Source organism: Bicyclus anynana, chromosome 7 (genome assembly GCF_947172395.1).
Source record: "Bicyclus anynana chromosome 7, ilBicAnyn1.1, whole genome shotgun sequence".
NCBI lineage: Eukaryota > Metazoa > Arthropoda > Insecta > Lepidoptera > Nymphalidae > Bicyclus > Bicyclus anynana.
Window position 1 is genome coordinate 11,199,027 of NC_069089.1, and position 288,358 is coordinate 11,487,384.

A 288,358-nucleotide genomic window follows, 5' to 3' on the forward strand; every position below is an offset into this window, starting at 1 on the left:
TCTGCAACAAGTGTGTGTGTTCAGCACTAATTTCTCTAATTACGATTTTTGCACATCCCTAATTTTACTACGTTTTATATGCATGTGTTGAATTAGAAAGAGATAGGACTTTCCCCCCACATTTAATTTTTTCCCAAGTGTAAAAGAGAGGTCCGAGAAATTTATGAATGACATTTTTATACACACATACAAAATTTCTAACCAGCACAAAGCTTTGTTCTGAGTCAGAGGTCTGCTTCATTTGTGGTCTGTGGATGGCAGCGATTGCCGTCTGCTGTCTTACGGATTTATTGCGAAAATGGCGCATTATGTGATATTTTCACGAAATTTATCAATTAAAAGTGAAAAATTGTGTAGTGCTGCTTTGTGATGGTGTGTTACTTTACATTAATGACAGTGTACTTCGTGTGATAAATAGGACTTCGACATTCTTTGGGATATTGGATTACACATAAAATAAAGGTATTTAACTCCTCCTACGCTTTAAATATAAGAACTATCGGCTACTTGTTAATATTGAACCCATTCTTTTATACTTCGATAAGCCTGAACGCTGGAAATCATTATATAAGACGCGAACACCATACAAGAATGAACTCTGTTGAATTCATAAGTATCGCATGTATTTTGATAGGGTTTAGTTTGAGAGTTTCGTGGAATTTTTGTACGTGCTTGCAATCGCGAAGGCTGGAGTCATGACCGTCTCGCGCCTGAGTTATCGGTGCCTTACGGAGCTTTCATGACATCAGCAGGCGATACCAACTGCTGTAAACATTTAGCTGTATGATTCATACCGCGATATTATTATCGTCCCGAAAAAAGTGTATTTTTAACATTTTATTGTAAGAAATAAGAATGTGTGTTGCTAATGTAGTAAAACGTCTTAGTCATCATGTTTACATGCCAGGATTGTGATTAGAATTACCATTAAGTCTCAAAAAAAGTTAGTCTATTATAGTTTGTTAGATTTTGTTTTGTTTTGTTTATAATATGATGAATGCAAACCTGTTTCCCTAATTCTTTCTAAATTACGAATGTATTTATGGATTCTTATATATTATAAAAAGGATCAGGGAATTCAATATTTTTATCCCTCGAAAAAATTCATTCCTTAGGTGGCTATAAAGATCTAAATCTTGTGAAATATTGTTCTAGAATATTGACATAATTTATAACATATAATCTTTGTACATGGTTTACTGTTAATTTAACATTTTTAAACAAGAAAAGTAAAAACCTATTTATCCAAATTCAGAAACACAAATAATGTTAATTGTATAAATTTATAATAATATAGTAATCCCAAAATTAAAAACTAAATACAATAGTTAGCACTCATAAGTCTGATAGTTTTACATACTTACTCAATATTTGTATTTTTTCTGACTATCAAGTAAAACTGATAAAGGCATACAATTAAGATTTATAAGACTAGCTGTGCCTCGTGTATGTAGATACAACCTTTTTCCCTATAATTCCCTATTATAGGAAATATCATGTTATAAAATATTTTTTTTTACATGATATAAAATAAAATAACATAATCTGTGATAGCTCCGTGGATATGACCTCTGCCTCAGATTCTGGAGAGTGTCGGTTTGAATCCAGTCCGACGCATGCGTCTCCAACTTTTCAATTGTGTGCATTTTAAGAAATTAAAATTTTGAAACAGTATAGAAAAAACATAGTGTGTCTTAATTCTGTGAAGTCTGCCAATCCGCATTGGGCCAGTGCGGTGGACTATTGGCCTAACCCCTTTCATTCTGAGAAGAGACTCGAGCTTAACAGTGAGCCGAATATGAGTTGATAATGATGAAAATTACATACTTGTATGCTATTTCAAACTATAATATATCTCTGAACCAATCTAGATATATCCAGACACATTCTGTTGATTTATAGCTATAAATTGTATAAGTACTAAGTAAACTTATAGATTATTTAATGCATAAAATTAAAATAATTATTAGTACTATGATGAAATTGAAAAACTAAGTTACTATAATACATATTCAACATTTTATAAAGAGTCAAAAGACAAAAGAACTAAAATATGTTGGAAAATTAATTTAAACATTCTAAACAAATGTCTGTCCTTGGCTAATTGTGTGGCTGTTACATTCTAATAATAAAGTTGAAACTAGGTTTGTATTTTTACATAGTATCTTCCTAAATCTGTGAACAAAGTGGAACTTCATAGATTTAAGAATTAGGTCAAATTAATTTGTACCATTGAACTATACTCACTCTAATAATTTCTTAAACTTGAGGTAGAAGGCCTGGAAGAGATTGCTTACTTTTTTTCTCTCTTATTTGTTTGTTTCCTTGTTTTGTGGTGTACAAATAAAGTGAAGTAATATACCACTAGGGTTCATGTTCAATATTCATAGTTTTTGTATTGGTTTATAGACTTTAGTTCATTTTATATAGCTACAATGTCAGGCCCCCTTATAGTGGTAAAAAAAATTTCAAAATTTTTTATTAGATCCGGAGATACAATACCACAAACATTACCTCTTTATAATATTAGTATAGATTATTGGTCCATTGTTCTGATGTGATGCTGTGGTATACAGCCTCCAATTGATTGACAAGCTATTGTTTCTGCAAACTTCTCATGATTTGATGATGATAAGAACAATTTGACTTGATAGGGATCATACAAAATCCAGATTGTAGCATTTGTTTTTTATTACAAACTCGCGTACCTACAACGTGTTACAGAAGCGCGATCGAGATTTGCGACATCGTATTGACGTATAATGACTGTACCGACGTATCCCCGAGTTTACTTCAATACCGTATTGGCGTATGACTATATCGACGTATCCCCGAGTTTACTTCAATACCGTATTGACATATGACTATATCGACGAATCCCCGAGTTTACTTCAATACCGTATTGGGGTATGACTATATCGACGTATCCCCGAGTTTACTTTAATACCGTATTGGCGTATGACTATATCGACGTATCCCCGAGTTTACTTTAATACCGTATTGGCGTATGACTATATCGACGTATCCCCGAGTTTACTTTAATACCGTATTGGCGTATGACTATATCGACGTATCCCCGAGTTTACTTTAATACCGTATTGGCGTATGACTATATCGACGTATCCCCGAGTTTACTTCAATACCGTATTGGCGTATGACTATATCGACGTATCCCCGAGTTTACTTTAATACCGTATTGGCGTATGACTATATCGACGTATCCCCGAGTTTACTTTAATACCGTATTGGCGTATGACTATATCGACGTATCCCCGAGTTTACTTTAATACCGTATTGGCGTATGACTATATCGACGTATCCCCGAGTTTACTTTAATACCGTATTGGCGTATGACTATATCGACGTATCCCCGAGTTTACTTTAATACCGTATGACTGTATCGACGTATCGCCGAGTTTACATGTATACTGTATTGACATTTGACTGTATCAACGTATCCCCAGGTTTACTTCAATACAAATCGTGTAACGGAAATGCGTTTAAGATTTGCGACACCATGTGTATTGACGTGGGTATGCCTGAATCGACGTATCCCCGAGTTTACTTCATTACGAGCGCGCATAGAACATGTTACAAACACGCGTTAAAAATTTATGATACCGTATTGACTGTCGTATTGATTAACGTATCCCCGGCTCAAGTTAAATACAAACGCTCGTATAACGTGATACACTTTCAGAAGAGCGTTCAGAATTTGCGATCCCGTTATTCAGGTATGACTAAATTGATGTATCCCCGAGTTTACTTCAATATAAGCGCGCATGTAACATGTTACAAAAACGCGTTCAACATTTGTGACACCGCATTGATGTATGACTGTATCGACGCATCCGTGAGTTGGTTTCTAGGTTACCTATCTAGGTCAATATCTCACAAACGGATACCTAGATATTTTGGCTATATAAAGTGTATGCTGGGCCCCCTCTTCTGTTTACTTTGGACACCATGGTTTATCCTTCTCGTAGTTCTCTTTATAGTGGGACTTCTATTGAGCTGACAGTTGCATATAATGTGTATACTCGTAGTTTGCGCCGCGTACAAGTCATAGAGAATACTGTATAGTATTGAAGTATGACTGTATTCTCGATTTCAAAACGCGCCTATGACGTATCACAGAAACGCGATCAAAATTTGCGACCCCGTTATTCTGATATGACTGAATCGATGTATCCCTGAGTTTACTTTAATACAAGCTTGCATACAACATGTTACAAAAACGCGTTCAAGATTTGTGACACCGTATTAAGGTATAGACTTTACTTCGATACAAACGCGCCTACGACGTGTCACAGAATCGCGTTTACGATTTGCGACACCGTATTGACGTATGTCTGTATCGACGTATCCGTGAGTTGGTTTCTAGGGTACCTATCTAGGGCAATATCTCACAAGCGGATACTTGGATCTTTCGGCTAAATAAAGTGAATGCGGGGCCCCCTCTTCTATTTACTTTGGATACGATGGCTTATCCTAGTTTTCATTATAAAGGGACAGAAGCAGACAGTTCCATGTATAATGTGGATAGTTTGCGCGTCGTACGAGTCATAAAGTATACGTTTGTCTCCATGCGACAATAATCGTGACGAATTACGGTATGATCCAAAATTTGTATATCGATTGTTGATAGAAATATAGCGTCCGTCGTCAGAAAGACAATAGCACGAAACCACTTTGCCAACAAAAGTACAGTTTAGTAATTTTGTTGATAGATACTATCACATTGAATCTATAGAATAGAATAGTTTTTAACCGACTTCAAAAAGGAGGAGGTTCTCAATTCGGTCGATATTTTTTTACTATTTGGATGCGATTTTTTTATATATTACTAGCGGACCCGGTCAAGCTTCGCTTTGACTTGTGTGCTCTTATTCCCTATCCCTACTCTACACTACCCTACCCCTACTCTACTCTACCCTACCCTACCCTACCCCTACCCTAAAATGATATTACATTACAATAAATATATTATTAAATACGCGAGGCGGATGACTAGGTGCGAGCAGGTTAGGCAGTCGGGTTTTTTTTTTAATTATTGACATATATAAGTATTGAATTGTATTATTGACTATAATAAGCTTACATATAAGCTTAATAATTGTTTTTTTTGTAATTTCTACTATAACTACAGATTTACTATTTCTACTTTATTAAGTAGTTCGGAGTTGCAGGCCTAAGAAACTAGAACTAGACAATAGGTAGCTATCCATGTACAAATATGATATGTCGCAGTTTTGTGCATAGTCGTATTTTTGTCGTAAATTTCACAGTTTGGCAGAGTCAGTTTGGACCGATGGGTGTAACAAAAATAGAATATAATTCCATGCTCCTGACTAAACCGTGGATTACACCAAACACCAAAACATGATTGTAAATTAAATTCGTTGTCGTTAAACTGTCTGTAACAAACGGAATATGCACCCGCGATAATTGCACTCTCCAAATAAAAACTTTTATGGTCACAAGCGTTGTGATTTTTTTAGTAAAGAAAAACTCTACTAAAAAAATCACACCACACAAGTACTGACATGTCTTTTTTTTATTTAATCTCTCTCTCGCTATCTAATTTGTCTATTAAGTAACCAAACCAGTGAAAATTAAAGAATAAAACATTCTTAACTAATCACATCCTTGACTGATATTTTTAAAATATATAAAAAAGAAAGTCGTGTTAGTTACGCTATTTATAGCAACAACGGCTGGACCGATTTGGCTGAAAATTTGCGGAGAGGTAGGTTAGAACCAGGAGACGGACATAGGTAGGTTAGAGGTAGGATGGGAGTAGGGTAGGGCAGGGCTAGTTTAATATAAAAAACTTTTCATCCGGTTGACAGGTGGGTGGAGTTGGTCGGATTAGATTAGATTCAGACAGGAAATCTCTCGAGAACCATGGATTTTTCCGGGATGAAAAGTAGCCTAAGTGTTAATCCAGAGTAAAATCTATTTCCATAAAAAATTTCAGCTAAATCGGTTCAGGAGTTGCGCCGTTAAAGAGTAACAAACATCCGTACAAACTTTCGCGTTTATATTATTAGTAGGATTAGCGAAAAGGGTTATAAGTAAATCTGAGAATTTATGAGAAAAAAACCAGAAATCAAAAACCCCAGCGCATAAATATACGATCTTACAGATCATCCTGAGTGCAGCTCCGGGCGTGATAAACCCAATCGATTGTAACGCTTTAATTTCACTGTAGAGTGCACTGATGTTGTGTTATTGGATGGTCGCCAAATAAACAAATATTTAACGAAAATATTTAAGTAGTTTAGTACTGTTTTATTGATTGTATCTTCCTTTAACACATGGAGATCAAAACCGAAAATAAAGACATTGCGAAGAGTTAAGATGGAAAGATACGATAATAGGTTCATCATCATCAGTTTGTATACGTCAGCTGCTGGACCATAGGCCTTTCCATGAGCGCGCTAATATAATTATGCTATGGTAAATAATAAAATTGATCTATTTACATTAAAAAGTAAGTAGGTAAATACAGTAAAAATGCGAGGTAAAGTATTGAACCAATTCAATACTTTATCTCGCACTGTTGATCTTAAGATCTTATTATTTCGTTTCATACCTAACTAGTTCATATTTGGAATATAAACAATATTATTTTTTACGTATAATACATGGAATAAGGGTCAAATAATAATAAATCGACATCAATTAATAAAAGTTAAGGATTTCTTAATTTTAAAAACTCAAGTTAAAAATTATGTATTTTATAAATTTTTCCAAACGTCTATATCTGGCTACGGCTCATATTGCCAAAAATATTGAATAAAATTTATATGTATTCTCGTCTCCAATAAATATAACTTTTTTCAGAACAATTTAATGAATGAACAATTTAAGACCGGCAAAGACGTACCTACCGCCAAGCGATTTAGCGTTCCGGTACCATGCCGATCGAAAGGGGTGTGGATTTTCATCCTCCTCCTAACAAGTTAGCCCGCTTCCATCTTAGACTGCATCATCACTTACCATCAGATGAAATTGTAGTCAAGGGCTAACTTGTAAAGAATAATAAAAAAAGAACAATTTAAGACTTTAAGAAGATAATCTTAACTCTTTATAGTATTAGTATCGATAAGTACCAAACAAATAACCCAAAGCCAACCATTGATATCGATAATCCGCCCAGTAAGAAATAACAAACTGCATCACCTAGTTAACGATTGTTAACCCACTGTCGATATGTGTTATACGAGTGCAGAAGCCGTATTTATTGCCAAGCGATTTGTCGTGTTTGTGTACGGTGCACATAGAAGCCAACTAACTGGATCACTGCACTGGACTGTATTTGTTCAGACAAAACTTGTAGTTTCTTATGCATGTGTTTATTAGCTGATCCGGAAAACTTTCTGGCATATCTATTTCTTTCAAATAAATAAGCTGTGATTTTATTTGATTGGGAAATTAAAAAAAAAAATTACGACCTGCAATATATGTATATACTCGTATATACAGAGTGTAATTAATGAATAAAATGCAATGGTAGATACACCACCTAATTATCTAAAACTAATTTGAATAATTTTCAAAAAATCCTTAGGGTGACCAAGTTACTTATATTTGAAATTTTTTTTATCTTGAATTAGTTTTTTCAATGCTTTAATTAGGATTTTAAATATCTGATTTTTGTTAAACAGTACGATTTTTATAAATAATGTTTAATTTTTTTTGTAGAAGATGTTTGTTACATTCAATGCAGTAAATCTTCTTTCATTAAAATGATCCGATTAAAAAAAAATGTCCTGTAAAAAAAGTTAAAGATCTGAAGTCTACAACTATTTTAAAAACTGGTACACTTGTCGAGGTTTGTAAATTGGTATAAAACTTGTCTACTCTTTGTATTTAAATACAATGTTGCTGGTAAAAATGCATGGATGGTGCTAATTTTAAATACAAGAAAAATATATTTAAAGTGCATATTCCATCTTTTTTCTTTAAAAATGTGTTACAATATCTGCCTATTGGTTATTGGTCGATCTCCGAAACGGCTCCCACCTTTTTTATTAAATAGCGATTTTAGAATTCTTGTAGGAAATGGTGAAAGAAACGTCGGATTTGTTGGTTCAGCTGTATTTAATAAATAATCAGCAATCATCATCATCATCATTATCATCTTTAGTTGTTTTTAGGTGAAAACTAAACAACCGATGAAAGTATTTTAGTATGTATATTTAGTGTAGTGACGTATAGAATCAACATTTTTCCTGCTTCAATTGTGTGTTGTTTTTAGGGGAACTAAGAACTGATGGAAATATTTTCGTGTGGTAAAAATTTAGCGACGCAGATAACCAAAAAATTTTCTGCTTTGTGTGTTGTTTTTAAGGCAAAATAAAATCCTTAGAACTGATGGAAGTATTTTCCTGTAGTACCTATATGTAGCTACTAGAGAATCAAAATTATTCCTGTTTCAATTGGGTGTTTTTAGGGGAAACTAAAATATAAAGAAGGACTGAGAAATTTCCATCAAAAAGTATTTTCGTGTGGTAAATTGTGCGACATAGACTCGATTTTTTTTCTATTTCAATTGGGTGTATTGTACGTAGTGTGTGTTAGTGGGATTCGTAGGCGAACTAAGTGCGAATAGTTGATTGGAGGTTATTCAACTGGTGAGTGGACAGAAATAGCGCGATCACTCGCGGCATCTCGCGCACCTCCGATGACGCCGCGCCGCCGTCAGCTCAGCGCTGGGACAGCGCCGCTTCCGGGACACGGCGCTCGTTAGATCCAAACACTCAATAGTAGGGGAGCCCGGGATGCTAAATTTGCAGTTACTAAAGCGCCATGGGGACCGATTACATTTGGTAGATTAAATATCAAGTCAAAGCCAAAGTCAAAATTCATTTATTTCAAATAGGCTTTGTTTACAAGCTCTTTCGACATGTCAGGTAATAATATTAAACTTAAGATAATGGTGATAATAATATTCGAAAACTTAAAATTAAAGTTACGAGGGTTCCAAACGTGCCTTGGTCCGAGAAGAGCCCACAACAAAACAATGATAGGAAGAATAAATAGTTATTTGCTTTTTTCGCTTTTAGCGGTGGAAAGAAAAACTATAGAGCATTCTAATTACTTTGGCTTACTAAAATTGTCAGAAACTTTTAAGGACTTTATCTAAAAAGTTTTTTAAGTGAAAAATTATAACAATCGTGCTCGCAACTCGAGAACTAAAATATAAGGGTTTTATTTTACAACTTTGGAACCCTCTCATTCCATTACATTACGCTCAAATCGTTAGATTTTCGAAATGCACACCTTTTAGTAATTAACTAACCTACTATATCCTTATCTGAAGTGCTGGTTGAGTATTTCTGAAGTTAGTTTTTTTTTGGTTGTCCTAAACGTACCCACCAATATTAAGGACTCATACTTGGTGGAGGTACTCAACAACGTGCAAGATTTAGTCCCTTATTTTTATCTAACGCGCACGAATAACTGCAAAAATCCTCTCTTCGGCTCCCCTACTACAAAGTCCCAAGTCAAACCTTTCTTTATTTTAATAGCCCTATAACTGACGCTATTGGTTGCTCAAATATCTTAATGTTTTGAGGTGTTGATGAAATTATTTCTTGTACATTTTAGTTTAACAGTTTTATACCTACCTAACACTTTTGTCGGCTATTTGCTATTTTTGTTGAAAAAATAATCATTTGTTGGGACGGGGCTTATAAATACCTGTAAGTCGTAGTAGGAAGTAGTCAAATGAATCTGGATTTCGCCAGGATACAGGGTTTCAGGGTGTGAAATGTCGTGATCATCTAAATTGTCAGGTAACATTATTCATGTAAGCGGCAGTGGTAACACTTAAATATGTAATCAAGATCAATTGAATTGCAATTTAAAGCTCTTGGATGAAGTTCATTATTCTGTGTAATAACATGAAATTAAAATTTTATAAAACCGCTCGAAGGGCATGAATCTAGAATAAAGACTTATACCAGAAATTCTTTCTATAATCGTAAGTGAGCAGGATCAAAGAAAATAGTATATTTTTATATGAACAATCGGGTTTCCATGTCCCAATTTTCCAACTACCAATTTTCTCATCAAACGAAGCTAAGAACACTCTCGATTAAGTTATCAATATTCTCTTTCAGTGCGCTTTCATTTGAGACCCCACTCGAGTATATTTGCAGACTTTCGGTTTTTCTTCCCCACTGTCATCCCCACAACTTTTTAACGGCTAAACCGATTATTTCAAAAATGTCTAGGAACACTCGCACTTAAGTTACCTTTAATACAAAAAAATCTAAATTGAAATCGCTGCATCCGTTCGGAAGTTAAAGTGCCACTGACAGACACGTCAAATTTATAACATCCCTCTTTTTGCACCGGGGGTTAAAAATAATTTGTTTACGTAATATTTGATCATGTATCCTCTCTTTTAGACTACCTTGCACTGTGAATCAAAATACCAGGAAACTGCATGACGATTTGTACTTTTAAAATGATAATTGAATAATTTTCCTCCTAAAGAATAAATAAAGTCGAACGACTATAAATTGTGGGACTATGAGCCCGGGATCATTACTCGTGACGTCACAGTTTTAGAGCTGTGATTTATGCCTCGTGTTTATAGTGTGGGTATTGCGTCGGTTGATCGGCCGTGTCGGTAGTCGCCTAGTCGGTCGGCGCGCGGCGGCGCGGCTACAGAGCAGAGCTGTACACTTCTCTGATGATATTTTTAGAGGCGCCGAGACGCCGGCCTCACTCCATGCCCGCACGTTAATTGGCTACTTGCTCCGCATTTTTCAGGACGACCGCTCACACCACGCCAATGCCATTGAAAAGGCCGCTATCGGCCGATAGACATTGACACTTTTATTGACTGAAATACCTTTGCTCAGATGAATTCGCGATTGTAGACAGAACGCCGGAAGAATGTCATTGTTTAATAGTCATTGACGTATGAGCGTAGACAGAGAATGATTGTTATATTAACATAACTCATTAGACATTATGTTGTTCTTTTTTAGGGTTGTGTGTGTGTTGCAAAAAAGCGGATGTTTTTGTTGTTGTGTCTGACCGTCTGTCTGTCAAGAGCCTTTATCTCTGGAAAGCGTGGAAGTATCGAGCTGAAATCAAACGATTTACTCAAGTCAAAAGCAAAAATGTGTTATTTGGAAGTTCTTAAAAGATACCTAAGTGCAGTGGACGTTTATCGGCTGATGAGGTTCATGATTATGACTTCTCAGGTTAAGAGACCCTTGACGCTGTGAAAAAAGTCCAAAAAGATATGGCTCTTTAATGATGCATTAACATATTTAGACTCTAAATGCAACTACTACTTTACTCGTGGGTATTTACTTTTAACAAAAACGATTAGATGTGCCTAATTTCGTTATAGCCGTGATAGGATATGATCTCTGCCTTCAATTCGAAGGGCGTTGGTTCGAATCCGGTCCGAGGCACTTCTCTCACAACACTCGTGCACACCAGTGAGCCGAATATATAATAGTAATAAATATCAGTTGTCTGAATATATCTTAATATTGAGGAGGGGATATCCGCAATGGGTTATAGTGATATATCATAGCAAGTTGTTCACGTTTCCTCGCTAGCACAACTCATCCGGGTAACCGACCGCCCTACTTCCTTGACTTGTTACTTTTTCTCTTATTATACTTCAAATATTACAATATTGTGTTTTTAAAATAATATTTCAGTCGTAGGACAATTTGAATACACTTATAAGTTGAACGTTGTAATAGAATTTAGGGCAACCCGTAACATACCAAAGCAGTTGGTTTTACATATTTGCAAAGAGATCGCCGGCCCTATTTTAAGTAGGAACTAATTTGTCTAATACCTATTTATTTTTACTATATTTATCACAAATTGTTGTATCATAATGATGTACATTTTTATAATTTCGACAAATATATCGGCTTAGTATATCCCCGTATTTTAATTTTGTCCATGTAAATATTATAAACTCTAAATAAATCTTTATCTTAAATCAGATTAATATATTTTTGTCCATATTGACAGTCACTTATATCATTAGATCAATATATGTTCATCATTAACAACCCATATTCGACTCATTGTAGAGCACGTCCCTGCCTTGATTCAATCCTACGCCCTCCGAATCAAAAGCAAAGGTCATGTCCACAGGGCTATCACGGCTCTTTTCAATAAATTATGATATTTTTACTAATTAAAAAATAATCTTATAAAGCTGAAGAGTTTGTTTGTTTGATTGAACGCGCTAATCTCAGGAACTACTGGTCCGATTTGAAAAATTCTTTCAGTGTTAGATAGCCCATTTATCGAGGAAGGCTATAGGCTGTATATTATCGTATTCCTACGGGAATGGGAACCACGCGGGCGAAACCGAGCGGCGTCAGCTAGTACATGTATAAATGTAAGCAGACACCACAGTACAGACAATGCTGAAAGCTAACGCTTTTGTAGATACATTTAGCTATCAAAATAAAACAATTAATCTATGCTTGAAGCTTAACGACATTGCAAGAACATTGCGGAAAAATAAAATGTTTTAATTGTAATACCGTTTCAATTGTGGAGAACAGACAGGAATAGCGAATTTCTTGTAAATCTGTTGTGTCTATTCAATGTCAGACGTATACAAAAAGTTACATTGTTCATTGAATTCAGTATTTGAAATTCTCAGTTTTGCTTTATTGTATAAATAATTCTAGCTGCTGTAGATTTTTTGTCAGTGTCCTCAAGATTTTGTCTAATGATTTCCATTTGGTTTATTTGTAAAGACTGGTTCAATGAACTGCATCGATCTTTGAATATATATGATAATATGGAAATGGAAAAATAACTACCATCCACTAAAAATGGAAAAATAAATAAAATTTTAATAAAAAAAATATAACCGACTTCAAAACTTAAAAACGTACCCCCTAAACTAAAAAGTGAAAAATAACATCATTATATTATTATGTTCTACCTGCTGATCAGTATGAAGGCGGTGCTAAGCCGGTGTTGTCTTAATTTAAGGTCCCCAAGATTTTGTCAAATGTATTTCCATTTTGTTTATTTGTAAAGACTGGTTCAATGAACTGCATCGATCTTTGAATAGATATGATGAGATGGCGTGTTTTTAGAGATGCGTAGGTATCTGTTACACTTTTTGTTAAACGTTCAACGGTTTTAATCAAACTGTATTTTGCGAATGCTCCGTTTTCATTGTGTTTCAAATATTTGCAAAACTAAGAAGATACTAAAACGGTACAAGTAACTATAGCTCGGCAAGTTCGTTGATGACACTCCCATGATATGCGGGCGACGGGGGGAAAGGACTGCGCGGGTATGAAGTCGCGCGGGGCATCGCTACCCCCTTCCCGGCCCGCACGGACCATTGGTAGTGTTACGAACGAAGTAGTCAAAGTATAGGCCATGCTATATGCTATAAAAAAAACGAGTAAATAAAACTGTATTAATTACTTTATGTTTGATTTGCCCTCTTAGTATCTGTAGGGAATCTTGGCAGCTAAATCGGCACCACTTCCTGACGATCAATCAACTCGAGACAAATCTGTTATAGGCTACGCACATCTGATGACAACGCAACAATAGAGTAATATCGACTTATAGATTGACGATAGAGTCGTATTTTTTCTATACTAATTAAATGTTATAAAGAGGTAAAAGTTCGTGAGGTTGTACGGGATATTTTGAAAATTCTTTTACTACTACGTTATTTGCGAGTGTCGCAGGCTATGTTTTATCCTCGTATTCCCACGAGAATGGGAACTACGCGAATAAAACCTGCTAGTAACAATGTATACTTTCAAGCCCTATTTCACCACTTTAGGGGTTGAATTTTAAAAATTTTTGAATTACGTTATATTTCTTATTTTTTTTATGATTTATGAACAAATTTTTAAAACTCTAAAAATTAAGGACTTTCCATACAAACTTTCAACTCCTAATTCACCCTCTTCTCATTTTATTTTCGCAATAAAAAGTATCCTAAAACCTTCTCCGTATTATGGTCTTAAACCGTGCCAAGTTTCATTTGAATTCATTCAGAAGTTTCAGCGTGATGCCCGAATAACAAAAAAAACACGGACAGACAGACAGACAGACAAACGAAAAATCGAAAAAAAATATTTTTAGCTTCAGTATCGATTATATAATGTCCCCCAACAAAAATTTTCAAAATATCTTCAATGTACATAATGTACAAATTCTACAGAATTTGTATTATAAGTATAGATTCTAGATGGCGTCGTCGTCCGTTATGCCACGCTAACGTTTGTTGTTACAAATGGTATAAGTAAAATCTTAAATTGCGAATAAATGTATAGAATTCAACCAGTTTTATTATAAGTATAGATTAATAATCTAATTGAATTCAATTTATCAAAAAAGCAGGGCGACCCCGCGCCGCCGGATAGAAATAACAGCCACCTACATCGAATGTACACGGTAGTTGTTCAACCGTTAAATATTGTAATTAACTTGTACCAGAAACAATCCCGTGGGTTTACTAACAGCTCATAATGGAATGGGTAACTAGACGTGGACGCGTCGTTCCGGTTCCGCATTAGCCTAATCATTGCTCTAATTGAAGTGAAACACGCAACGGACTCCAGCTGTGTTATGCCACGTTATGCTGTCAAACATAACACTAAAATTTCCACAGTCATTTTCGTTTACGGCTCTCCTACTTTGGACTTAAGAGCTTTTATGAGCCGTAGTCTCGTAGAAGCTTTGATTTAACTTGTCCTGGTACTGTGTACCATGTACCTTCTTATGTGTCGTCATCATCATCAGCCTATTCTGAGCTTGTTGTTGGCTCTTCTCGGACCAAGGCGCGTTTGGAACCATCGTAACTTTAATTTTAAGTTTTCGAATAATTATTATTACCATTATGTTAAATTTAATATTATTACCTGACGTTTCGAAAGAGCTTTTAAACTAAGCCTATTTGAAATAAATGAATTTTGACTTTGACTTTGACTTTATTTTAGCGGTCCACTATATGGCCACTATATGCCATCTGGCGACGTCGATTCTCTTTCTACAATCACAAACGCTTCGACAATGAAAAAATGTACAGGGTAATGTACTTATTTAACTATCATTATCAGATAATGATTATGATCGGGAACAAGAGTTTAATGTGCTCTCATAGGCAGGCTGAAAAGTTTAACTGAAAATTTCTTGGGACAATGAAAAGCTAAGTACTTCATAACCAGGATTCGAAGCAACTTAGGCTCGAGCTAGGTCAAGGAGGCAGTTATACACTGGACTGGACATGCAATAATTTTTTAATTTAAACTTTAACGCTATCGCAGCAACATGAAAAATATACGAGACTATTCGGGATCGGGCCCGCGAAATTCTGTTTTTTACAAATTCTAGTCAAAAAAACTATACCCACCATACATACAACTATACACACCATAGAAATCGATTAAGCAGTGAAAAAGTAACAGACATACTTATTTTGCCATTTATAATATTAGTATGGTTTAGAAAACAGTTTAAGAAGGCGTGGGCTATGAGTTATTTATATTAACAAATAATGTATTTGTTTTGCAACGACCTCACTACGAGCAGACGGCGTGTACAGAGTTGGCGTTGACAGAGATCACATCAGGCACGTTGGAAAGGAAACTATTACACTTTTAAGAATAGTATAGAACTTATGTATTTAACTATATTCTTGGTTGATTAAGTCGGACTAACAGAGTAATTTTGGAAATACTTACGGTAAGAGTGAAAGCCCAGTGGATACACTGGGCTTTCACAGCTCTTGCACCCAGCACAGCTTATGAACCCGCCAATAAGAGTATCGTAGTAGGTCAAAACTACGATACTCATAGTGGCGGCCTAAATAAAAATACCTGGCCCTGGTTTTTCTAATAGAAAGTAATCTGATGATGTTAATCTACTTAGACTTGGTTTCGTTTATTATATCTTATTAATTTATATTATTTATATATATAAATTATTTATTATTTATAAATTATTTATTTATATAAATTAATATTATTTATTATATCTTGATTATTTTCATCTTGAACGTTGAATGCGTCGCAGTACTATAAGTTATAGAGTAAAATTACTGCAGTAGAGCTTTTTGTGACAGGACATGACCGTGGAAATACTACAGCCATGCTGATTTCTGCCGCCAAGTGTTACAGTGTTCTTGTCAATAGTATGGTTGCCTGTAAATCTTCATGCACATGAGACTTAATACTGTAACACCCTCAGAATACTTTCTGTATTCTGAGGTAACACCTATTCCAGGTTGATGGGCGCAGGGCAACTCAGTACAGAAACGTTTTCCTGGCGTATAGGTACTCTGCGTGGTGTTGATATTCACTTGTTGTATATTAACAACGTATCAGAATTAACATTCAATAAATAAAAACCATATTTTTCGTATTCCGTAAAGTCCATTGTTAACGAAAATGACGTCATCGCAATGCCAACTGGGCAATAACCTGCCAAGGTAGTAAATAGGCCAGCTGTTTGGCCCGCATAGTCCCCGTTACCGTAGGAATACGGGGATAAAACATACTCATATGTTAATCGGTGGAGATGTAGCTATCCAATGGTGGAAGAATTTTAAAATCGGTCTAGTAGTTCATGAGTTAAATCGTAACAATACAAATCAAATCTTACCTCATTATAATATTACTTTTAATGATTTTCCACTTCAGATCATGTGGGTCATATGTATGTTTCTCGCGAGATAAAAGATACTTGTAGAGGTTGGAAAGTATTAGATAGCCGTTTTTGCACTGCTTTGAAAGGAATTGGAATGTTAATTTGTTAGCGAATTCTTAAAATCTCAAACCTTTGTTATATCTGAATTATAATACCTGGCATCGCACTACTATTATACATACGTTGTATTTAAAGTAACACAAGAATCACGCAGCTCTCGAAAACTTATTTTGAGATATCGGCCACCCACCCCAACTAGTGGTTGAGGCTTGCAATTACACCCCCGACTACAACGCCGTTTGTAGTTCTAGACGCCCGAAAACGTCCTTTACGGTCCTGACGATGACATTACTACCGAAAATGCTTCCCAGGCAACACAAACACAAGCTGTACAGCGTCTTCGCCGGCGAAGATGAGAATCCCGATATCTGACGTCACCAGGACGTAAGTATTTTAACCCACTATCTCTATCACTATCTAGGGGCGCCCGCACTGATACACACAGGCAAAACACTCTTCCAGAATGGCCCTCTAAGTCGAGGTCCGAGTCTCAGAGGAGACGCCCTTAAAGTGTCCTTTCGCCCACATCTTCTGTTTCTGCCATCGGGACGCATCTCCCGGCTCGCCCAAATCCCCGGTGACGCCATTGAGGTCCCATTAAAGAACCTACGGCACTTATACAATCAGAAAAAAAAAATCACGTCTGGATGGTAAGGGAAAATGCAGCCTGCGGTGAAAAGAGCGTAGGTACCTAAAAAGCACTCTTGACTTGAAGATACTTATGTTGTATTTGGTAGGAAAAATGGAAGCTAAGAAGGGCATTACCTACATCGCAGTGCGGAGACAAAGAACCAAAACGCTTCGTTTGAGTCCAAGAAACATTCATTACATGTGGAGCGACGCATCCATCAGCGACATATCTCCTAAAGAAATAAAAGACATATTGATAACTAATAGCGGCGGTTCTTAAAATATTGCTCTCTGTCTCGTCCCTAATCAACGAAACAGAGAGCGATATTTTCGATTCAGCCGCTATCGGTCTACATTTTGTTTTTCTCTCACCTTAACACATGTCGTGGTGCGCATCTTAGGCCTATCTTTTCAATGCGGCGTCACGTCTTTTGCTTCATAGACATTATACAAGATACAAGCATACTATGTGAATGTTGAGGTGCTAGGTACAAATAATTTACATATTATACGCCTCTTGTTCTTATTTCATTATTCAATAGCGTAAACACGCGACTTTCTTTTTTAGTGCGGGCCTAAAATTTACTATTTTACATCTCACTTGCAAAATCAAAAACTTACTTCAAGAGAATTTTGACGTGTCAGCAAATTCAATACAAATTTTATGAGCCAATCATCAAAGGACGATACTATCGTCAAGAGTCGCAGGCTGGCTAAATTATTTCTTTATAGTATGCGCCAAATTTTTGTCTGCTCTTACATTGCAACACGCGTTACGGCGCTGATATTATAATCCCGGTGGGTAGTCATATGCATTTCATTAATACACAAATGCACTGCTACAATGAGGACTCAATCTAGACCTGGTTCGGTTTTTTGTTTGGAGAAAGAATTTTCCATTATATTAAAATTCTCTGCACGCCACTGCCCGGGGATATGTTTCTAGGCATACACTGCCATACGACTCGTGTGTAGAGCGGACTCGATGATTGGCACATACTGTACCGCAAAACAGAAAAGCCCTAGCTGGCGTAATATCCATGCCTTCAGCCTTGTATCCGTTGATGGAGAAGAACTCGTGATTCTTACGACCATAGATGTAACGCTTTAACATTCGGTTAAATCTTAGTAAAAGCCTTAATCTGTTAGAAAATGTTTTCTAATATGACATGAATTTAAAAGTTCTATAAATTTTAAGTTGGTCATGTCCTTGTTGCAGACAAAATGGTGGTGGGTGAGAGCAAACGTACCAACATCATGGATGGCATCGAGAACACCGGCGACGTGCGCCTGCACGACCATCGGCTGCGACTCAAACAGAGGTAGGTAGTTTGTACCATCAACCCATCCATCCATCATATTGGACTTAGAGCCATATAGAGCCTTGATAAGTATGACCTCTGCCTGCAATTCCGGAGGGCGAGGGCAGCTCCAAATTTTCAGTAAGGTTTCACCCGCGTGGCTACCGCGTAGGAATACGGAGATAAAATGTTAACACTCACAAATAATGTATTTAAGATTTTCAAAATTGATTCTGTGGATTCAGATATTACCCACGAGTACAACCTCACATACTCGCAAACACATAAAGTCACAAACTTTACCTCTTTATAATGTTAGTGTAGTTTAAAAGTTGTGTTGCAACGTTTAAAAAAAATTTGGAAGTTTTCTGTTCTGTAGAGGTAGTTTTTGAGTCTTTACCATAAATAGGGTAGGGGGCTACTGTTTTTTTTACAGTAACTTTTATCTACACACAAAATGGGCTACTTTTACTAGCGCTAGCTTATATGTATAAAAGCTCTAAAAGTCCGTCTGCAATACCGTAGACTAGGGTTGAATTTTTCACCTGCGAAGACAACGTCCCCAATTTCTTACGCCACTCGGACGTCGAATCACTCAACAGCCCAATGCGGATTGTCAGACTTCACACATATGTAGATAATTAAGAAAATTCTCAAGTAGGTAAGCAGGTTTCCTCACAAAGTTTTCCTTAACCGTTTGAGACACGTGATATTTAATTTCTTAAAATTTCGGACAGGGATTCGAACCTACGAGTACGTCCTCTGAATCGAAGACAGAGTTCATACTCACTGAGTTATCATAGCTCTCAACTGGTTAGTTGCATCATGTAATAGTGCCATGTTCTCAAATAGAAGTCCAATTTGAAATAGTAATTTATTAAGATAAAATAGAGTTTGCTATAATTTAATAAATATCATCGACTTTTATTGCACTCGGCTGGTCCGTGCTGAGCTAGTGACCTCATTTTGGAGTTTCGCTTTATGCACCTACACTCCGCCCGACTTGTCGAATATGTTGTAGGTGGAAAGGTTGCGAGTGACGTCATCTCGTGAACGCTGCCTTTGCAGTTACTCTGTTCATTCAAAATTTATCCTTTTTGTTGCTTTCTAAAAACTCAACTCATTCCCACGTTTCTCTTTTCAAGAAAACTGTTACAATCTATGCTTTATACTTTTAATTTATAACCTAAATTAAGGCTGAAATCCGACCGATTTTAATATTTTATTCAAGGTTGTTAGGTGATAAGTAAAGTATTATTCACTATCCCCACACCACATTGTTTAATCGCAATTTTAGAATTTGTAAATGAAAGAAATTTATTTGGCAGAGCAACATTTACTGGGTCAACTATATTAGTATATATTTTAATATATAACATAAGTAAGTATGTATATGAGTATATCATTTACAGTATCTTTTTCTACACTAATATTATAAAGAGGAAATATTTGTATTTTTGTATGTAACGAATAAACTCAAAAAAATAGTGGAGCTATTTAAAAATTCTTTGTCCAATAAAAAGCTACATTATCAAAGACTAACATAGGTTATATTTATCTATTATAATTCCTATGGAAATGGAAACTAAGCGGGAGAAACTGCGAGATTCTGCTAGTCACTTATAATTTGTCTCCAAGCTAACCCCAATTTACAAGGAAAGTGTTAGACATATTTATTGACCGTCTGAGGTCGTTTACTTATGCAAAACAAACTTGTTGAAACACATAACCTTCACTGCATTGCGCGTAGAATTTTACGAGCCAATCTTTATTAGTACTGTGATTGGGTCTCGTCCTTAAACATTTAACTATAAATATAGAGACAGTATCCATACTCACACTTGTGTGATTTGTGTCTGCCAATCCGCATTGGGCCAGTGTAATGGGAGGAGGAGACTCGAGCTCAGCAATGAGCCGAATGTGGGTTGATAACGATACGATCCATACTCACCAAAACCACCAAGGTTCGACTTATGAGGTGTCTTCTTTCCAATCTTTCTCTACGATGCGGAAACGTGGACCTTGCGTCTACAAGACCGTCGCAAGATCGATGCCCTGGAGATGTGGTGTTGGAGACGTTTGTTGAGTATTCCTAGGACGACGTTCAGAACCAACGTTTCCATTCTCAAGGAACTAAAGATAAAAGAAAGAATTTCGTTTACTGTGTTTTTACGGATTTTAAAGTTCGTTGGCCACATCTTCAGAAATCATGACTCATTTTAGCGGTTGGTACTGCAGAGCCATGTCGAAGGCAAAAGATCCAGAGGCCGATCTTCAACCCGCTGGACGGATTTAGTCAAGGCTGCTACACAGTCATCTATGATAGAGTGTCCTCCAATCGACAAAAGTGGAAGAGCATTGCACAGAAAACATTCACGTTTCTAGCGGGATTTGCGAAAAACAGAAAGTCGCGACAGAAAGTGAAGTCAGACCAATTGAAGAAGCTAGACGTTACTTTTCTGTCAAAGTATATGATCAACGATCTAATGCGATTATAAAAACTGTCTCTATAGAATCGATGTTTCATTTTTGTAATTACCGACTCGTAAATCTATGGTTGTAATTGTGTTCGTCTGTTTTAAGTATTTTACGGAGCTCTTTAGTTTTTTGTGTAGTTGAGTGGTGTAAAAATCAGTTAACAACTTCTATTTACGAGTATGAGTATACCTAGTCTAAGTTCGTTTTTCTCGAAAAATTACAGACAATTTTATTCGTGAATTTGAGTGCGATACTAGTCCTTACGTAATTACTCTGAGCTACAAACCACAGCTGGATTCTCATACTCGTAGTGTAACCGCACCATCGCGACAAAAGAGAGATAGCGATCTTTTCGATTTACCGGTATTGGTCGACAACATATCTCTCATTACTCACTGCGAAAAATGCATTTCGTCGGATCTTATTGAGGAGCGTTACAAAGATTTGTCAATTGATTGCAAAATTTCTTATTATAACTGTAAATTATTGAATTTACACAAGTGGACATTCAATAATTTACATAATTGGCGACTGTGACAGGACACGAACCAACTAAAAATGGGCAAAAACTGTTAGTTTTGTAAGAGATATATACCAAACCTAAGCTGTAATTTTCCGAAGCGTTTTTTCGGAAAAAAATTTTTTCCTGAATTTGGGTGCGATACCTAGTCCTTCAATAATTGGTCTGAGCACGTGAACGAAGTCGCGGGCGTCTGGTAGTTTTAATTAATATTAGTATAGTTATAGTAATTTATAAATGAAACATGAATCAGTATTTATTCATATACCCAAATAAAAGATAGCTATTTAAGTGATGAAAGACCCAAGTTGGTATTTAGGTATGTCGCAAAAATTACGTGCAGCAGTAAACACGTTGATATTTGAACACTTTTCCGCCTTTGACTCATCGATTAATGTCCATAAATAAACTGAATAAGTGATAAATTGGGGGTTTAAGGGGAATGCCAACAAAGGTGACCTCTTATCGTATAACGTAAATTCCAACACAAACATTTTTAACTGTTTACTTTTTTTGTTCGTAAGAAAACAAAAACAGAATATTAGTTGCCATGTAAATATTAAAGGTTTTTTTTTTAATATTCCTTTTTGTACTTCAATTCGCAAATACACACAGTTCTGTGTAAAATGTTTAATTTAGCCATTCACTTCGCATGTTATGTTTATTATGATGTCTCTGCGAGTACATTAAGACATGATATATTAATATAAATTTTTAAAATTAATGATGCTCTTAGTCAGTTGAAATCTGAAATAGCCTCTTACCGATATATGTATACTTGTACTTATGACAAATGTCATCGTCCGCAATTTGGTTCGCGTGAATTTTTTTTTTCGAATTAATTATCCTCAGATGATCATGCTCGTAGTGAGTGCCCTGTTATAAGGTTTTATTATAATAACGTCTCTATTCAATATAATATTACTTAATGCTTCTGTTCAATATACATATTATTTTAAATGAACCGTGGATATGACCTCTGCCTTCGATTTAGATTGCATAGGTTAGAATCCGGTCCGGAGCATGCACCTCCAACTATTCAGTTATGTGAATTTTAAGAAATTAAATATCGCGTTTCTCAAAACGGTTAAGGAAAAACATCGTGAGGAAACCTGAATACCTGAGAATTTACGTTTTTTTATGTAATTTCTACGTGTGTAAAGTCTGCCAATCCGCATTGGACCAGTGTTGGACTATTGACCTAAACCTAGACTAGACCTAGACTCGTGATCAACAGTGAGCCGAAAGCTAATAAAATTATAAATTACTTTATATATTACTTCGTCCGCGTTAAACTCGATGTAAACTTTCAACTATCCCTACCCTATCCCTACCCTACCCCTATCCTACCCTACCCTACCATACCCTACCCTACCCTACCACTACCCTACCCCTACCCTATCCCTACCCTACCTCTATCCTACCCTACCCTACCATACCATACCCTACCCTACCACTACCCTACCCCTACCCAACACCTACCCTACCCCTACCCACTCTACTACCCTATCCACTCTACCCTACCCCTACCCTACCCACCCTACCTCTACCCCTACCCTACCCTACCCCACCCGCACCCTACTCTACCGTATACCTTTCCTACCTTACCTATACCCTTATGAAAATCGATCCAGCCGAGCGCGGTGGGATGCTAATATTATAAAGAAAAGAGATTGTGTGGTTGTAGGAGGTAATCTCTGGATCTACTGGACCGATTTGGAAAATTGTTTTACCAATAGAAAGCTACGTTATTTGCGAGTGTCATAGGCTATGTTTGATCCCCATATTCACACGGGAACGGGAACTACGTAATTGAAAGCGCGGGGTGTCATATAGCGGAATTTCTGCGTCTTTTAGAAATTTTGTATTATCTCCGAAACTATTTAACTAATTAACATACTGTAAAGAGCAAATCTTATCTCCATAATATACTTGTGATTATTAAATAATTTATTTTGGTAAGGATTCAAGTTTAGTAGTATAAATAATGACGAAAACCTAAGTATATAAAATTAATATTTTTTAAAACACTAAAGGTGCTTTATCTGCTAAAATATAGAAGATAGATATATGGTGTCGCGGACTTTCTTGTAGAACTTTTAAAGGTACATAAAGCCTCCATACATTGATTTAAATTTTACACAATGGATAAAGCAGCGCATGCGAATAAGTCTGTTTATGATGAATTTCGGTCCGACCTGTATGACAAAAACTATGATAACTCTGGTAATATATACGATACCTATATAAAATATAGCCTATAGCACTCCTCGATAACGTAGCATTCTACTGGTGAAAGAATTTTTGTAATCGGACCAGTAGTTCCGAAGATTACCCCATTTAAAGAATGTGACAAACTTACAAACTTACAAACTTTACCTCTTTATAATATTAGTATAGATAAATAAAAATAAAAATAATAAAATTATAAATATTGAAAATGAGATTGAGATCGCAGTCTCGCGGTAACTTGTTGTTGAATCAATAAAATTATTAATAAAATAAACAAAATGCATGTTAATTGTTCCAGGTTTGATATAGTCAGAAAATTAGGTCAAGGAACATATGGAAAAGTGCAACTTGGAATCAATAAGAAGACTGGACAGGAAGTTGCTATTAAGACGATAAAGAAGTGCAAAATTGAAACCGAAGCAGACCTTATACGCATAAGAAGAGAGGTGCAAATTATGTCTTCCGTCAGGCATCCCAATATTGTACATATTTATGAAGGTATTTTTTTATTCTATTTATTTGTTTGAAATAAGTAATGCATTTTGTAGCTCATTTGTAACCTATTTGTAATAATGCTGGACATTCAAAATTTTACACACAGTTAAACTGCTATAGCTTGAAGAAGTACAAAGTCACCTTTGAGTGTCAGATTTTTATTCTTTACAAGTTAGCTCTCGACTACAATCTCACCTGATGGTAAGTGATGATGCAGTGTAAGATGGAAGCAGGCTAACTTGTTAGAAGGAGGATGAAAATCCACACTCCTTTTGGTTTTTAGGGCTAACTTGTAGAGAAAAATAAAGTATACGGTAGCCAATTATGGTGTTTGAATAACAGAGGTCTTTACGTAATCAAATTACCGCAACGCAGCGTCTAAAGATTTAAAACAATCATAATCGCAATTACCATGCATTGCTCGAGAGCGACGCAGTAAGAGCATGGTGTGTTGTTACGTTGAAACCGTGAAGTATTTTCAACTTTATTGTCTTGTCAATACAGTTTTGATTTGAATGCAATTGCAATACAGGAAAGAGAATACTGAAATGAAATTTCAATATTTCCTTCCTTCTACACTAAACCTACGTTTTACGTGCAAAGTTTCATAGTGCATCAAGGAATATATGTTTTAATCAAACTCAGATTTAAACTTAAAAAATCCCTTAGGAAATCTTAAAACCAGTAGGTAATATTTGCTGTGCAAAAAATTGTATGCGGAAGCAAGATTATAGATTTAATTTTTTATTAAATTTAATTTAAAAGAGTAAACGCAAAATAAGAGCCATATAATTAAATAAATTCAGCACTGATAAAATCTGTTACATATACCAGACCTATCGCCATTACATTTATATGTAATATGTAGGCGTAATATAATAAGTTATATAAATACGTTTTGCTTTCATTCATATGCGTCTATATAGATTATATAAAACTTGACCAGCAGTAGATTATCATAAAATACAAGGCGTAACGACTAATGCATCATAATTATGATGTCAGGGAAGACAATATATCGTCGTCGAGGGACAAGTTTATTACGGTTAACCAATTGAATAACGTGTATGTAGCTATATCACCTATAACACCATTCATATAATTAGTCTGGTGAACAAAATCAATAATTCGGTCGAGGCCACAAATACCTAGGATAAAGCAAACCAAGATAAAAGAGTTTACCACCAGTGGCGGCTCCGAGTAGACCAAAGCTTTTTTTTTATTTTTTACAATGAACCTACCATCAGGTTCATTGTAAGTGATGATGCAATCTAAGATGGAAGCTGGTGAACTTAGTAGAAGGAGGATGAAAATCCACACCCCTCGTCGGTTACTACACATCGTGACGCTTGCCGGCACGTCTTTGCCGGTAGGGTGGTAGTAACTAGCCACGGCCGAAGCTTCCTACCAGCCAGACCTGAACCAATTAAGAAAACCTCAATCGGCCCAACATAACATTAAAGTGTTTTTCAGATAGCATGGGTACGGTCACAGTCGCCTTATGACGTTCACAATACGTACTATTATCGCAAAACGCGGCCAACTTTCAAGAGCGAAACGAACTGTCACCCGCACCATGCTATACGAAACGAACTGTAGTAAGTTCAACACTGCGCTTTCCGGTGCGTGTTCGCTGTTATACCACCTTGGGGCACCAACGTCCATCGGCTCTTCTAACTATGTGCCCCGCTCATTGTCACCTTCATCTTCGCTGAGCACTGAGCTGTGTCAGTGACTTTAATTCATCTACGGATTGTTTTATATATTAGTGCACGAGAATTTAACTGGCATTTTTTTCATTTCAGTATTTGAAAACAGTGAAAAAATGATTTTAGTCATGGAGTATTGTTCAGGTGGCGAACTTTACGACTACCTCAGCCAAAAAAAAGTATTAGAAGAAGACGAAGCCAGGAGGTCAGAAAACATCCAATAAATAAAGAGTTCTTGTAATTCACCGCTAATGAATGTTATAACTTGCAGGTTATTCCGGCAGATAGCGACAGCTGTTTATTATTGCCATATACACAAAATATGCCATAGAGATTTAAAATTAGAAAATGTTTTACTTGACGACACTGGGAGTGCTAAGGTGGGTGTCATATGACCTACTAAACCATAACCGAGACAAGATTTATGTTCTCATACCTAATATAATTTAATAATTCATTTTCTTATCAATTTTAAATATTTTTTCAGATAGCCGATTTTGGACTTTCAAATGTTTTCAAAGAGACGTCATTATTGTCCACGTTTTGTGGATCACCTCTGTATGCTTCACCAGAAATAGTTAAAGGAACGCCTTATATCGGACCGGAGGTAAATTTACTCCTGTGTTTTATGGTATAGCAATGATAAGTTATAGTGTATAACTTTATTGTTTAGTTGTAGTACTAGTTTGTACTAATTGTTATGTGAAATAGTTTATGAATACTAAAATTAGTCCAGTCGTTACATAAGAGATAAACAGAAATACCTAAAATAAATAAAAAGAACTACAGAAATATTAGGATTGGCGTCTGTAAGACATCGTCAAATCATGATTGATTTTAAAATTTTCTTTAAATTTAACAATAACTTTTAAATATAGATTAATGATAAAAATCCCGTTCAATGTAGAATCGTTGTCTCTATAGTCTTGTCTTGTATTAATTTTCAAGTAATATTTTTTAAATTACTTAAACAAAACATTTCCCCTTCGCAGGTAGACTGCTGGTCATTAGGTGTGCTATTGTATACTCTAGTCTATGGCGCCATGCCATTCGATGGTTCAAACTTCAAGCGGCTTGTTCGGCAAATTAGTAACGGAGACTATTATGAACCAAAAAATCCGTCAAGTAAGTATCATCATAAATCAGTTTGGATCGTGCCGCGTTGTAAGAACCAACTCATGACTAAGGGTCTCGGATGGAATTTTTATATACAAAGTAACCGATGCCAAGCGGTTTCACCCGCGTAGTTCCCGTTGCCGTGAAAATACCGGGATAAAATGTAGCTTATGACACTCACAAATAACGTGGCTTTCTGGTGGTAAAAGAATATTCAAAATCGGTTCAGTTGGTCCACAGACCCCCACAATACCACACATTTTACCTTTTTATCATATTAATATAGGTAAACTCAAAGAGTAAGATCCAGAGAAATTTTAGTAAAAAAAATATTTTAATTTCAGCTGCGTCACCACTCATTCGGGATATGTTAACAGTGGATCCATTGAAGAGAGCTGACATTGCGTATATTTGTGATAATCCGTAAGCAAATTTGTAAACTCTTTTCTTACTTTTATTTAATCTAAGACATTTTTACATTAAATTTCTATAGTTATGCCAAAAGCTAAAGAAATGAATGGAAAGAACTATTGCAAATATGACATGACACTTATATTTTAGTTAAATATTCTTTTGGCATTAATAAACTATGAACTATTGTTACAAGTTCTTCGATTACAGGTAGTATTAACATTCATTATTTATGTTATTGTAGAGAGGAGGTATCAGTGTTTGTATAAATAAAAGGGTATTTGATGACTTGAGCTGTGAGCTCAGTTGTTTGTAAGAGAGCGTAGACACCGTCACGCTGCCAGTCGCGATAGTGATTTTGTGCAATAATGTTTTGTGTTGTTACTATTGTTTATCATAAATTATTTACTGTGGGAATGGAGAACATGTCCTGCAAAGAAGGTGTGTGTCGATGCATTATAAAGGGATTCCTTAAACCTACTCTCAAGGTCACTAGTCCTGGTGTTTTCTTTATTTACCACAAAATAATGGTACAATCACTGTCGCTGCTACCTGTCACGTCACATATTAATGTCATACCAGCCTTTTTTGTGAATTACATAACTATATTAAGTATACTTCAAACTACCTTTGTTGATGTTTGCAGCTGGGTGAATATGGGCTACGAAACATCATGTTTGGAGATGTCGGAGGCGCTGGCGGCGGAGACCCCCGTGCGCCTCGACCTGTTGCTCTCACTGGCACCCGCCGCGCCGTCCAGTTCTAATAGTGTCGTTGTTCCAGAGCAGGTAACTTCACTCCTACTTTTGTTTTTTTTATTCCCTTCAAGCCCTACAATTAAAAAAAAGCCCTTGATTACAATCTTACCTCATGGTAAGTGATGATGCAATTTAAGATGAAAGCGAGCTGACTTGCTAGGAGTAGGATGAAATCCACACCCTTTTGGTTTCTACACGACATCGTACCGGAACGCTTAATCGCTTGGCCGTACTACTGCCGTACCATCCAGACCTGAATGAGTTAAGGAAACCTCAACCGGCCCAGGATGGATGCCAGGACCTCCGTCTTGTAAATTCACTGCGCGCCACGAAGGCCTTGAAAACAAAATAAAGATAGTTCAGATTTTTGTGCTGCGTAGTATATTGGTATCCAACTGAATATTATGTCATCATCATCATCATTATCAGTCGATGGACGTCCACTGCTGGACTTGCATGGACTTCCAAACAAAACGGTCCCGAGCCTTGAGTATCCAGCGGCTCCCTGCAACCCTCTTGATATCTTCGGTCCACCTAGAGGGGGGGGGCTCGACCAACACTGCGCTTTCCGGTGCGAGGTCGCCTTTCCAGCACCTTGGGACCCCAACGTCCATCGACTCTTCGAACTATGTATGTGTTGTTGTTCAATCACTTATTCATTATGTTTTATAGGCCGACCTCGGCCCTGAGGAGAGCTGCACAGACTTGACAAGTTCCACTTCAATGGCTGTGGAGCCGAGCAACTCAGCTGAGAAGAGGATTCTTGAACTTGTTGCTGGTATAAAAACTATGCTTCCTGCTTATTATAGTGAAACTATAAATATACCTCCAATACTCCTCTGTTGCCCTGTTACTTTGTTTAATACTTTTTCGTTACATAACAATTTCACCCAGTTCTATTGTAGGTCACATAAAATACTGCTTTCCAAAAAATTTAAAGGAGATGGTCCATTTCAGGTCCACTCTTGTACCCTGTATCATTAAAATTAAAAAAAATACAAGGATTTTATTAAAATATAAATAAGTGAATTTTATCTTACTAAATAAAAAGAAATAAATAAAATTAAAATCCAAGTTTTTGAGTTAAATCAAAATCCATAGAGCAACATCCGCCATTATTACCCATAATAGTGTTGTATTTCTTGGGAGTGAATGAATATTATTTAGAAAGAATCATAGAAAATTCGTAGATTTGTATAATAAAAACAGCTAAAAAAAACATTTTCTTTTATATCCGCCAGGGTACAATCACTGATCCAGGGCTCCATAAAATTTTGGACCATCTCCTTTATAATTAAATATTTTGGATTATGTTATTTTATTGCAGAGGGCGGGGAGGACGCGATAAAACCGTCGCCGACTCGCACGCTGGTAGCGGCGGCCGACAACAAGCGAAAGTACGACGCTGCCATGTCTGCAAGCGGATTGTTGAGGAAGAAAGAGCGCGTCGCTAGGTTTGTTATAACTCTGTTGTATCATCATCGCCTTCATCATTATCATCATCATCATCAGCCTAATAAGCCTGAGATGCCTGCCACGAAATTTCTCGAGAATATGACGAGAGAAACATATTCACGAAGTAATTGGTAGGCGGTTCCGTGCTGACCGTGGATTTGGGGGAGGTTATTTTAGTCCGTGTGAGGCGGACGGCCCTGCCTGACGTCAGAAGTCTGTAGGGACTTTTTACTCTCGTCGAGAATAAAAAGTATAAAGGGGGAATCGAAAACATTGCTCTCTTTTTTTATTTGTTATGAGACGACACGTCTTTTCCCGTAACGATAACATGTCGTTGACACTAGGGTACAACAAAATACACATAATATAGCCCTTCTTATTTTATGGTAGAGGGGATTTGAAACTTAGCAGGCTCAAGGTCATCATGTTGCACTTTGTCACAGCTGTATAACACAACATAATCAATTATTGTACAAGTTTTGATATGATTTTGAAATCTGTACCTGACTCAGTAACCATTAGATGTTTTCCACCTTTGTAAAAGTAAGTTTTCCTTTACCAGTTGTGCTAGTGTGGCGCCGATATCGCCTGCGCTGCCCGAAGAGGACGCGAGGCAAGCGTCTCCGCCACCCGAAGAAGATGATTATTCAGTAAGTTTTAATTTGCTTTAAAGGGTTCCACAGCTTAAAAAAAAACTGAACTGTTATAGGTTCATTTTCTTATTCGTCTGTCTGTCTAATTTGTCGGATAGACTATTCTTTCCGACTAATATCTGTATCAATAGTGGGTACGACAATAGTCTCGCCAATGGGCTGATAATGCTTCCTTCTGAAACAATCGTTGCCTATTTAATTTGCTTACCCAGGTAAGTTTTAGGACTACCAATAAATTTTCTATTTTTAATTCTGAATTGACACTTGCTGATAATTTCTTGGGAACAAGAAAACCTAAAGACTTTTTATCCTTAATGAAGACCACATAATTCGTTGGTTAATCGTGTAACTGGAACTAATTATCCCTTTTCTTATTAATAGTTACAGATTACGCAACCCACACTGAAGTCCTCAGCAACCATGACGATCTCTCCAGCGCCCACAATGCCGCCGCAACCGGTCATGGAACCTCCCGCAGAAATAATCTCAGATGTGCCAAAAGATGAGCCAAAGGAACAACCTAAACCAAAACTTGTAATCAAGAAAAAGCCTTCGCCGCCTAAAGTCGAGGAAAGGACGGAAAAGTCAGAGGAACCAAAGGTAAATTAATGAGATTATTCAGTTGAGATACGGGTTCGATTCCAGTTGGCTTATTGTTATGACTTTCACTTTGGCTGTAGTAGTTGAAGATAGGCAAATTGCTTGTTGATTTGTGAAACTTAAGAAGCATTATAAAATACAATTACATAATTATTATCGCCGTTTGAGTGGTCGCCAAGCAACAGTTTGTTCTTTAAGCAGTTTTGTTTTCACGCGCCTCCCTGAGTAACAAATCTAAGAATGCGTTTCTGCTGTTGCTTTTGTCTACACACAAACACGTGTGACCTGTCATCTTACTACAATATTCAAAGCAAAACCTTCCTAACTTTAGTAAACTACCATCTTTATTTCTCGTTTTATTTCGACATCGTAATCGATTTATGGTTCGATAAAGTAGACCTTTTAGATTTGAGGTTTTTCGAAACATATTAAATCTTTGTTCGACCTGTTAATGTTTGTATTGTTCTTTGCAATCACCCAGGCGGAAGAACCGAAGCCATTGTCAGTGTCGTCGACGGCGGACAAGCTGACGTCGCTCACCCTGACACAACCCACACCCGCACCGGCGTCGCCCGCTAAGCCCAAGAAGCTGTCCATACCGGGAGGTCATGTCGGCAGCTTCAAGGAGCAGTTCGAACGACGTGCATCTTTGACCACTGCCCCGGATACTAAACGAAATCTTTCTAAGCCAGGTATTTTTAAAACTTCATTTATTCATTTATTTAAGTTACATTTCCGTTATTATATTTATTTAAGAAATTAAATATCACGTGTCTCAAACGGTGAAGGAAAACTTCGTGAGGAAACCTGCATACCAGGGAATTTTCTTAATTCCATGCGTGTGTGAAGTCTGCCAATCCGCACTGGGCCAGCGTGGTGGACAATTGGCCTAACCTCTCTCATTCTGAAAGGAGACTCGAGCTCAGCAGTGAGCCGAATATGGGTTGATAATGATGATAATATTTAAACACATGTCATAGATAAAATGTCATAATTATTACAAATGGAACCCTGTGAGGGTGTTGTAACTATAAAGTATAACTAAATTAACTGGACTTAACATAAATAGAGAGGCGGATTTATTTATTTTCGGTCAAAAAGTCATTAATTTTATAATATACTTTATCAAGCAAAAAGTTTTTTAATGTTGTTAAAAACTCATTAATGTTTTCTTTTTCCTTAATGCTTTGCGGTAATTTATTATATATTTTAATGCACATTTTGTGCGGGCCAGTACTGTGCATTTTTAAACTTCGGCTGTACTAAGTTCAATTTACGCGCACTCTTTAGTTTATTTTTTCGTGGCATGTCATTAAATTTTTGATTAAATTCTGGATTTTAATTATTTAGCCAATGCTATATTGTAATAGTACCAATGTAATGATGTATTTTGTATTGGCAGCAGTGTCCAAGATAGCCAAGCCGAAGGCGCAAAGTGAAGATCGCGAACTTACGCTCAAGTCTCCCGACAACGGCACGGTGCGACTGCAGCAGATCGGCATTGAACCTACGCCGGTAACTTGAACACCTTCATCAATTTATCATCATCATCATCATCATCATCATCATCATCATCGTCATCATCATCATCATCATCATCATAATCACCATCGTCATCATCATCATCATCATCATCATCATCATCATCATCATCATCATAAGCATCATAATCACCATCATTCCACTGAGTTATCATCTGAGGTAATAAAAATTATTTTCAACCGATAATCGTCCACTGCTAATTGTTTTATTGTAATTTTATCTAGTGTGTGTAATAAAGACATTATATTATTATTATATCTATCTTCTAAATACGACGTAATAGCTCAGTGGACCTTTGCTTTCGATTCGGAGGTCGTTGGTTCGAATCTGGTAAATATCACGTGTCTCAAACGGTAAAGGAAAACATCGTGAGGAAATCTATAAACCTAAGAATTTTCCTAATCCTCTGGGTGTGTGAAGTCAATGCCAATCGGCATTGGGCCAGCGTGATGGACTAAGGCCTAACCCCTCTTATCTTGATAGGAGACTCGTGCTCAATATTGAGCCGAATATGGGTTGATGATCTATTTATTAAGTACTCGTGTATACTGCAAATAATAAAATATTATAGATGGAATACACAGTACCAAACATTTTGACATGAAGTATGCTACTAATTAAAATATACTAAATAGTAATTTAATGAAATGTCTTTGATGTTAGCTATCGCCGCAGACACCCATAGAGGAAATGAATCGCGGCGGAGTCAAGAAGACGGAGAGCGAGCCGGCTAACAACACCGCGCCTCTCGACCCGGCCGTTGTATTGCAGGACGCTAGAAGGTGAGAAGATACTTTCTATAGGACAGTTAGAGAACACTTAAATTGTTATTATAGTTGTATGCAATCTTTATAAAGTCTCCGAAGTAAGGTGCGGTTGACCCTATGCACAGGTCATACAAAAATTAAGTGATAATGAACATCACTTTCAGACAAACAGCAATTTGTTATTTAGTGTCGACTTTTAACTACTTTTATTTAATCGTAATTATAAATAACCGGTGTTAGATAATCCCTGTAGCAAAGGACATGTCCCAATTTTGTATGGAGGTTGGGCCTTTATTTCGAGTGTCAACTAAGCAGAACAAATTCTTTTTATCTTAAAAGAACATAAAATATAAGGCTTAAAACCTAAAGTGAAAAATTTTGGAACCCGCATTTTTTTTTAAATAAATTATATAAAATGTAATTTTTTCATTAGCTGACAATATTAGTTAAGAATTTTTATCATGGCAACATGCTCGTAACTCACACCCTGACAGATTGTCATTGATGTTTCTTTTAAACATGTGTCTTATTGACATTTGACAATATAACATGACATTGACAGCTTACACCGGATATTAATTCAATTCCAGGTGTTTTTATTGGTTGTTTAGAAGACTTTTACTGTATTGTGTATGTTTAATTTGTAGACAAGGGAGCGAAACAAAAAAAAAAAATATTTATCTAGTTAATGCAGGTTCCAAAAATTCTGAAAATAATTTTCTGAACAGCAATTTGTATTTTCTAACCGTAAAAAAATACTATCGACCTGCTTTTAAAATACAAATAATAAAGGCCCATTTTGGGACATGTCCTTTGAGCCGTGGTAGGTAAATGCGGCGTTACGAGATATCTAGCTCTCTTTTTCGTTGCGTTGAAAGAGAGCGTTATTTTTGTATCTTTTTCTCAACTCGAGATATGTAATAGTGCGCATCGTCATCATCATCATCATCATCATCATCATATCTGACGATGGACGTCCACTGCAGGACATAGGTCTTTTGTAGGTACTTCCAAACATCACGATACTGAGCCGCATGCATCTTGCGAATCCCTGCGACTCACTTGATGTCGTCCAATCTACCTGATTAGTGGTGGGTGGTCGAACAACACTGAGCTTTCTAATGCGGGGTCGCCATCGGCTCTTCGAACTAACTTCAGCTTCGAGACACATTTTAGGCTATTTGATTATAAATATATAAATTAACGAAGAAATGTCACTCTTTTTCAGGAGTCTGCAGAACTCGATGGCGAAGCTAGCGGAGGAGCGCGCAGGCGAGGACAACCGCCGCCGTGCTGCGAGAGACATCATCTCCACAGCTATACGTACAGGTTTATACTTCTATATTAGTATTATGGTATTATTGGTTTTTATTGCGTCATTGTTTCGTGGCCCAAATAGGTAAGTACAATTTACAAGAAAGAGGTGAACCGCCGAATCCAACTCGGCTGGGCAGCATTCGTGAAACTTCGCGATTTCTTTTCGTCCGGAATTCCTCAGTGCCTGAAGATAAGTCTTCGAACACCGCGTAATGTAAACCTATGGTCCCGAGACTTGGTCGCTAACTATGGGCCTCATAAGAAGGGTCAGAGTCACACAGCGGGCGATGGAACGAGCTATGTTAGGAGTATCTCTGCGTGATCGAATCAGAAATGAGGAGATCCGTAGACGAACCAAAGTCATCGACATAGCATATCCGCATATTCGCACATAGTTCGAAGAGCTGATGTGCGTTGGGGTCCCAAAACTGAAAGCGAAGAGAAAAGAAAGAAAGCTACCCTACACTAGAAAGCGCAGTGTTGGTCGACATTTCCCCCCCCCCCCCCTGAGAATTTTACTAGAGGATACTTGCGCTTTAGCATTGAGCCGAATATGGGTTGATAATGGTGTATTGCGCAGGCAAGCCGCCCGTGCCGTACGGTCGGTCGTCCTCCGCCGGTGTCGCGAGCCTGGCGTCCCCGCCGTCGACGCCGTCCGCGCCCGCGCCCGCTACCGCGCCCGTCGGCTCCGCGTCCTCGCCGCGCGTCTTCCGCACGGAGGCGATGCACAGCGTCAAGGACCACAGAAACAGGTACAGTATGCAACAAACATGCCAATAGCGTCAACTGCAACTGCACTGATATATTTTTTTAGAATGAAGAACGTTGCGTTGCTAGATGAAAAAAATTAAGACCAAAAGTTGTAACGACACTTTTTGCTATAGTTGAAAGCGTGCGTCCGCCTCTCTATCTCTCTCATAGAATGCAAGCCAGTTATTTTCGTTTCGTCTTTCTATTTCACATTGAACAGTGTGGTGTCGCGACGATTATTTTTGAAATGGGATGGGATGTAATAGGATGCGATAGCGATAGCGATAACGATTTTTTTTTGGGTTTTAAGCCCTATATTATATGTTTTTTTAAGATAAAAATAATTTGTTCTGCTTAGTTGACACTCGGAATAAAGCCTTAGCCTCCATACAAAATTGGGATATGTTCTTTATAGTTGTATGTAGTGTAAAGACACAGGATATATTTATTGATGTTAAATATTTTCGATGTGTGAGTTTATCTCGCCCCCCCCTCAAATAACGACAGACAATTTTGTTTGTGAATTTAAGTGCTATACAAGTCCGATAGATAGTAATTCGTCTAGTGATGATATATAGCCTACTAGCGGACGCCCGCGACTTCGTCCGCGTGGAATTTAGTTTTTCACAAATCCCTCGGGAAACCATGGGCTTTTTCGGGATAAAAAGTAGCATATGTGTTAATCCAGAGTTAAATCTATTTCCATTCCAAATTTCAGCTAAATCGCTTCAGTAGTAGCGGCGTTATAGAGTAACAAACATCCAAACATCCATACAAACTTTCGCGTTTATAATATTAGTAGTATTTGTCTAGTGATGATATATAGCCTAAAAGCATACGAAATGGTTCACAGAGGTGTATCAGTGGAGCGCATCATCCCAATAACGATGTCGGGCGAGGAGCCGCCGCCGCAGCAGCGCTCGGGTCATATGACCCCCGTGACGCCGCTCACCCCCGCCACCCCCGCCACGCCCGTCACCACGCCGCCCGGCGCCGTCACCTCGCCCACAGCGCACGCGCGCATCACTCAGACGCCACTGAGGTGAGTGGGAGCTACTTTTCTTTTTTTTTTCTTTAAAAAAATATTTGCCATATCTTTTGAATATTATGACAAATATTCCCATTCCCCTCCAACTAGTCTTGAATTAGGAGTACATACGACAATAGGTATGATGACAGTTCTTTAAATTGTATATAAATTAGGATTATGGTAATAGTAAAGCATTTTTGTAAAAGTAACAGAGTATATGCGATCATTACTTTCGGATCTACAGGCATTTAAAGGGTCAGATTTGCGGCGCTGCCGCGGATCCCTGAAAAACGCCCCATACAAAATGGTACGATTTAATGACATAGGTGCATAATGATCGTTAGATTTGTATGGGTCAAACAAAATTAGTAAATTCTTTGTTATTAGTGCGATTATTTTTACAGTTCATTATATTGAAATATGTCACATTTAATGTAAGGAAACTATGAACTTTCATCTAATTACGATAATCGATTTTAATAGATTTTGATCCATCTTGTTAGATTTAGGCATGCTTCTCAAGACAGTGTTGCTTGGACGTCCTTACAAAAGGCCTATGTCCAGCTGTGGATGTCTAATGGCTGATAATGATGACGACGATTAATGATAAGATTCAGATAATAGTCCTCCATGTTGTTGAATAAATAATCATTAATTAATTTCATTCAACTTGGAAAATGTAAAATTCGAAATTAAACAAAAACAAAACGTCTCTATTATCAAGGTGTTCCAATTCCACTAAAGACACTTCATATTCATAAACTTTGATGTGTATGTCACAAAGGCGGCTGGCGTCAACGGAGTCGACAGGCGAGGCGGTGTCCCCGTCGACGGGCGAGCCGATCAAGAAATCAGCGCGCGAGTTCATCATACCCATCGCAGTGGAGGGCAAGGGCTACGTGACCCCTCGCCAGAGGAGCCTCGAGCCCGAGCAGATGCCGACGCGCCTCGGCCGCTCCACGGCGCCGCGGCCCCGGCGAATCAGGTGCGGGTTGCGTTGTGTGTACTGTGAGTTCGTCATACCCATCGCAGTGGAGGGCAAGGGCTACGTGACCCCTCGCCAGAGGAGCCTCGAGCCCGAGCAGATGCCGACGCGCCTCGGCCGCTCCACGGCGCCGCGGCCCCGGCGGATCAGGTGCGGGTTGCGTTGTGTGTACTGTGAGTTCGTCATACCCATCGCAGTGGAGGGCAAGGGCTACGTGACCCCTCGCCAGAGGAGAAGAAGAAGAAGAAGAAGTAGAAGTAGAGGAAGAAGAAGTAGTAGAAGAAGAAGAAGAAATACTTTATTGCACACAAAAATACAATTATAAATTAAAACAATAAAAAGATAAATTAAACTTAGCATGCAAAGGCGGCCTTATTACTAAAAGTAATCTCTACCAGGCAACCCCTGACGAGAGAACTTGCGAAGAGAGAGCGGGAAGGTGCAATACAATATATGTAATTATATATATAAATAATTGAATAAATATAATATAATAGAGGAGCCTCGAGCCCGAGCAGATGCCGGATAAGGTGCGGGTTACGTTGCATTTAATGTTTTTAATGACAGCAAGAACTAAATTATCCGGACCACAGTTACAGACAGATTCGCGATTGTACGAATTCCCAAGCACATTCAAGTGACGCTTCGTCGAGTGATACTTTCGACATCTCAATATTCAAATAAAATAAAATATTATATGATATGCCAAGCATGATCATGTTACTGTATATCTCTATAATTATATATGCATTTATATGAATGCTTCAATATGCTTTAGTGAAAAACGATATCTACGAGTAAAATCTAATATAAATATAATAAATTGTTAATAAATGTTATACAATACGTTTACAGCAGTCTGGTGAGCGGCGGAGAATCTGAAGAAGAAGATGACACACACATGCACAGATTACGGTACGTAGTTTTAAATTATATAAAAGCAAATAATGCCGGAAACACGTGGTTGGCATTCAAAACCGCTACAAACGTTTTGCTTTGGTTGGTTTTAGTAATCAAATATTCAAACTTTTTTAGTGATCAAATATTCAAAATCGAAAATCATCTAGAGTTTTCTTAATATTTGACTTAAGTTATTATTATCATAAAAACACGAACATAATACATCAAAATTCATCTTCATAAACCTGCCCTTTTTGGCAATGTATTATTGACTTCACTAAATATATTTTGTATTTGTGAGTCCTTCATACATTTTAATGTATGATATTACACATATTGAAGGTCGACGCGAGCCGCCCGCGCTGAGTCTGTAAGCTCCGGGGAAGAAGACGAAGAAGATGAAGGATTCCATCTGCTCACTGCGGACAATCTCTTCTCCACTCTGTTGCACCGAGTATGTACACATTACTTTGTCTGAATTAAGTATAAAAATAAGAAATGTTTATTCGATATACTCAGTATAGTCTTGAATAATGATTTATTGTCAATGAACAAGTCTAGCATTTAAAACATTTTGTTATTTGTTGATAAAATGGACTTAAAAGTTAAAAACTGGTTAGCATCTTGTATGAAAATACTCGTGAAGACAAATTAAACGCGCCCAAACTCGATGTGCCTGCGTCGTCTAATTACGGAGTTCCTATGGCTACTTTCCAGTTCCATCATCAGACCCTGGTTATCATCTAGTATCAAATTACTCGTCAAAACGAATAATGCGAGCTTAAACTCCATGGGATTGCGTCGTTTAATTACAGACTTCCTATGGCCACTTTCCAGTTCCATCATCAGACCCTGGTTACCATCTACTATCAAAGTACTTGCCAAGACAAATTAAACGCGCCCAAACTCGATGTGGTTGCGTCGCTTAATTACGGAGTTCCTATGGCCACCTTCCAGCTCCATCATCGGATCAGCTCTATGTCATAAAAAAAATAAAACGAGAGCTACGTGTGTGAAACTCCTATTCGGGCATTATATTTTTTTAATTACAAGTTAGCCCTTGACTACAATACGGTACGTCTTTGCCGGTAGGGTGGTAACTAGCCATGGCCCAAGCCTCTCACCAGCCAGACCTCTTCATGATCTTGTAATAATATTTGTTCGCAGGTGCGAGCTCTCACGCAGCGGCTGAACGGTGAAGAGGGCCCCGGCTTCCAGCATCACCCGCATTCGATCTTCAACAACCTGCAGTCGCCATTCTTCAACAGGTGACAATCGAGCCTCATCTAACACCATGCATAATACAAACCCCCTCTCCATCATCTTGCCATAGCTTGCAATTGAAATGGGCAGAGAATTGCCAGACAAAAAAAATATTTTATAGAAATTGAGAACAAAACGTCCACAGATATAAAAGCATGCGAACTTTATGACGCTTCGGAATATCGTGCGTTAAGCTACGCAATACAACATTTTAGATATCAGTGGTAACGTAGGGGTGCGGCGGAGCATCGCCCTGCGCACTGCTTCCCTCCCACCCACAGTCGCCTTACACGTCTTGACACTCATACACGTCTTGACACTTATACACGTCATGTATGACCTGCGCGTAGTGACAACCGCAGCTGATTTCCGAGACATCATAAAGATTGCATTCGACTATACAGGTGCGTCTAAAATTTAGTGTATTTATAATACAATTGTCAATAAAGAACAAGGACTCTTCTGTAGCTTAGTTACAGTCTGTTACGGACTGTAAGTTAGTCATGTAGACAAAGGATATGTATCAACGACATAATATCTCGTGCTGAGAGAAAGACATTGTCGACCAATAGCTGCAGTATCGAACATATCTCTCTCTTCGTCTCGTCGTAATTAAAGAGACAGCTATATTTTAGAATTCGCCGCCATTGGTACACAATGACTTTACTCATTTTCGTCACGAGATTTTTCAAGGCAAACTATTCATATACATAAAAAATACACTAAGTTTTATTCATATTTGTGTAGCATACAAAGTATGTGCCACTGTAACGTTTCTATCATTATAATAATATTACCTGCTCATTTTAATATGGAGTGGTTTTAGTGTGTTAATATTCCAGTTCATGGCAAGGGAACTCATGAACCACATTGCTGTGAGAAACAGTTTCATCATTTCATTTTCCATTATTTACATAACACAATCAAGGTGAAATAATAATAAGTGCGTTTTGCAAATCAATCAGCCATAATAAAATATCATTTAGGAAACTACAAACCACAGCCGCTGCCTCTAAGTATATCGGTTTTATTTTGTGTTATTATTAACACCACAGTATGGCATTGTTGATAGTGCGGTCGAGCCTTATATTACGCTAGTGCGGACTTTAAGATCCCAAGATTGCTGGTTCGTGTCCTGTCACGGTCGCCAATTATGTAAATTATTGAACTTACACAAATTTACGCTTGTGTAAATTCCATCATTTACAGTTATAATGAGTAATTTCGCAAACAATTGACAAATCTTTGTAACGCTGCTCAATAAGATTCGACAAAATGCATCATGGGCAATGAATAATGAGAGATATGTTGTCGACTAATACCGGTAAATCGAAAATATCGTTATCTCTCTTTTGTCGCGATAGTCCGGTTACCCTATGAGAATACAGCTGTGGTTTGTAGCTCAGACTAATTACATAAGGACTAGTATACACGCATAAAACTGTCTGTAATTTTTCACTCAACTACACAAAAAGGTATTTTTACGGAAATCTCTAACCGACAAACACGATTACAACTATGAAACATCGATTCTATAGAGACAGTTTTTATAATCGCATTAGATCATACACTTTGTTAGTAAAGTGAGGTCTAGCGAGGCAGGTCCTTATGGAATTAGTCTGAGGGTTTTAGTAATTTTATATTAATTTTCGCCGGTAATTTCATTGAATTTGCAGCGACAAGAACATAACTTATTATTCACGATTGATCATTTTTGCCTTTATTCATTTAATCGATTTTGTTTACTTTTTTCAGGTAACTGGTAATTAATAATAATTTTAGCATGCTTTTTTTTCATGTACCAACTAATCTATAATGTTTATTTTCTGCATGCAGCCCTCATTTGCCCCGAAGACATCTCTTGTAAGTATCAAAGTTATTTTATGATTTCATTCATTGTAACACTTTACGATCACTTTGTATGATAGTTAAGTTTATGAAGGACTTATTTGTTGACTTTGTTACACGCAGCACGCATAGGTATATGGAAAGCAAAAGAAGCGTTTCAGAAACGTGAGTTTATTATATCTGTATAAAAGAGTATCTAATAGGTGTTAGGAAATAATCTACTTATACATATTTTATAGACAATGCCTATCGGCCAATACAATGTTGGCCCCAGGAACTCAGATATACCCCCCCATATAAAAGTATATGGACATCATAATATAATATTGTATAAATAATGATCTGGTTAAATGATTGGCTTAATAAAAGTATTCTTCGTATAGAAAAATATATTTTTTTTACTACTCAAAAAGCTTGCCGGTGTAATTTTTGAAGCTGTATTTTTGTATTATTTCTTTTGTTACCAACAAGCTTAAAAAACAAGAAAACGAACAAACAATCTAATCCATCAATCAATCAGTCATCACAAAATTACTTATGGCTCAGGCTGCATGGTCAACGATCTTTGCTACTCCCGTTTGGGATGAATTAAAAATGTCTAAAAACTTAGCGAACTTTTTTTAATAAAGTAATGATTTCATTTTTAAAAGTAGAATTATCAAGATTTTTTTAGTCAGTAAAATTCAAGATATAAGTAAATTGCCGGGTGGTTAGAGTAGGCCTGGGATATGGGCATACCTTTTATCAATCAATCAAATATCAAGACATATTACGATTTTTAATTAACTTGTAGAAATACTAAAGTTGTGTCTGTAATACTTCGTTTTGGGTTTTCGTTCCACCAGGCTGCAAATGGATTGCCCTTTCAGCTTCCGTTTTTCCTACTACACAAAATATATCATCGATATATGAAAGAAAGGACTATAAGCACTTTGTAGGCAAATCTTACTAGTTGATTATTAATTGATTATGAAACACGGCCAAAACTCAGGTGTTAGAAGGTTGGAGTATGCCTGACTAGTTTCGAACCCATACGGAGCCCTTAGTCATGAGCTAGCTCTTGCAACGCAGCACGATCCAAACTGCGAAGAGGCGGCGCGGCGCGCAGCTGCTCGCATCGCGCGCTGGGAGAGGGGTTGAGATATGGGGAATGAAGGTTCCGTTACACTCTCCGACGGTTCATTAATGTCATCTTCATTAGACTCGTCATCTTGTAAGCAAACCGAACTAATGCTATCTTGTCCCAAGTTTGTTAAGTTTTATCACGTGTGTTTTAGTCGTGTTTCATAATGAATTAATATGAATAACACTCACGATAGTGTAAGTTCTAAAAAAGCCTTAGTAGCTTACCGTCATAGACTGTATCTCCATCAATATGTCGTGTGTTGTACGAACTGTGGTGACCGCTGTCGTGTTGCAGACGCGAGGGCTGGGGCTCGCGCGAGCTGCACGCGCCGTTCGACTCCATGTTCAACAAGGCGCGCTCGCCGATGCCGCGAGGTGAGTCGCCGCGCGCTTCCGCACCCGCTTACCCCCCACTGCCCACTACCTAGTCACTCACGACGAAAACGTTGCCAATACATCACCCGCCTTTGCGCTTTATACATACGAGTACGAGGGGCCATTGACTTGTGAGCACGCTACTTGGGTAATGTCATGCCAATATGTGAATATCGCACTGTTTTTGGAGCACTCGCTTTCGCTGTAATTTTTTTTATTTCGTAAAAGAACTATACATATTTGGGAGTTTGTACACAGATCTGCTCATGTAGTCTATTTTCGTAAAGTAATTATAAATATTTGGTAGTTTAACCACAGATCTAGTAAGTTAATTTGTACAAAAAATCAGCTCACTAGGAATTTTCCCCAGATAAAACTTAAAACAACTGGATTACATGTTGTTTTTCATTAGTCTAAGCAAATAGAATGCTGAAAACACTAGTATACGATTAAAATTATTTAAGGGTACATAATCTAAGAAGTCTTTTAAGTATATAAATCATAAAGGCTCAGAATCTTATAAGTATCGAAATATTGGACATTAAATAACGTACAATTTGTTTTTAATTGTAAAAAGTTTTCCTTAATATTATAACTATAGAAAAAAAATATATAAATGTAGATGATGAAATGATGCTTACTTTAGTAGAAGTAGTGTATTATGCACAGCGATAATTCACGAAAATGTAGTATTCGAAACAACGCTCCGCACGGCTGATCTCACAATACAGCTCGCTTCACTAAACAAATCGATTAACTTGTCGAAATCCCGCGAAGTCCCCATAGATACGAACGCATCGGGCATTAGTGACGTTTTCTGTCGTAGGTGCTCTATATAACAACATAAATTATAACGGGCCAAGGCCAATGCACTCGACGTCGCCTTGGCTATGGTCCGTTACAGTTTGTGTGATTTTAGAATTTATTAACATTCAATTACTAAATATAACTTTTTTTGCATTGTAGTGTTTTATATTGTTTTCATAAAGCATTCTTTGTGCAGGTTTTTGACTTTTTCCTACCCGCTAACATTAGCAGGAAAATGTTGCATCGCTGTCGATCATCACGAATTCATTATAATATTATTGTGTAGTTACAAAATTGCATGAAGTGTTCAAAAGGGCATTTATTTTTCTCATCGCATAGTCAATGCCGAGGCAATGCAGTATTGTTTGAATGAAGTAGAATACTTTTTTTTTATTTTTGTAAATGTTTACAATCCCTATATGTCAAAATCGGAATCTGTGCCGGTCCCCGAAGTTAATGAATTTGTTTGGATTCACTGCCTCAAACGTAGCTAGTCGATGTGGTATGTGGTAGTACAGCGTCCGCTAGCTCGTCCGCTCGGCAATGGTCGGCAGTGGTCGGCAGTGGCAGCAGTAGGTAGTGCTGGAGGGCGGCAGCAGAAGCGGTAGTGAGGTTGTGTTGGTGTGGTTGCAGTTGGGTTGCGCGTTACACTGCATGCTCCGACCAAATCTACACTTCACAGCGGCACCGGCCCCGACCACAAACCCACTACAAACGACACGCAAGAATAGGTACTAAACTATTTATTTTCCTCATTTGTGTTTTTTTTTGTGTTACGCATCGCGCGTTGCGGCTGTTGTCAGAGTACGGATGCCTCCGTTATGTTGAATCGCTGGTGCAATATTAATTTAGTACGCATTCTGGTAAATCACTTTTGATCCGAAAAGCAACATTTTAATGCATATTTGTATTTTGGTTTTGCATATTCGCTTTTCGTTTGGAATTAACGTTTGAATTAAAACATACTAAAACTAAATTTTTAACTCTTCGCTAGTCGCATCGGTGTTTCGCATCTTTCAGTAACGTAACAATTTTTTTTTATCTATCTCGAAACTATCACGATCCATGCCGGTTCGCTACCGGCAACGGAAGCATTAACGTGTCAATTCACTATCGGTGTAACGAAAGACGACACTGTAAATATACCATACTAGCGAACGTCATGCATGATGGAAAAAGTGTGTTTTCGATTGCATTGCAGGTAGTAGTAAGAAAACCGCCAAGCACCAAACGAGAGCCTCGCAAACCACGGACGCGACCGACGGGCTAGATCTGTCCGACCTGGATCTCAGTTCTATAGAGTTTTCGGAGCGCGAGATGCAGGCGCTGTCGGGGCTGACGCCGGCGCTGTCGCGGCGCCTGCAGAGGCAGCTGCTCGCGCACCTGCCGCCGCAGGCCGCCGCGCGCCTGCGCCGCACGCTCTCGCTGCACGCCGCCAAGCCCGCCGCCGCGCGCCCGCCCTACGCGCGCAGCCACTCCGCCTCCAAGACGCTCGACGCGCGCTCCCCCGACGACTCGTCAAACGACCCATCCGTCCAAACGCAACACCCGTCGTCAAACGACGCAAACGTCACCAACACAACAGAACAGATAGAAAACGCCGCAAAAGAGGACCGCCTTGTAATTGACTCTGAAATGAAAACGCTCGAGGAAATAGATATACCTTCAAAAGCTTCAAAAGTAAATGCCGAAGTTGACGTTAAAACTTCAAAAGAAAAAGAAGTTCCTGTAGATGACGAATCCGTGATTGATATAAAAACTATAGATTCCGCGGAAGTAAAAACCGCTGAAGATAATAAAGCTTCCGACGATGTAAATCTTTCCGCGCGAGTAGATACCCCTGAGACGAAGTCTGGCCTCTGTGATATAGCACGATTTAAATCGGAAGATGCTTCTTTCTCTGCACCTCAGTTCTGTACTCTTCCTCGTCTCAGACGACGTTCGACTCTCAGCAGAGAATCTTTGTCTCCGACTTCTGAATTCGGCTATGGATCAGCAAAATTGGAATCCTTAAGCAATGAATCCGTTGGATCTAAAAATGACTGTATCCGACGCACCCCGGATCGTCCTTTATTAAGTAAATATTTGGCACCAGAACGACATCTCTCTTTAGATGAGACGTATTCATCGGACAGTGGTAGTATTCTTTCGGAACCTAGCTACATTGCAGCTTATGGAGCACCTGCACTAAATAACACACCTGGTTTAGGATTTAGGCGACACTCTCTGCGTTTAACTGGAGATCAACCTAAGAAACGTATTTCCAGATTCCTACGATCAGACTTCTTTGATACGTCAATGGATGATAGTATATATGCTAAACATAAAAAGGAGAAAGAATTGGAAACGCAAAAAATTTTAAAAGAAATTAGAGATAAGAAAAATAAATCTTTAGAATCTGCATCTAAAAGCCCTAACGAAACGCTTGACGAACCTGAGTCTAAAGATGATTATTCTGTGAAAAAATGCCTTTCTCCAATAGGTAATTTACTACTAAAAGATCGTAGTCGGTCTACCACGCCATATTTTCCTATATTAGACAACATTAAAGAAAGTAGTCTGGATTCTAGTACCATTACGTCCGAGCAAAACCAGAGTGATGATTTTAACCAACAATCAGTTCTAACTGCGCTGAACAAAGAATCAAAGATGATCAGACCCAAAAGCTACCCTATTAAAAGTTTTGATTTATATGAAGATACAAATCAAAAAAGCACCTTGGTAGAAAGTTGTAAAAATCCAGATAATGATGTTGAAGATAAAAAAATAAATAGAGAATCAAAGTTATTACGGCCTAAAAGTTATCCTACTAGTACCCCTTCTCCTGAAAAAGTGTGTGTAAATCGAAATTTGAAAAAAGATGATACAAAATCTCCTAAAGAACTTACTAACACTGAAAATAAAGCAGATGTAGAAGTAAGTTTTAGTGTAACATTACCAAAAAAATTTAAAACTACAGCTCAGTCGGATTCACAAAAAAAACTTGAAACAACAGATCTACATGTTGATTCTAAATTAGAAAGTATTAAAGAAATTGATTCCACTTTAACTTTAAAGAAGTATCAAGTTGTCAATCAAACAGACGATAAGACTGAAAAGGAATGTAACACAAATGAAATTCAATTAAAGAATGTCAAAAATGAATGTGTGAAAAATGGAATCATAAAGGAAGAAACAAAATCGAATTCTACAGACAATCAATCGGCCGATAAAAAGGGAATAGTTAAGAAAAAAATTGTAAAAAAGGTATCTATTAAATCAAAGACTGATTCAAATGCAAATGATACCAAAGCAACTGATGAAAAGAAAAAGGTTACAAAAAAAGTGAAGGAAAAAGTGAATGACGAGAATGCAAAAACTGCTGCACCGAAGAAGAAATCTGTATTTCAATCCATTGGACAAAAGTTAGAAAAACTTGCATCGTCTAAATCGAACTCTCCTGAAAAAAATTCTAATAATGACACAGCTACTAATGAGTCTATTAAAATCAATCGTACCCAAAGAGAAAATTCGGTTCCTGTCAATGTCGATCCTCCGACTGAATCTAATTTAATTAAGCGAGCAGTTACAATAACTGATGTTGCAGCATTGGATAATCAAAACATTACACAAAACAAAACAACTGTTTCTAAAGTTTTAGGTCTATTTAAAAAGTTTGAACCTAAGGATAAAAATATTAAACCTGCTGAAAAAATAAATACAGAGACTGGAAATGTTACCCTTAAAGAAATATTACATAAACATGATAACGCAGTGGATCATAGTTTAGATTCCGAAGAAAAACCCAAGCGGCCAACTTCGTTACTGTTAAATGGTTTAGGTCGTAAAACTCGATTAAATAGGACCTCAAGTGACGCTGGTAATGCAGTAGATGAGAATGACGAATATTTAGTAGTTAAGAAAGAAAATGATTCCAAAAACATTAAAAATTCTTTAAAATTAGATTTTTCTAGACTGCCAAGAGTTAAGAAAATAGTTCCTACTAGTCCTGTGATAGAACCACAAATTATGAATAGTTCTAGTGTCGAGAAGAACGTTGAAGTAAATTGTTTGCCAGAAAAAAATGGAAGTATTCCGGACGGTTCTGCTAAAGAAGATATAGCTGATCTACAGAATCGAAGTCGATCACGAAGCAGGTCTACATTTTCTAATTCCGATGTCAAATCGGAATCTAGTGGTCTTAAAGAAAAATATTCTCTGCCTGACAGCACCACACATCACATTCCTCTGCGAAGTCTCGATTCTATTAGTCCTGAAAAAGAAGATGTTGTTGATAGAATTCGAAGAAAAAGTTTTTACTCTCGATTTAACGAAAAGAAACAAAGGCGAAAAAGCAATTTAGTGGGTCCCGGGGCAATCGAATACGATCCCCTGGCAAGAATACATTCTCATTCAAATGAATCGAAATATGACGCATCACCATCTTCGCCTGGGAATTATGATTTGTCGCCTGGTTTATCGGTTGGGTCGGACATATCGCCCTCTACGGAACGCTATAGATCTTTACTTACTGATTTACCTTCGACAAGAACCAGTTTGAGGTATGATGGCATAAATGATAAAATTGATATGTACAGATCCCTCGACCGGAATGATTTCAGAAAGCATCCAGGAAGAAGTTACCTTGATTACGATCAACCATCTTCCTATAGCACAAATAGATACGCCAGGACGAAATCATTGTTCGACAGTTCAGATACCGGCGAAGATCAATCGTTCAGTCTGACTAAAGAACCGCACAAATACAATCGTACCAACTCCTTATTTTCTCCAGGAAGTTATGCAACTTACAGACCGAAGCGAACTAGAAACTCCGCTATAATACTCAAAGAAAGTGAAAAGGAGCCTAGTCCAGAGAACATATTGGATAAAATAAGGCAAAGAAAGATTTCTATCAGCGTTACGAGAAAATCTGATTCTGAAAAGGACTCAGTGCCTAGGTGTGTATACTTCCCAGTTTATTAATTGTAACGTAAATAATAATTATAAATAACTGTCCCAGAAAAAGATTTTTCTCTGTGCACGCTTCACGCTTTTGAATTAAATTTTACGACACTAATGCTTAAGTTTTAATAAACAAAAGGTACCTTATAAATAAATAATTGTACATTTTATAAAATAGGTTTTTATTTATTGTGTAGCCATAGTCAGTATAAATTATCATCATCTAATGAAACACAACTTTTACAAACGCTCAGAACACAAATTCAAATGCTCCGTTATTAACGAACAACTTCATTTGGTAGATCTATTAACGATATTTATTGTAAATTCATTGCACATTTTTTATCATTACAAATATCACTGGAACAAACTGAAAATGGTAACAATATTAATAAGTATGAACTTGAGAATGGTATTTCACTTTCAGATCCATTGACTCACCTAAAGGCGAAAGCGACTGTTCAGAACGCTCTTCGAAGGTTGACTGAGAGGCGCTACTGATGTTACTGTCGACCATAGCGTTTCCCTATTGTTACGCATTTCGTAAAATTTAGCTATTCACAGGTAATCTTAAAATACGATGTTATTTCGAATCTCTAAAATAATTTAGTTGTTACATTTAGGTCAGAATCTCCTCAAAACTCCACTGTTACCTTTTCTTTACAAATAATAAGTATACTTACAATTTTAAACTATTAAAACTTCTTGCCAATCCTATGTAGTTTACATCTGCGAAGTTAGATCTTAGACTGATTAACACATGAAAAATTAATTTTAGAATGGCACGAAATATGGTGCGTCATTTTGTCGCTATTTTTAGCGCTCGTTAATATCAATAGTTGTCATTGCTTTGTAGTATATAATACAATCGACTTACAAACAATTGATATTCACACAAAATCGTTTATTTGATGTATTAAGTAGTACAGATAATAAAATTGCACTACATTATTTATTCGACGAGAAGTTTGTTAGGAATATACAACATTTTGCAAGTACATATGTATAACATTTTTTGAAACTTTTAATGTGAATTGATCTTATGTGCCTTTCTATCATAAGCAACTGGATTTGATACTCGGGTTCATTGAAATGAAAATGACACAAGTTTTAGTGTTTTTTGCACAAATATTTTAACTCAATATGTCTAATTTTAATTTCTTTTTAAATATTACTATCGATTGTTGGTAAACTAAGTCATTTTTAAGTTTAAATGTTATTTAACCATAATATTGTAATGACTGCTTAGTCAAATTGAAACAGTAATCGAATAGAATGGTGCTTAGTTGAAGGTTTTCTTAGGAATAATTCGTATATTTATAGAAGAAAGTTACTGTCACATACATGGACGTTTACATAGGTAATATATAAATAGCATGTTTTCGAGTGAAAAGAATATATTTTGTTAGTAACCAACAAAAGTATTTTTAAGTGAAATAGTTACTGTTTTTCATTTGTTGCCATTGTTGTCATCTCTAAACCTATTATATTATTATGTCAGTGAAAACTAGTCTGTGTAAGGCGTCCGTAAAGCAATAATATTATCGCGACTCATTTTTGTATTTTTAGATTTTGACATTATTTATTACTATTTATCATTACTCTAGAATCGTAATGGTTATAATTATTATTTATTAGTGTGTGGTGATTAATAATATTTTGTAATAATAGTTAATACAGACTGTTTTGAATGTTATAATTGCTATCACACACGTTTTGTATTGAATGTGAATAAATTATAGTTGAGAAAATACGGCTTTTATTTTTCAAAGGAAACTTTGGCCAAACGACAGTTCGTAGTCTCAAGGCGGAATTATATTTGTCTGACGTGTCGTGTCGTGAAGCATCAGAACAGAATCGTATATCGTCATCGACATGTCGTGATAGCTTCTGATGTGTCGCATACAAAACGTATGATACCGACTGTTCGGATGCGTCACGACACTACACGTCAGACGTTTAGTCTATAACGTCATGTTCCATTTAAGAAATTGGATCCCTACTCTAATAATCCTGAATATAGATTTACCTGATTTAGTTTCAACAAATTCGATTTAAATTACATGGTTATATAAACAAGACTAACCCATGACTACAATCTCACCTGATGGTATGTCATGACGCAATCCAAGATGGAAGCGGGCTAACTTGTTCGGAGGAAGTTGAAAATCCACACCCCTTTCGGTTTCTACCGGTTCGGTTCGGTTTGCCGGTAGGGTGGCAACTAGCCACGACTGAAACCTCCCAGCCAGACCTAGACCAATTAAGAATACATCAATCGGCGCAGCTGGGGATCGAACCCAGGACCTCCCACTTGTAAATCCACCGCGTATAATACTGCGCCTCTGAGGCCGTCAAAATTATTTAAAACTAGCTGACGCCGCGTGGTTCCCGTTCTCGTAGGAATACGGGGATAATATATAGTCTATAGCCTACCTCCCTACCTCGATAAATGGGCTTCAACACTGAAATAATTTTTCAAATCGGACCAGTTTTTTTTTTTTTTTTTTCATTCTTTACAAGTTAGCCCTTGACTACAATCTCACCTGATGGTAAGTGATGATGCAGTCTAAGATGGAAGCGGGCTAACTTGTTAGGAGGAGGATGAAAATCCACACCCCTTTCGGTTTCTACACGGCATCGTACCGGAACGCTAAATCGCTTGGCGGTACGTCTTTGCCGGTAGGGTGGCAACTAGCCACCACTGAAGCCTCCCACCAGCCAGACCTGGACCAATTAAGAAAACCTCAATCCAGCCGGGGATCGAACCCAGGGCCTCCGTCTTGTAAATCCACCGCGCATAATACTGCGCCACCGAGACCGTAAAAATTATTTAAAACTAGCTGACGCCGCGTGGACCCCGATCCTGTAGGAATACGGGACTAATATATAGTCTATAGCCTTCCTCGATAAATGGGCTTCAACACTGAAAGAATTTTTCAAATCGGACCAGTAGTTCCTGAGATTAGTGCGTTCAAACAAACTTCAGCTTTATAATATTAGTATAATATTGATTGAAAAAAAAACGCAGCCTTTTTGTATCAAATATGTATATTAAAAACGGCGGTAGAAGTATCCAAGGTGGGATCATTCGGCGAGTAGCTGCAAGTCCTCGAAGTACTTGCGGTCGGCCTCCGCCAGCTGTTCGAGGATGTCGTCGACTCGTGTGGTGGGGAACCGCTCCACGCACGCCGAGACCATCCCCTCCGCGCTCGCTGGGTACCGTTTCAACTGCACTTCCTCTCCTGAAAAGAAATATTCAATAGATTACACCAGCGTTTCCCAAACTTTATTCTATTGTAACCCGGTAAAGGAGATGGTCCGAAATTGTATGGAGCCCAGGATCAGTCATTGTATCCTGACGGAAATAATGATTATACAAATCTACGAATTTACTTTAATTCTTTCGAAATAATATTCATTGTCTCCCAAGAAATTGCAACACAAATACGGGTAATAATGGCGGATTGATGACGTTTCAATGCAGTAATCGATTTAACGTTTGCTGTCAATTGTCATGTCATAGTTGCTTTATGGGCGCCATCTTGATATAACTCAAAAACTTGGGTTTTAATTTTATTTATTTCTTTTTATTTAGTTAAATTTATTCAATTTAACTAATTTTAATAAGATCCTTGTATTTTTTTAATTTTAATGATACGGGGTGTATAGTAGTAGTAGTAATAGAGTGGACCTGAAATGGACCATCTCCTTTCACACTCCTTCGTGACCCACTTGAGTTTTTGGACCCATAATACCTACAATCCGCCCATGGGGCGATCATTATCGTCTCGTTAGTCAAGAAATAAAATTGACCATCTAGTAGTCGCAGTATTCCCTCCATAATGCTGTGACCCGGTATTTATTTTTGGCGACCCGGTGCCGAGTCGCGACCCACCTGATGGGAAACGCTGGATTACGCCAACATATATGAGTGGTTAGCCCATTTCGTTTCGGAACACGAGGTCCTGGGTCGAATCCAGATTCGAGTTATATGTAAAAAGAATTCAGTAAAGGAGTTCAGTTAGGAGTTGGAAAATTAGTGCCTCAGAGAGCACGTTAAGGCGTTTTTGACGGCCATGTATTTAAAAGACGGAGGGCCGATTGAGGTTTTCTTAATTGGCCCAGGTCAGGCTGGTGGGAGGCTTCGGCTAGTTACCACATGCGATACATATGTCAGTTACACGTGACCTATGAATATTATATATCAAATGTCATCCCCATACATTTTAAAAGTGAAAATTCTTTAAGCGCACTTTGTAGAGTAAATTAGTAAATGCGTTTAGAAAAATAGAGCGCTGCTGCCATCTCATGGGTGTAGTGAAACAGTGTCTGTGATTTGATGATGAGTTCGCCATCTACTTCTAGTATATGGCGCACTTTGAAACAAACCCTTCTGACACCGCCCCACTGCAGGATAACAAAAAATTGCAGTCAAAGTCGCAAGTCGCGTGGAAAATAAAAAAAAAACACAAGTACCATTGTGCACGGTGTTGGGCTGCACGAAGATGTTCCTGGGCTGCTTGTGCAGCATGACGATGTCCCGCCAGCGCCCCCACGGCGCGCCCAGCTCGCTGTAGCGCTGGAACAGGCGCTCGCCGTGCGCCACGTCGCCCGTCGCCTTTATACTCTGCAGCTTCACTAGGAAATCGCCTGGAACATGTAAAAAGGACAAGTTGTAGAGTTCAAATCAAACTTTATAACGTCTTTGAAGCAATGATAATTTTATACTATAGATCGGTTACGTCCCTACAAAATCACCGCAAAAGTGATCTGAAGAATAGGCGACAAAAAAATTTGGCAGTAGTTTAAACAGAGTTAGTGTACGTTTGTTATGAATGGATTTTGCGATAGAGCCGGATTAAGGAGCTCTTTTTTACTTTTTAAGCTTAAGAGCCTTTAGACCTCCTTAATCCGCCCCTGTCGTAAAATGGGTATATAACAGACCTACCAACTATAAACCACCTCCCTGTTAATTTTTAATTTTGCAGCATACTAAATGACAGACTTTCATACAAACTTGTGAGAGCCTCTAGACCTCTTTAATCCGGCTCTATCGAAAATCCATTATTAGCAGATACCTACTAACTATAGACTTCCTCCCTGCCAAATTTCATCTTTGTACGTCAAACGGTTTTCGAGATTTCGTAAAAATGACCTTTCGCATTTATTTATTAAGCCGACGACCGAACATTATTTTCCCCGTTTTGGCCACATTTTTGATCGGTGCTTTGCCCCTATTGGTCGTAGCGTGATGTTACGTAGCTTATAGCCTTCCTCGTTAAACGGGCTTTTCAACACAAAATGGTTAGAATTTTTCAATTCCAACCATTAGTTCGTCAGTAGGCAGGGCAGAAGTACGAAATTGCCTATAACGGGCGAGCAAATGTTGTTTGATGACGCCACGTACAATATCGCGACCGTTAACGGGAGTCGCTATTTATGCGAACTTTAAATGCATTTAAAATCATAACTATTTCTTAATTTTAAATAAAACAACTAGTGTATCTGTATATATAAAATCTCTAATGTAACGAAGTTTCAAATGATTTTGCGTACATTATTCATTGTGCTAAAAATGATTTGTCATATGGGATCCACATATTGCAACACCATATAAATTTTTCTGTTCTGGCATAGAAGTAGTTATTCTATTTAATTTCCTTCCTTCCGAGGGTTTTTCAAAATTTTCAGTTTAACCGATGAGGCAATATGGTTGGCGGGTCAGTTAGTATGTAAAGAAATGTATGTTTACCAATAATTCTCTTCCCATCAGTAGCCAGTCGCGATTTGTCCAAAGTGAGCAGCAGATCTTTGCCGGGCTCCACCTCGGTGACGGTGAGCAAACCGTCGCCTTCCAGCTCCATCAGCCGCATCAAAACGAAGCGAGCCCTCGCGTGCGCCTGTTATGACAATATCAATAAAACACATCTCATCGTTAACAATGATGCGATAACGTATTTTATTACCGCCAAGCGGTTTGGCGTTCCGGTACGATGTCGTGTAGAAACCGAAAAGGGGTGTGGATTTTCATCCTCCTCCTAACAAGTTAGCCCGCTTCCATCTTAGACTGCATCATCACTTACCATCAGGTGAGATTGTAGTCAAGGGCTAACTTGTAAAGAATAATAAAAAAAATAAAATAAATAAAGACGTATTTGATGCCATGCGTATGATACGTACGATGCAGATCTGTGGACGCCTACCATAAGCTATCTATCCCACTCACTGCCATTAACAACCCACAATTGGAGCAGCGTGGTGGGGCTGAGCTCCATATCTGGTCACCTATAAGTGAGACCAATATCTCTACTACAGCACCACGGCCAGTAGTTACTAATCCTGTAGATAATAACCCTACCCTAATGACAGCATGTCTGTCTGTAACCCTTAGAGCCTTATCATACTAGCGGTTTGCAAGCGGCTGCGAAGCGGAGCGGGCGCACAGCGTAGACGTCGCAGAGGCGCGGCAGATTCGCAACGTTTCCGTCGCGATTTTGTAGCGAATTAACGACGTATAGTACATTTAGTAACAAAATGGATTCTGACGAGGAAACTCTGATGTTAGTTTTGTTACATCGAAAACGTCGGAGACTAAAACGAAAGAATCGATAAATTTGGAAAACCCATTAACAATTAATCGAATGGAAGAGAGTGACTACTTTGTGTTGTTTTGCAAACGAATAAAAAATAATCCAAAACAATTTCGTTCCTACCTGCGAATGGTCAAGACCTACATTTTTTCGTACATCGTACAAGAACCAAATAGTCATACAAATATGATTTAAATTGTACGGTTGGCAAAACTGGGATTTGTACAGCATTTGTACGAGACAGTACAAAATTGCGCGTCCGCAACGAATTCGCTGCGCATACGCGGCGTGTTCGCTGCGCGCCCGTAACGTAAACGTTGCGAGCCCGCTTCGCTTTGAAACGCTCGCAATCCGTTATACTACTATCGTTAACAACTGAGTCTTAGGGCCATAAATCATTTCTCTATATCTATCTCGCTTGCACTTATGGGTCTTATGGAGCCGTCTAGTGAAGGGTGTAACAATGAAAGACATATTATCGATAAGTAAAGTTTATTATCGTATCTTGTTCACAAAATTAAAAAAATTAACAATATTTGATTTAATATAATACATATTTCATATTATATAATTATTAACTAAATAAAATTAATCTTCATCTGAGTCTTCATCATCAGAATCTTCGTCTTCTGCCAAATTTATTATAAGCGGCGCCTTCAGTAGTATTCTCATTGAAGTGTTGCCGCATGACATTAACACATGAATGTATTTATTTAATTGCAGTAAACACATTTATAGCAAAAAAAATACGCAATGCAATTACATTAGAAACCGACCAATCAGAATCGTCCAAATCATTATTGACTCATCATTAGCACGTGCGCAGGTAGCCGTTTATCGATAATTAGGGTGCGCAGGTAGGCGCGCTGCACATTCCTATCTTTTTTGACTTTTATGACCGGACGACTCAGATGATAACGCGCATACTATAGTATGATAGCTCTGTTACAAAGAAAGAGTGTACAGCTCAGCATATGCACTATACTACAGCCGTTCTTGATGAATAATGTTTACCAACAAACAAATTAAAAATGAGGGTAGAAATCACTAGTCATTTCACACCTAATAAAAATTTTAAAAAATTTGTTCTATAATTAATGAAAATAAACTTGATTAATAAGCTTAAAACAGTTAGTTATGGTTTATAAATTATGAATAACATTTTATAAACAAACCATACATAATTTAAAATAAATAAGTTACGAAATGACATACGTTTTCTACCTTCATTTTCAATTTCTTTGTTAGTAAACAGTATTCATCAAGAAAGGCTGTGGTATACATAAGAACATATTACACGGTGCTGATTTTCAGTTGAGGCTCATGTGACGGCACAGCTTATATAAAACATGAACACATTCAATTGAATTAAATTAAAATAATGAGAAGCAAATATGTGTTACAATATTATCATCATCATTATCAGCCGATGGACGTCTACTGCTGGACGTAGGCCTCGTGCATGGACTTCCAAACAAAACGATCGCAACCCGCTTGATGTCTTCGGTCCACCTAGTGGGGGTGTAACAATATAAAAATAATTAATTACTAATTAAACTACAGATATTCGTCATCAACCCATATTCGGCTCATTGCTGAGCTCGAGTCTCCTTTCAGAATGAGAGGGGTTAGGCCAATAATCCACCACGCTGGCCCAATGCGGATTGGCAGACTTCACACACGCAGAGAATTAAGAAATTCTCTGGCGAGCAGGTTTCCTCACGATGTTTTCCTTAACCGATTGAGACACGTGATATTTAATTTCTTAAAATGCACACAACTGAAAAGTTGGAGATGCATGCCCCGGACCGGATTCGAACCCACACCCTCCGGAATCGGAGGCAGAGGTCATATGCACTGGGCTATCACGGCTCATGATATAAAGTGATATAAACTACAGATATAAAGTGATATAATGTAACGATGAATAAGAGAACAAAAAATCATGGCAATATACCTGCAGCCAAGTGTTGGTGGAGGGCTGATACATCTCCGTGGCCTTGGCGGCGCCGTTCCACAGTAAGCTGAGCCAGTTCACGTACGTCACCTTCTCCGCCTCCTCACCCTCGTAGCCGAAGAGCCTACGCACAAACACACCATGAAACCAAGTAGCCATAAAAAGCATGAGTGTTATGTGACAGGTAATTTTTTTTTTTATCCTTTATAAGTTAGCCCTTGACTACAATCTCACCTGATGGTAAGTGATGAAGTGATGATGCAGTCTAAGACAGAAGCGGGCTAACTTGTTAGGAGGATGATAATCCACACCCCTTTTCGGTTTCTACAAGACATCGTACCGGAACGCCAAATTGCTTGGCAGTACGTCTTTGTCGGGTGGTAACTAGCCACGGCCGAAGCCTTCACCAGTCAGACCCGGACCAATTAAGAAAATCTCAATCGACCCAGCCGGGGATTGAACCCAGGACCTCCGTTTTGTAAATCCACCGCGCATATTACTGCGCCACGGAGGCCGTCAAAAGGTAGCAGCGAAAGTGATTGTAACATTATTTTGTGGCAGAGGAAACACCTCGAGCAGGTCCCAGGAATTGTGACCTTGGTTAGGTTTAAGGGATCCCTTTAGAATGCATCAATACTCACCTTCCCTCCCCGACATGTTCTCCATGCACACACTAAAGAATTTATGATTTATGATAAACAATAATTACAACACAAAACATTATTGCACAAAATCAGTAACGCGATTGGCAGCCTGACGGTGTACACGCTGCCTAACAAACAACTGAGCTCAAGTTATCAAATACCCTCTTATTTATATACCAACACTGATACCTCCCCTCTAAAATAATATAAAAGTCTTCTATAAGCATGACATTAAAAAAAATAAAGATAAACAAAGTTCCATTTCCCACCTTACTAATGATGTACAAAGTATTGGGTGAAATAATAATATCATATGGATTGAGTAACTATGGTCTTACGTATACAACTAATATTAATCAAATATATCAACTTCAGCTACCAATAACACTAAATACTAGCCTAATAAAAACCATTGTACTTAAAAAAACAATAAAGAAATGACTGTCATGCTTTATTTAATTACTGTAAATTAATGATAATAGACGTAAAAACAAAATATTCCGTAATTAAAGTAGAGCAGTATCTTCAAACAAAACCTAAACTGAAAGAAGTTAAATACAAAAAACTTGAAATTGCATGTACCTAACTTCATAAATGAGTATGGTAAGCGAAGGCGAATATATTGTTGTAACTGTTTTTAACGATTTTCCGGGCACGGTCAAAAATCTTTTACAAGATACGACTATATTTAATTATTTTTTTTTTATTATTTAATTAATATTGTATAACTACAAGTGCACAGTATAACCAACTGTGGTTTGTGTTGCATAATGGTTAGGCATAATTTAAATATGTATGTTGCAGAGTAATAAATAAATAAAATAATAATTACTTCAATATCTCCGGTTGCAGCGAGAGGTACAGTCCCACCGCCTCAGCTCGACACTCCTCGAACGCGGAGCCGAGCGTCGTGAACTTGCTGTCGTACGTCTCGCCCTCGGTGTACCACGACTCAATCGCTGCGCCTGAAATACGATAGTATTGACAATCATCATTATCCTCAGACTAATTACATAAGGAGCTGCCTCGCTTAAAGTATATGATCAACGATCTAATGCGATTATAACAACTGTCTCTATACGATCGGTGTTTCATAATTATAATCATGTTCTTCGGTTAAAGAGCTCCTTGAAAATACCTTTTTACGTAGTTGAACGTTGTAAAAAACGGTCAACAACTTCTAGGTTAGTACCTATAAGATATTATATATCTAATCGAAGCTTGTTTTTCTCGAAAAATTACAGACAATTTTGTTCGTGAATATGAGTGTGACACTAGTCCAGAGAATTTTCTTAATTCTCTGCGTGTGTGAAGTCTGCTAATCCGCATTGGGCCAGCGTGGTGGACTATAGGCCTAACCCCTCTCATTCTGAGAGGAGATTTGAGCTCAGCAGTGAGTCTCTCTTTCATTAACATTTACATTTTAGTTATATTTAAATTTAAGAGTATATTACCTGTGAGCGGATTCTTGACTTTTTCCTTATCGAAATTGAAAGTGCCATCAGCGTTTTGTCGGAGGAGCTTGCCACTGCCGTGACCGAGTAGCTCGTGGAGTCCTACTTGTACCTATGAAAACAATTTGCGCTTATTATGCCAATTCAGTTGTCAATTTTCAAAGAAAGCGTTATTGTTGAACAAATATAGAACATTTCAGGGTAATAATAATAATTAGAAAACTCTTTAGACAGATACAGTATAAATCTATATCAAATCCGCGTGGAATATAGTTTTTCACGAATCCCTCGGGAACCATGAGTTTTTCCGGGATAAAAAGTAGTCTATGTGTTATTCCAGGCTATGATATATCTTAATACCAAATTTCAGCTAATTCGGTTCAGTAGTTGAACCGTGAAAGAGTAACAAACATTCATATCATCAAAATCATCAGTTTTCGCAAATCTCCTTGAAACCATGGATTTTTTCGGAATAAAACGTAACCTATGTGTTAATCCAGAGTACAATCTATTTCCATTCAAAATTTCAGCTAAATCGCTTCAGTAGTAGCGGCGTTATAGAGTAACAAACATCCAAACATCCATACAAACTTTCGCGTTTATAATATTAGTAGGATAGGAAGTAGGATGATGTGATAAAACACATCAAACACAATTAAATTAATTGATGAATTTATGAACTGTCGGAACGAGTCGGAACAATGTAGGGTTTTAGTCGGTTGAAGTCCGACATAACCTTCTTGCCTCCTCGTGGCGAGAAGGTATCCATGAGGATTTCCCCACGTTAAAAAAAAAGGTATTTCAAAATGACCTCAAAAGCTGGCACCCGATACTGCTCGAGCAACTGTTTGTCCGCGTCACTGAGGAACGGTATGACGGACTCCTTGTAGGCGGCCGGGATCACGTTCCCGAGGGACACGTTCTTGAAGCCCTCGTTCTGACGGATTTCATCATCTAGGCATACATAATGAAGTTACATTTGATTTTGATACAAATCCCTCTACTATATATTTAATTTCTCAACAATATTCAGTAAAATTGAAGCATTTCTTAAAGAAAAGCAAATTAAGTAAATGGAAAACACAAACGTAATTATTTAATTTATATATTTTTAACTTTCTACTTTATTTGTAGTACTTAATTAGGTTTGAAGCCGTGATAACCCAGTGGATATGCCCTTTGTCTCCGATTCCGGAGAGCGTAGGTTCGAATCCGGTCCGGGCATGCACCTCCAACTTTTCAGTAGTGTGCATTTTAAGAAATTAAACATCACGTGTCTCAAAAACGGTGAAGGAAAACATCGTGAGGAAACCGGCATACCAGAGAATTTTCTTAATTCTCTGCGTGTGTGACGTCTGCTAATCCGCATTGGGCCAGCGTGGTGGACTATTGGCCTAACCCCTCTCATTCTAAGAGTAGACTCGAGCTCAGCAGTGAGCCAAATATGGGTTGAGAATGATGATGAATTAGGTTTGAAATATTTTTGCTGTCAGTCAGTTAAATCCAATCTAACTCGAATTCAAATTTTATTTATTTCAAGAAGGCTTAGTTTGTAAAAACTTTTGTCAAACAATCGTCAGGTATGTCAATTTGTATTAACTTTCTGTATGTTTTAAGGTACTCTAGCTACTTCTCTGGCACAATTGACAATGCTTCTTTTTTTTTTTAAAGAAAAGCTTACCCAACTGTACCAGAGAACCAGGTTTTTGGCTTAACTTCTATCTTGGGAATTTATTTTTTACTAACAGATGCCATATTAAGCATAAAATTCAATTTCACAACACAGCAAATTACACAAATCACAAAATTTTCCAGGATAAAAAGTAACCAATAAATTTCTCAATAGCCTCTATCATACAGTGAAAATCTATAATTGTTAATGGCTAAATTAATAACTTACAGTTAGGTATATTAATGCCTGCTGGAATCCCACTGCCTGAGAACGTAAGAACATCCAAGCTGGTGAAGTCTGGTCGGAGGAAGGTGTCCTTCTCCAAGTCTTGTCCCCAAGGCAACAGCTTAATAAACCCTTCTGCGCCTTCCACTAGTTGACCGAATTTCTTTGACATTTCTTTGTTGACCATCGCAACAAAGCCTTCGAACTCTGCCCGTTGTCCACTGGGGTCTCGGTAAGTCTCTATGAATCCTTGGTATCTAAGAGTGATATGAAATATTTGTAATTTAGATTAACAATTTTATAAATAAAAATGTAACTTTAGAACTAATAAATCATCCAAATTAGCACTGTAAATAAATAATAATAAAATCGAAATAAGCATTCGCGAATTTTAGGAATTTAAAGTGCGTGCACATAAAAACGAACTCTATGTAAACTACAAATCCGGATGGACGGTTTTTCAGCTTTTTACAGCTATTACGATGGGAAAATAAATAAAATGAAAATTTAATAAAATTTTGTTTGTTTTTTATTCTTTAAAAGTTAGCTCTTGACTACAATTTCACCGGATGGTAAAAGATAATGCAATCTAAGATGGAAGCGGGCTAACTTGTTAGGAGGAGGATGAAAATCCACGCCCCTTTTGGTTTCTACACGGCATCGTACGAACGAACGTTTAAACGTTAAAACGGAACGTTAAAACGCTTGGCGGTACATCTTTGCCGGTAGGGTGGTAACTATCCACGGCCGAAGCCTCACCAGCCAAATTAATTATCTATGAAAAAAATGCTTAGAGGCATTTGGATCAACTAGATGAACTTATCGTTACAAGAGCGCTAGAAAAAAGCCCATTTGAAATAAACAACTTTTGATCTTTAGTCTACCTACGTTTCTATTATCGGCCCTTTGTCTTTGATCCAAAATCTGCTGCCCTCCTTGTGTTCATTCAAATCGCCCTCCTTGAAACTGTTGATGTAGTGTTTGAGCATGTTCTTCTCGTTGTCATTCGCCGCGTATTCGACGGCTTTGTTCAAGTTTTCGTTCACCAAACTGAGTAGAGGCGCATAGTCGCCGCGAGTCACTCGGAAATACGCGTTCTTGTATTTTTCCTTCTCCATCGTGATCGGTGGTTTTGGGGTTGCTTCGATACTAGCCAGGTGTATTGTGTATAAGGGTACTGGAAAAGTAAAAACACATAAATCCAGTCCCAATGTAAGGGAAGCTTGTGTTAGGCTGCCAGTCCACCAAAGCGGAGCGAGGCAGCGGAGCCGAGAAATGGAGAAATATTAACCCAGCACAAAATCTACGCTCCACTTAATGAATAGGGACTTGCAAGCTAGTTTAAAAATTCATATAAAACGGGTAAGCAGAGCGGGGAGTCATGTGCGGGGAAGCGGAGAAGATAGTCTGCAACTTCGCATCGCATTACTTTCTCACTTCGCTTCGCACAGTACGCAACTCCGCTCCGCGTTAGTCCGTTTCTCCGCTACGCTCCGTCACTTCGCTCTGGTGGATGGACAGCCTTATAATGGATATCAACAGTATTAATATTGATTGTTTGATTGAACGCGTAATGTCAGGAACTACTGGTCCGATTTGAAAAATTCTTAGTGTTAGGTAGCCCATTTATCGAGGAAGGCTATAGGCTTTATTTTATCCCCATATTCCTACGGGAACGGGAACCACGCGGGTAAAACCCTAGTGACTATTATATGTATATTCAGGTCAGCAGGCTAATTCATTATCCTTGACATATTATGCTAGTTGACATATACTTTTTTTTTAATAGGTTCATAATAAAGACCAAACCATAGTGAATAGGCCTGGAGACAGCTGTTCCCATAATTATAATCAGTACCTAGAACAGAAGCTTGGGTAAGGAGGATCGCGTCGAGGCTATGAGTTACGCGCGTTGCCATGCAGTTATAACATTATTTAGGTAATATTCATATGAACTTAACCCTAATATTGAATAAGAGTTTATTTACTTTCTCCATAATGTACAAACAACAAAACGTGTTTTACTCACAGCCATCTTCAGCAGTAGTTTTGAAAGTTCTACAAATGTAGGCCTCAATGCGTTTTGTTTTCATCCAATCATTCACAAGAGCGGAATCCTCTTCAGTGCAGTTGCTGGAGAAATATGTTGTGACTCCCTTAAAATAATCATTACTTTACATTTAATAATATAGATATGAATGAAAATATGAATTTTTGAATGATACTCTTACAAACTAGATTTAATATTTCTTTAATTATTACAGTAAATTTGTACAGACCGTGTGATTATGCTGACAACTAACAGACCTGAATGATGAATTAATTTCATTTCTTAACTAAAAGTTGTAAATGTAACTGATAGATTTTATTTCAAACTTTACCTTAAATTATATACTTCTAATTTTCAAAAATATTACTTGAAAAATCTTTTGAGTACTTGCACTTTGCAAACTTTACACCTTATTACACCTTTTTTTAGTTCTACTTTTGCAATTAAAAGTAGTCTATGTAATGGGGATGATCCCTATTATCCGAGGTCTAATTAATTTTTACACTGAGTGTATGGTAGTTAATATTAATTATAACAAAGTTCTGTTTTTAGTGTAAAAAACTGGCAAAATGATAGACAGAGTTAATTTCAATAACATTTTTAATACTACTATAGGTTGTAACATTTTTAATACTACTATTGGAAAAGTATGCTACTTTCCTCAAATCTGTTTTTGCTACTACAAGTTTAAGGTAGGTATGCACCTGCTGGTTTGTTGATTCTAACAAAAAAAATACTACTTACTTTGTTGGCTAAGCCAAGACTAGTTAGTCTAGGAGCGACACTGTACATCAAATTTTTCGTGTTCTCCCACAATTTAGTGATGTGTGTTCCATCATTTTCATAAGCTTTAGAAGCTTTCACAATCAACTCAAATGATTCCTTTGAAAGATTGGGGATGAACTTTGTGTCTCCAAAGCCTTTGTAGTTACCACTGTTGGCAAATAATCCACCTGCATATACTAGAAATGCCTGAAAAACAAAATTGTAAAATTACAAAGTTTGCTAAATGGATGTTATAAATCAAAGGAAATATCTTGATAATCTATAGTAATATTATAAAGAAGCAGTGAGAGCCCAGTGGATAGTACCTCTGCCTTCGATTCTGAGAGCGTAGGATCGAATCTGATCCGGGGCGTGCACCTCCAACTTTTCAGTTATGTGCTAAATTTTAAGAAATTAAAATATCATGTGTCTCAAAAGGTGAAGGAAAAACATCGTGAGGAGACCTGCATACCTGAGAATTTTGTCTATGTGTTTAAAATCTACCAATCCAAATTATCTATGTGTTTAAAATCTACCAATCCTCATTAGGCCAGCGTGGTGGACTATTGGCCTAACTCTTCGCATTTTGAGAGGAGACTCGTGCTTAGCAGTGAGCCGAATATGGGTTATTATGATGACAGATGAAGATATTGTGGTGCTATTATATATTTCTGGATCTACTGAGTCGATTTAAAAATTCTTTTAAAACTAAAAAGTCATGTCATTTGTGAGTGTCATACACATATTATTATCATGGGAACAAGAAATACGCGGGTGAAACCGCGAGGCGTAGGCTAGTTTTGATATATACAAGAATATATGAAGAGTTATTGGGTGTACTACTCAAATGTAATATATTATCAAGTTATGACTGCATTTAACTAATGTTTGCTTTGTTTTATTGTTTAAACCTGCTTGTAGTGACATATTGTATTATAGAAAAATAATTTCCAGATTACATAACAACAAAACATAAAGTCTATAGTTCTTAATAATCATAGAATATTTCATGAAAAACCAAATCAAATTTATTTTATTATAAAAGTGAATCACCAATGATTTATGTTTTTTTATATTTTTATAAAATAATGGCGATAAGTCAGTATTATTAACAAATATGAACCACAAAATGAATGTGCATATCTATTTTCAAGGGAAGTGGTTTCACTATCAATTCTAGTTGTTCTAGTTTCTAAGAATTGTGCTATTGAATTTTATTTACATTTCTACATAAAAAGATGTAATATAAACATACTATTTTATTTATAAGTCTATTTTATGGGAAATACGTGTTGTTTATCAATTCTTGTTTAAAATCTATACATTGACTTAAAGTATAATAGGTAGTATACTGCTATTTTTTTCCAAATAATATGTTTCACCTGTGATGATCCTGTTCCCTTAGAAAAATCAGGATAAAGTTAGCCTGTAATCTTTTATCTAAGAAGATTCCAACATGTAAGAAACCTCCCAAGAATAGGTCTGAAGCAAACATATAAGTACTAACAATGTTGGAGTACAAGAAAAACTTGTTGATTTACTGAAACTATCTAATCAATCTACATGTAACAACACAAGTAAATATGTTCACTGAATCACTGTTCATTCAAATTCACATTCTAAAGTGTTTTTCAGATAACATCGGTACAGCAAAGTTCATAATACATATTATTATCATGAATAGTGGCAAATTTACAAGAGTAAAACACTGTCACCATACTATCTGAAAGACACTATAGCCCAAGAATGTATTCTAGCTTTATCAAAAATTCAATTCAATTCTTCTTTATGGCTTTCATTTGTGCCAACTGGGCACTGTTTATCTCGCCAGTGTCGAGTAGATGGAGGAGGCACGATGGAGATTGTTCGGTGAATTTATCAAAAAAAAAAAAGAATTACAGACCTTCAAACAAAAAATTGTCAATCAATTGTCAAAAAATTGTTACCTGAAAATCTTCTTCAGTGACTCCAGCTGCTATAGAAGACTTTTTAAGATCTTCTAAAGGTTCTGCAATAAAAATTCTGTGCAGTAACGAAAAGATCCTTGGAGATTCTGGACTTGTTTGGACAAGGACAATAAGTCCACCATTCCAGGCTGCCTGAAAATAAAAAAAATATCAAGATTGATTGAACAACAACAACACTCAAGGAATTGCACATTTTATGGCACTATTGAGTTGTTGTTGGAAGGAATTCCTTAACCCTACATCTAGTCACAAGTACAGGACTCTGCTTGGAGTTTTTTTCTCTACCACACAATGAACCCGGCACCCTCACAGCGAATCCATGGAATGCTAAGATATACGCCTCTCTCTCTCTTAGTGAAGAAATTGAAAAGACGAATAGTAACAAAACATAACATACAACTATTAACAACACAACAAACAATTACTAGCGGGCGCCCACGATTAGACCTATTTTAATATTAAGTAATTTAAATCATAAATGTTTTACCTGACTTAAATAATGAGCATAACATTTTTCATCTGGAGTTAAATTAGTGAATGCTTGAGAACTATCCAATTCAACAAATCTTTGGTTGTTGGGCAAAAGGAAAATGGATTTATCTTCCATTGCTGAAAATAAAGAAATAGATAGTGATATAGCAAGTACAGGATCAACGAATTATAGTAAGAGAGATTGTTTCATTTCTCTATTTTATATTTCACTTTATCAAATATACTAAAGCTATAAGAAATTAAAAATAAAATTGAAATGAGTTTTTTTTTTATTATTTTAGGTTTCATTTTATGTAAGATGGTGGTGGCAGTTTGTTTCACTCTTGAAAGTTTGCACTATTCATGTTATTAGTATGTAATACAAATGGCATACAGGCAACTGTCACTGTACCCATGCTATGTGAAAACACTCGAACCCAGGACCTCAATCATGATAATCCACTGCACCACAGAGGACGTCAAAAGTTTGTAAGGCTGTTAAAGATCATTTGGTTCAGTTACAACACTGTTATGCCTCTTAACAATCCAAATGATTAATGATTTGTTAATCAAAGGATGTGATCATTGAAATTGACCAGTTCGTTTTCTCTGTTGGTTTACTTTCGATTATTAACATATCCATTTCTAAGCAAAACAGAGTATTGGAAATAATTGTAGGACTAAACTATAATATAATATATACATAATACATTGAGGACATACAGACCGTTAACTATTTTAGCCGGTGTACCAAATTTTGTCTGAGTGGATCCTGATGAAAGTTGTCTGAATTTATTGATATTAAAATATGAATCAGCATATTTAATGCGCCGGCATTTGATAAGGTTAACAGTCAGAGTTCGCAACATTGAATAATTGTAATAGCGTGACTGCAATATTATATTTCATTCACTATATATAAAGATCGTACTTACTAGTTAGATTTACTTTTAGCGGAAATACCAAAAAATTAAATATATAAAATGCGAAAAATACTTTGTAATACCAAATCCACCAAACCCAAACTTTGCCGAACCAAACCAACAAGAACAAAATATTAAAATTCAATTTCAAATGACATTTGAATTTTGAAAATGTCACAGTCCACAGGATATCGTACTACAAGACACAAAAGGGATAACAGTTAACTATGATTTTTATTTAATATCTGTGGACACGATCATAGATTAAGTGACCACCTCAGATCAATCACCATAGGACCTGCCTCGCTAGAGGTTACCCTTCTCATTCTGTCAAAAGTATATGATCATGATCTAACGTGTCTTTACAAACTGCGTCTATAAAATCAATTTTTTAATGTATTAAACTTATATAGGTGTGTAATGTTTTTTTATAGTTGTGTGTATTCAATGGACTAAAGAATGTATAATATTTTTTTAATGTAATTTTAAAAACTTAACTTAATTTTAAAAAATTAAATATCAATATGTGAATCTCTCTCTTTCGCTCAAAAAACGACAGACATTTTTTTTGGTGAATTTGAGTGATACGAACCCTAAGTTATTTCGTCGGAGGTAATCCCAGACTGCTGTATAGAAATAAGAAAGGAAATTTTGTAATAATGAACGCCCGTGTATGCAATTTAATAAGTCCATGGTCATGTGAAATTCAGTTTTTTACAAATCCCAATGGAGCGGGAATCCTGAGTTTTTCTGAAATTAAAGTAGCCTAATATTGTTTCGTAAAAGTTTCATTAAAATCGGTTAACGTTTCTATTAATTTATATTCTTTTTATACCTACCTATTAGCCTAACAAGCCTAATATAAATCAAATAAAGCTTGTTTGTGTTTTAGTATTGTGTAAATAAATAAAAGACTTTAAGACTGGTATCCAAGTCCCTGGAAAGGATGGCCAAAGAAGATAAGAGTAGATGATAAAATGATTTGGATTAAGTTGACGAATATAAAAGTAAATAAAAATAACAAAGCGAATGTAAACGATTGACATATCTCGCACTTAAATGGGAAAAGAGATGATGATGTGATGATCACAGGCCGTAAAATTAAAACAAGCATTGGCATTTTGCCAGAATAACAATGGTTCCGTAGACAGAGAAAGTTAGGTTCATTCTATACGTTCTTAGTTCATTCAATAAACATAAGTCAACCATAGATTATTTGTCATAACGCTTTTTAATCTGTGGCATGTGGGCGAAGTAAACACTCAACATGGATGATTTCTCGTAAAACTTGTCCGATTTTTAGTTAAAAATGTAATTTAAGCCCCATTATAGAAGAGAAAATACATAATTCGTTTGATAAAATGTCGTCCGAAAGGTAATTCTCATTCGTTGTGAGTGAGTCATCTAAATACCAATGCCAAATCGTTTCCGAAAATTGTTGAAAAGTTGCAAAATCAATAAAGTACGCGGAAATCACTAATGTCACGCCCTGAATTCATTTGGTACAGTGCGGTAGTATAGTTGTGGTTTACTGTAAAACTGGCGATGTTTTATTCCAGGGTGGAATGGGTGGAAATAATAGAACCTAAGACAAAGGAACATATGTATGCTAACCTAACAACTGGCGAATGTGTTTGGGATCCTCCTGAGGTAATACTTTACTACTCATTTGGCTAATAAAGTAAGAGTATATTGAACTATCAAATAAATATTTCACTAAAGTGGTAAACTAACAAAAATATACCTTTTATACATGTTGTCTAAACTTTCCCTTTAATTAATTCATACTTTTTACTAAATCATAAATGATGTTCTCTGTGGCTAACTTTCATTTGACAACAGCACGTTCACATTAAAATTTAATTAATGCATGCAATAGGGTAAATGAATAGGCTTTAAAGGATAATGACAAGATAGGTTCAATTGAAGGATTCAATACAATTAAATAAGAAATTGATGCTTTTATTATGGAAGTACAGGCTTCAAAGGATTAAAGAGGAAAATGTATAAAAGAAAGAGCAATAAAATATAATTTTCAGTGAAAGTATTGTTCATCATATCCAGTTCTTCTAACTATCATTTTATATGTAAAAGTTTGGATGAATGTTTGTTACTCAAACACAGCTGAACAGATGAAATTTAGCACACAGATAGATGGGCTATTTTTTATCTCTATATTTTGACACTAATGTGACATGCAAGTGAAACTGCCAGTCAATTCATCTGAAATACTTTTGAATTACTTAAATATAAAAGAATATACTGTTCACTCAATAGGGCTAACATGTATCATATATTTTGCAAACACATGCATTATTACATAAATTTAATTACAAAGATTAATTAATAACTAGCAGACCCAGTTAAGCTTTGACTTATGTCTGACTTATGTGTGTGTACCCCTACACTTCCCTACTCTTACCCTACCCCTATCCTAAAAAACTGTCTGTAATAACCATTGTCATACTTCAAGAAATATACTAAAAAAAGAATTAGCCAAATAGGTTCAACCTTTCTGAAGATTTGTGCTTAGTTTTGTGATTACAAATTTCGTACATTAATTTTTATATTATAAATTACAAACATAACTTTTATTTATTGCAGGGTGTAAAAGTGAAACGCACGGATTCATCTCAATGGTGGGAGTTGTTTGACATCAATACACATAGGTTTTACTACTACAATGCATCTACTCAGGTATGTTGACATGATTTGAATATAATGGTGACATTCATTGTTTTTAGAGAGCAGACTTTCATCATTGTTGAAATAACCATTACATTTTTATTGCCAGAGTATTTTAGTACAGTAAGTTTTAACTACATTACATTCTTGCAAAATCAGGATTCAAATGTTTTTGTCCTGAAAATAACCAGTCATTTCATACATATTACAAAATGAGTCACTGAAACATACATAAAGTTAAGAGTGATAAAATGTGACATAATTTTGGAATTGGAGTAGGAATGTATTGTTGTTTATTATAGTATTTTTAAATAATTCATTAAACTTAGTCAAGTATGATTAGTATTTGTGCTAGGTCCAGGTATTTCAAAATAGAAGACCCAGTTAACCTTCATTTTGATTTATGTGCACATACTTCTTCCGAACCCTTGATAAAATGTCACAAGTAACTTTAAAAAGGAAAGTTTATTTATAATTATAAATTTCAAAGTTTTATGTATATTTGTTTTATTATATAATACTCAAAAATTAACTCTATAAATGAAAATAAATTTTCAGACTACAGTTTGGCACAGGCCTACAGATTGTGACATCATCCCGTTGGCCAAATTACAGACTCTAAAACAAAACACTGATCCACAAAAAAGGCGAGAAACATCAACACAAACTAACCAAGCAGTGCCACAGGTCAGTTTCATCATCCATTTTAGTTGATATCATCATGCAATCTCAAAAACCGCTTGACATAAAATGATGAAATAGTTAGTAGATATTCACCAAGAACAGATTTTGCAACAGGGTCGGATTAAGGAGGCCCTAGGGCGGACTAAGTTGTGGTCGTGTCCAGTAGTATTTTATATACTCTTGATTGTTGTTTTGCATATGATAATTTTGAGGCCTACCTATTTTGTGAAACTGTTATGGTCATTGAGCATGGTACTACGATCTTCCAGAGACTCGCCCATGACAACTTGAAACCACAGTTGAGTAATGTATTCACCATTAATGTTGATGCCAAGTTTATTCCCGTCCAGAAGCTTAAAGATATCTTCCAATGAGGTGGCACTAGATGCTGGTGGTTTGGGAATGGTTTTTGTAAGTCCTTACAAAAGGTCTATAACCAGCATGAATGCAGCAACATATGTCTGAAATTACTGTACATTATTACTAAACCTTTAGAGCCTCAATAGCTTAACTGTAAAGTGGTCAGACTCAATCACCCAGGGGTGGTGGTTCGATCCTTGCCCCGTTTGCCTTTTGTGGTACCCACTCCTAAAACAGTCTTTCCCGACTAATTGGAGAGGAGTTATAGAATTAAGGAACTCTTTCATAATAAATGTTTACTATTTGTGTTGTTCTTCCTGCCCAGCTAAATTTGGTAAGATCCTATTAGAGCAACTTTATATACCTGTTCTAATATACAACTTGCTGCTGTTCTAGGCCAAGGTGTTATAGAGAGATTTTGCTGGTATTCTTGTACCCACTTCTTTGGCATATATACTGAGAGAATATAAGTCAAAATATTTTTCTAGGTGATATATTTTTATTTTGCAGGTGTCATTACTTGATCCAATCAGTAGCAATGGTAACACCACCACACCAAGTGTGAGCAAGCTATCACCTAACAACACTAAGAATGTCACCATCACACAAACCAGTCCTGTGCGTACGAGGAGAGGGCATTATCATCACAGGTAAATGGAGAATTTGAAATTTGCTGTCATGGATTCTGTCTGAGCGGAGTTGAAATTTTATTTGGATGACTTTCCTATACTCAAATTGACTGAATTATTGAAATGTTTATTGAACTATTGGATCAACAAGGTAGTTAATAAACCAACAATTTTTAATAAAATTTGTTAAGAAGTTGATGGTCCTTGAGAGCATGTTAAGCTATTCCTGGTCCTGGTCACTATCATTAACATCTGAGATTTTTTTTTGAATTTAACTTTATTGCCTTAAATCCACCAACTCAGATTGGATCACTGCAATGGGTCTAAGCTTCATATCCCCTTTCCTGTAAGAAGGGAGACCTGGCCCTTTAGTGGGCTGATGAATTGTTGAATGTTTACTGCAGTAAGATGAATTGGGCAAGATTACTGTGTTCTCAAGTACAGTTTCTATAAATAAATAAATATTTTCAATAAAATAGGGCGAGGTGATATTGCTTGGATGCAAGCAATATTAAGATGCATACTATTGTATAGTATGCCCCTTCGAGTCTTTTTTGACCACAATGCATATGACTGTGTAGTACCTACATAAACATATACCAGCGGGCTTATAAAATGCTGTGCTGTTCAGCATGTTCCAACGTCCAAAATAGACTAGAAGTTTGACGCATATTATACGCTTCTAGGGATCCTTACCCTACTTTATTGACAATATTATTGCGGATGTGCAGGGAGAATCTAAAAGTGTTGGTTGTTGTTTAATGAAAATTGAGGCGTTATATGAACCATATGCAGTGGCTCTGAGTGCAGGAACAGCGGCGAGGGCCGGCGCGGGCGGCTGAGCGAGGACGGCACGGCGGCGCTGTGTCGGCACACGGACTCGGGCCGCTCCTCCGACAGCAGCATCAGCAGCGCGCAGCAACGGCGGAAGCAGGTAAACTGTCGCTTTTATACATATTGATTCTCTTTCTTAAATCTCTGAAACTTCGAAAAGTATAAATGTATGGGCATGACATATATGATTGTTAGCAGGTTTTGACGGCCTCCGTGGCGCAGTGGTATGCGCGGTGGATTTACAAGACGGAGGTCCTGGGTTCGATCCCCGGCTGGGTAGATTGAGATTTTCTTAATTTGTCCAGATTTGTTCAGGTCTGGCTGGCTTGTTACCGTGGCTAGTTACCACCCTACCGGCAAAGACGACGCCAAGCGATTTAGCGTTCCGGTACGATGCCGTGTAGAAACCGAAAGGGGTGTAGATTTTCATCCTCCTTCTAACAAGTTAGCCCGCTTCCATCTTAGACTGCATCATCACTTACCATCAGGCGAGATTGTAGTCAAGGGCTAACTTGTAAAGAATAATAAAAAAAAAAAGGTTGATCATGTGATCTATCGATAATAATGAATTTTTTGTTTCTACATTTCTTAGTCTCTTTCATTCCAAGGCGACGAAAGAGACTAAGAAATGTATAAACAAAGCGACTTTTGAAATCTCTTCACTTTCTTTTCTCTTCTCTTCTCTTTCTCTTCTCTTGTCTTTTCTGTTCTCAAGATATTGTGTCGTTGACTCATGTTAGGTGTACAAGTAGGGATAAATTTCTGTAATAAACTTGGTGTATTTCATTAATATACAAGGAGCTAAACGCTGCGACGTGCGCCGTAGCTGCGTGCACGCCTCAGCTGCGCAAACGCAGCTCAGCGCAGCCCGCGCCCATCCACGAGCCTGACAAGTGGTCTCCTCATTCTGGTAAATACTTTTTAATTAATTAAAAAAAAGTCATGTCTCCCATGTTCGATCTAAGAAGTTTAAAATGAGAAAAAAAAAACAAAATTTGAACAAATAACTATAGTATTCTATCTATATTCAATAGTCTATATTCTGGTGATACTATAAAATCGATACTTACGTCGTTATTTTTCGTTAATCACAGGCCTCAACCGCAGTGGTAGTTTCATATCGCCCCGGAAGGATGCGTCGGACGATTCTATGCACGAAAAGTATTTCAAGTCCGTAGAAAGTACGCCATTAACGAGACGTAAGGTATAATATTTGTTTGAATTCATTACAAAATACTGCTGTTTATTTAGCTCAACATTTAGTTAGTGTGCAAGAAACTTATACAGCATTATTAACAGTATTTACTACAACAGTAGTACTGTGGGAATTTGATTTTTATGAATTATTTGACAGTTAAAACAACAGTCTGCCGGTGGTTCGTCTTGTGATTCGGCATCGCCGCAAAGTCCGAGCAGTCCTCTTCCCAAACCACAACCTACACCGTTCTTACAGGTATGTTGGAATTTATTGTTAGTGTGTGTAAATTAAGTATGTGTATGATTTGTATAATTTTTGGGGGCATAATTTTTTTACTTATACTTAACTTACATCAAACAAAAAACAAATGTGCTTTAGACCACACAACTAGAGTAAAACTTCTTATATAATACAAAGTGCCATCTATGAGCCAACAGGTTCTTGAAGTGTATGACAGGGATTGTTTCAAAGTTCTCTAATAACGCCATCTACTGGTAGTTTAAAATAACAAACACTGTTTCAATATGCCGGGCAAGATATAGCCTCGAGACCCATACTCGACTCGGTTTTGTATCTGGGAGAAGGTGACTTGCTTGTAGATTTGTAGATGATAGCACGTTAAAAACAACAAAAATCTGAAGAAAATCCACATTAATCGGCCTAAAAAATGCATTCCAAACAAGAATAAACTAGTCTTTATGATGTCTGCCTAGAAGTTGACAACTTCTGCATTTACAGCTTTTCTGTACCTACTACAGTACCTTAGAATAACAATGACAGCTTTTGTGAATAAACTTCCACATTATTGCTTGACAGAGATATTGATCATGATCGCTCGCTATTATATACTAACTTAGTAAATATAAGATTGTGTACCTGTTTTACTACTGGTAAACGCCCGCAACTCCTATTGCATAATATTTTCTGTATATCATCAATGCCGTGGGAACCATGGAGTTTCCGAGGCAAAAAACTTATTTGTACTTTAGGGATTAATTTATTACCATTCCAGCCAATTCCATTCAATAGTTTTTTCTTCGAAAAATCGAATTTAAATCGAACTTTCACGTTTATAATATACTCAGGCGCACAATTATCGGCCTAAAGTGGGCAGATGATTGTGAGTATATTAGTGTAGGTATATATAAGTGTGATTAGTATGAATGATTTCTATTTTATTACTGAGGTTATATTTGTGAGAGAAGTAAAAAAAGCAATAACTACGAATATATCTTTGAGCAGGCAAGTGCGGCGCGGCCGTCCCTGGTGTCGTCGATCTCCCTGGCGGCGGAGGGGGCGCGCGCGCTGCACTCGCTGGAGCGGCCGCACCACCTCTCGCGGCACGCACGAGAGAGGTTCTCAGACAGGTGAGCTAGTACTCGAACTTCGTGTGTGACACGGATCTACGACTTTTACGGGACAGATACTTCGCAAACGACGTAAACACCGACACCGACCGGGTAACGGGTAAAAAGCACTTTGAGTAGAACGGGCTTTTCGTTGATTCCTCAACCCTCTTTTACTATAGGAGAGACGAGTCTAGAGTCCTAAAATGGGTCTAAATAATGTATCTAATATATATTCTAACGTGACAAATCCCTACTAATATTATAAATGCGAAATTAACTCTGTCGGTCTGTTACACTTTCCCGTTTAAACCTCTCAACCGATTTTGATGAAATTTGGCACAGACAATCTTTAGACCCTGAGAAAGGACATAGGCTACCTTTTATTGCGAAAAAAAGGGATGAAGAGGTAGGATAGGGGTAGGGTAAGGGTAGGGGTAGGGTAGGGTAGGGGTAGGGTAGAGGTAGTTGAAAGTTTACATCGCGTTTCATGCGGACGAAGTCGCGGGCGTCCGCTAGTTGTAAAAGTACTGTATATATATGACTGTTTAGCTTTTATTTGTTGATTGCCCTGATTTTGAGTACGTTTAAATGGAAACACAACGTTTGACAGGCACCTAGATAAGGAGCGGTTAGCGGAGTTGGAGCGCATGGAGCGGTATCCGGAGAAGCAAGCCGTGTACAGCGTGGACAAGCCGTTCCGTCAGACCAGCCTCGATCTGCGGCACAACGCGTCCAGTTGGCATCCCCCAAGGGAGTTCACAAGGTAATCATTGCTTGATCATATTGAAACAAAGCCTATAAAGTTTGCTTAATCTCATCATCATCAACAGACTGTATTCGCTGCTGGACATAGGCCTTCCTCATCCTGCCATTTCCCACTACCTTCTTGATGTCATCGGACCATCTTGCTGGTATACATAGGATACTGCGCTTGCTGATACGTGGTCTCTATTCCTGAACACGTCTGCCTCAGTGGCCATCTGTTCTACGACAGATATGGCCCGCCCACTGCCACTTCAGTTTGCTAATCCTTTCCCTACATCGATTATTTTCGTTCTACGGATTTCCTCGTTCTTCAGAGAGACTCCTAACATAGCCCTCTCCATAGGTCGCTGATCGGCTTTGAATTTCTGGATAAGGCCAATCGTCAGTGTCCACGTTTCCGTTTACTTAATCTACCTGTGACAAATCAGTTCAATGTGTCTTTTTATTCTCACAAAATATCATGTGACCCACATTATGGGCCTACTGTAAAAACAGAAATGTGCACAGCCAGTCTGTGCACATTTCTGTTTTTACAGTAGGAAATATTTTGAAAAATTTATTTTTGTAATCCTAAATTTCTTTTATAATCATATTTCGTTTTTCATTTACTTTCATGTTATAGTCATAGTTTGATATAATTGTTATAGTTGTGTTCTTCCATTTTGTGTTTTCTCTTCTAGACTTCTAGAAAACAATGTCTTTTTATTTTCACAAGATATCATGTGACCCGCATTCTGGGCCTACTGTAAAAACAGAAATGTGCACAGACTGGGAAATATTTTAAAAATTGATTTTTGTAATCCTAAATTTCTTTTATAATCATATTTAGTTTTTCAAAGAACTCTGTATTTACTTTCATGTTATAGTTGTAGTTTGCTATAATTGTTATAGATGTGTTTTTCTATTTTATGTGGTTTTTTCTTCTAGACGGCAGCAGGCGGAACCGGAGCGGTACACGTCGAGCAAGACGTCGGTGTCGTCGGGCGGCAGCAGCAAGCACCGCACGCCGCCGCACGACCCGCACCACAACTTCATGCGCCTCTCCTCCGCCAACGAACAGGACAACGTTGCCGCTGGTACGTGTCCATCATACTAATATTGTATGCGCGAAAGTTTATATCGGACATCTGCAAAGAGGACCCCTCTACGAGTTTCCTAGGTTAATCCTAGAAGGCAAGATAGTCGGAAAAAGGGCACAAGGACGGCAAAGACGTAAATGGGTGGACGATATTAAGGAGTGGACCAAGACTAATTACAGCCAGCTGAAAATTATGTCAAATGATCGGAAAAGTTTTCTCCATCTGACCGCCAAACGTCAGTTTGAAGAGGGCACCTGATGATGATGATGATGAAAGTTTATATGGACGTTTGTTTGGATGATTATTTGGATATTTGTTACTCTTTAATGCCGCAAAGATTGAGTCGATTTGGCAGAAATTTGGAATGGAAATAGATTTTACTCTGGATTAACACATAGGCTACTTTTCATTCCGGAAAAATACATGGTTCCCGAGGGATTTGTGATAACCTAAATTTCACACGGACGAAGTCGCAGGCATCCGCTAGTGTAGTATAAGAAATAGAAAAAAAAACAGTGTACAACTGAAGTAAAACTTTTTGAAAAATTAAAAACAAAGCACCATCTATGAGCCTCAGGCTTAACTTTATCGCAACAGGTTCTTGAAATGTATAAAATGGGATTGTTTCAATGTTTTCTAAACACGCCATCTACTGGTATTTTAAAATAAGTAATAACAAACCCTGTTTCACAATGCCTGTAGACGGCATCGAGCATCGCCCTATTACACTATTCGTGCATAACGAAGTTTTCCTTGAAAAAAAATGAGTGATCCTTGCGGTAGCCATTAGTGATTTGTAACGTTTCATTTCATTTTGGTAACAAGCAACCATCATTATCAGCCTATTTTATTGGCCCACTATATTCATCTTATTTGTTTTACCAACCAGTAAACTACAAGCTGAAATGCGTCAACTTGGAACCAGCTCTGACAGAGCCTAATGTACAGAAGCACAACCAACGCCTTGAAAGGTCCACCGGGCCACGAGATCGTACGAAATCACGAAGTAAGTTTTCCACCTTTATAAACAACTCACATGTTTGCCAAGCCTCAATAAGCATAAAGTGTTTGGGACTTAGTTAGCGAGTGTGATGGACCTGCCAATGCATAATTTTAAGCAATGTGTTTAAATACATTTACTTAGTCGAGGATACTACACCATTGATGAGTTCCTTAATGATGAAGGTGCTTGGCCTCCATTGGATCAGCTTCCACCTTCACACAGGAAGTAATACTATGAGTAATTGTAATGTTGTTATCAATTGTAAATAAATTAAAATACCTTATGTTTTTTTTTAAAAAGAGCAACTGTTGAGTTTCTTGCCGAACCCACCTTCCGAATCCGGTGGTAGAATCTTTACAAATAGTCAACTGACCTTTCAAAAGTACTTGTCAACTGAGCCTACTTGAAATAATTGAATTTTGAATTTTGAGGTAGCCATTCTAGCACCTTGGGGGGCTAACGACTCTTCGAACTAAGTGGTTCGCCCCTTGTAGACTTCCTTGTAGAATCGTTGAGCTATGGCAGTAACTTTGTTCCACAAAAACCTACTACTACTCAAAAGCTCTAGTAAAACTGCAATTTGGAAATTGAAAACTTGAAATGTCCAGGGCATAAGAGGCCGGTGGAGGATGAGCAGCTGCAGGACGGCGAGGAGGAGGAGGAGGACGGTGGCGGCTCCCCGCTCTACTGCAACTGGGACCTTCGCGGCATGCAGCACTTGCTGCCCCTGCAGGACTACATCATACAGCAGGCCAAGTTGTCCAGTGAGTATTCATGTGACATTTATTTGCGAGTAGTGAAGGAGGCGTCTTCAAACGAACCTTCAAACCTGCACCCAGAGTAACAAGCCTCGGGCACTGCTATATGTTATTGACTGCTATTAGAGGGATTTGTTAGTAACATTCTTTGTGGGAATTGTAAGACTTGATAAGTTTTCATTCAATAATTGTGTTTGGCCTTTAAATAACTTCTGATTTGAATCACCCTGTCCTGTCAACCACATATTTTTCCATAATAACTCCTTTTAGATCTTTGAGCTAAATTATCTTCATGACATTTGATTGAACTTAAATTTTAGTTTACTTGTCATTGGTTGATATTACTTGCGTATATTCGTGGGCAAAACACTGATGTGGTACCATACTACTGGTTGAATGACACCATAATTATTTACATTTTATTACTGTTTGTCGCCGTTTTATTCCTTATAGGTCAATGGAGAATTTTCGTTGTAATAGAACTTAAAATCACTGTTCTCTGCAAAAGACAGCACACTGTCGTTTGCGGCCAGTTTTTTTTCTGTTTGAAAGAGTCTATCGCAAGTTAGTCAGTGTATGTTATTTAAAAATAAAAGATTTTTAATATTGATATGATCACTATAAGATGTTGTTAGGTTAGCTAATTACGTAATAACTTGAGATAGAAGATCCCTTAATTACGGACTGAATAAAGTAACCGCCTTGGTATTAGATGGATCTCAGAACTTTTTATAGTAAAACAACTTTTTGATGACATTATTTGTTTTTACACTATCATGTATGTAAATTTTCATGTTTATTTCTTGAGTAGTTTAAGTGTGAAAGCATAGCCCACAATGAAACTAACTCACAACTCGCATTTATATAGTTAAGTCGGATTGCAATGTTGGTTAATATGTCGTATCACCATTTGTTTGTTCCCTTAGGCCGGGGGCGCTACGGTGGCGGCTCAGATTCGGACGGCGAGTCAGGCACGTCGCGCTCCCGGTCCGGCTCCGAGTCGCGTTCCTTGTCCGGACACGAGCCTGACAACGAGTCGTCGGACGGCGGGGCCCGGACGCCGGACGATGACGACGGGTCCGGCGTGTACCTGCCGCATACGTACGCGCAGCGACCGTCCGACGTCGAGTATATGAACCACGGTGTTTCGTACTACAACACGTTCGTCGGCTTCGAGCGCGATCGGCAACCTTCGCCTGGTATACATAGGGTAAGTTGTTCATTGATGTTATAGTGTATTGTTGGTTTTGTAGCAAGATTTTAAAGGAGTAATAGGAATCTCATCGGTGGGGAATGTTTTGCTTTATAACCCAGACCAGAGGTTCTCTGCTCATGATATTTTAGGTTATCATATTTAGGTAGTATGACGCCATGTAAAAACCACCTGAGAGAACCCCGAGCTAGAAAGAATTAGCTGGGCATTAAACAAATCGTTTTATAGGTGGTTTGAAGAATGATGCGCATCGGCCAATAGCGGGTGAACCGAAAATATAGCTGTCTTTTGTCCTATCGCAACGAATGAGACACAGCTATCTATATCTTGACTGACATTTGTCTTTCATCTCGTGGAATCTGTCTTTTTAGATATGACCAATATTCCTGTTCCTTTCCAACTAGTCGGAAAATACTGTGTTAGGAGTGGGTACGACAATAGTCCAGCGAACTACGACCTCTCGATGATGACTATGGCCCCTCTAGCTTATACCGTTGAGCTGTTGAGACTTAAATGTAATTGTTTGTCGTCAGACATCGTCGCTGGGCGGCGGCGCGGCGGCGGGCGAGGCGAGCGGCGCGCGGCCGGAGGGCGCATTGTACAGCCCCGTGCGCGCGCACGCGCCGCACGCGCACGCGCACCCGCACCCGCCGCCCGAGCAGGACATCGAGATCTTCGCCAAGGACAACCTCAACTTCAACAAAGGCATCTTCAGGAGAAAGGTAAGACATCATCAGTCTTATTCCTTTTTTTGATGAGATCGTAGAGCACCCCAGGGCATGTGAATATGACCTCTAGACGAATATACAGGTAACTTTTGTTACGATGGGATGGGAGGAGATAGAGAGGAGTGATATTTTAGTTGCTATTGGTTGGCAATGGGGATGATGACTAGGTTTGAATATATTGATTTTTATGATACATTCGGGTAAATAGGGTCAATGCTAACTAATTTATACATAAAAAGCAAAGATTGTCTGGATATTTGCAAAATAAATGAGATTATAAAATTTCAAAAACTATTAAAAAAAAATTATCGTAATTAGATGAAAATTCATACAGTTTTAGCTTCCTTACATTAAATGTTTCATTTTTTAATATATGAACTATAAAGATAAACGCACAAATAACAAAGATATTAGTAAATTTGTTTGAACGCGCATACAAATCTAACGATCATTACATTGCCTATGACGTCATTTTTTCGAGCCATTTTGTATGGGGCGTTTTTCAGGGATCCGCGGCAGCGCCGCAAATCTGACTCTTTTAATCCGAAAGTAATGATCGCAGATACCCTGTTCCTTTTACAAAATTGCTTTACTATTAGTATACTCTTAATTTATATACAATTAAAAAAACTGTCATCATCCCTATTGTCTTTCTCGTCCTGAGAGATATGGTGGACGCATCCTAGTCAGTAACTTGGTTGTGAAGTGATCGGGCAGAACATACATACATTATATGCAAGGCAATATTCGCAAGGATTATTTTTAAGCATTGCAATATTGTTGTTTCTGAAAATTTCAAATACTATATTATAGAAGGTCATTAAAATAGGATTGTAATGATGACTATTTGCAGGCATCAGTGAGAGACATGCTGTCGTGGACGTCCTCATCCATAAGCGCGCCCATGGTGGGCGCGGACTGGGACAAGGCGCACAAGAAGGCGACCATCGACCTGTTCCGCCTGGTGCAGATCTACATGGGCGACCGCAAGGCGCGACCGGGCATGACGCTCAACTCGGTCGCGCAGGACATCTTACACGCCACCTTCACCAATGAGAAGTAAGCACTGAATTATTTGTCAAAAATCATTCATAGATCATCATAGATCAAAAATTCATTTATTTTAATTAGGCTTAGTTTACAAGCACTTTTGAAACGTCAAGTTATGTCATAATTTAATTGAATGGTGGTAATTATTATAGTCGAAAACTTAAAATTAAAGTTACGAGAGTTCCAAATGCGCCTTGGTCCGAGAAGGGCCCACAGCAAACTCCGCCAAGGTTTTTTTATTCACTATTTATTCATGGATTTTAATATATTATTTTCTAGCGGACGCCCGCGATCCCGTTCGCGTGAAATTATGTTATTCACATATCCTGCGGAAACCATGCCTTTTTTCCGGGTATATGAATATGTATATCTAATATCCAGGGTAAAATCTATCTTTATTCTAAATTTCAGCCAAATCCGTTCAGTATTTGAGGCGTTAAGGAGTCACTAACAAAATTACACACACACAGACTTTCGCCTTTATAATATTAGTGTGATGTTTCATGATTCATCGATTTTAATATCCAAAGGTCATTTACATGGTGAAGTGTTTATTTTAGGAAATTAATTAGTTAACTGCTTATTATTTACTAACTGACGCCTTGCGGTTTCACACGCGTAGTTTCTGCTCCGTAGGAGAATATGGGGATAAAATATAACCTATAAAGAGTTATAATAGCTTTCTAGTGGTTAAAGATTTTTCAAAATAGGTTCAGTAGAGCCAGAGATTAGCCCCTACAACACTACAAACTTTACCCCTTTATAATATTCCTATAGATTATAAAAACATTTATACATACTTATGAATGAAATTATTTTCGCAGGCTTCGAGACGAGCTGTACGTTCAACTGTGTAGACAAACAACGGAGAACCCTCTGAGGGATTCCCTCCTCCGAGGATGGGAGTTGCTCGCAGTGTGCCTTGCCTTCGTTCCTCCGTCGCCCGCCTTCCAGCCGGCGCTCACCAACTACGTCAATCGACATCGGGACCCTGCTTTTGCCGACTGTTTCCCCGAGGTATACAATTACATGTAAATGAGAAGAGAAATGTTGCAATCACTAGCGTGCACTTCATACATGCATTAAAATACTGCATACCCTAAGAGATGTCTTCTTAGTGCTTATTAAATACAGATTTTTCCAGTTTGCTTAATTTTATTAATAGTGTATACCCTGATCGACAACCTTATGCACGCCACTGGTTGCAATGAATAATGTATACATTACGTGCCGTGATAACCCAGTGGATATGACCTCTGCCTCTCATTTCGGAGGGTGTGGGTTTGAATCCGAAAAACATCGTGAGGAAACCTGCATACCAAAGAATTTTTTAATTCTCTGGGTGTGTGAAGTCTGCCAATCCGCATTGGGCCAGCGTGGTGGACTATCGTCCTAACCCTTCTCATTCAGAGAGGAGACTCGAGCTCAGGAGTGAGTCGAATATGGGTTGATAATGATGATTCAATATCTCTCTATTTTATAGTCCGACCCTGGACCAGACAGCAGACAGATGTGCGAATGTACCAATTTTAGTTTATATGTATGAAACAGAGTTCACTTTAAACTTACTTGACTTCTCTAAGTATATATAGTAAGAATATGTGTATAAGAAAGGCTCTTGATATAAATTAATTAAAATTTTTAACAATCTTTTATCTATTTTTAACAGACTTCAAAAAAAGAAAAAGGTTCTCAATTCGACGCGTATGTTTTTTTTTATGTTTGTTACCGCGTAACTTAGTCATTTCTTAACCAATTCTATTATAATTTTAATTCAATAAAGTTCTTTTTTTGTCAGTCTAGGACACATTAAAAACAGAAAAAAAAACGAAAAAATTTAACCGAATTCAAAATCAAAAATAAACTAAAAAGCAAAAAATAACATCTTATGTGCTACCTTCTGATCACTTTGAAGGCGGTGCCAACACTGTGATGCATTAACTAAAGCCGATTAAATTATAAACTTTTAGGATTTAGAGACAGTTCTTTCCCGTGGTTCTTTCAAAAACGGCTTTAATTAATACTTCACTGGCTTGGCTTTTTAGTTTATTTTTATGATTTGAAGATTTTATTAATATTATTTTCAGGTTGGAAAGTGGCCGATTCACGTCCAAGTGTCCCATTACGCGAGCGTAGCATGTAAACGACTCGAAAGAATAGGATTCGGTGGGAAAAGGCCTCCACGGAAACCTAGTACTGAAGATATTGACCAAGCTAGAGTGAGTATTCTGTTTTAGAGAAATAATTTTAGCTATTTATTTGTCGTGTTATGCTATATGTGCTCAAATGTTTTCAGAACTAGGATTATATTAATTAGTTAGTTTAAAAAGTTCTTCATCTTAAAACTAAAGCTGTAGACTCTGCTGTCTACAGATTTTGTTTTTGTATAGACAATCTATACTAATATTATAAAGCTGAAGAGTTTGTTTGTTTGTTTGATTGAACGCGCTAATCTCAGGAACTACTTGTCCGATTTGAAAAATTGTTTCAGTGTTAGATAGCCCATTTATCGAGGAAGGCTATAGGCTATATATTATCCCCGTATTCCTACGGGAACAGGAACCACGCGGATGAAACCGCACGGCGTCAGCTAGTAAGGAGGAGGAGGATAAAGGAGATGGTCCAAAATTGTATGGAGCTCAGGATCAGTCATTGTACCGTTGCGGAAATAAAAGAAGATAATTTTTAACTATTTTTGATATGAGTGGACCTGAAATGGACCATCTTCTTTGTTTTTATATTTAATTATTTTCTAATATTGCTGTAAAAGTTAAATTACGAATGTGAAACATTATTATTTACTACATAATAAATATTTCATATGTTTGACGCATTCTAAGCATTCAAAACACCCCCATTTTAACGCAAAAATTGAATGCATGCCATGACGTCACTTTCGGCGGTTCATTCACACTTTTACGATATTTATTTAACTACCTTATAATGATTATTCTTGGTATTTATTATTTTTTGTTTGTTAATTACTTTTGTTCTTAAATATTGTATTATGTAATAATAACCAGTGCACAGTAAAACCAACTGTGGTTTGTGTAGCACTATGGTTAGGCTTAATTGAAATGTGTTTTTTGTTAAATAATAAATAAATAAATAATAATTACATGCCCTAAAATATTTGTTGGGCAGATCCAAATATTCCGCCAATCGATGTTCGGCAACACGCTGTCCGAAGTGATGGCTCTCCAGCGCGAGCGGTTCCCAGCGCGCCAGCTACCCTGGGTGCAGACGGCGCTCTCGCAGCAGGTGCTGGCGCTCAACGGCCGCGAGACCGAGGGCATCTTCAGGGTGTCCGCTGACGTGGACGAGGTCAACGCGCTCAAGGCCAAGATCGACAACTGGGAGCTGCCCGACGCTTCTATGTTGACAGGTTTGTTACTTGGCGACAATCTGGTCTCGAGACGTGTCGTGAATAGGCTACTTGCCTCTTTTGTAAACAGTGTTTAAACTGAATTATGGAAGTATTATAAGCTATGGAAGTATTTTATTCTGTCCCGTCAATAATGAAAAAATATCTACGTAAAATTTTTGCCGCCGAAACACAACACATTCATACGTCATTCATAGAGATAACATCGTGATTGGCGTTTGCAGTGATGTGATATATCACCGCAAGCGCCAATCACAAACCGATGCCTTGTAGCGAATGACGTCACAGTTTATGATTGGCGTTTGCGGTGACGTGATAAAAATATAATTTTGTTTTATAAAAATATTACAGTTAAGAGATTATTTTCACAAATAAAAATGTGATTAGAGTTTCCAGGCATCTAAACTCAACTGCAAAAAATCTTCTTAGTTTATATGGATATTTATAAAATAAATAACATTATAAAATTTCAAAATCAATTAAAATTCTTTTAACCCTAATTATATAAAAAAATCATAAATTTTTAGCTGTCTTGCATTCAATATAACATTTTTCGTTATATGCACAAATAATATAATAATAGATTGTAATTTAACGAAAAATAACACATTAAATTGTAATCAGTATGTTCAGTTTACAATATATCGACAGATTACAATATCGCGAGTGAGGTTATAAACTAACGTATTTTACAATTTAACGGTAACATATACAATTTAAAAAACTGTCGTCATCTCTATTGGAATATAACGTCCAATAGGCTTTTAAGTAAAACGTGTACCATGATTACGATCGATACGATCGTGATACGACGATCACGCTTAAAACGATTTCTCGCATAATACGTAATTTACCCTGTCCCTACAACTTGAGACATGTTTTCATATATTTTCTAACGTTTAATACGATTCGTCATCCCGTTTAATACGCTTACATGTCACACGCGTGTAATTCCAAATGCGACAAATATATTACAACAGACAGATCAGGACATCATAAATGTCTTTTACCATGATCGCAGGATAAGACTTAATACATGATATCTTAGAGAACTGAAAGACCCTGATAGCCAACGACCCTTGACATGATGCGATTCTAAACTGAAAATTTTGAAGACGCACTGCAAAAGTAAAGTTTAATTGAAAATTTCGTAATTGCTAATGCATTTTCGAAATACTAGTAGCATATTTATAACTATGTATGTGTAATTGTGTACATTAGTCGTTATATTTTACATTATTCCTCATCCATATCCCGTATAATACGCTTTCCCGCTTAGGACGCGTTTTTAGTTGAGTCCCTGCGAAATTGTATTATACGGGTACCACTGTATTTCTTTAGATGCCCACGCCCCGGCAAGCCTGCTCAAGCTGTGGTACCGCGAGTTATATGAGCCGCTGATTCCCGACGCTCTGTACGGCGCTTGCGTCGCCGCTGGGTGCGACTTCGCCGCTTGTACGCGAGCGTTGCAACGGTTGCCGTCGCTTAATAGGCTGGTAAGTGGTGGTTGTAACAAGTTTTGGTAAACTCTCCTTCTCCCAACTTGTAACAATAACGAGGTTATTAAAAGTTGTTACTAACCAGCTGTTGCTTAATTAATAGTTATACAACTTAACAGTCATAAGGTCCTACACACATTATCTCGTTCCGACGCTCAGAAATTTTTATTACCTGGTATCCCAGTTAGCTTCTAAAATCATTATTTTTCGTAAATAAAAAGTTGAGCGTCTCATCAAGATGAAGCACTATACTTACTCTTGAATTTTTCTTTAAGTCTGTTAAAAAATATCCAATTATTTCTTATCCCTTATTCTGGGTAGGTAGATTAATCACTAATTTGAGGGTAGTTGAAAAAGCTGCTTTAGCGCTTGAATGCGACCGACCGGCTGCCTTTGACCGGTTTGCACGAAACGGGCGGGGCTCATTTGCAGTATTTCGATTGCATTCGACAAAATCCCGGAAACCACGCGGTGCTACGTGCAAGTCGGCATTTCTCAGATTTTTCGTATTAATTTGTTAGGGTTCCCAACGTAGGTACGTAGTACAAAAACGGAACCCTTATAATATCACTCGCGCACATTTCAATGTCTGTCTGTTTGATCTTGGTGTGCGCAAGACATCAACTTGTTATTAACAAGACCGCGGTCTAGTGCACGTGTCTGTGAAGCCATTGTCAAGGTGTCCTGTCTCTTGGCGACAAGGCGGGTCTGCAGCATCGAACGGTTGGTTTTGCTAGTTGATTGTCTTGGTTTTGGTAGTGAAAACCTGCCTTACAGAAGAAAGGAAAGAAACTATTTAATTCCCTAATCAGCTACAGTTAACAGCGTTCTCTTTCCGTGAGAAGACTTTAATAAAGATTTCCTTTCTTTTGCAGGTACTTACATATTTAATAAGTTTTCTACAACAATTCAGTGCACCAGAAGTGGTAAGTCAAACCAAAATGGATTCGGCTAACCTAGCGATGGTTTTCGCCCCGAATTGTCTCCGATGTACCTCGCAGGACCCAAGGGTCATACTCGAAAACGCGCGCAAAGAAATGACCTTCATGAAAACCCTTATTACGAACCTCGATACATCTCACGTCCACGATCTGCTGTGACCGTTGAATCTCAATTATTGTAACAACAATTTCTAGCGAATGTTTATTAGACTACTTAACGAATTTTCTTAATCATATAGCAATATAATGCAATGCCTTTAGTGCAAATAGTGTTTGAGACGATAACCTCTATTCCTGTATATCATTGATATAATTTTGTATGTAAGTTGTAGGTAAACGTCGAATACTTACCAACATTTGTTGTCGATAGTTCCGACTTACCTACTGCTAGAGAAATCAATTGAGCATTTGCTTTGAGTGTACTTGGGGCTTTAGGACTATTTATAATAATGCTTTTTTATTCAACATTTTAGAACTTGAATGAATATATCTCCTTATGTTATTGCGATAAGGCGTTTGATGATAGCACATTTATTTGGGACGGGTACAGTTTCTTTAATCCGTATTCCTAGTTTTTGCAGCAACGTATCGCAACTAAACACTAATACACTGGTATGTCTTGGACGGTGGGGTGGTAACTACGAGAATCTAAAAAACCAAGCTTCCTATTATCAGACCACTTCACTATTTCATTTAGGTACTTTTATCTAGGTATATTTTAGTCAACCGGCATTCGACGTTTGCCTGCAACACGTGTACACGTCGTATATGTAATTATATATGACTTGCGCGTGGACTATTAACGTTTTCAATATGACGTAAATAGTTCCACTATCAGCTAGACCATTAGCTGACTATGTTTTCAAAAATAAAAGCTATTCGTATTGAGGCCTTATGTGACATTTACAGTGGAATTCATAGAGGTTGTAGGGGCATCCCCAAGGAATCATTCAGCCGCTGAGTGTCGAATTTAACCTCTATTTGTTTGGGAATTTGACACTCAACAGGTGAATGATCCCCTGGCGATGGAATATGAATTCCACTGATAATATCATCAAATAGAACATTTGTATCATTCAATGTATTTATCTCAAATAATCCCGCTAGCTTTAATTTTTTAAAAAGCTAACTAACATGCGTCAATGGGATATCTTGACACGAGAGTCAACCAATAGGTGGAATCAACTTTCTCTCGTCTTAAACATGCCGTAGTCGTGAATGTTAGGCTTATCAAGTTAGCGAATGGCCTAGCTGGTGTGATACGACTCATGTATTCCAATAAATTGAAATATATTCGACGTTCTTGTATATTTTTTGTATTTTTGTACGCTGTATATTGATAATTTTATTTTGGTTGTATCCAAAGATATTTAATGAGATGTGATTTTTAATTATATTTTAGAATTGAGCTTTACAAAAGTGTATGTGCAATGTTTTCCGCGCCGTCTTGTTACGGAGATACGATTGCGTGTTTGTTACATATTATTATGATTACTTATTAGTTACTATAATTTACGTGTAATAAGTTAGGTTATTATTTTTTTACCTTTTAAAATATATGGTCCGAGAGCTGGTCGACATTTTCGGGCGGGTATTTGAGGCAAGCTGAAAACTTGTACTTTGTCTCTCCTGTACCCTCGCACAGAAATAGTGCCACAAACTTTTATGACCCGGTGGGCAAAACTGGAAGTCACTTCCATTAACGTTGCCACTATATAAAACATTATATTATAGCTTGGCAAGTTCGTTGATGACACTCCCATGATATGCAGGCGACGGGGGGAAGGACTACGCGGGTGTGAAGTCGAGTGCGCGGGGCAGAGGGAAGGACTGTACGGGTATGATCCGTGCGCGCGGGTCATCGCTAAACGCGGACCATCGGGAGTGTTATGAACGAATTTGCCAAGTTGTAACAAACAGGGCCATAAATATTTGTGGCACTATGGTTGATTCTTTGACTGTGCCAGATGCTTACAATTTGCAGATCTTTAAAAAATTAACAAGTTTAAAATCCGGACTGGCTTATTTATTTTTTTTTTATCTTTAAAATTATAAGAACATAAAAATAAATAAGCCAGTAAATTAAATATTAATATTTAACTGTATAAACTTTCAGATTGAGTCAAGGATATTTAAAAAAAAACTTGTGCGTCTCGGGACGCTTATTGAAAGTTACTTAATTTTTCGTGCAGTCGCGAGCGCAAGCCAGACAGAGCGCCGTAATGCGTTACGTTACCAAGCGCTTTACCCTCCATTATAAAGTTATCACATCAAAAAACCCCAATACACCAACCTAGAGTTCTGTGTAAGGGGGCAGTACAGGTACAAGACAAGTTTTCAACTTGCCTCAAATACCTACCCAAAAGTGTCGACCAGCTCTTGGACTAATACTATAATTACGTACGTAGGTGCGGTTATATAAGCGCTTTATTTACGCGCACTTAATCAAATTACGAAGAGACGAATTAAAAATTATGAGAATTGAAGCTTTATCGAGAAACACATCACATTAACGTATTGTCTTGATGAATTATTGCAATGAAAGCTTTATGAATGTGTGAGAGGTTTCTAGTTTTTATCTCGATGTCCTTTTTGGGCCAATGTCGTCAGAATGTTATAACATTTTTGGAAAACCCACTGCATGACGGTAGAGGTTTTTAAGCGAAATTTGTTTATAAAAAAGTAATAATAATAAATAAATTTATATCACACGAAATATGGCATTACAAAAATAGACTGATGAAAAATCGTAGCAGCTATGTTCAATCGATTTTAGGTATATTTTGTTTTTAAATTTAAATTTATAAGGAATGCTCTACACATATGCTAGTCAACACATTCTATTCGGCGAATATGTTTGTAATGTTGGTAAAATCATTGTGGTTTGAATGAGCTGTAACTTTCACCTTTTCAAACATCTATTATAAATTGTAAAGACTGCTAAATTACCTTTGCACCACCACAAAGTGGCATAAGGCATATGTGAAGGAAAGCCAAAATATGAAAGCAAAGCAATATAGTTCTTTTTTTTCTTATTTTTTTTTAAAGAATATTTGCCATAAATCTTTTATAATATGACCAATATTCGCATTCCCCTCCCAACTATTCGGGAAATACTGTGTGGGTACTACAATAGACTAACGGGGCGGGGATTTCATTTCATTTCATTTATTTTGCTGAGAACACATACAATCTAATGTATTCAGCCATTTCTGGCATACAACAATTTATATTACAAATACTATTGACAAAATATAAAAAAATAAATTCAATAGCAGATGATTAATCAAAAAATAAAAATTATCGATCGAACCACCACCCCTCGGTGATGAGTCCAACCGCTCTTACCGTTGAGCTATTGAGGCTTTAGTTTGTAAATTATCATCTCCCATCTCCCCCATCATCAACCCGTATCGCTGATTCGACGATTATTTACCTGCATATGTGTATAGTACGCCTCACGGTATATATATTACGTGTATTTTTAACGTAGATGCAACAATTGGCACAGTATTTTGGCTTACGTTTTTCTGTATTATTTTTAATCTATTTTTTATTGCTCGTTTAATTATTAATTTTTAATGGAAAAAAAACAAACCTTGCTAAGAATACATAACCACAGAATAATTAAAACAAATACAACAACGCCTGTAGAGTAGAGGAGGTATGTAGAGGCTAAAATTATACAAAAAGCACTGAATAATTTTATTATTAATTTAAAGATGCGTACTTTCCTCGCCCATATCGTAAAATTATCGAAATTAGGATTTGTAATTTACTGCAAAATTATTATTTGTAATAAATAAATATCATATTAAATAATAACAAAACGGTTATGTTTCGTTGCTTTACGGCCGTTTTCAAATAATCTATCTATCCGCCATTTCGCTTACTAAAGTTAAGAAAATCTATCTTTCTGTTCTTATCTGCTTTTCAATAACCCACTGACAGATAGTTTGAATATGTAAAGATAGCTTGACTGTTACTGATAATCGAGGATAGCTATCTATCCGTAATCTTGGGTAGGTTATTAAAAACGGCCGTCAGACTGCGATTATTTTTAATAACACAATTCACACTCAGATCGTTTGACAAAAACACGTACTAACAACTCTATATATTGTCTCATTTAAGTAGTTACGTGGAAAGACTTAAACGGCAGCTAAAAGCAATTTAATAGTTCAAATGTGAGACCACAGTTATAATTACTATTATCTTGAAGTTTATTAAAATTTAAAATACAGGAACATAAAAATAAATCCATTTACTCATCTATAAAATACACTATCGTCATAACTTTCATTGTTGGCAGCTCTATAGTTTTAAGCAATTAAAAAATATTATATGTTCATATAGATATGAAATTAAGAAGTGTTTCAAAATAAATATAGACATAAAATAGAACTAGTATTTACTGTAATACTTTACTATAGATACTCCATAAATAATAAAGGAAGTAATATATAAAGCAGACCAAATTTTTAAAACACAATATTTGCTATCATATTAAACTTATATACATCATTATATTATCTCGTAATTTGATTTAACTTTGTCACAATAAACTGATTTATATTACATGATCGCTACAGTCACAAAAATGCATTTATTTCTATGAATCATATTATACATTTTTTTTTATCTCTAGATAATAAGCTAAAGTTTGAATTGGCTAGGCTTTGTAATGGTGCCTCAAAAATAACCGTAATACAAAAATAAAAATATCGATAATATTACACGCTTAGCTTTCTTTTACTTCTCATAACAAATGTCTCGAAGAGTTATTTTTCGTTTACGGAATTTACTCGTAACTGTATAGCTGTAGATCATTATTTAAAATAATTTGTATCGACTTGCTAGACAATACTGCATAGAAATTCAAAAGTTACGTACAGACAAAGTAGGATTAATAATGGTTACGAAGATAATATATAAAACATAACCCTGCTTGTAATACTTAAGTACTCGTCTAACGAATATTTCTTAATAAAAAAATATATTGTTTGAATAATAACAAAAACTTTGAATAATAAACGAAAAATTGATTACATGGAACGCCTGCATTTTGGTATGATTGATGAATTATTTATATGTCCTAACTTGTTCAATGCTGTTCTCTTTATGCTCGAGTCAAAAATTTCGAGGGAAAATGCTCTATTGACTCCACTAATAAGACCAATGACTGAATCTACCATCAGAACAGTAATCGTTAACTTTTCTTTTAGCGGCGATCTCGTGAAGGATTTATGTACGAGTATTTTATTAACTCTCCTCTTTCCCTCTGTGTTTTCATCGGTTCGTCGTTATGTGGGATGGTATATATTTTGTATTTATATGTACTTTCATTAATTTTAGTTTATTATTAACACATTTTAGTCTTCTCTTTCATGACATTCCATCAGTTTGTAATATCTGTTTTGACGGAATAAAGAAATGCTGAAAATTAGTCGACGCTACGAGTACAATGTTCCTAAATATAAGGGTTTATCATAATAATAGCAGTATCTTAATTTAAATTCTCTATCATATTTGTATTACAATAAGAATTTTCTTACACTATCCGATTTATTATTTTTACTATGAGGGTTAATAACTGATATAACTATGTATTTTAATACTCTTTTTTTTTGTTAGTAAATATTTTAATTTCAGTAACCAATAGTTAAAATATTCAATGTTTCTAAAAATCTTGTGATGAATATATTTATTTATGATACAAAATATGCCCATTTAGATATTATAGAGAAAATGAATATAGTATACATAATAATCATTAGAACAGGACATACATCACAAATAATGTGACAATATACCAGATACCTAAATACCTAATTCGTTGATACCGTGTTTTATTTTCTTGTGCCATTAAGTTTGATGCGTTATTAATTGCTCTAGAGCCGAAGTTTATTTTTTTAATTTTGCATAGTGCATTTATATTTTATAATATCTACTATCTTTTTAATTTATTTAATGTCTCATGGAGTGACGCAACAAGGCCCATCTCTTCTGCTTCTGCCTTCAGACCCCATCAGATGTTTCTGCTTGCGATGCATCTGCGCTCGCCCAAACCCCTCAACGCCACTGAGGTCCCGTTAAGGAGCCTACGGCATTTACACACTCAGATTCAGAAATAAAACTCTTATTCGAATATATAATAATTTATTTATTTTACTATCATTTGCGAAAAGCCGACGAACCCATAGAGTCAACATTTGAGGATGCTCCGGTTTCGGGGTGAAACGTAAGTAGAGAGTATTGTCGGACCTGGGTGACGTTGTCGCATGGGTTCGTCGGCTTTTCGCGGATGATAGCAAAATAAATTATTATCTATTCATGATGAACTTCCGCAAAGTAACGCCTGTATGCTTCTATCCAATATCTTATTCGAATAATAAGTATGTTTTACTAAGAACTGATTTCTTCATGCATAGAGAGACGGTTATGGTACTATGGGTAAATTACATTGAATCCTCGGTGCAGGTTTGCGTAGCCCATGGCAGAGGGTAGCGAGAGAGGAGGATATCGAGGCAGCCGCATTCTTTCTTCATTAATTGACTGGAGCGCGTTGCCATCTTGCCCTCCCACACTCTCTGTTGTCACACCCCGAATCCTCTACTTACATCTCTAACAGATGTAGAGGATGCGAGGTGTGGAGGGACTCAATGTGATTTACCTCGGATTCCCTCAAAAACCCTACAGAATATTCTCAACCTGACTGACATTATAGTATTGACATGGAAATCGAACTAGAAACACTAATAGAATTTCAAGGCGAGGCATTTTTATTGTTACGTCACTACTCACTACTATGTGTAAAGTCACCATAACGTACTGACATTGATCTTTATAATCAAGGGGCTTTAATAAGTTACGTCACTACCATGATATGTAAAGTCACCGTCATGACGTACTGGGGTGCTATTCTGTAACGATGATTTTATAAAGGTGCTGATAGACTAGCATTTACTTGTAATGAGCGTTCGTGAGAATGTTACATCACAGAAAAATACGAGAACATTTTAGCGAGCATTCTAGCGAGCAGATTTGCTTCGAATGGACACATCTGGAATAGAGCGTTCGCTAGAATTATCAAGATGTTCGTAGCAATATTTGGCTTGACTCGTTGTTCAGGTTAAGAAATATAAAAACAATGTTCAATGTTCTGTTACAAGCTCAAGTCCATCAGCACCTTAACTCGACAGCATGAGCTTCGAACTCGTCTCTATCTCTCTCTGTGTAATACAATACTATAGACAGAGAGCGATAGACATGATATCGAAGCTCACACTGTCGTGTTATAGAAACATAGTTACAGAATAACGTTACTGATATTTATCTTAATAATTTGACCAGTGTAAAGTTACCGAAACAACAATAGTTGTAGTCGTAGTCGACTTTTAAACGTAGATACCTTTAGATATGAAGTGTAACGGTCAGGTCAAAGCGTTTTACCTTCGCTGTTACGGCTTGCTGTTTGTAGAACTGTGGAAGCGTCGAATTAAGATTTTCTCGCAATGCGAATTTTACTTATGAATTTCCAATAATTGCTAAGATAATATTATATAATTTCATCTTATATAAGCAAATGAGACCTGTTATTATGAAATATACTAGGAGATAATAATTAGAAAATGCTCTCTTACTCGTATGTACTAGATTTTGTGATTGCTGCTATTACGATTAGCACAATTTATTTTGTGTAAGGTTTTTATTTACTTAGTTATCAAAATGCACGTTGTATTGCGATTACTATATTTTTGGTAGCCAGATATATCATAGTATTATATCATAGTACATATATATGAATTATATATACTAAAACGCTTGTAATATCATATTATATAAAGTTGTATAGTGCTTATAAATAAATGAAAAAAAAAGATGATTTCAATATCTATGAACCCTGTGTATATAATATGCCTCCATTTATTTGTTAACCCGGACAATATACATAACGCCTATGATGTTCATTATTGAAGGTTATCACCAGATGGACTGTATATGTGGACTTTCAAGAGAAATAAAATCTATTATCCATTGGATAATTGCGAATACCACAACTTGTTTTATTTGATTTCATTCTATCTAATAGATACCTGATGAGTACCTTCTAGTACTATTTGTACCTATAAGTTGGAATAAAATAATTAGGCGTGTAGCGAAAATGGCTTAATCTGAACTAGGGATGGGAATACTCACAGAAACTTACTCACAGGACTTAATGCTCTGCAGAAAAACTCTTATATAACCGAAATACTGAACCATAGATACATAGCAGTGGCGAAGGATGGAGTTTTACCGAAAGTCAAAACAAAACAAACTACGGTTTCTCATATATGGATACATCCATACATAATACGAGTACATGAATTTTCAAAAGATAACCCGGCGAGAATCGGACTGTATGGATTTTTCGCCGCTGATACACAATATCCACGACTCTTAAATCAAATCAAATCAAATCAAAAATCATTTTTCACTACTCTTGCTCAAAACACTGTCATATTACCACTCCACAGCGGGGCTAAACAAGCATATTAGCCTCTAGGGTTTCGAAAATTGAATCATTATAGGTAAGGCTCTGATTGTTTTGAAAAATAAATAAAAAACTTTAAATTGGAAATAAATGCAGCGTTCTTGTATGTGGAATGCGTTCATTTTTTTATTTAATTTTTATTGAAGACATGGGACATCCTTTACGGTGTAATACTAATACCTTTGCCTTTTTCTCATGTGAAAAAAATAAAATTAAAAAGCGAGAATTTAAAAAACCATTGGCGTGAATAATACACACTTGATTTTTTTCAGAAAATAATTGTAAATTTGTGACTGTAACTTTCATATATTTCAACATTAATTGTTATTAGTGTCTTCATCTACTGAGAATGGTGATCCTAATTTGGAGATGGATGAAATTTCCAATCTGTTACCATCAAAGTCCAGACGCATTTACTTAAATACTTACCTTTAAATTTAATAAGTGAAAAAAACAACAACAAATGGATTCACTTACGAAAGGAGTTTTTAAAAACTATTATCTCCCACGTTTACCTCATATACTCGTTATTCAGTAGTCGGAAATTATGTTACCGGGTAAAAGCATCTCCCATAATATCCAAAATTGTAGACTTTGTACATATAATTTTCAATTAAATAAATCATTGAATATTGAACTAAACTATTTTATTTTCTCGCAATCGTAGTGAAAAGCAGAGTGTAACACGTGGGGCTAAACCCATTATATACTCGGTTTCTATTTAGGCGGCCCTCGACTTACGTCTCAGGCCCTAAAAATACCTAAGGGGTCTTTTTAGCCCCTTGTATAACAATCTACTATATTTCAAGTAGGCTTAGTTTACAAGCACTTTTGACACGTCAGTTGACTATTTGTAAAGATTCTACCACCGGTTCAGAAGGCAGGTTCTGCTGAGAAGATACCGGCAAGAAACTCAACAGTTGCTCTTTTGAAAAAGTCATACAGTATAATAATTTACAATTGATAACAATTACAATATCTTAACGATTTAGTTAGGTTTGTGATACATTGTAGTAAAGTCAATTTATTTTAATATTTCAAATAATATTTTTTATGTATTATAAGCTTTTTTTAGTTCTAAAAAGATTATTTAAAATGAATTTTTCATCGTGCTTTATTACCTAGTACCTAACTGAAAGTGAAAATCCCAAAAAACGCTTTCTTGCACATAATTTATTGATTGCGTAGTGCATACGTACCTAGTATGTTACAAAAAGTCTCTTAATGGATATTGATTTACCTACCTACATAATATATAAATGTACATGTACATAGTATAGTAGGTATAGAGGGATTAACAAATAAATGTTCTCAAGCTAATGTTACAGGTCATTATGGCCCATGATCTAAATGTTATTACAGCCAATTATAATTAAAAAACTCGCTCAATAGATAGCTCTTTTATTACTCAGTCAATTTTCGTTATGAAAATAATTGAACAATTACTTGTAACTTTAGGTTTACGAATTATATAATTTTAGGGTTATGCATTTTAATCGGGAACCGGATCTCATAACACTTCTTTTTTAAACGTAATTTGTAATTATTAATAATTTTTTACTTCTGTTTGGAAATGTGAAAACAAACAAACAACAAAATGGTACTTTATGATAAATTGGATCAGTAGGTATCTTTGGTAGGTAATACCTAGTACCTAAACAATGCAACTAAATAGTTAAATATTATGCAGTTTTTTTGTTAATAATTAACTAGGTTTTTTTTGTTAATTATTCGTAGTAAATTATTCTTTAGTTTACTCCGTGTAAAAGTCTTGTTAGTTTTTAACTGTAATTTCACGGAACACTAGCAAGTGTATATTATGTTGACATGGCCGTCTTTTAAAAATTAATACTTTTATTCCGATAGCATAATTTGCTGTAGAAGTAAAGAGACCACCTTGCCGAAATGTTGCCTCTTATAATAAAAAATTTGGCTTCAATAAATAAATCAAATAGAGATAACAACATTGTAGAAACAACATATTTCATACGTCTCATAAGAAAATTGGCCGGCGCATCAGTAATTACTATTGAATATACACCCGAGAAAAAAGTTAGTACAACGTTTTCTTGGTTTGGATTTATAACTTTTCTCGCTTGGTACACTTCTTATTACTATTGCCTGTACAGAATTGTAATGGAAGACCAGTCTATATTAAGGGCTCTATATAATACGAGACTGCAACACTATGGCGATGATGTAGAGAGATTCACGGTTGGTATTTTCACTTTGTATGCAATGTGGAAAGTACCCTTCGATCTCAGTGGTAGCACGGAAGATGCACAACTGATCATTGACGTAGACAAAGCTTTGCAGGACTTGAACGAGCCAGTGTGTTACTCGAATAGCCTGTATTTGGCATTCATCTTATTCCTAATCCAAGCTTCTATTAGTGGCTCTCGAATTTTCACTGTATCAATGTCACTACACGGAGGAACAAGAATGCCAATTGAAAAAATATTCCAAATGATCTTCGCTGATGCGATAATTTTTACAATAACGGCACAATACTGTTCGTACCTCTTCATTTTAAAAAGGAGGTACAGATTAGTAAACAGAGCTCTCAATTCGATAAGGTTGCGTACATCCTCAGAGTTTTTCAAATTTCGTTTCCAACAACAAGCAGTGCCGAACGGTATTTTTAGCATAAAGGATAAATATCTGTGCAAAAAGATCAAAGCGTGTGGAAGAATATACGGCATGTTGTTTTCTGCTACCGAGATGACTAACAATAAATTTGGACTGGTGATACTAATTATGATGTTCCTGGCACTTCTTTTTACGATTTTATACCTTTATTATTTTATGGAGGCAACAGCATCTGGTTTGTTTCACGACCCCGAGAAATTCATCGATTTCTTAATTTATGTTGGTTGGCAAATCGGCTTTGCAATAAGCGTTATGCTTGTGTGCATATATTTCAGCGAGGCAACTGTAAGAGAGGTAAATCTTTTTTAGACTAACTATTTACTAATATTCAACCTACTTACCTAAATAATATATTTTTTTTAGGCACAAATTACTCCTCATGTAATACATCAAATAATTAACAGCGATCTGGGAAATACGGTAGAAACCGAGGTAAATTAACATTATTTGCATGCAATTTATTGGGTGGTAACTATTTTCAAGTAACAAGGTTCTTATTAAAGCAAACTTTTGTTTTAGGCAATTAATCTCTCTCTACAAATTCTTCATCAAAAACCTTCGTTTACAGCATATGGCTTGTTCAAGTTGGATTACGTCATGGTGTTAGAAGTAAGCATTTTTTTAGTGTTTGACCCGTTTATATTTGCCTAAGTATTTTCGCGATTTTTTCAAAAACGACATCTATTTAAATGGGGTTTTCATTTTTTGAACATATTAAATACTAGCGGACGCCCGTGTCTTCGTCCGTCCTTCTTGGTCCTTAAACCAGCCCAGACACAATATCCGTTCTTAGCGGGCGTCTAATATAATACTAATATCTAATAAATATAATACCTCTTAGTATGATTTGAAGGCAGAATAATATTAGTTATCGCAATTTTATAAAATGCAGGTACTTACATACTTGGCACTGGTTTATCTAAGTATTCTATTTCAGGGTGCGCGATCCGTGACGACCTTCCTTGTTATCTTACTACAGTTCGTTACGGAAAAACATTAGAAATTATAAAGTGAACTAAGTCTTAGTTATCTAATTAATAAATGTTGAATAGAATAATAATTATCTTGTTATTTTTGTAGTTGTAAAATTAGAAATAAGTATATATTTTAGGAGCGTTTGTCGTTAACAATACCTACTCATTAGGTATGGCCAAAGTTAATTATACGGTATCGAATATGATATGATGATATGATATTAATGCGTTAATTATTATCAATGAACGTGAATTACTTAATATGTATATATAAAAGTGCAAAAAAAATAAAAATAACAGTCGATGAATGCGGTTACAAAGCAAAGTGATAAATTTTTGACGGCCTCCGTGGTGCAGTGGTGTGCGCGGTGGATTTAAAAGATGGAGGTCCTGGGTTCGATCCCCGCTTAATGGGCCGATTGAGGTTTTCTTAATTGGTCCAGGTTTGGCTGGTGGGAGGCTTTGGCCGAGGCTAGCTACCACCCTACCGACAAAGACGTACCGCCAAGCGATTTAGCGTTCCGGTACGATGTCGTGTAGAAACCGAAAGGGGTGTGGATTTTCATCCTCCTCCTAACAAGTTAGCGCGCTTCCATCTTAGTTTGCACCATCACTTACCCTTACCATCGAGGGCTAACTTGTAAAGAATTAAAAAAAAAATTGTGTAAGTAAAGCACTTTATCGGAGTTTGGAGCTGAAGAGATATAAATATAATATGAATACCTATCTATCTGCGTTAGTGGGGCTAAGGTACTTTAGCTAAGAGACTAGACAGGCTTCGGCAGAGCGCAATAATTTGACTCTAAATTAGGTGTTAGACTAAGGAGACGATACTTTGGCCTATCAAAACACAGTATTCCTACTCGTAGTTACCGCGTAAAAAGAGTTCTTTCCACTTTCCATCTACTTTCCGAATGTTCCTACCTGTCAGTAGGTATAAATACCGACAGTATTGAGCTCATGGGAATTCTATATCATTTAAGTTCAACCAGAGTAAAAAGAAATATAGAGTATTCTATAGTGTTAATTCAGGTTATAATCTATCTCCGTTCCAAATTTCAGCTAATTCGGTGCAGTAGTCAAGGCGTGAAAGTGTAACAAACATTCATATCATCAAAATCATCAATTTTTCGCAAATTTCGGGAAGCCATGATTTTTTTCGGAATAAAAAGTAGCCTATGTGCTAATTCAGAGTAAAATCTATTTCCATTCCAAATTTCAGTCAAATCGGTTCAGTAATAGCGACGTTAAAGAGTAACAAACATCCAAACAAACATCCATACAAACTATCGCGTTAATAAATTGTAATATAATAGGGTAAGTAGGATTGGTTTGGTAGTTGCGACGTAAAGGAATAACAAACATACAAACACACTTACCCACAGACTTTGCCTTTATATTAGTGTGATGTGATGATAACCCTATGCATTTTTTTTTAGTTTGTAAAGTCAATTTATTTATAAATCACAAAAATTAAATCTCATCCCTAAACCCAGAGGAACTCATTTTCCGGGATAAAAGTTTACACACACAAACTTAGCCCTTATAATTCTAGTGTGATATACCAGCGGAAACCCGCGCGTTTGTTTGAAATTTTGTGATAAAAAGCAGTCTACGTTTTAATCCATTGTAAAATCTAACTCCATTCCAGATTTTAGCCAAATCGGTTTAGTAGTGTGGGGTACCTAAAGGAGTAACAAACATACTTACACACACACAAACTGTCGTCTTTAAAATATTATTTTCACTACTTTTACTCAAAACCACTGTCATGTTACCACTCCACAGCGGGGCTAAACAAGCATTTCAGCCTCTAGGGGCTAAATTTTTTTTTTTTAATTCTTGTCTGTTACGAGTACTAGCCAAGTACTAGCCTACTATAAAACGGAGGAGGTTTTTCAACATTAATTGTTATTTTTATCTTCATCTAGTGAGAATGGTGATCCTAATTTGGAGATGGATGAAATTTTCAATCTGTTACCATCAAAGTCGAGACGCATTTACTTAAATACTTACCTACGAAAAATTTAATAAGTGGATAAAACAACAACGTAAGGATTCACTTACGAAAGGAGTTTTTTAAACTATTATCTCCCACGTTTACCTCACATACTCATTACTCATCTTCACAGTAGTCAGAAATTATGTTACCGGGTAAAAGCATCTCCCTTAATATCCAAAATTGTAGACTTTGTACATTTATTTTTTTAATTAAAATAATTCATTGAATATAGTACTAAACTATCTTATTTCTCGCAATAGTAGTGAAAAGCAGAGTGTAACACATGGGGCTAAACCCATTATAAACTCGGTTTCTATTTAGCGGCCCTCGCCTCGGGCCCTAAAAATATCTCTTGTATAGGTAATGTGTCTTTTTAGCCCCTTGTATAACAATTTACTATTTGATTCTTAAATATGTGTCTACCACTATTCGCTTATGTAAGGATTTTGCGCGTGTTAAAATGTTTTAAGTGCCTTTTCCTAGAGATGTACAAACATCAATTGTCCAATTAACTTAATTACTTGGCAGGTAAGTAGGTACATAACTACATAGATAACGTAGGAACAATAACATTTATAATAACAACTGTTTAGTCGAGCGGTCAATGGATCATGGGCGATTATATATTATTTACCTATCCTTCCGCAGCAGCTGTCCTAGATCACGAGGGGAAGCTCTTAACTCAGTTTTCGAAAAGTTCTTTTATTAAGTTTTTTAAGCTGCGTGTGAGCACACATAATAATTTTTAAATAATTAAAAATTCGAAAAGAACAAAATCATCATCATCATCATCATAATCATCATCATCAACCCATATACGGCTCACTGTTAAACTCGAGTCTCCTCTCAGAATGAGAGGGGTTAGGCCAATCTGGCCCAATGCGGATTGGCAGGCTTCACACACGCAGAGAATTAAGGAAATTCTCTGGTATGCAGGTTTAATCACGATGTCTTCCTTCACCGTTTGAGACGTGATATTTAATTTCTTAAAATGCACACAACTGAAAAGTTGGAGGTGCATGTCCCGGACCGGATTCAAACCGGAATCGGAGGCAGAGGTCATATCCACTGGGCTGTCACGGCTCCAAACAAAATCAACACTTAAGTTATTTTTCATACGTATTTTGGTATATTGTAGAAAATACAACACAACTTCAAAAAAAAAGTAAAATTTCGGAAACATATATAATTTCTATAATTTGGTAGGCCTTGATGTCAACTATCATTCTCAACCCATTCTGTCATTCTGTCATTTGTCGAGAATGTCGAGAATGTCGTACTATTTACGTGACACCCTGTATAATCAACTGGTAACTACGATATGAAGTACCTTACTCGTTTGTCTGTATATTTAACCTCTGTACGTGAGTTGATTGTGGTTCAACAATAATAATAATAATTAAATAGGTACACATGGAGGTGTATTGTACAGATACCTATGACGTAGTTGTAACTTAACATACATTAACTAGGTCTGTTCATTTAATTGTTAATTCAATTAATTTATTTTGTTTGGTCTAGGCGCCAGATTTTCGTGATGTTCTAAAAGTCACCTGTCTCTTCCAAAGATATCTCCTAACGCTAGCTACTCATCATCCAATAAGTTCACGTGCCTGCAGCGCTAACGGCAGTACATCCGATAAAACTGATCGTGTGTCCCATCCCTAAGCGTAGGTATAACGTAACGGGTAGCAGCGACAGTGATTGTATCACCATTTTGTTGTAGAGGAAACACCTCGAGCAGGTCCCAGGACTTGTGACCTTGGGTGTAGGTTTAAGGGATCCCTTTAGAGTGAGTGAGAGACATGTTCTCCATGCCCACACTAAATAATTTTTGATCAATATCTACACCACAAAACATTATTGCACAAAATCACTAACGCGACTAGCAGCGTCACGGCAGGCACGCTGCCTAACAAAGAACTGGATCTCTTTAAAATTATCAAATACCCTTTTATTTATACTATCGCTGTCGTAACAACTTTATACAAATAAGTACCTCATTTTTATAATAAAATGAATAAATAATACAAATAATGAATGTAACTATCACCTGTACTCGAGGAACTCCAAACATTGGTAGGTAACCTATAAATAGTTGACGGTAAGCTTGATCGTGAGTGGCTGTCGTAAAATATTTATCTTAGTTTTACCTAAATTGTTTCATCATTATCAACCCATGTTTGGCTCACTGCTGAGCTCGAGTCTCCTCTCAGAATGAGAGGGGTTAGGCCAATAGTTCACCACGCTGCCTGGCCCAATGCGGATTGGCAGACTTCACACAAGCAGAGAATTAAGAAGAGGTTTCGTCGCGATGTTTTCCTTCAACGTTTGAGACACGAGATATTTAATTTTCTTAAAATACACATAACTGAAAAGTTGGAAGTGCATGCCCTGAACCGGTTTAGAATCCACATCCTCCGGAATCGGAGGCAGAGGTCATATCCACTGGGCTATCACGGCTTTCTAAATTGTTTACAAGCTACTATTTTGAATTTTCATTACCTTACTTCCTTTGTGGAAACATACTGACAGGAAAATTATAATAGGACCTTCAACGGCTATTTAAAATGTATTAATATTTGGTACGAAGCAAGACCAAGGTCAGAGATGTGGCAGTAACAATTAAGAAGCTTAAGTGGAAGTGGACAGGACACTTCATGCGGGATAAAAGGGATAAGTGGACCAGGGATGTGACAGAGTGGTATCCTAGGATAGGAAAAAGGAAAAGAGGTCGCCCCTGCCAAAGATGGGAGGATGACCTCAGACAGACAGCAGGAGACACATGGAGAAGGAAAGCAAGAGATAGAGAACTATGGAAGTGTCTGGAGGAGGCCTATGCCCGAGGGCAAGCTGAAGAAAAGAATCAGTGTCAATGATATCTTACAATAATATTATGTTTATAAAGTTCAGTAAATAAAGGCTTTTATTATTATTATTATTATTATTATTATTATTATTATATTTGATAGATCACGTATTACCTAAATAACACAAACTACTCGTAGTTAAATTTATTACTGCCTATAAAACTTACACGCATTTATACTGTGTGCTTAGATCTTGTTGGGTCGTTTACAACTTAGGACAGGAAATAAGACCTTGCAGTTAGGGAAAACCACATGTAAATGGCACTTATGGTCAGTTAATGTTATGAGTATACGACATTATCCACCATGCTAGTAACCTTAATCAATTTAGAGCACGTAAACCCAATCCTCTGCTAGCGATTTCTCTCGTGTCTGATAACTATCTATTACGTAAATGTGTGCGTGACCATTTTGTAAAAAATTACAAGAACCTTATACATATTGACTGGATTTTTTTGACATTATCATTTTCAAAACCGACCAAGTGTGAGTTGGACACACGCGTGATGGGTTCTTTACCATAATCTATAAAAACGGAAAAAAAAATCGTAGTGAAAGTAAGAAATTGCTAGAAAAGCATAAAGTAAAATGATAGAAGTGTAAGAATTGGGAAGAAAGAAATATTGAAAAAAGAACCTTCCGATATAAAAGATTTGTCTTTGTCTTTTAACCATGTCAGAACTCTTAAAAATGCCCTTGTCGTGACTCATTTTGACGGCCTCCGCGCAGTGGTATGTGCTGTGTATTTACAAGACGGAGGTCCTGGGTTCGATCGTCGTCTGGGCCGATTGAGGTTTTCTTAATTTGGTCCAGGTCTGGCTGGTGGACGGATTCGGCTATGGCTAGTTACCACCCTATCGGCAAAGACGTACCGCCAAGCGATTTAGCGTTCCGGTACGATGTCGTGTAGAAACCAAAATGGGTGTGAATTTTCATCTTCCTCCTAATAAATTAGCCCGCTTCCCTCTTAGATCTCTTCAAGCTGACTACGTACTGAGTACGTACACATACCATTTTTTACAAATGTAACTTGAAAAATGAAAGACTTTCCATACAAACTTTCAACCCTTGTTTCACCTTCTCTTCTTATTTAATTTTTGCAACAAAAAGTACCTATCAGTAGTTTCAGCGTGATGCCAAAAATACGGACAGAGACTGACAGACAGACTATAAATAAAATTTAAATATTTTTGGCTTCAGTATCGATTATACATGTAATGTCCTCCAACTAAAATTTTCAAAATATCTTCAATGTACAGAATTTGACTACAGTTTTACTATAAGTATAGAAGATAGATGGTAGTTACGGAACCCTTAGTGTGCGAGTCCAACTTGTAATTGGCCGGTTCTTTTATTTTATTTTTTATTATTTACAAGTTAACCCTTGACTACAATCTCACCTGATGGTAAGTGATAATGCAGTGTAAGATGGAAGCGGGCTAACTTGTTAGGAGGAGGATGAAAATCCACACCCCTTTTCGGTTTCTACACGACATCGTACTGGAACGCTAAATCGATTGACGGTACGTCTTTGTCGGTAGGGTGGTAACTAGCCACGGTCAAAGCCTCCCACCAGCCAGACCTGGACCAATTAAGAAAATCTCAATCGGCACAGCCGGGGATCGAACCCAGGACCTTCGTTTTGTAAATCCGCCGCGCATACCACTGCATCACGGAGGCCGTCAATTTGGTTTAAACGATTGGAATAGTTTCCCAGTAGAGAGATCAGCTTCTGGTAAATAACAACTTAACGATTGAGAATATAATCACAAAACGGTTTTGAAAGTAGGTATGTAGTGGCAACCTTGAAGTATGATTTTTTTTTACTTATTCGCTTTATTGAGTTTAAATACAGTGAACGCACTTTTCCAGTGTTTTTATTAATTACGTATATTCCAAGTGCAGTGCAGTATTATGCAGTGACTAGAGCATTTGCATGGAATAGGAATGCACCTATTTGTTTGCACGGTAGAATTAAACTCAGGACATTTGTCGCGAAATAAAAAACCTACATAACTAGCGATAAAAAAAGTGTTATGAATATTATCGTCTCGTATGAGTGATTGAACTGAGTAGATATATAATTTTTCATATACAGTAAAAGCTCATTATTCGCGGGGCATACGTTTTCTAAATGTGTCGCGAATACAGAAACCGTGAATATGGAATGGTATTTTATATGGGATTGTATGGTATACGTCCATGGGTGACAAAATAAAAAACAAACATATAAAGAAAAAACAATTAATTGAAGTTATTGAATAACTATTATCTTTAGTCTTAGACAATGGTTTGAAGAATTTTTAATTTTTTCTTGCTTGACGTTTTTCAGAGTGATTTTAAGCAGTGGCATTCTTAAACCATCCATTCGCAATTTCGGCAATAGGTATTTGCAAGTTAAAGTTTAAATTTGCAGATTTTACATCAGTTTTGTCAGTCAGATCCGTAAATAACGAAATATTTAGCCGCGAATATATGAATTGGGACTCAATTTTTTAATCCGCGAATAGTGAAAACGTGAATAAAGGAAGCGTGAATAAGCTTTTACTGTAGATGTAATTTTAACATTATATTTTACATTAAATATTATGCGTATCTAGGTGGAAATGAAAATGACTTTGTGGTTGTTGTTAGTTTTACTAGTGCTCTGGACTGCATTTAGATTCAGAAGAAGGAGACTGTACAAATTGGCGTCGAAGATTGCACATTCGAAAGATGACTTGCCATTTATTAGTATAGCGCACAAATTTATGGGGAACACGGAAGGTGAGTTATAATATAAAACCGGTCAAGTGCGAGTTGAACTCGCGTGACGAGGGTTCCGAACGATGTTAATCTACAAAATTTTTGTAAACTGACCTGAATTTGTACCTAAATAATTTTCATGCCTATTTATTTCTTTAAATATTTATCTAAACCTGCAATTATTATTATAATATATAGTATTTAACAAAACTTAACATTAGTTTTCATGAATAGGTTTTATAATAATAAGCACAAGTTTTTCTGTAATCTACCTATAAGTATATATTTAATTATAAAATATATTTGAGATCATCTTATAGCTATTTCATTTGATATGTCACACAATGCAGTTTATCTTCTTGTATAATCTATACTAATATTATAGCTGAAGAGTTTGTTTGTTTGATTGAACGCGCTAATCTCAGGAACTACTGGTCGGATTTGAAAAACTTTTTCAGTGTTAGATAGCCCATTTATCGAGGAAGGCTATAGTCTATATATTTTCCCCGTATTCATACGGGAACGGGAATCATGCGGGTAAAACCGCGAGTTGTCAGCTAGTATATTAAAACAGACACGTTATAATATACTAGCTAGTATATTATGTTGGACGTTGACGTAGGTTGTGTAATTTACGCCGAGGCACTACTACGAATAGCCAAGTAGGTTAAATGGTCTACAATTTTTCCTACATCTCTGAAGGCTGTCTTACCTACGCCATACGCCATGAACTTTTCGACCCCTAGACTGGTACCTAATGTGTCTATTCGCTAACTGTCGCGGTCAAAGGAAAATGTCCATAATATAAATCGTAGCGCTATTCTTTTATGTTAATACGCGATACGTACGTTTAAATTTGCTTGTCTCCTTGTTGCGTTCAATCATTTGCCGCCAGGGCTTATTTAGTACTAGGATACCCACCAAGAAGTTAGTTTATCTGTAAGGGACAATTGGAAAATGATTTTGTGGTTGTTGTTAGTTGTACTAGTGCTCTGGACTGCACAGTTTAGGTTTAGAAGGAGGAGAATGTACAAATTAGCATCGAAAGTTTCACATCCGAAAGATGAATTGCCATTTATTGGCATAGCGCACAAATTGTCGGGAAACACGGAAGGTAAGACCGTTAAAAATATAAAAATAACTTCTAAGCACGCAAATAAATTGTATTAGAGATATCATCATATAAATTAATCATCATATAAATTAATTTAATTATTTATCTCGTTTGTAATATTTTTCTACGGATAGGTACATAACTAGATCCATTCAATGAAATATCTAGATTTTTGAATATCTGAATGCTTATTAATAAAATAAAATTAAAATTTAATTAATTGGTAATTGGTTATTTACCAATTAATTAATATTTAAATTTCTTTATAAAATATTAATCTTTATTATTGGATTGTTACTTTATCGAGTTTTAATTATTAGAATAAAATTTATTCACAATAGTTATTTTCAGACTTAATAATATACCACATACGAGTATTATTACCTATATTATTATATTATTACCTATATTTATAGAAGTTAAATAATATATAACAGAAAAAATCCGATGAGCTTAATTGATTAAGCCGTTTGTAAATTTTAAATTTTAACCGTCGATCCTACTAAAAAGTGGATGCACAATCGACTAAAAAACGTCCCTATTCAATGAGTGCCGAACAAAACTTCTTGGCACTCAAGTCGTATTTGCAAATTCAACCTTAAACTCAATCCTTAATGTTGAATTTGTTCTGAATTTGGGATTTTGGGATGGGTATATTTTTTTTACCAATGATTCTAAAACTGTTAAAGCAAAATTGCCCAGTTTTTAAGTGAAATTTTCTACATGATTGAGCGTCCTTTTACTATAGGAGGTCAATGGTTTTAACATGACTGTTATATATTATTTCCAGACATAATGACAAATTTAACAAAATTCAGTTATGAAGCTATGGAGACCAACGGGGTGACAAGAGGATGGCTTAACCACATTCTTTATCTCTGTAAGTATATTTTTTTAAAGATTTCAACGCGTCCTGTGTTTGGCTCTAGTGACATGTTATGTGCCGTACTTTTACACAGTTATTTACCTCAAAATAAATTTTTAGTTTAAATAATATATTTATTTTCCTATCTAGTAATGGTAAACCCCATGGACTTAGAAGTGGTACTAAAAACGTGCATGGAAAAGGATGATCTACATAGATTTATACGGAAGATTATCGGCTACGGTGGAATATTTGCACCTGGTAAGTATATTGCTTTTCTATATTAGAAATTATAAAAAAAACTAAATATCTATCTATACTACAGACTTTCTTGATGAGTACTGTTTACCAACAAATAAATTAGAAATGAAGGTAGAAAACGCATGTCATTTTATAACTTATTTATTTTATGTTATGTATGGTTTGTTTATAAAATGTTATATAAAATATATTAACCATATCTAATTCTTGTTTTAAGTTTATTAATCTAATTTATGTTCATAAAAAGAACAAATTAATTTTTATTATTATTAGGTGTGAAATGACTAGTGATTTATACCCTCATTTTTAATTTGTTTGTTGGTAAACAGTACTCATCAAGAAAGGCTGTAGTAGTGTAGTATAGATGGTAAAAGCAAGAAAAAGAAAGTTATTAAAAAAAAATATTCTTGACCATCCCATTGATATATTTTTGTATTTTATTTATAGTTCCAATTTGGAGGCGCCGTAGAAAAATATTATTGCCAGCGTTCAGTCCGAAAATTGTTGAAGGCTTCGTAGAAGTGTTCTCAGAGCAGAGTCAAATAATTAAGAAAAAGTTGGAAAGCGCTTGCGGTCCTGAAGCATTCAACCTTTGGCCAATAGTATCGGCCTATTCATTGGATTCCGTATGTGGTATGTATAACGAATCATTTTACACAGATTTTCTTTATATTTTTTTGAAAAAAAAAAAAAACAAATATTGCGAATCTTCATTGAACTTGAAATCTATTAACAGACTAGTAGGTTCTAGGTCAATTTAGAGTATATCTTCAGTACCTGAAGACAGTTCTCGTGTATACATATGAAACATGGGGAAATATAAATAGACGAAGTCGCGGGCGCCCGCTAGTAATTATATTAATACCAAGTGCAAGTGTAAATGTGCAACTAAATCATTCCATGTAAGAATCATAATATAATTATGGTCAAATGAAGTAACAATGTTAATATTAACTAAACAGCTGCGATTTTGTTTTGTATCTAGACGCAGAATACATAATAGTTATCTAATCTACATGTAGATGCTCTAGTTATAGAGAGATATAATTATGGTCAGATGAAGTAACAATGTTAATATTAAGTAACGCAGAAACAGCTGCGATTTATCTAGACGCAGAATACATAACAGTTGTTTACATCTAGATATAGACCGACGAGTCACGAGTACCTATCTGAAAAAAATGCGTATTCGACATTAGAATAAATTAGCAAGACATAATGGATATGCATATATATAGGAGACATGAGTCTAAAGATATTATATAATTTCATAATATTCGTTTCACTCATGGTTATTATTGATTATAATCAACTTATTGTTGATTATTTTTATTCTCCAAAATTTTTAAACTCAAAATAATCATTAATTTCTGAGGCTCAGAATCAGCATTGGCATAAGCGCATAGATCATCATCATCATCATTATCAGCCGATGGACGTCCACTGCTGGACATTTTGTTGGGACTTCTTAACATCACAATACTGAGCGTCCTGCATCCAGCGAATCCCTGCGACTCGCTTGATGTCGTCAGTCCACCTGGTGGGGGGTCGAGCAACACTGCGCTTTCCGGTGCGGGGTTGCCATTCCATCCACCTTGGAAACCTAACGTCCATCGTCTCTTCGAACTATGTGGCCTGTCCATTGCCACTTCAGCTTCGCGACTCGTTGAAGAAATTCATTTCTGATTCGATCACGCAGAGAAACTACAAGCATAGCTCGCTCCATCGCTCGCTGAGTGAATTTGAGCTGATGTGAACTTCTTATAGATACTAAGTTTATAAATAAAAATATGAAACAACTATTCGCTTTTCAGAAACAGCAATGGGAGTCAAGGTCAAAGCGCAAATGAACTCAAACTCACCGTTCCTGACATGCTTGGCTAACCTTCTAAACATTATTTGTGAAAGAATCTTCCATTTGTGGCTGCAACCTGAGTGGCTGTTCAGATTGTTCCCCCAATATAACGAACATCAGAGATGTATTCATACCTTACATGACTTTACTGATGAGGTATGTATTTTGTCGACATTTAGCCGATTACGTGTGTAAGCCTTAGGTTTGCTGGATGTGCTCTGTTTACCCTCAACCAAATTAAAAATGAGGGTAAATCGTTAGTCATTTCACACCTAATAATAATAATACAGAGTGAAAAAGGGGATTGTTTGTTAACAGTCAAAGGTCCCTTTAACCCTACACACAACGTTCACAAGTGCGTGACTTCACTCAAGGTCATTATCTGCCATTCTAGGGTCTTATTTTGGTTCCAGTCTGATTTGTTATCCTTTGTTCGACATTGGTATTCTTATTTTTGTAATCCACTTCTGAGTCTGCTAAAAATATTTTGAATAACAGTTATAAAAAAAACGAAATACAATTTAAAATAAAAAAGTTACAAAATGACATGCGTTTTCTACCTTCATTTCTAGTTTGTTCGTTGGTTAAGGGTGCACATCACCGTATGGTTTTAGTATTTAGCATTTAGGAGAGAAGCTCAGGATGGCAATTAGATTGCGTAAATTATAGGATAGGAAAAATACGCTTTCATACTATTACAGCTTTTAGCTTTTTTTCAATTTATGAAATCGTGTAAAAAACCGTCTTAAAAATTATCATTTTGTTCAGGTTATACGAAGGAAAAGGGATGAGATAAAAAATGAAAAACAGAGCCAACCTGAATCTGATAGCCAATTTGGTATGTAAAAGAAGGTACTCAATTTTTAAAGGCTAGTTTAAAAAGATCTTTGGTATATCAATGGTAACTGGCTTTAAGATCCTTAAGAGGGGGACACACGATGCGCTGCGGCGGCGATGCTGCGCCGGAGCGGTGTCGCTGAGTCGTCTTACATCTTTATTTTTTCATTTTTTATTTTATTTTTATTTTTTTTACATAACTTGTTAGAAAGAGGATGAAAATCCACGCAAGCGCGTGGCCCCACACGCACTTGGCCGGTTTTTCATTTATTCATCGATAAACATCAAGTCTAGCTTTAATATTACGGTAAGTAGGTATCTTGGAGTAATCAAATTTTAATTTTACAGACTTAGGTAATTATAAAAGGAAAAGTTTTCTTGATTTACTAATCAGTTTATCGGGCGGTGAAAACGGTTACACAGATTTGGAACTTCGTGAAGAAATCTTAACTCTAACTGTCGCTGGGACCGATACATCCACAGTCGCCATGTGTTTTACCCTTGTATTATTAGGAAAATATCCAGAAATCCAGGAAAAACTATACCAAGAGTAAGTATAAACTAAAATAATATCTATTTTAGCATATTACGAGTACATAATAGAAAACGTTATGCTTGGAGTTTCTCTGCGTGATCGAATCAGAAATGAGGAGATCCGCAGACGAACCAAAGTCACTGACATAGCTCAGCGTGTCGCGAAGCTGAAGAGGCAAAGGGTAGGCCACATAGCTCGAAGGGCCGATGGACGTTGGACCCCTCCCCTCACCGGAAAGCGCAGTTTTTGTCGACCTCCGACTAGGTGGACAGAGAAAATCAAGCGGGTTGCTGGCGGTTCGAGACCGTATAAGGTATAGATATAAATTATAGCATAAGGTTTTACCATCTGTACAATGTATATTTCTTTAATTTCAGAATAAAAGAAGTATTCGGAGAATCCAATCGTCCTGTAGTTATAGGTGATATACGGAGCATGAAGTATTTGGACAGAGTAGTAAAGGAGACTCTAAGACTGTTTCCGCCTGTGCCTTTTGTTATACGAAAAGTTGAAACCGAAATAACATTACGTGAGTTCCTCTGTTTAACATTTTTTAAGATTGTTTTGTTAACTTAAATTAAGTTCTATTTTTATTATGCCTCTTTGACTGAGAATTGCATATTTGTTCCTTTTGCCGTAGAGACTCTTGGGCCATGAAGTCGCAGTGGCAAAAAAATTATTATTGCCTCAGGTAGTTATTATTGCCTCACAGAAGGGCTGGCTCATTTTTTGCGCAAAGGATCAGCCTGGCTGTCCAGCGTGGAAATGCAGCCAGTATTCTTGCCATCATTCCACGTGGGCATGATTTGTATAGTTATTACTTAGGATAAGTTAGCTCAAGTTCCTTATTGTATTACTAGCTGACGTCGCGCGGTTTCACCCGCGTGGTTACCGTTCCCGTTAAAATATGGGGATAATATATAGCCTATAACTTTCATCGATAAATGGACTAACAAAAAAACAAACAAACTCTTCAGCTTTATAATATTAGTATAGATTCCTCAATAAATAAACTTTAAAAAAAGGTCTATTCTGGTTTTAAAATGTATCTACAATAAATTGGTTTTCATTATTAATGTTTTAAATATTTTAGCGTCAGGCTTGATGTGTCCAAGTGGTTCAGGGATAGTAGTTTCAATTATTGGAGCTCATCGCGACCCCAAGTACTGGGGTCCGGACGCTGAACATTTCGACCCCGACCGGTTTCTGCCTGAACGATTCAACTTGCAGCACGCCTGTAGCTATATGCCGTTTAGTAACGGACCACGGAATTGTGTAGGTGAGTTTAATTGAGGAAACGATAAACCTATTAATAGATTTTCTATCTCAATTCATCAATAACGAGGTCGCTAGTGGGTAACAATGTAACAGATTAAACGGTAATAGTGTTACCCACATTCCGACAAAGGACCCACTACCAATGAGATGACCATTGAACCGAAAGGTGGCGGTTAGAAAAACCCACCTAACTGAGAATTCCCAAGGACGTCAATTGACATCAGGCAGGCGGCTGGTCATAAAATCACTAGAGTAAAATCACAATCACCATTAAAAATATGACAAAAAAAAAGATTGGCATAATTTTCCGACTTCACTTAAGTGGCATAAGGGAAAGGAGATGAGAAGGCATATATAATTACTAGCGGACACCGCGCGGTTTCACCCGTATTTCCTTTCCCGTAGGAATACAGGGATAAAAATAATTTTGAAATATTTTCTTGCTTGACACTTTTTGAAAGCTTCTTTTCAGAGTGATTTTAAGCAGTGACATTCTTAAACCATCCATTCGTAATTTCGCCAAAAGGTATTTGCAAGTTAGGGTCAATCAGATCCGCAAATAACGGAATATTTAGCCGCGAATATAAAGGTTGGGTCGCAATTTCTTAATCCGCGAATAAAGGAAGCGTGATTAAGGAGCTTTTACTGTATTTAAAAATATTTTATCTAACATTATGGCATCAATTTATTTACAGGTTATCAGTACGCCTTGATATCAATAAAGACTGTGTTAACAACTATATTACGAAACTTCAAAGTCATTGGAGAACCAGAAAAGGGCCCGATTCCGAACATAAGGCTCAAGTTAGACATCATGTTGAAAGCTGTTGAAGGATATCATGTTAAAATGGAAAAAAGAAAAACTAGCACTATGGATTAAGGATTCCACCTGCTGAATATTTCCCGAAAATTTATGAATGGTACTAGTTAGCCCTCATTCGCATAATGGACGTTAAAAAAGCTTTTAAATACAACTAATGCATTCCCAAGTATATGTATATGTTCACACGACAGCGTTTTTAAAACAGGACGGTTTTTTTCTAGCGGTTTTAATTTTGGGCGTTGGAAATAGACCTTCATCTAACTTTATACTATATTTGAACGCATTTTTAACGTCCGTTATAAAAAAACTCTCATGCGAATGGGGGCTTAGCTTCCGGGAGTCGACGTATATCTACAGCTGTTTAAAAAAAATTAGAACTCAAAAATCCCGTTTTTGTCTTTCCGATGATTAAAGTTAGTTCAATCGAGATTAATCACCAAGCTAAAACCTGAATCAGAAGGACTTGGGGAAACTTTAAGTTTCCGTGAAAAATACGGACAATGATATTAAATACTGTCAGATGTGTTACTAGCGAAAAAAAAAATGAGGCGCTCAAATGAAGAAATTTATAGTCAACTCAATGTCTGTTGTGATCAATAACGAACTTTAAACAAATAATAACTAAATATCGTCTACAATGTCGACTTAAAATGTATATATACATAAATATATAATGAAATTAAAGACAAAATTGTGCAAGTGCGCTCCGTGTTGTAGTCTATCATTTGTATTACTTTTTGCGGTGATTTTGTAGGGACGTCACCGATCTAAACGTAACTGTATAAAATTATCATTGACTACGGAACCCTAAAAATCGTCTTGTCTTATAATATAGTCTTAAATATTATTTTTTATTATTTAAATATATTGTTAACAACACACTAATAATAATTAAAATTATTGTTATAGCCGTTATATTTGAAATAAAATTAATTGATATGTTGTGTCTGAAATGAGTAATCAAAGGGTCTTCGCAGAACTCGTTTTATTGTGAACATGCAACATGTTAGGATTAATTACCCAAGTACTAAATACGTTGAAGGAAGTACCAAGCAATTAAGTTACGCTTATTTTATTACCCATTTACTGTTCATATTCTAGGATTATAGGTTATAGCTGATATAAATTCTGACAAGCGTTTAAGGTCGCTAGTGCAATTCTCGGTATTATAAAGTATTGAAACCTCATGTGAGGTATCATTATTATCATATTTTATATTTTAAGTGCCCAGTGCGTGCTTACATGCTACCGACGAGATAATCTCGTGAAGAGAAATAGACAAATCAATGGCGGCGCAACAAAGAGTACCGTTATCTATTTCAATGCGTTTTTATGGAAGGTGGGACTAGGACAACTCCACCGTCATTGGGCGACATTTATAAACGACTCATGACTTCGTCATAGTTTTTAGGTGTAAAATGACTAGCAATATATACCCTCATTTTTAATTTGTGTTGGTAAACAGTATACATCAAGTAGGGCGGTAGTATAAGTTGAATTCTAATAGTCTAGATTCATACTCACGATTCATTAATACTTTATGTATTCAGTCTGCTTGACTTGAATATACAAAAAAAATAAACAAGGAAATAAATAATTCTTGAGAACTGCCTTTTTTTGACAGTTGGTTGTAAAACTGGTTAGATTTCAATTCAACATAAAAACGCGGTAAATAAAAATATTTTTTGGTACCTAAACATAGTACAGGATTTATTCAATTAGCAAATAGAAGTGACTATTTTATACATGACATCATTACTTCGGTGGTCAGCGTTAGTGCCGGCTTAAGCACTACTCTCCTACTGAAACTCATACGAACAAAAATTTATTTATTACCTACTAGCAGACGCCCGTGACTTCATCTTTCAATTAAAATTTTCAAAAATCTCGCGGGAACTATGGATTTCTCCGTGATAAAATATAGCTTATATGTTGCTAGCGGCTCCCTGCAACTCACTTGATGTCCTCGGTCCATTTAGTGGGGTTCGCTATTCCAGCACGTTAGGACCCTAACGTTCATCGGCTCTTCGAACTATCGCGATTCAATTTCGCGATTTGCTGAGCTACGTCGATGACTTTAGTTCTTCTGCGAATATCCACATTTCTGATTCGATCACGCAAAGATACTCCATAGCTCCACCTTAGCTCCCTAACAGATGAAGCGATTTCAATTTAGTTTTTTTTCTATGAAAGGTGGCATGTGCATGTGTTCTTAGACATGTTTGATGAAAATCGGTTGGGCCGTTTAAAAGTTCTGAGAGGTTAAAGTGGGGAAGAATAATCGAATGTCTGCAAACATACTCGAGTGGGGTTGAAAGCGCAATGAAAGTGAAAATTGATGACTTGATCGAGAGTGTTTTTCATAATTTTCAATTTTATTTGTTATTGATTAGGATGCGGTTCTTCATAAAAAGCTGTTCAGGAGAAGTAATCACGATAGACCTACTTAGACGTACGATAAAGTCAAGATCAAAATTTCTTGTTATTAAAAATATCAGAAAAACCTATCCTAAGATCGTTTTCCTATCACGAAGGAGCAAAAAGAGGTAAAGGTTATGTTTTGTGGTCTCTCCTATAGTCGAGGATTCCTGGTAAAAGAAACAGCAGTGTTCCAACCGAATTTTGTCTTTAATTCTAGGTATTACTAGGTATTGATAAGTGAAGCGGTAAAGGAAAACATCGTGAGGAAACCTGCATACCAGAGAATTTTCATAATTCTCTGCGTGTGTGAAGTCTGCCAATCCGCATTAGGCCAGCGTGGTGGACTATTGGTCTAACATCTCTCTTTCTGTGAGTAGACTCGAGCTCAGCGGTGAGCCGAATATGGGTTGATGATGATGATTACTAGGTATTATAATCAATTTGTATATAGATTTAGAAAATTTATGTAGATACGGCTTACTCAAAGAAGAAGCAGACATAAAGAAGGGCGCCCCTTTATAACTACCTGACGCCTCTGGGCGGTCGCCCAATTGCGCCCTACCCTAAAGCCGCTCCTGGTCATGGTAAATGAACGATGATGTCAGACACTAAACGCATAACAAAATGTTAAGAAAATCTGTGAAAATTAGTATACCTATTAGTACGAGAACCGGCATAAGAAATGTATACCTTCATCTGTTATTTAATTTGGATAACAAATAAGTGATCGAAAATATTCACATTGACACATTCTATATACAACCCTACTGGATGTGTACTGTTTACCAACAAATTAAAAAAAAACGCCTCACTTCCGGCTTTCTGAGCGTCTGGTTCCAGCTATACTACACTCATCAGCCAGATCCTCAACACTTATCAAGTTCGACTGATACTGCTTTGTCATGCCGAAGCAAGGTCAGCATGGAGTGCATCATGTCCTGGCGAAAGTTGTCTTGCGTTTCTGAGGTGTCAAAGTTTGTCAGACAAGCCGCTTTTATTAAGTACACATAAACGTGTCCTTGAACAATGTATCCATCCATCCATCCATCAGATAAGGCACGTATTTTGGTTGTGTCTGAAAAAGGAGACATTTCATTGGCAACAGGCTTTGCAATCACACAATCTGGGGATGGTTCTTGATAGGACAACGCTTTATAAAGCAGTATGCTGACCTTTGGGAGTCAAAGTTTGCGAGCCTCATGTCTGCCCCTGTGGTAGTCGCGTGGATCAGTTTGGTCATCATGGACTCAGTTGCAGCAGAATTTAACTAGGAAATTTAACTAGGCCTACCTATGTGCAATGTGACATTGTGAATATTTTCTATCATCATTTCTTATCGTAATTACATAACAGATGAGGGTATTATTTCCTAGTCCGGATCCCGTACAATACAAGAGTATAATATAATCTCAATATAAGAGTAGACTTACTCATTCTACGCTAGTACATTAAAATAAAGACAAGCTATCTATTCAAAAATGATTTTATTCATATTGGTTTTAATAATTGCAGTCCTCTGGACTGTACATTTTAGGTTTAAAAGAAGAAGATTGTACACATTGGCATCAAAAATTTCGCGTTCAAAAGATGAATTACCATTTATTGGCATATCGCACAAATTAGTGGGAAACAGTGAAGGTATTTCTTATTCTAATATATATAGGTATTCTAATATTATAAAGAGGTAAAGTTTGTGCTGGCTAATCTTTGGATCCACTGAACTGATTTGGAAATTCTTTTACCAATAGAAAAGCACTTTATTTGTGAGTGTGATAGGCTATTTAATCCCTGTATTCTCACGGGAACGGGAACTACGTGGGTGAAATCACGGGACGTCGGAATTATACTTTTTTTCATATCCTATATTTAACTTATGAACCTATTAATAAGCGAGACTAAACCTGTAGTCCGTTCTTGCATTGCAAAACACTGATCTATACAGCTGGGATATCCCAATAGGTAATAAAAATAAATAGAGTAATAGCTACGCTTGTTCTGGCGACTTTTGGCGCGTAGCTACCTACTAGGATACGTAAAATTGTGCACGGTGAGCAATTGTTCAATACTTTTTCAGATATAATGAATACCTTTAAGCAATTCAGCTATGAAGCAATGAATACCAATGGCGCACTTGGAATTTGGATTACCAACCGTTTTTATTCAGGTACAAGCACTTAAGCAGTAAGATTATTAACATAATTTTTAATTAATTAAAACGGTAATATTTCAGAGCGAAAATCTAAGATATTAGATTTAGAAGATTATCATAAACTGTCCTACAGGCCATTCACTAACTTTGACTTTATATTAATGGACATAATACGAAATTAACCAACTATTAACAGCTAATGTTAGTAAAATACGAAAAATACGGTTGTTATTGATTTGATGTTAATTATATTAGGCTAACATACCTTAAAATTAGTGAATTAGCCGGCTGATAGACACTGTTCTGTCACAGAACACTTTATATGATGGTACAGATGCTCATGATGGGGATAGTATTTTCTAATTGTGGGAATCGAACCCACGACAATGGAAATATGCTTTACTCATTTACCTTCTTGCTGTTGCTACCTTCGCAGTCTTCTGGTTAGCGGGTTTAGGGTGATATTTTTTTAGTACCTATGTAATTATGTATGTCATTGTCAATGTGAACTCACTAACATTGACAATGACAATTAACGGACGCTACTACTCCGAGGACACTGAGAAGAGTATTAAGAGCGCGCAGCGCGTCAGTACGATATGGATAAAATTCGAAGCGCAAACGAGACGCCGAATTGTGACTTTCACGTGAGTGAAAAGCACGGAGCGATTGACGCGCGACGCAAATTTTATGACGTGAGCGCCAAAACGATTTTTACCTAATTGCAAGTAAATTAAACAACAGAACGAAAAACAAAATGGCCATGTTCAAGATATATAACTAATTTTCTATACAAAACAAAAATTTAAGAAAATAAGTTTGCTTTTCCTGAGATTTAAAGCAAAATGTGAGCAAAACATGTATTTTTAAAAAAAATAAACTATCGAGAAAAGTTTTACAAATTGTGTATTTTGTATAGTATAACGAAGCTGTCACTTTGAAATATAATTTACCCAAATATCAGGCTTCTAACTATTCCAGAATCTGAGATCCAGAACCATTTGTAACCACCAAATTACATATTGCACACTCTTAAAGTGTCAACATCGATTATGGTTGGACTTATGGGGATTCGAACCCTCGGAGTTTAAACCGGCACCTTTGCCGTTGGAACTTATTGCTCATTTGAATAAAGTCGTACGTTTTTATTGGCACAAAAAACCTTACCATTACTCGTTTTTCACTAAAATTAAAGTGCTATTATAGCGTCTAATTTATAGCGTCGGGAATATTCAATAGTTTACATCACAAAACTTAATTTTCGTGTAGTACATGGAATATTAGGATAATTAAAATAAATTACAACCAAGAATTAACAGTATATTAATAAATGTATAATAAATAAAAATTGAATCAATGGAGAATGTTCTCTATTTTTAAATGTTAGCTTTTTGTATTCTCCGTTGAAAATAAAAAATACTCGTGAAAGAATTATTTCGATACGTTACTTAGTTCCCAAGATACAGAAAGTTAAAGTGAGCGCGCTGCGATCAGCCCTAATTTAACGCCGTGAGGTCTAAAAACTCTCGCAACTGTATGAAAGTCCTTCATTTTCAATGCTACAAACTTTAAATTTAGCAGGGAGGTTTTATTGTTTGTAGACGTTCGTTACAAACAAATTTTTGCGACAGTGCCAGATTTTTCATTAGAGCTTTTATGTACACAAATACACTAGTTTTTGTTTTATTTGAAAATACCAAATAGTTATGATTTTACATGCGTTCAAAGTTCGCTTAAATATCGGCTTCCGCTAACAGTCGTGATATTGTACGTGACGTCATTGCCCGACGCTTTCCCAGCCGGTATAGCCAATTTCGTACTTCTGCCTTACCTACTGACGAACTTATGGTTAGAATTGAATAATTCTTTTTGTGTTAAAAAGCCCATTTAACGAGGAAGGCTATAAGCTACATAACATCATACCAAATTCAATTCAATAATGCATCATACCAAATCAGGTGCTGGGTAGTTTAAATATCACGTGGCTTACACATCGTATAATAAATATTAATAAATGTTAAATTGTCAGTAATGGTGAATCCCATGGATTTGGAGGTTGTGTTAAAAACTTGCTTGGAAAAGGATGATCTACTTAGATTTACGCAAGATGTTATCGGTAATGGCAGTATATTTGCACCTGGTAAGTTTATATTTCCAAAAACAATTGCTAGGATTTATTCTATAGGTTAACGATTGCATTAGTCTTTTTATGTTGTCTATGATTTTTCCAAGAGAAATAATTTACATAGGTATAAAAATCAATGCCACTTTTCGTTGTTATCTTAGAACTCATAAACGAGCTCACTTATTCGAACCAAATGTTTAGGCTTTGTTCGGACTATTTAGTAGATGGCTTATGTAAAGTTTGCACAAAAATCGGTTGTCATTTTATCATATTTTTTGTACCAAATGAATTCAGAAATAGGGTAGGGGTATGGTAGAGATAGGGTATGGGTAGTGTGGGGGTAGAGTAGGGGTAGGGTAGGGGTAGGAGTAGGGTAGTGTAGGGTAGGGATAGGGAAGAAGTGCACTTAAGTCAAAGCGAAGCTTGACCGGGACCGCTGGTTGATAATAAATACGAATAGCAAAAACCCAAAGGAAATGAGATATTTACAAAAAAAGCGAAAATAAAAAACGATTTTTGTGACCTTTGATCTTGTAATTTAATATTTGCGTACACCCTACCATATGTAGATTTTGAAACAACTTTTAGGGTGTCAATATGCAAGTTTTTACATAGTTACAGCTGGGTATCTCGAATTCCGAGATTTTTACCTAATTTAAGCTTAAATGACTGGATAGTAGTCCAGGCAGGCCTATTCGCTGCTTCAGAATTCGGTGCAGAATCTCATCGATTTTTATTTCGACTCCATTCGATTTATCTCAATTTTAGTCTCATTAATATTTCGATGGCGATAATCTCGATTACAATTTTCTTAATTTTATTATTTTGATAAAAAATCCATAATAAGTATACAAATATTTTTGCAGAACTGAACGAAAAAATAACAAGAACTAAAACTGAACTAAGTTAAAACTATTTACTGTAGAAGATATGTCTGGACACTTGGACAGTAGTTAGTAAAGTTTACAATTTCACGAGCAGCATAATAGAGTAGCTGTCTACTAAAACAATCTTTACAATCATAATAAAATCTATTTATAGTTGTGTGGCAGATCATAGTTATAAAAAAAAATCTATGTGATAATTATACGAGTATATTATTTGAACTACCTTAATTTTCATTTTGATATTGTAGTACCAATTTGGAGAAGTCGTAGAAAAGTTATAGCAGCAGCTTTAAACTCGAAAGTTGTTGACAACTTAATTGAAATTCGAGCAGAGCAAAGACAAAAACTTGCACAAAAATTGTCTAGTATATGTGGACCTGAACCAGACAACATTTGGCCTGTTCTATCAGCTTATACTTTAGATTCCTTATATGGTAAGTCATCTCGCACTAATTTAATATATAATTTTCTATTACACAAATATTAGGCATAGCAGCTGCTGCAGCAGCTGTTAATCATAAAAATACGGGGATACGGGAATATGGGCATAAAATATAGCCTATAGTACTCGTGAATAGTGTGACTTTCCTCTAGTGAAAGAATTTTTCAAATTGGTTCAGTAGTTTCAGAGCTATTATAATGCAAACAAACAATCAAATCTTTGCTATTTATAATATTAGTATAGATATTATAAATTTGATATTTTTTAGAATCAATGATGGCGATAAAGATGCAGACGAATGAAAATATACAAGTCACTACATGTATGGAGTTTCTGTTTAATGCCGTCATGTATAGAACGTTCCATATATGGCTGCATCCAGAGTGTTTGTTCAGATTATTCACACAGTACACCACATACCAGAAATATCGTCAATTTTTATATGACTTAATAGATAAGGTACCTACGCAATCAAAGAAAACAAGTGATATCAATGCCAAGAAACTAATTAAATTTTATTTTGTTAACCCTCGACGCAAAAAAGGGGTGTTATAAACCCTTTTTTATTACTTCGGCTTACTAAAATCGTCAGACACCATGAGCGATTATTCTGGATTAGTTCATTCAAAATAAGTAAAAAAATTAACTGCGCTCGTGGTTCGATAACAGAAATATAAGGGTTTTATTTTGTAACTTAGAACCCTCCCATTCCTTTACGTCACGCTCAAATCGTCAGATTTTCGAAATGCACACCTTTAGCCATCAACTCACCTACCTTATCTTAATTTGACGTGCTGTTTGGGTATTTCTGATGTTAGTTATTTTTTGGTTGCCCTAAACGTACCAACTAATATCAAGAGCTCATACTTAGTGTAAGTACTGAACAACGTGTCAGGTATACTTCGTTACGTTCATCTGCCGCCCTCGAGTAATTGCGAAAATCTCCTCTTCGGCATCCCTACTACGACGATTATTTACCTCTAACAACCTCTAAAGTACTCGTAAAAAGGCAAGAGCAAAGATATTCACCTATTATTTGTTTTCAGAGTATCTGTAAGATAAAAAATGAAACACAAAGCAAAAAGCATCTTCATGGTATGTTATCAATTGAATCATTTTGTACGTTTTTTATAGTGCAGTAAAATTTGAAAATAGCAGTAATGCTTGTAACTACAATGAGTAAACAAAGAGTTCTGTAAATAATATTTACAAATTTGCTGATAAAATGGTTCTGAAGTTTCAATACAAGACAAAAATTTTATTTCAACGTGCATTCCAACTTTCTTCTTCAAAATGTATAAAATTATTCAAATAAGTTTTTATCCATTACTCGTGATTACGGGATACTCTGTATGTAATGTATTTTATCGAGTAACAATTAGCGAATATGGCTAATATATGGCGAAATATTGTTTTACAGACTTTTGTGATAAACGGAAATCTATCGTTGAGTTAATGATTAACATATCCAGCGGTAAAAAGCAATTTACAGATTTGGAACTTCGTGAGGAGTTCCTTGTTATAGCTGCAGCAGGGTCTGACACCACTGCGGGTACAATTGGTTTTACCCTTATGTTATTAGGAAAATATCCAGACGTCCAGCAAAAAGTTCATGAAGAGTAAGTTGAAGTTTAGATATCACTAGTTGGTAAGACACTAAAAAAACTAAAGGTACAATTATCGTTATACCTTTAGTGTTTTACTTCATAATTCAGTTTACCAAAAGATAAAATAAAAAGACTTTACTGAACTTTTACTGTCAAAATTATTTAAATGTTTATACAAAAATACTAAAATAACAATTAATTATTACATAGTCAACAAGCAACAAATACTAGCCTGACGTCCGCGGCTACGTGTGCGTAAAAATGAGATTTTCAAAAATCCCTCGGGAGGCATCGATTTTGCGGGGCAAAAAGTAAAAGAGAATGCCCATCCCCGGCCCTGGCCTACCTTAACAACTCGGCAATTTATTTATATCTAAAACAAACTTGATAATTCTACTTTATCAATTTTTTATATTATAAAAGTTCACTATAACGTTTTACGACATTTTGACCTTACAGCCTGAATTTTGCGATATTTTATGAAGATTTATGATTGGTTTGTTTGATCGTTGTCTTCTTTGTTAAGCTTGTTGGCCAGTGGGCATTCTCCTTTATCTATTGCTCAATAACCCCCTCTATATTTCAAAAATAAAAAAATCGGTTCAGCCGTTTCAAACATTAGCCCGGACAAACAAACAGACAGGCAGACGAAAATTTAAAAAATCCTTGTTTGTATTTTGGTATCGTGTATATAACACAGTTAATTGTGAAAACGAACAGTTTTTATGTATTTTTGTATTGATAAATATTTTAAAAACATAAACTTTCAACAACCAATTTATAATTTTAGGATGGAAGAAGTTTTCGGAGATTCTAAACGTCCATTAGAGAAGGAAGACTTACCTAACTTAAAGTATTTAGAGAGAGTTGTGAAGGAGTCTTTAAGGTTGTTCCCGCCTGCGCCGTTTATATTGCGAAAAGTGGAAACAGATTTTACATGTCGTAAGTATGTAAAGGTAGTTATACCAACTGACCCGGAAATCGTCGAATATGGGTCGATGGTAAAAGGATGAAAATTTTGGGTTACTTTACTTCTACCCTAACTCTAACCTGCCCTACCTGACGCCTACGTCTACAGGTAGGGGCAGGGTAGGCATCTTACAACCTTACAAACTTTACCTCTATATACAGGATGCCCCGTAAATATTACGACATAATTTACAGGGTGACGGCTGAAATCAAGGCCTATTAAAATGTGTGTGTCTGTGTGTGTGTGTGTATGTGTGTATCGGCGCAGCTGTTAGTGTCACATCATCATCATAATTCACGGTTTTTTTACAATTATAAGTTGTTTCATTTTAATATTGCATGTACTTTTAACGGTCACAAGCAAAAACAATGTGTTAGGCAAAGTTGTACATCTAGCTTAAAAATATGCTCGTTTAATACGGACTGACAAGACATGACATGACTGAATTAAAAAAATACGGTAGGTCTGTGGCCTCCCTTTATATATTTTTCCATGAAGCTGGCAATTATGAATTCTTTAAAATTCAATTCAAAAAGAATTCTGAACTCTTTAAATTATGCAATTTGAATAAAAATTAAAGTTTAGTAAAATAAAATATAATACGGCTGTTACTTTTTATCTAGTGTTTTATGTCCATCAATGCCCGTAATCTTTTTTTCAAAATAAATGAATATTGCTTATTATGTTGAATGACCGGGCTGAATGACATGTCATTTGCCTAAAAAAAACAGTATTTTATCGAAATTGTTTGAAATTGTTTTGCATCACTAATATATACAAATGTCAGTTGAAACGTCATAAGGATCATCATTCATTATTCATAAACACTTGCTATTTTATTCCGAATTTTAGTCTAACATATATTGCGTTATTTTAGTAGGCCTTGATATCAACTATCAACCTATAAACTATGTCGTAATATTTACGGGACAGCCTGTATAGTAGTAGTACTTTGTACATATTGTATCTTAAAGTGAATTATGCCAGCAGTAAGGATGTTATTTAAATTTAATACATGCCCAATATTTTTAGCGTCAGGCCTGATTATTCCTAGTGGTTCAGGGATAATGGTTTCGATTTTTGGAGTTCATCGCGACCCCAAGTACTGGGGTCCGGACGTAGAACACTTCGACCCCGACCGGTTTTTGCCTGAACGATTCAACTTGCAGCACGCCTGTAGCTATATGCCATTTAGTAACGGGCCACGAAACTGTATTGGTAAGATATGTTATACTATAATTATAATTTAATCTTCTATCTATACCTCTAAGGAGTTATATTTGTTATTATTTATTATAAAAATTGTTTGGTGATGTTTTTTATAATATAATAATTAATATTAACGTTGTTTATGTAATTACATATTGAATCGCATATTTTAGTAAAAGATTTTCATAATTTTTATTTATAATTAATTATAGGATAGATTGTTATTAGTTATACTAAAAGTTACATTGACTGTAAATATTTAATAATTAAATTAAAATATCCTTTATTAAATTTAATATTCAGTAAAGTTTAATTATTTTAAACTGATAGCTAGATGACGATAATAGTGCAATTATGATATAGGTGCGGTAAGTTGAAAATATTACAGCCGAGGCAATATTGCCTCGGCCAGCCGGAGCCGTAGGCGAGAGCTACGCACGTATGTTATACGCACGTATGTCACACAATGTTTTATTACTTATTTGCGAGGAAATTAAATAAAACACGAACATTCCTAAACAAATAAATCATTAATCACTTGTTAATATTAATATCATGTTTTGTTTACACAGTGTTTTTAGCACTGAATAATGACTTCAATAGCACTACAATGAGCTTGACTTATAATCTTAAGAAAGTTCCATGAAATGGGCTAAACACACTCTCTGAAAATGAATTTACATCTTTGCTTCTTTTCCACATTAACGCTTGTAAATCGATCGATTCGGTCGATTTTTCGGCCAAAAGACTTTGAGACATCTGGCGTTGTCGAATTAATAAATTGATCACTACATGCCATTTTCAAATAATAAGTGCGCGTCGAGTCACGCGCAGAGTAGGGTTCCGTAGATTAAGTTAGCGCTTTAATCCCTTATGGAATGCACAAAAATACCGATAACCATACCCCTATGGGATAGGCGATAAAAAATTCATTCTCGCTTTACATGTAAGGAAGGATTTTTTTTGTTACCATTTTATAGACGAAATTAATATGCACACCCATAACAAATTTAATTTTTCTAGTTTTAACAAACTCTGAGTTATCCTACTGATAACTTCATTTTTTTATTTAACAACGGAATTACTACGAAATTTTCGATTACCAACTACGTTTATATACCGCTATATACGCCTATGATTAAAGAATAAACTATTATTTATTATCTCCCAAAGTTAATTATAGTCATAAAATGTTGACCACTTTTCAACATATGAACACTTCGCTAAGTTTTAAAAAAGTGGCGATCGTTTTTACAAAGCTATTCATTCCTATAGGACGTTTGATAATGTTTATTACCACACCACGGGTAAACCGTTCTACATTTTTTTTTAAATTTTTAAATAGTTCCGTGGCTATAAAAATTCAGACTTTCATATAAAAAACAAAATATAGGAGGCCATACCGATAAAAAATCGAGGATTGTATATTATTTTCCAAATTTTATTAATTATTCTTTTATTTATTTTATCATGGTCGTAAATAAAGTATTGTATGTATGCCTTTGCATGTATGTTTTATTATAGGCAAGGATATTAAATACTGTTAGATGTCTTACTAGCGCAAGAAAAATGAGGCGCTCAAAAGAGGAAATTTATAGTCAACTCAATGTTATTTGTGTTCTCAAACGAACGTTATTTAAACAAATAATACGTAAATATCGTCTACAATGTCGAGTTATGTGTTCAGGAAGTGTAAAAACTATATATTAATAAATATTTAATAGAAATATTAAAGACAAAATTGTGCATGACTGTGTGCTCTCAGTGCTTTATTCGGATCATTTTTTGCGGTTATTTTGTAGGGACGTAACCGATCTATAGTATAAAATTATTATTGATTACAGGTTATAGATATGGCTTTGTATCAGTTATGACGGCACTAACGTTCATATTAAGAGACTTTAAAGTTGTAGGAGAACCAGAAAAGAGGCCTGTTCCTAACATAAGGCTCAAGTTGGAGGTGACAATGAAGGCAGTTGAAGGATACAATGTTCAGTTGGAGAAAAGAATACCTACCCAAGGGTGACGGAATAACTAAAACTAAAATTCTGTATGGAACAATGATTCGACGAATTCATTGTAAATCTTATAATTATGCACATAAAATGAATAGGTACTTATGTCTTTTAATATCGTTATAATTCGGCTTTACAAATTTTAATACTTTTTGGTAATAATAGGTAGGTTCTTACGGTGGAAGTGTTTTAATAAAAGGTTTAACATTCATGAGTCTTGTATTATTTCCATGTACCTAAAATAAAGTTCTTCTGTCCTTAAGTGTCTCTAACTTTGAAAGTGGCAGTTCGGAACAACTTATTGTTTTTAACCCGTACCACACACTGAGGTTTTAGAACCGGGAGGTGCGTCGTCTGCCAGATCTTAGATCTTGCCTTGTATAAAAATACTTGTAGAAGAATAAAAATACTGTTTGTTAATTCTGTTTATATACTTATGCCTGATGGATGCCCAAGATCGGGCAGTGGACGAGATTGCGTCGGAAAGTGGACCCCACATAGTGGGACCACGCTAGGAAGAAGACAAACACAAGCATACAAACACAGTACAAACATCATTCGAGCCAGGTTTCAAGTTAATCCGCTCGAGTTGTACAACTTTTGACGGCCTCCGTGGCGCAGTGGTATGCGCGGTGGATTTACAAAACGGAGGTCCTGGGTTCGATCCCCGGCTGGGCCAATTGAGGTTTTCTTAATTGGTCCAGGTCTGGCTGGTGGGAGGCTTCGGCCGTGGCTGGTTATCACCCTACCGACAAAGACGTACCGCCAAGCGATTTAGCGTTCCGGTACGATGTCGTGTAGAAACCGAAAGGAGTGTGGATTTTCATCCTCCTCCTAACAAGTTAGCCCGCTTCCATCTTAGACTGCATCATCACTTTGTGTAACGCGACGTGACAACGAACGATGTAGTTTTTTTTTTTATTCTTTACAAGTTAGCCCTTGACAACAATCTCACCTGATGGTAAGTGATGATGCTATCTAAGATGGAAGCGGACTAACTTGTTAGGAGGAGGATGAAATCCACACCTCTTGCGGTTTCTACACGACATCGTACCGGAACGCTAAATCGCTTGGCGGTACGTCTTTGTCGGTAGGGTGGTAACTAGCCACGGCCAAAGCCTCCTTGGACCAGCCAGACCTGTCTGTATGTTCGCGCTATTCTCTGGTTCTACTGAACGGATTTTGATGCGGTTTTCATAAATAGATTAAGCATAGTTCGGGGCAACATAAAGGTTTGTTGTTTCATTAATATCGGATATATAGAAAATAAGTTATCTTGAAAAAACCGAATTGCTCAAATTGATTCACAGGCGTTATTTGGAGAAACGAGTTTTCCACTATAACTGTGTACTATCGATATTAAGGCACATAATTATTCTACACTCAACAGCTGACCAATTTGTTTGTTTATTTGGTTGAACGCGCCAAGATAATCTTAGGAACTACTTGAAAGTTCAGGTTCAAATTGAATAATTCTTTTTGTGTTTAAATAGTCACATTGTCTGCTTTTTTATCGTATAATGAATGGTATGAAAGTTTTAATACTATTTCAAGCAATAACTACTTATTAGATTGACCTAAAAGGAGATCATTCATTTTGGGCCTTTATGAAAGTGCCGGCCAACAAACAAAAATAGCACGAATTTGGCGCAATGGCTAATAAATACTTCTGTCAAATTCTGTACATAGAAAATATATTGAAAATATTTATTAGAGGGCATTATACAATCGATACAAAATATTTCTTTTCTATTTCTTGTCTGTCTGTCTGTCCGTATTTGTTGACCGGGCATCGCGCTGAAACTACTGAATGAATTCAAATGAAACTTAGCACGGTATGAGAACATAATACGGAGCAGGTTAAAGTATACTTTTTATAACGAAAATAAAATCAGAAGGCGGTGAAATAGGGGTGGAAAGTTTGTATGAAAAGTCCTCCATTTTTAAAGTTACAGTTATAAAAACTTGACCATAAACCATGAAAAAAATGCGAAATGTAATTCAAGAATTTTTAAAATTCAACCCCTGAAGGGCTAAAAAGGTTTGAAGTGAAATAAAAATCAGTCATTTATCAACTAATATTTGTTTTGTAATAGGGCTTCCGACCGTGGCTATGGCTGAGCATTTTACCCAAGCGCAAAAAACACGCAGTTTATTGTACACCAGCCTTCGGCCGGGGGTTGTGATTTTGTATTTTTCATATATAAAAAATTCGAAAATGTAAATAGAAGGGGCGAAGGGTTTGAAAATGTACATCGATTTTCATGCGGAAGAAGTCGCGGGCATCTGCTAGTAATTAATAATATGTTATTTATTTTGTCTTACATGTGAAAGACTTGTCAAATTGGGCACTGCCTTATATCTACAGTCGGTTCAAAAACTGCTCAGAGTTACACATAAAAACGTGGGACAAATAACTAAGTTTTGTTTCTTAAACAGTGGGCTGTTATTTTTTGCTAACAAAACAAAGAGCAGAAGTGTGACTAATTTATGTGATAAGTTGATACAATTGTATTTAGATAACTAATTCTTGTGAGAATTGTCGTATTGGTCTAGGAATCGGCATTAGAAATTGATACCCTCATCAGTTATTATCAGTGATAAGAAATACATGATAGATAACGTTTACAGTGATATGTAAAAATCAAATACAATCAAATTAAACATAATATAAGCTTTCATTTGACATATTAGACGACTAAATAACTGATGAGAATTATATAAATAACATTACTCATCTGTTTATACCTGGAAACCCTACAGTTGCATTGTGAAAGCAGGTAATATTTACTTTTTCAATTATTTTGGGTATATTCTATTAACTAGTATATGATTTTTTAATAAATAACCCACGAGGGAAGAAGATTAAATAAATTAAAAAAATATATTTGATTATATCCGGCCGCAATTTAATTTTGTAACCTATGTGCAATGTGGCGATGTGAATATTTTTTATCATTTATTTATTATCCCAATTAAATAACAGATGAGGGTATATATTTGCTATGTTGGATCTCCTACTATATAGGCCTAATATAACAGTAGATTTACTCATGCTACGCTAGAACCTTAAAATAAAGACAAGCTCTATCATCTCTAGCAAATCTATTGAAAAATGATTTTATTCATCTTGGTTTTAATAATTGCAGTCCTCTGGACTGTAGATTTTAGGTTTAAAAGAAGAAGATTGTACACATTGGCATCAAAAATTTCGCGTTCAAAAGATGAATTACCATTTATTGGCATATCGCACAAATTAGTGGGAAACAGTGAAGGTATTTCTTATTATATATATTCTAATATTATGAAGAAGTAAAGTTTGTGGAGGCTAATCTTTGGATCTACTGAACCGATTTGGAAATTCTTTTACCACCAGAAACGCACTTAATTTGTGAGCGTGATCGGCTATTTTATCCCTGTATTCTCACACGGACGGGAACTACATGGGTAAAACCACGGGGCGTCAGAATTATACATTTTTTTTTATATATTTCTCTGAAATCATATATTTCTTAAGTACCTATAGTAAGCGCTATAACTGTTCCGCTCTAGCATTGCAAAACACCGATCAGCTCGATAGAAGATCATACAGCTTGGTTATCCCAATAGAGCAATAGCTACGCTTGTTCTGAGCGGACTTTTGGCGCGTAGCTACCTACTAGGATACGTGAAATTGTGCACGGTGAGCAATTGTTCAATACTTTTTCAGATTTAATGAATACCTTTAAGCAATTCAGCTATGAAGCAATGAAAACCAATGGCGCACTTGGAATTTGGATTTCTGACCGTTTTTATTCAGGTACGAGCACATAAGCAGTAAGATTATTAACATAACTTTTAATTAATTAAACCCGTAATGTTTTAGGGCGAAAATCTCAGATTATAGATTTAGAAGATAATTATAAACTGTCCTACAGGTCAATTCACTAACTTTAACTATTAATGGACATAATACGAAATTTACCAACTATTAACAGCTATTGTTAGTAAATGTCAAGTCACGTGACTTGATATTGGCTATATCAAAATTGAGATTAAAGATAAAAAATGTCATGCAATGTATTACTTTGTTGGAACCGCCTTCAAAGTGATCAGAAGGTTGATGGGTAGTTTAGATGTCACGTGGCTAAACATACACACATCGTATAATAAATAATAATAAATGTTAAATTGTCAGTAATGGTGAATCCCATGGATTTGGAGGCTGTGTTAAAAACTTGCCTGGAAAAGGATGATCTACATAGATTTACGCAAGATGTTACCGGTAATGGCAGTATATTTGCTCCTGGTAAGTAAGGTTTAGAAATATTAAAATGTAATAGTGTTTTATTTTCTATTTTATTAGGTAATAGGTACGTTTTAACTCTGCTATTTTTGTTTATTATTATACCTATATATTTTAGACCTATTCAGTATTCGGTGCAGAATTTTATCGATTTTTATTTCGACTCCATTCAATTTATCTCAATTTTAGTCTCATTAATATTTCGATGGCGATAATCTCGATTATAATACTCTAAATTTTATTATTTTAGTAAAAAACCCATACAAATAGTTTTGCAAAACTGAACGACAAAATAACTAGAACTAAAACTGAACAAAATTAAAACTATTCACTGTTTAAGATATGTCTGGACACTTGGACAGTAGTTAGTAAAGTTTACAATTTGAATAGCAGCATAATAGAGTAGCCCTCTACTAAAACAACCTTTACAATCATAATAGAATCTATTTATAGTTGTGTGGCAGATCATATGAATGAATGAATGAAATATACTTTATTGTACACCAAAAGTAATAATAACAGGCAAGAAATTAACTTAAAAACTAATGTACAATTGGCGGCCTTATCGCTAATGAGCGATCTCTTCCAGACAACCAATCGAAAAAAGAGAAAATAAATACAAGGAATAATGCATAAAGACGGGTGTACACATAAAAAGAGAAGTAGAAGATATATTACACTTAGATAATAATATATTAAATCAAAATCAATATATTTATATATATATGAACACATACGAATATACATACATACCTACCAACAATGACATATATTCCTACATAAATAAGGATACATACAAATATATATATATATATATATATATATATATATAACATAAGCATACATACGAAAATTTTATTTAAATAATTTAGATGTAAAAAGTAAGAAACAAGACAACATCAACAATTTTTTAAACATGAACAAATAAATTAAATCATTTAAACGAAAATAAATACGGAATGATAAAAAGGTCAAGGAGGAAAGAAGTGCATATTTACCAGTTGTTTGAAAGAAGCTAGAGAGTATCATAGTTATAAAAAAAAATCTATGTGATAATTATACGAGCATATTATTTGAACTACCTTAATTTTCATGTTGATATTGTAGTACCTATTTGGAGACGTCGTAGAAAAGTTATAGCAGCAGCTTTAAACTCGAAAGTTGTTGACAGCTTAATTGAAATTCGAGCAGAGCAAAGACAAAAACTTGCACAAAAATTGTCTAGTATATGTGGACCTGAACCAGACAACATTTGGCCTGTTCTATCAGCTTATACTTTAGATTCCTTATATGGTAAGTCATTTCGCACATTAATTTTCTAATACACAAATATTAGGCATAGCTATTTATCATAAAAATACGTGGATTCGGGGATAAAATATAGCCTATAGCCCTCCGAGATATTGTGGCTTTCCATTAGCCTAAAAGAATTTTTCTAACTGGTTCACTAGACTACAAGCCCTTGAAAAAAAAATACCTGTGAAATGAATCAAAGTGAATAACGCTTAGAAGGCTGTTACTATGTCAGAAATGACCTCTGAGCACTATGCCGTCACTTCTGAGCGGTACAAGCGAGTACGCGAGTAGCGGTACAGGTACAAATTATGAGGTTTGTTACATATAAAATAACAATAATAATCTTTGAAAAAACTACTTTTATAAAATCTTATACATTTCGAAAATTTCCGAATTTTTTTGAACTATAATTTTTGGATAGCATAATTTTATTTATTTATTTATTTGTGACGCTTGCTTTCGCATAGGCTTAAATAGCGGGTGGTCTGAGTGGGCCGGGCCCATCCTAGAATAGTAAAGTGCCCACTCTAGAATTCCTGGCTACTGATTTAAAATTCTTTGATGGACGCGAAATACAAAATATGCAAAGATAAATCAATAAAATCAGTCGACCCGTTTCAGAGGCAAGCGTTCACAAACATTGTAAACGATATTTCTATAATGAGTGTCGACTCTGTACAGCGGTATGTCAGGGTTTGGCCCCTTATAGTGGGCCTAGGCCCACCCTAGGAAATAATCCTAGATACGCCAATGCTTTTGGCGCTGGAAATGTGTACGGCGTTTACGGGTAAAGTATCTGTATATTATGTGCACAAAAGGAATTACACAAATGCCAGTAATAAATGACCTGTATTGCGTCTGCAACTGTCGACGAATCAAAAATTTGTACTGACTTCTGGTAGCACTACTTTAGTACGGCACTAGGATTTTCGACATTTATTTTTAATCATCTTTAACACTATAACAAAGCCGTACATTAATAATTAGTCGTAATTCATCATTTGTACCTACCTGAAAAATTTCATTTATTCGGGTTCTCACCTGTAACCCTCAGAAGTGACGGCATAGTGCTCAGAGGTATTTTCTGATATAGTAACAACCTTCTAAGCGTTATTCACGTTGGTTCATTTCGCAGGTAATTTTTTTCAAGGCCTTGTAGTCTATAATTTCAGAGCCTTTTTAATGCAAATAATCAATCAAATCTTTGCTCATTATAATGTTAGGACAGATATTAAAAAAACGTTTTTTTTTTAGAATCAATGATGGCGATAAAGATGCAGACGAATGAAAATGTACAAGTCACTACATGTATGGAGTTTCTGTTTAATGCCGTCATGTATAGAACGCTCCATATATGGCTGCATCCTGAGTGGTTGTTCAGATTATTAACACAGTATACCACATACCAGAAATATCGTCAATTTTTATATGACTTAATAGATAAGGTACCTACGCAATCAAAGAAAACAAGTGATATCTACACCAAGAAACTAATTAAATTTTATTTTGTTAACCCTCCACACTAAAAGGGGTGTTATAAAATTAACTGATAGGTATGTGTGTTTGTCTGTCTGTGGTACTATGGCTCTTAAATGGGTGAACCGATTTGGATACTTTTTATTTTATTTCATAATCCAGTCCAGCGAAATCGTTTTAATCGTTTATGACATATTTGCTCGTTAAGTATTTCACCAATTTCAATATCGTAATATCGTCATTACGCCCATGTGCCGTAATGTAAAGTAAAATGCACAGGTGCCGTAATCTATACTTCTATACTAATATTATAAAGAGGAAAACTTTGTTTGTATATTTGTTTGTTTGTAATGAATAGCCTCAAAAACTACTGGACCGATTTTAAAAATTATTTCTCCATTCGAAAGCTACATTATCCACAAGTAATATAGGCTAAATTTTATTTTTGAATAAAATAGGGTTCCGTGAGATATTTGGGTTTTTCGAACACAAGGTGTAAAAAATCAACCAGAAAAGTTATTATTTTGCGTACACTGCCTACACTATAAAAGATAGAACCATAAAATGTTCTAATTAATTGTAGATATTATAAATATCTACAAAAAAGTCCGCGAAACACTATACCTATCTATGTCGAGTGTCGAGTGAGGCACAGCAACTTATTATATATAGTTGATTTTTTACACCTTGTGTCCAAAAACCCAAATATCCTGCAGAGCCCTATTTTTTTCCTAAAAAAAATTTAGCCTATGTTACTTGTGGATAATGTAGCTTTCGAATGGTGAAATAATTTTTAAAATCATTAGTTTTTTTGGTATTGATAACCAGGCCAACATCATGAGCCCATTTACACAATGTGTTGAAATTGGATTGCATCACTTGCTCAGCCACCTGCATGTTTCTATCTGCCGCTATGAGACAAGTGTCATCCGCGAATTGAAGAATTTTTAAAATCGGTCCAGTAGTTTTTGAGCCTATTCATTACAAACAAACAAACATACAAACAAAGTTATCCTCTTTATAATATTAGTATAGAAGTATAGATTAGAACATTTTATGGTTCTATCTTTTATAGTGTAGGCAGCGTACGCAAAATAATAACTTCAACAACAACAAATATCTCACGGAACCTTATTTTTTCCAAAATAAAATTTAGCTTATGTTACTTGTGGATAATGTAGCTTTCGAATGCTGAAGGAATTTTTAAAATTTCTGATTCTCTGCGTGATCGAATCAGAAATGAGGAGATCCGTAGACGAACCAAAGTCACTGACATAGCTCAGCGAGTCGCGTAGTTGAAGTGGCAACGGGCAGGCCACATAGTTTGAAGAGCCGACGGACGTTGGGGTCCCAAGGTGCTGGAATGGCGACCCTGCCCGGAAAGCGCAGTGTTGGTCAACGCCCTACTAGGTGGACCTCAAGCGGGGTGCAGGGAGCCCCTGGATGCTGGCGGCTCGAGACCGTTTGGAAGTCTATGCAAGAGGCCTATGTCCAGCAGTGGACGTCCATCGGCTGATAATTAAATGAATGATGAAAACTGGCTGTTTTAGTGCATTTGTCTAAAAAGTATCATCTAAAGTACTCGTAAAACGGCAAGAGCAAGTTGTTCACCTATTATTTGTTTTCAGGCTATCTGTAAGATAAAAAATGACACACGAAGCAAAAAGCATCTTCATGGTATGTTATCAGTTAAACCATTTCGTACGTTTCTTAAAGTGCAGTAAATTTGAAAACAGCAGTAATACTTGTAACTACAATGAGTAAACAAAGAGTTCTGTAAATAATATTTGGTATAAAACTGGTCTTTGCAGTTACAAATTTGCTGATAAAATGGTTCTGAAGTTTCAATACTAGACAAAAATTTTATTTCAACGTGCATTCCAACTTTTTTCTTCAAAATGTATAAAATAATCACGTAATCACGAGTAATGGATAAAAACTTATTTGAATAAGTTTTTATCCATTACTCGTGATTACGGGATACTCTGTATGTATGTAATGTATATTATCGAGTAACAATTAGGTACGTTATGTCAGGCTAAATATTGTTTTACAGACTTTTGTGATAAACGGAAATCTATCGTTGAGTTAATGATTAACATATCCAGCGGTAAAAAGGAATTTACAGATTTGGAACTTCGTGAGGAGTTCCTTGTTATAGCTGCAGCAGGGTCTGACACCACTGCGGGTACAATTGGTTTTACCCTTATGTTATTAGGAAAATATCCAGACGTCCAGCAAAAAGTTCATGAAGAGTAAGTTGAAATTTAGATATCACTAGTTGGTAAGACACTAAAAAAACTAAAGGTACAATTATCGTTATACCTTTAGTGTTTTAGTTCATAATTCAGTTAAGTTAAGTTTACCAAAAGGTAAAATAAAAAGAAATTAAATATCACGTGTCTCAATCGGTGAAGGAAAAACATCGTGAGGAAACCTGCATACCAGAGATTTACCTTAATTCTCTGCGTGTGTGAAGTCTGCCAATCCGCATTGGGCCAGCGTGGTGGACTATTGGCCTAACCCCTCTCATTCTGAGAGGAGACTCGAGCTCAGCAGTGAGCCGAATATGGGTTGATGACTAAAATAAAAAGACTTTACTGAATTTTGGCTCCATTGTAACTTTGACTTTTTTTAATGTCAACATTATTTAAATATTTATACGAAAATACTAAAATAGCATTTGAATGGTTAGATATAATAATATAATGAAGATAATGGATAGCATGGATTTTGCGGGACACAACTACTCAGCAATTTATTTATATCTAAAACAATCTCGATAATTTTATTATACCAATTAAATCATTACTTTATCAAAAAAAAGTTCACTACAATGTTTTATGACATTTTACATTCAAGCCAATTATTTAACCAGATCCTTATTTTTACATCAAATTATCATCTCCGTATACTTTTTATGGGGTTATATAAAAAACCGGAGTTCCAGGTGTTGTATTGGACGGTGGGCATTCTTCTTTGTGTTGCTCAATATCCCCTTTATCTTTCAAAAATAAAAAATCGGTTCAGCCCTGACAAACAAACAGACAGACAGACGAAAATTTTAAAAATCCTTGTTCGTATTTTGGTATCGTGTAAATAACACAGTTAATAATTATGAAAACGAACACTCAGTTAATTTTATGTATTCTTGAATTAATAAAGGTTTTTTAAACATGACCTTTCAACTACGAATTTATAATTTTAGGATGGAAGAAGTTTTTGGAGATTCTAAACGTCCATTAGAGAAGGAAGATTTACCTAACTTAAAGTATTTAGAGAGAGTTGTGAAAGAGTCTTTAAGGTTGTTCCCGCCAGCGCCGTTTATACTGCGAAAAGTGGAAACAGATTTTACATGTCGTAAGTATCTAAAGGTGGTTATACCAGCTGACCCGGCAATCATCGAATAAGGGTTGATGGTGAAAGGATGACAATTTTGGGTTACTTTACTTCTTCCTTAACGCTACCCTGCCCTACCCGACACCTTCGTCAACGGGTATCTGCCGATGGACGTCCGCTGCAGGACATAGACCTTTTGTAGGGACTTCCAATCATCACGATACTGAGCCACTTGCATCCAGCGAATCCTTGCGAGTCGCTTGATGTCGTCAGTGCGGGGTCACCATTCTAGCACTTGGGGACCCCAATCTCCATCGGCTCTTCTAACTATGTGCCCCGCCCATTGCCACTTCAGCTTCGCAACTGGTTTTTCTGCGGATGTCCTCATTTCTGATTCCACCGATAAGACCCACCGTAAGAAAAGAACCAAAAAGTTCTCATGCCAAACACTTAAGCTGGATTCCGAAAAGGCCTTAGTACCATAGACCACATCCATACGCTTCGGCAGGTTATACAGAAGACTCAGTATAACCATCCACTTTGCTTAGCGTTTGTGGTTAAGAAAGCCTTCGATTTGGTGGAAACTGGGCTGTGCTAAGGTCGTTGCAGAGATGCCAAATTGAGTACAGGTACATCCAAGCGTTGAAGTGCTTCTACGAAAACGCCACTATGTCAGTCCGTATAAAGGATCAGACTACGAGGCCAATTCAGTTGCAGCGATGAGAACGACAGGGAGATGTAATCTCTCCAAAACTATTTACCGCCGCATTGGAGCACCTTTTAAGCTTCTGGACTGGGACGGACTAGGCATCAACATTAATGGCGAGTACATCAATCAACTGTGGTTCGCGGAGGATGTAGTCATAATGGCAGAGACTCTGGAAGACCTGAGTACCATGCTCAATGAGGAGGCAGAGGTTCTCAAGAGGTGGGCCTGAAGATGAACATGGCCAAAACGAAAATAATGTGTAATGCTCATGTATCGCTCCACCCATTTATAGTTGAGAACGCTGCACTCGAAATTGTACACGAATACATATACCTAGGACATATGATCCAGTTAGGTAGATCCAATTTCGAGAAAGAAATTGAAATTGAACCGCCGAATTCAACTCGATTGAGCTGCATTCGGGAAACTGCGCCACATCTTTTCGTCTGAAATTCCTCAGTGCCTGAAGACAAAAGTCTTTATACAGTGCGTGTTTCCAGTGATGACCTATGGTTCCGACACTTGGTTGCTAACTATGGGCCTCATAAGAAGGCTCTGAGTCACACAGCGGGCGATGGAACGAGCTATGTTAGGTATTTTACAACCTCATAAACTTTACCTCTCATCTACAGGATGTCCCGTAAATATTTCGACATACTTTACAGAGTGATAGCTGAAGTCAAGGCCTACTAAAATAACGTAATGTATGTTAGCCGAAATTTTACGGTTTTTAAGATAAATTGATTTTTGTACAAAGTACAATAAATCCTTCAGTGCAGTTTAGTCGTTCTATGTGGTGAAAAATTACTCAAGCGTTGAGAATAATACAAATACAAATCTTTATTGGTTGAAAACATACAAGGTTGTATAAAAATCATTGTTGAGACCTTCTCGGTGGTATATGTGACAGAAAGCCTCATTCTTCCTTATCCTAACATAACATCTCTATGTATGAATCTATAAAGATATATTTATACATAGAGATGTTATGTTAACACACACATGTTTGTGTTTGTGCGTGTATGTGTGTGTGTGTGTGTGTGTGTATGTGTATGTTTGTGTGTGTCTCGGTGCAGTTGTTAGTGTCACTTCATAATTTGAAGCACTTCAACCCTTTTATAATTTATACCACGTCACGTCACGGTCACGGTCACGGTTATTTTACAATGGGGATGATGACTAGGTTTGAATATATTGATTTTTATAATACATTCGGATAAATAAGGTCAATGTTAACTAATTTATACATAAAAAGCAAAGATTAACTGGATATTTGCAAAATAAATAAGATTATAAATTTTCAAAATCTATTAAAAATCTTTTATCGTAATTAGATAAAAGTTCATACAGTTTTAGCTTCCTTACATTAAATGTGACATTTTTTAATATTTGAACTATAAACATAAACGCACAAATAACGAAGATATTAGTAATTTTGTTTGAACGCCCATACAAATTAACTATCACTAAGTGCCTACGACGTCATTAGTTCGTGCCATTTTGTATGGGGCGTTTTTCAGGGGTCCGCGGCAGCGTCGCAAATCTGACCCTTTAAGTCCCTGTAGCTCCGAAAATAATGATCGCAGATACCCTGTTACTTTTACAAAATTGCTTTTCTATTAGCATACTCTTAATTTATATACAATTTAAAAAACAGTCATCATCCCTATTATAAGTTGTTTTATTATATAAACCTATTTTAAATTAATTGAATGCCTTGAAATTGTCTCTTACTAAAAAATGTACGTACCTGTTTATCATTTATGATAGTACTTATTTCTTTATGTTACAGGTATCAAAAATTGTTGTTTTGTTAATTTTTACAATTACATTTAAGGTGTTCCGTAAATATTGCGACATACTTTGCAAGTCGATAGCTGACATCAAGGCCTACAAAAATGTTAGTTTAATGGTTTTTATGTTATATTGATTTTGTACATAATAAAAAATTAATTATTTTTTTAATAGTTTTTCAAGTAATGACAGATTATTTTTTCTACTGCAAAGTAAGTTTTTACCAAAAAACGGGACTAATTATTTTTTTAGGTGTAAAGCTTTTTTGTATGTAAGTTTAACGGTCACATTTAAAAAAAACGTACTAGGCAAAGATTCACACCTAGCTTAAAAACATGCTCATTTAATAAGAATTCCAAAAATGTATAACATTAGTACGAAGTGACGAAGTGTTTGAAAATACTGTAATTAAATATTACAGTATTTTCAAACACTTCGTCACAATGGCTATTTTCGTTTCGTTGATTATGTAAAAATCGTTACTTATTAAAATTTGTTCATGTCACTTAAATAACAAAAGAATTTATATTAAATCATAACAAATAAGTTTAAATGACAAAAATAAAAGTAGATATTTACCCTTTTATTCTGCTACAAGTCTGTCCGTCCGTCCCAACTTTGTCGTGAATCGATTCTGGTAATACTTTTTTTGTTGGAAAGGAGATGTTCCGAGGGTGGTTTAATTTACTGATTATGAAGTCGGTTGTATTTTTTTTACATTTTTTTTTATTTTTAAAGCATAATTCTGGGTAGATTTTTAATGTATTCCAGTTAGTTTGGCTGATACGCAGTATAGCCGAGTTTCTATACAAAAGACCGCATTCTCCATTACCTACATAGTTTTTATTACACTTTCCATGTATTTTTTGTAATTTCAACTGCTTATCGTATGATTCAATGTAAATTCTTTTGTTATTCAAGTGACAGGAACAAATTATAATACGAGTATATAACGATGCATAATCTACCCCTTTCGGAACTAAAATAGCAATTGTGACGAAGTGTTTAAAAACAATGTACTAATATACCTTGCATCTTTAGAACCCTCATTAAATGAGCATGATATTAAGTTAGGTGCACAACTTTGCCTAGTAGGTACATTGTTTTCAACGTACCTAACCGTTCCGTAAAAGTACATACATTAAAATCCGTTTAACGTAAATAAAAGTAATTAGGCTCGTTTTTAGGAAAAAAAGTCACATTGAGCTGAGACAACTTTTCAAAAATAATTACCAAGCATATAATCAACGCTTAAGTAATTTTTCAGCACATGGTTCGACTAAACATTGAAGGTTTACCTACCTTCAATGTTTTTGTATTTTGTATATAAACCAATATAACTTAAAAACCGTAAAATATTGGCTAACATATGTTGCTTTATTTTAGAATGCCTTGATGTCAGCTATCAACCTGTAAAGTATGTCGTAATATTAGTACTTAATACAGACTGGATCTTAGAGTGAATTATGCCAGCAGTAAATATGGTATTTAAATTTAATACATATATAATATTTTTAGCTTCAGGCCTGATTATTCCTAGTGGTTCAGGCATAATAGTTTCGATTTTTGGAGTTCATCGCGACCCCAAGTACTGGGGTCCGGACGTAGAACACTTCGACCCCGACCGGTTTTTGCCTGAACGATTCAACTTGCAGCACGCCTGTAGCTATATGCCGTTTAGTAACGGACCACGAAACTGTATTGGTAAGATATTTACTTTAGTTATAACTAGCGGACGCCCGCGACTTCGTCCGCGTGGAAATCAATGTAAAATTTCAAACCCTATTTCACCACTTTAGTGTTGAATTTAAAAAAAAATTTGAATCACATTATATTTTTTTTTTTAAGATTAATGAACAAATTTTTAAAACTGCAACTCTAAAAATGATGGACTTCCCATACCAACTTTCAAGCCCTATTTTACCCCCTTCTTATTTTGTTTTCGGAATAACAACTATCCTATAACATTCTCCGTATTATAGTCCTAAAGCGTGCTCAGTTTCATTTGAATTAATTTAGTAGTTTCAGCGTGATGCCCGGTCAACAAAAAATACGGACAGACAGACAGACAAGAAATTGAAAAAAAATATTTTTGGATTCAGTGTCGATTATATAATACCCTCCAATTAAATTTTTTAAAATATCTTAAATGTACAGAATTTGACCTGTTACAGTTTTATTATAATCATAGATATATAGATTTAATCTTCTATCAATACCTCTAAAAACTTATACTTATTTGTTATTATTTGTTGTAAAAATTGTTTAGTGATGGTGATATTTTTTATAATAATTAATATTAACGTTGTTTTTGTAATTACATATATGTTATGAATCGCATATTTTAGTAAATGTTGTAGGTAAAGCTTTTTATAATTTTCATAATATATAATTATTATGGGATACATTGTTATTGGTTATACTAAAACTAATACTGTCTGTAAATAATAGCAATTAAATTAAAATTTATTTTTTTTATACAATATTTGGTAAAGTTTGATTATCTTAAACTGATAGCTAGATGACGATATAGTGCATTAAGATATAAGTGCGGTAAGTTGAAAATTATTACAGCCGAGGCAATATTGCTGGCCCGAGCCGTAGGCGAGAACGCACGTAGTTGTAGTAGTAGGTACAAAAATTCAGGGTATCATATAAGAAAAAACTAAATCTAGTAGGCCACGAGGCTCTAGGAGGCTATACCGATACAAATTCGAGGAGGCTATGCCCAACGACAATACTTGTATATTATTTTCCAAGTTTTGTCATTTATTATTTTATAGTGGTCGTAGAAAAAGTCTTTTATGTATTCCACTGCATGTATGTTTTCTTACAGGTAATAGATATGGCTTCATAGCAGTTATGACGGCACTAACGTCCATATTAAGAGATTTTAAAGTTGTAGGAGAACCAGAAAAGGGGCCTGTTCCTAACATAAGGCTCAAGTTGGAGGTGACAATGAAGGCAGTTGAAGGATTCAATGTTCAGTTGGAGAAAAGAATACCTAGGCATGGGTGACGGAGTAACTAAAACTAAAATTCTGTATGGAACAATGATTCGACGAATTTATAGTAAATCTTATAATTATGGACATAAAATGAATAGATACTTATGTCATTTAATATAGTTATAATTCGGCTTTACAATTTTTGATACTTTTTGGTAATAATAGGTAGTTTCTTACGGTGAAAGTGTTTTATTTAATAAAAGGTTTAACATAAATGAGTCTTGTATTATTTCCATGTAACTAAAATGAAGTTTTCCTTTTTCCTTAAGTGTCTCTAACTTTGAAAGCGGCAGCTCGGCACAACGTAGGTATTGTTCTTAACCCGTACCACTCCGAGTGGTGGTGGATTTACAAAACGGAGGTCCTTGGTTCGATCCCCGGCTGGGCAGATTGAGATTTTCTTAATTGGTCCAGTTCTGGCTGGTGGGAGGCTTCAGCCGTGGCTAGTTACCACCCTACCGACAAAGACGTTCCGCCAAGCGATTTAGCGTTCCGGTACGATGTCGTGTAGAAATTGAAAATGGGTGTGGATTTCATCCTCCTCCTAACAAGTTAGCCCGCTTCCATCTTAGACTGCATCATCACTTACCATCAGGTGACAATGTAGTCAAGGGCTAACTAGTAAAGAATAAAAAAAAAGGCTTTTAAGCCGTGAGGTGCGTCGTCTGCCAGGTCTTCGGCTTCCTTAGATCTTGCCTTGTATAAAAATACTTGTAGAACAAACATATGATTTGAGTTTTATCGAATGTGAGTTTACGTTACAATAGGTAGGTAATTAACACTGGAAAAAACACCAAAACTTCGTTCTATCGTCTTCTGCTTGTTTATTCTGTTTATATACTTACTTGATGGATGCCCAAGATCGGGTAAAGTGGACGAGATTATGTCGGAAAGCGGACCTCACATAGTGGAACCATGCTAGGAAGAAGAAGATACTTACGCCTGAGCTGATTGACAAACAACTAGCCGAAATCGCTGAACGTACAAATTCGCTGCATACGGAACGGGATTAGGAGGACAGAGCGGCGACGATATGTGGTTTTGTGTATAACTCGTGCGCAATAACTTGACACCTAGCTACCAAACATACTCTTTATACCAGAGTTCCCCCAAACTTTTTTGTGTCGTAGACCCCTTGTCATGTTTTTCCATGATGGTTGACCCCCTAATTACCTGATATTGATTTCCTGTAAATTTCTAACTGTAGTGAAGTTTAGTGTTAAAAATTTAAGTAAAAACACATGTAAATTTATACATTTATTAATTTAATTTAAATTAAAACTACGCAAAATCAAATTATGTATCTGTTATGTAAAATATACGTAACATTAAATAAACATAAAATAAACTATAAATAAAATAACATAAGCAATAAGTCAATATTTAAGAGAAGGATGAATCTGATGCTTTAAGAAATTATCAACATTTGGCGTCAATTTTGTAAGGGTTAATCTTAGATCTCTTTGGCTAATGATGTCCAGTCTGTTTCTTTTTTTCGTTAGAAGATTGGTAACCCCCTTTCCACTAGGTATGATGATGGAAAGGAAATTATAAATTTTCTCGCTATATTCCATAATAGGTACTATCAGTGTACGTGTTGAGATCCACTTTCTTCTCATGGATCCCCAAATTTTTTTTGCGCTGACGTAGACCTCTTGCAAGTTGTTATAGACCCCTAGGGGTCGATATTTACCACTTTGTGAATCACTGCTTTAGACAAACATCATTCGAGTCAGGTGTCAAGTTAATCCGCACGAGTTGTACAACTACGTCGCTCGCTGTCACGTCGATGGTCGCGTGACAAATTTACACGATACATTTGTATTAATTGTTATAGTCAGGGATCCCTAGAATATTTTGTACAACTGATTACTAACAAGCAAATTTTTCGTGAGTAGCTTCATCTCGATGAGACAATCAACTTTTTTTTATTTAGGAAAATTCTGGTAGCTAATTGGCCGAAGGCCGCGAGTTTTTTGTTCGCGTATTATATTTGCTTGGGTAAAATGACCAGCCGAAGCCAAGGCCAGAGGCCTTTAATAGAATAGAGGTGTTTAATAAAGTTTTTTTGATTGCGTATTATATTTACTTGGGTAAATGACCAGCCAAAGCCACCGTTGAGGAGTTACCTTAACTGTCCTTTGTTTTCATCATCAGACCCTTAATAACAGTCAACCCATCTAGGTGGAACGTTCTCATCAATACAAATTAATCTTCTATTATTATAATTCTAAATAATTAAATACTCTGAATGTTACAGAAAAAAAAAAATTACTTTGGAATGTATAATGAAAAAAGTGTGCACACAAAGATAAAGTGAAAACAAGTATATTTAATGCATCATTAACATTGATAGTTGATGATAATAAAAAAGAGACAATTGTTGTTAATTATACCAGTCTTAGTACGTACGTTAGTAATCATTCTATTCTAGAACTTCTCGAAATAGACACAATATAAGTCATTGTATTGAAAAATGTTTTTATTTACGGTATTAGTATTAGTGACAGTTATCTGGACCGTACAATACCGGTTTCGAAGGAGGAGAATGTATGAGTTAGCGTCAAGGATCTCACATCTGAAAGATGAATTGCCGTTTATTGGTGTAGCGCATAAATTTATGGGAAACACTGAAGGTAAATTGTTTTTTAATTAGTAAAAGGGGATGATGACAAGGTTTCAATATGTTGATTTTTTATGAAACATACGGGTAGGTAAATAAGGTCAATATTAACTAATATCTAAAGAACTAAGGTTGTCTGGATGTTCATAAAAATTTCAAAATCTTTTAACGTAATTACATGAAAACTCATTTCCTTACTTTTAATGTGACATTTTTCATTAAATGAGGTTTATTTTATTTGTCACATTACACACATTAGTCTGTTAACCCTTTTACAAAAATATTACTTAAAACTTAAAGGGTTACTTTAATAAATATAATCTAGTTCTGTCGAAAAATCCAATGACGTTTACTAACTGTTAACTACCTCCCTACGAAAATTTCACGTTTGTAGCACAAATATTATGTACTAAACTTGCGAGAGTCTTTAGACCTTCTTAATCCAGACCTGTCGCAAAATTCATTTCTAACGGACGTCTACCAAATATAAAACAAATTTCCGCCAAATTTCAAGTTTGTAATATAAAAAAAATAAGGACTTTCGGTCAAACTTGAGAAAGCCTTAGACCTTTTTAATCCGGCCCTGTTATAAAATTAGTATGTAATGAACGTCTACCATATATAAACCACCTCCCTGCCAAATTTCAAGTTTGCAGCAAAAAAATTAGGAATTTCAAACAAACTTGCGAGAGCCTTTAGACCTCCTTCGCAAAGGTTCCGTCGCCTCTCGCAAAATCCATTCATAGCAAGTGTTGACTTAATGTCTGCCAAACTTCAAGTTTGTAGCATAAAAATTAAGGACGAAAAGTATGGAACGTTCTGGCGATTCATGGCAGAGCCGCAAAATTGACTCTTTAAATCCGTGTAGCTCCGAAAGTAATGATCGCAGATATCCCGTTTTTCTATAAAATTACTATTTGGCGTACTCTTTTATATAAATTTAAACACGGTTTTTAATGTATTTAAATTCCTAATAAGTCGTATGTATGTGATGAATATATATGTAAGTTATAAGAATGTAATCAAGTGTATACATAATAAATTAATAATTCTAAATTAACTATTTCAGACGTAATGAAAAGTTTGAAGAAATTTAGCTATGAAGCCATGGAAACTGATGGCGTAACTAGAATGTGGCTTAATCATATTCTTTATTTCGGTGAGCTTACTTAACATCTACTACTTCTGATTCGTAGAAATCCCTGAACCACGAAATTATATAAAATAGAAAAAAAATAATGTATGAAATGTGTTGCCATGCGCAACCCTCGAGAACGGCTTAGAATATTCCTTAAAGTACCACGATGGTGTTTTCGGAGAGTTTTTTTTTCTAATGTCTATTATTTACGGTATTTAGATGAAATTAAACTATATTATACTTAGGCCTGCAGTTCCTCGAATTTATAATAACAAATACATAACTATTTTTCAAAATTCAAAAATTCGTTTATTTCAAGTAGGTTAAGTTTCAAGCACTTTTGAAACGTCAGTTGACTATTTGTAAAGATTCTACCGGAAGGAAGGGAGGTTGAAAATAACCAGCAAGAAACTCAACAGTAGCTCTTTTAATAAAATCATATAGTACTTTAATTTACAATGATAAAATCATTACAATTTCAATTCAATTACAAGTTTTACTTCCTGTTTGAAGGTGGAAGCTGATCCAATGGCTTCCAAGCACCTTTATTTTTAAGGAACTCATTAATGGTATAATAACCTCGACTAAGTAAATGTTTTTAATACATTACTAAAGTTATGCATTGGCAGGTCCATCACAGTCTTGGGGATCTTGTTATACAAATTACACCCAAACTAACAAAAGCTTTTTGTACTCTTTGAAATAACAAAATGAATGAAATGTCCGTGTTTATTGATGTGATTTAAACCAAAAAAAATATTTAGTCTTACATATACTATACTGTATTAAATATATTGACAGGCTACTGCAGGCTTTTGATTTTTCAGTAATGGTGAATCCGGAGGATTTGGAGATAGTATTAAAAACATGCTTGGAAAAGGATGATGTCCATAGATTTATGCGTAATGTTCTCGGTAATGGCACCGTGTTTGCACCTGGTGAGTCGATCTAACTGCCTCGTTTGCTCAGTACCTACCTGGTCTGTAAGGCTTCCAATCAGTAGCGTAGCGAGCCTTCGAGGGGCCTTGTATCAAAATTAGTAAAGGGCCCAAAAGGGTAAAGATTTCTCACAAAAGAAACACATGCTACCTATTTTAGAATTTAAACTATCGACGAGTGTTATTCATATTAATTTATTATGAAACACGGCTAAACCTCACATGATACAACGTCGGAGTGTGTCCGACTAGTTTCGACCAAGGGCCTTAGTCGTTAGTTGGCTCTTGAAACGCAGCAAAAACTAAAAGGGCCGTGTTTAATTATTAAAAATAAAAATAATAATAAATTAAAGTGCTAGCTAGTAACTTCCTCCTTGATATTCAGCTAGCAAAGATTCAATTTTTTAAAAAATTTATTAACTAAATATTAAATATACATCTTGCCTATAAATTCATTACAGCACGGAGTCTCCGTATCATTGATACGTTCGATACGTAGCTACGTCCCTGCTTCTAATCCTGCCAATAATGAGTTATAATTTTGGGTAGTACAATGACATTTTGATCTTTTCTTTCTACTTAAAAACTTTCAGTGACAGCCAGCGTTGGGAGATTGAAGGTGTTCTGGAGATTATTGATTAACATTTGATAGTGATCGTTACTGAGTCAAACTTTATTCTACACCAGTGGCCTTTTTTGGTCTTTATTATCAACTTACTGAAGTGGACAACAAAGTGTCTTCTACATATTAAAGTTTATTTATACACTAAATTGCATTTTATAACTTGATTTTTGTACATGTATTTTAGTTTCTATTTGGAGACGTCGCAGAAAAATTTTAATCCCAGCGTTCAGTCCGAAAATCGTTGAAAGCTTTGTAGAAATATTTTCAGAACAAAGCCAACATATAACACATAAAGTGGCACGTGTGTCTGGATCTGGAACAGTTAACCTTTGGCCGATAGTATCAGCTTATTCTTTAGATGCCGCATGTGGTATGTTTTATAATGAAAATTATTTTATACGGTAAATCTATTTGTTTTCCATTTACGTAGTGTCGTCTACTTCCCGTAAAATGCCTTAGGTTAAAAGGCAATGTGTTTAGGGCTCTCATATCTCAAGGAAAAATAACAGTTTTCTTTGTCTCTCTATCTGTCTGTCTTTTATGTTAAGGTCCTTTATCTTATTATACTATTACTAGCGGACAACCGCGACTTCGCGTGGAATTTAGTTTTTACAAATCCCTCGGGAACCATGGATTTTTCGGGATAAAAAGTAGCCTATGTGTTAATCCTGGCTATAATATATCTTAATACCAAATTTTAGCGGTTCAGTAGTCGAGGCGTGAAAGAGTAACAAACATTCATATCATCAAATTCATCAGTTTTCGCAAATCTCGGGAAACCATGGATTTTTTCGGGATAAAAAGTAGCCTATGTGTCAATCCAGAGTAAATTCTATTTCCATTCCAAATTTCAGCAAAATCGCTTCGGCGTTAAAGAGTAACAAACATCCAAACATCCAAATGATGTCTTTTTTATAGGTACATATTGTTTTAAGAATAATGGAATTTTGCTTTGTTAGAATCAACGGCAGGGGTAAAAATATATGCGCAGTCCGAAACAAACTCACAATTCCTTGCTGCTCTAGAGGATGGTCTAAACATTATCAGTCAAAGAATCTTCAATGTGTGGCTGCAACTGGAGTGGCTATTCCGTTTGTTACCTCTGTACACTAAATATCAGAAACACGTTAAATATGTATATGATTTCACAGATGAGGTACGTATGAAAACCAAAAGGTATGTAGAAAAACCAAATACTAACCAAAAGTTAATTTGTTTAAATAAAAACAAACATTTTATTTGTTTATCTAAAATATATCAATACTAATGTTATTAGCCAAGACAGCACAGTCTCTGACTATATGAGTAAGACGAAGATCATGTCTAATGCTCATGTACCACTCCACCCAGTTATTGTTGAGGATACTGAGCTCGAAATTGTAGATGAATATATATACCTAGGACACACAATCCCACAATCCAGTTAGGTAGGTCTAATTTGGAGAAAGAGGTGAACCGCCGAATCCAACTCATCCGGACATCGTCCGGGAAACTCCGCGACATCTTTTCGTCCAAAATTCCTCAGTGCCTGGAGACGAAAGTTTTTGAACAGTGCGTGCTGCCAGTGATGACTTACGGATCCGAGACTAGGTCGCCAACTAAGGGCCTAGGCTCAAAGTCACTCAGCGGGCGATGGAGCGAGTTAAGCTTGGAGTTTCTCTGCGTGATCGAATCAGAAATGAGGTGATTCGCAGACGAACCAAAGTCAATGACATAGCTCAGCGAGTCGCGAATTTGAAGTGATAGGTGTTTGTTAGTTAGCTATATTTTACACTATAGAAGTGTTCGTTTAGGAAACGCCCCCTACCTACAGAGTGTTAAAAATTAAATATTGCGGAAGCTATTTCCAGATAATTCATTATTCCTTGGTGTGAATAACTGACTGTTTGTGTGTGTGTGTGGTTTTGTGGTTGAGACGTGCTTGGTCTGTTATCTTCTCATACAAAGGACTTCGCGGAATATGTGGTAAATTGACTGTACCTGTTCCATCAGGTAGACATTAGATTCAAAATTCAAAATTCAAAATTCATTTATTTCAAGTAGGCTCAGTTTACAAGCACTTTTGACACGTCAGTTGACTATTTGTAAAGATTCTACCACCGGTTCGGAAGGCAGGTTCTGCTGAGAAGATACCGGCAAGAAACTCAACAGTTGCTCTTTTGAAAAAGTCATACAGTATTACAATTTACATTTGATAACAATTAAATTACAATTTCTTATAGTTTTATTTCCTGTGTGAAGGTGGAAGCTGATCCAATGGCCTCCATGCACCTTTGTCGTTAAGGAACTCATCAATAGTGTAGTAACCTTGACTAAGTAAATGTTTTTTAACACATTGCTTAAAGTTGTGCATTGGCAAGTCCATCACAGTCTTGGGGATCTTGTTATAGAAGAGTACACCCAAACCCACAAAAGATTTTTTAACTCTTTGGAGACGATATGCAGAAATAACTAACTTATGCCCGTGTCTAGTAAGACGTGGGTTTAGATCTCCTTTTCGTTTGTACAAATTAATATTTTGTCTCACATAAACTATACTGTTATATATATACTGACAGGCTACTGTTAAAATGCCTATTTCTTTAAACTTTTGACGAAGGGACTCGCGTGATTTTAGTTGATATATTGCTCGAATTGCTCTTTTTTGAAGTACAAATATAGAATGTATATCAGCAGCCTTGCCCCACAACAAAATACCGTAAGACATTACGCTGTGAAAGTACGCAAAATAAACAAGTCTAGCTGTATCAACATCAGTAAACTGTCTTATTTTTCTCACTGCAAAAGCAGCTGAGCTGAGTTTACCTGACAGTTTTTCTATATGAGCACCCCACTGAAGTTTAGAATCCAAGGTCACTCCCAGGAAAACTGTGGAATTCTCTATTTCTAGTGTTTCACCATTGATCATTATAGACTTATCTAATTTTATAACATTTGGTAATGAAAACTCAATACATTTAGTTTTCTTTGCATTTAAAAGTAAGTTGTTAACAGTGAACCAATGCGACACATGCGATATGGCACGGTTTACATCGTCGGAATTATCTTTACTTCTGTCACTCTTAAAAATTAGGGATGTGTCGTCAGCAAACAGTACTATCTCACAGATGCCGCTAACATGGTGTGGTAAATCGTTTATGTACACTAGGAATAGAAAAGGACCCAGAATTGAACCCTGTGGGACGCCCATTGTGTTAGAAAAACCGCGAGACTTTGAATCATTTATGCATACCTTTTGTGTTCTATCACTAAGATAAGAGGCGATGAGATCGAGTGCAACACTTTTTATGCCATAGTGGCTTAACTTAAGTAAAAGAATGTTATGGTCAACACAATCGAATGCTTTGGACAAATCACAAAATACACCAATAGCATTCTTAGCATTTTCCCATGCATCATATATATGTTTTAAAAGTTTAGCACCTGCATCAGTTGTACTGCGACCTTTAGTAAAACCATACTGTTCAGGGTGAAATAAATTATTTAAATTAAAATGACTTAAAAGTTGATTTAAAATGATTTTTTCAAAAACCTTACTAAGTGTTGGCAGTATTGTAATTGGTCTATAATTATTAACATCAGTTTTGTCACCTGATTTAAAAAGTGGTAACAGTTTGCCATGTTTCATTAGGTTCGGAAAGATACCCAAATCCACGCATTCATTAAAAATAATAGCTAAGTGGGGAGCAATGACATCAATGATGTTAGATATTACTTTCACTGACATGCCCCACATGTCTCCAGTTCTTTTTAATTTTAACAGTTTAAAAGTTTTTTTAATGTCTGATACAGTTATATGATGAAATTCAAAAAGAACGTTGCACTCTTTAACATGGCCTCTTAATATCCTCTGGGCTTCCGTAGCAGAAGAGTCCAGTGAATCTGTTAACAAGATAGGAACATTCTGGAAAAAGTCTTCAAAGGCATTAACAACCTCGTTATCGGTGTTTATCTTTTTATCATCTTATCTAGCTATAGATCTTACTTAGCTACTCTTTCAGATTATCCACAACAAGCGAAGACAATTAAAGAATAACAAGCAAAGCCAAAGCGACAAAGGTCATTACGGTATGCATTTGTACTTTCCTTGCGTTACAATATAAACTAGCGGACATCCGCGCTTGAAACTCTTGACAAACTGTATCTGATTATTATTTTGTTGCGGAGTTTAAAAGGTTCAATTACCTATTATAAAAAAATATATTGAGTCAAGTTTAAAAGATAGACCCAAATATATAATAGATACAAATTTATTAGCAAAGCTTAGGTGTATATCATTATATCTGAAGAACTACTGGTCCGAATTGTAAAATTTTTTCAGTGTTAGATAGTCCATTTATCGACGAAGGCTATAGGCTATATATTATCCCCGTATTCTTACGGAAATGGAAACCACGCGGGTGAAACCGCGCGGCGTAAGCTAGTTCGATAATAATAGTCGGCCAACTTTTGTTACCATTACCTATACAGTATATTTGCTGGAGTAATGCATAGTTACCAACCGATAATCGGCTCATTGCTGAGCTCAAGTCTCCTCTCTGAATGAGAAGGGTTAGGTCAATAGTCCACCAAGCTGGCCCTGGCTAGAAAATTCTCTGGAATGCAGGTTTCCTCACGATTTTTCCTTCACCGTTTTAGACACGTGATATTTAATTTCTTAAAATGCACACAACTGAATAGTTAGAGGTGCATTCCCTTGGACTGGTTTCGAACCCACACTCTCCGGAATCGGAGGCAGAGGTCATATCCACTGGGCTATCAATGCATAGACCAATTATTATTATACATTTGGAACTGCAAATGAACCGAGGAAGCTGAACTTCGGATATGACTTAACCTTGAAAAGCTTGACTCCAAACTCGCGACCAATATTTCCTGTGTGCATTTTCCGCTATCTTGAAAAAACTAACGTCATGTATAAAATTTAGCTTTCTCGGTTCATTTGCATTTTTAAGCCGATATTTCCTACATAATGACTATAGTAAAATGTATGGTAAAGCGTTTATTTACGTTACAGAATTAGATGATTTTAAAAGGAAATCTTTCCTAGAGTTATTAATACAATTATCTGGTGGCGAAAAAGGGTATACAGACTTGGAACTTCGTGAGGAGATTTTAACTATTATTATAGCTGGAACCGATACCTCTGCAGTTGGAATGGCGTTTACCCTCATGTTATTAGGAAAATATCCAGACATCCAGCAAAAGGTATATGAAGAGTAAGTAAAAGTTAAGATTTCAACAATTTAGAGAATATAAATTATCTAGTTACTCGTAGCAAGAGAGTAAATATTAACGTTCTTAGACTCAATAAGATGTTTAAATATAATGTAGGGAATACTGAGATGTATATGACGTCGCTCGATCAAGTGTTGGCTCGTGCCTACGCTAGGTGGCACGACTTGTTTCTGTAAAGGTGGGAGTTAGAGAGGGGGAGCGATCGGGCGCCAGCGACTTGCTATATAAGGCGCTCGCCGTACTTTCAGCTTCAGTGGGCTCGACTCTCGTGGCGTTGAACCCGACCACAACTTCTGTTGTGTAATCCTTCATGGGTTAATTGGGATAGGCGGGGAGAATAGCTTGAGCAGTGAAGGTGATTGTTTGAAGTACGTCGTCAAGTCACACAAGCAATATATTTCAGTGTAGTGTTTGAAATAACCTTGCGAATAGTGATACATGAAGATTGGACGAGTGAATCGTGAGTTATTATCATTATAAGAAACCGAACGGTTGTTCATTTGATTAATTCGTAACCTAAGACAACTCGCAAAGTTACCGCTTACGTCACGAACATAATCCACGTACCTATGCTCTATACTTTAAATTAGCGCCTGATAATTATTAATAGCGGCGCTGTTAGTCAGGACTTTCGGTAGCATATTTCAATCAGTAATATAATATTACAAAATGAGTACCAAAGTTATGAAATCCAAAAAATGCGCTGCATGCTCTGTAGATATAGAATCGATAGAACAACTTAAGTTCGTCACGTGCGGCTTACGCTACCACATCGATTGCATTAGTTCTATCAAAAAGAAATATAAAGAGCTTACTTCGGAGTATAAAACAAAATGGCGGTCAAAGCAGCCAAAAGGAGATAACACTAATAAGCCTGTACGTGGTACAAGCTGTTCACCTTTTAAAACAGGTGCTTCTTATGTTACTCATAGACGCATACAGCCCCATGAACAATACCACGTTGATCTCACACTGATAACGTCAAGCACCTCATCCAAGAAGAAATGAAAATCTTATTAAACATAAACAACATAGAAAAAAATATAACTAAAATAATAGGTAGCAAAACGAAAAAAATGGCAAAGGAAATCACCGAAATAAAGGATGCTATTTGTTTCATCAATAACCAATATGAAGATTTTTAAACGGAATTACACGGAAAGATTACGCAAATAAATGTTCTTAAAGAGGAAAATGAAAACCTGAAATCTGCTGTAAAGGATCTCAACGTAATCGAGCAGCACTCGCGTATGTGTAATCTCGAAATTCAATGCCTACTAGAATATAAAACCGAAAAGTTACCTAGCATCGTTGCGCAAATAGGCCAGGTAACGGGAAGCAGTATTTCAGACATGGATATACATATGTGCACAAAAACTGCCAAATTAAACCCAGATAATGGACGCCCACGATCAGTGATTGTAAAGTTCTCTAGTCCGCGCTCTCGTGATACATTTATTGCTGGAGTAATTAAATTTAATAAAAAGCTCAAAGATGACAAACTAAATACTAGCCATATTGGTATAGAGGAGACAAAAAACCGTTGTATGTCGTAGAAAACCTAACACCTAAGCTAAAAAAAATACACGCTTTGCTCGATCAACGGCAAAGAAATTTGTGTGGATAAAAAACGGTCGTGTATTCCTGCGAAAAAGTGATGTATTTGAGCATATTGTGGTGCGAAGTATTGAACATCTGGAGAAATTAACTTTCTAGATTACATTTATCTTTATATGTTTAGTCTCTAATATTTATTCTGTATCATTAAACTTTTGTCCACACAAGACTAGATTTTACTCTACATTAGTCAAAATGAACACTTATAACTTTAATTACTAGTTTTTGACTGATTATTATCACCATTATCTTATAATATTATTAGGTACAGGTATCTGATCTTTCAAAAGTGCTTGTAAACGAAGCCTAATTGAAACAAATGAATACTGACTATTGACTTTTGAACATTAAAAATATTAATATTATTCAGGTTAAAAGAAGTGTTTGGTGATTCTAACCGTCAATTGGTGAAGGAAGATTTACCCAAGTTGAAATATTTAGAGAGAGTGGTGAAAGAGTCTTTAAGATTATTCCCACCAGTGCCTATTATTATTCGGAAAGTGGAAAAGGAGATGACCTTACGTAAGTATCACTAGTTAACTTCTATCTCTTCATTAAGATCCTTTTACCCGACTACGGCCACAGAAAACATGTATATAAGTATACGGCTAAGCTACAAAAGGAAGGGTAATGATTTAAATAAATAAATCTATAAATAGTAGCGCCTAAACTTCTGAACCGATTTTACTGAATGAAGTTTCAAAGCAATTGTAGTAACAAAATCGTAATATATTTTTTAAAGCCTAATGGTAGGCTTTCAAATAATTATCAAAATTTTGTATGATGGAACTTAAAGCTCTGATTATAAGCTTTAAAAAAATTAAACTGAGACAGTTACCACGTGTTTGATATTAAATGAAAGGTCATGACGAGCACATTATAAATATTCATATATATTATAATGTTTAAGTCAAACTATGTCTATAATATGCGGTATTAGGTACAGATCGCTCGGTGCAGTCGTTTCACTTTGTACTATAAGCAAATGTCATTCCTCAAAAACCAACTTAACTCGAATGGATAGTAGGTACACTAGCTACGCAACGCGGTTACTACCGCGTAGTTTCCGTTCCTGAGAGAATGAGGGGATAAAACAGCATATATCTAATATTCACAATTAATGAATTTTCTGAATCGGTTTAGTATAGATCTAAATATTACCCCATACAACACCACAAACTTTACATCTCTATAATATTAATATAGATAAATTCATTTAGACTATGCACATACTCGTAATATAGTAGCAACCTAAGTGCGGCTGAAAGTAAGTTTGGTAGCTTGAACAATTTTAAGATTTTTAGTATGTTATATTTTTATATTCATGATATGATTTTTTGTATATTTCGTTTTATTTAATACATTTTCAGCGTCAGGCGTGATTATTCCAAGTGGTTCAGGGATAATTGTTTCGATTTTTGGAGCTCATCGCGACCCCAAGTACTGGGGTCCGGACGCAGAACACTTCGATCCCGACCGGTTTCTGCCTGAACGATTCAACTTGCAGCACGCCTGTAGCTATATGCCATTTAGTAATGGACCACGAAATTGCGTAGGTGAGTAGTTAGTTTCTTGGTGAATAAATGTTATAAATTGTTATTTATTCTTACCTAATGAGTCAATATCGTCTTATTTTAACGGCCGACTACATGGCTAGGCCTTTCTGTTTATAAAACAGAGATGAGCTTAGACTCACCACGCTGTTCCAATGCGGGGTGGCGGCCTGTTGTTATATTTTTATATAGGATCATAATTTTTGGCAGACTCAAAAAAATGCGTAATGCAAATGGGTAATACGTTCTTTATCACTTTATGTGGGTAGTGCGTTCGTCATCCCACTTCTGATCTTAGTAGACTCAGAAGAGGATCAAAAACATAAGAAAACCAATGTCGAACAAAGGTTACTCACAACTTAATTAACCCTTGAATAGAAGAGAATGGCTTTTAATGGAGTCCCCAACCTATCTCAAGTAACCCATAAAAAGTTATACAACTAGAAATGTGGACGGCTCGAACGCCACGAGCATACTAAAGCCGACCGTACGACAAGCGCTTTATATCGCAAGACGCGCCATCTTGCGTCAGCACAGCCAACACGACCTTGAGCGACGTCATATCCCTCTCAGACTACTATTTCCTATATTACATTATGCGATTTTGAGAACTTTATGGTACATGGGTACCTAGATATCTATAATGTAATATAATATATATAGGTAGGTACCTATTTAAAAAAACTAAACTTTTAATTCAAATTTTAATTTTACAGGTTATCAGTATGCTTTGAAGTCAATCCCGACAGCACTGACGTCCATATTACGAAATTATAAAGTTGTAGGAGAACCCGAAAAGGGTCCCATTCCTAACATAAGGGTCAAGTTTGACATCATGCTGAAGGCAGCAGAAGGGTTCTACGTGAAATTGGAAAAAAGAAAACCTTGCCTCTTGAAAGAGTGACTTGGTTTTTGTGTCGAGTACTGATGATTTGATACATTTTTTTTTTGAATTGAATGAATAATCTCACGACGGCTAAAAATGTTATTCCTAATCGATAAAACGATAAATAAAATAATCCTTGCTACAAACAACTCATGGTTTCTCTGGCCATATAAAGTATTTTATTTTGTTATATTTTTATTTATATTTGTGTGTGTATTTGTTGGTAGTATTGTTGTTTACATGTTTAAACTATTTTAACGTTTATTTTAGATTTAAGAGATAATATGTAAATGTTATTACTATACCTAAGAAATAAATCAAAAATTTATATGAATTTATATTACAAAAATGCGCTTAGTATAAGGGTGTAGGATTTTAACGGTTAGGAATAATCGCAATAAATTAAATGTGAAAATAACGAATATTAAATATAGATTCATCTGTTATGCTAGATATAGATTACTACTACTAATACAATGTTATTTAATAAAAGTGTCTAAAAGTTAAATTTAAGTTAATTTGAGTTAAGTTATGTTAAGTTTATTTACGTAGTTTTAAAATTATTGTAAAATTTTATTCAAATTATTAAATAAAGAAATACTTTTATTTAAGTTATAATTTAAATTATTATTATTAGAACCTCACGAATCTATTGAGAGCTACTGACCTGAAAACGTTATTTAAATCAATCAAGTTCTTCTGTAACAGCACAGATTAATCAATAATATACAGATGGAGCAAACACGACGCTGTCGTACCCGTCACGAATACGATATTAAAAATCGAATACGTACGCAAATCAGTAGCATACGAAGTCACGAACCGTCGACATACTATAGCGTCATGTGTGCTTTTAAAAATTTGTAAAAACAGTTCACAAAATCAAAAGAAAGCAGATGGAGTCTCTTTTCATAATATTTCTTTTATAAATATTCCTTATTTTTAGGGTAAAATATGAAAAAAGTTTGTAGATAGCAACATTACGTGGATGTCAAGGAGTCGCACGCGTGTCGTTTGTTTTTAAGGTTCTCGCTGGCTTCACCCACTGCTTGTAAAGACTCACTCTGTTTACTCTGTGTAGAACAGCTGAACGTAGAGAATTGTAGTCCAGCTAACTAACAGCACTACTCATTCTTAGGGTTCCGTAGTCCACAAGGAACTCTTATAGTTACGCCAAACGCGGCGCCAAATTGACGCGGAGGTCACATCCACTGGTCTAGCCGTGATAGACCAGTGGATGTGACCTGTGTGTTAGTGTGTTTTATGTTATTAAAGTCGGTTGAATTTTTTTTATTAAAATTTTTAGTGTAATCATACCAGATACATATCTAGTGCAAAATGTATGATGTTATCGTGTTAAAACATTGTATGTAATAGCGTCATCTGACTTAGATTTAAACAAATTAATGAGTAGGACACACGACAAAAGAGCATTAAGTACTTATTATGACTTGGTTACGGAACTTGAATTCCGTCTTAAATTGATGCACCGTCATGACTAGTACAAGAAGGTATTTGTTGTTCATGTAAAACTTTAATCTTAATTTGGTATTATTTTATTCGAACTGAACATTATGGTATATTGAACCTTGAAAAATAAGCCTAACAGAAGGTAGCTACTGTAAACCGATGAAAGTTCCCTTAAATGTCCCTAACTTAATCACCATACTCCTAATGACAGTCACAACCTATCTAGATGGAATGTTCTCATCGATACAACTAAATCAAGCTTAATCACAAGGTAGCTACTGTAAATCACTCAGGAGTTTCATTATATATGGATATATGGATAAAGGATATGGTGACAATGGGACCACTTCAGGAGTATTCACATTGAAACAAAAAAAAACAAAATTGGTTGAGAAATGAAGTTCTGAGGTAACAAACATTAGAAAAAAAGAAACATACGCGTCGAATTGAGAACCTCCTCCTTTAAAGGTTGCCAAGAATCTAAGCTTCTGACGACTAAAGACATGATTTTTCATAATCCTGTAGATGAATAAAAAAAATGCGTTTTTTTTAATTTATTCTCTAAAAGTTAGCCCTTGACTACAATCTCACCTGATGGTAATTGACGATTCAATCTAAGTTGGCAGTCGCGGGCTAAATATCTTTTATTTTATAAAATAATTATAAACTCGACAGAAGTTGTCCTGTTCACTGACTGATATGACCACTGTTATTAAATACTGTTGGTTGTCTTACTAGCGCATGAAAAATGAGGCGCTCAAAAGAGGAAATTTATACACAACTCAATGTTAGTCGTGGTCAACAACGAACGTTATTTTAACAAATAATACCTAAATATCGTCTACAATGTGGAGTTGTGTGTTCATGAAGTATAAAAACTATTATATACATAAATATATAATGCAATTAAAGACAAAATTGTGCATCAGTGTTGTATGTAGCCTATTATTCGGATCATTTTTTGCGGAGATTCTGTAGGGACGTAACCGATCTTTAGTATAAAACTAGCGGACGCCCGCGACTTCGTCCGCGTGACACTTGATGTAAACTTTCAACTACCACTACCCAACGCTACCCCTATCTACCCCCTACCCTACCTTACCCTGCCTTACCCTACCCTACCCTACCCCTACCCTACCCCTACCCTACCCTACCCTACCCCTACCCTACCCCTACCCTACCCCTACCCTACCCCTACCCTACCCCTACCCTACCCCTACCCTACCCCTACCCTACCCCTATCCTACCCCTACCCTACCCCTACCCTACCCCTACCCTATCACTACCCTACCCCTACCTTTTCCTGAATTTTCTTTGCTATAAACCTCACGGAGCCCGAGACCTTTCCAACGAATGCAAAACCGTGGAAGTCGGTTGGTGCGTTCTAGAGTTATAGCATCAGGAAGGAAAACCCGACTTATTTTTATATATTAGATTATCATTGTTTGATATGGCTTGATACAGCAGCAGTAAATACGCCCCTGCTCATAGTGTAACATAACCTGCAATTAAATAGAACACACTGTAAGTGTTTATTTAGCGAGATTATTCCGAAACCATGAAAAATATATGAAATCTACACGTCTACCGTCTAATCATGGAGTCTGTCTGCCTAGTGGGAGTTTTCAACATTTCCATACTGTTACTATCACGTTGACGTTTACGCAAATTTATATGGAATTGAAACAGTTGTGCAGTAGTGCCACTAGATGGCGCTGTTTAAATTCCTTACAAATTCGCGTTTACGTTACGTGACAGTAACAATATCAAACTGCCACTAGGCCCTCTGTTCTTTTCATCTTGACAAATTATGATTTCCAACAAATTAAAGATTTCCCACGCGAACTTTTTTACGCAAATAACTACAGGGTATTCGATTCTCGCTCGTTGATCTGTCGTCTTACCTAGAGTCTAGCTATTTGGGCTAAAACTGTCTAGCCATATGGGTTGTAGAGCGTGCCAAATGAACATACATACACACATACATTGCTACATAACATAGGCTCGAAAAACATTATGCTCCATCTGACGCAGTCCGGTAAAAACAAGTATACATCATTAACGTTGATGTTAACCTTTAGGTATCGGCGTCTCATTTTAGTTACATAAGTACCGACGTGTGGTCTGTTAGACCACCAAAGTTTTAATAATGGAAACTTTTATGATTGTTGATATGCTTCTTAAAAAAGTTACTATTATCTAGTTGTCGTATAAGTTAAACAAAATTAAGAAGTTATAGCATAGTAACTAACATTTACATTGCGAGGAATCTATACAATCCGGTTCCTAGCGGCTTACCCTTTAAAAATCCATACATATTCATACATAGGGGTGTGAATTATTAGAAAGAAGTGATCCTTGCTTATTGGAACTATACTTTTATGGTCAAATCCTTTCAAATGTTGATCTATTAGCAGGAGCGGGGCGGGACTTACTTTTGACGTACTTATGTATAATGTATATTTTATCCATAATTGGTCGTGTAAAGCTTATCTTTTTTTTCATGGCCATAATTTTAAAACGTTTTTTTATTTATTATTTTCTTACTTGAATAATAACTTTTATTTTTCCGAAGTACCTAGCTTATCTATTCATATAACTGAATGAAATAAAATAGAAAAATGTTAAAATCTGAAAAAGTCATGTCCATAAAATGTAAATAAGTACTGACGTGTGGTCTGAGAGACTACTCGCGATCTTATAAAAATCAAAACTCACCGAAATCGCACACACCGATGCACCAACTGTCAACGTACGCATATGGGCATCAACTCGAGGGGTAGAGAGGAGCACGAGACGATTGGTTATCGCTAACTTCTGTAAGTAGACTTTTTGAACAGTCAAGGTGTCTGTCAGACCGCACGTCGGTACTTTAAGGTTAATAAAAATGAATTAACTGTTGTTACTATAATAATGCCGTTCGTAGTACGTTCAATTATTCTCTTCTAGAACCTCTCGATATAGACACTTAAGAAGGTGCTGTAGTGAAAAATGATTTTATCCGTCGTATTATTATTATTGGCAGTTATCTGGACGGTGCAGTACAGGTTCAGAAGGAGGAGAATGTATGAGTTGGCGTCAAAGATCTCACATCCGAAAGATGAGTTGCCGTTGATTGGTGTAACACATAAATTTATGGGAAATACTGAAAGTAAGTTATTTTTTAATTAGTATTTCTAATTTTACGTGTACTTATATGTAATGTATATGTACTTATATGTAGGTTGAATACGAAATTCGCCAACCCGTATTGTGACAGCGTTGTATGTATAAGCTCCATATCCTGTCTCCTATACGGAGGGAGTAATGAACGAATGATGATGATGATGAAGCTGTAAAATTATGAATGTACCTAAATAACGTTTATTAATAATAATAAACTTAACGGATTTAGATAAAATTTACTTTATAGATATATATATACATATATCTTTATATACATATATCATGAAATATTTCATGAATTTATTATACTTACATTTTTCTTCTTATATTCAACGATTTTATGCTATTAGATATGTTACGGGTCTACAAAATCCCGAAAAATGTGATCTCGATTTAGCTATTCCACAGACGTCATGATATCACAGAAAACATATGTACAAGAACGATATGCACAATTTTGTTTTATATTTATGTGTATGTAGTTGTTACATTTCTTGTACATACCACTCGACATTGTAGACAATTTTAGGTATTATTTGTATGTAGGTATAACATTCGTTGTTTACTATATTATATGAAATTAAAACAATTAGCCACCTTTGACCTTTGTTTACTTCAGTTTCAACGCACTAGTGACATATCTACATCGATCTCCTAATAAAAAGTTGATGCACAATCAGCGATCAAAAAACGTCCCCACTCAATGAGTGCCAACTTCTTGACACTCAATTCAAGTAGTCGCATTGGCAAATTCAGCCTTAAACTCAATTCTTAAGGTTGAATTTACTCTGATTTTGGGATTTTATTGAATATTGGACTGTATAGGCCTTTAAGTATAATTTTCTTTACGAATAATTTTAAAACTGTAAGCAAAATTGGCCAGTTTTCAAGTGAAATTTTCTACATGATTGTGCGTCGTTGTCGAGGTCAATCCATATCTTTTTTATCTATTGTAAAGTACCAATTTGGTATTTCATAAAATTACGATCTAGCCTACTTATGTGAATTAGTGATTTAACTTTAGCCTAAATTTATAATATATTATTATTATACTAAGATAGTGTCCAATAACTTAATCTTAGTCCCGAAACTGTACCTTTAACTAATTTCAGCAATTGAATGTTTTATATATTAACTATTTCAGACATAATGAAAAGCTTGAAGCAATTTAGTTATGAAGCCATGGAGACTGATGGAGTAACTAGAGTGTGGCTTAATCACATACTTTATTTTGGTGAGCAAATATATTATTAAACTAGCGGATGCCCGCGACTTCGTCTACGTGAAAGTTCCGTTAAAATCAGTTTAACCATCCCAGAGATTAGACTGGGCAAAGTGAAACACAGACAGACAAAAATATAAATAAAAAAATTTAACAAAAAAAAAACTCAACCGACATCAAAAACATAAAACATAGTGACTAAACTAAAAAGCGAAAAATAACATCATACTAAGTTCTGTAATCATATTACTATGTTCTAACTGATGATCACTTGGAAGGCCCGATGATGTATTAATTCATACCATGTAAGAATATCAGGTTTAGGTCTTTCAGACAGTGTCTTTCATGTAGTTCTTTCAGAAATGTTGATCGATAATGACACCTAAATATTTTATTTGTGGAGTTTCTTCTAGGGTATGATGTGTGCACATGACAGGCATTATCAATTGCTTCCAGAGATTTTTTACTATTTTTATTATACCCTCTGTAATATTTTTGTAACTCTATGGTAAATTTATTGTAATTGGCAATTTAACGGTTACACTTCGATAGCTACCAAATAATTCGATAATATACCGAATAATGACACGTTATTATCAGTATGCTTAGTTCACAATTTAACGACATTTAGTCAGATATAATCAGTATGTTTAGTTCACAATTTAACGACAGATTACAATATCGCGAGTGAGATTAAAAACTAACGTATTTTACAATTTAACGGTGACATATATATTAGTACCAGTTAAGGTGTTGATCGAAATGACACCTAAATATTTTATTTGTGGAGTTTCTTCTAGGGTATCATATGTGCACATGACAGACATTATCAATTGCTTCCAGAGAGTTACAAGGATTCGTATGAGTGATTTAGTTTAGTAGTAGTTGCTGGCAACACGCAGCTTTACAACCTCGTGAAAGACATGTGTACACCAGCGAAAGAGACAAAATAAATTAACTTAAATTAAAGGACATTGAGCAGTATGAAATTATATTGCCGAAACAATAGTCTAAATTTATTAAAGTTGTTCTGGATTGCTCAACTAATTGCTCCACATTGACCCATATGTATTGTTAAGCAATAAGTGCACCGCAATTTTTCCTTACACATACATTGTAATACATAAACGAACCTAACGTATACCTAGATAATATGATAATGACTTATTAGTTACTTTGTATTCGTATGCTTAGAAAATTATATTGAGCCATGCGGACCCGTTAATTGCTATAAATTATGTGCTATAAAATTCTAAAGGTGTTGACTTTAGCTAATTTGTTCTCTCTAATGAATCCTTATTTTTCTAATTTCCCATATTGTCTATTGTATCAAAGACGTGTAAGCCAAGTCTGCTAATGAAATATGCTTTTGTATCTCCACGTTGCATTAGTTATTATGCCGGTTTTAGGGTTCCATATTACACAAAAAACCATGTTTTTTTTTCTTTACAAATTAGCCCTTGACTGCAATCTCACCTGATGGTAAGTGATAATGCAGTCTAAGATGTTAAGTTAGAAGGAGGATGAAAATTTACACTCCTTTCGGTTTTTACACGACACCGTACCGGAGCGCTAAATCGCTTGGCGGTACGTCTTTGCCGGTAGGGTGGTAACTAGCCACGGCCGAAGCCTCCCACCAGCCAATGTACATGACATGACATGTCCGTATGTCTGTCCCTCCGTACGTCCATCTTGTCCGCGGTTTAGCGCAAAAACTACTAGAAAGTAAATTAGCATCAGTATACATATATATTGAAAATGTGAAAAAACTCGTACAGTAAAATCTTGAAAAATATTTCTATGGGTCTAAAGTGGGAATGAATTTTTTATATATATTATTATTTCATAGTGTGGGGTATCGTTGGATAGTTCTTTGAAAGTTGTGGGGGATTTTCTACCAACATATTTCGATTTAGGGATCTGTTTGTAAAATATTAAACTTTTAAGAGCTAATTTTTGTTAGTGTCAGGTGTCCTCTACCTCTACTAGCTAAACGGTTGTTTGAACAAATAAAAAGAAAAAAGAAAAAGAAAGAAAATCGGAGGGGTAGCCAGTGCGTTTCTCAATTTTTTTAAACACTTTATTTTAAACACTGTTCTTCCATTAGAAAAATAACACGTTATATTGTAATCAGTATGTTTAGTTCACAATATAACGACAGATTACAATATGCGAAGGGGATTATAAAGTATTTTACTATTCAACGGTAACATATATATAGTAGCAAAGAGAGTATGACGGTTAAAACCCATTTTCAAAAGTCTACGAGACATATTAGACCAAAACAGCAATTCCAATGTTTACACAGCACTCTGTCATTATCTATTTGCATTGCTTATATATTATTATTGTATACATGCAAAGGGTGGGGCTGCTATAATTGTAATTGTACTACCCACATTGTACAAATATTCTGAACTTCTGTACGCCAACTCTATACTAGAGATTTTGATGTTTCAGTTATGGTGAACCCAGGAGATTTGGAGGTTGTGTTAAAAACATGCATGGAAAAGGATGATTTACATAGAGTTATACGTAGCATTATCGGTAATGGCACCTTATTTGCACCAGGTGAGTCGTCGTTGTTGGTCCTTGGCTGCCTTGTTGGTCGAGTGGTTAGTCTATGAGGCTGTATTTGATGGCATACAATATTTAAGTGTTGCCTATATTTATTATAATATATAGCCTATAGCTCTCTAGGATAGTGTAGCTTCCCCACAAGTGAAAGATTTTTTCAAATCGATTCAGTAGTTCCAGAGCCTATTCAAAACATACAAACAAACAATCAAATCTTTCCTCTTTATAATATTAGTAAAGATTAACACAATGTAAAACCTTTTTTCGGTGTTCCTCTTTATAATATTAGTATAGATTAACACAATGTAAAAACTGAGATAGGGAAATATGGAGATAAATGAATGACATAAAATACCCTATTATAGTGCATCTTCTACGATAAATCAATCTCATACAAGAAAAACCGTGCCTACAAAATCACCGCGTCAGGTGAACCAAATTCAGCTACTCCACTGGGTATATTTTAAGTAGATTTATGTATATATTACTTTTAACATTGTAGATAAGCCAATTGGGTGACTATGTTCTCCTCAGTTAAGACGCTCTAGTGTCATATCTATTAGTATAAAATCATTGATACTAGGTAAGGTTTATTGCATTTTGTAACTTGACTTATTTTTGTATTTCAGTTTCCATTTGGAGACGTCGCAGAAAAGTTTTAATCCCAGCGTTTAGCCCAAAAATTGTCGAAAGCTTTGTAGAAATATTTTCAGAACAAAGCCAACATATTACACATAAAGTGGCACGTATGTGTGGATCTGGAACAGTTAACCTTTGGCCGATAGTATCAGCTTATTCTTTAGATGCCGCATGTGGTATGTTTTGTAGTGAAAATTATTTAATACTACAGTAAATTGTTTTATCTATTTGTATTCAATTTATGTAGTGATATCTACTTTCAGTAAAATGCCTGGACATATATCAAAAAAGGCAACCACAAAATGAAAAAAAAAATTGGAATCCTTATAATTAAGATCTCTTTGTTGTCTGTTTCTCTGTCTATCTATAATTCAAATCATTATCTTGTAATACTATAATGTATTTTTTATTCATATTATTACCAAAATTGAATTTTGTTTTTGTAGAATCAACGGCAGGGGTAAAAATATATGCGCAGTCCAAAGCAAACTCACAATTCCTAACTTCGCTGGAGGAAGGTCTAAACATTGTCTGTGAAAGGATGTTCCATTTGTGGCTGCAAGTGGAGTGGCTGTTTCGTCTGTTACCTCAGTACACAAAATATCAGAAATGCATTAAACATGTACTTGAATTTTCAGATGAGGTACGTATTAATTTTTATTTTAATAAGTACGTATTTAAAGAAAAATGAAGGTGTCATGAAAAATTAAGGTGTCATCAAATAGAATTTCAATTGTATTTATAATTAATGGTTGTAAATAGAATTCAAAAGTTATTTTCGTGTTTTCCCCGTTTTCGCCACATTTTAGATCGGTGCTTTGCTCCTATTGGTCGTAGCGTGATGTTATGATTGCCTTTTTCAATAAATGGGCTTTTCAATACAAAAATAATATTTAAATTTTAAACATTAGTTCGTCAGTAGGTAAGGCAGAAGTCTGAATTTGCCTGAACCGACCGAGCAAATGTCGAACGATGACGTCGCGTACAATATCGCGACTGTTAGTTAGCGTTAGAGTCGTTATTTATGCGAACTTTGAATGTATGTAAAATCATGAATGCATGTTAGGTGGTGAAAAGGGCTATTAGGTATTTTTGAATAAAACAAAAACTAGTGTATCTGTACGAGTATGTATAAAAGCTCTAATGTAACAAAGTTTCAAATGTTTTTGCATACCTAGTAACATTCTCCATTGTATAAAATTGATCCGTTCTTTCGTCGGATGATAAACGCGCTTCGTCTGTAATTTATTCACTACTTTGAAAACGGACTTCTCGGAATAGATTGACTGTACCTTTTCGATCTGGTAGCTAAGACTATAGGATTTTAAATGGCATTGTTTTCAGATTATCCACAACAAACGAAAAGAATTAATGAATGACAAGCAAAGCATTACAAAATGCGACAATGATCGTTCTTATGGTAGGTATGCAAGCTGAGAAAAATAACATACTTAAATGCTATTCATTTACGTAAGGAGCTTGTAAATTACTACTACGGGTGCAGCATACGTAAAATAGATGCCGTATACTTAGTAATGGTGTACTTTACTGTGCCGCTTAGAAGCAACACCATGTCACAAAAAGAAGCTTGTATACAACATAGTGTCGGCTACAAGCGTTATATTGTCTAGTATGCTACGTATTGTAAGTATGGCAGTCAAGGAAGTTTCCTTGGAGTATTTGCGCTCTTCTTGCTTTTTTATAAATATAAAGTAACAGACACGCCATAGTTTAACCCGCATAGCTTCCGTTCCCGTAGGAGTAAGGGCATAAAATATAACATATGGGACTCACAAATAACTTAGCTAGAAAATGGTAAAAGAATTTTCAAAATCGGTTCAGGAGATCTAGAGATATACCTATTTATAATATTACTAGCGACCCGCCCCGGCTTGGTACGGGTGCAATGCTGATATGAGTATTAAATAAACTACAGAAATCTTTAAACGATGAATGTCACCGTTAAATTGTTAAAAAGTTAGCTTATAATCTCTCTCGCGTTATTGTAATCTGTCGTTATATTGTGAACTGAACATACTGATTACAATTTAACGTGTTATTTTTTGGTATATATATCGAAATGTGACCGTTAAATTGTCAATCAGGATAAATTTACCATAGAGTTACTAAAATATTACAGCGAGCATAATAAAAATAGTAAAAAATTACAATAGACAAATCAAAGAATTCACTTCGTTAGATTATAATATACCGAAAAATAACACGTTTTATTGTAACGAGTATGTTCAGTTCACTATATAACGACAGATTACAATATCGTGAGTGAGATTATAAACTAACGTAATTTACAATTTAACGGTAATATATTATATAAAAACATAGCAGCCTGCTCCGGCTTCGCACAGGTATAAAATATATAGCCTATGTCATTGCACTGAAAAAATGGATCCAGTAGTTTTGATAAACCTTCCTCTTTAATCACTCTATCTATTAAAAAATCACATCAAAATCCGTTGTGTAGTATTAAAGATTTAAGCATAGATAGGGATATAGGGACAGAAAAAGCGACTTTATTTTATTTATATAGTGAAGTATAGATGTAAAAGTTTGTATGCTTGCGTTTGTTAAACACAAATGTACGGCATAAACCTGTAATCAAACCATAAAATCCTGCTTACATTTAGGTGAATGAATAATATGGGTACAAAAACAGGTATACGACGGGGAACCCAAAAATACAAGTGAAACGATAATGAAGTGTATCGAATCGCCTCAGAATACAGAAAAACACCAGAAGCCACGTTTAGATGTCATTATATAGCGCGCAGTGTGTCCAAAAATTGTAGCAACATCCCGCACTCTTCGCACTTCCCACCCGCGTAATGTTGCTAGTACATGACGCTGTTAAATTTTTCCCTATTTTGTGGTAAAAGTTTATAATGTTAGAAGGAAAACGATAAGTGTACAGTTCATCACATTAAAAGAAAATAATAAATAAATAAATAAATAATAAATCACATCACATTAAATAAAAATAATAAATAAATAAATAAATAATAAATCCTTGAATAGAAATTAAAAGTAGGGAAAATCAAAACCATTACATTGGCAACACTTACAAAATGAAGGCATCGGTTTCTATGACAACTAAATTTACGTAAAAATTATTCATTATTTTATCATAAGAATATTTATTTGTGCTACTTACACGTGAAATGTGATCCTATCCAGTTTCTTTTTTTTACCAACGGCATTTTTACACGAAGGAATAGCACAATAAATAAAAATAAAAATAGTTTATTTCAGTAACATTAATCAGTAACAAAAAATAAAAGGCTAGAGTCTTCTTTTAAGAGTTGTAAACTCCTGTGACAGAAGACTCCGCTCTTCCATAACAAGCAGTAATACAATTTTTAAATTAATCATAGTGGGTAAAAATAAAACTAATAAAAACATGTGTGTGTGTGTGTGTATGTGTGTGTGTATGTGTGTGTGTGTATGTGTGTGTGTGTGTGTGTGTGTGTGTGTGTGTGTGTGTGTGTGTGTGTGTGCGTGTGTTAGGTTAATCTTGTACTCGTATTATGTAATTGGCTTCAGTAGAGATTCAACTTCTTCATAATTTTGTGTTAATAAGTATTCTTTTAATATTTTTTTGCAAGTATATAAATTCAAAGGATATATATTCAGTTTTCTGTTAATTATGTTATACAAATAACTTGATTGTGAAAAATATTGCTTTCTAGCAAAAGCGGTTCTGGTGCGTTCTGTTTTTGCAACAATATATCTATTTCTTTTAGTAGTAGGCTTAAAAGTTAGGGATATGTGCTTTCTAAGAACCATATTTAAAACATATAGCTTCCTGACTGAGAGTAATTTCGCAATAGAGTATAATTGTGTAGTAGGGAACATATATGGTTTGAAGAGCATGACTTTTAGGAGAGAACGCTGGGCACGCTCTAGTTCCAGAAATCTTGTTTTAGATGCGCCACCCCAGGCAGTAATGCAATAGGACATAACTGATTGAGCTAATGCTAAATAAACGGTAATTAAAATTTTTTTAGACGCAATGTGCCTTAAGTTTTTGAATATCCATCCAAGTTTCCGAATTCTGTTTGATACTAGGTCAATATGAAAATACCAAGACATACGGTAATCTAGTATAACACCAAGGTATTTAAAGGTGGACACCTTTTGTAAAGTCGCGCAATGACAGCTGGGATTGTCTCCTATACATGTATGTATTTTTATTTCATATTTTGGGGTTGGTTGGGAACGTTCACAGATAGAAAAGCACATATAGTTTGTTTTACTAGTATTAAGTGTCAGGAGGTTTGAATTAAGCCACTTTGCAATAATTCTGAGCCCATTTTCAGCGTGGTAACGGACATCTTCCCAAGAGTTTCCAGTAAATACAATTGCAGTATCATCTGCGTACGAGAAAATATGTCCATTTCTTATCTTGAGATTGCAAAGTTCGTTAATATACACCAAGAATAGAGTAGGACCAAGAACGCTTCCCTGGGGAACTCCGTAATTGATATTTAATTCATTACTGATGTATTTATCAATCTTGACCATTTGAGTACGACCACTTAAATAGCTCTGAAACAAAGATAATGTTTTATCTCTCATTCCGATAGATTCTAGTTTATGCAAGAGTATGGGGACAGAGACAGTATCAAATGCCTTTTTCAGATCAAGGAAGACTGTAAGACATTTCTTGTTGGTATCCAGTTTTTTTATTATTAGTGTAGTAAGATTTGTTACAGCATCTTCAGTGGATTTTCCCCGCCTAAATCCAAATTGGGATTCTGATAGTATAGCGCGTTGTTCTAGGTAGCTTAGTAGTCGATTGTTAATCAATTTTTCTAGAATTTTTGAAGTAGCAGGGAGTACTGAAATCGGTCTGTAGTTGCTCACATCATCTCTATTACCACACTTATGCACAGGTGTTATGACTGATTTTTTTAAGTATGCGGGAAAAATACCTTTACTAAAACATAGATTTGCAAAGTGCACAATAAGAGGAGTTATTAAGTTATTAGCAAGTTTTAGGAATTCGGTAGGAATGTTATCCCACCCCGACGCGCTACTCGTCTTCAGGCTCATAAGTACTGCACTAACTTCTGCGATATCTGTATCAAGCAGTCCAAAAGACGAACAGTGGGTGTAGGATGTTGTAACTAGCGTAGAAGATTGTTGCTGCATGTTATTTTGGAGAATATTTTTAGCCAAGGATTCTCCAATACTGGCAAGAAAATAATTAACACAATTAACTGATTCGGTAGGAGAGGACTTAGTTTTCAACAGTTCGGTAGCGTTATTGTTTGAGCTATTTAAGTGTGTAAAATTTTTAATATTCTTCCAGAGAGCTCTATAATTTTTAGACTTGGCTAACTGCTCTTTTTCATAGTTCCGTTTAAGTTTTTTAATTAAGTTATTGCAAAAATTACGATACCTTTTATACACATTTTTTAAATTTTCGTCAGTTGGGTTGTGACGCACACTTTTTTGTAATTTATTTCTATGTCGAATGCAGCGCAAAATACCTGGAGTTATCCATGGTTTAATAACGCGTTTATTTTTAGGTACTACTATAGTTCTAGTGTTTTTGTCTAGTGAATCCTTAATTTCATTTGTTAACTTTTCAATTATTAGTTCAGGGTTATTGTAACTAAGAAGGATAGATAGATTTTTATTAGCAAGATTATGCAGTGCTTCATTAAAGTCAGTAATAGTTTTCGTTTTTGGGCACCGTCTGTCATCAATATTTGAGAAACATAAAAATACCATGAGGTGATCGGTAATAGTAGTATTTAATACGGCAATAAACGCAGAACGTTTAGATTTTTCTAATTTTAGGAGAATATGGTCTAAACAGTTGTCTTGTCGGGTTGGAAACGAATGGCCAGGAAGCAGACCATGATGAGTAATCATATTCAGGTAATTTATCCTGTTATTGCGTTCGTTAGTGTTTTCTAAGGATTTTGAAATAATATTTATATTTATGTCGCCTGTTATGGTAATATTTTTGTAAGATTTAATTTTTTCTAGATGTAAGTTTAGTGACTGAATGAAGCAGTCAGCATTGTTATTTGACGGTGAGCGATAAATACCTAAAATGAGAATGTTGTTATTTATAGTTAACTGTAAGCAGGATGCATGAGTAAGCTGGATTTCTGTTACACTGAACTTAAGTGAATTCTTTATATACATAACTACACCATCACATTGATTTAAATGAGAGGTTGATACGAAAGATGAATAATTTGTAAGTTGTGGTAAAGGTTTATCCTTATTGAGCCAGCATTCTGTTAAGATTAAAACGTTAGGCTCACTATTTAGTTGTGATAAGACCACTTGTAGGTCATCGAAGTTAGAGTAGACGCTTCTGATATTTTGCGTTATTATAGTAATGTCCTGATTTTTAATACTAGTGTGATTAGGAAGGTCACAGATGTCAGATTGCACTGCTTTAGATATTTCTGCATTGTCTAGATCTGTTTGTGTTAGTGACATATTATCCATAATGTAGTTTAAGAGGACTGAATTTATTCACCATTACAAAGGATTGTATGAAAAGATACATTTGTATGTAGTAATACGAAATTCGTTTAGTAGGAAGTATATCTCTACATTGTGTAGTAGTGAAAGTAGGTTCTATGTAGGTGTGTAATATTGTGATGAAGAGTAAATTGATTTTTATGTTAAAGCGGGTAAGTGTGTTAAGAACATATGTGTGTGCTATAGTACACACAAACATAAAATGAGTGTTAGTTGAACATATGTTAAGCAATGAAATTAGTAACATAATCCTATTTACAAAAAATATAAGCAATTGAAATAACTTAAGTACAATTACATCTAGTCATGATTCTTGCAGTAGGCGTGAGATTTGAGCTTCATTTTTTATAGTAATTATAGCAGAGTTCTCATTCTTCCTTACATACACTTTTCCATATGATGTCCAACAAAATTTGTATGTCTTCGCCTTCACCAGTTCACGCGCAAGAAAGTAAAGACGAGCACCTTTAGGAGTAAGTTGGTCCGATACAAAAATCGGAGTATCTTCAGAGGTGCGGCAACCCAAATTTTTGGCACACAGCTTTGATTTATGTTTGACATTAAAGTTTTTACACATCTTTAGCATATCAGCTTTTAGTATGGTAGATGAGGTTTCAATAACAATAGGTGGGCTTGTGACACCTTCTCTCTTCCCTCGAACTCTATAAATATCTACTATATCAGATTTTGTAAGACTACTACCAACAGAGTTCGACAAACAGGTCACCATTTCAATTAAGTCTTCTTTCGACTCGTTTGACTTTTTAGGCGCATTTTTTATTTCAAAATTGGCTTTTCTACCTACTCTTTGTAAGTCTTCCATTTTCTCCTCCAGTGTAAGTATATATTTTCTGTCCTCTTTAGCCTGGGATTCCAATTTTTCAATTTTATTTTTATAGTCCTCATTTTGTGCTATAAGAAAGGATATAGTTTTCTCGATATTATTATTGGACTTTTGTATGTCTTTAAGAGTCGGTACAATCTTTTTTATCTCCTCAACTTGCGCTGAAAACAAAGTCTTTATTGTATCCATCATTTCCTCCCTGAAGACAGACAGCTCTGAAGGGGCAATCTCATCGAATTTTCTTTTGTTTCGAAAGGAAACGAAATTTGGCGGTGTGATTTGGCAGGAGCTATCCAGGTTAGGATCTGACATTGACTTGTCCATCATAATAGTAGCTGGTTTTTTATCTATGTTTTGTTAGTGTATCAAATCCAGTATTATTTTATGATCAATGACCACGGAAAAAAAACTATTTAGTTTAATCTATGTCTGGAACGTATATCAATGGTTCTGAGTACCAGGATCGCATAAGACCGCGCAAGTAAGTAGGTACGGTCGCACGTTAACTCAAGATGGCGTCGAGCAGGCGGCGCCTGCGCTGGTTAACTCCTTCGGCAAGATGGCGTCGCTGGGTAGGAGGGGCTTGCAACTTATCGTAATGGCGGCTTCTTAATCGAGTTCTCCTGCTGCGCATGCACTCCTAGTACTTTATCCGTATTCTTTAAGTATAATTTTGTTTTAAAATAGATCAATTAATATTATTTTGATGTAAGGTCGATGATGGCGTAATTATTGAGGCGTGGCTTCTTACTTACAGTAATGGCCGCTTCCAATTTTATTGATGGCCGCTTCTTTATTAGAAACCTCCTTGGAAATGATGCACTCCTATTTTCTTAAACTTATTTTTTGAGCGAAAATAACGTAAAATAATTTTTAATTATGATTAACACTATGTCGGCACGTCTACTCGTAATCGAGGTCCGGGGGGAAGAGGAAACAACAAGACGGCTTAATTTAATTAAATTTGTCACCTGTATAGCACGTCAAACACAGAGTGAGTAATCGCTTGGTTGTGTACTAACCCATAAAATGTGTAGTTTAAATGGCTTCACTTCTTTGCGCTATCATCCCTTCTGGTGTTTTTCTGTATTCTGAGCGAATCGCATTCTCATTATTTATGGTATAAGTATGGTAAAGTATTATTTTGCAGATTTTGGTGATTATAAAAGGAAATCTTTCCTTGAATTATTAATACATTTGTCTGGTGGTGAAAAGGGGTATACGGATTTGGAACTTCGTGAGGAGATTTTAACTATAATTATAGCTGGAACCGACACCTCTGCAGTTGGAATGGCGTTTACCCTCATATTGTTGGGAAAATATCCAGACATCCAGCAAAAGGTATATGAAGAGTAAGTATTTTGCACGCTTCCGTGGCGCAGTGGTATGACTAGTGGATTTAAAAAACGGAGACCCTGGGTTCGATCCCTAGGTGGGCTCATTGAGGTTTTCTTAATTGGTCCAGGTCTGGCTGATGGGTAGTTTCGGTCGTGGTTAGTTACCACCCTACGACGTAAGCGACGTAAGGCAAAGACAAAAAGCAAAATCTGAAAATAATGTACGTTTGTTGGAAAAAACTTACTTTACAGTAGAAAAAATTAAACTTTTAGTACTATTCAAACAACTATTCAAAAATAAATGCTTAGTATAAAATTAACGCGTTGTCGGTAGCGATTTTCGTATTTTGTACATCATCATATCATCATCATATCAGCCGATGGACGTCCACTGCAGGACATAGGCCTTTTGTAAGGACTTCCAAACATCACGATACTGAGCCACCTGCATCCAGCGAATCCCTGCGACTCGCTTGATGTCGTCAGTCCGCCAGGTACATAAATCAATATAACTTAAAAACCGTAATATATTGCATTATATTGCATTATTTTAGTAGGCTTGGTGTCAGCTATCACCCTGCAGAGTATATCTTACTAATTACGTGACACTGATATATATTTCACTACATTAGCCTTCTTCATTCAGATCGCACATTAAAAAATATACTCCATTTTAGGTTAAAAGAAGTGTTTGGTGATTCCAATCGCCCATTAGTGAAGGAAGATTTACCCAAGTTGAAGTATTTAGAGAGAGTGGTGAAAGAGTCTTTAAGGTTATTCCCTCCAGCGCCATTTATTATTCGAAAAGTGGAAAAAGAGCTTACTTTACGTAAGTATCACTAGATTATCTCTATCTCTTCATTATCAATCTTATCTTAATTACTTTTATATATTATATTATCAATTAAGTAATCATTTATATATTTAGGCAGGTCATTAAAATGCACATAAAATAATTTACATATGATATGAGATATATTAAAAATACAAATTTAGGAAATAAACATAATAAAACACGTTATAAAACAATATAAACTACGAATACAAAATAAATAAGAAAGACAGCAAAAAAATAATGGACAAAAAAAAAATTAGGAGTACGTAAAGTAAAGCTACTCATCATATTCCCTGTGACGCGAGTTGATAACGTTACGAAATAAGCTTTCGAATAAATAACTTTAAATAGTTTAAAAAACTAAAAAAACACGCTTATAGCACGCACTAAAAATTACAAATATTGGATTTAAGCCACGTGACTATTTTTTTCGTATTCCTGATAGCAAACCCTTTCATTTGATATCCATATCATAGGGGTGGATTTCAAACAGCCAGTCCGCCATCTTCGGGAGGCCTCATATTGGATCTGTAATTACGTTAACTAGTCATGTATTGTCATCAGAATTCAAAGCGTGTGTAAAATTTCGTCCTAATCGAAGACCGGGAAGTGGGTCAAACTAAGATTCCAAGATTTTTCTAAATACATTTTTACATGTGATTGGGGAGGCCGCCATATTGAATATGTAATGATGTTTCTAAGCTAGTCATGTATTGTCATCAGAACCCAGAGTGTGTGCCAAACTTCATCCTAATCAAATACCGGAAAGTGGGTAAAATTAAGATCTCAAGATTTTCTTATATTCATAGTTACAAGTTTGGCCGCTGCTCACTTCGTTCGTTTTATAACTCGTGCTGACCGTCACTATGCAACCGGTTTATAATCTACTATTATGATATGAATTTTGTTATATTTTGTTTCATTCAATACATTTTCAGCGTCAGGCGTGACTATTCCTAGTGGTTCAGGGATATTTGTTTCGATTTTCGGAGCTCATCGCGACCCCAAGTACTGGGGTCCGGACGCGGAACATTTCGACCCCGACCGGTTTCTGCCTGAACGATTCAACTTGCAGCACGCCTGTAGCTATATGCCGTTTAGTTACGGACCACGGAATTGTGTAGGTGAGTAGTAGTAGTTTCTTGGTAAATAAATGGTATATTATCTTTTTTATTATCTAATGACTTCGGCAAGTGGTAGGACGCGATTGATGGTGATGGACTTTGCTGATATTGCTTCAAACAGCAATGGACTATGCTGTTTTTGTTGCAGACATCATTTTTTAATCATCTTTTTTATGTGATTAAGCGGTTTTAGGTAAATATATTGGGTAATTGTAAACATATATTATGTCTATAGATTTTTGTAACATAGATAACTCAATTTACTTCTTTTGGACTTTGCGGTTTTTAAAGCTAGTAGAGTCATTATATCACGACATTTCGGCAATTTTGAGGTACCAAATTAATTGTGTAACAAATATTTATAGAACTTTCGAGGAGGAGAGATTTAGGAGAAAATCTATCAACAATCAAAATTGGTTGATAAAAAATTCAATTTTTATTTATAACTAATCTTTATATTTTTCATAGGTTATCAGTACGCCTTAAAGTCAATTCAGACGGCACTGACATCCATATTACGAAATTATAAAGTTATCGGAGAACCAGAAAAGGGACCCATTCCAAACATAAGGATCAAGGTAGACATCATGCTGAAGGCAGCTGAAGGGTTCTACGTGAAATTCGAAAAAAGAAAACCTTGTTAGAGTGACTTCCTTTTTTGGGTCGAGTGCTAACGAATGTATCAAAACATTTATATCGGTTTTTTTTAATATAACAAATAAATTGATGGAAAATCTCACGACGACGAAAAATGTTACTCTAAATTAAAACGTTAAATAATACATTTCTATGAGCACCTCATTTTTCATGAGCACCTCCAAGATTTTTCAAAAGTATATATTATTTTGTAAGTTGTTTTAATTTTAATTCTAATTTAAGGTTTAATTTGGTAGTAGGTTTAGTGTACTTAGTTTAGTTTAGGTTTAGTAGGCAGGTTCTCTGACATAAAATAAATTGGTTTCATTTTATTTTGTTTTATTTTGGTAGGTTCTCTGACATAAAATAAATTGATTTCATTTTATTTATTTCAATTTAAATAAATTGATTCATTTAATCCAAAATATAATCAACATTCTGTAAATGATGAACTTGAGTCAAAAACTGTGCCTAAAAATATACATAATAACTAGCGGACCAAGCTTCGCTTTGACATATGTCCACAACCCCTACCCTACCCCTGCCCTACCCTTTCTCTACCCTTACCCTAACCACAGTGGCGTTCACAGGACGTTTACCTAGGGTATGCACTATTATGTAAAATTTGTTAGAAAATGGAAAATTCCTTCTCCAAAGCAGGTTTTTAGTGATTCCTCAGGTAGGCAGTGCATTTTGCATCTATTGAGTGCACGCCACTGCATAACCATACCCAACCCCTACCCTAACTATGGTTAGGGTACCCTACCCCCACCCTATCCCCTACCCTACCCTACCGTACCCTACCCTGCCCCTACCTTACACTACCTTACCCCTACCCTACCTTTTCTTGGGCCTTGGACTGAAGGTCACAAGTAGTCAATGGGCTCCGTAAAGGTATTCAATTCTACATACTCAATCTATCTATAAAAGAACTCTAGACAAAATCCAGAAAGCCTTAGCAAATAGACTGGATTTAGGGCGCCACAGGGACTTTTTAGAAGTCTGTGTAGAATCACTATCTTACTAATATTATAATCCTACCGATATTATAAACGCGAAAGTTTGTATAGATGTTTGGATGTTTGTTATTCTTTAAAGCCCCTACTACTGAAGCGATTTGGGTGAAATTTGGAATGGAAATAGGTTTTAATATGGATAACACATAGGCTACTTTTTATCTCGAAATCTCCATGGTTTCCCGAGATTTGTGAAAACTGATGATTTTGATGATATGAATGTTTGTTACTCTTCCACGTCTCGTTAACTGAATTAGCATAAATTTGGTATTGTGATAGATTATAGCCTGGATTAACACATAGGCTACTTTTTATCCCAGAAAAATCCATGGTTCCCGATCCATGGAATTTGTGAAAAACTAAAAACTACGCGGACGAAGTCGCGGGCGTCCACTAGTATTATATAGATTTAATAATTTAAAATTTAAATAATTTATAATGAAAATTCGGAGGTTTTATCTAAAATTATAAATATAAATACTAGTAAATATTGGAATTTTTGTTTATTTAAGTTCCTACCTAGTAACGTTTTCGCACGTATATGCGTTTTTAACTACTTACAGTAGTCTAGTACGCTAGTAGAAGAAATTAGTTATTTTTTTCCGCGAGGTTTTTTCTGGTCAGACTCTTTAGTACCTAAACTTCTTTAAAAACCTTTGAAATATATACGTACGATGTTATGATTAAATCGTAAAGAAGCCATATCTGTATATAATTATATATCTACAATTTTTTTTGAAAATATAATCGAAAGATAAAAATTCCATGATATAATATCACAGCTGCTATAAAATCTTTGTATGTTTGTCTACTAATATAAAGATGTTAGGTTGGTTTGTCTAGGCTTTTAAAGTAATTATACTTTAAGGCTGAGGGTCCTTAAAACCTGCTATCATCCACAGTGGTGACTTTGTCAGTCAATCTAAACACTGTATCGTATTTACCTACTCGTATACCTATGGAACGAGTACGTGTAGGAACATAGGCTGAGGCTTTCAGTCCTCCTTAACTTTATACAGGATGCTCAGGAGTATTTCCCATAACTTCAAGGTGCTGACGAGTCCACTTCCAGGAGCCGAACTGCATAATTAATATTTATTTAATTAAAAAATAAAAACTTATGTTTTCATACAAAGTCATTCAAATAATTCCAACTATCCGTGTATAAAGGCGTGTGTTACATACAAACGCCTTTATCTATCCTTGCATTTTAAAATACGTAAAATTTGGCTACGTCACTACAAGGACACATTTTAAGATCTATTTACAAAAGAAATATTATTTACCCCGAAAATATTAATTTTAGAACACATGTTCATGAACATTTAAAATCAATTTTTGGGAAAGAATAAAACCCCACAGTCTATTGTATACTGTGCCACAGTTATGGGAATCACTCCCCGGCACCCTGTATAATACTAGCGGACCCGGTCAAGCTTTGCTTTGACTTAAATGCAAATAGGCTGAACGTGTTCTTATTATGAGAGGAGACTCATGCTCAGCAGTGCGCCGAATATGAATTGATAATGATGAGTTATATTTTTATACAATAACGTATATCTGGCTATTGCAGGCGTTGTCTATTTGTACATACAGGATGCAGCCAAAGGCAAAGGTTTGTATTTTTATCAGTCTATGATTAGTTCTTATGTGATTTTATTTAAAGATAAACAATATTTCTTATTAAATATGCCGGTACCGTTACTATGTTCACTCATTCTCTGGTAGAACCTTTCCAAATAGACACTATAAAGTTATTTCATTGTAAAATGATTGTATGCATCGTGTTAATATTATTGGCAATTATCTGGACGGTACAGTACAGGTACAGAAGGAGGAAAATGTATGAGTTGGCGTCAAAGATTTCACATCCGAAAGATGAATTGCCGTTTATTGGTGTAGCGCATAAATTTATAGGAAACACTGAAGGTAAGATTTTTATAATTTAACAATAACAACTATATAACTAGGTTTAAATATTTTGATTTTTATGAGACATTCGTGTAAGTAAGGTCAATATAAACTAATTTTACTAAGGATTTACTAAAACACTTTTATCGTAATTAAATGAAAATTAATACTTTTTGGCTTCCTTACATTAAACGTGACATTTTTCAATACATTAACTATAAAAATAAACGCACAAATAACAAAGATATTTGTAATTCTGTTTGAACGCCTATACAAATATAACGATCAGTGAATCAACGACGTCATAAATTCGTGCCATTTAGTATGGGACGTTACCCTAAACCTATCCTTAAATCCCTGTAGCTCCAAAAGTAATGATGGCAGATATCCTGTTACTTTTAGTAAATTGCGTTACTATTAGCATAGGCCTAATTTATATACAACTAGCGGACGCCCGCGACTTCGTCCGCGTAAATTTCGATGTCAACTTTACTACTACCCCTACCCTACCCTACCCAACCCCTACATCTACCCTACCCCTACCCTACCCCTACCCCCACCCTACCCCTACCCTACCCCAAACCTACCCCTACCCTACCCCTACCTTACCTACACCCTACCCCCATCCTACCCCTACCCTCCCCGTACCGTATCCCTTTCCTACCCCTATCCCTATCTCACGCCTATCCTACCCCTACCCTACCACTTTCCTATCCTACCCGTACCTCTACCCTACACCTACTCTACCTCTACCCCTACCCTAAACCCGGCCCTAAACCTACCCTACCTCTACACTACCCCTACGCTTCCCTACCCGTACCCTACACTACCCTGTAACTTCTCTATCTTACTCCTACCCTTAGCAAAATCGGTCCAGTCCTTCGAGGGTGGTGGTATGACCAAGACAAATAGAGACTTCTATGCTAATAATATAAAGGGGTAAAGTTCGTGTGGTTGTAGGAGGTAATCTCTGGATCTACTGGACCGATTTGAAAAATTGTTTTACCAATAGAAAGCTACGTTATTTGCGAGTGTTATAGGCTATGTTTGATCCCCATATTCACACGGGAACGGGAACTACGTAAATTAAAGCGCCGGGCGTCATATAGCGGAATTTCTGCGTCTTTTAGAAATTTTGTATTATCTCCGAAACTATTTGAGCAATTAACATACTGTAAAGGGCAAATCTTATCTCCATAATATCCTTGTGATTATTAAAGAGTTTATTTTAATAAGGATTAAAGTTTAGTTGTATAAATAATGACGTAAACCTAAGTATATAAAATTAATAATTTTTAAAACACAAAAGGTACTATATCTGCTAATATATAGAAGATAGATATATGGTGTCGCGGACTTTTTTGTAGAACTTTTAAAGATACATAAAGTCTCTATACATTAATTTCAATTTTACACAATAGTTAAGGCAGCGCATGCGAATAAGTCTATTTAAAAGGATTTTCAGCCCGACCTGTATGACAAAAACTGTGATAACTCGGCTAATATATATGATACCAATAATAATAATGGATATAAAATATAGCCTATAGCACTCCCCGCTAATGTAGCATTCTACTGGTGAAAGAATTTTTAAAATCGGACCAGTAGTTCCGAAGATTACCCCATTTAAAAAATGTGACAAACTTACAAACTTACAAACTTTACCTCTTTATAATATTATTATTATTATTATTATTAGTAATTAGTAAAGTATAGATTTAAAAACTGTCATCATCCCTATTGACAGACAGACGGCCCGTGATAGAGAGTTGAAGTCGATCTATAAACAGAACAATACTTCACAGCAGCGTGGGTCTTCTCCTCCCGAATGAGCCTCGATGAGCTTTGCCTCCTTTCCCGAGTAAGACGCGGGGGAACTTGCTCCACGTGCATGTAATACGTGAGAGCCGTGATAGCCCAGTGGATATGACCTCTGCCTCCGATTCCGGAGGGTATGGGTTCAAATCCGGTCCGGGGCATGCACCTCCAACTTTTCAGTTGTGTGCATTTGAAGAAATTAAATATCACGTGTATCATGTGTAATTAAATATCCTCACGATGTTTTTCCTTGGCCGTTTGAGAAACGGCCAAGGAAAAACATCGTGAGGAAACCTGCATACCTGAGAATTTTCTTAATACTCTGCTTGTGCTAAGTCTGCCAATCCGCACTGGGCCAGAGTGGTGGACTATTGGCCTAACCCCTCTGATTCTGAGAGGAGATTCGAGCTCAGCAGTGAGCCGAATATGGGTTGATAATGACGATGGAATACGTCTGAGGCGTATGTGGTAAGCCTGTATGTGGTGGTTCATGTGCCTGTAATTACTCCGGTCTCTTCAGATTTAAAGCACAGCATTGCTGTTTGGGTAAATGTAATTAACCTATTATAAAGTGTTAATTTGATTTAATTATTGTTTTAGTTACAATGACCAGTATGAAACAATTTAGCTATGAAGCCATGGAGAGTGGAATAACAAGAGTCTGGCTTAATCATATACTTTATTTCGGTAAGCATTTGAACAATTACCATATAAATATATTTTTTTAAATAAAACCCACTTCAAAAACACAAACGTTCCCACGAATCTTGAAAGCAAATTAGTTATTTAAGCTTCTTTCATGTAATGAGGGCCATTATAGCACGATTGTTACAATAGACAGCATAAGTGCTACAATCGCTAATTACGTGCACTGGTATACCTACAATACTTTTTCTACGACCATGATAAAAGAATTAACAAAACTTGGTTAATAATATACAGGGGGCTCGGGAGTATTTCCCATAACTTCAAGGTGTTGACAAGTCCACTTTTAGGAGCCTTCATGTGCCTGTAATCTCTGCGGAGCCGAACTGCATAACTAATTCTTTAAATTTGTGTTTTATTAATTGATTATGAAACACGGCTAAAATTCACATGATATAAGGTCGGAGTATGCCCGACTAGTTTCGAACATGTATACAAACCAAATCAAATAATTCCGACTATCCATGTAACACACATCTTTAAATATCCTTGCATTTAAAAGTATGTGATTGTAGTGGTAAGACTGTCGATATCGAGATATTGCAGCTGGCACTCAGCACTTCACTAGTAAGCTACTTCATGATAAGCTACTTATATAAGGGCCACAATTTAAGATCTATTTACAAAAGAAATATTTTTTACTCCGAAAATATTCATTGTTGACTATTGAGTGATATTCACATGTTCCTTAGACATTTTAAATTATTTTTCCTTAAAGAACCTTAACCTTATAGTTATGGGAAATACACCCGAGCATCCTGTATAATTGGCGTCGGGCATCTGTGGGCCTCCTAGATTTGTCTCTTATAAAAGAAGCCTGAATTTTTGTAGCCAATGACATGGAACTAATTAAAAATAAAAAAATAAATAGCAGGGTTTACCCGAGTGGTAATAAACATTACCAAACGACCTGTAGGAATGAATAGCTTTGTGATATGGTTTGAAGTTTTATATTGAGTAGATTACGAAATTGTAGTAGAAAAAGTAACATTGTATTTATTATTTTCTACCTACTGATCAGTTTTAACGCAGTGTCAAGCCGGTTGTTGAACGTTGTGTTGTTGTACGTTGATTATAATATTACGTACTAGCGGACGCCCGCGACTTCGTCCGCGTAAAAGTCGTTGTAAACTTTCAACTACCCCTATCCTATCCTACCCTAACCTACCTCTACCCTACCCTATCCCAACCCTACCCTACCCCTACCCTACACTACCCCTACCCTACTCATTAAGGCTGAACTTCTTTATTTATTCCTCCCACCGCGAGTCGCGTCGAGCGCGGCAACCGTCGTTACACAAAAATAATCCTTAAAGTCTTTAAAGCATGAATTAGTATTCACGCGCAATGGCTTAGCGTATTTCATGTATAACTTTGGTGTTTCTTTACCGATTTGTATGATTCTTTTTTTATTAACACATTTAGTGCTCACTACTCGGATCCGAGTTGGGAGGGGGGATAGTAGCGGTGCCGCGCACTCGGATCCGAGTGACCGGCCTGTGCATTTTGTAGTAGTCAGTAAGCCGCCGGCGTTTGAGGTGAGTTTATGTTGGTTTGCGCGACCGCTCTGAAACATATTCAACTTACGAAAACGCGTATTGGTTTCATTATAACAGTGTAATTGTGACTTTTACACACGATCGTATCAAAGCTATTTTTGCACTAAAATGGACAATAAGGCTGGACCGTCTGGAAGTAAATCTACGAGTAGTTCTAGAAAAAAGCGTCGGCAAAGTGATGACTATGAGTCTGACTATAGTGATGAGGATGTGTATTCTCAAAGAGCTGATGAAGACTCTTCAAGTTCAGAGGACTCTTCTAGTTGCGGCAGTGATGATAGTATCTTTGATACTAGACTGAAGCAAAAGACGACCAGCCGTGTACCACCAGCTCAACCTTCAAGGTCATCTGCCCCAAAGACGACAAGCCATATACCACTAGCTCAACCTTCAAGGTATGACTAACTAATGATGTTATGAACGCATGACAATAAATATTTGAAAACAATGTGGAAAATGAAATCTCCGAGTGGGAATCGAACCCGTTCCTTCAGGATTCCATCCTTGACACTTTAATCACTAAGCCTCAAAAGCCAAATTCCTCATTGCTTTGAACCGTCTCAAAGAGGTGTAGTTACCATCAAAAAATGCTTAAAAATATTTATTATGAAATTAAATTGATTGAACTCAATAATAACAGTAAATTGTACTTAATTCCATTTAATTTTATTTAAAGGTCACCTGCCTCAAAGACAGTCAGCTGTGTACCACCACCTCAACCTTCAAGTTCATCTGCATCAAAACGTGGTTTATGTGAGTCAGATGGAAGGGCTATCATTCAATGTAAGCGATTAAGACCTTCATTTAGGGATGGCCCCACGCGTAATAATTCTACTCAATCGTTGAAGTTACCAGATCTAAATAGTTCCTCAGCATCGAAGTCAGCGCCTCGACTACTGGAATTTGATGGAGACGGTAGCTTTGAATTCAATTCTGAAATTGACTGCCGTCCTACATCGCCGAATATCGTACAGGACTATGGAGATTTTTTGCCGGATATACCAATTAACCCTACCAGTTCAACACCTAGCGTATCTCTTCTGAGATCCGATGCGATCACCCCCAACCTTTCGCCAGAACGTGATGACGTCTCTCCATCAATTATGGCTGTTCGGAGATCTGGAAGTCGTACTCCAGACTTACCCGATGATTTTTATCTATCACCCAATAACTCACCCTCTGGTCAAGGAGCCACTACCACCTGGAGCAGTGATCCAAGCTCCATGAAAAGCTTAGAGTTTACTAAGGAACAGGAACTCTTAGTGCCGCCTCCAACTGATCCTTACGAAGCATTCCGACTAATGATTGATGACGAGTTGTTAGATCTTATAGTTCGCGAGACCAACGCGAACGCAATAAGAGTCGGTAATGCACAAAACGTCAAACAAAACTCCAGAATAAAATCTTGGAAAGATTTAACAAAGGAAGAACTGCTGACATTTTTAGGACTCCTTCTTCACACAGGAACAATTCGACTAAACCGTTTAAGTGATTATTGGAAACGACACTATTTGTTTAATATTCCATGCTTCGGACAATTCATGTCACGAAATCGTTTTTTACTTATTTTACGATGCCTACACTTTACGTCTGTAACCAGTGAAGAAGACCGTCTCAATAAAATCCGACCATTCATGGATCATTTTAACAATAAAATGAAAACTATTTACTGTCCAGGTAAAGAGCTATCATTGGATGAGTCCATGGTATTGTGGCGCGGTCGGTTGCTGTTCCGACAATATATAAAAAACAAACGGCATAAATATGGCATTAAACTCTATGTTTTAGCAGAACCAGATGGTACGGTCTTGAAATTTCAAGTTTACGCCGGTGCTAATGATGAGACATCAGGGCAAGGACATAGTAGTAAGATTGTCTTCAAACTACTAGAAGAGAGACTGGACTGTGGCCATCATGTATACATGGATAATTATTATAATTCTTATGGCCTGGCTGTGAAATTGCTAGATCGACAGACATACTGCACAGGAACGTTAAGAAAAAACAGGAAAGATAATCCCGTCGAAATTGGCTCTGTTTCACTGGAAAAGGGAGAAAACAAATCCTTGTTCTTGAACGGCGTTCATGTCGGAAAATGGAGGGATAAGCGATACGTTCTGTATATTTCTACAGAACACGGTAGTGAGATGATGGAGACTACTTCCAAAAGAGGATCTATAGTAGTGAAACCAATGGCAATCGTTCATTACAATAATTTTATGTCGGGTGTTGATCTTCAAGATCAGATGTTGGCATACTATCCAGTCCAAAGGAAGACGCTGCGTTGGTACAAGAAGCTGTTTGTGCATATGCTGCAAATGAGCCTTACTAATGCATTGCACTTGTACAATACATTTTCGGCGAATGACAAATTAAATCTATATGATTTCCGTATGAAGATACTGGAGAAGCTTTTACCTGATCCTAATGATGTAAATCGACGCAATGTTTTGAAAGTGAAACACGAACTCACAAAAATAGAAAAGACCCGGACGAGAGTTAAGACAGTAGGAAGAGTCACGAAACAAACTATCGAAGTAGTCCGAAAAGAATGCAAAGGTTGCAAATCACAGAAAAAAAATGTTCAAACAATTTATGAATGTAAGCAATGTGAAGGTTCTCCAGGTTTCTGTACAAAATGTTTCTGCCTAGCACATTCATAATTGTTTTCATTAAATTTTATTGTTTTGTTACCTATGTGGTTAAAATTTTCAGAATATTTTTTATTCCTTTGTACCTTTATGTGAGTGACTCACCTTTATTCTGTGACAAGTTTTCAATTAAACTTATAATTATTACGTACTGATACTTTTGATTGTATGGCTTTGATTTGATTTTTGATAAATATTATTGTATCGCTCAGATTTATGAATGTCTTCCTCAATAAATAATTATTCAAATGCGCATTATATTTTATTTACTATCTATATCCCTATGTTACTTAGGGATAATATAGCATTTAAAATGTAAAAGAATTATCGAAATCTGTGGAGTAGTTCCATTCCAACCATTGCTGTCCCTTACGCTCGGATCCGAGTGACCGGCACCTGGCGCGCTATGTGCCTAACACTCGGATCCGAAAAAGGTTATTTTTTATTAAAAAAATAATAATAACAATATACTTTCATCCATATTTTTAAACATACCTATATACTTAATCAAAATACGCCTTAAAAAAATTTGGTTTCTGCCTAATTATTTTAATAATATCTTAAGCAGTGAATGTGTTAAATAGGTAATAATGTTATTTTTTTTAATTAGGGATGAGTGATGAGTGTTATAAACATAAGAATCGACAAATATAATTAGAAAGCTCCGAACTGCTAAGCTATCGGGAGTTACACGTGTTATTGTGAGTCTACCATAAAAGATAGACAAATATATGTTGTTGTGTTTTATAGATAATTTTAAGGAGAACATTTCCGTCATACATGATTTCTATGTAGCTTTAACCATTAAGGCTGTACACGCGACGGAAGCTTAAAAAATTGAGTTACTTCTCCCGTTTTCTCAACATTTCTCTTCACTGCTCTGCTCCTATTGATCGTAGCGTAATGAAAAGTATACTATAACCTGCCCAGGAGTATGTTAAATAATTGTACCAAGTTTCATTAAAATCCGTCCAGTACTTTTTGTTTCTATAAAGAACATACAGACAGACAGACAGACAGACAGACAGACAGACAGACAGACAGACAGACAGACAGACAGACAGACAAAAATTTTACTAATTGCATTTTTGGCATCAGTATCGATCACTTATCACCCCCTGATAGTTATTTTGGAAATATATTTCATGTACAGAATTGACCTCTCTACAGATTTATTATAAGTATAGATTAAGCGTTCTTTGACAAGTGCAAGGTCAAAATGTTGGGTAGGTCTATCGATAATGTATTTCAGAACAAAAAGAGTATATAAGTCCATTCCTTGCCTCTTGCAATTTGTTGACCTAGATTGGTCAACTTGTGTTTTTTTAAACGTGCATATTTTGTCAACCACTGTTTGGGCAAGGTGAGTGTTGATCTTTTTTATTTCACAGTAATGGTGAACCCCGCGGATTTGGAGAAGGTTTTAAGAACTTGCTTGGAAAAAGATAATCTACACAAACTTATGCGAAAGTTTCTTGGCAATGGTGGCATATTTGCACCTGGTGAGTAATTTAAACAAATTGTGAACTATTGAATATATGTATAAACTACTATCTGACGTCCTCGACTTCATCTTTAAAAAATTTTGGTTTAAACTTTCCTTCTCTTTTCCACACTGTTACATTTTAACGATAGTCAATGTACCAATCACCGTGAATATAATTTAAAAAAAATAACATAAAAAATAACAGACTTTTATAATAATTATAACCCTATATCTACGAGTAGATAATATTCGTATTATAGTGTTTTTATTTAATCGATAGGTAACTTATAAAATGGCAGATTTATATTTTTTTAGACAAATATCCAATCCCTCTCAAATCTTTTGGGGTGGAATTTCAAAAATTCTTTAATCACATTGTATTTTATATTTATTTTATGATTTGCCATCATAAATATAATTTGAATGAAGAATTTTTCCACAAATTTTCAACCCATATTTCAACCCCTTTTAAATTAATCCATCTTTGTTTTAGTTCCCATTTGGAGACGTCGTAGAAAAATTTTAATGCCAGCATTCAATTCAAAAATAGTTGAAGGCTTTTTAGATATTTTTTTAGAACAAAGTCAAATAGTTACAAAAAAATTGGCTAGTTTATGTGGACCTGAAGCAGTCAATCTTTGGCCGACAGTATTTGCTTATTCTTTGGATGCTATATCTGGTATGTATTGCATACAAACTTGTGTTTAAATTGGTTAGCGATAGTCTGTAATATTATCAGTGTGATGACATGTTTCATCGACATTTTGACAACATGTATATCGTAAGATCTGGCGTTAAAAATATACACCTTCATCTGTTATTTATTAGTAATAATAAATAAATGATAAATAATATTTACAGTGACACGTTACCTAGTTAAATTGCGGCATTTTTCATACAAAATCCAGGAAACTATGAACTAGATCAAAGGAAACCTTATACAGTTAAATTAAGTACAAAATGAGCTTCCATTTGACATTTTAAAACGAGTCAATATCTAATCAAGGTATATAATAGTACATAATGATATAAGTGCGGTTAGTTGAAAATTACAGCCGAGGCGATATATAATAAGTAATGAAGCACAGGCTGTAATTATTATCAAAGCGCTTGTATGTCATACGACGTTTTATAACACATTTGCGAGGAAACACACTTTGAACACATTTTGATACGCTTGTCATTTTTGCACAGATAGCGAAGTGCGCACACCATCGTTTTTTTAGGCAAATGCCCCAAAAACATCCAGTATTACTCATAAAGTAAATAAATATTTGTGTTTCTCTCAGTTATAAATGGTTGTCATTCATTGTAAAAAATATTAAAATGAAAGAATTAAATGTTTATTTATTATATTTTATCTCACAAAGTTAATTTTATTCATAAAATGTTGAGCATTTTTCTGACTTTGCGAACGAACGGTACTTTTTTAAAGTACCCGTTCGTTTTTAGACGGATGATAAAGGTTTTATATTACATTACGGCACATGTGCATTTTAATTTACATTACTACTATACTTTACGAGCAAATGTATTATAAAATATATTGCAGTACACTAATTACGGTCATTATCAGTACCATATAGTGGTCGTTAAAAAAACACCATTACCCGCCAACACGCATTGGTGTAGTGTGATGGGTCTAAGCTCCATATTCCCTCTCCTAGAAGGAGGGAGGCTTGGCCTTGTAGTAGACCATTTAAAGAGACAATGATGATGACCCTCATTACATGAATTTGGTTTCAGAATCAACGATGGGTGTTAAATATACACAGACAGATGCCAACTCCGAATTTCTGAACTTCTCCGAAAGTCTGAATATAGTCTCTCAAAGAGTCTTTCATTTGTGGCTTCGACCTGACTGGCTGTTCAGATTCTTCCCGCAATATACAAAATATAAGAAATGCCTTCAAGTTATCCATGAACGATCAGATGAGGTAAAGAAAAACAGGTATATTACTAAAGATTCATTATAAGTTTATTATTTTCCTCTAAATCCCTTAAAATTGTATTGAATGTCAATTATGTTAACTGACTCTTTAATCTAGATTCTAGATTTAGATAGAACTACTCGACAAAACTAAAATCTACTTATAATAATATATTTAACAAGGTATTTAAATAGCTAAATGTTTATTTTTTCAGATTATCCGCAATAAAAGGGATGAAATAAAAAATGTTACACTAAATCAACGTGGAAACGACAGTTTTTATGGTAATCGTTCAATATTATGACATTAATCCATTGTTAATTTATTTAAGATTTAAGATGCTTTAACATGAAAAATCTATAAACAATAGGTATACATTATATTTATTATAAAATAAAGGTTTCCGCTGTCTGTCTGTCTCATTGAAATAAAGTCAAAGACAACTTGAATGGCTTTTCATGCGGTTTTTACCAATAGATAGTCATTCATGAGGAAGGTTTTAGCAAATAATTTTTATACATTTACACACTCGCGCGAGCGGCGAGACGAGCCGCGAGGTGAAGTACGAGGATAGTGTGTAAACGCGTCGAGGTACGACCCGATGCTCGAGACAATGTACGAGGCGCGAGTGTAACTGAGCTAAAGATTTTGTGTAAATTGATTGAAATATGGCGATAATTTTTGGGAGAGGCGAAGAGTCAAGCCGTGCCTGGGAGCGTCCATAGAAAACGCTTTTGTAGAATCATCATTAACAAATTATTCGGCTCATTGTTGAGCACGAGTCTCCTCTCAGAATGAGTACAGTTAGGCTTTAGTCCACCACGTTGGCTAAATGCGGATTTGCAGACTTCGTAGAGAATTAAGAAAATTCTCAGGTTTCCTTACGATGTTTTTCCTGTTTACAGTTAGAGACCCGTGATGATTTAATTTCTTAAATTTGTAGAATATTCCTATTTGATTGATCTACAAAAAAGGGTGACGTATTACATCTATCTTTAAGAGTATCTGACCTAACATTTTTTTAGAAGATACAATGGGTTACCCTGTATCTTCTAAAAAAATGTCAGGAATTTCTATTTTCAGGTGATCCTAAAAGAAAATCGTTCCTAGAGTTATTAATTAAATTGTCTGGTGGCGACAAGGGATATGGAAATTTGGAGCTCCGTGAAGAGATGATGAGCATATTCATTGCTGGAACCGACACCTCTGCCGTCACTATCGGTTTTACACTTATATTATTAGGGAAATATCCAGACATCCAGCAAAAGGTGTATGAAGAGTAAGTACAAGTTAAGATTCCACTGATCTATGGGCATATCAATAAATTCAACATGGTTTTTAAACGCAAGTTTATAAAAAAATCTAATTTAAAGATAAATCTTAGTTATAGATTATTTAGACGAAAAACAATCTTTGCACTATAAGATTGTGTACTTAGTTCTAAATAATTTTGTAAATGATGATAAAAAAAAATTAAAATCTGGCCGAGTTTGTTGTGGGCTCTTCTCGGAACTGTCGTAACTGTAATTTCAAGTTTTCGACCAATTATTATCACCATTATCTAATAATATATTACCTGACGTTTCGAAAGTGCTTGTAAACTAAGCCCAATTGAAATAAATTAACTTTGACTTTAATTTTAAGAGTTAGTAAGGTAGAAAGCGAAGTCAGGCTTTTAATTTCGTAAGCTTTCAAAGCGAAGGTTTCTAAGTTGTTTCTTAAAATACATTTTCAGAATACAAGAGGTGTTTGGTGATTCCGATCGTCCATTGGTGAAGGGAGACTTACTTAAATTGAAGTATCTAGAGAGAGTGGTAAAAGAGTCTTTAAGGTTATTTCCACCATTGCCTTTTATTAATCGGAGAGTAGAAAGAGACATTATATTACGTAAGTAAATATTTGAAGCTCTTATTAATGGTAGGTATCATGGGAACCTAAATGGGAATATATTATACCGTCACAGGGTCCGATTAGATTTGGTAGACGACATTTTGTGATACCACAGAATAGATAATGATAAAGAATGAGTCTTTACAAGCCGCGTAGTGAAGCCGGTGAATCTCCTAAAAAAACAAACGTCACGCGTGCGAGCGTCTCCTTGACGTCCGTATAATGTAGGTATCTACCATATACAAACTTTTTTCATAATTTGTATTTCACTAACAAAAACTATGTAAATTAAAATCATAATAGACTAGATATAAAAATACTCTATCTTATTTTTTTAGTTTTTGTTAACAGTTTTTAAAATATTTAAAAACATAAGATGCCATTTTTCTTCAATATTATTGTCGAAGCTTTGTGCCGTATTGACTCAAGAATGTATTAGTTTTTCTGCTTCTGCATCACTGCCGTGTTCTGTGCACTCTATCTGGCTATAATTCTTTAATCTGTGTGTAATACCATCAAGTTCCCAAATTAAACTGGGAATTTCTTGATAGGAGTAGATATATAACTTCATGATTCATACTCGCATAGAATGGAGAAAACAGATGATTCTATTTATTATACATGCACAATATTTTTAGCATCAGGCGTGACTATTCCTAGTGGTTCAGGGATATTTGTTTCGATTTTTGGAGCTCATCGCGACCCCAAGTACTGGGGTCCGGACGCTGAACATTTCGACCCCGACCGGTTTCTGCCTGAACGATACAACTTGCAGCACGCCTGTAGCTATATGCCGTTTAGTTACGGACCAAGGAATTGTGTAGGTAAGATGACGTGTTTTAATAAATTGTAAGCCTGGAGTAAGATTATTTAATTTTTTTTTATAAGTTTTAATAATTTATCATAAGCATGATTATTTTGACTTAAATTTTCTGATATGGTGGATTAGCTTATATTTATATGATACATAATGCTTTTGTAAGCATTGCTGATGTTTTTTATTACAACTTACCCCTCGATAACAATCTCACCTGATGGTAAGTTATGATGCAATCTAAGATGCAGTTTCCGTGGCAGTGGTATGCGCGGTGAATTTACAAGACGAAGGTCCTGGGTTCGATCCCCAGGTGGGCCGATTGAGGTTTTCTTAATTGGTCCAGGTCTGGCTGGTGGGACGCTTCGGCCGTGGCTAGTTACCACCCTACCGGCAAAGACGTAACGCCAAGCGATTTAGCGTTCCGGTACGATGTTGTGTAGAAGCCGAAAGGAGTGTGGATTTTCATCCTCCTCCTAACAAGTTAACCCGCTTCTACCTTAGACTGCATCATCACTTACCATCAGGTAAGATTGTAGTCAAGGGCTAACTTGTAACTTGTAAAGAATAAATAAATAAAAGGATGGAAATCCACACTCCTTTCGGTTTCTACACTAAATTGCTTGTCGCTATATTGCTTAGCGGTATGCTTTTGCTTGTAGGGTGGTAACTAGCCACTGCCAAAGCCTCCTACCAACCATAAATATGTGTATAATAAAAGACTGTATTTTTAACTTTACAGGTTCTCAATTCGCCTTCATGTCAATCAAGACTGTACTATCGTCTATATTACGAAATTTTAAAATAATTGGAGAGCCAGAAACAGGATCCATCCCCAACATAAGGCTCAAGTTAGACTTCACGCTGAAGGCAGCTGAAGGGTACTATGTGAAACTGGAAAAAAGGAAGACATGCCATTTACAGAGTCAACAAAACTAGCTTCTTAAATCGATATCTGATACTTTACTGTGTCTTAAATTATTTAATTTTATATTAAAAAAAAATGTGATTTTTGTGTGAATGTTGTTGTAATAAATACACTTGTATCGGAATAGGAAAGTTTTCAAATTATTATAGGCATTTTCCATTGCATTTCCTGAATAATAAATTTTGATACTTTTGTTTATGACGTAGTTGTTGGAATACAAATAGACACAAACGTGTATATAACATAATAACACCCTAACATAATAGACGCATGCTTAATGCTTTTTTAAATTAAAGTAAATTACTTGCGACAAACTAACTTGCGATCATCCACTCCTTTTACACACATATCCACTTTCACACAATCCAGCCATCTCTATTTTGGCCTTCCTCTCCTCTTATGTCCTTCCACTTGCAAATTCATATTTTTTCTAGAAATATCACCTTTCTTTATCTTTATATTCACCATCATAGTATGTCCATACCAAGCTAACCTCTACTCTTCAATTTTTCTGAATCTCATTCCTTATTTTATCTATTCTTGTCACACAACACATCCATCTCAACATACACATTTCGTTCACATGCATTTTTCTATTATCCATCCCTTTCACTACGCAACATTCTGATACATACAGCACGAGAGGTCTTACAACCGTTTTGTATATTTTACCCTTAAGTCTAAGAGGCGTTCGAGGGTCACATAGTATACCTGAGACCTGTCGCCATCATTTCATCCATCCTTATTCGGTCTACTTTACACGTCTCGGTCCACATTGCCGTCGTTTTGAAAAAGCGACCCGAGGTACCGAAAATCGGAGCAAGCTGGTAGAGTTACACCATTTAAGGCAATTTTGGAAGATTAAGATGTGCCGCCAAAGTCCAAGAATAAATATTCAATTTTCATTTGACTGATTCGTAGGCCAACACTTTCCATTTCTCCTGCAATTTTCCCAGTCTGCTCTGTACCTCAGATGGGTTTAACAAAAATCAGAACTTTAAATCTTAATTACAGCAGCTAAAGCATTGGAAAAACTGATTCAAGATAGATAGAATTTGAAAAATCCGATAAAAAAATAACTTGGTGACCTAAGGGATTTTTGGAAAACTATTCAAATCAGTTTTCGATAATTAGTTGGTATATCTACCGTTTGCGTTTTATCCATTAAATACGGGACACCTGTATAATGAGACTTTTACTGAAATTAAGAAAAAGTAATTAAGCAACATAAAGGCTATTTTTCCCGAAAAAATCTATGGTGTCCATGCTTCACGCGAGATTTGTAAAAACTGAATTTCACGTGGACAAAGTCACGGGCGTCCGCTAGTCTAATTAACAATTCATACAGGTTTATTGAAGGATAAAGAAGAAGAAAGAAGAAATATACTTTATTGTACATTAAAAACAAAAATAAACAATAACTTATAATAACACTTAGAAACTAATGTACAAATGGCGGTCTTATCGCTAAAGAGCGATCTCTTCCAGACAACCACTGTGGAAGAGAAAAAAAAAACGTAAGCACCGATTCGGGTATACGCACACAAAAAATAAGAAAAGTTAAGTAATTTAAATACATAAATATTAAGCAATAATACATAATAATAATACATAGACTATACTTAACTACATCATACATATATACAAAGAAATACATATATACATACATACATACATACATACATACATACATACATACATACACACATACATACATACATACATACATGAAAACCTGCAAAACATAAAAACAAGACGGCATCTAAGGGAAGACAAAAGAAAAATAAATAAACAAAATAATTCAAAAATAATAATAAATAAACATAATACACATACAAGCGTAATTTGGATTAATAAGTTAAATTAAAAGATCAGGGAGGAAAAAAGTGCATGTTTACCAGCCGTTTGAAAGAGGTTAGAGATTGGGCACGCCGAATGTCTAAGGGCAATGAATTCCAGAGCCGAGCAGCTTTAACAGAAAAGGATTTAGAATAGAAGGAAGTATTATGGGAAGGAATTTTTAAGATTAGGTTGTCTTCAGAGCGAAGGGAGCGACAGTGAGTATCACTTAGAAAGCTAAAACGCTCTTTTAAATAAATCGGAGTCGTAGGATTAAACAGGACATTATACAAAAAAGACAGAATGTGAGTATTCCTGCGAAGGCGGATCGAGGGCCACTTGAGTTTTTCGCGAAATTCGGAAACATGGTCATATTTGCGAAGTCCAAATATGAATCTTATACAAACATTCTGAATGCGCTCAAGTTTATCCAGTAATTCTTCACTCAAATTTAGATAACAAGTGTCCGCGTAATCGAGAATTGGTAACAGGAGAGATTGTGCAAGCGCAATTTTAGTAGATAAAGGAAGGAAGTTTCGTAACCTACGAAGTGACCCCACGGATGCAAACACCTTCCCACTTACTCTGCTTACCTGAGGGGCCCAAGTGAAATACTTGTCAAAAGTAACTCCGAGATTTTTAACCGTGTCACTAAATGGCACACGCGTTCCATCAAAGATTACGTATGGAATATTATCCCAGTCAATACGTGCAACCAAACTGTGACTGCCTATAATAATAACTTGGGTTTTAGACGGATTGACTTTAAGGCCATAAGCCTTACTCCATTGCACTATACAATCTAAATCTTTATTTATGGCATCTATTGCATTGGGTAAATCAGCCAGTTTGGACTGAGCATATATTTGGAGATCATCTGCATACAGGTGATAGAGCGAGGTAAGTTGAAGAGTAATAGAACTTATAAAAAGAGAAAAAAGAAGAGGAGACAACACGCCACCTTGCGGTACGCCGGCAGAAATTGTGCACCAATCAGACACAGAGTCATTGACTCGCACACGCTGCCGACGTCCGAACAAGTAACTATGAAACCAGTCAATCACATTAGGAGATATGTTGAGAGAAGCTAGTTTGGCTAGTAGAAGTTCGAAATCGACATTATTAAATGCATTGCTGAAATCTAGTAAGGCCAACACTGTGACACACTGATTGTCCATATTAAAACGAATATCTTCGGTAATTTTTACTAATGCAGTAGTCGTACTATGACCAGTGCGGAAACCAGATTGAAAAGGATTTAAAAGATTCTGTCGGGTTAGGAAAAGGCTTAATTGAACTAAACTAAAGTAAAGTGTCTAAATTTATCTTCTTACATACCTACCTATATTATGAATCGCATATAATACTTAACATTTATTTACTTAACTAGAATAGCTAAAAATATACTAGGTCTATCTATACCAATAGTTAGAAGTTAAGTTTGTGGGGTAAATGTAGGGAGTAAAAGAGAGCCTCTGCCTCTGATTCAGGAGGTTGTGGGTTCGAATCCGGTCCGGAGCATGCATCTCTTTTTCTTTTGAAAATGCACACAACTTTTCAGTTGTGTGCATTTTAAGAAATTAAATATCACGTGTCTCAAACGATTAAGGAAAACATCGTGAGGAATCCTGCATACCAGAGGATTCTCTTTATTCTCTGCGTGTGTGAAGTCTGCCAATCCGCATTGGGCCAGCGTGGTGGACTATTGGCCTAACCCCTCTCATTCTTAGAGGAGACTCGAGCTCAGCAGTGAGCTGAACATGGGTTGATAATGATGATGAATGAAGGGGTAATCTCTAGATCTACTGAACGGATTTTAAAAATTCTATTACTACCAGAGAGCCACGTATTTGTGAGTGTCATAGGCTATATTTTATTTAAACCACGGGTGAAACCGCGGTGCGTCGGCTAGTTAATAATAAAATTAGCAATTAGCAATTAGCAATTCCTAAGTAGTTGTATTTAATTTACATCGGCTGATACGTTGATCTCATTTTCCGCTAGCACCTTTATGTTTAAACACTTTGCCAAGTGAAAAAATGATTTTATTCGTATTATTAATTGTTGCGCTGGTATTCTGGACTGCACAGTTTAGGTTCAGGAGGAGAAGATTGTATGAATTGGCGTCGAGAGTGCCACGTTCGAAACATACTTTGCCAGTTATCGGCATTGCACATAAATTGTCAGGAAACACAGAAGGTAAGATTTTTTATATTCAAAATTACCAACAAATTCATTGTCTTCATATCAACTAACGCTTCCAATAAAGATCTATGGACTATAATAATAATATCTAAGCAATAGATATTATTATTAGAGCAGCAAACGCCTCAGAGAGGCAACAGGCGACCCTCGGGCGGGCAGCTTTCTCGCGCAAAGAATTTCAATCGCAATTCAACGCGGGAATGCTGCCTGCGTGATGGGCACCCTACCAAGGGCGGCAAATTTTGATAAATATTTTTAGGTATTAGTTTTAATTTTAATTTATTTTAATTTTGTAGTTGTAGTTGTATTGATATTTTCTTTATATTTTATTTTTATAATAAGTTTAGCCTATTTAAATATTATCTTCATTAATAAAACCTATGTGTATATCTAAGCTAACACAATTAATTATGTTCGTAACCAGTCCATCTTAGCGTACTGAGATTTGAAAGTTTTACTAATTCCAAAATCTTTTCAGACATATTGACCTATATGAAACAATTTAGCTATGAAGCAATAAAAAGTGATAATGGCGTAATGGCAGACTGGCTGAATCACCTGCTTTATTATGGTAACCAGATTTTATATTTGCAATAGTGAACCCAAAATTGGCCAACTGTGTCGGTGATAAGATGTACTCTAATTCAAATTCATTTTTTTTATTGAAGGAGAATAAAAGAAGGAACTTAAGCGAACTTATTCTAATAACTGTACAAATCATGCTCACGTGGAATAGTGGCAAGAATGCTGCATTTCTGCGCTGGACAGCCAGGCTGATCCTTTGCGCAAAAAATGAGCTAGCCCTTCTGTCACCAGTCGAGGCAACTAGTCGCGGTAAAATGATTCGGTGAAATTTTTTGGCATTGCGACTCCATGGCCCAAAAGTATCCACGGCAAAGGTATGTAACTCTCAGTCAGAGAGGCATACTTGATCCACTTACCGGTTTAAGCTTTTTCTGCTGCGGCTCCCGGTCTTGATTCTGCCTCCCTGAGAAGACACGGTGCTAATGTGTCAACGCAAGTAGCGTCTATATTAGGGCCCGCCCCATTTCAGCCAGCGTCAATCCATCTGGTCTCTTGCAATCATCCCGACTTATTCCTGACGGCTCGATTAGCGCAGGAATATTTATGGTGGCACGAGCCCTTTTTATTATATCATTAAGAGAACCATGCCGAAATAGCCTACCGCCACTCCTTTGGCATGAAAGCCCGTGGATTCCAAATTTACTTATTTATTATATTCATTACTTAATTATACATAATTATTTATATATATTACTTATTATACATAATTTAAAATTCATTTATAGGCTTCGTTTATAAGCACTTTTTAAACGTCAAGTTTGACTATTTATAAAAGCTCTACTACCGGTTCGTAAGGCAGGTTCTGCTGAAGAGCCAGCAAGAAAAACACTAACTCTTTTGAACGTACATTCCTTTGTGTACCGTCCTACTTATTATGAAAAAATACTATAGTAAATGATGTCTTTCTTGTCAGTAATGGTAAACCCCGTGGATTTGGAGATGGTGTTAAGAACATGCCTTGAAAAGGACGACGTGCATAGATTTATGAGACAAAATCTTGGTAATGGCGTTTTATTCGCAACTGGTAAGTTGTTTGTATACCTTTGACATTTTAAAGCAATGGCCGTCACGTGAAGTCCGGCAGGGAACATAATGATGATGTCAGATTAACTATAGGTACATATTCCATAATAGAGCCGTGATAGCCTAGTAGAGTCGTGATGACTGATAGCCTAGTGGATATGAAGAGGGCGTTGGTTTGAATCCAGTCCCGGGCATGTACCTCCAACTTTTCAGTTTCAGTCTGCATTTTAAGAAATGTCACGTGCATGCAATGCATGGTGGACTATTGGCCTAACCCCTCTCATTCTAAGAGGAGACTTGTGCTCAACAGTGAGCCGAACATGCGTTGTTAATGATGATGATGGTGATACATAATTATTATAAGGCAAAGTCTTCCACCACTACTGTTTGTCTGTCTGTCTGGTCGCGATAAAGTTAAAAACTACTGAAAAGATTTACATGCATATAGTTATCACAAAAAATATAATATCTAAGATAGGATGTACTGTTTGTGACACTAAAAAGTGAATAAACTTATTTTCTTTCTTTCTTCTTCTTTCTAAAAATATAATTTAAAGTGATACATAAGAAAAGTTCCGGTAGGTACACAAATAGTCGAGATTTTGTGAAAATTTCGAGGTACGGTTATGGTGATATTTGTTAGAATTGTCCCAAAAGTCACCGCCTAAGAGTTTCGAAACGCCGCTATCGACGTTTTGTTACAAAGAAATACATGGCAGGATATTCTTCTTTCATAGATAGGTTCCATGCGAGCGAATTCGCGAGCGTCTGCGTCTTTAATAATAGCCTATTGACGGCGTAGTAGCGTAAAACTAAAAACGGAAAAAAATCTGGTGTATTTTTAACTTCGATATTAATTCAAGTAGCCTCCAAAATAACAGATTGGCAAAATCTCTGCTGCTACGTGTTATACCATAATTATCATTAATTATGATGATATCAGAATCAATTAACTATACATTATATTAAGCTTGTGATTATAATGCTCAAAATAGATTTCTAAATTTTTAGTTCCTTTTTGGAGACGCCGTAGAAAAATTCTGCTTCCAGCGTTCAAAACGAAAATAATTGAAGGGTTTACAGATATTTTAGTAGAACACAGCGAACGTATAACGGAGAAATTGGGTACTGTATGTGAGTCTGAATCAGTCGACCTTTGGCCTATTGTAACTGCTTATTCTGTGGATTCCGTAAGCGGTAAGAATGACATTTTCTTATTTATTATATCTATTTACTCTCCCTCTCTTTGTAATGGTAGTTATAGTTTGATTTTTGCTCATTAAGGTGATTTGGACAACCGCTTTTTAAACTATTCATTATGCGAAGACTCAAGACTTTATGGGTTGAAAGTCCTTGATAAGCAGGCTTCCAAAAACCTTCCATGGCAGTCCATGTTACTACTAGTACAAGGTACTCCACTATGTAGTTTGGACGTGGTAGATTTTGGGAGGCAGCCGCTTTCAATGGTCTAGGGTCTAGATCCTCTCGGCCTTAATCCTTAAGTCGTAGTTATTAATTTATCGGCAGTCATTTATCTATCAATCTTAAATCATATCAGCCGATGGACTGACTGCAGGATAGGTCTTTTGTAGGGCCTTCCAAATATCACGATTTTGAGCCGCAAGCATCCAGCAAATCCCTGCGACTCGCTTGACGTCGTCAGTCCAGCTTTCGAACAACACTGCGTTTTCTAGTGCGGGTTCATCATTCCAGCACCTTGAGACCCCAACGTCCATCGGCAGCTCGAACTGTGCCTTGCCCATTGCCACTTCAGCTTCGCAACTCGTTGGGCTATGTCGGTGACGTTGGTTCTTCTGGACGGACGGACGGATCTCCTCATTTCTGATTTTAACATGCAGAGATACTCCGAGCATAGCCCGCTAGTTCCATCGCCCGCTGTGTCACTCTGAGATTTCTTATGAGGCCGATAGCTCAGTCTAGCCAGCCAGTCATTTAGCTCCGTGGTAATCCATCGAAAAACACTATTGATGATAAAACTTGAAGCTAACGAAGACTTGCCATGAAGTGTCTGGCGACTGGGAAAATGTTCTTCAAGATGTTCCGTAGAAAATACAATAATACACAAAATATATGTTATAGATTCTGTTTTACTACAAAAAAAATGTGTGTTATGGTTTTTTTAGATACGATGTCGGGTGCAAAGATAAACGCGCAGATGGATCCAAGTTCACCATTCATGGCGTGTTTAGAAGATTCTCTGAATTTAGTGTGCGAGAGACTTTTCCATTTGTGGCTGCATCCTGACTGGTTATTTAGATTTTTTCCTCAATACACTAAACAGAAGAAGTGTATGCAATTCATTTACGGCTATACGGATGAGGTATGTATTAAAATCAAATGAAAATCATTAATTAAAAGCGACATTAGAAAGAAACACTTTGTGTGAAAGCTTTTGATTCATATACGTTTTATATAGGCAGCATGAATTGAGATTTTAGAACATCGAGTAGGTATTTAGAGTGAGTACATCTTAAGGATAAAGATTTATTTTCACAATTTTTCATAATTCAAATTGTTTATAATTTGATTGATGTAATATCAATCGAATTATATCTATACTATCATATCAATAGGATATGATAAGATTTTTCTGCTTTTTTTCTATCGTAAATGCAGCAGCGGTTCTATCTTTTATAATGTATGACAGAATTCACTTTAAAAGTTAAAATTGTATTCAGATAATACGCAAGAGAAGGGACGATTTAAAGACTGAAAAACAAGCTGAATCCAAAACAAACAATGGTAAGTATCATACGAGTATTATTTGAATAAACGAAATAGTACTTAGTTAAATACGTTGACTTTCAATATTCAGCCAATAGATTTTTCTTTCTTTATTGAAGTGATAACTTCTTATGGAAGGGTAAACAGCTTCGTAACGTAACGCGTAACACTCTGTCTAGCTTCTCTTTCTCTCAGGCAGTAGCACTTCTGTGTAATCTTTTATTAGTATTGTCCTCTTTTCTATGAAAATATCTTTATAGATAAACTTGAAATGTAAAACCTTATCCAAGTATTGATCATTTAAGATTAAGTTAATAGATGTAGTGTAAATGTAAAATCGTGTAATAGTTTTTTTTTGTTTTACAGAATTGGATTATAAAGGAAAGACTTTTCTTGATTTATTAATTCATTTATCCGGCGGCGAAAAAGGATATACAGACATCGAACTTCGTGAAGAGATCTTATCACTAAATCTCGCTGGGGCTGACACTATTGGGATCTCTATAGGGTTTAGTCTCATATTGCTAGCTAAATATCCAGACATCCAGGAAAAAGTTTATAAAGAGTAAGTACAGACCAAAATTTCGCTACAATATAGTGTAAAATGTTTAAATACCTACCAGGGCCAGCCTATAACCAGCAGGAAAAATCATTAACTTTCACTAGTGAGAGCCGTGATAGCCCAGTGGATATGACCTCTGCCTCTGATTCCAGGGAGCGTAGGTTCGAATCCGGTCCTATTAAATTAGCTGATAACAACGATGATTTTATACATAACGAAACCAACTACTACTAATAAAACTACGTACTAACTAAAATACCATTATTGAAATATCTAAACTTAAGAACAAAATACGTCATAATTTGTAGAATAAACGCACTGTTGCACTCATTCATTACCTATGTATTCAAATGATCTGCCAGGCTGCAGATTGTACTGGAAAAATCGGTAAGAAAAGGATATCAAAAATAAAATCATGAATATGTTGAAAACACTATTAAAATGTATGAAAAACGTTAAGTCACAAAAAGTTTACCTATATTTAATTGTTACAAGATCTTCAATTGCCTTTGAATTATTTTAAATATTAAATATATATCTCTCTTGTGTATATTTTTGTACCTAAATGTTATTTTAATTAGATAATATTGTTGAATTATCCTAAGTTACGTTAAAATTATGTATTTGCGTACGTTATAAATATAGGTATAAGCAAAATTCATTTTCTACTATTTTGACGGTATTTCTCTTTCAATTTTAAAGATGTTCTAAAAACAATATTGCGAGAAAGTGGTTTAATATTTTAAAACTAGAGTTTATAAAGCCAATAATGCAGTTCTTATAACTAAAAAACAAAAACGAAAATAAGTGCTCTGTGAAAAATAGGTATAACTAACATTTTGTTACTTGTTTTATAGCATTTTCATATGTAAACCTAAAAAGAGATCCTTAAGGAAGAGAAACGTTTCTTTTAAAAACCTTCTAATCGCTAAGTATAGTTTATAATATTCAACGAATATTCGCAGGTTTCAGAAGTCTCGACTAGTCTATAGGGATTGATACTTATCCTTTAAATACTTTAGCACTTATAATTTTAGGATAGAAGAAATATTTGGAGGTTCCAGTCGTCCATTAACTCGAGAAGACTTACATAAATTGTATTATTTAGAGCGAGTAGTGAAGGAGTCTCTAAGGCTGTTTCCACCAGCACCTTTTCTTTTGCGAAAGGTGGAAACAGAGATAACATTACGTGAGTATCACTCTATATTTACACTATTTTGACGGCTTACGTGGCGCAGTGGTATGCGCGATGAATTTACAAGACGGAGGTTCTGGGTTCGATCCCCGGCTGGGCCGGTTGAGGTTTTTCTTAATTGGTCCACGTCTGGTGTGAGGCTGTGGCTGTGGCTAGTAACTGGCAAAGACGTACCGCCAAGCGATTTAGAGTTCCAGTACGATGTCGTGTAGAAACCGAAAGGGGTGTGGATTTTCATCCTACTCCTAACAAGTTAGCCCGCTTTGATTGATTATTATTATTAGATTGCATCATCACTTACCATCAGGTGGGATTGTAGTCCGGGGCTAACTTGTAAAGAATAAAAAATGTATATACATTTACACTATCGGTCTTCCGTGACATCGCCCGCGTAGAAAAATCGCCCATCTGACTTCAAAGAAGTCGTCATATTTCAAACAATTAATTCTTGATACGACTAAATTATAATACTTAAACCTTCATGAATCTTCTTTCTCTGAGTGCGAAAATTTGTTTTCGAGTTTATCGCGAACAGACAAACAGATGAGGCAGAGAACTTTGTTTTATAAATAGATGTATACATAACCTAAGGAAATGTTCTTGTTTATATTGTAACTAGCGCCGCATGAAACTTTCAACCCCTATTTCACCCCCTTTATTTATATTTGAACCTACCTAGATTAACTAGTTTCATTACTTTGGGCTGGTTCTTTAGGGCTATTGTTAAGTCATAATATGTATTGCATGCGAAAGATCATTCATCACGAAATCTCGAAGACGAGTAACAATGAAATTTGGCAGAGAGGTAGCTTATAAGTAGTTAGTAGGTGACCTCTAAGCACGGATTCTGCGATAGGATTGGATTAAAGAGGTCAAGGGCGGACGAAGTCGTGGGCGTCCGCTAGTATTCTATAATTATATAGAAATATTTATCACATGTTTTCAATATTTTTAGCGTCAGGCCTCATAGTTCCCAAGGGCGTGGGCATAGTAGCTTCGATTTTCGGAGCACATCGCGACCCCAAGTACTGGGGTCCGGACGCAGAACATTTCGACCCCGACCGGTTTCTGCCTGAACGATACACCTTGCAGCACGCCTGTAGCTATATGCCGTTTAGTAACGGACCAAGGAATTGCGTAGGTGAGTTATCCGTAAAAATATATCGAAATTTTCACATAAATTAAATGTTTTATTTTAATTAGACTATTATTTAAAAGAATAATAAAATCTAAATTTTTAATAAATAAAATAATTATAACAAATATACATCTAAATAGTTAACCATTTAGATGCATTACATCTAAATAGTTAACCCATATGTGATGTTCACCCATAGGCAAAGCCTATAGGTGAACATCTATTTTGAAATCACAGACAAACACTTAAATTTTATTAATTGAAATTTAGCTTCCAAGTTTTTTAACGAAAAATCCCTGTAGATATAACTTGATGACGGAATCTTAAAGTGGCCATAGGTGCTTCTAATCCAACGAGGTAGACTAATCGTGTTTGGATTCATTTATTGCAAAGAAGATTACTTACTCGTACTTTTGAAATTACTAAATAAGTATTTTTATAACACATTTGCTCGTAAAGTATCGCTTATTTCACCAAGTGCAATATCGTACTGTATCTCATTACGCACAAGCGCCGTAATGTAATATAAAACCTTTATCATTTATCTGTAACAGAAACACAAAAATATTAATTTACATTATCAGTAATACTGGATGTTTTTGGTGCATTGGCCTAAAAAAAACGCACGCACTTCGCTATCTGTGCAAAAATGACAAGCGTATCAAAATGTCATTATATGGAAAACAGGCAAAGATGAAAATTAAATTCCAGAAAGTGTGTTCAAAGTATGTTTTCTCGCAAATGTGTTATAAGACGTCGTATGACATACGTGCGCTTAGATAATTACAGCCTGTGCCTCCTTACTGTAGCTCTCGCCATACGGCTCGAACTTGTAATATCGCCTAGGCTAATTTTCAACTTACCGCACTTATATCATAATGTACTATTACGTTTTCATTAGATCATGTTACAAAATGTTTAAGTTAAGTAAAATATTTGGTACACATACAATTTTGTATTCGTCGGCGTGAAATTTGGTTTTTCACAAATCCCTTGGGAAACATGGATTTTTCCGGGATGAAAAGTAGCATAATATGTGTATGTAATTAAGAGTCAAATCTATTTCGAATCCAAATTTCACCTGAATCGGTTCAGTAGTTGCGGCGTTAAAGAGTTTATAATATTAGTAGGATTTGGTGTCTTGGTGTGGTATTGGGGTAATTTTCTCATCTGAAAAATAAAATGAAATATAAAATTCAATCTAAATTTAAAAAATTACAGGGTCCCTGTACGCAATGATGTCAATGAAATCTGCAATAGCAACAATAATAAGGAACTTTAAGATCATAGGAGAACCGGAAAAGGGACCCATCCCTAGCATAAGAACCAAAATGATCGTCACGATGAATGCTATTGAAGGCTGTTGCGTGAAACTGGAAAAAAGAAAACTGTGTTCCATAAAGGCTTGAAGGCTCCTAATCCTTGTATTAATATACATTGTTCTTCGTATTACCTATTAAATGAATGAATATTTTTTTTCACTACTCTTGCTCAAAAAAATTGTCATATTACCACTCCACAGCGGGGCTAAACAAGCATATTAGCTCTAGGGGCTAAAGTAATTTTGTTTTTTTTAATTTTTGTATGTTACGAGTACTAGTCAAGTACTAGCCTACTTTATAACGAAGGAGGTTTTATTCGTAAATAGAATCATCGTAGGTAAGGCCCTTCTTCTTCTTCTTTTGGTTATATGGCTCCGCGCGTCAAACGATTGAGCCAGAGGTAAGGTCCTGACTGTTTGATAAAAATAAAACTTGGAATTGGAATAAAATGCAGCGTTCATGTCTGTGGAATGCGGTTATTTGTTTTTATTTGTTTTTTATTGAGTTGCGAATTTATAGAGCGAGATTTGAAGACAAGGTTGTACGGTGTAATACCTTTGACTTTTCTTCATGGGAAAAAATTATATTAATAAAGAAAATAAAATTAAAGAGCGAGAATTTAAAAACAATTATTGTCGTGAATAATCTAAGTAATTTACATGTTTCGCAACATTAATTGTTATGTCTTCATCTAGTGAGAATGGTGACCCTAATTTGGAGATGGATCAAAAAAGATTTACAAATTAAACACCTACTTACGAAAAATTTATTAAGTGGAGAAAAGAACAACAAGTGCATTCTTACTTACAACTTACGCATGGTATTTTTTAAACAATTATCTAACATGTTTACCCCTTATACTCATTATTCAACTTCACTGTAGTCGGAAATTAAGTTACCGAGTAAAAGCATCTCCCCGAAACATCCAAAGTTGTAGCATTTTGTACCTACATTTTGATTTTCAAATAAAATAAAACATTGAATACTGTACCGAGTTATTTTATTTTCTCGCAATTGTAGTGAAAAGTTTTGTGTAACACGCGGGGCTAACCCCATTATAAACTTGGTTTCTATTTATTTATTTTAAAAATACCTCATTTAAAATGGGTTTTTAGCCCCTTGTATAACAATCTACTATTTAATTAACTTTCGGTGATTGGTAGGTGATGTCTTATGTTTATGTAATATTAAATATTGTGTTCCTATATCACTCAGCCGTGGGTAAAAGATTAAGACAAATTCCCAGAGCAGCCCTGCTGGCCTATTCAAATAAACATCAAATCAACTGAGAAATATCATCTACCTACTGTATGATATCCACGATGAGTTGTCAGTAGGTACCGGATGACATTTGATAAATACGAGTAGAATCTCAATTTCGTATATGACAAGGTTAGTGAATTAGCCTGCTATTACCCATATTCGGCTCACTGCTGAGCTCAAATCTCCTCTCAGAATGAGAGGGATTATGCCAATAGTCCACACTGGCCCAATGTGCAGACTTTACACACGCAGGGAATTAAGAAAATTCTCTGGTATGTAGGTTTGCTCACGATGTTTTCCTTCACCGTTTGAGACACGTGATATTTAATTTCCTAAAATGCACACAATACTCGTCTAACTGAAAGTCCAAAGTTGGAGATGCACGCCCCGGACTTAGAACTAAGATAACTAAGCAAAATACATTTATGTTAAAGTCACTTTACGAAACACAGATAAATAATGGTCACGCTCACTCAGTCATGTTATATGTATAGCCGGATGCATTTCTCTGACTACCTTCTCCCAAGAACAGTGTATTAATACTCCCGGTTTACTTTTGGATGTAGTAGTAAGTTGACAATACCGCTTTTCTGTATGTAGCGAAAAGGAATTTCAACAAAGCAACAAAATATCTTAGTAATCGGCTAATTTTAACGGCCTCCTGTGTTACAAGATGGAAGTCCTGGGTTGGATCCCAGCTGGGTCGATTGAGGTTTTCTTTATTGATCTGGCTGATGTGAGGCTTCGGCCATGGCTAGTTTCAATCCTACCTGTAAAGTCGTACTGCCAAGCAATGTAGCGTTCCGGTATATCATGTAGAAACCGAAAGGGGTGTGAATTTTTATCCTCCTCCTAACAAATTAGCCCGCTTCCATCTTAGATTACATCCTCACTTACCATCAGGTGAGATTGTAGTCAAGGGGTAACTTGCCAAGAATAAAAAATAAAAATAGTACATTATGATAAAGGTGCGGTAAGTTAAAAATTACAGCGGAGGCGATATTGCAGCTCGAGCCAAAGGCAAGAGCTATAGTAAGGAAGCAGAGGCTGTAATTATCAAAGCGCACGTACCTATGTCATACGACGTTGTATAACATTTTTGCGAATAAAACACACTTTGAACACACTTTCTGAAAATTAATTTGCATCTTTGCCTGTTTTCCGATGATATTTTGATACGCTTGTCATTTTTGCACAGATAACGAAGTGCGCACATCAGCGTTTGTGTTTTTTAGACAAATGCACCAAAAACAGCCAGTATTAATAATAATTAATATTTTTATGTTTCTGATAAATGGTCGACATTAAAATTAGATAATTAAGTGTTTTTTTATTATATTTTATCTCACAAACTTAATTTTATTCATAAATTGTTGAGCAAAAGTGCTCAACAATTAAATGACATAAAAACACTTTGCTATGATTTTAAAAAAAGATTTAAGTACCGTTTCTTTTTAGACGGATGATAAAGGTTATATATTACATGTGCATTTTACTTAACATTACGGCACATGTGCGTAATGATATACATTACAATATTGAAGTTGGTGAAGTAAGCGATACTTTACGAGTACAAATATGTTAACATACAACATACAAATGTGTTATAAAATATTGAATACGTCGTAATAACTATGTGGTGGCAGCATATGTAATAAAGTAATTGTAATTTTATTCTGGAAGTAGATATAAATCTCGTAAAATATGTTTTTATACTACTAGATTATGTAGATGTAGATTTGTATTTATTTGACTGTTAGTAATTACACTGTAAAAATATATAATTTTTACTGTGGTAGGTAGTTAGGTAATCTGCAAATTGCTTCACGGAATGAAAAACCTACCACAGAGAAACGCTGACATGTTTCTAAATGAAAAAGATGCATTTTTAAAATTAGGTATAGGTATTCTGCCTGGTTGGTCTAATGGTTAGCCATGTGACTTTGGATTACAAGGTTCTGGGTTCGAGTCCTGGTTGGGGTTTTGAAGTACTGAGTTTTTCTTTCTTCTAAGCATGGCTTGAACTTTCAAATTAAAATGTGTTTTTGAAAGGTTTTGCTGCGAAACTAGGTGACTGGGAATATAATTTCTCATAATAAGCCGAGGAAAACATAAAAAAACTACACTTTTTACTGAGATGGTTGAGGTACTGGATCCTTAAACCTGCTACCTCCCAAAGCCACCACGGTCCAAACTCCATAGTTGGTTACGTTCAATGATAATTTTATACTATAGCTAGGTAACGTTCCTACAAAATCACCGCACGAAGTGTATTTTAATAATTCCATTATATATTTATGTATATATAGTTTTTACACTTCCTGAATACACAACTCGACATTGTAGATGATATTTAGGTATTATTTGTTTAAATAACGTTCGTTATTCAGTTATCAGATTTGATGCGCTAGTGCCCCATCTCTCGTATAAAATATCATTGGTTACGGTACTTATCTATGGTAGGAGCATGAGCTGACAAACTTTAAGCTTTTATAAAATGTAGAAGGTCTAGGGTTCACGGGCTCTTAGACTATTGACAAACAATAAACGGAACAAACAAATCAATAATAAGTCTTCGAAAAATTTCGTTGGACTCAGGCTCTATCAACGTCAGGCTCGTCAACGATGGCTGCTTGTCCGCGTTCGGGACAAGTTAAAGATGAATTAAAAACGTTACGTAGCAATTTTTTTGATAAAGAAATGACTTTATTATTAAAGTAGAATTAATTAGATTTTTTTTAGATATAAGTAAATTGCCGGGTGGTTAGGGTAGGCCAGGGCCGGGGATAAACGTTTCGCTTTTGGTTTCATCCTACTAGAGCAGTTTACGATACCCGTTCTAATACAAAACTTACTGCACTTCTAGAGAAGTCATTAAGCAAGTAACATACATATTTTGCTTAGTAATTTTCACGCACCCACCTCTACGGCGTACAAACTAATAACATAGCCATTTTTTGTTAGTTCCTTTGTTAGTCTGTGTAGTCTATGTAACTACGAAGACAATTCTTATCTTATAATTATTATGTCGTGTATAAACCGAAATGTGGATTTTCATCCTGTTAACTCGCTTTTTTCTTAGATTGCAACATCAATTCTTCTTGTTCTTCTTCTTTTCCGCACTTGGCAACAAGGGTTGGCCGTTGTACGAAGGTCCATTCGGTGCTGGTCCCCGCTGAAGTCACTCCAGCCAACTGAGCTCGCTTCAGAAGCTTAGCAGGCCGCCCAGGTCCCCGAACGCCTCTTGGAGTGTTGCTGGGGAACCAATGTGTGCTGCACGTTGTTTACACACCTCTGCATCTAAGCATAACAGGTAACGAGGTTTCTTCTTCCTCCATGCATGCTCTGCACAGAGGACTGTCAATTGTACCCACCTACAACATCACTTATAGCTATCAAGCCTGCCACTTACTCGTCATTACCAAGCCCGACTCCCTACGTATAGGAACGTACGAGGGGAAATGGAGTTTTTCTTTCTGATTGTGTAAGTGCCGTAGGCTCCTTATGGGACCTCAGCGGCGTCACCGGGGGTTTGGGCGGGCGCAGAAGCATCGCCTGATGGGGCCCAAAAGCAGAAGCAGAGTAGATGGGCGGAACGACTCTCTAAGGGCGTCTCCTCTGAGACTCGGGCCACGGCATAGAGAGCCGTTCTGGAATGGTGTTTTGGTCTGAGTGTATCCGGGCAGCTCCGAGATCGTGAGTTAAAAAGCCCACGTCTGGGTGACGTCAGATATCGGGGACCTCGTCTTCGCCGGCGAAGACGCTGTGTATATCGTTCGTCATCGTCTAGAAAGCGCGGTGTTGGTCGACCCCCCACCAAGTGGACTAACGAAGTCAAGCGAGTCGCAGGGATGAATTGAATGCAGGCGGCTCAGGATCGTGATGTTTGGAAGTCCCTACAAAAGGCCTATGTCCTGCAGTTTACATCCATCGGCTGATATGATAATAGTGATGATACTTTTATAAGGGTATACCTGGGTTTATCTGGGCCGACGTATTAGCCGGTGGGCTTTTGTCCCATTGGCTAGGCAGGGAGAACAACACTAGCGAAGAAAGGGAGTGTTAGTTAACTGTCTTTAACCCTAAATTCATTGGTTACGAGATTGGAGCCTTGTTCGGAGACCGGCCGACGAAGTCGGGTGATGACAAGTTTAGGTACATCATTATCGTTGAGGTTGATCAAAAAAAATGGTGTTAATATAATACCGTTCGTAGTACCTACGTTCAATCATTCTCTTCTAGGATCTCTCGAAATAGACACTTATGAAGTTATTGTATTGAAAAATGATTTTATCCGTCGTATTGGTATTAGTAGCAGTTATCTGGACAGTACAATACAGGTTCAGAAGGAGGAGAATGTATGAGTTGGCGTCAAAGATCTCACATCCGAAAGATGAATTGCCTTTGATTGGTGTAACGCATAAATTAATAGGAAGTACTGAAAGTAAGTTATTATTTAATTAGTAATTCTATGTTAGTACTACTAGCAGGACGGCGACTTTGTTCGCGTAAAAAAAATTTAAACATTTCACCCCTTCTATTTATATTATCGCGTGATTTATAATATGTATGTAATTACTAAATAATCCGCTTATCATCATCACCATCATTATCTACTCATATTCGGCTCACCGCTGAGCGCGAGTCTCCTCTCAGAATGAGAGGTCAATAGTCCACCACGCTGGCCCAAAGCGGTTTGGCAAATCGCGTGAAACACGTAGAGAGCTAAAAAAATTCTTAAGTAGGCAGATTTCCTCGCGATGTATTTTTATTTTTTACTGTTTGAGACACGTGATATTTAGTTTCTTAAATTGCACCAATAGAATATAATAAGGGACAATGGCAAGGCTACAGTTTTTTTTTAGGAATATTTACCATAACTTTTAAATATGACTAATATACCCATACCTCTTCAACTAGCCGGGAAATACTGTATTAGGAGTGGGTACGAAAATAGACCAACGGGGCGTGGATCGAACCACCACCCCTTGATGGTGAGTCCAACCGCTCTTACTGTTGAGCTATTGCGGCTCTCATCACACATCACATTACATTTTTCACAGGAAGGCTAAGCAAGTACAATATAATTAATTATGTGAATGTTATAAGCAAATTCACTATTTCAGTTATAATGAAAACCTTGAAGCAGTTTAGCTATGAAGCCATGGAGACCGATGATGGAGTAATTAGAGCGTGGCTTAATCACATACTTTATTTCGGTGAGCGACTATATTAGTAAACTAGCGTACGCCCGTGACTTCGTCCGCCCTTAGACCTCCTTAATCCGACCCAGTCTCAAAATACTTTCTTAGCGGACCTGTACTAACTATAACCTATGTTTTATCTACCGTTTACCTAGCTTTAGGTTTCGAATTGTTTTTTCATATGAAACTATCTTCGGAATATACCCTTTATAATAAAAAAAGAATTATCAAAATCGGACTATTCAATAGAAAGTTAGACTTGGTTTTACACTAAAGTTAATGGGTAAACAATCAATCGTCCCCTGTTTTCGTAATGTAAAACTAAGCATAACGTTTTATTGAGTTGTCCGGTTTTGATAATTCTTTTTTTATTGTAAAGGGTACATTTCGTACATGGTCCTATACACATTTAAAAAAATCAATTTGGAAAAACCGTTTCAACCCTAAGTTTCAAAATGATTGATTGTTTTCCCATAAATTGTAATGTAAAACTATGCGTAACTTTTTACCGAGTGGACCGATTTTGATAATTCTTTATTTTTTGTAACGGGTATATTTCGAAGTTTAATATTTAATTCCATTTAAATTTGAAAAAAACAATTCTAATCCTAAAGGTGGAAGCTCTTTTTTCACCTTTAGCATTAGAATTGTTTTTCCAAATTTGACGACGACCAAACGATTGATTGCCTACCCATTAATTGTACCATTGGCACCGGCTTCAAATTAATCAGTAGATAGAAAATATTATGATGTTGTCTTCTGCTTATTTTTATGTTTTTGATGTCGGTAGTGTTTTGCTTTTTAATTATTTATTACATGAATAGCTTAAATATTGTTTAAATAATATAAATAATTCCGTCCCCACTCCAAAAGGTTTCTGATTTCAAATAATAACAAGAAACAAACTGAATAAAAATAAATCATCAAAATCGAAGCTGTTCCTGAGGAGGTCGAGGGTAAATGCTCAACTGATTCGCCTTATTAGAGATTTTGATATTTCAGCAATGGTGAACCCGGAGGATTTGGAAATAGTGTTAAAAACGTGCTTGGAAAAGGATGATCTTAATAGATTTATGCGTAACTTTATGGGTAATGGCAGCGCATTCGCACCTGGTGAGTCATGTAACTGCGTTTTTGGTCTAGTTAGAATATGAGGTTTTGAGTTCAAGCTTTCGAATCGGTCGGTGTTTTAGGTCGGACTGTATTGTTGTGAAAAAAAATCAGCGCATTCGGTAGGCGTGGTGTACGTCTCCGTCATTAATATCTGATAGTGACTAGTGTGTGTGTGAGTAGTGATTTTTATGACTTGATTTTTTAAACGGTACCATTTTTTATAAAAATCAAGTCATAAACGTCAAAAAAGTCAAAAATTATAATGAATTCGAAATCGACGCAGAATATTAAGTAAAGTTTAAATTCTTAAATAATATAACATGTATGCAATTCAAACATCAAGATGATGAAAAATTTCAACGAACTTGACCAAAAATTCGATAGGACAGTAATAAATCAAAACATTTTTGCACTCATTACCATAGACAAACGTCATTCGAGTCTACATATTAATTCACTCTTTGTTAGAGCCAGGTTTCACATTAACCCGCGCGCATGTACATTGCATTTTGTACCTTGAATACGTGTTTCAGTTTCTATTTGGAGGCGTCGCAGAAAAATTCTAATCCCAGCATTCAGCCCGAAAATTATTGAAAACTATGTAGAAATATTTTCAGAACAAAGCCAACATATTACACATAAAGTGGCACGTATGTGTGGATCTGGAACAGTTAACCTTTGGCCGATAGTATCAGCTTATTCTTTAGATGCCGTATGTGGTATGTTTAAAATCAAAATTATTTTATACAGTAAATAAAAAGTCTGCTTCCCATAAAATGCCTTCATCATCATCATCATCATCATCACGCTGTGTTGAAAACCCCCAACAACAAGATCAGGGTTGTTATACGACGGGTCTGCACGGTCATACGGTGTTCTGGGATCAGTGACCAGACCTGCATGCGAGTCCTAAATTGTTTAAGGACATCTCGGACATACTGACACACTTTCTTCGTCATCAGGTGATTTTTGTATTTATTATTAAAAAGACGATATTTTTTATGATGTGTAATAAGTATAATGTGTCTATACTTTGATTTCTTATTTGATTTTTGCGTAAAAGACAACCATTTATTTTTTCATGTTAAAATTCAAAATTAAAAAAAAAAAACAAAATTCATTTATTTCAATTAGGCTTAGTGTACAAGCACTTTTGAAATGTCAAGTTAAATCATGATATTTTAATGGTGGTTAACAAACAAAACAGCCGTGACCTATTAAATAATGTACTTCTAAAATAATTCTACCCAATATTGGTTTCGGCTGCTTTCTAATTGCTTTCTACACTTCTGGATTGAGCTTGTTTATATTACTTTTCAGTTTTTAGAGTTCCGTAGTCCATCTGTCCATCCGTCCGTCCGCGGTTTAGTGCAGAGACTATTACTAAAGAAAGCTGTAAATTAGCATGAATATGTACATTGAAAATGTGAACAATGTTGTACAATAAAATTAAAAAAAAATATTTTTCACTACTCTTGCTCAAAAACATTGTCATATTACCACTCCACAGCGGGGCCAAGTACTAGCTTACTTTATAACGAAGGAGGTTTTATTCGTAAATAGAATCATCGTAGGTAAGGCAATTCTTCTTCTTCTTTTGGTTATATTGCTCCGCGCGTCGAGCCAGAGGTAAGGTCCTGATTGTTTGATAAAAATAAAACTTGAAATTGGAATAAAATGTAGAATGCGGTTATTTTTTTATTTGATTTTTATTGAGTTGCGAATTTAAAGAGCGAGATTTGAAGACAAGGTTGTACAGTGTCCTTACCTAATAATACCTAATACCTTTGCCATTTCTTCATGGGAAAAAAATATATTAGTAAAGAAAAATAAAATTAAAGAGCGAGAATTTAAAAACAATTTGCTGTGAATAATCCACACTTGATTTTTTTAAGAAATTAATTGTGAATTTGTGACCGTAATTTACATATTTCGCAACATTAATTGTTATGTCTTCATCTATTGAGAATGGTGACCCTAATTTAAAGATGGAACAAAACGAACCTACAAATTAAATACCTACGAAAAAAGTGGAAAAAAAGAACAACGAGTTGATTCACTCACGGAAGAGGTTTTTAAACTAATAACTCCTACGTTTACCTCACGTACTCATTATTCACAGCAGTCGGAAAATGAAGTTACCGGGTAAAAGCATCTCTCTTAACATAAATTTTTCCAAGTTCGTACATTTAACTTTTAATTAAAATAAAACATTGAATTACCGTACAGAATTATTTTATTTTCTCGCAATCGTAGTGAAAAATATAGTGTAACACGCGGGGCTAAACCCATTTTAAACTTGGTTTCTATTTAGCGGTTTTATTTTCTATTTAAAAATACCTCGTATATAATGGGTCGTTTCAGCCCCTTGTAGAACAATCTACTATTTTTGGGTACCTACCCTACATGTAAAGTGGGTATAATTTATTTCGCTCGTTAATTTCATAATATGGGGTATCATTCGATAGATCTTTGAACGTTGTAAGGGGTCTTATTACATATTTCGATTTAGGAATCCGTTTGTAAAATATTAAGCTATTAACAGCTAATGTTTGTTAGAGTCAAGTGTCCCCACCCTCTACCGGCTAAATGGTTGTTTATGGATACTTGAATTTCAAAAGTAGGATATATTATAATGAAATTACAAAAAAACTATAACGTCTAATAAGCAATTGCTGTCTAAAGAGCAATAGTCGACCAACTTAAAAAAACGTAATTGGAAATCGAAAATTGCATAATAATTCTGTTGTTAATTAAAAAGATAAAGTTATCAGTACGATAACTCAGAGTATGTTAAAACTAGAAATATGAGATTTGGTAAGGGTATGCACATTAATTACGTCTATAAATATATAAAACTAAAATTTTGAAAAAAAAAATTTTTGGTGTCCCTCCCCAACATACAAAGTGATGATGAATTTTTTTATCGTCTATCCTTTAGTGTGGGGTATCGTTATAAACATATATTTTGTTCATTACAATGAGGATTAAAGCGCTAACTTAATCTACGGAACCCTATATTGTGTCGCCCGACACGCACTTGGCCGGTTTTTATATTTTATGCAGTCAAGTTTTTTATCTCTTTAATTATTATATCCTTTATCTTGTAATACTCTAATGTTTTTTTATGCATATTATTACAAAAAAAGGTATTTTGTTTTTTTAGAATCAACGGCAGGGGTAAAAATATATGCGCAGTCCAAAGCAAACTCACATTTCTTAACTTTTGTGGAGGAAATTCTAAACATTATCTGTGAAAGAATGGGCAATTTGTGGCTGCATCCAGATTGGGTGTTCCGTCTGTCCCCTAAGTACACTAAATATCAGAAATGTGCTCAATATATACATGATTTTACAGATGAGGTACGTAACACGTTCGCTGCGGGACCATTTCTAGAGGACTTATTGACATATTTTCAGTGCGTTAGGGTCCTATTAGACCTCGTAACTGTACTTAACAGCAGTAACAGCAGTATGTAGGGGACCTAGGGGACTACCCCTTAAAAACAGTGATTTGAAGAATGCCTAACTCGTTCAAAAATAAGTTAAGACATTTAAACTTTTTGATAATGTGATCATCTATTACAATGAGGTAACAACTTCTAAATAATAAAAATACTCATTGGGATATTTGACCCTGATTCAGCCATCTTTTCGTTCCTACGGGTATAAATTGACTGTATTTTTATCATTTGGTAGCCTAGATTACAGAATTTTAAATCTATTTATTTCAGATTATCAACAATAAACGAAAAGAATTAAAGAATGACAAACAAAGAACATGCGACAATGATAATAGCCCATATGGTAAGTACAAGCATTTGCGCTCTTCTTGCGTTACATTATAAACTAGCCCCGTAATTTCACCCGCGTATTGGGGATGATGACTATGTTTGAATTTTTAAGAGACATTCGATTAAATAAAGTCAAAATTATGTAATTAGTAAAAACCAAAGATTGGCTGGATGTTTGCAAAATAAATAAGATTATAAAATTTCAAAATCTACTAAAATTCTTTTATTGTAATTAGATAAAAAATTCATACATTTTTAGCTTCCATACATTAAACGTTACATTTTTCAATATTTGGATTATAAACGTAAACGCACAAATAACAAAGCTAATATTTGTAATTTTGTTTGAATGGCCATACAAATCTAACGATCAGCAAATCAACGACGTCATTAATTCGTGCCATTTTGTATGAGGCGTTTTTCAGGGATCCGTAGCAGTGCCGAAAATTTGACTCTTTAAATCCCTGTAGCTCCGAAAGTACCCAATGATCGCAGATATCCTGTTACTTTTAGAAAATTGCTTTATTATTAGTAGGTATACTCCTAATTTATACACAATCTAAAAAACTGTGATGATGATGATAACAGTTTTTTCGGGGATAAAAAAAAGATTTCCGCCTGCAATCTTATAAACTTTATCAATTTATAATACTAGTACAGACTAGTACAGATGTATAATTTTGTGTGTTTGTGTATTTATTATACACAACTAAACGGCATCAAACCATCAAATCTGGTTTACATTTACGTGAATGAATAACATAGATACATTTGCAGATTTAGGTGATTATAAAAACAAATCTTTCCTTGAATTATTAATACATTTGTCTGGTGGTGAAAAGGGGTATACAGATTTGGAACTTCGTGAGGAGATTTTAACTATAATTATGGCTGGAACCGACACCTCTGCAGTTGGAATGGCGTTTACTCTCATATTATTAGGAAAATATCCAGACATTCAGCAAAAGGTATATGAAGAGTAAGTAAAAGTTAAGGTTTCAACAATCTAGAGAATCTATCTAGTTAGCAATGTTTTTAGACTTATTAAGACGCTTAAAATATATAATAACTAGCGGATGTTTTGCATTTATTATAATATTATATATTTTAAGTGTCATAATAAGTCCACTTCCATGAAATATTTCTCTATATTACAGTTCAGATCAAACATTAAAAAGTATACTCTATTTTAGGTTGAAAGAAGTGTTTGGTGATTCCAACCGTCCATTAGTGAAAGAAGATTTACCCAAGTTGAAGTATTTAGAGAGAGTGGTAAAAGAGTCTTTCAGGTTATTCCCACCAGTGCCTTTTATACTTCGGAAAGTGGAAAAAGAGATTACTTTACGTGGGTATCACTAGTTTATTACTATCTCTTCTTTATCACTCTTTATCTATATTAGCTCAATTACTTTATAAATAAATTTTAAATAACCCATATGACAAATCATCTTTAGCAGAATTGCACTGAGATGTAGATATTGATACTCTCACTTGACAATCGATGATTGTGATCCACAGTCTTGATTTCCATGTCCCAATTTTCGCACCAACAATTTTCTCATTAAACGAAGCTGAGAATACTCTCGATTGGGTCATCAATATTCTCTTTCAGTGCGCAGTTTAATAATGCATTTAAGATGTACGTCATTTGTTATAATTTATTTTATTCATTTCAAAATTTTCAGCGTCAGGCGTGACTATTCCTAGTGGTTCAGGGATATTTGTTTCGATTTTTGGAGCTCATCGCGACCCCAAGTACTGGGGTCCGGACGCGGAACATTTCGACCCCGACCGGTTTCTGCCTGAACGATTCAACTTGCAGCACGCCTGTAGCTATATGCCGTTTAGTTACGGTCCACGGAATTGTGTAGGTGAGAAGTAGTAGTTCCTTGGTAAATAAATGGTAATTATTAAAATATAAACTACTCGTAATTAAAAAAAATCCGCGCCTATGTAAGTTTCTAAGCAGCCAGTGTGAACTTCGCGCAAACTTCTAATCGGAATTAGCCGCAACAATAACGCGGTGAGTTCTTATTTAAAATTTAGAAAGTCGACATAAATTGGCGGACACTAATCTATGTATCTGTGACTTTATTTAAAAAAAAATAGGTAATCTTCTATATATATAAAAATGAATCCAAATACATATTAATTATAAAGGGTACATTCCGTACATGGTCCTATATACATTAAAAAGATTTATTTCAACTCTAAGAGTAAGAAAACAAGGTATGATTGATTGTTTACCCATTAATTTTCCTGTAAAACCAAGCATAACTTTTTATCAAGTAGTCCGATTTTAATAACTCTGTTTTAAATAGAAAGGGTATATTCCGATAATGGTTTCATATAAATTTTAAATAACAATTTCAATCTTAAGGGTTGAAAAGCAGAAGATGACTGATTGTTTCCCCATTAATTGTATTATAAAACTATGCGTAACTTATTATGATGTGGTCCGATATCGATAACTCTTTATAGGTTGTAAAGGGTATATTTTGAAGTAGGTCTCGTATAAATTTGGAAAAACAATTCCAACCCTAAGAGTAGGAAAATAGAAGATGATTGATTGTTGCACATTAATTGTAATGTAAAACTATGCGTAACTTTTTACTGAGTGGACCGATTTTAATAACTCTTTTTTTTTGTAAAGGGTATATTTCGAAGTATGCCCCATAAAGATTTGGGAAAACAATTCCAATCCTAAAGGTGGGAAAAGAGGATAGATTGCCTACCCATTAATTGTACCATTGGCTTCAAAGTAAGTAGATAGAAAATATTATAATGTTTTCTTCTGCTTATTAATTTCCTGCATATGTTTGTGTTTTTGGAGTCGATAGTGTTTTGTTTTTAATTATTTATTATATAATAACATAATTATTGTTTAAATAATATAAATCATTCCGTCCCCACTCCAAAATGTTTCTGATTTTAAATAATATCAATAAATAAAATGATCAAAAAAAAATCATCAAAATCGGACCTGTTTCTGAGTAGGTCGAGGGTAAATGCTCTATTGATTCGGCTAATTGTCAGAAGGTTCTTATGACAGAATTTAAAAAAAAAAATTAAGGGGTAGGGGGAGGGTAGGGGTAAGGTAGGGTAGGGTAGGAGTAGGGTAGGGCTAGGGTAGTGGTAGGGTAGGGCTAGTGTAGGGGTAATGTAGGGGTAGTTGAAAGTTTACATCACGTTTCACGCGGACGTTGTCGCGGGCGTTTAATATTCAAATCTTATAAATTAAGATTTGGATATTAAAAATGAGTTCAAAATTTAATAAAATATTCCCCATTAATTTAATTTTGTATTATAAAACTATGCGTAACTTATTATGATGTGGTCCGATATCGATAACTCTTTATAGGTTGTAAAGGGTATATTTTGAAGTAGGTCTCGTATAAATTTGGAAAAACAATTCCAATCCTAAATACAAAAAAACAGGGTATGATTGATTGTTTTCTCATTCATTTTAATGTAAAACCAAGCATAACTTTTTATTGAGTGGTTCGATTTTGATAATTCTTTTTTTAATAGAAAGGGTATATACCTTAAATATTTCCATATAAATTTGGAAAAACAATTTCAACCCTAAGAGTAGGAAAATAGAAGATGATTGATTGTTGCACATTAATTGTAATGTAAAACTATGCGTAACTTTTTACTGAGTGGACCGATTTTAATAACTCTTTTTTTTTGTAAAGGGTATATTTCGAAGTATGCCCCATAAAGATTTGGGAAAACAATTCCAATCCTAAAGGTGGGAAAAGAGGATAGATTGCCTACCCATTAATTGTACCATTGGCTTCAAAGTAAGTAGATAGAAAATATTATAATGTTTTCTTCTGCTTATTAATTTCCTGCATATGTTTGTGTTTTTGGAGTCGATAGTGTTTTGTTTTTAATTATTTATTATATAATAACATAATTATTGTTTAAATAATATAAATCATTCCATCCCCACTCCAAAATGTTTCTGATTTTAAATAATATCAATAAATAAAATGATCAAAAAAAAATCATCAAAATCGGACCTGTTTCTGAGTAGGTCGAGGGTAAATGCTCTATTGATTCGGCTAATTGTCAGAAGGTTCTTATGACAGAATTTAAAAAAAAAAATTAAGGGGTAGGGGGAGGGTAGGGGTAAGGTAGGGTAGGGTAGGAGTAGGGTAGGGCTAGGGTAGTGGTAGGGTAGGGCTAGTGTAGGGGTAATGTAGGGGTAGTTGAAAGTTTACATCACGTTTCACGCGGACGTTGTCGCGGGCGTTTAATATTCAAATCTTATAAATTAAGATTTGGATATTAAAAATGAGTTCAAAATTTAATAAAATATTAGTCAAAATTATATTATTTTTAATATTAATTATTGCTTCGCTATTGTTACCGTCTGATAATAACTTTTTAGGATTTTTATCAGACGACTAAAGAAGCGTTCTTTATCTACCTATTTCATATTCCCTGCCTCAATACCAAGTGCTGCCGTAATTCCAAGGTATTTATAAGTCTCGCCTACCGCCACGGAGACTTTTAAATACCGATTCATTTAATACCGATGCCAAAGATGGAATAACATTCGTTATTCGGCATTACCAGGAAAGCGTGGCCTATTGAAAAAACTATCTAGAAAAAATTAAATTTAGTGAATTTTTAGTAAACTAGGTTTAATTCTAATTTTTATTTTATAGGTTATCAGTATGCTTTCCAGTCAATCAAGACGGCACTAACGTCCATATTACGAAATTATAAAGTTATTGGAGAACCAGAAAAGGGACCCATTCCTAACATAAGAGTCAAGGTAGACATCATGTTGAAGGCAGCTGAAGGGTACTACGTGAAGTTCGAAAAAAGAAAACCTTGTCTCTTGAAAGAGTGACTTGCTTTTTTGTGTCGAGTGCTGATGATTCGATTTATTGTTTTTTAATTTAAAAAAATAATTGAATTGAAAATCTCACGACGGCTAAAATATTTTTTAAATCGATTAAACGATACATAAAATAATTTTGCTATAAGCACTTGCTATTAAGATTTTTCAAAAGTATATTTTATTTTTATAAGTTGTTTCAATTGAAATTCTAATTTCAGTTAAAGGTTTAATTTGCTTTATATTGGTAATCGGTGGATTCTCTGACCTGAAATAAATTGGTTTTATTTTATTTTTATTTGTTTTAATAAATAAAATCGGATTATGAAAATGTTTTCCTGTATCCTATTACTAAATGCAAGTTTGTCTATAAAATAATTACCTAGCAACTTTATCAGCATAGCAGCTTAAAAATAAAACGCGGGGGTTAGTGTAGGGTCTATTAAAGTAGCTGATTTCATAACAACGAACCAAACTACTACTAATAACCTACTACCTACCTACTAAATACTAACTAACTAAAATCCCATTATTGAATTATCTAAACTTAAGCACAAAATACGACTACATCATAATTTGTGGAATAAACACACTGTTGCACTTAACAATAATGTATTCAAATGAGCTACCAGGCTGCTGATTTTACCAGAAAAATCTGTAGGTATAACATTTCCGGTACTATCTGTAAGAAAAGGGAATCCAAAATAAAATCATGAATATATTGAAAACACTATTCAAATGTATTACGAGTATAATGTAAAAACATTAAGTAACAAAAAGTTTACCTATATTAAATTGTTACAAGATTAGTAATATTATAAACGCGAAAGTTTATATGGATATGGATGTTTGTAACTCTTTAACGCCGCAACAACTAAATCGATTTGGATTTGGCTGAAATTTGGAATGGAAATATATTTCACTCTGGATAACACATAGGCTACTTTTGATCTTATAGTATTTTTAGTTAGTTAGTTAGTTGGCGCTTCCATCATAGATTGCAACCTCACTTCCCATCAGGTGAGAACAATCTCACTTCAACAGTCAATGGCTTAGGTACTTGTCAAAAATCGTGAAAAATACTAGCAGCATGTAATAAAACAATTGTAATATTATTCTGAAAAAAGACATTAATCTCGTATACTATGTTTTTATACTACGTGCGTAGGTTTGTATTTATTTGACTGTTAGTAAATAAGTAATCTGATAATTAAATCACGTAATTAAATACCTACCACAGCTAAGCACTGACGTGTTTCTAAATGAAAAAGATGCATTTTTAAGCCGGCCGCATACATTCGTTTTCCGTATACGTTTTACAAATGTGTTTTTCGTGTTCGGACAACCGAATGCACGAAATCAATTTAAAATAAATCAACTGACGCATCCGTACGTTTTTTCTTCCGGACGGATAAAATTCCGCGCGCAAAGGCGAGCCCTTGCGTTCGGAGCGACTTTTCGAAAATAAACCTAATGACGTCATGCGGAATATTTTGTTTGTACCGGCAAACCGGTTCGGAAATTTCGGCAAAAACGGCATATGCCGTTCTGATTAGAAAATATCCCGTAAATAGTACGACATACATACTCTACAGGGCTAAGCTGACATCAAGATCTTCTTTTATTAAGACAGGTGTGCCTCAGGGTGGAGTTCTCTCTCCTCTTCTTTTTTCTATTTATCTAAATTCCATTTCCACAGTTGTAACTTCTTCTTTTCATTTATATGCCGATGATTTGCAGGTATATGTTTCAGCGCTGTACAAAAAGAGGCAAAGCCGCCAGCTTAATGGGCACCTCTGGGCCAGATGCTTTTAGAGGCGGGCTTTTTGACGAGGCGAAAGCTGATCTTTGACTCTCAATATTATATATTTTATAAGATTATTTATACTTAAATTGTTTATCCACACCTTTACTAAAATTTTAGTGTTTTACATTGACTTTGTTATTTTGCCTACGTTTGCACTTTTTTTTTTAATAAATTAAACAGCAGTGTTTCCTCGTCAGAATCCATTTTGTTACTTAATGTACTGTACGTTGTAAATTCGCTACAAAACCGTGACGGAAACGTTGTGAATCCGCCACGTCTCCGCGACCTGTTCTCCGCTTTGCAACCGCTGGCAAACCGCTAGTATGATAAGGCCCTTAATGATAATGAACGGGACTGACGGCTTAACATGCTCTCCGAGGGATAAGCAAAGAAACAGTCTGCAGTAGAAAATGCTTGCATTGGTTCTTAAGTTGAAAATATCCACAATGTGGTTTAATAATCGTCATTAAAGAATCCAACATGGTTTTCGATTACCTGTACTAAATCATACATTCTTTTGAATTGGAACTTTTTATTTACGTCTGAAAAAATGTTTGCGATCCTTATTGCAGACTAATAGTCATAGCACACATATCAATTTCTCGTAACCGTATCACCTCATCGTCAACTAGGCCAGGACGCTTTTAATTTACTGCTCGCCGTACGCAAGTGGATGCACGTTGTGGCGACTGGTTATGCGGCAGCGGTAGGGGACGAAAGCGTCCGGACGACGAGCCGTGACCTTGTCTCCCTTGCAGAGTTAACATTTGTGCTATACCAAATTACATATATTTTGTTTTTTTATCTGTTTGCTTATAAGTAAATAAGAAGTTAAAAAGTTTAAGAAGAATTACAAAGATTTTCATACACCTAATTATTATTATGGTAAGAAGTATCAGGGGTCTATTTATACGAGTATTTAAGCTATAACCTTTTGTTAATAATAGTTCTGCTTTTTATTGAATAAATAAATTATTATTATTTAATAACACATCGCTCTTAAAAGAATATTTGATCGATGTTTTACTGTTCTGGTTGAAGAATTACAATTAAGTTAGAAATACTTACAAATTAAACGTAACTTCTTTCATCTTTTAGTAAACTAGTAGTTGTTGACCGTTTTTTACGCCATTCAACTACAGAAACCGGCATTTTTAGGGAGCTCTTTATTATTACACGAATGTTGAACTATAGTTATTCTATGCCAATGGGGGCCATTCGTTTTCACTTCATTGTACAATAGACAGCACGTGCTGCAATCTCTACTATGTAATAGCATACAATACTTTTCTACTTTTCAAAAGAAATAAAATAATTAACAAAACTTGGTAAATAATATATTATTTACGCTTGTCAGCGTGGCCTCCTATATTTGTCTCTTATATGGGAGCCTGAATTTATGTAACCTGAACCTAATGACATGGAACTATTTAAAAAAATATATTGTAGCACGGTTTGCCCATGTTGTAATGAACATTACCATATGCCCTGTACGGAAAGAATAGCTTTGTGATATGGTTTGAGGTTTTATACTGAGTAGATTACGAAATGGAAGCAGAAAAAATTATGAATAAATGTGCTGGAGCTGGGTCGATCGCGTGGCAGAGGAAAAATCTCCGAGCAGAGTACTGGACTTGTGACCAATGGGTGTAGGGTTAAGGAATCTCTTTTGGTACGGCTCCTCCCGTGTTGTCCGCCCTGCTCAGCCAAAACTGACAAATTTCCAGAGCAACCCTGCTGGCCTATTCAAATAAACATCAAATCAACTGAGAAATATCATCTACCTACTGTATGATATTCACGATGAGTTGTCAGTAGGTACCGGATGACATTTGATAAATACGAGTAGAATCTCAATTTCGAATAAGACAAAGTTAGTGAATTAGCCTGCTATTACCTATATTCAGCTCACTGCTGAGCTCAAATCTCCTCTGAAAATGAGAGGGATTATGCCAATAGTCCACACTGGCCCAATTAGCAGACTTTACACACGCAGAGAATTAAGAAAATTCTCTGGTATGTAGGTTTGCTCACGATGTTTTCCTTCACCGTTTGAGACACCTGATATTTAATTTCCTAAAATGCACACAATACTCGTACAACTGAAAAGTTGGAGATGCATGCCCCGGACTAAGAACTAAGATAACTAAGCAAAATACATTTATGTTAAAGTCACTTTACGAAACACAGATAAATAATGGCCACGCTCACTCAGTCATGTTATATGTATAGCCGGATGCATTTCTCTGACTACCTTCTCCCAAGAACAGTGTATTAATACTCCCGGTTTACTTTTGGATGTAGTAGTAAGTTGACAATACCGCTTTTCTGTATGTAGCGAAAAGGAATTTCAACACAGTAAAAAAATATCTTAGTAATCGGCTAATTTTAACGGCCTCCGTGGCGTGTTACAAGATGGACGTCCTGGGTTGGATCCCAGCTGGGTCGATTGAGGTTTTCTTTATTGGTCTGGCTGATGTGAGGCTTCGGCCGTGGCTAGTTTCAATCCTACCTGTAAAGTCGTACTGCCAAGCAATGTAGCGTTCCGGTATATAATGTAGAAACCGAAAGGGGTGTGAATTTTTATCCTCCTCCTAACAAGTTAGCCCGCTTCCATCTTAGATTGCATCCTCACTTACCATCAGGTGGGATTGTAGTCAAGGGGTAACTTGCTATGAATAAAAAATAAAAATAGTACGTTATGATAAAGGTGCGGTAAGTTAAAAATTACAGCGGAGGCGATATTGCAGCTCGAGCCAAAGGCAAGAGCTATAGTAAGAAAGCAGAGGCTGTAATTATCAAAGCGCACGTACCTATGTCATACGACGTTTTATAACACATTTGCGAATAAAACACACTTTGAACACACTTTCTGAAAATTAATTTGCATCTTTGCCTGTTTTCCGATGATATTTTGATACGCTTGTCATTTTTGCACAGATAACGAAGTGCGCACATCAGCGTTTGTGTTTTTTAGACAAATGCACCAAAAACAGCCAGTATTAATAATAATTAATATTTTTATGTTTCTGATAAATGGTTGACATTAAAATTAGATAATTAAGTGTTTTTTTATTATATTTTATCTCACAAACTTAATTTTATTCATAAATTGTTGAGCAAAATTGCTCAACAATTAAATGACATAAAAACACTTTATGATTTTAAAAAAAGATTTAAGTACCGTTTCTTTTAAGACGGATGATAAAGGTTATATATTACATGTGCATTTTACTTAACATTACGGCACATGTGCGTAATGATATACATTACGATATTGATGTTGGTGAAATAAGCGATACTTTACGAGCAAATGTGTTATAAAATATTGAATACGTCGTAATAACTATATGGTGGCAGCATATGTAATAAAATAATTGTAATTTTATTCTGGAAGTAGATATAAATCTCGTAAAATATGTTTTTATGCTACTAGATTATGTAGATGTAGATTTGTATTTATTTGACTGTTAGTAATTACACTGTAAAGATATATAATTTTTACCGTGGTAGGTAGTTAGGTAATCTATGCATCACGGAATTAAATACCTACCACAGAGAAACGCTGACATGTTTCTAAATGAAAAAGATGCATTTTTAAAATTATTTTAATTATTATTATTATTCTGCCTAGTTGGTCTAATGGTTAGCCATGTGACTTTGGATTACAAGGTTCTGTGTTCTGTACTGAGCTTTTCTGTCTTCTAAGCAATTTCAGGTATAGAATTCGCAGGTCACCATCACCATCACCATCACGATCACATCGTCATCATCATCATCACCATCAACATCATATTTTTTTACCTTAAATCAAGACACATTAAACAAATATGAAACGTTACATCAGTTAAACATTACTATACACACAAAGACAATATAATATAAACACAGTATAAAATATACTTAGCTAAGACTCTTAAGACATCAGCACTATCACCACTAATTAATTGCTATAAACACTAGGCAATACTTATTAAAACGACGTTAGAAAATTAAAACAAACCATGTATCATAGACGATATAAAAAAAACTAGCTATGGACGCAGTTCTTCTTATGCCTAATACCTACTTCCAAGAACCTAACAGATATGGAAAATTACAGAAATAGTGGATTACGTAAATTAAACTTTTAGATTTTATTTTATGACTTGAACAGCTTAGTGTTTCACTATTAGTAGAGCTTTTTGAGGCAGAACCCTTCCGGAAACCTTCCTACCTGCTACTGCCATACCTACATCTCTCTGTCTAACACCAGTACTATAGAATTAGGAGAGACATCGGTACAGCATAGCATATTGGTTTGATAGGCAAAGTTGCCGGTATAATTTTTTTATATTTTTATCGGCATAATATGAGAAATGATATCCCCATTCGCCAGACACTTGGCTTCATGTCAGCCGTTCGCTAGGCACCCTTGAAGTTTCAAATTAAACTGTGTTTTTGAAAGGTTTGCTGCGAATCTAGGTGACTGGCTCAGAATACAGAAATTCTGTATTCTGAGGTGACTGGGAATACATGAGGAAAACATAAAAAAAACTACACTTTTTACTGAGATGACGGCCTCCGTGGCGAGTGGTATGCGCGGTGGATTTACAAAACGGAGGTCCTGGGTTCGATCCCCGGCTGGTCCGATTGAGATTTTCTTAATTGGTCCATTGTAGAAACCAAAAAGGGGTGTGGATTTTCATCCTTCTCCTAACAAATTAGTCCGCTTCCATCTTAGACTGCATCATCACTTACCATCAGGTGAGATTGTAGTCAAGGGCTAATTTGTAAAAAAAAAAAAGATGATTGAGGGTCTGGACCCTTAAACCTGCTAAAACCTCCCAAAGCCACGACGGTCCAAACTCCATAGTTGGTTCCGTTCAATGATAATTTTATACTATAGCTAGGTTACGTCCCTACAAAATCACCGCTCAAAGTGTTATACCTACTACTCGCACTCATGCACAATTTTGTCTATAATTCCATTATATATTTATGTATATATAGTTTTTACACTTCCTGAATACACAACTTAACATTGTAGACGATATTTAGGTATTATTTGTTTAAATGACCTTGGTTGATTAATAAATGAGTAAATGAAATTAAGTCAATTTTCCACATTTGTTCGTCTCAATTTTGATGCACTAGTGCCCCATCTCTCGTATAAAATATCATTGGTTACGGTACTTATCTATGGTAGGATCATGAGCTGACAAACTTTAAGCTTTTATAAAATGTCGAAGGTCTAGGATTCACGGGCTCTTAGACTATTAACAAACAATAAACGGAACAAACAAATCAACGTTTGAACAAACGACACCGGGGATGAACGTTTCGCTTTTGGTTTCATCCTACTAGAGCAGTATACGATACCCGTTCTAATACAAAACTTACTGTACTTCTAGAGATGTCTTTAAGCAAGTAACATACATATTTTGCTTAGTAAATTTCACGCACCCACTTCTACGGCGTACAAACTAATAACATACCCATTTTTAGTTAGTTCCTTTGTTAGTCTGTGTAGTCTATGTAACTACGAAGACAATTCTTATCTTATAATTATTATGTCGTGTATAAACCGAAATGTGGAATTTCATCCTGCGCCTAACAAGTTAATCCCCTTTTTTCTTAGATTGCAACATCAATTCTTCTTGTTCTTCTTCTTTTCCGCACTTGGCAACAAGGGTTGGCCGTTGTACGAAGGTCCATTCGGTGCTGGTCCCCGCTGAAGTCACTCCAGCCAACTGAGCTCGCTTCAGAAGCTTAGCAGGCCGCCCAGGTCCCCGAACGCCTCTTGGAGTGTTGCTGGGGAACCAATGTGTGCTGCACGTTGTTTAGATACACCTCTGCATCTAAGCATAACATGTAACGGGGTTTCTTCTTCCTCCATGCATGCTCTGCACGGAGGACTGTCGGTTGTACCCACCTGCAACATCACTTATAGCTATCAAGTCCGCCACTTACTCGTCATTACCAAGCCCGACTCCCTACGTATAGGAACGTACGAGGGGAAATGGAGTTTTTCTTTCTGATTGTGTAAGTGCCGTAGGCTCCTTATGGGACCTCAGCGGCGTCAACGGGGGTTTGGGCGAGCGCAGAAGCATCGCCTGATGGGGCCCAAAGGCAGAAGCAGAGTAGGTGGGCGGAACGACTCTCTAAGGGCGTCTCCTCTGAGACTCGGGCCACGGCATAGAGAGCCGTTCTGGAATGGTGTTTTGGTCTGAGTGTATCCGGGCAGCTCAGAGATCGTGAGTTAAAAAGCCCACGTCTGGGTGACGTCAGATATCGGGGACCTCGTCTTCGCCGGCGAAGACGTTGTGTATATCGTTCGTCATCGTCTAGAAAGCGGTGTTGGTCGACCCCCCACCAGGTGGACTAACGACGTCACGCGAGTCGCAGGGATGAATTGAATGCAGGCGGCTCAGGATCGTGATGTTTGGAAGTCCCTACAAAAGGCCTATGTCCTGCAGTGGACATCCATCGGCTGATATGATAATAGTGATGATACTTTTATACGGGTATACCTGGGTTTATCTGGGCCGACGTATTAGCCGGTGGGCTTTTCCCCATTGGCTAGGCAGGGAGAACAACACTAGCGAAGAAAGGGAGTGTTAGTTAACTGTCTTGAACCCTAAATTCATTGGTTACGAGCTTGGAGCTTTGCTCGGAGACTGGCCGACGAAGTCGGGTGATAACAAGTTTAGGTACATCATTATCGTTGAGGTTGATCAAAAAAATGGTGTTAATATAATACCGTTCGTAGTACCTACGTTCAATCATTCTCTTCTAGGATCTCTCGAAATAGACACTTATGAAGTTATTGTATTGAAAAATGATTTTATCCGTCGTATTGGTATTAGTAGCAGTTATCTGGACAGTACAATACAGGTTCAGAAGGAGGAGAATGTATGAGTTGGCGTCAAAGATCTCACATCTGAAAGATGAATTGCCTTTGATTGGTGTAACGCATAAATTAATAGGAAGTACTGAAAGTAAGTGATTATTTAATTAGTAATTCTATATTAATACCAGCAGGACGGCGACTTTGTTCGCATGAAAATAATTTAAACATTTCATCCCTTTTATTTATATTTTCGCGTGATTTATAATATGTATGTAATTACTAAATAATCCGCTTATCATCAAAGCTGGCCCAAAGCGGATTGGCAAATCGTGTGAAACACGTAGAGAATTAAGAAAATTCTTAAGTAGGCAGGTTTCCTCGCGATGTTTTTTATTCACCGTTGAGTGAGACACGTGATATTTAATTTCTTAAAATGCACCAATAGAATATAATACAGTTTTTTTTTAAGAATATTTGCCATAACTTTTAAATATGACTAATATTCCCATACCTCACCAACTAGCCGGGAAATACTGTATTAGGAGTGGGTACGACAATAGATATGATGATGAGTCCAACCGCTCTTACCGTTGAGCTATTGAGGCTTTAACATTACATTTTACACAGGCTAAGCAACTTCAATATAATTAATTATGTGAATGTTATAAGCAAATTCTCTATTTCAGTTATAATGAAAAGCTTGAAGCAGTTTAGCTATGAAGCCATGGAGACCGATGATGGAGTAACTAGAGCGTGGCTTAATCACATACTTTATTTCGGTGAGTGACTATATTAGTAAACTAGCGTACGCCCGTGACTTCGTCCGCCCTTATACCTCCTTAATCCGACCCAGTCGCAAAATACTTTCTTAGCGGACCTGTACTAACTATAACCTATGTTTTATCTACCGTTTACCTAGCTTTAGGTTTCGAATTGTTTTTTCATATGAAACTATCTTCGGAATATACCCTTTATAATAAAAAAAGAATTATCAAAATCGGACTATTCAATAGAAAGTTATACTTGGTTTTACACTAAAGTTAATGGGTAAACAATCAATCGTCCCCTGTTTTCGTAATGTAAAACTAAGCATAACGTTTAATTGAGTTGTCCGGTTTTGATAATTCTTTTTTTATTGTAAAGGGTACATTTCGTACATAGTCCTATACATATTTAAAAAAATCAATTTGGAAAAACCATTTCAACCCTAAGGTTAAAAAAATAGAAAATGATTGATTGTTTTCCCATAAATTGTAATGTAAAACTATGCGTAACTTTTTACTGAGTGGACCGATTTTGATAATTCTTTATTTTTTGTAACGGGTATATTTCGAAGTTTAATATTTAATTCCATTTAAATTTGGAAAAACAATTCTAATCCTAAAGGTGGAAGCTCTTTTTCCACCTTTAGCATTAGAATTGTTTTCCCAAATTTGACGACGACCAAACGATTGATTGCTTACCCATTAATTGTACCATTGGCACCGGCTTCAAATTAATCAGTAGATACAAAATATTATAAAGTTGTCTTCTGCTTATTTTTATGTTTTTGATGTCGGTAGTGTTTTGCTTTTCAATTATTTATTACATAAATAGCTTAAATATTGTTTAAATAATATAAGTAATTCCGTCCCCACTCCAAAAGGTTTCTGATTTCAAATAATATCAAGAAACAAACTGAATAAAAATAAATCATCAAAATCGAAGCTGTTCCTGAGGAGGTCGAGGGTAAATGCTCAATTGATTCGCCTTATTAGAGATTTTGATATTTCAGCAATGGTGAACCCGGAGGATTTGGAAATAGTGTTAAAAACGTGCTTGGAAAAGGATGATCTTTATAGATTAATGCGTAACTTTATAGGTAATGGCAGCGCATTCGCACCTGGTGAGTCATGTAACTGCGTTTTCGATCTAGTTAGAATATGAGGTTTTGAGTTCAAGCTTTCGAATCGATCGGTGTTTTGAAAAAAAATCAGCGCATTCGGTAGGCGTGGTGTACGTCTCCGTCATTATTATCTGATAGTGACTAGTGCGTGTGTGAGTAGTGATTTTTATGACTTGATTTTTTAAACGATACCATTTTTTATAAAAATCAAGTCATAAACGTCAAAAAAGTCAAAAATTATAATGAATTCGAAATCGACGCAGAATATTAAGTAAAGTTTATAAATTCCTAAATAATAAGTATGCAATTCAAACATCAAGAAGATGAAAAAATTCTACGAACTTGACCAAAAATTCGGTAGGACACTAATAAATCAAAACCTTATCAAAACCTTATCTTTTACCTTACATTTTTGCACTCATTACCATAAACAAACGTCATTCGAGTCCATATATTCATTTACTCTTTGTTCGAGCTAGGTTTCACATTAACCAGCGCGCATTTTGTAACTTGAATACGTTGTTTCAGTTTCTATTTGGAGGCGTCGCAGAAAAATTCTAATCCCAGCATTCAGCGCGAAAATTATTGAAAGCTTTGTAGAAATATTTTCAGAACAAAGCCAACATATTACACATAAAGTGGCACGTATGTGTGGATCTGGAACAGTTAACCTTTGGCCGATAGTATCAGCTTATTCTTTAGGTGCCGCATGTGGTATGTTTAAAATCAAAATTATTTTATACAGTAAATCAAAAGTCTGTTTCCTGTAAAATGCCTTCATCATCATCATCGTCATCACGCTGTGTTGAAAACCCCCAACAACAAGATCAGGGTTATTATACGACGGATCTACACGGTCAAACGGTGTTCTTGGATCAGTGACCAGACCTGCATGCGAGTCCTAAATTGCTTAAGGAAATCTCGGACATACTGACACACTTTCTTCGTCATCAGGTGATTTTTGTGTTGTTTCGTCAATCTATTGTTCATCGCGATGACCGAAACTACCAATTGATTTTGTGGCGTGAGCATCCTGATGACCCGATGCAGGTTTCATATACCTGCATCGGGTCATCAGGATGCTAATGAGGATGAGAATATTGAGATCCAGTCCTTTTAGTGCGATCAGCAGGGTTATTATTTACCTTGGTACCATTAAAATAATGTGGTTTTTCGTATTTTTGTTTTTGTCATCTACTATTGTGTTTTCAACGAAATAACATAATTATGGTAGTTTTATGTAAAGTGGCATTAGTATAGTAGTGGCAAGTATTAACGTTATTTCACAAAAACGAAAAAACATTGTTTACGTAATTTCGTTGAATTAATCATGTTAAATGGTCTACTAAAAAAAAAAATCACTGCCGCTTGATGTAACATGGCATAGTTTAGGTCATTTCGTTGAAATAACGGAAATAACTATGTCATGTAAATTTTAATATTATATTTACGTATATATTATATTATATTTATATATATTTTTTTAATTATTTATATATATAATTACATATAATGTATTGCACCTTCCCGCTCTTTCTTCGCAAGTTCTCTCGTCAGGGGTTGCCTGGTAGAGATTACTTATAGTAATAAGGCCGCCTTTGCATGCTAAGTTTAATTTATGTTTTTTAATGTTTCAATTTATAATTGTATTTTTGTGTGCAATAAAGTATTTCTTCTTTTTCTTCTTCTATGTCAGATGATCAAAAAGACGAAAATGCGACGAAATACGATGAAAATATCGTAGCTATCGTACTTATTATTAAAAAGACGATATTTTTTTATGATGTGTAATAAGTATAATGTGTCTATATTTTGATTTCTTAGAGAAATAAAGGATTTTTGCGTAAAAGACAACCATTTATTTTCTCATGTTAAAATTCAAAATTAAAAAAAACAAAATTCATTTATTTCAATTAGGCTTAGTGTACTTTTGAAATGTCAAGTTAAATCATGATATTTTAATGGTGGTTAACAAACAAAACAGTCGGGACCTATTAAATAATGTACTTAGACTAAAATAATTCTTCCCAATATTGGTTTCGGCTGCTTTCTAATTGCTTTCTACACTTCTGGATTGAGCTTGTTTATATTACTTTTCAGTTTTTAGAGTTCCGTAGTCCATCTGTCCGTCCGTCCGTCCGCGGTTTAGTGCAGAGACTATTACTAAAGAAAGCTGTAAATTAGCATGAATTATGTATATTGAAAATGTGAACAATGTAGTACAATAAAATTAAAAAAAATATTTTTCACTACTCTTGCTCAAAAACATTGTCATATTACCACTCCACAGCGGGGCTAAACAAGCATTTCAGCCTCTAGTGGCTAATATTTTTTTTTTAATTTTTGTCTGTTACGAGTACTAGCCAAGTACTAGCCTACTTTATAACGAAGGAGGTTTTATTCGTAAATAGAATCATCGTAGGTAAAGCCTTTCTTCTTCTTCTTTTGGTTATATTGCTCCGCGCGTAAGGTCCTGATTGTTTGATAAAAATAAAACTTGAAATTGGAATAAAATGCAGCGTTTTTATCTGTAGAATGCGGTTATTTTTTTTTATTTGTTTTTTATTGAGTTGCGAATTTAAAGAGCGAGATTTGAAGACAAGGTTGTACAGTGTAATGCCTGTGCCTTTTCTTCATGGGAAGATGAGAATTCTTTTTCTTCATTCAAAATTATATTAGTAAAGAAAAATAAAATTAAAGAGCGAGAATTTAAAAACAATTTGCTGTGAATAATCCATACTTGATTTTTTTAAGAAATTAATTGTGAATTTGTGACCGTAATTTACATATTTCGCAATTATTATAAATTAATTTTTATGTCTTCATCTATTGAGAATGGTGACCCTAATTTAAAGATGGAACAAAACTAACCTACAAATTAAATACCTACGAAAAATTTAATAAGTGGAGAAAAGAACAACGAGTTGATTCACTTACGGAAGAAGTTTTTAAACTAATAACTCCTACGTTTACCTCACATACTCATTATTCATCTTCACAGCAGTCGGAAATTAAGTTACCGGGTAAAAGCATCTAACATAAATTTATTTATAAAGTTCGTATCGTAGTGAAAAATATTGTGTAACACGCGGGGCTAAACCCATTTTAAACTTGGTTTATATTTAGCGGTTTTATTTTCTATTTAAAAATACCTCGTATATAATGGGTCGTTTTAGCCCCTTGTAGAACAATCTACTACCTACCTACCCTACATGTAAAGTGGGTATAATTTATTTTGCTCGTTAATTTCATAGTATGGGGTATCATTCGATAGATCTTTGAACGTTGTAAGGGGTTTTATTACATATTTCGATTTAGGAATCCGTTTGTAAAATATTAAGCTTTTAATAGCAAATTTTTGTTACAGTCAAGTGTCCCCACCCACTACCGGCTAAACGGTTGTTTATGGATACTTGAATTTCAAAAGTAGGATATATTAGAATGAAATTACAAAAAAAACTATAACTGCTAATAAGCAATTGCTGTCTAAAGAGCAATAGTCGACCAACTTAAAAAAACGTAATTGGAAATCGAAAATTGCATAATAATTCTGTTGTTAATTAAAAAGATAAAGTTATCAGTACGTTAACTCAGAGTATGTTAAAACTAGAAATATAAGATTTGGTAAGGGTATGCACATTAATTACGTCTATAAATATATAAAACGAAAAAATTTTGGTGTTCCTCCCCAACATACAAAGTGATGATGAATTTTTTTATCGTCTATCCTATAGTGTGGGGTATCGTTGTCGGTATTTTGTTCATTACAATGAGGATTAAAGCGCTAACTTAATCTACGGAACCCTATATTGTGTCGCCCGACACGCACTTGGTCGGTTTTTATATTTTATGCAGTCAAGTTTTTTATCTCTTTAATTATTATATCCTTTATCTTGTAATACTCTAATGTTTTTTATGCATATTATTACAAAAAAAGGTATTTTGTTTTTTTAGAATCAACGGCAGGGGTAAAAATATATGCGCAGTCCAAAGCAAACTCACAATTCCTAACTTTTGTGGAGGAAATTCTAAACATTATCTGTGAAAGAATGGGCAATTTGTGGCTGCATCCGGATTGGGTGTTCCGTCTGTCCCCTAAGTACACTAAATATCAGAAATGTGCTCAATATATACATGATTTTACAGATGAGGTACGTAACACGTTCGCTGCGGGACCATTTCTAGAGGACTTATTGACATATTTTCAGTGCGTTAGGGTCCTATTAGACCTCGTAACTGTACTTAACAGCAGTAACAGCAGTATGTAGGGGACCTAGGGGACTACCCCTTAAAAACAGTGATTTGAAGAATGCCTAACTCGTTCAAAAATAAGTTAAGACATTTAAACTTTTTGATAATGTGATCATCTATTACAATGAGGTAACAACTTCTAAGTAATAAAAATACTCATTGGGATATTTGACCCTGATTCAGCCATCTTTTCGTTCCTACGGGTATAAATTGACTGTATTTTTATCATTTGGTAGCCTAGATTACAGAATTTTAAATCTATTTATTTCAGATTATCAACAATAAACGAAAAGAATTAAAGAATGACAAACAAAGAACATGCGACAATGATAATAGCCCATATGGTAAGTACAAGCATTTGCGCTCTTCTTGCGTTACATTATAAACTAGCCCCGTAATTTCACCCGCGTATTGGGGATGATGACTATGTTTGAATTTTTAAGAGACATTCGATTAAATAAAGTCAAAATTATGTAATTAGTAAAAACCAAAGATTGGCTGGATGTTTGCAAAATAAATAAGATTATAAAATTTCAAAATCTACTAAAATTCTTTTATTGTAATTAGATAAAAAATTCATACATTTTTAGCTTCCATACATTAAACGTTACATTTTTCAATATTTGGATTATAAACGTAAACGCACAAATAACAAAGCTAATATTTGTAATTTTGTTTGAATGGCCATACAAATCTAACGATCAGCGAATCAACGACGTCATTAATTCGTGCCATTTTGTATGAGGCGTTTTTCAGGAATCCGTAGCAGTGCCGGAAATTTGACTCTTTAAATCCCTGTAGCTCCGAAAGTACCCAATGATCGCAGATATCCTGTTACTTGTTTTTAATTTATTATTTTTTAATTTATACACAATTTAAAAAACTGTTATCATTCCCGTACTCCCGTTACGGGGATAAAAAAAAGCCTATAATGTCATATACAAATAACGTATCTTTCAATTGGTAAAAGAATTTTCAAAATCGGTTCAAGAGATTTCCGCCTGCAATCTTACAAACTTTATCAATTTATAATACTAGTACAGACTAGTACAGATGTATAATTTTGTGTGTTTGTGTATTTATTACACACAACTAAACTGCATCAAACCATCAAATTTTGTTTACATTTACGTGAATGAATAACATAGATACATTTGCAGATTTAGGTGATTATAAAAACAAATCTTTCCTTGAATTATTAATACATTTGTCTGGTGGTGAAAAGGGGTATACAGATTTGGAACTTCGTGAGGAGATTTTAACTATAATTATGGCTGGAACCGACACCTCTGCAGTTGGAATGGCGTTTACTCTCATATTATTAGGAAAATATCCAGACATTCAGCAAAAGGTATATGAAGAGTAAGTAAAAGTTAAGGTTTCAACAATCTAGAGAATCTATCTAGTTAGCAATGTTTTTAGACTTATTAAGACGCTTAAAATATATAATAACTAGCGGATGTTTTGCATTTATTATAATATTATATATTTCAAGTGTCATAATAAGTCCACTTCCATGAAATATTTCTCTATATTACAGTTCAGATCAAACATTAAAAAGTATACTCTATTTTAGGTTGAAAGAAGTGTTTGGTGATTCCAACCGTCCATTAGTGAAAGAAGATTTACCCAAGTTGAAGTATTTAGAGAGAGTGGTAAAAGAGTCTTTCAGGTTATTCCCACCAGTGCCTTTTATACTTCGGAAAGTGGAAAAAGAGATTACTTTACGTGGGTAACACTAGTTTATTACTATCTCTTCTTTATCACTCTTTATCTATATTAGCTCAATTACTTAATAAATAAATTTTAAATAACCCATATGACAAATCATCTTTAGCAGAATTGCACTGAGATGTAGATATGGATACTCTCACTTGACAATCGATGATTGTGATCCACAGTCTTGATTTCCATGTCCCAATTTTCGCACCAACAATTTTCTCATTAAACGAAGCTGAGAATACTCTCGATTGGGTCATCAATATTCTCTTTCAGTGCGCAGTTTAATAATGCATTTAAGATGTACGTCATTTGTTATAATTTATTTTATTCATTTCAAAATTTTCAGCGTCAGGCGTGACTATTCCTAGTGGTTCAGGGATATTTGTTTCGATTTTTGGAGCTCATCGCGACCCTAAGTACTGGGGTCCGGACGCGGAACATTTCGACCCCGACCGGTTTCTGCCTGAACGATTCAACTTGCAGCACGCCTGTAGCTATATGCCGTTTAGTTACGGTCCACGGAATTGTGTAGGTGAGAAGTAGTAGTTTCTTGGTAAATAAATGGTAATTATTAAAATATAAACTACTCGTAATTAAAAAAAATCCGCGCCTATGTAAGTTTCTAAGCAGCCAGTGTGAACTTCGCGCAAACTACTAATCGGAATTAGCCGCAACAATAACGCGGTGAGTTCTTATTTAAAATTTAGAAAGTCGACATAAATTGGCGGACACTAATCTATGTATCTGTGACTTTATTTAAAAAAAAATAGGTAATCTTCTATATATATAAAAATGAATCCAAATACATATTAATTATAAAGGGTACATTCCGTACATGGTCCTATATACATTAAAAAGATTTATTTCAACTCTAAGAGTAAGAAAACAAGGTATGATTGATTGTTTACCCATTAATTTTCCTGTAAAACCAAGCATAACTTTTTATCAAGTAGTCCGATTTTAATAACTCTGTTTTAAATAGAAAGGGTATATTCCGATAATGGTTTCATATAAATTTTAAATAACAATTTCAATCTTAAGGGTTGAAAAGCAGAAGATGACTGATTGTTTCCCCATTAATTGTATTATAAAACTATGCGTAACTTATTATGATGTGGTCCGATATCGATAACTCTTTATAGGTTGTAAAGGGTATATTTTGAAGTAGGTCTCGTATAAATTTGGAAAAACAATTCCAATCCTAAATACAAAAAAACAGGGTATGATTGATTGTTTTCTCATTCATTTTAATGTAAAACCAAGCATAACTTTTTATTGAGTGGTTCGATTTTGATAATTCTTTTTTTAATAGAAAGGGTATATACCTTAAATATTTCCATATAAATTTGGAAAAACAATTTCAACCCTAAGAGTAGGAAAATAGAAGATGATTGATTGTTGCACATTAATTGTAATGTAAAACTATGCGTAACTTTTTACTGAGTGGACCTATTTTAATAACTCTTTTTTTTTTGTAAAGGGTATATTTCGAAGTATGCCCCATAAAGATTTGGGAAAACAATTCCAATCCTAAAGGTGGAAAAAGAGGATAGATTGCCTACCCATTAATTGTACCATGGCTTCAAAGTAATCAGTAGATAGAAAATATTATAATGTTTTCTTCTGCTTATTAATTTCCTGCATATGTTTGTGTTTTTGGAGTCGATAGTGTTTTGTTTTTAATTATTTATTATATAATAACATAATTATTGTTTAAATAATATAAATCATTCCGTCCCCACTCCAAAATGTTTCTGATTTTAAATAATATCCATAAATAAAATGAACAAAAAAAAAATCATCAAAATCGGAGCTGTTTCTGAGTAGGTTGAGGGTAAATGCTCTATTGATTCGGCTAATTGTCAGAATTGTTCTTATGACAGAATTTAAAAAAAAAATTAAGGGGTAGGGGGAGGGTAGGGGTAAGGTAGGGTAGGGTAGGGTAGGAGTAGGGTAGGGCTAGGGTAGTGGTAGGGTAGTGCTAATGTAGGGGTAATGTAGGGGTAGTTGAAAATTTACATCACGTTTCACGCGGACGTTGTCGCGGGCGTTTAATATTCAAATCTTATAAACTAAGATTTGGATATTAAAAATGAGTTCAAAATTTAATAAAATATTAATTAAAATTATATTATTTTTAATATTAATTATTGCTTCGCTATTGTTACCGTCTGATAAAAGACTTTTTAGGATTTTTATCAGACGACTAAAGAAGCGTTCTTTATCTACCTATTTCATATTCCCTGCCTCAATACCAAGTGCTGCCGTAATTCCAAGGTATTTATAGGTCTCGCCTACCGCCACGGAGACCTTTAAATACCGATTCATTTAATACCGATGCCAAAGATGTAATAACATTCGTTATTCGGCATTACCAGGAAAGCGTGGCCTATTGAAAAAACTATCTAGAAAAAAATTAAATTTAGTGAATTTTTAGTGGACTAGGTTTAATTCTAATTTTTATTTTATAGGTTATCAGTATGCTTTCAAGTCAATCAAGACGGCACTAACGTCCATATTACGAAATTATAAAGTTATTGGAGAACCAGAAAAGGGACCCATTCCTAACATAAGAGTCAAGGTAGACATCATGTTGAAGGCAGCTGAAGGGTACTACGTGAAGTTCGAAAAAAGAAAACCTTGTCTCTTGAAAGAGTGACTTGCTTTTTTGTGTCGAGTGCTGATGATTCGATAATTTTATTGTTTTTTAATTTTAAAAAATAATTGAATTAAAAATGTCACGACGGCTAAAATATTTTTAAATCGATTAAACGATACATAAAATAATTTTGCTATAAGCACTTGCTATTAAGATTTTTCAAAAGTATATTTTATTTTTATAAGTTGTTTCAATTGAAATTCTAATTTCAGTTAAAGGTTTAATTTGTTTTATATTGGTAATCGGTGGATTCTCTGACCTGAAATAAATTGGTTTTATTTCATTTTTATTTGTTTTAATTTACTTCATAATCCGATTTTATTTATTTTAATGTTTTTCTGTATCCTATTACTAAATGAAAGTTTGTCTATAAAATAATTACCTAGCAACTTTATCACATAGCAGTTTAAAATTAAAACGTAGGGGTTGGTGTAGGGGTCTATTAAAGTAGCTGATTTCATAACAACGAACCAAACTACTACTACCTACCTACTACCTACCTAATAAATACTAACTACTAGCTGTGATAGCCCAGTGGATATGACCTCTGCCTCCGGAGGGTGTGGGTTCGAATCCGGTCCGGGGCATGCACCTCCAACTTTTCAGTTGTGTGCATTTTAAGAAATTAAATATCACGTGTCTCAATCGGTGAAGGAAAACATCGTGAGGAAACCTGCATACCAGAGAATTATCTTAATTCTCTGCGTGTGTGAAGTCTGCCAATCCGCATTGGGCCAGCGTGGTGGACTATTGGCCTAACCCCTCTCATTCTGAGAGGAGACTCGAGCTGAGCAGTGAGCCGAATATGGGTTGATGACGAACGAACTAAAATCCCATTATTGAATTATCTAAACTTAAGCACAAAATACGACTACATCATAATTTGTGGAATAAACACACTGTTGCACTTAACAATAATGTATTCAAATGAGCTACCAGGCTGCTAATTTTACCAGAAAAATCTGTAGGTATAACATTTCCGGTACTATCTGTAAGACAAGGGAATCCAAAATAAAATCATGAATATATTGAAAACACTATTCAAATGTATTACGAGTATAATGTTAAAACATTAAGTAACAAAAAGTTTACCTAAATTGTTACAAGATTAGTCTATACTAATATTATAAAGAGGTAAAGTTTGTAAGTTTGTAAGTTTGTAACATTCTTTAAATGGGGTAATCTTCGGAACTACTGGTCCGATTTCAATTCTTTCACCAGTAGAATGCTACATTATCGGGGAGTGCTATAGGCTATATTTTATAAAGGTAACATATATAATAGCCGAGTTATCACAGTTTTTGTCATACAGGTTGGACCGAAATTCCTCTTAAACAGACTTATTCGCATGCGCTGCCTTAACTATTGCGTAAAATTTAAATTAATGTATTGAGACTATGTATCTTTAAAAGTTCTACAAAAAAGTCCGCGACACCATACATCTATCTTCTATATATTAGCAGATATAGTACCTTTTGTATTTTAAAAATTATTAATTTTATATACTTAGGTTTACGTCATTATTTATACTACAAAACTTTAATCCTTATTCAAATTAATTATAGGGATTAGGGGTTCCCGAGGGATTTGTGAAAAACTAAATTTCACGCGGACGAAGTCGCTGGCGTCTTCTAGTTTTTTTTAGTTAGTTAATTAGTTGGCGCTTCCATCTTAGATTGCATCCTCACTTACCATCAGGTGAAATTGTAGTCAATGGCTTACTTGTCAATAATCGTGAAAAAAACTATCAGCATGTAATAAAACAATTGTAATATTATTCTGAAAAAAGACATTAATCTCGTAGACTATGTTTTTATACTACGTGCGTAGGTTTGTATTTATTTGACTGTTAGTAAATAAGTAATCTGCAAATTAAATCACGTAATTAAATACCTACCACACCGAAGCGCTGACGTGTTTCTAAATGAAAAAGAAGCATTTTTAAGCCGGCCGCATACATTCGTTTTCCGTATACGTTTTACGAATGTGTTTTTCGTGTTCGGACAACCGAATGCACGAAATCAATATAAAATAAATCAACTGACGAACAGTACGTTTTTTCTTCCGGACGGAACAAATTCCGGGCGTACATAACGAATGCGAGCCCTTGCGTTCGGAGAGACTTTTCGGAAATAAACATATTGATGTCATGCGGAATATTTTGTTTGTACCGGCGCACACTTTGTTCGGAAATTTCCAATCAGAACGGGATATACAGGGTATCCCGTAAACAGTACGACATACCAAGAAGATCTTGAGACAGGCGTGCCTCAGGGTGGAGTTCTCTCTCCTCTTCTTTTTTCTATTTATATAAATTCCATTTCCACAGTTATATCTTCTTCGTTTCATTTATATGCCGATGATTTGCAGGTATATGTTTCAGCGCTATACAAAGAGGCAAAGTCGCCAGCTTAATGGGGCCCATTTGGCCTTTGGGCCTGATGCTTTTAAAGGCGGTCTTTTTGACGAGGCGAAAGCTGATCTTTGACTCTCAACATTATATATTTTATGAGATGTTTTGTACTTAAATTGTTTATCCACACCTTTACTAAAATTTTAGTGTTTTACATTATATGTTGTTTTGCATACGTTTGCACTTTTTTTTTAAATAAATAAAACAGCAGTGTTTCCTCGTCGTTCCTCGTAAATTCGCTACAAAACCGCGACGGAAACGTTGCGAATCCGCCACGTCTCCGCGACCTGTTCTCCGCTTTGCAACCGCTGGCAAACCGTATGATAAGGCCCTTAATGATAATGAACGGGACTGACGGCTTAACATACTCTTAATAAACAGGATAAGCAAAGAAACAGTCTGCAGTAGAAAATGCTTGCATTGGTTCTTAAGTTGAAAATATCCACAATGTGGTTTAATAATCGTCATGAAAGAATCCAACATGGTTTTCGATTACCTGTACTAAATCATACATTCTTTTGAATTGGAACTTTTTATTTACGTCTAAAAAAATGTTTGCGATCCTTATTGCAGATTAATAGTCATAGCACACATATCAATTTCTCGTAACCGTATCGCCTCGTCGTCAACTAGGCCAGGACACTTTTAATTTACTGCTCGCCGTACGCAAGTGGATGCACGTTGTGGCGACTGGTTATGCGGCAGCGGTAGGGGACGAAAGCGTCCGGACGACGAGGCGGGACCTTGTCTCCCTTGCAGAGTTAACATTTGTGCTATACCAAATTACATATATTTTGTTTTTTTATCTGTTTGCTTATAAGTAAATAAGAAGTTAAGAAGTTTAAGAAGAATTACAAAGATTTTCATACACCTAATTATTATTATGGTAAGAAGTATCAGGGGTCTATTTATACGAGTATTTAAGCTATAACCTTTTGTTAATAATAGTTCTGCTTTTTAATGAATAAATAAATTATTATTATTATTTAATAACACATCGCTTAGACTCTTAAAAAAAAATTTGATCGATGTTTTACTGTTCTGGTTGAAGAATTACAATTAAGTTAGAAATACTTACAAATTAAACGTAACTTCTTTCATCTTTTAGTAAACTAGTAGTTGTTGACCGTTTTTTACGCCATTCAACTACAGAAACCGGCATTTTTAGGGAGCTCTTTATTATTACACGACGAAAATGATTATAACAATGAAACATCGATTCTATAGAAATAGTTTATATAAACGCGTTAGAGCGTTGATTTTACTACTTTGATAGAGCGTCACTTTGGTAGAGGGGTAACGTCTAGCGAGGCAGGTCCCTATATAATTCGACTGAGGTGTGCTATGACCTTTACTCGTAAGTTTAAATAATCAACCTTTTTTCAGTAATAACAGCCATGAAAAATGCATTTACGTCCATTAAAACAAAATTTAAGACATTAACATTGTCTATTTATGACAATTGATTCAAAATCGGGTGATTATCCCAAGATTACACTGTCATGATATCGCGATGTTACGAAAGATAAATAAGAAAAACGATTTCAAATTGACTAACTGACATTATTTAGTGCACGATTTAATGTTGTTGCGACTTGTGGGTAGGTACTTTTACTAGAATGGATGAATAAAGTTTACCTTATAGTTTGGCTTGCCAGATTAATTGCTGACTCCTATGCTTCTGCCCAATCAACTGTCGCACATTCATAGTGAAAAAGGTATTTAATTACTTATATAATATTAACTTAATATTAGTAGAGTTAATTGTAAATAAGTTCACCTGAGCCGTGATAGCCGATTTGAATCCGGTTGAAATCCGATCCAGAGCATGCACCTTCAACTTTTCAGTTATGTGCATTTTAAGAAATGAAATGCGTGTCTCAAACGGCGAAGGAATAACATTTTGAGGAAACCTGCATACCTGAGAATTTTAATTCTATAAGTGTGTGAAGTTTTCCAATCCACATTCGCCCAGTGTGGTGGATTATTAGCCTAACCCCTCTCATTCTGAGGGGAGATTCGTATTCAGTAATGAGCCAAACATGGGTTTTTGATGATAAATTTCGCCCGGTGGAAATACTCCTATTATGATTATTTCGAACAGCATTGCTATGTTCGTATTTAAAGGTTATGGTTGCTGCCGGAAACACCTACAAGTGGACGCTAAAACCTAACACCTAACACCTAAAGCCTCAAATTGACGTACGGCATTTTTGATGCTAACTTAACAGAATTTTTTGTTATTGTGCATGTCCGCGGAAGTACCTACTACCGCCGAATATACTATACTAATATTATGAAGCTGAAAAGTTTGTTTGTTTGTTTGATTAATTGAACGCGCTAATCTCAGGAACTACTGGTCCGATTTGAAAAATTCTTTCAGTGTTAGATAGCCCATATATCGAGGAAGGCTATATATTATCCCTGTATTCCTACGGGAACGGTAACTACGCGGGTAAAACAGCGCGGCATCAGCTAGTGTTTATATAATATAATGACAAGCAGCATTGCTGTGTTCCGGTGTGAAGTGGTCTTTGCTGGTCCAGGTTATTTCAGAAAAATGATCTGTTTAAAAGCTCTCAGAAACTATCTATTACGGATTTGTTCCCCTTTAAAAGTTCTAAAAGATTATTGTACGCGGAAAAAATCGTAGGTGTCCGCTAGTCTAGTCTTTTGGACTAGACTAGCGGACACCTACGATTTTTACACACTCTATTTTTTATTAAATGTACCAAAATTAGAAAGTTGTCTTCCTTAAAAAGATCGATAATATGACACAGTGTACGGAGGTTAAAATAAAACCTTCCGCGTCATTACTTCCCGCAAATGGTATTTACTTAGTTACTGATTTCACCAAAAGCGCCGTGTGTCACGAAAGCTCGGTGGTAAATCACCGGGTTGCCTTTGATGTTCGCAGGAGCAGTGCCGTCCGGGCGCGCGGCTAGACTGGTCGAGTGCTTGCCTGTCACATTACGTGCTGGAGCGTAACGTAAACAGTAAACGTGTCTCCATCGACATGTAGCCTCCATACATGAAATAATGTCATGCGTTCACTACTGCGAGCTGGCATGCGATTTACACATTCGCATACGCTCCGCATATGAAACTGTTGTAACATGGCCTAAAGTTGGAATAAGTTTTGCACGTGTGTGGTAATTTTTTTTTAATCATAATTATTTATGTCGCCTATCTAATTAATTAAATCCTTAAAAAGATTAGCATAGGTAGTTTTTTTTAATATATTTTTTTTGCTATCTTTTATACAATATTCTGATTTTTCAGATAGTTAAAACCAAAAATGGCACAGCTGTATGAAAATGACGAGCCATTTGTGTACCGGTTGAACGACAATGGTTCAGGCCCGAGTCTTCTGATTAGGGTAAGTTTTGTTGTCACTAAATATTTTTTTTTTCAACCTTACCCATATTTGTGGTCATACTTGTATTTATACAAAAATACATAATTCAAAGTAATAATCTTATATGTACTACGTCTTTATAAAATACTCCTAATTTTGTTCGATATGCCAAGATGCAAATAAAATTAAAAAAATATAATTTTACTAAAAATAATAAAATTTATGAATTTGGGACAGTTGTCAAGTTTTACTAGTTTAACTATTCTGGAAAAGCATGTCAAAGAAGAAGTTAAAACTTATCAGGGAAAGTGGGTTACAATATTCTTTTGTAAAAAAACTTTTGTACAAAAGAATATTTTAACATACCATATATAAACTAAAACTTTTATTTATGTCACGTACATTTACATTGATCAAAAAACCAAAGTTTAAATATAAAGTGATTACAATTTACGAGTATGCTAACATTGCAGTTACATTTTCTGTAGGTGCATTATTATTTTGTTTTAACGTAAATTAATCAAATTTTAACGTAAATGAATAAATTAATTTATTGACTGCTTCATATAAATTTATCTACGTCGATCCTAATATTGGGTACTTCTCGCACTAATCAACCATTGAAACAGGTGTTTTCTACTGTTTAATACCTAACTAAGTTAATGATGATGATGATGTCTTCCTTGGATAGAAGCAGGCGTTACTTTGCGGACGTTCATCATGAATATAAAATAATTTATTTATTTTGCTATTATCCGTGAAAAGCCGACGAACTCATGCGACAACGTCACCCAGGCAAAATACTCTCTACGTACGTTTTACCCCGAAACGAGGTTTTTCTGAGGATACTCCGGTTTCGGGTTGAAAGTCAATGGCGACACCTTGGCTTCATAGGCTAGAGTGCTCCCGGATGTGACTGGCAAAACCAAACTTAGTTTTACAAGTCCAGTTGCACGATTGGCAAAATTACTTACCACTATTGTAGTTACAGGTAGGTATAAGTAGGCTTTGGCATGGTCTTTCGAAGGTGCATTTTTTGCATCTAGATCTTCTAAAGGTTACATACATTAATACAAATACAAAGTATTGATTTTTTTTATTATTTGCTTTACCACCACGTGTCCACAGCAATCCGAAGGCGGAGGGTGCATAGTGAATGCCTCATGCGGTGCCATGTACTGGCTTTATAACAATGGGAGTTTGGTAGTTTCAAAGTAGCGCATATCAATCATGTTTTCATCAAGCGCTTTTGAATTTAAAACTACGATTTATGTAGTAATATAGTAACCACTGGCAACGCAACCGTCTCTTAGAAAAAGATGTGAATTAGTGACGCGGTTTGATAAATATTTAAGCAAAACGCCACTTCTATTTAGCAGCGTTTAAATAAAATCTGTGTTTGTTTTGTCTCAATACAGTGACAGAAAAATTGAGAAGTAGAAGGTTAGCTTGGTATGGACATGTAATGCGTAGGGAGGAAAGTCATATTACTAGAAAAATGTTGAATATGCAAGTGGAAGGACATAAGAGGAGAGGAAGGCCAAAGAAGAGATGGTTGTATTGTGTGAAAGAGGACATGATTGTGTGTAAAAGGAGTGGATGATGAGTTGACGAGTAATAGAGACGAATGGAAAAGATTGACATATTTTTCCACCCCACAGTGGGATAAGGGTAAGGAGATGATGATGGTTTTGTCTCAATAGAGCAGTCTTGGATTAGCCTTTATGATATTAAAGCAATAAATACAGCCTCAATAGCTCAACGGTAAGAGCTGTTGGACTCATCACCGATGGGTGGTGGTGCAATCCTCACCCCCTTGGTCTATTGTCATACCCACTCTTAGCACAATCTTTTCCGACTAGTTGGAGGGGAATGGGAATATTGGTTATTATAAAAAATATGGCAAATATTCTTTTTAAAAACAATTAAAAATTGCTAACCCTGGAATTCATAGTCGTGAAGTGAACAATCCCCCACAAACCAATATTCAGTATTCACCCAGGGGCTGACTATTGAATCATCCTTCATTGCATTTCATAAACAAACTACTGGAGAGCCCCTAGGTGACTGGAGTTTCAAGCAAATGTTGTCTATGATTTTACATTAGATCTTTGAAAATTCTGTGACACAACCACAGAGAGACGTATTTTGTTAATTTTTTGACATTTTACAAAATAATTGAGTTTCTAATATTTTCATTTACTTTTTGTTTTTATTTATCGTAGTAAAATTTAATTCGTTCAAGTGTACAATAGATCAATTTTCTCAAAAAGTTTCTTTCTCACAAGAAGGAGTTGTTAGAAAAATATTGAAGTTATGTGGACGAACATGATCATATACAAAATTATCAGCCGATGGACGTCCACTGCTGGACATAGCCGTCTTGCATGGACTTTCAAACACAACGGTCTCGAACCGCCAGCGTCCAGCGGCTCCCTGCAACCCGCTTGATGCCCTCGTCCACCTAGTGGGGGTTCGACCAACACTGCGATTTCATCGTCTCTTCGAACTATGTGGCCTGCCCATTGCCACTTCAGCTTCACGACTCGCTGTGCTACCTATGTCAGTGACTTTGGTTTGTCGGCGAATCTCCTCATTTGTGATACGATCACGCAGAGAAATCCCAAGCATACTATTTACTGTATAAGTAGTTTGATATTTCATAATTTTGTAATGTGGAATCCTACTTGAAATAAAAAAATTATTGTAAGAGGAAATTTGTTTATTTTACTCAAAACCACCTATAATTACCTGAAATAATTACAAGTAGGTACTATTATGCTGTATTTTCTTACAATTTATAGTAAGTGCAGTAAATAAATATAAGTGTAGCTTATCCTTAGGAATAGTGGTAAAATTGCATTTCACAAAGCTTTAGATCACATAATATTATATATTTAGGAGGTAGGCTTGGCCCGGTAATGGGCTGATAATAATGAACCACACAGTACTTATTGCAATTCTAAAATCAAACCTATATCCTTTTGATACAAAGTTTAATTAATAACAACAATAAATACATAATTTACATATAACTTATAGTTATTATTGTATATTTCTATAGGGCCAGACTTAAATGAAAAATGCAGAAGTAAACATTTAATAATTATCTTTATTAAAGATGTGAATCAATAAATTTCATTCAATTAAGATTTGTATATATTTTCTATTGTTATGGACTTCAGAGTGAGTGACCACCTTACAATACACTGCACTCACTTCTACTACTTCGATATTAAATGCTGCTGACTTTTCAAGGTATGAGGGTCTTCCAATTACTGTGATCTGAAAACTCAGATTTTCAAGGACCAAAGTATTCTCAGTATTCTTGGTAAAACAGTATTCTCAGAGCTCATCACTGCTATTCCCTGCCATGATAGCCGGTTTCTTTAAATCTGTGTATAGGGTCCTCCGGGGTTGTTTATATGTATACCTATGCGTGACATCAATACAGCTTGACTTTTGGCATTTCTGTTATTTCATAGAATGCTTGATGGACTGCACCTACAGTCTGAAAATAAACATTATGTTAGTTACATTTATGTAGGTTATATATTTCCTAAATCAAAACTAGATAGGTATACCTAACATTTATATAGGTTAGATTACAAACAAACAAACTAATTAAATTCTTCATCATGAGTATGTTAAGCATGAGTCTCCTCTCAGAATAAGAGGGATAAGGTCCACCACGCAGGCCCAATGTGAATTGGCAGACTTCACACATGTAGAGACAATGTTTTTCCTTCACCGTATGAGACATGTAATATACATTTAAATTCATAAAATGCACATTACTGAAATGATTTGGAGGTGCATGTTTCAGACAGCATTTGAACCTACACCCTCCGAATAGAAAGCAGAGGTCATATCTACTGGGCTATATGGATTTTGACCTACTCCTAATTTATCTATACTAATATTATAAACAGGAAAAATTTGTTTGTTTGTTTTGAATAGGATCTGTAACTACTGAAATGATTTGAAAGATTCTATCACTGTTGGGAACCTACACCATCATAATCAAAGGCAGGGGTCATACCCACTGGGCTAATTGGTTTTATATCTACTCCTAATTTATCTTTACTAATAATAGAAACAGGAAAGATTTGTTTGTTTGTATGTTTTGAATAGGCTCTGGAACTACTGAACCAATTTAAAAAATTCTTTCACTGTTGGGAAGCTACACTATTCCCGAGCTCTATAGGCTATATTTTATCCCCATATTCTTACGGAAATGGGAACCACACAGGGTGAAACCGCGCGGCGTCTTCATGAACAAAAAATTATTGATAATGAACAAAGGTACGTACCTGATAACATCCCGTTTCATAGAATCGAAGTGCTGCTAGAATGTATAATACTAGCGGTATTGGTATTCCTCTCTTGGTCTTCTGTGTTCATTCTTCATCAAACAGAGGCATATTATGCCTAATATGAGAATCTTTCGTACATTCCATATCGCCATAGTACTGGGTTTACGCAATTGCGAATATATATCTTGGGCACTGATATAACTCGCTGTTTATAACTTCACTTATAACGATCCGAACGTCCACTTTCTAATAAATAAATCACGAATAACAACAAAAAAAAATGCCAGGGGATGGTTTGGCTGACAAATATCGGTAATTCAGCAGTCAGCCGCCAGCTCCTGTCAAATGAGGGGTTTCTTTTGTCTATGAAACGCGTAGGGGTTAAATTCGACACATAGCGGCTGAATAATCCCCTTAGGGGCCCCCTACTACGACTATGAATTCCACCGTAAGAGCTTCCTGTAACTGTAACGTGATTGACATGCTGATAATGTAATGAAGATACAATAGAAAATCCGAAGATATAGGTGTTTTTCTATTATGAGAGAAAGAATAACTTGTTCATGAGTGACGAGAGATTTTCAAAATTTTAAATTGTTCGACATAAAGCTTTTGAATGAATTGCTTATTGACTTTTGGTCGTATTGTTTTAAAAACAGGGACGTAGAGGTTTTTCCTATTTTAATTGAATTCATAGATATTATCATAATTTAAAATTGAAATAGGTTTGTATGGATCGCGGTTGGCGTATGTACCAAGGCTACAGCGGCGGCGAGGAGAAATGGAATCTTTGGTGGAGGACGAGTGCCTTTCCCGCCACGTCTTACAAGGCTCTGGGAGACTGGCAGGTGACAGCGTAATACTATAATCATAAAGATAATACTATAAATATAAACATAAATAACTACATAGACATAGTAGAAAGTCAAAACTAGAAATCGCACAGTGTTAGTCGACGCCCACCTGCAGCCTAATTCACTATCTTTGACGTATGATAGTTGACATTCTATGTAACAAATATAATCCGGTGCCTGCTGGTGGATATCATACAGTAGGTAGATGTAATTTGAATTGATTTGATGTTTATTTTAATAGGTTGATAATAAAGAACAAAATGATGAATAGGCCAAGCACGTGGACTGACGAGTTGCAGGGATTCGCTGGATGCAGACGGCTCAGGAGCGTGATGTTTAGAAGTCCCTATAAAAGGCTTATGTCCTGAAGTGGATGTCCATCGGCTGATGATGATGAGGATGATGATCATATCGGCCGATACTTCATCATGCTGTACATAAAATTCAAGGATAATATTACGTCATAATCATTATCAGTCTATTTTAACGGCCCACTAGACCAGAAATTCGTTTTTCTACTTATGGTGGTAATGTTTCGTTATCAGATGTTGACTACCTGAACCGACGGCTTAACGTGCTCTTATGAATCGGAAATGTTATCAACCCATATTCGGTTTACTGCTGAGCTCGAGTCTCCTGAATGAGAGGGGTTAGGCCAATAGTCCACCACGCTGGCCCAATGCGTATTGGCAGACTTGACACACGCAGAGAATTAAGTGGTATGCAGGTTTCCTCACGATGTTTTCTTTCACCGTTTGAGACACGTCTTATTTAATTTCATATAATGCACACAACTGAAAAGTTGAGGTGCATGCCCCGGGCCGGATTCGAACGCACACCCTTCGAAATTGGGGGCAGAAATCATGACACCATCAAATTCCAAGCAATTTTTAGCATCAAATGACCCGACCCAGGATTCGAACCTAGGCTCCGGCGCTACCAACTTGCTTACTGGACCGACGAGGCCGCCGTTACGTAGCTTTTAAAAACGTTTAATATAAAAATATTTAACTTTAGCTATTTATAATATTAATAATTAGTAATCTATACCTACGTATATATGCACGACGATTATTTTTTTAAATTTAGTAAAGAAAACTTACAATGTGTATTTTATTATTAACACTGGAAAGTTCGTTTAACTTCAAAATAGGGAAGTGGATGACGATCGATTAAATATTCAGCTATAGATAACTGATGTTGATTCATGTTTCGTACTGAGATTTGTCGTGACTACCACTAATCAAAAGTTATGACGCTGTGACAAACATTGATAGTTTTATAGCGGATGCTCGTGTCTGACAATATTTTTATTCATGTTGTGTATATTTTTTTTATTCCTTTCCTCAAAATTTCGTAATACCTTGTATTGAACTCGCTATGACAACTTCAAGATTTACATTTAAACTACCGGAACCTTTCGGCGCTTTCATTAGCTTATTTTCCGTTCCCGTGGGAATACGGGAATAAGATATAGTCTATGTTACTCACTGATAAGGTACCTTTAGGTTGGGTTTAAAATATTTATTATTTCACTAAGAATTAACTTATTCACTTATGTGAAACTTACAGGCTAGTACATTTCAGTTTGAGCGTACAAGAAATAGTATAACGTAGTAATAATAGTAGTGCTAACAAATAAACTATAAACAATAATATAATAACAAAATATACAGTAAGAATTATAACGTGATAAACAAAAATACATAATAATTCAATTTTTAATGACTATTTGTAGGTAGTCATTGAAAGAAAAATACCAACAGCGGCCGGTCGACATTACCAGAGAGTAATGTGCGACTAGATGCGGCACTGTGATATAGTTTTTTATTTAATTTATAATAATTAGTTTAAGTGGGCTTTCAGGAGTTTTTTAAATTTATAATTTTAGGTTGGTGTAACATTTTCAAAATCGCGTGGCTTATTTGCTACAAACAAAAAAAAATCTGTTTATGATATTTAGTGGATATACTGCCTGAATATAATTTATGAATCATGAATAGCGGTTACATTTGTATAATTCAAGTCGACATAGGATTTCAAAGTTTATCTCACGCCTAATTAAAGGCACTTAATACAGATCGTAGATTGTAAATCTAGACGCCCGAAAGACGTCCTTTACGATCAGACAGCCTTATACTGAGTGTATCAATCCGGGCGTCCCCAAGATCGTGAGTTAAAAACCCACCATACAGAATCCCTTATAGAGTTGTTCCGTCCTTTGTTCTAAACGTCTTCAGCCTTCGAGCCTCATCATTCGATGCTTCGTAAAAACTCTCGGTGATGTCATGGCGGTCCCACTATGGAGCCTACGGCATTTACACAATTAGGGAAAAAATATGTCAAACATTATTACAAAGAATGTACGACGAATATTTATTCTCAACGTCTAACTTACATTCATAATAATACCTAAATAATTTTGTATAATTCGTTCAGGCTTATTACACATAATGATACAAATGATGTATGTTTGCTTAATTTCAGTTCATGAATCATATACCAAAAGGAGGCTCAATTTGTCGTAAAGACAGCCTGTCTCGCTTGCTCCGGTGTATGAGAAGAATTTATGGATCAATTTACGACTTCAGGTGAGTGATATTTTAGGATAATTCCAACCATTCATCAAATAATAGTAATTATTTGCCATGTCTTTTTTTATTCGGAGAGCGTAGGGTCAAGTTCGGTCCGCGGCATGCACTTCCATCTTTTCAGTTATGTGCTTTTTTAGAAATTAAACATCACGTGTCTCAAAAGGTGAAGGAAAAACATCGTGAGGAAACCTGCATTTCTGAGAATTTTCTTAGTTCTCTACGTGTGTGAAGTCTAAGTCTAGAAGTGGTATAACTAAGCTAACTTAACTAGCCTAAGCCCTCTCATTGTGAGAGGATTTTCGTGCTCAACAGTGAGCCGAATATGGGTTATTAATGAATTTAATAGCATTTTCTTTATTATGCAGATTGCAGAAGCTACATAGAGTATTGTCATCGTAAAATTCAGTAGTACCTTACCATCGCGTTTCTGCTTATTGCGAATCTAAAATTATTAATCTGAATGAAGTCGATAAACAAAACATAAATCTTCCAATTTAAAGCAATAAAAAAATTGAACACGCAAAATCATGAATTCTAATCGAGGTTGTAAAACTAGAGGGGGTAATTGCACCCTAATATTTTTTTGTGATTCAACCGCGTAACGTCGATACAATATTGATTTTTGTAAAGGTGATATCATAAAGTTCACTTTTTTGTTGAGTTTGTCAATCATAGAGAAACTTTAGAGCACAAAAAAAAATTGTTTGTATTTAGCTTTAACAATCCTATAATGCTGAAATTTGTCAATAACATTCAACCGAATGAATGAAAAATTAAGTTTTGTTTTAAAAATATTATTGACAATAAAAGATTGACAATATCATTCCGTGTTTGGAGTGGACCTAACGCCCATTGTGGGACGCGTGGGACTTTGTGCAGAAAACAATGTTTAAGTAAACTATACGTATAAACCTTGAAGCTCTCTATCTAATCATGAAAACAAGATTTGAATTCAAAGATTGTCACAATTAATTAAAAAAAATTATGATCAGTTACAAGTTTACTCGTGAGGACAATACAAAATCGAGCGGCATGATATTAACAAATTGTAGAATATAAATAGAACCAACCTGCAAGGGAACTTCCAATACAAGTTATCAAGCTATTAGGCAGTACAGTGGCATTTGTTGATCCTATTATGTACACACGACCGCATTTAGTATGGATGATATAGCTTTTATTACAATAGCAGTAAGAATTATTAAATTTTGTCTGTAATATACATTCTGTATGGGGCACGAGTCAATCGCTCCACGTCATTGGCTTTTGAATGAATCCACGCGCTCGTTGCGTGTGGCACGACATTATCTAGAAATTCTTTTGTAGGATTCAGAAACAGAGCTCATCTTTTCAACTGATGTAAGAAACCCGTTTAAGTTACGTTTTTACATGAACTTTCATGAAAATTTCAGACGTCGTAAAATATTTTCATGTTAAGGCATTAATTTAGGAGTGTCATGATTATTGGATGTTGCTTTTTAGATTTGTTATATGGACGGGGTTCGTAATGACTGTTTGATCTATGTAAATGAAAGTGACAGTTCTCATCACATTCCTGATAAAACATTCGCCGTCATCTCTTGACCATGAAAATGTTTGCCTCTCAAACCAAGTTCTTCAAGTTAGAGACCTATACCTTCAAGACAAGAGTGAATAGGCATTTTCTAGTCAAGCGCGCTCCAACCTGGACCTCATCATTGCTTTCCACCAGGCATGATTGTAGTCAAGCGCAAGTCTATTAGGAATTAAAAAAAAGACGCGGACAGAAAACATAGTGGTTTCGATTGATCCTATTTTAAGATCTTGACGAAGGAAGACTTGAATTTAAGTGAAATTGTGACACTGTAATTTTGTTAGTTGACACTAATTAATAGTGTTATTTTTTACTGTACAACATTTTAAGAAAATTAAAGTAAATATCACTTGTCTCAAACGGTGAAGGAAACATGCATACCTGAGAATTTTCTTAATTCTCTACGTGTGTAAAGTCTGCCAATCCGCATTGGGCCAGTGTGGTGGGCTAAGCCCTAACCCCTTTCATTCTGAGAGGAAACTCGAGAGCTAAATATGGGTTGTTATTGATTGATTTGTACTAGGCTCACTGAACTTTATGTTCCGAATGATTTTCAAGTTAGCGAATAAAAAAGCCGTTTAAATACAGAAAGGTGCATAAATTCTGGAATTATTTAAATGTAGGTAACTAATATAATATTTTGCATGCCGATCGGGCGTGATACAGAAGAGGTTATATTTATTTGTTAAGACCTTGTTAACTGTATCAGCACGTAAAGGATTTGATATTTGATAATGTTTACTACCTACTGCAAGTTTGAAAACTTTCACCATGTTGCACAAAGAGTGAACAAATGAAAGAAAGGTCACAACAATTAATTTACTCGTACTTTACTGGAATCATGAAAGGTAAAGTAAAACGCGACAGTGTTCCAATAGCAAAGTAAACTACGAAGGTCTATGCCAAAGTTTAAAATACCAACAAGGAATTAAGACTTCGGTGATATTAAATTATAGAAGTTTACTTACAAAGGTCGCATAAGAAATTCTTCCTGTTGGGACGAAGGTGAAAGTTCGAGGTAATATTAAATTATAGCGGTTTACCTCAGAATACGGAAAACTCCAGAAGGTGTGATCGCGCATAGGAATGAAGCCATTAAAGTTACCTACTCTTTTTTGGTGTAATTTCACAAACAAGCTATTTGTCACTCAAGTGTGACGTGACCAAATATTTCGATATCAATTAATAAAAGTTAAAGATTTCTTATAAAACTTAATTTAAAAATCATGTATTTTTTTAAATTTTCCAAACATCCAAAACGCTGTCGTCCGTTTTGTGACGTCACAATGTCACTTGATGTACTAAACGTTTTAATAATTAATAACTAGTTGTCAAACGCTCCGTTTGATAAGGGATTAGTTGATGACGTAATGAAACAGTTGAAATATAGACCATCATAACCGACAGCGTTTAGGCCCGTATTATCAAATAAATTTTTAAAATTTAAAAAATTTAAATTAGTAATCACATTTCAAAAAATGTTTTTGTTTCTATCTAGTAGAACGTTATTGACCAATTTCAGAACATTTAGAAAAATGTCAACTAGCCTATTTTTGGATACAATTGCGGCTGAACGCGGCTTCTGGTATTTTCTGTATTCTAAGCGGTTTACTAATGAACCGCGCTTCCCCGGCAATTACGCCAAGTGGTACCCGTACCGGGATCGCGTGACGTTTCCTAAGAAAAGTCAATGTCATAGTTTTGTTTTATAAGAATTGTAATATGACGTTTTATTAGCGGAAGTATGGACACGCTAGTTTAATTTTTTAACGAATCGCGGCCAATTAGATTGCATGCAAACGAAATGATTTGATATAAACTTTATTGGGTACTATATTTCATTGTAATCATTCAGTAGTTACTGAGTATTATCACGTATTGAAGCTTTTAATTTGTTGTTGTTTGATTTTAATAGATATTTCTTTGGTTGCCTTCACATAGTCAATAATAGTTTCAATATGTAAGTTAAAAAGTTAGTTATTCCTAAGAAAATAATATTTTCATGCTGCCGAGGTACCACTCAACTTAACTCGACACTTGGTTCGACTATATGCAACCTTACTCTACATAATGGTGGTAATAATATTTACAAACTAATTAAGACCTGAGTGACGTGATAGCTTTGTGAATATGATCTCTGTCTCTGATTCAAAGGTCCGGGGCACCTCCAGCTTTTCAGTTGTGTGCATTTTAAGAAATTAAATATCACGTGTCTCAAACGGTGAAGGAACAAAACTGTGAGGAAACCCTGCATACCTGAGAATTTTCTACATTATCGTCGTGTGTAAAGTCTGCCAATTCGCATTGGGCTAGTGTGGTATACTATAAGCCTTACCCTCTCATTCTGAGAGGTGACTTGTGCTCAAAAGTGAGGCGAATATGGGTTGTTATTAATGAATATTCACAATATTATTGACCACACACGCGGCCTCCTTTACTGAAATATGTGTATCAATAACAACAAGTTAATTCTTAATTAAAGTGTTTGATTTTGAGCTACTAGCATTCAGCGGCTCATTGCAAACCGCTTGATGTCGTCAGTATACCTATCAACTAGTTGACCTAGTGGGTCACCTGGTAGGTTCAACACTGAGCTTTCCGGTGCGTGGTCGCCGTTCCAGCACCTCCGGACCCTACGTCCATCGACTCTTTAAACTCGGGTGTACTCGTATGTGCACTTCAGCTTTGCGACTCGCTGAGCTATGTCAGTGACATTTTTTACTACATTTTCATAAATTAAATAAAATATTATAAGTTATTTAATTAAAAAAACTATATTATTTGCTGGAACCCCCCTCAGGTAAAGGCCTCCTCCAAAGGTTTCCATTTTTCCGGTGTTTAGCAATTTGTAGCTATTGTGGGCCTGCAATTTTTTTTTAATATCATCGTCCCATCTAGAGTATGCTCTACCTCTGTAACTCCACAAACTACATTTTCATAGTGATTAGTAAATAGGTGAATTTTTCATTTCAGCCCACCCTGCTTCCACTTACCACTGGAGTATGCGAAGTTGGTGTCTGAGTGCTCGCGTTTGCGGCGAGACGATGACAGGGGCTCCAACGTGGTGTGGATACACAAACCTGTAGCTCAAAGCCAAGGCAGAGGGATATTTCTCTTCAGGGTAAAGGTTTTTAAACAGCAATATCTTATTTTCCTTTATCAAAAACGTTTAGCTATGGCATCTCTAAATGACTACTATTCCTTCTTCCTAGTTTGGGTACTGAAGGTAGATTAAAATCGCCCGGCAGATTATAAAAATCAATAAACAAACGTGAAAAAAGGAGTATGTATGAAAACATTTATATAAAATAAACTTCAATTGCAAGTATTTAAACTGAGTTATTCCATTTGTACTATAATTTTGAGAATACGCTCCGTATTTTGTTAAATTTGCCAGGCTTTTCAATCTCTACTTAAATTAGCCAAACTAAAATTAATCTAGGTAGGCAGGGACTTAGAGCACAATGATGGAGACCGTCGTTTTTTGAGGTAGGTATACATTTAAGTTTTACGCATAACTACATTATGGTCTAAGTCAATGATACTTGTCTCTTACTTACTTACTCTTACTTCGAAGTTTCCTAAGGAAAGAGTGATGCCTAGTACAAACCAGTGGTTAGGTAACAGATCTGGTTAGGAACGTCGATCCTGTTACTGTTCATGTTACTAGTAAATGAACATGCAAAAGCGTCTATGATAACACTGCAACATGGTTAAATTTTTTAGTGTCTTTCTTTCGAAAAGCCTGGCTATTTACTAAATAAACAGTAAATAAAACTACACATATTTCTTGACTTTCGTGACTGTATACGAAAACAAGTAGACCCTTGATACACAATTTTAGGTGATACGTTTCTAGGAGAATATGCGAGCAACACTGTTAGTGAAATAGTCTTGCTCGTAAACGATATTGCGAGAAACATTGCAAAAGCTTCCGAGTGCACAAGTTTTGGGCTAAATTCCCAAGCTAAGCACGTGTAAACACGCGATTTGAGATCTATGTTCAGTCTAGGTACTCGCACAACTAGTACTCGTAGTATTGTACATATGAGTTTATAGATTACTTCATAGCCTAGTGAGCTAAACCGCTCCTTTAGTACAATCTCATCTGTTGTCAATTCTTTGTTTGTTCACTTTGAGAAACACGCGATTTGAGATCTATGTTCAGTCTAGATACTACTACTAGTACTCGTAGTATTGTACATATGACTTTATAGATTACTTCATAACTTAGTGAGCTAAATCGCTCCTTTTGTACAATCTCTTCTGTTTTGAATTCTAAAATAATACATTGTTTGTTCACTTTGAGAAACACGCAATTTTAAATCTATATTCAGTCTAGTTAGTAGTTCTCGTATAGTATTGTACATAAGAGTTTATAGATTACTTCATAGCTTAGTGAGCTAAACAGCTCATTTAGTACAATCTCTTCTGTTGTGAATTCTAAAATAATACATTGTTTGTTCACTTTGAGAAATACGCGATTTGAGATCTATGTTCAGTCTAGATACTAGTACTCGTATAGTATTGTACATAGGAGTTTATAGATTACTTCATAGCTCGTTAGTGATCTAAGCCGCTCCTTTAGTACAATCTCTTCTGTTTTAAATTCTAAAATAATACATTGTTTGTTCACTTTTCTACCGGTACTGCAAACCAACCCACAATCAATGAGTAGATAATCTAGTACTTTGTGGAAATTGTTGATATAGACAAAGTATTCATTATTTTGCATATTACCAGCGATCGGCCCGAATTCGTCTTGATTTTTAAATCACGTGTCTCAAAACGGTGAAGGATAAACATCGCAAGGAAACCTGCATACCAGAGAACTTTCATAATTCTCTGTTTGTGTAAAGTCTGCCAATCCGCAATAGGCCAGCGTGGTGGACTATTGGCCTAAACCTTCTTATTCTAAGAGAGACTCGAGCTCAGCAGTGAGCCGATTATGGGTTGATAATGATTGCGTTAATTTAAATTAGTAATCCTTTAATCAATAGATCGTTGTGCCTATTTATCTGTTGTATGCACTAAATTGTTCTCGAAATTCTGAATGAGCTAAAGATAAAGATCGCGTAGTTCTTCTCTAAGAACTTACGAGCTAGTTCGTTCACGATCGGCACAACACTATCAAAAAACTTTCTGATAGTATTGTGCCGTTACTCTGTTTACTTAGGTTGAATGCACTTAGATTTAGAAAGCTTTCCATCCTTTATGTGAGCAATTGCTTAGAGTTTTCACTTCTTGTGGTATTTTTGTCAACCGAGTTCTAGTAAGTTTACTTCATCCATTGGAATGAATGATTTACCTAGTTCGAATTTTATATTCTTTCATAAAAAGTTTATTCTGTATGAACTTACAGTAAAACAATACGGGTTTATGGCCATACAATACAATAAGTACATGATTAAAAGTATAAGATATTTTATTTTAGATATCGTTTTCGGGCATTTGTCTCGTATGCTTTTAGTAGTTTAGTCCTTTATAATGCTTTAGTGAGAAGCCAGTTAGAAAGCAACTTGGTCATCTGGGCTCCACATGAGGTTAAATATAGCCTGATGTTGGAGCGAGTACAGAAAAAATTCATGAGGTATTTGTATATGAGGTTGTATGGGGTATACCCATACTATTCATTAATGTATCCAACGTTATTTATGCTAGGCATGGTCGTATATAATGAACTGCGGGTTAGACGGGAACTTGCACTCGTGTTATATATCTTTAAACTCTTAAGAGAAAAGGTGTATAATGCGGAGGTACTAGTACAGGTTACGTCCCAAACCGTTACGTGTCGCGGAGACGCAAGCTTCAGTTGCTGGTTTTACCGAGCGGACGTCCAATTTTAGCAAAAAAAGCTCCGTTGACGTGCGCACTTCGCACTCTGAACGTCGTAGCTGAGAACATCGACATATTCTCTTGTACTCTGTGTGAACTCACAAGAATTGCTGAGTATTCATTGCTAGATGTATATATTTAGGTAAATAGAATTAAGTTTTAGATTTATAATATAGTGCTAAGCTAGCTAATTAGGTGGTACCTGTAAGGCTATTTTTAAGTTATGATGAAAATAAATAAAAGTATGTAGGAGTAAAACGTATTTTTCATAATATACATTGTGAACGATACGGTAGATTGCTTGGTTAAACCTGACAGTCAAACTACAAAACACACATTCGCTATAAAATATTAGGATGTCTTATTGTAGTTGTTGGTAGGTTCTTTAGACGTGTAGGTGGGTAAAATCTTTAAAAGTGTAAGGTAGTCAGATAAAAATAAAGTAGACAGATGCAGCTGCACTTAATGTTCATTATAATTTAATGTCGCTGCGTGATGGCTTTGTACATCCGTGTTATCGCCGCGTTGCAACGACTTGCGGTACGGACGGCTTCAGTGTGCTCGTGGCGTTTGAGCCGTCCACATCTCTTCTTGTGTAATTCTTTATGGGTTACTTGGGATAGGCGGGGGGAGTGACTTGAGTGGAAAAGGGGAGTGTTTGTTAACAGTCGAAGGTACCTTTAACCCTACTCACAACGTTCACAAGTGCGTGACTTCCCTCAAGGTCATTCTCTGTCATTCTAGGGTCTTATTTTGGTTAAAGTTTGATTTGTCAATTAAGTTGTCCTGACAATTATGTTGAGAATAATAACCTTTGTTCGACATTAGTTTTCTTATTTTTGTAATCACTTCTGAGTCCGCTAAAAGTATGTTCATTGTTAATGCAGCATAATGCTGAGTTGGTTCCTTTTTCAAGGTTGTGCTAAATACGACAGTGCGGTGTTCGATGCTTGTACTACTTGAGTTTTGGTATTGCCCTGCTCAGGTGGTCGAGGCAACAGACAATAGTGCTTAGCAATGATAATTTTATACTATAGATCGGTTAGATCCCTACAAAATCAACGCAAAAAGTGATCCGAGTAAATATGCTACAACACTGTGCGCACACATGCACAATTTTCTCTTTTATTCCATTATATATTTATGTATATATAGTTTTTACACTTCCTGAACACACAATTCGACATTGTAGACGATATTTAGATATTATTTGTTTAAATAACGTTCATTGTTGACCACAAGTAACATTGAGGTGACTATAAATTTCCTCTTTTGAGCGCCTCATTTTTCATGCGCTAGTAACACATCTAACAATATTTAATATCATTAGTGCTTAGCCATTGTGGTGTGTAGTACAATTGTAAAAAGTATGGCTAAGATAGCCATAAGAAAGAAGGATTAAAAAAACTATTTTATAACCTAATAACTGCAGATCGGTCAAAAACGTGTGTAATTATTTTCAGAGTGTATGTGACATGCGATGCGGGAGTCCGGCTGTGGTTCAGAGATACATCGAGCGCCCACTACTGATTGCTGGATACAAGTTCGATCTACGCTTGTATGTTTGCGTACCCGGCTACCGTCCGCTCACCGCCTATATGTACGCTGAAGGATTGGCACGATTTGGTGAGAACTATTTTATAGTCTTCATAACCAGACTAATTCTGTCTTTCACTGGGTCTCATTTTTTTTATAACATTCAAGCTCATTTTTTCAAAGAGAGGATGTTTTTGTTCATAACAGTAAAGTTATTAAGTTTTCGTGAAATCCATTCGACGGCGATTTTTAACGGCCTCCGTAGCACAGTGGAATGCGTACTGGATTTACAAGACGGAAGTCCTAGGTTGGTTCGTCAGCTGGGCCGATTGCGGTTTTCTTAATTGGCCAGGTATAGCTGGTGGGAGGCTTCGGCGTTGGCTAGTTATCATCCTACTGGCAAGCACGTACACGTTACGTTCCGGTACGATGTCGTGTAGAAACCGAAAGGAGTATGAATTTTCATCGTCCCCCTATTCCCTCCCATATCGAACGATCACTATTATATCACTATTATACAGATATTAATAATTATAATAACCAACATGCCAATTCACTAACATTGCCGTATGTTAGTTGATATATACGATTCTATGTAACAAATGTCGTCCGGTGCCTACCTACTGACAACCCGTCATGGATATCAAGCAGTAGGTAGATGACATTTCTCAATTGATTTGATGTTTATTTTAATAGGTTGTTTATAATGAACAAATTAGTGAATAGGCCAGCAGGACCGATGGCTTTACGTGCTCTCCGAGGCTCGGGGGTGTAACACCTGCCATAATTCGTAATTTTATTTTCTTATGTGACAATTTAATAAAAGTTTTAAGAAGTATATTTTAATGTTATGAATCTAAAAAAATATTATAGATTTTTTTATTTTTCAGGGACAGATAAATACACTTTATCTGATATCCATAACCCATACCGACATTTGACGAATTCCTCTTTAAATAAGACCGGGCCGAGGTATGCTGAGTGTAAGGACAGGATAGGCAGTGGTAAGTAACTATCTAATATTTTTAATAGAATAAACTTGTATTACTTTAAAAAAAAAAATGTCACGTGTCTCAAACGGTGAATGAAAACATCGTGAGGAAACCTGCATACCAGAGAATTTCTTAGTTCTCTGCGTGTATGAAGTCTGCCAATCCGCATTGGGCCAGCGTGGTGGACTATTGGCCTAACCCCTCTCATTCTGAGAGGAGACTCGAGCTTAGCAGTGAGCCGTATATGGGTTGATAACGACGAACTTGTATTAACTAATTATGACCTAGTTTAAGAGATTTCCTGTTGTAACTGTGGTTATGACGATCGATTGTTATTATTGATAGCTATTTTAGTTACCGTTTGACTCAAAAAGCCTTTAAAAAAACGATAACCTTGAACTTCAAAAGCTATAGAAGGGCTATCTTTCAGCGAATCTGTCATACAAATCTATTTATAGTCTAACATACCTAGCTGTGCTGTGCTTGTTTTTACCCATGTTGATTTTGTGATAAAAAGTAGCTTATTACCTTTAGAAAAAGTATTTCTATATCAAATTTCATCTAGTCCAAACAGCCGTTTTGCAGGTTAAATTATCGGTATCGGTTGTATGATTCAAAGTATGAGGCACTTTACTATTTAAATATTAAATTTTAAGGTACCTAATAATATTAACTTGCCGCAAAAACATGCCGGAAAATGTCTACAAGCTCTCGGACATCCGAAGTGACGTAAAGCGTTGCCAGCGAGCGACCGGCGAGGTGTCAGCGCGGTGTTGCCCGGAGGAGAGGCGTTTCTGCAACGCGCCCGAGGCTTAATAATGATAATGTTGATACCTTGCAACATAAAACTACTGTTTGTAAAATGTCATATTTTGAATCTTACACGGAGGTCCGATATACATTTAACCTGCTTATAAATGGTGTAAATGCCCCGATTTTCTTCTTTATGCCGCCCTCTAACTTTTCATCAGAGTACCTCACAATCAGTTGCAATGTGACGTCACAGATGGCACTAGTAGTGTGTTGTACACAAAGAGTTTATTGTACAGGTTGCAAGTGGACTCTGAAGCAAGTGAGGCGCGCGCTCGTCGGTAGATGGGGCGCGGTCGAGTGGTTAGTTTGGCAGCGGGTCCGGGCGCTGGTGACGCTCACTCTGCTGGCGCAGGCTGCGGGGACTCCGCCAGCGAGGAACTGCTTCGAGTTCTACGGGTTCGATGTACTGCTGGATGATACTTTGAAGCCGTGGCTGATTGAGGTTTGTATATCTATGAGACGTAAAAAGTATGTTGAGACGTATAAAGCTAACCTAACCTAACCTACCTATAGTTATTGGGAAATTATTTTTATTTTCGTACTTCGTTGTTTACTTCAATTAGAGTCTGTATAAATAAAAGGTAAATACAACGGACAGACGGCCCATAAAGTACTAAACTACTACTAAAAATTTTCCAATACTTATTTGCTTGAATATTGGTATAAATATCCTATTTGTACAAGCAATATCATCATTCATTAGCCTATTTTAACAGCCCACTACAAAGACAGGCTTCTTCTTGTAGGAGAGTGGAGCTTAGACCCACCACGATGTTCCAATGTGGGTAGGCGGAATTAAAGTGATAATGTTAAATTAAATAATTAGTGGCCACTATCAGATGTTAATGATCCGGGATCGAAATGTAACACCATCAATATCATCTTTTATCATCTCCGCTACCAACCTGTTAATTTACATTGAAAATATCTGTAAAGACAGAACAGCTCAGTAGTAAATATTCCATGAACCGACCCAGGATTCAAACACAGGACCTCGTGATAACCATATAGTCTAACCATTGCACCAACGACGCTGCAGTTGTGTAATATATTCTAATGCACTCATGTTAGTAAGATTACTTTTTCATTTTTAGGTAAACTTGTCCCCTGCCTTGGCAGCGGATTGTGAGGCCGATGTGATTGTGAAACAACCCATGCTCCATGAGCTATTTGATCTGTTGGGTTTGCCGATGAAGCATACCGGTTTGTCGTTGTTACAAGGCCCACCTACACCACATATTACCAGGTAAAGGATAATTGAGGTACTATCTTATTCTTACGGTTGAAATATACCTGACAATCTTAAAATTATTACTAAAGACACTTAAAGCCCCTTTAATCCGGCTTTGTTACAACTACTTTCCTGTCAAATGTATTGTTAATACAATACATTTGACTGTAAACTGTAATCAGTTGCAGTTCAGAGGACGAGAGCGGTGCTACGAAGTCGGCCCGAGCTACGACGGCGCACCGTAGAGGCGCCCGCCGTGTGCGCAGACGGCGGGCCATGCCAATCCATTGCGTCACTCTACCAGCTCCCATGCCCGACAAATGTTCAGTGCCAGTGAGTATGCCATCACATTATGACATGACTCCTGTTGTAGCTGTAGTTCAGAGGACGAGAGCGGTGCTACGAAGTCGGCCCGAGCTACGACGGCGCACCGTAGAGGCGCCCGCCGTGTGCGCAGACGGCGGGCCATGCCAATCCACTGCGTCACTCTACCAGCTCCCATGCCCGACAAATGTTCAGTGCCAGTGAGTATGCCATCACTTTATGACATGACTCCTATTGTAACTGTAGTTGAGAGGACAGGAACGGTGCTACGTAGTCAGCCCGTGCTACGACGGCGCACCGTAGAGGCGCTCGCCGTGTGCGCAGACGGCGGGCCATGCCAATCCACTGCGTCACTCTACCAGCTCCCATGCCCGACAAATGTTCAGTGCCAGTGAGTATGCCATCACTTTATGACATGACTCCTATTGTAACTGTAGTTGAGAGGACAGGAACGGTGCTACGTAGTCAGCCCGTGCTACGACGGCGCACCGTAGAGGCGCTCGCCGTGTGCGCAGACGGCGGGCCATGCCAATTCACTGCGTCACTCTACCAGCTCCCATGCCCGACAAATGTTCAGTGCCAGTGAGTATGCCATCAGTTTATGACATGACTCCTATTGTAGCTGCAGTGCAGAAAACGAGAGCGGTGCTACAAGTCGGGCCGAGCTACGACGGCGCACCGTAGAGCATCTCTACCTAGAGCTATATTAAAAAAAAAAACTATTTATGAGTGGTCCACTTTGCAATAGGCAGAAATCACAAAAAAGAAATATTATCATTTTCTGTGTAAAAGTTTCTTACTTTCATTACTGATAGATCATTCACTCATTTGTCTGTCAATACAATCCTTATTCTGTTATAATTGAACTGTTATAAGTGAACTGATCACCGTGAATCATTTATGTTTCAGGACTTGTCAGAAAAACCGAAGGTTGTTCAAACGGGAAAAATGTACAAAACTTCGTCGGAAATAAGTTGTGAAGGCCTAGAATCTCAGGTGTGTATATGAAAGTAGATTGAGTATATAGATATACATATTAAACTATTTTTAAATGTACTACGAAAATATATTTATAACTCACATATACATATCAATAATTAAATTAAAACTAATCTCTAGCGCTAATCTCAAGAACTACTGGTCCGATTTGAGAAATTCTATCAGTGTTAGATAGCCCACTTATCAAATACGTTGATGCTATTAGTCCTCTGAATGGCAAGGCTTAACCTTTGGGCCAAATAAGCGCCAGCTCTTGTATCACCTGACGCATGGATCAATTTGCCAAACATTGAAAAATGTTTAGGTATATGTTGACCGTGGTCCTAAAGTCCAACTGATCTACGTTCTTCTCTCAAGTCCACGACAAGTGTGGCTTTGTCATCCAGCCATCCATCAAGCCATCCATCCATCCAGTCGTCGGAGCAGTGTTCTCACATGGATGAGACGTGGCGCGGCGGCTACGCGACGGCGGCGTCCCGGAGACGTATGCTGACTGCGTGCTCGTGGGGCAACGGGGTGCGCTGGGACCGCGGCGCGGGGCGGGTGGGCCGCTGGGTGAGGATATACCCACACGCTACGTCGACTGATGATCAGGTATGTCGTGTAGAAATCTAAAAGGGGTGTGGATTTTCATCCTCCTCCTAACAAGTTAGCCCGCTTCCATCTTAGACTGCATCATCACTTACCATCAGGTGAGATTGTATAGTCAAGGGCTAACTTGTAAATAATAAAAAAAAGGTAATCATCAACATCAAAAGGAGATATTCCAAAATTGTATATTGCCCCGGATCAGTCATTGTATTCTGGCAGAAATATAAGAAAATATTTTTTTTAATTATTTTTGGTTATACAAATCATCAAATTTACTTTAATTCTTTCGAAATAATGTTCATTCTCTCCCAAGAAATGCAACACTAATATGGGTAATATGGCGGATTGATGACGTTTTCAATGAAGTAGTCGATTTGACGTTTGCTGTCAATTGCCAATTCATAGTTGCTCTATGGGCGACATCTTGATATAACCCAAAAACTTGGGTTTTCATTTTATTTATTTCTTTTTATTTAGTTAAACTTATTCACTCATTTAGATTGTAATAAAATCATTGTATTTTAACATTTTAATGATACGGTGTACAAGAGTGGACCTGAAATGGACCATCTCCATTGATATAATTAAGTTAAATTACTTACAAATAAAACATTATCATTATCAACCCATATTCGGCTCACTGCACGAGTCTTCTCACAGTATGAGAGTGGTTAGGCCACCACTCCGGCCCAATGCGGATTGACAGACTTCACACACGTAGAGAGTTAAGACAATTCTAGGTATGCAGGTTTCCTCACGATGTTTTTCCTTTACCATTTGAGAGACGTGATATTTAATGTCTTAAAATGCACTTAATAACTGAAAAGTTGGAGGTGCATGCCGCGGGCCATATTCGAAGCTACGCCCTTGATCATTTTATCCTCTAGAATTGGAGCCAGAGGTCATATCCACTGGGCAATCATGGCTCTAACTTTAAATGAAACCTACCTTCATCTTTTTAGTGAACTAGAAGTTGTTGTCCGTTTTTTATGTCATTCAATTACACAAGCCGGTATTTTTATTTCCTTTTTTTTGTGTCATTCAACTACACAAGCCGGTATTTTTATGTCCGTTTTTTATATCATTCAACTACACAAGCCGGTATTTTTATGTCCGTTTTTTATGTCATTCAACTACACAAGCCGGTATTTTTATGTCCGTTTTTTATGTCATTCAACTACACAAGCCGGTATTTTTATGTCCGTTTTTTATGTCATTCAACTACACAAGCCGGTATTTTTATGTCCGTTTTTTATGTCATTCAACTACACAAGCCGGTATTTTTATGGAGAATCTCTTTATACGTCAAAACGATTACAACAATGAAATATTGATTCTGTAGAAACAGTTTTTATTACAGCGTTAGATCGTTGATTTTATACTCTGACAGAGGAGTAACGTCTAGCGAGGCTGGTTTCTGTATAATTAGTCTAAGACCTATTAATTTTTTCCAGTTATCAGTGGAGGATGCTCGTGAAAGTGTTGCTCATGTGTCAAAGTTGCTCCGCGCAACGCGCGAGGTGGCGCGCGAGAGCGGTCGGGACAAAAGCGCGCCGCGGGACGGAAATCGGGACGCGTTCTTGGAGGCCGCGCTACGGAAGAAACTCGACTACGGCTCGAGCTTTGAAGTGTGGCTGCCACCTTTCTAATGTGTTCAATTAATTCTATTTTAGTTAGGCTTAATAAATGCTTGCTCAATTTAGATGATTGTTTTATTATTAGTACGATATAGTAAAGGTAAGTATAAAGGCGGACTTATATTTGTCTGACGTGTCGTGTCGTGTCGCATCAGAACAGAATCATACATTTTCATTAGAAGGCATCACGACATGTCACAACACATGTGTAAACGTTGCCATACAAAATGTATGATACCGATTCTCGTATATAGTATAACTCATTACAACGCCACGGACATGGACAGGTCCCATATCACCTCGATCCGTTCATTCATATTTCTTGTATTATAAGAAAGATTTCGTCAATAAAATACGTAAAAGTATAAAAGTATTCCCTATTTATTGAAAATATATCGATAATAACATAGATCACAATATTATTTTTAATTCGGCAGTATTTTTACACGTTCGCTGCGGCACTGATTTTTTTTGTGCTTTCCTCTGGTGCATTACGAGGTTTTTGGTCCCCGTATTAAAACGTTATGTGTGATACGAGGTGCATCAACCTCGTAACTCTCGAAGACGCTAGACTTACGAGATCAAGTGACCTAGTACCGCAGCAAACGTGTTAAATCTCGAAAGGACCACAAGGAATAAATTGCAGGGTCTACGAGGGACTTGCGTTTACACGTTTACGTTTCACACTAATAGGATACGTAACAATCGTAAAGCAAGTATTCAAGAAAAACAAGTAAATGGGTTCCAGTAAAGTCTTCATAGAACTCGTAATAAAAAAACCCTACAAAACACAAAAAGAATTTTCAAAATCGGTCCATAATTGACGAAATTATCGCTGGACATACATAAAAAAAAAAAAAAAAAAAAAAAACATACATACAGCCGAACGTAGAACCTCCTCCTTTTTGGAAGTCGGTTAAAAAGATTATCTATAACTCGTACGAATAACTTGACACCTGGCTCGAAACTTGACCCTCCTTCCGCTTCCCCAAGCGAAGTCCCTCAGTACTATTAGCATCACAGTAATCACCATTACACGGTCGAAATTAGTCTTATTTTCGGCCGAAACCGAAACTCAATCACGTGATAATTTTTTCGAACAAAAGAATAGTTAAATTTGACATTGACATTGACAGCTGTCAAGCGTGAAGGATACACTGACTCTGTTTCTGCCATTAAAATCAAAATTGAATTGAATTGACTCTGTTTCTATTTACGAATTAAAGTATAACAAGTCAATATTTACCCGTAATTATACGTGCAACTAACTAATAAACAAACTTCTTTGAAACACTTAAACTAAGATGCTAAAATGCACTACAGACCCTGAAGATTTATTGCCAACCTTTATTGGATTAGATATTTTCCATTTTGCACAATTTGTACGTAATGCCTACCTTAGTTAAAAACTTTGTGCACGCAACTGGCTTGTACGACAGAAACCGTGAATGCTAAATATACGATAAGTAGAAGTCGAAATATGAAATACTAAAATGGTAGGCAGGTATTATTACTGTTAAATGACTTCGTTAGACTCTGTAGCACGAGTATTGTTCATTTATCAGTATTTGCTTCAATTCAGTCATGAAGCAAGCCAGTGATTTGAGCGCTAAGGCTACAAACAATGAAATCACGTCGTTAGCCACAGAGGCCGGAGCATTTCGGATTTCACACTGCAGGCGAATGATACGCTACGCTCGTTAGCAGTTGACTGCCCAAACCTTTGTAAAGCCAACCACTTGGAAAATTTCACTGCATTGTGAGGAAGGCAGTGTCTTGCTACGATTTAGTGTAGTAAGATCGTGGCTTTACAATTAAAAACTTGTGAGGTTCGCCCAGATATATCTCTGGAGTCTGGATCATTATTTATTTATTGATTTGTTAATTTTTTATTTATTTATTTTTTAAAAAGAATATTTGCCATATCTTTTATAATGTGACCAGTATTCTCATTCCCCTCCCAACTAGTTGGGAAAGACTGTGCTAGGAGTGGGTACGACAATAGACCAACGGTGCGGGGATCGAAACACCACCCTTCGGTAATGATTCCGACCGCTTTTACCGTTGAGCTATTGAATTATAACGGACAAGTCCAGTTACACTAATTACGTAGGTGTATCATTATTATCAACCTGTATTCGGCTCACTGCTGAGTACGAGTCTCCTCTCACAATGAGAGTGGCTAGGCCAAATAGTCCTCCACGCTGGCCGAATGCGGATTGGTAGACTTCACGTAGAGAATAAGAAAAATCTCAGGTATGCAGGTTTCCTTACGATGTTTTCCCTTCACTGTTTGAGACGTATTTCCCGGACCGGATTCGAACCCACACTGTCCGGAATAGTAAGCAGGGGTCATATCCACTGGGCTGATGGGCTCATAAGCCGTATTATTAATAGGTTAAGAAAGTACCTAATAACATAAACTTATAACATATACCTACTACTATTTTCATTTACATTTTCATTAATTAACTTTTAACGTCCTTTTATTAGCTTGCTTTTATGTAACGGAATTTTTTAATTAAATTTTTATTACCGAGGTTCGAATTATATGATAAAAATCTGAAGTATTTAATGAGAATGTTAAAAATAGTTGAAACATAATTGTTGGGTCTTTTTAGATTTTCAGTTATTATTGTAATAGTCCGGGACCCGTAAAATATTTTTTGCAACTGTTTACTATCAAGTTATTTTACGTCAGAAGCTTCATCTCGATCGAGACTATCAACTTTTTTATTTTAGAAAATTCTTGATTCTGGTCGCTAACATTGACATAGTGGCTGTTAAGTTGTGTAACTATTATTTAAGCAGCAGTAAAAAACAACTGGTTAATAACAACTTTTAATAACCTCAGTATTGATATAAGTTGGGAGGAGGGTAGTTTATGAAAAGTTTGTTACTAACCAGATGTATTTTTACTGTTGATTATATAATAGTAAAAACAAATTGCGGCCTACAAATTGCGTGGTACATTATCTCGAAGCTAAGCTAAGAATTAACGTAAATAAAAAAGTTGATCGTCTCATCGAGTTGAAGTTACTCACAAAAAATTAACTTGATAGTAATCAGTTGTACCATTTGTTCTACGGATCCCTGACTATAATACCTATTTGTTGGTAGTGCTGTGGGTCTCAATTCTAAACAAAAAGGTCCAGAGTTCGATTCCCAACTCAGGTCAATTTAGGATATTTTATTTTCTAAATTAACTGAGGTCTGGTGATTGGCGTCGGCCGTGGCTGCCACCATACTGGCAAATTGTCCTACGAAGACAGTGCCCTACGCTAAAAAAAGATCGAATAGAAATGACTCAAGCCATTGTTTAGCCTAATTGTCATTGATTAGACTGATGACTAAGCAAAAGATAACTTCTTAAAAAATTTAGAGCTCTAATATTTAAATTGAATAAAACCTACCTAACCTCTTTCAGGTTAGGTATCCTGGAAGAGATCACTATCTATCTATACCTACTTATAATAAAACTAACAGGCCAAATACTGTACATTGAAGATATTTTGAAAATTTTATTTGGAGGGCATTATATTTAATCGATACTGAAGCCAAAAATATATTTTTAATATTGTTTGCCTGTCTGTCCGTGCTTTTTATTGGCCGGGCATCACGCTGCAACTACTGAATGAATTCAAATGAAACTTGACACGATCTGAGACGAAGAAGGTTATAGGATAGCTTTTGGCGCGAAAATAAAATCATATGGGGATGAAATAGGGGTTGAATGAATTTCGTTGGCTTCCGTTTAAATTGCGGACGAAGTCGTGGGCGTTCACTGGTTAGTAATAACCTTTTGTATTGCAACTTATCGTTATTTTTATATGTTCCACAGGTTTTGTTGCACGGAAGATACATATTTTATAAATACATACATAAATAATTACAGCGAAGTTGCTATGTATTACCCACAGAGAACAGTGATCAAAAATCTTACAGATTATTTTCAGTTATCGTCAAAAAAAATTAAAACACCCTTTGAAGTATCGAATCCACCATTTTCCCTTTCGGAATCGGGCATTAATCGACGGCTGTAAAGAGGCGACGAGCGGCCATATGAGCGGGGCCGGTCAATAGAAAAATACAATGGCTCCAGAACAATAGGATGGTGCCATTCACGACTTTTAAACGCTGCTAGCCAAATGGAAATTTGAGAGCTACATGTCACTATTACTTGATTCTCCCCTATATGCCGGCAAATGGAGCAATTGTGAATATTGGAGTGAATTTTAACAGGAACAGAGCGATATTACACTGCATTTTTGAGTAGCTTTTCATGATGCACTATCTATGCTATGTTATACTGAACTTTTACTTTTTTAAGCGGGGAATTCTTTATGTATGTAGAATCATCACCGTCATCTTTAGACGGCCACCGTGGCGTAGTGGTTAGCGGTGGATTTACAAGATGGAGGTCCTGGGCTCGATCCCCGATTGAGGTTCTCTTAATTGGTTCGGATATGGCTTCGGCCGTGACTAGTTCCCACCCTACCTGTAAAGACATACCGTCAAGCGATTTAGTATACTGCATTTAAGATGGATGCGGGCTAACTTGTTAGTAGGAGGATGAAAATCCACACTCCTTTCGGTTTCTACACGGTATCGTACCGGAACGCTAAATCGCTTGGCGGTACGTCTTTGCCGGTAAGGTGGTAACTAGCCACGGCCGGAGCCTCCCACCAGCCGAACCAGTTGCTTAGGCACTCAAATATCCCGCAGCGGGATGGTTAAAATCTACTAATACTACGGTTATCTAATCTATCTACATTATAGCCAATATACCATATGTTATAGCTTACCACGAGGCGTGATCAATTTTGAATATCTATTAACCTATAGATATTATAGAGTGCCAGCAGTCTCCACAGAGAAATTGAATTATCTAAAAATAAACTCAGTTCCACGAAGACTAAGTTGCGGACTTTTATAAAGAAAATACTTTTTGGCTAAAGCGGATGAAATATATGGCAACCAGCAGGGCACCGCAGAATATCAGGCGTTATAAGCTTCATATGGACATGCTCTTATGTGGCGAGCATGAGATTTATTGTTAAGTGATATATTTTGCCAAGAGACATTGTTTCAATGTAGAGGAAAAATATTACCTGTAAGATTAAAAAACCGTTAAACTATTTATCTATATTTTTTCTTACTAAAACAATAGTCACGTTATGTAACTTTCCCTTCCAACTGTAAAACGACATCTTTTAGCTTACAAAAATCGAACCCATGATCTCCCAGATTTAAATCTAGCCCCTTAACTATAAACTCCCAACGACGAGCAATAGACATTTTTATAAGAAGACCTGCGGTTTCCTTCACCTACGGAGGACATAACCTGCTCGATTCCCAATGAAGAATACATAAACATAAGATCTCTGCTTTTTCCATTCAATTCATATTCGACACTGCTGAGCTCGAGTCTACTCTCAAAATGAGAGGGCGCAATGCAGATTGGCAGACTTCACACACGTAGAGAATTAAGAAAATTCTCAATTCTCTGGTATGCAGGTTTTCTTACGATGTTTTTCCTTCACCGTTTGAGACACGTGATATTAAATTTCTCAAGATGCACATAATTGAAAAGTTGGAGGTGCTCCGGACTGGATTTGAACCCACACCTTCTGGAATCGGAGGTAGAGGTCATATCCAGTGAGCTAATACGACTCTTTAGGCCTTAGTCCACCACGCTGGCCCACTTCAGATAAGTAAATAATTCAGAAAATTCTCAGGTATGCAGGTTTCCTCAGGATCCTTCATCGTTTGAGATACGTGATATTTAATTTCATAAAGTGCATATAGTCACATAACTGAAAAGTTGGAGGTGCATGCCCCGGACGGGATTTGGATTTGAACCTATGGTCTTATCCACTGGGCTATCACGTCTCTCTATTATGTAAAAGCTTTAGATTAAAAATTTGTAGTGTGCCCAACATACGAATGACATAACAAGTACTGAAATATGTATATAGATCCCTCGGGTCGCGTTTGGTGCAGTATCCAGTCAGTGTCACCAAACTATGCATTCAGGTAAATTCTAAAGTCATATAAATTGTAAAGTCATTTGCATTATTAGGTAACCTGGGAATTGAATGGATAATGTTCAAAATTCAAATGGTCTCTGTTGTTGGCCTCTGTTTACGTAAACAGAATTGGCTAATGCATTCAGATGACGACTATGAATGTGATGTAATGTTATGAGGTAGATAATTCTGGTGTAAAGTAAACATGCTGATTATTAGCATTTTAGGGGCGAAAGTTTGTGAGTGTGTATGTTTGTTACTCTTTCAGTCTTTCACACCGCAATTAATGATCCAATTGACTGAAATTTGGTATTAAGATACGAGTAGTGTAGAAGAATCATGGTTCCGCGGAAAACTGAATTTCACGTGGTCGAAGCCGCGGTCTATATCCTCGAAAAACCGACGAAATCAAGTGATAACTTTTGAAGGAAATAATGTATGACCTGTAGTTACAGCAAGTAAATACAACGGTATTTCTAAATCGTCATTTCGGTATGAAATTATTAATTCCATATTCCGTAAAAACCACGCGATACATGGATATTTCTACAAAGATATTTGAAATTTTAGCAAAGGTTAACCTGTTAAGTATAGCTTTGAGTAACTTTTTAAATATTTTCAGTGCTTTTGTAAATCACAATATTGCAAAATGGTCTGAAGTTATTATCGAAAGGCAGCAGGTAGAGCAAGTCGATACAACGGTATTTATAAAGCGTCATTTCGGTATGAAATTATTAATTCCATAAAAACTACGCGATACATGGATATTTCCCTGCCTAACCTGCTTTGAGTAACTTTTTAGATATTTTCAGTGCTTTTGTTAACCACAATATTGCAAAATAGTCTGAAGTTATTATCGAAAGGCAGCAGGTAGAGCAAGTCGATACAACGGTATTTCTAAAGCGTCAAGGTATGAAATTATTAATTCCGTACTCCGTAATAACCGGGCGACACATGGATATTTCTACAAAGACATTTAAAATTTTAGCAAAGGTTAACCTGCTTTGAGTAACTTTTTAGATATTTTCAGTGCTTTTGTTAACCACAATATTGCAAAATAGTCTGAAGTTATTATCGAAAGGTCAAGTCAAAGAGCAAGTCGATACAACGGTATTTCTAAATCGTCATTTCGGTATGAAATTATTAATTCCATATTCCGTAAAAACCACGCGATACGTGGATATTTCTACAAAGATATTTGAAATTTTAGCAAAGGTTAACCTGCTTTGAGTAACTTTTTAGATATTTTCAGCGCTTTTGTAAACCACAATATTGCAAAATAGTCTGAAGTTATTATCGAAAGGCAGCAGGTAGAGCAAGTCGATACAACGGTATTTCTAAAGCGTCATTTCGGTATGAAATTATTAATTCCGTACTCCGTAATAACCGGGCGACACATCGGCACACATCGGCGACCGCGACAATTGAATGAGCGACCGGACGGCGCGTTCGGCCGAGCAATCCATTATGCAGATTGCCAGCCCGATTGCGGCATTGTCGCCGGCTCGCTGTGCCTATTACGTTGCGATGCACCGCCCCGTGCGCGGACGATTCATTTTATGGATATAGATGGATTAACGATTGATTGATGATTGAGCTGCTTTCACTGCGGTGGTGGTTCGCGAGGGTAGCTAGTTCGGTGCGTTTATTTTTTTTTAATTCTTTACAAGTTAGCCCTTGACTGCAATCTCTGATGGTAAGTGATGATGCAATCTAAGATGGAATCGGGCTAACTTGTTAGTAGGAGGATGAAATCCACACCCCTTTCAGTTTCTACACGACGTCGTACCGGAACGCTAAATCGCTTGGCGGTATGTCTTTGTCGGTAGGGTGGTAACTAGCCACGGCCAAAGCCAGACCTGGACCAATTAAGAAAAACCTCAATTGGTCCAACCAGGGATCGAACCCAGGACCTCCGTTTTGTAAGTCCACTGCCGTCGTTTGTGACGATTCAAACTTTTTTACACATATAATCTGCAGCATATAATTTAGAAGTGTACTGTATGCAACTGCCTTGCCTCTGCCTCGTTGGTTCTGATCACGAGTTCCTGGATTCAATCCTGCGTTAGACTGTGAAATACTGAATTTGGCTTAGTGGCAATATGAATTGGTATGATACTTCCTTGGACGGGGAATAAACGGAAAGAATATTTTACCCAGTGCACACATTGATCCAAAGACATTTTATACTACCAAGATATGTGTAGGGGTTTTCAATAAGGTACTTCTGGCGATTTCATATTTTTGTGTTAGACATGAATGTTGAAGGCATTTATCTTTCTTAAGTAGTCGTCATACATATTAAATCCTTTAAGCATCGGGTAGGTACTAACAAAGATGGTTTAACAGCGTTAGGCACTTAATTAGTAAGAGCGTAAAAATTAATGAACCTTATAATTAATGACTAAAGTAGGTATATAATGAATTTTTACACGAGCGGTCCATTCAAGGCTTAGTTCACCCCGTTCCCGTTGCTAGGACGTCGGAGAGCAATGGAAGTCATGAATATGTAATTATTTCTCCGCTATTAATATTTTTACCATCTCCCGTAGCGTTGATTGCCTCTTGAATTTATTATCTAACTCGACGATAGCCCATTCTCGTATTTATTAAGACCACCTGCCACGCCGCGGACGCACCTCTCTGAGTGAATTATGGACCCGAGGATTTCGCTGATAGAATATTTTATTTTGCTTGTTTCGCTTTGTTTATGACCTGCAAAATTAATGCCTAAATCTGGTACAAGGGTTGTGATGGTTGCCCTGTCTTCACGGTTTGTATGCTAATCACTCTTAGCCGGTCCGTTTGGAAAATGAAAAATGTTATAACGTGTTGTAGAATTTACGTGTGAAGTTTTCTTTATATTTTATCGGAATTCGGAGTGCACAATAGCATCATTACTTTATTGTCAGCCTATTTCAATGGCTCAGATCAAGGCCATCCACCTTATAGAAGAATGGGTATGGAGCTTAACCAAGCTGCTCTAATCACAGTTTTTTTACTATTAGATATGTTACGAGCCTACAAAATCACCGCAAAAGTGATCCGAATTTAGCTACTCCACTAAGCGCGCACACGCACAGTTAATTTGTGTTTACTTACATTAAACTCGTATATTCATGTGTATATAGTTTTTACACTTCCTGAACACACAACTCAACATTGTAGACAATATTTAGGAATTATTTGTTTAAATAACATTCATTGTTTACATTGCGAATATTTTTTTTTTTTATTCTTGACAAGTTAGCCCTTGACTACAATCTTAACTGATGGTAAGTGATGATGCAGTCTAAGATGGAAGCGGGCTAACTTGTTAGGAGGAGGATGAAATCCATACTCCTTTCGGTTTCTACACGACATCGTACGCTAAATCGGAACGCTAAATCGCTTGGCGGTACGTCTTTGCCGGTAGGGTGGTAACTAGCCACGGCCGAAGCCTCCCACCAGCCAGACCTGGACCAATTAAGAAAATCTCAATCTGCCTAGCTGGGGATCGAACCCAGGACCTCCGTTTTGTAAATCCACCGCGCATACCACTGCGCCACGGAGGTTGTCAAAATAAATGAAATTAAGATAATTAACCACTCTTGTGAGCCTTAGTTTCGACGTGCTAGTGACATATCTATCATAAAATCATTGGCTCTAATACTATAGTATAGCATAGGTACTCAGTGCGACTAGAAAAGAAACAATCATCAACTCACTTTAGCCCGACTACAATCACCTACCAGCGTTCTATACCTAATGGTGTGCGCGGTGTTACCTTCGGCCATCTTTCGGATTACGAAGCGACAACAAGGTATGTCCACCTATGCATTGCTCCGAGCTAGTGACGTGCCAAATCAGCTCCATTACCGAAATCTTGCTACGCTCGTCAACAGGGTAAACCCCTGTGGTCATTCGTGACCACCTTCAACCTTCCTACTTATAGTAACTTCTTATAATATTAAGGCTAGGGTAAGCTCAAGTGATGCGAAACTATATTAGTTAACAGCTGCATCAACGAAGGACGTGAAAATGAACTTTTACCAAATCAGTACTGCATGCTCAAAGTAAGAATAGAACTGCCCACCGAGCTTGCGAATGAATAGCTAACCGTTTGTTCCGCGAAATAGTGATTAACAAAACAACATAAAAGCCAAAAAGCAAAAGAGTCTGATTCTGTAACACACTTACAGTTCTTTATTAAAAAAATACTGTACAGATTTACATGTGGAATTTCCAATAGCCATTTTCACCGGAACGGCAAATGGGAAGGCAGTTTTATCGTGCTGGTACATTCGCAATCAGCACGATTGCTAAGGTTTGTAGTTATTAGATAAACAGTGAAGCTCGCAACACAGCAAATGTTTGTGGATTGCGCTCATTATTGAAATTGCTTCGTTAATATGAATCGAACTGTCAGCATTATGCACCGAATCATTTATGGTATTAAAGGTTTGAAGGAAATCTGTTTACAAATATTTGGTGTTGCAGGCGTAAATTCTGATAGGTTAGAAAACCTATGAGAAGATGTAGGAAGGATTGCGTGGAAGAATTATAAAAAACGGGTTAATTGTGAGTTGACCTTGCTTGAAGAGGGTTTTACCTATAATGGTTTTGGAATCTGAAACAAAATTTGTGGTTTCTTGAAATCTGTCAGCACTTTTTTTAAATATACATTTACAAAGTGTCAAAGCCATAGATTTCAACTGCAATTATAAGGTGGTAACGTGGTAGTAAAGCACAATATTAAGTAATATAACACGTTATTTTATGATCATGAAGGTCTAAGCAGATACCCACCTGCCGGTAACTGGACACTGGACACTGGACACTCTTAGCCTCTACATGAGTGTGTCAATCAACTTGATGAGTAAGTGTTAAGTGTCACACAAGCAGCAACTGCAGCAACGATTGCAGTCGGCGATCGCCGTCGACTGCCACCGAGACGTCAGCGACTGCAGACGACTGCAGTCGTCGGTAGCAGTTGCTGCTCTTGTAAATGAACCCTAAGCCTGATGTGCCTGTACCTGCACTGGCAACCATGACATTCAGGTATGAGCAAATGCTATCTGTACACAACTCATCATTATCAACCCATATTCGGCTCACTGCTGAGCTCGAGTCTCCTCTCAGAATGAGAGGGGTTAGGCCAATAGTCCACAATGCTGGCCCAATGCGGATTGACAGACTTCACATACGCAGAGAATTAAGAAAATTCTCTGGTATGCAGGTTTCCTCACGATGTTTTCCTTCACCGTTTGAGACACGTGATATTTAATTTCTTAAAAAATGCACACAACTGAAAAGTTAGAGGTGCATGCCCCGGACCGGATTCGGACACAACTAAATGTTCACAGCTAAATGTTCGTATTTACTTTCATTGTATATTCAGTTGTTTCGTAGATAAGGGAATTGTAATCTTTGGTCAAACTTTGTCATTTAATATGTCACATAATGCAGTTACAAAATTTTAATTGAGGAGATCCGCAGAAGAACCAACGTTACCGACAGCTCACTGAGTTGCGAAACTGAAGTGGCATTGAGCGGTGTACATACTCGTAGTTCGAATGACCGATGAACGTTGCGGCGTCATACCCGAAAGCGCACTGTAATTCAACCTCCCACTACAAATGACACTGGATCAGCGTTGCCAGACTTCCCGATTTTGGCGGGACGATTTTAAATCAAAATTAAATGTCCCGCGCGGGACAGGTTCAGTAAACAGAAACGGTGTAAGAAAAACATTGTGAGGAAACCTGTATGTCTGAGAATTTTCTTAATTATCTTGATGTACTACGTGTATGAAGTCGGCCAACCTGGATTGGGCCAGCGTGGTTGTCTAGCCCTTCTCATTCTGAGAGTAGACTTGTGCTCACCAGTGTGCCGAATACGTTTTGTTAATGATGATGATGCACTTTGGGTATTGCAGTTCTAAATGCTAGCGTTGAAATCGAGACTGCACATTCACACACGCGGTAAATGTTTTCAGTTATTAGATAAAGCGCGGAGTTTGTATGCTCACAACAAACTTAGTTTGCGGATTGTGCCGATGCATATTAGCGCACCCAATGCAGCAATGATAATGTAAACTGAATTACTGTTTTGTGAGGCCAACGTCCATTTTGTTTATAATTAACATTATTTAAATTATACTCATAAAAAAGGCCCAAAGTCACTCAGCGGGCGATGGAGCGAGCTATGCTTGGGGTTTCTCTGCGTGATCGTATCAGAAATGAGGAGATCCGCAGAAGAACCATAGTCACTGATATAGCTCAGCTACACAGCATATCAATTGAAGTAGTGGAATAATTGTTGGTTCAAATGCATGACACTGAGACAACATCCTTTATCGGTTAACAGAGGTTAGTTCGTGAGTTAATTGACATTATATTTTTTTAGAAAACATATTTTGCCATGTCTTCTTTTATATCTTATTCTTTTTATCTATCTTTTTTAAATATGACCAATATTCCTGTTCCCCTCCAAGTAGTCGGAAAAGACTGCGTTAGGAGTGGGTACGACAATAAACCCGCGGGCGGGGATCGAACCACCACTTCTCGGTGATGAGTCCGGCCTCTTTACCACTGAGATATTGATTAAATATCATAATAAATCGATGTTATAGAAACATATATTATTACCAGCAACAAACAGGTCACAGGTAGGTAGGTCACACCACACTCAATAACAAATACTTCTTGAACAGCAAACAATGTTTAAATGGAACATTCAATAGTTATTCAGTGCGGCGCCGCAAATGGCAGGCCAGTGCACACCTACGAGTATTGGTAGCTGTTACTGATTGCAAATGTTCTCACTTATTAGATAAACAGTAAAACGTTAGCAGCGCGCCTGTTTGCTAGCTCTCATTACTGATATTAAGTCACTAATGTAATTACGAGTATACATTGAATTGTCGAAACTGGTCGTGTATTATTTATACCTGTATCATTGGCGTATCTAGGATTATTTCCTAGGGTGGGCTCAGGCAGGCCCATCTTAAGCCAGCCCCTGACATACCGCTGAACAGAGTCGATACTCATTCTAGAAATATCGTTTACAATGTTTGTGGACGCTGGCCTCTGAAGCGGGTCGACGGATTTTATTGAATTTTCTTTGTATATTTTGTATTTTGGCGTCCATAATAGAATTTTAAATCGGTAGCCTAGAATTCTAGAATAGGCACTGGACCATTCTAGGGTGGGCCCGTGATTTTGTTGTTTTTTTTAATTATTGGTTTTAATGCAACAAAAATAAATATCATGCTAAAAAAATTATATTCATATTAAAACAAGCAATGTAACTGATACAAAGCATTTGTTCAGTCGACATAATCAATATTGAAGGTAAGGTTGGTATAAAAAAATTGGACCAACAAACCTCCTGACAACATCCAGAATCATAATGTGCATTCTTTTCTGATATCAAAATGCTGAACAGAATGCGGTCCTCTTAATATGCAAACTAAACTCCTCAGAGCGCCTGGTCTATTAGTTAAATACAAATAATGTATATTATGTTATGTGTAACGTTAATAGTAAGTTTGCTTAGAAATGGATTTTCGAAAGCAGTAACTTTAGATGGATAACAATAACACAAGCGGGCTATCATTCCCAGCTTGATATACCTGCACCATTGTTTCATGTTTAATTAGGCGCGAACAAATACGTACGCTGAGCAAACTGAGCAAATGCCCCGCGGCGTTGAGCCTTTGTCCTTTGTGATGAAATTCACAACTTTCTTGCGTCCGCAAACCGACGACTTTGAGACCGCAGCAAACGGCTCTATTTTAATAATTCTGTTCAGTGCCTTTATCTTCGTTCAAATTCACGGATGTAAGATAATTATATATATATTTTTTATTTACTTCGCTGTTGTTTATTTAGTTGGTAGAATACATACCTAATTTATACTAGTAGTAGCGGACGCCCGCGACTTCGTCCGCGTGGAAATCAAACTTTCAAGCCCTATTTCACTCCCTTCTTATTTTTTTTTCGCAATAAAAAGTATCCGCATTATGGTCTTAAACTTACTTACGTTTCATTTGAATTCATTCAGTAGTTTCCGCGTGATGCCCGAATAACAATAAAAACTTGGACAGATAGACAAAAAATAGAAAAAAAATATTTTTAGCTTCAGTATCGATTGTATAATGCACCCAACAAAAATTTTCAAAATATCTTCAATGTACAGAATGTACAAAATGTACTGAATTCGTATTATAAGTACAGATTCTAGATGGCGCTAGTAGTACTCTATGCCACGGTAACGTTTGTTGTTACAAATGGTATAAGTAAAGTCTCAAATTGCGAATATATGTATAGAATTCGACCAGTTGTATTATAAATATACATTAGAAAGCTGAAAAGTTTGTTTGTTTGGTTAGTGAGTTAATTGCACTAATCTCATCTCATAAACTGATACAAATATCTTAGCATTCCATGGATTCAACGTGCGGTTACCGGGTCCATTGTGTGGTAGAGAAAATAACTATACTTAATCCTTGGCCTTTTGACCAATGGGCTTAGAGTTAAGGAATTCATTATTGATTAACACTCCTCTTCCCCGATCCTGTTGTTCCTCCTGCCTAGCTAAATTTGATAAGATCCTATTAGAACAGCTTTGGATACCCGTTGTAATATAGAACTTGCTGCTTGTTTTAGAGACGCCAAAGTCTATAAGCAATGTTGTAGAGAGATTTTGCTGGAAATCCTCTCGCACCTACTTCTACGGCGTACAAACTACGACCACATCGTAATATTTAGTTAGTTCGTTTGTTAGGTCATTATATTGTTGGTTTTTTATTTCATTAATAAACATCAAAGTTAGTGAATTGACCTTCTGGTCAAG

At 35.9% G+C, this 288,358-nt stretch overlaps 15 protein-coding genes and 1 long non-coding RNA gene across 27 annotated transcripts; 14 read left to right on the forward strand and 2 right to left on the reverse strand.

Annotated features, from left to right (window-relative positions):
* The first annotated feature begins 229 nt into the window (after positions 1-229).
* On the forward strand, positions 230-50,520 carry LOC112055740 (NUAK family SNF1-like kinase 1). 6 transcript variants are annotated; one of them, XM_052882569.1, is made up of 27 exons: positions 230-462; positions 18,608-18,710; positions 24,218-24,417; positions 26,220-26,328; positions 26,395-26,503; positions 26,611-26,730; positions 27,116-27,248; positions 27,584-27,662; positions 28,297-28,438; positions 29,081-29,186; positions 29,736-29,862; positions 30,426-30,513; positions 30,898-31,116; positions 31,598-31,808; positions 32,519-32,631; positions 33,322-33,440; positions 34,654-34,754; positions 35,323-35,494; positions 36,346-36,534; positions 37,307-37,507; positions 38,363-38,422; positions 38,750-38,861; positions 39,575-39,675; positions 41,507-41,533; positions 42,939-43,018; positions 44,459-44,556; positions 49,197-49,335. In XM_052882569.1, exons 2-26 carry the CDS (start codon positions 18,613-18,615, stop codon positions 44,554-44,556), a joined length of 3,114 nt encoding a protein of 1,037 aa, XP_052738529.1. In that variant the 5' UTR covers positions 230-462; positions 18,608-18,612; the 3' UTR covers positions 49,197-49,335. The 6 variants fall into 6 exon arrangements, with proteins under 6 accessions (XP_052738529.1, XP_023951711.1, XP_052738527.1 ...); XM_024095943.2 differs by lacking the exon at positions 44,459-44,556 and adding an exon at positions 45,027-48,765 and having other exon boundaries at positions 231-462; positions 49,197-50,520; XM_052882567.1 differs by lacking the exon at positions 44,459-44,556 and adding an exon at positions 45,027-48,765 and having other exon boundaries at positions 231-462; positions 32,522-32,631; positions 49,197-50,520.
* Positions 50,521-51,802: 1,282 nt separating this feature from the next.
* Positions 51,803-67,660, reverse strand: LOC112055727 (dipeptidyl peptidase 3). Of its 2 annotated transcripts, none has more exons than XM_024095927.2 (14): positions 67,503-67,660; positions 66,584-66,705; positions 66,076-66,228; positions 64,109-64,336; positions 63,344-63,470; positions 62,203-62,491; positions 61,318-61,571; positions 60,229-60,371; positions 59,418-59,529; positions 58,796-58,928; positions 57,320-57,443; positions 54,525-54,672; positions 53,249-53,422; positions 51,803-52,014 (listed from the first exon to the last, which is right to left on the reverse strand). In XM_024095927.2, exons 2-14 carry the CDS (start codon positions 66,701-66,703, stop codon positions 51,857-51,859), a joined length of 2,163 nt encoding a protein of 720 aa, XP_023951695.1. In that variant the 5' UTR covers positions 66,704-66,705; positions 67,503-67,660; the 3' UTR covers positions 51,803-51,856. The 2 variants fall into 2 exon arrangements, with proteins under 2 accessions (XP_023951695.1, XP_023951687.1); XM_024095919.2 differs by lacking the exon at positions 67,503-67,660 and adding an exon at positions 67,295-67,458.
* A 1,065-nt stretch (positions 67,661-68,725) lies between these two features.
* LOC112055718 (uncharacterized) lies at positions 68,726-95,710 on the forward strand. Of its 2 annotated transcripts, none has more exons than XM_052882571.1 (22): positions 68,726-68,865; positions 69,050-69,140; positions 70,095-70,187; positions 70,734-70,862; positions 71,730-71,869; positions 72,644-72,782; positions 73,481-73,592; positions 73,777-73,886; positions 74,037-74,135; positions 75,123-75,247; positions 75,840-75,992; positions 76,922-77,070; positions 77,963-78,079; positions 78,685-78,840; positions 79,761-80,044; positions 80,581-80,769; positions 81,629-81,834; positions 82,650-82,842; positions 83,913-84,044; positions 84,970-85,210; positions 86,552-86,706; positions 87,585-95,710. In XM_052882571.1, the coding sequence occupies exons 1-22, from the start codon at positions 68,852-68,854 to the stop codon at positions 87,807-87,809; spliced, it is 3,252 nt and encodes a 1,083-aa protein (XP_052738531.1). In that variant the 5' UTR covers positions 68,726-68,851; the 3' UTR covers positions 87,810-95,710. The 2 variants fall into 2 exon arrangements, with proteins under 2 accessions (XP_052738531.1, XP_023951676.1); XM_024095908.2 differs by having other exon boundaries at positions 72,659-72,782.
* Positions 95,711-97,472: 1,762 nt separating this feature from the next.
* Positions 97,473-99,930, forward strand: LOC112055108 (putative gustatory receptor 28b). Its single transcript, XM_052882574.1, has 4 exons — positions 97,473-99,129; positions 99,199-99,267; positions 99,355-99,444; positions 99,773-99,930. Exons 1-4 carry the CDS (start codon positions 98,092-98,094, stop codon positions 99,833-99,835), a joined length of 1,260 nt encoding a protein of 419 aa, XP_052738534.1. The 5' UTR covers positions 97,473-98,091; the 3' UTR covers positions 99,836-99,930.
* A 6,540-nt stretch (positions 99,931-106,470) lies between these two features.
* Positions 106,471-116,593, forward strand: LOC112055652 (cytochrome P450 4c3). Of its 2 annotated transcripts, XM_024095847.2 has the most exons (11): positions 106,471-106,649; positions 107,282-107,447; positions 109,331-109,420; positions 109,556-109,666; positions 110,114-110,299; positions 111,481-111,677; positions 112,290-112,359; positions 112,707-112,908; positions 113,271-113,422; positions 113,987-114,172; positions 114,867-116,593. In XM_024095847.2, exons 1-11 carry the CDS (start codon positions 106,629-106,631, stop codon positions 115,049-115,051), a joined length of 1,566 nt encoding a protein of 521 aa, XP_023951615.1. In that variant the 5' UTR covers positions 106,471-106,628; the 3' UTR covers positions 115,052-116,593. The 2 variants fall into 2 exon arrangements, with proteins under 2 accessions (XP_023951615.1, XP_023951630.1); XM_024095862.2 differs by lacking the exons at positions 106,471-106,649; positions 107,282-107,447 and adding an exon at positions 108,107-108,540.
* A 2,881-nt stretch (positions 116,594-119,474) lies between these two features.
* LOC112055688 (cytochrome P450 4C1-like) lies at positions 119,475-129,024 on the forward strand. 2 transcript variants are annotated; one of them, XM_052882572.1, is made up of 8 exons: positions 119,475-119,579; positions 121,594-121,704; positions 122,825-123,010; positions 124,065-124,113; positions 124,439-124,637; positions 125,416-125,567; positions 126,628-126,813; positions 128,649-129,024. In XM_052882572.1, the coding sequence occupies exons 3-8, from the start codon at positions 123,008-123,010 to the stop codon at positions 128,828-128,830; spliced, it is 771 nt and encodes a 256-aa protein (XP_052738532.1). In that variant the 5' UTR covers positions 119,475-119,579; positions 121,594-121,704; positions 122,825-123,007; the 3' UTR covers positions 128,831-129,024. The 2 variants fall into 2 exon arrangements, with proteins under 2 accessions (XP_052738532.1, XP_052738533.1); XM_052882573.1 differs by lacking the exon at positions 119,475-119,579 and having other exon boundaries at positions 121,537-121,704.
* Positions 129,025-131,934: 2,910 nt separating this feature from the next.
* Positions 131,935-144,878, forward strand: LOC112055700 (cytochrome P450 4C1-like). Its single transcript, XM_052882660.1, has 8 exons — positions 131,935-132,094; positions 132,529-132,618; positions 132,997-133,107; positions 134,212-134,397; positions 137,933-138,131; positions 139,085-139,236; positions 143,237-143,422; positions 144,555-144,878. Exons 1-8 carry the CDS (start codon positions 131,935-131,937, stop codon positions 144,734-144,736), a joined length of 1,266 nt encoding a protein of 421 aa, XP_052738620.1. The 3' UTR covers positions 144,737-144,878.
* A 2,269-nt stretch (positions 144,879-147,147) lies between these two features.
* Positions 147,148-159,945, forward strand: LOC112055677 (cytochrome P450 4C1-like). Its single transcript, XM_024095872.2, has 10 exons — positions 147,148-147,361; positions 148,418-148,507; positions 149,314-149,424; positions 150,234-150,419; positions 151,009-151,205; positions 154,051-154,117; positions 155,067-155,268; positions 157,275-157,426; positions 158,275-158,460; positions 159,174-159,945. The coding sequence occupies exons 1-10, from the start codon at positions 147,202-147,204 to the stop codon at positions 159,359-159,361; spliced, it is 1,539 nt and encodes a 512-aa protein (XP_023951640.1). The 5' UTR covers positions 147,148-147,201; the 3' UTR covers positions 159,362-159,945.
* Positions 159,946-163,780: 3,835 nt separating this feature from the next.
* Positions 163,781-180,032, forward strand: LOC112055634 (cytochrome P450 4C1-like). The gene is made up of 10 exons (XM_024095826.2): positions 163,781-163,964; positions 165,123-165,212; positions 167,661-167,771; positions 168,407-168,592; positions 168,863-169,059; positions 169,761-169,836; positions 176,936-177,137; positions 177,800-177,951; positions 178,896-179,081; positions 179,550-180,032. Exons 1-10 carry the CDS (start codon positions 163,805-163,807, stop codon positions 179,723-179,725), a joined length of 1,536 nt encoding a protein of 511 aa, XP_023951594.1. The 5' UTR covers positions 163,781-163,804; the 3' UTR covers positions 179,726-180,032.
* Positions 180,033-182,502: 2,470 nt separating this feature from the next.
* LOC128198279 (cytochrome P450 4C1-like) lies at positions 182,503-196,533 on the forward strand. The gene is made up of 9 exons (XM_052882661.1): positions 182,503-182,662; positions 185,063-185,149; positions 190,769-190,879; positions 191,357-191,542; positions 192,610-192,800; positions 193,820-194,073; positions 194,530-194,681; positions 195,323-195,508; positions 196,241-196,533. The coding sequence occupies exons 1-9, from the start codon at positions 182,503-182,505 to the stop codon at positions 196,435-196,437; spliced, it is 1,524 nt and encodes a 507-aa protein (XP_052738621.1). The 3' UTR covers positions 196,438-196,533.
* LOC128198236 (piggyBac transposable element-derived protein 4-like) lies at positions 186,257-189,630 on the forward strand. Its single transcript, XM_052882508.1, has 2 exons — positions 186,257-187,121; positions 187,403-189,630. The coding sequence occupies exons 1-2, from the start codon at positions 186,835-186,837 to the stop codon at positions 189,387-189,389; spliced, it is 2,274 nt and encodes a 757-aa protein (XP_052738468.1). The 5' UTR covers positions 186,257-186,834; the 3' UTR covers positions 189,390-189,630.
* Positions 196,534-200,304: 3,771 nt separating the features above from the next.
* Positions 200,305-210,030, forward strand: LOC112055100 (cytochrome P450 4C1-like). Its single transcript, XM_024095102.2, has 10 exons — positions 200,305-200,464; positions 200,949-201,041; positions 201,969-202,079; positions 203,090-203,275; positions 204,223-204,419; positions 204,778-204,841; positions 205,190-205,388; positions 206,423-206,574; positions 207,536-207,721; positions 208,940-210,030. The coding sequence occupies exons 1-10, from the start codon at positions 200,305-200,307 to the stop codon at positions 209,125-209,127; spliced, it is 1,536 nt and encodes a 511-aa protein (XP_023950870.2). The 3' UTR covers positions 209,128-210,030.
* Positions 210,031-214,587: 4,557 nt separating this feature from the next.
* LOC112057624 (cytochrome P450 4C1-like) lies at positions 214,588-225,552 on the forward strand. Its single transcript, XM_052882493.1, has 10 exons — positions 214,588-214,747; positions 215,430-215,522; positions 216,510-216,620; positions 217,154-217,339; positions 219,787-219,983; positions 220,355-220,427; positions 221,192-221,393; positions 221,608-221,759; positions 222,100-222,285; positions 225,094-225,552. Exons 1-10 carry the CDS (start codon positions 214,588-214,590, stop codon positions 225,279-225,281), a joined length of 1,548 nt encoding a protein of 515 aa, XP_052738453.1. The 3' UTR covers positions 225,282-225,552.
* Positions 225,553-233,896: 8,344 nt separating this feature from the next.
* LOC112055643 (cytochrome P450 4C1-like) lies at positions 233,897-244,704 on the forward strand. The gene is made up of 10 exons (XM_024095838.2): positions 233,897-234,056; positions 234,595-234,687; positions 235,683-235,793; positions 236,322-236,507; positions 239,748-239,944; positions 240,316-240,388; positions 241,205-241,406; positions 241,621-241,772; positions 242,113-242,298; positions 244,238-244,704. The coding sequence occupies exons 1-10, from the start codon at positions 233,897-233,899 to the stop codon at positions 244,423-244,425; spliced, it is 1,548 nt and encodes a 515-aa protein (XP_023951606.1). The 3' UTR covers positions 244,426-244,704.
* Positions 244,705-249,754: 5,050 nt separating this feature from the next.
* Positions 249,755-273,556, forward strand: LOC112055894 (probable tubulin polyglutamylase TTLL2). Of its 3 annotated transcripts, none has more exons than XM_052882539.1 (13): positions 249,755-249,990; positions 250,121-250,217; positions 255,238-255,360; positions 257,854-257,957; positions 262,507-262,660; positions 266,832-266,994; positions 267,795-267,908; positions 268,946-269,151; positions 269,804-269,955; positions 270,123-270,273; positions 271,174-271,260; positions 271,621-271,857; positions 273,309-273,556. In XM_052882539.1, exons 2-13 carry the CDS (start codon positions 250,137-250,139, stop codon positions 273,501-273,503), a joined length of 1,767 nt encoding a protein of 588 aa, XP_052738499.1. In that variant the 5' UTR covers positions 249,755-249,990; positions 250,121-250,136; the 3' UTR covers positions 273,504-273,556. The 3 variants fall into 3 exon arrangements, with proteins under 3 accessions (XP_052738499.1, XP_052738498.1, XP_052738500.1); XM_052882538.1 differs by having other exon boundaries at positions 249,755-249,983; XM_052882540.1 differs by having other exon boundaries at positions 249,755-249,983; positions 262,507-262,654.
* LOC128198247 (uncharacterized) lies at positions 252,898-254,956 on the reverse strand. The gene is made up of 2 exons (XR_008250971.1): positions 254,510-254,956; positions 252,898-253,707 (listed from the first exon to the last, which is right to left on the reverse strand). It is a non-coding gene; the product is annotated as an uncharacterized LOC128198247 (long non-coding RNA).
* Positions 273,557-288,358: the final 14,802 nt, after the last annotated feature.

What these genes read in the sequence shown, in the direction of transcription:
- LOC112055740 (XM_024095943.2), top strand. Translation starts at nt 18,613, where the DNA reads ATGGTGGTGGGTGAGAGCAAACGTACCAACATCATGGATGGCATCGAG. An exon ending in GAAGAAGACGAAGCCAGGAG is followed by an intron (nt 26,329 to 26,394) that starts GTCAGAAAACAT and finishes TATAACTTGCAG; the next exon opens with GTTATTCCGGCAGATAGCGA. An exon ending in CAGTCGCCATTCTTCAACAG is followed by an intron (nt 39,676 to 41,506) that starts GTGACAATCGAG and finishes TTCTGCATGCAG; the next exon opens with CCCTCATTTGCCCCGAAGAC.
- LOC112055727 (XM_024095919.2), bottom strand. Translation starts at nt 67,436, where the DNA reads ATGTTGCGAACTCTGACTGTTAACCTTATCAAATGCCGGCGCATTAAA. An exon ending in ACCGGCTAAAATAGTTAACG is followed by an intron (nt 66,706 to 67,294) that starts GTCTGTATGTCC and finishes CTTTATTTTCAG; the next exon opens with CAATGGAAGATAAATCCATT. An exon ending in CTGCAACCGGAGATATTGAA is followed by an intron (nt 57,444 to 58,795) that starts GTAATTATTATT and finishes GTTTGTGCGTAG; the next exon opens with GCTCTTCGGCTACGAGGGTG.
- LOC112055718 (XM_052882571.1), top strand. An exon ending in GCCACCTTCACCAATGAGAA is followed by an intron (nt 81,835 to 82,649) that starts GTAAGCACTGAA and finishes TTATTTTCGCAG; the next exon opens with GCTTCGAGACGAGCTGTACG. An exon ending in CGACGCTTCTATGTTGACAG is followed by an intron (nt 85,211 to 86,551) that starts GTTTGTTACTTG and finishes GTATTTCTTTAG; the next exon opens with ATGCCCACGCCCCGGCAAGC.
- LOC112055108 (XM_052882574.1), top strand. Translation starts at nt 98,092, where the DNA reads ATGTTGCCTCTTATAATAAAAAATTTGGCTTCAATAAATAAATCAAAT. An exon ending in GCGAGGCAACTGTAAGAGAG is followed by an intron (nt 99,130 to 99,198) that starts GTAAATCTTTTT and finishes TATTTTTTTTAG; the next exon opens with GCACAAATTACTCCTCATGT. An exon ending in GAAATACGGTAGAAACCGAG is followed by an intron (nt 99,268 to 99,354) that starts GTAAATTAACAT and finishes CTTTTGTTTTAG; the next exon opens with GCAATTAATCTCTCTCTACA.
- LOC112055652 (XM_024095847.2), top strand. Translation starts at nt 106,629, where the DNA reads ATGCACCTATTTGTTTGCACG. An exon ending in CGGTGGAATATTTGCACCTG is followed by an intron (nt 109,667 to 110,113) that starts GTAAGTATATTG and finishes TTTTATTTATAG; the next exon opens with TTCCAATTTGGAGGCGCCGT. An exon ending in CAGGAAAAACTATACCAAGA is followed by an intron (nt 112,909 to 113,270) that starts GTAAGTATAAAC and finishes CTTTAATTTCAG; the next exon opens with AATAAAAGAAGTATTCGGAG.
- LOC112055688 (XM_052882572.1), top strand. An exon ending in GGAAACAGATTTTACATGTC is followed by an intron (nt 125,568 to 126,627) that starts GTAAGTATGTAA and finishes CAATATTTTTAG; the next exon opens with CGTCAGGCCTGATTATTCCT. An exon ending in CGGGCCACGAAACTGTATTG is followed by an intron (nt 126,814 to 128,648) that starts GTAAGATATGTT and finishes TATTGATTACAG; the next exon opens with GTTATAGATATGGCTTTGTA.
- LOC112055700 (XM_052882660.1), top strand. Translation starts at nt 131,935, where the DNA reads ATGATTTTATTCATCTTGGTTTTAATAATTGCAGTCCTCTGGACTGTA. An exon ending in TGGCAGTATATTTGCTCCTG is followed by an intron (nt 133,108 to 134,211) that starts GTAAGTAAGGTT and finishes TTGATATTGTAG; the next exon opens with TACCTATTTGGAGACGTCGT. An exon ending in CAGCAAAAAGTTCATGAAGA is followed by an intron (nt 138,132 to 139,084) that starts GTAAGTTGAAAT and finishes TTATAATTTTAG; the next exon opens with GATGGAAGAAGTTTTTGGAG.
- LOC112055677 (XM_024095872.2), top strand. Translation starts at nt 147,202, where the DNA reads ATGTTTTTATTTACGGTATTAGTATTAGTGACAGTTATCTGGACCGTA. An exon ending in GGAAAAGGAGATGACCTTAC is followed by an intron (nt 157,427 to 158,274) that starts GTAAGTATCACT and finishes ATACATTTTCAG; the next exon opens with CGTCAGGCGTGATTATTCCA. An exon ending in TGGACCACGAAATTGCGTAG is followed by an intron (nt 158,461 to 159,173) that starts GTGAGTAGTTAG and finishes TTAATTTTACAG; the next exon opens with GTTATCAGTATGCTTTGAAG.
- LOC112055634 (XM_024095826.2), top strand. Translation starts at nt 163,805, where the DNA reads ATGATTTTATCCGTCGTATTATTATTATTGGCAGTTATCTGGACGGTG. An exon ending in CGACAATGATCGTTCTTATG is followed by an intron (nt 169,837 to 176,935) that starts GTAGGTATGCAA and finishes ATTATTTTGCAG; the next exon opens with ATTTTGGTGATTATAAAAGG. An exon ending in CAGCAAAAGGTATATGAAGA is followed by an intron (nt 177,138 to 177,799) that starts GTAAGTATTTTG and finishes ACTCCATTTTAG; the next exon opens with GTTAAAAGAAGTGTTTGGTG.
- LOC128198279 (XM_052882661.1), top strand. Translation starts at nt 182,503, where the DNA reads ATGATTGTATGCATCGTGTTAATATTATTGGCAATTATCTGGACGGTA. An exon ending in TAATCATATACTTTATTTCG is followed by an intron (nt 185,150 to 190,768) that starts GTAAGCATTTGA and finishes TTTATTTCACAG; the next exon opens with TAATGGTGAACCCCGCGGAT. An exon ending in CGGACCAAGGAATTGTGTAG is followed by an intron (nt 195,509 to 196,240) that starts GTAAGATGACGT and finishes TTAACTTTACAG; the next exon opens with GTTCTCAATTCGCCTTCATG.
- LOC128198236 (XM_052882508.1), top strand. Translation starts at nt 186,835, where the DNA reads ATGGACAATAAGGCTGGACCGTCTGGAAGTAAATCTACGAGTAGTTCT. An exon ending in CCACTAGCTCAACCTTCAAG is followed by an intron (nt 187,122 to 187,402) that starts GTATGACTAACT and finishes TTTTATTTAAAG; the next exon opens with GTCACCTGCCTCAAAGACAG.
- LOC112055100 (XM_024095102.2), top strand. Translation starts at nt 200,305, where the DNA reads ATGATTTTATTCGTATTATTAATTGTTGCGCTGGTATTCTGGACTGCA. An exon ending in ATTGTCAGGAAACACAGAAG is followed by an intron (nt 200,465 to 200,948) that starts GTAAGATTTTTT and finishes AAATCTTTTCAG; the next exon opens with ACATATTGACCTATATGAAA. An exon ending in CGGACCAAGGAATTGCGTAG is followed by an intron (nt 207,722 to 208,939) that starts GTGAGTTATCCG and finishes AAAAAATTACAG; the next exon opens with GGTCCCTGTACGCAATGATG.
- LOC112057624 (XM_052882493.1), top strand. Translation starts at nt 214,588, where the DNA reads ATGATTTTATCCGTCGTATTGGTATTAGTAGCAGTTATCTGGACAGTA. An exon ending in ATTAATAGGAAGTACTGAAA is followed by an intron (nt 214,748 to 215,429) that starts GTAAGTTATTAT and finishes TCACTATTTCAG; the next exon opens with TTATAATGAAAACCTTGAAG. An exon ending in TGGCAGCGCATTCGCACCTG is followed by an intron (nt 216,621 to 217,153) that starts GTGAGTCATGTA and finishes TACGTGTTTCAG; the next exon opens with TTTCTATTTGGAGGCGTCGC.
- LOC112055643 (XM_024095838.2), top strand. Translation starts at nt 233,897, where the DNA reads ATGATTTTATCCGTCGTATTGGTATTAGTAGCAGTTATCTGGACAGTA. An exon ending in TGGCAGCGCATTCGCACCTG is followed by an intron (nt 235,794 to 236,321) that starts GTGAGTCATGTA and finishes ACGTTGTTTCAG; the next exon opens with TTTCTATTTGGAGGCGTCGC. An exon ending in CAGCAAAAGGTATATGAAGA is followed by an intron (nt 241,407 to 241,620) that starts GTAAGTAAAAGT and finishes ACTCTATTTTAG; the next exon opens with GTTGAAAGAAGTGTTTGGTG.
- LOC112055894 (XM_052882539.1), top strand. Translation starts at nt 250,137, where the DNA reads ATGGCACAGCTGTATGAAAATGACGAGCCATTTGTGTACCGGTTGAAC. An exon ending in GCCCGAGTCTTCTGATTAGG is followed by an intron (nt 250,218 to 255,237) that starts GTAAGTTTTGTT and finishes AAATTGAAATAG; the next exon opens with GTTTGTATGGATCGCGGTTG. An exon ending in TGAAGCCGTGGCTGATTGAG is followed by an intron (nt 269,152 to 269,803) that starts GTTTGTATATCT and finishes TTTCATTTTTAG; the next exon opens with GTAAACTTGTCCCCTGCCTT.